At 39.1% G+C, this 288,358-nt stretch overlaps 9 protein-coding genes across 19 annotated transcripts; 7 read left to right on the top strand and 2 right to left on the bottom strand.

The window, feature by feature from the left end:
- Positions 1–170: 170 nt before the first annotated feature.
- Positions 171–6,865, top strand: PTCRA (pre T cell antigen receptor alpha). Its single transcript, XM_083368980.1, has 4 exons — positions 171–318; positions 3,851–4,171; positions 4,734–4,778; positions 5,918–6,865. The coding sequence occupies exons 1-4, from the start codon at positions 174–176 to the stop codon at positions 6,055–6,057; spliced, it is 651 nt and encodes a 216-aa protein (XP_083225106.1). The 5' UTR covers positions 171–173; the 3' UTR covers positions 6,058–6,865.
- A 4,055-nt stretch (positions 6,866–10,920) lies between these two features.
- CNPY3 (canopy FGF signaling regulator 3) lies at positions 10,921–18,595 on the top strand. 2 transcript variants are annotated; one of them, XR_014493211.1, is made up of 7 exons: positions 10,921–11,122; positions 12,767–12,890; positions 13,138–13,234; positions 13,366–13,488; positions 14,751–14,868; positions 15,932–16,355; positions 18,461–18,595. XR_014493211.1 is itself a non-coding variant. In XM_083368784.1 (6 exons), the coding sequence occupies exons 1-6, from the start codon at positions 11,005–11,007 to the stop codon at positions 16,162–16,164; spliced, it is 813 nt and encodes a 270-aa protein (XP_083224910.1). In that variant the 5' UTR covers positions 10,921–11,004; the 3' UTR covers positions 16,165–17,328. The 2 variants fall into 2 exon arrangements, 1 of the variants encoding a protein (XP_083224910.1); XM_083368784.1 differs by lacking the exon at positions 18,461–18,595 and having other exon boundaries at positions 15,932–17,328.
- Positions 18,596–30,570: 11,975 nt separating this feature from the next.
- On the top strand, positions 30,571–45,139 carry GNMT (glycine N-methyltransferase). Its single transcript, XM_083350032.1, has 6 exons — positions 30,571–31,107; positions 35,099–35,226; positions 37,814–37,927; positions 39,125–39,267; positions 41,308–41,429; positions 44,131–45,139. The coding sequence occupies exons 1-6, from the start codon at positions 30,902–30,904 to the stop codon at positions 44,300–44,302; spliced, it is 885 nt and encodes a 294-aa protein (XP_083206158.1). The 5' UTR covers positions 30,571–30,901; the 3' UTR covers positions 44,303–45,139.
- A 200-nt stretch (positions 45,140–45,339) lies between these two features.
- On the bottom strand, positions 45,340–74,081 carry PEX6 (peroxisomal biogenesis factor 6). Of its 2 annotated transcripts, none has more exons than XM_083350029.1 (17): positions 72,870–74,081; positions 70,892–71,055; positions 69,581–69,664; positions 69,133–69,235; positions 68,452–68,588; positions 64,776–64,887; positions 62,729–62,937; positions 61,224–61,416; positions 59,219–59,295; positions 58,055–58,187; positions 57,250–57,455; positions 57,107–57,168; positions 51,083–51,191; positions 48,095–48,211; positions 47,290–47,367; positions 46,728–46,867; positions 45,340–45,843 (listed from the first exon to the last, which is right to left on the bottom strand). In XM_083350029.1, the coding sequence occupies exons 1-17, from the start codon at positions 73,788–73,790 to the stop codon at positions 45,710–45,712; spliced, it is 2,979 nt and encodes a 992-aa protein (XP_083206155.1). In that variant the 5' UTR covers positions 73,791–74,081; the 3' UTR covers positions 45,340–45,709. The 2 variants fall into 2 exon arrangements, 1 of the variants encoding a protein (XP_083206155.1); XR_014490900.1 differs by having other exon boundaries at positions 45,754–45,843; positions 48,099–48,211.
- Positions 74,082–86,355: 12,274 nt separating this feature from the next.
- PPP2R5D (protein phosphatase 2 regulatory subunit B'delta) lies at positions 86,356–141,973 on the top strand. 2 transcript variants are annotated; one of them, XM_083350030.1, is made up of 16 exons: positions 86,356–86,463; positions 90,110–90,196; positions 106,283–106,481; positions 107,959–108,158; positions 110,061–110,171; positions 111,900–111,992; positions 113,262–113,392; positions 114,409–114,468; positions 114,711–114,819; positions 120,233–120,286; positions 122,662–122,832; positions 123,234–123,361; positions 123,776–123,877; positions 132,554–132,626; positions 137,681–137,797; positions 139,802–141,973. In XM_083350030.1, exons 1-16 carry the CDS (start codon positions 86,437–86,439, stop codon positions 139,937–139,939), a joined length of 1,800 nt encoding a protein of 599 aa, XP_083206156.1. In that variant the 5' UTR covers positions 86,356–86,436; the 3' UTR covers positions 139,940–141,973. The 2 variants fall into 2 exon arrangements, with proteins under 2 accessions (XP_083206156.1, XP_083206157.1); XM_083350031.1 differs by lacking the exons at positions 132,554–132,626; positions 137,681–137,797; positions 139,802–141,973 and adding an exon at positions 124,266–124,680.
- Positions 139,959–147,104, bottom strand: MEA1 (male-enhanced antigen 1). Of its 3 annotated transcripts, none has more exons than XM_083350034.1 (4): positions 147,006–147,104; positions 145,064–145,343; positions 144,852–144,954; positions 139,959–143,384 (listed from the first exon to the last, which is right to left on the bottom strand). In XM_083350034.1, exons 2-4 carry the CDS (start codon positions 145,331–145,333, stop codon positions 143,221–143,223), a joined length of 537 nt encoding a protein of 178 aa, XP_083206160.1. In that variant the 5' UTR covers positions 145,334–145,343; positions 147,006–147,104; the 3' UTR covers positions 139,959–143,220. The 3 variants fall into 3 exon arrangements, with proteins under 3 accessions (XP_083206160.1, XP_083206159.1, XP_083206161.1); XM_083350033.1 differs by having other exon boundaries at positions 146,946–147,067; XM_083350035.1 differs by having other exon boundaries at positions 146,982–147,067.
- Positions 147,105–149,680: 2,576 nt separating this feature from the next.
- KLHDC3 (kelch domain containing 3) lies at positions 149,681–202,025 on the top strand. 4 transcript variants are annotated; one of them, XM_083357817.1, is made up of 11 exons: positions 149,681–149,811; positions 163,643–163,893; positions 165,160–165,336; positions 172,644–172,759; positions 173,944–174,015; positions 174,198–174,411; positions 174,667–174,753; positions 180,567–180,675; positions 197,900–197,973; positions 198,112–198,190; positions 199,688–202,025. In XM_083357817.1, exons 2-11 carry the CDS (start codon positions 163,740–163,742, stop codon positions 199,752–199,754), a joined length of 1,149 nt encoding a protein of 382 aa, XP_083213943.1. In that variant the 5' UTR covers positions 149,681–149,811; positions 163,643–163,739; the 3' UTR covers positions 199,755–202,025. The 4 variants fall into 4 exon arrangements, with proteins under 4 accessions (XP_083213943.1, XP_083213944.1, XP_083213946.1 ...); XM_083357818.1 differs by having other exon boundaries at positions 149,703–150,259; XM_083357820.1 differs by lacking the exon at positions 149,681–149,811 and adding an exon at positions 150,276–150,459.
- Positions 202,026–217,807: 15,782 nt separating this feature from the next.
- LOC310638562 (neuronal PAS domain-containing protein 4-like) lies at positions 217,808–241,544 on the top strand. The gene is made up of 9 exons (XM_083359728.1): positions 217,808–217,930; positions 224,630–224,796; positions 229,248–229,408; positions 229,838–229,943; positions 232,241–232,493; positions 233,435–233,544; positions 234,792–234,936; positions 237,202–238,136; positions 241,002–241,544. The coding sequence occupies exons 1-9, from the start codon at positions 217,821–217,823 to the stop codon at positions 241,034–241,036; spliced, it is 2,022 nt and encodes a 673-aa protein (XP_083215854.1). The 5' UTR covers positions 217,808–217,820; the 3' UTR covers positions 241,037–241,544.
- A 176-nt stretch (positions 241,545–241,720) lies between these two features.
- RRP36 (ribosomal RNA processing 36) lies at positions 241,721–287,171 on the top strand. 3 transcript variants are annotated; one of them, XM_083372413.1, is made up of 8 exons: positions 241,721–241,913; positions 244,917–245,378; positions 276,095–276,233; positions 284,400–284,466; positions 284,953–285,057; positions 285,285–285,359; positions 285,500–285,617; positions 286,182–287,171. In XM_083372413.1, exons 1-8 carry the CDS (start codon positions 241,886–241,888, stop codon positions 286,319–286,321), a joined length of 1,134 nt encoding a protein of 377 aa, XP_083228539.1. In that variant the 5' UTR covers positions 241,721–241,885; the 3' UTR covers positions 286,322–287,171. The 3 variants fall into 3 exon arrangements, with proteins under 3 accessions (XP_083228539.1, XP_083228540.1, XP_083228541.1); XM_083372414.1 differs by having other exon boundaries at positions 241,802–241,913; positions 244,913–245,378; XM_083372415.1 differs by lacking the exon at positions 241,721–241,913 and adding an exon at positions 241,978–242,121 and having other exon boundaries at positions 244,913–245,378.
- Positions 287,172–288,358: the final 1,187 nt, after the last annotated feature.

The raw sequence follows: 288,358 nt of genomic DNA, 5'->3' as shown, positions 1-288,358 counted from the left end.
TCTGCATCTCTTCCTTGCTATCACTTCCTGCCCTGGGAAGTGCACTTGGGGTCTCTGCTACGGCAGACTCCATTCTTCGGGAAACTCAACCACCACACCGATCCCCCGGTCATTAGTGGAAAGGAGGAAACCTCAGGCGCGTACCTAAACACGGGGAGAGAGATGGGAGAGAGATGGGAGAATCACCTTTGCACCAGTCTCCCACCCTCAACCCTCCCGCCAGGGAGAAGGCTTATTCCCAAGTAGCCCCGGGCTCTGGCGTGGATGGCTCCTTCATTTGGAGGATCGTAGACGTAGCAATCCTCGGCGGATTTTTCCGTAAGTCGTGGGAAACGAGGCGGAGGACTCGGCCTGCCACCCCCTTTGTGATCGCTTTTGTTTGATGCTTCGATAGAGCAACAGCTCTACGGACTTTCAGGCTGAACATGCTGGGTGCCATTTCCTTCAGAGACCGCTCCCCCCTCTCCCGTGTCGCGAATAGCGTGTTTACTGCAAAGCAGGACTCCGCAGGACTTCCTAAAAGCCCGTTAACCTCAAAGACACAGAGAAACCGTCTTGTTGCCCTACAGATCCCAGCATCGGCTAGATCAGGGGTAGGCAACCTCGGCTCTTTTATGACTCATGGACTTCAACTCCCAGAATTCCTGAGCCAGCCAAGCTGGCTCAGGAATTCTGGGAGTTGAAGTCCATGAGTCATAAAAGAGCCGAGGTTGCCTACCCCTGGGCTAGATCTTTCCCGTCCAGTCTGTCTAGAAGCAACGAGCGCTCCTCCGCCTTACCCATTCCAGAGAGGCTCCAGGAAAAAGGACCTTCCGGAATCCTTCTGGTTTCCCGGAAGTTATAATGAAGGCGGCCAGGAAAGGGAGTTAGGACAGGCCGTACCAAGATCGATCTATTAGCGGGGAGTTACCACAACCTGCAACTGGGCGCTATTTGGTTCTGAGCCGGCTTTCTTTCCTCTTAAAGCCTATGACACTGGCAGAAACCAAAGCATGTTATTAGGCCAACCTTTGAAAGATCAGTCCACACATCTTAAAAGTTGTGAAGATTGAAGAACACTGAGTTTAACCCTAGTTTACACTTCATATGAATTTCCAGAGAGATATTCTGGTGTGAAAAGGCAAGCGGGATGGGTCCTGGTTAGAATTTGGATGAGAAAGCAATACTATCAAAATTACAGATTTTCAAAAAAAATTACAAAACAAAATTCCAGCAGGCTTCCCGATACTCCCATGTAACACCTCTACTCTGTGAGCTGCATTGGCTTCCGGTTGTCCTCCGGGTAAGATTCAAGGTGTTGGTTACGACCTATAAAGCCCTAAATGGCATGGGTCCGGGTTACTTACGGGAGCATCTGCTGCTGGCATCAACTTCCCTTCGTCCAGTGTGCTCCCACAGAGAGGGCCTCCTTAGGGTGCCGTTGGTCAAAGAGTGTCGACTGGCGGCCCCCAGGGGGAGGGCATTCTCTGTGGGCGCGCCAGACCTTTGGAACCGTTTACCGGTGGAGCTCCGGATGGCTCCCGACCTTCACTCCTTCCGACGTGACCTAAAAACATATTTATTTGAACAAGCCGGCCTGGTCTGATGGGTTTAGGGGTATTTTAACATTTTGTATTAATTTATTTAATTGGGCTACTGTATTTAATATTTCTTTTAATTTTTATATATTGTATTTTATTATATTGCCCTGTACACCGCCCTGAGTCCTTCGGGAGAAGGGCGGTATAAAAACTAAATTATTATTAAACTAAATGACTGGGGGAGAGCCACCCAGATTTTTGGCAACCCAGGTCTGACATTCATAAGTTTAACTTAGTGTTTTTCAAACTTAGCAATAGTAAGAAGTATGGATTTCAATTCCTAGAATTCCCCAGCCACCATTGGGAGTTGAAGTCCACACATCTTAAAAGTTGTGAAGATTGAAGAACACTGAGTTTAACCCTAGTTTACACTTCATATGAATTTCCAGAGAGATATTCTGGTGTGAAAAGGCAAGCGGGATGGGTCCTGGTTAGAATTTGGATGAGAAAGCAATACTATCAAAATTGCAGATTTTTAAAAAATTGCAAAACAAAATTCCAGCAGGCAGCAGTGGAAAGCTACTTTCACATTTGCCAAGATGGTTCTGATTTTTTTTACAGCTCACATCAGTTTTCTCTAAACTACAGTACATAGATATTTTCATTTTGAATTATTTGTATGTTTGCTTTATTTGTAATTTTTTGTACTGTTTATGTTTTAATTGTACGCATCCCAGAGTCACGAATGTGGAGTGGACAGCGATATAAAATGAATAAATAATTCATGAAGTCACAAATAGCAGAGCTGACTTGGCTTTACTTTTAGCTGAGTTAGTTGTTTCCAAAAGCCACCAAGAATATTGTAGCATTTCAAAGATTAATATATTAATCGACTAGAGAGTACACTCTTAAATGCCTTGACAATAGTGACATAGGAGAATTAAACAGCCATTGTTGAAAATGGATTGGTCAAAGACAGAATTACCTAAGGAATTACTATTAACACATCTGGTCACTATTTTTAGCATTCCCTATATTTTTGACTGTCCCTAATAAAGTTCACATATTGCCTATTTGAAGACTGTTCCTTGAAACTAATGACACTGAGTTACAGTCAAGAAAGTTTGTTAATTTTAAAAGAGTTACAAAACCTGTTCCTGTTGTCTTCCTTATTCCTCCCAATAGATGTTATTAACATGTTCTAAAACCTGTGAGAGATGCTAATTACACTTTGCCTTTAAAAAAATCCTGTGTGTATGTGTGTATATACTGGCTTGCTTTGAAAAAGCAAGATAGGAAAAGTATTGATGCTTTTGAAATTTGGTGTTGGAGAAGATTCCTGAGAATATGTGGACAGCCAAGAAAACAAACCAGTAGATCACTGAATAAATCAATCCCAAGTTCTCACTTGAGGCACAAATGACCAGGCTCAAATTATCCTACTTTGGATACCTAGCTGTCTGGAAAAAACTCTAATGCTAGGAAAGATGGAAAGAAAGAGAAGAGGATGAAATAGCAGCCAGCTGGATGCACTCAATTACAATGATGACAAATGCACAGTAGGAAGACTAGGCTAGGGACAAATTGTCATGGAGAAAATCCATCTGTGTGGTCACTAAGAATAAAAAATGACTTGATGGTACATTGTCAATATATATGCTGCCCAGGGGCAGTTTGAGATGGTTAAAATCAATAAATAAATGATATGAGCACATGTACATGTAAACATTACATCTATTCATGCTTCAGATATTTGGGCTTTTAATACTAGTAGTACAAAATCTGATTGTGAGAATGGCAGTACAAAGAGACAAGCCATTTTGAAAATATTAAAAAGGAAAGTGACTTGGGGTTTTTGCCAAGCAGCTGTGCAGCTGTTACCAATGGGAAAGGAAAACGGTGGTCAGAAAGAGCTTCAGTTGAGTTTGTCAGTTACAAACACACATTTTCAGAGGCATCCTTGTTCCTTGAAATGATGCTGTGGGTTTTCCAAATGAACTTGGCCTGGAAGCTATTTGGGCATCTCTTGATCATTGCAGTTCTCCAGCTTTTGACATGTAAGTAAAGTTTTCAGCACTTCTTTGGAAAAGAAAAAGAAAAACTATTGGAAAAACATAGGTGAGTTACATAAATAATGGTGTTGGGAGACCTGTAAAATTCTGTAAATGAAGAAAAGTGACTGCACAAGGAGAGGGGAAAGAACTATATGTCTATGGAAAAAGAGATAAATCCCAGTGAACCTCCCAACAAACAACAATAATCTTAATTGTTTTTCTATAAACTAATTTTGTGCATGCAACTTTATAATAAACCGTTTCTTTGGATAACAGGTCACTACTCCTTAGGTCTATTTTCAACTCTGACACCACCACTCTATCTGGAAATAAATGGTGAAAGAAAGACCCTGATTGTATGTTTGGTGAATTACTTCTCGGAAGACTCACTGGGAGTCACATGGTTTTCCAATGGAAATGGGAGCATGTTGGACGCTTATACTTATAGCATTTTCAAGGAAGAAGATGGCTCTTTCAGCACAATCTCACAAATTTCCATACCCAGCAAAGAATTTGAATCATGGAATATTGTCATTTGCTCGGTTGCACAAAATCAAAACTCAAGAATCTGGAACACTACCTCTCTACAAATCTCTGGTATTTATCAAAGGGGGAGAGAAATATTTAAGTTTTTAAAAGACATTAAATTATATTATTATGATTGAATTCATAAATTGCATTAATTCTGACTTACTTAACCATTGTTTATTAAATAAAGCAGAGCTGGCTACTTTAGCATGTCATGCTGAGCCATAAAATTATTGCTTACAAGTGTGACTGAATTCACAAAATAAGCTAAAACCAAACCCACTGGGGCTTTGCTTCCCAAAGCAAAGTAATAAATTAATTTGTGCACACTGGCCCCATATAAATAAAAGTAGCAATTTTATTAGAGTTGGCCAGGCCAGAAATAAATATACCAGTTATCGCTGATAACTAAAGTGGGTGCTTAAAAATATGTGAAGTCTTCTGAATTTTCAACATTTTTGCATAAATATTATGTAAAACATCTATTCTTCACACAAGTCCTAAAAACTAGATGAAGAGAACTCAGTTAAAAATCAATCTGTTCATTTAGTTTACTAAAGACATGAATTACTTGGAAGCTTTAAGGATTCAAGAAAATAATGTTTCATAGTTACTATTATTTTTTTTCCAGAAGAACAATATATGGATGATCTATGTCTGTATGAAAGTCAAGCAGGTAAACACAGAATATTTCCTTATTTTCCAAGTAGTTAGAGAGTAAGCATCTAGAGGGAAGTTACTTTGCTTCATTCAATCGCTTTTTATGGACCATTCAGTTGATCATTGTTATTGTGCCCTATCTTTTCTCAGACAACAGAAAGGCTGTCCTTGTAGCATTCAGAAACTTGGCAACTAGTGGAAATGTGGCTGCAAGAGTAATAAATGGTGCCAATTATATGACATATGTAGCACCAGTGCTCCATGAGCTGCGCTACCTGCTAGTGTGTTTCCGGGTGCAGTTCAAGGTGCTTGTTGTCACCTTTAAAGCCCTATGTAGCTTGATACTGGGTTACCTGAGGAAATGTCCTTTTCCACAAGTTTCTGTCCATCCAATCTGATTCAACAGATTGGGCATGCTGTAGATCCCATCAGCCACAGAGTGTCAGCTGCCAGGAACAGAAGAATGTTTTTTTTAATGTTAGTCCTGCATTATGGGATATTCTCCCCTTGAAGATTAAAATGGCCACAGTCCTGTTGGCTTTTTGCAAAGCTGTAAAACCTTGACTGTGTATACAGGCCTGTAGCTTGGAATGTGTTAAAGGCCCATTACTTAGTTTTACTATTAGTTGATCATCATCACAGCTGCTACTTGCACTTACTGATTTTGTGGATATTTAATCATTTTAATTCTTTTTTAATTGTTTTATCAGTTTAAAATTGTACGCCACCCAAAATCACTTAGTTGAGTTGGGCGGCCATGGAAATTGAATAAATAAAATATTCCAAATAAAACTATTGAGGAGGCAACCTTTAATCTAATTCACAGAATGTTGTCAAAATGTAGCAAGTCTGAATACTATATTTTTTGTTTACATTAAAATGATTTCTATGTGACTAAAATAGCTGAAGAGGCAGATTGAAATAATATTTGATTTTTCAACCAACAGAGCAAATGACTTGTAAAACTGTAGTGACACATATTCACAATTTACTGTACAGTAATACATCCTAGTTCTGAATTTGTAGTTTAAAGTAAGTTCAAAGAGATAGCTAATAAAAGCACAGAATATTTCATATGAGAACATCAGGACCAAAAATGTCTGAGTATCTGCTGCAAATATTGCTATATAATGCTGTTTTTTTTGCTTTTTATAGCAGTGGAGGAACAGATGTTGTCCACTGAAATTCTGCATAATCGCACACAAGAATTACATCTTCTGGCCATTAGAACTTTGCTATTCAAGTTCCTAATTTTTAATGTGCTGATGACCTGCTGCATCCTTTACAAAAGATAAATAAAACTGTAGTGCATTGTTACCGTAAGCTCAATTATAAAAAATAAACATGAAAAGAGCTGCTAATACTATTTTTAAAATGCATGAAATGCTTCAAGGAATCTGGAACAGAATGCTTCAAACAGTGATAAATTGAAACTGGGCATCTGTTTATCGGATATGCTATGAATATAACACAAGGTAGATTATAGCGCCTTTGAGGTCACTTCCAATCCTACTATTTTGTGATGTCCATTCAGAATTCCACGATCATAAGAAATTATTCAGTTATTAACTCCCAGACTCCAACAACTGAATGATGAAAGCAATCTTTGACAGAAAGAACTCTTAATCAGTGGGAACTCTGCATTTGGTGGCTTAAAGACACATCGGACTGATTCCATGTTGCTGCTTAATCATCAGGATTAATGCAATGTAAGAATTTAAAATGTGCTGCCTTAATCATTTTTTAAACCATTCACGATTCATTAAAGCATCATCATTATCATCATCATCTTTTTTCAGGCTTGTGTGGAAGTTTGAAAAAAGGTGAGCATGCTTTAAGGCAGTGTTTCTCAATCTCAGCAACTTTAAGATGTATGGATTTCAACTCCCAGAATTTCCCAGCCAGCATCCCCTTTCTCCATTTTGTGGGTTCCCTTAGTCCCTTGCGGTGGAGGTGGCTGCTTTGTTTATTGGTGCTTTTTTCTCTCTCATTAAAGGTTTTGATGTCCTTACTTGGGTTGTTTTTCTTTTCATGAGCCGTTTTGCAGGGAGCATCTTAAGAATTGGGGATATGGAGAAGAGAATGGAATCCGTTTTAGTTCTCCCACTGGCATCTTACCTTCTGCCCTTTATGTACCTGTAGAGGAAGGAAGGAAAACAGGTTGCTAGAAAGTAACCTTAGACTTGAGTATTGTAAACTTGATGGGGATTATTGAACGGAAACAGGTGAAAGGAAAAATGACAACAGGTAAAGGCAACTGGAATGAGAGGAGTAAATTTTCGTGTAAATCAGGACTTGCGACACTGCTAGTTTTTTTTTCCTTCTCTCCATTTTCCTCTCTTCCCCTCACTATTGCCTCTCCTGCTAACAGGGAAGGGGCTAAGATATTACAACCCCTTTCTAACATTAGCTTAGTGCAATAGTGCAATGGCTTATGAGATTTTAGGCATTTCCTGGAGAAAGTAGATGGCAGTTCCATGTTCCCAACTGCTGAATCAATAATAATAATAATAATAATAATAATAATAATAATAATAATAATAATAATAATAAGAAGAAGAAGAAGAAGAAGAAGAAGAAGAAGAAGAAGAAGAAGAAGAAGAAGAAGAAGTAGTAGTTGACCTTGGAGGTCATCTAGTCCAACCCCCTGCTCAGGCAGGAAACCCTATATCATTTCAGACAAATGGCCGGCCAGTCTCTTCTTAAAAACTTCCAGTGTTGGAGCATTCACCACTTCTGGAGGCAGGTTGTTCCACTCATTAATTGTTCTAACTGTCAGGAAATTTCTCCTTAATTCTAGGTTGCTTCTCTCCTTGACTAGTTTCCATCCGTTGCTTCTTGTCCTGCTTTCAGGTGCTTTGGAGAATAGCTTGACTCCCTCTTCTTTGTGGCAGCCCCTGAGATATTGGAAGACTGCTATCATGTCACCCCTCACCCTTCTCTTCATTAAACTACACATACCCAATTCCAGAAACAGTTCCCTACATGTTTTAGTCTTCAGTCCCCCAATCATCTTTGTTGCTCTTCTCTGTACTCTTTCTAGAGTCTCAACATCTTTTTTACATCATGGTGACCAAAACTGGATACAGTATTCCAGGTGTGGCCTTACCAAGGCATTGTAAAGTGGTATTAGTACTTCACGTGACTCAGTTAATATGACTGCATGCTGTCAGATATACTGGCAAAGATAAGTAGGCCAGCAACTATTTGTATTCTTTGTATTGTAGTAACAGGACAGATGAAGAGTTACAAAAATGAATTGAGGGCAGGTAGCTCCAGGTTAGGAAATCTAAAGTTTACACCTGTAGTAACTGTAGAATAATGACCTATTTAATTGGGGCATAACGATTCCAGTCTTAAAGTTATTTGTGCCACAGTTCTTTTGACTTTTAGTTTCTCTCAACAAATATAGAACAGAACAGAATAGAATAGAATAGAACGGAACGGAACAGAAGTCTGGAAGGGACCTTGGAGGACTTCTAGTCCAGCCCACTGCTCAAGCAGGAAGACCTATACCATCTCAGACAAGTGACTGTCCAGTCTCTTCTTAAAAATCTCCAGTAAAGGAGCACCCACAATTTCTGGAGGCAAGCTGTTCCACTGGTTAATTTTCCTCAATGTCAGGAAGTTTCTCCTTAATTCCAGATTGCTTCTCTTCGATCAGTTTCCAACCATTGTTTCTTGTCTTGCCCTCTGGTGCTTTGTTGAATAATGTGACCCCCACTTCTTGGTGGCAGCCCCTCAAATACTGGAATACTGCTATGTCTCCCCTATTTCTTCTTTCCTTTACACTAGCCAAACCCAAGTCCTGCAGCCGTTCTTCGTATGTTTTAGTCTCATGACCTTTAATCATCTTAGTTGCTCTTCTCTGAATTTTCTCCAAACTCTCAACATCTTGTGATATGGTGACCAAAATTGGCTGCAGTATTCCAGGTGTGGTCTTACTAGGGTTTTATAAAGTGATATGAATACTTTGCGTGATCTTGATTCTATGCCTGTTTATACAACCCAGGATTGTATTAGCATTTTTGGAATACTAATGAATTCTCACAACACAATGGATCCAAAAATAGCTAATCCCATTTTAATTGGCTATGCAGATCCAATCAATATGATTTGACTACAATTTAGTGTTTTATACAAAGTCAGTAAATTTGATTAATTAAATCAATGATGGCTAGATTATGAGTAAGCATCTTGCGCAAATATAGCTACATGCCTGTAATGGGAGAGCACCCTACATCTTTCCAAATGACCTCAGCTTTAACTTCCACTAAATCCAGCCAGCATTGCCAGTGATGAGTGAAACAGGAGCTGTAATTCAGGAAGATATGAAAAGCCACAGGTTACCTATTATGAGGTTTGTACATGAGCTTTATAAAGTTCTTGAACTTAATAACATACAAAATCTTAATCTTTTGTTATCATCAAGTGATGAAAGACTAAACGAAATCCAATGTATATTTACATCAAAGGCTCACTGAGCTCAATGATTTCTTCTTCAATGAATTGGATAATTATTCCTAATCAGTCCATATGGCAAGTTCAGAGCAAGCATGCACACCATGTAGTTTAGCTAGCGAAAAATACAGCTTGATGTTTATTTTATTCCAAAACAGCTAACAAAATGAGACAAAGCAGGCAAAAGCAGAGAGAGAGGGAGGAGGAGGGGGGACCACAGGTAAGAATCTACTTTATTTATACAGCCACATCTAAATATTAAAAGGCAAGAAACTTCCAGAGTCACAGGAAAAGCATATTGTGGAAAATAAGTACTGTACGGACAGTTCCAACATGAGTAGCCTTTAGTTATTCCAGTTTTAAATCTTCTGTGTATATTGCGGCAGTAGAAGAGAGTTGGAAAGTAGGACAGCAAATGATCTCTCCTATATTCTGTAACACAAAGAAAACAATTTCATAGATGAGGATAGGGTATGAGAACGGAATTATGCAATACTATCTGATCCCTAGAAACTTTTGTCTCTCCAGAAATAAAGGACTGCAATTCTGAGATGTATAGTTTTAAGCAGATTGAGGACTTCAAGGTAAAGGAAGGTTTTATTAAATCTTTTCCCACTTTTAGCCATACTGATAAAACTGAACGCTTACATTTCTATTAAGGAAGGTGGAAAAGGACAACCAGGAGAAAGGTGCATACTCAGTGGCAACCATAGGACACTCCTGGAAGAGCTAAAGGACCAGGCTAGGGGCAGATCATCATGGAGATGGTGGTCACTTCCAGTGATCACTAAGAGTTTATAACAATTTGATGGCACATAATCAAGATTGCAATCATTTACAAATTTATCTAAGAAAAACCACCATTGCTGAATGAAATGTACTACTGACCGCTGCATTTTTGTAAATGAGCATTCCCAAACTGGATGTCTTATAGGTGCACTTCAACTTCCCTATTCCTCTATGCAGCAGAGAGAAGCAATTGTGGGAATTGGTCCTATATATTTGGAGGGTCTAAGGGATGCGGTGGCTCAGTGGGTTAGGACGCTGAGCTTGTCAATCAGGTCGGCAGTTTGAATCCCGAGTGCCGCGTAGCAGAGTGAGTGCCTGCTACTTATCCCAGCTTCTGCCAACCCAGCAGTTCGAAAGCACGCGAAAATGCAAGTAGAAAAATAGGGACCACTACGGTGGGAAGGTAACAGTGTTCCGTGCGCCTGTGGCGTCTAGTCATGCCGGCCACATGACCACGGAGACATCCTCGGATGAGCGCATGCCTGGCTGAGGAATTCTGGGAGTTGAAGTCCACAAGTCATAAAAGGGCCAAGTTTGAAGACCCCTGCTATAAAGAGAGCAGACCGAACTTCACCACCGTACAAGCCCGCGTTATTCAACATGCCCTCGATCCAATCAGGGAGCACTTCGACCCGCCCATTCTTCCCGTCTTTTGTAACGAATGGGGTGAGCTGTGTAACAAACAGGGACGAAGTCAGACAGGCCAATCCGAGAGTAATGAGGGCAGCACTTCAAGGGTAGAAGGAGGAGGGCAAAGCACGCTTATTGGGGGAAACGGGAGCGCTATGTGGCTCTTTGATTGGCTGGCAACTGAAGCAATCCGAGCCGTCCGTTGGAACGTGCCACGACTGGGGCCGCCATTGGTTGGTGCAGTTGGTTGTTATAGTTACATTAGAAGAGGAGGATCCCGGAAGCGGAGGGCAGATTTGTGAGTATTAGTTGGTGCGGCTGTTGTGCCTGTGGCGGCGTGGCAACTTTAAGGGCAGTCTCCGATGGCTTCGTGGGTTCCGGGCGTCTGTCTTTTATTGGCCTTGCTGCTAGTTCCGGCTAGGCTGGGCGGAATCGTCGCCGATGACAGCGACTGGGTTAAACTACCCAATAAATGCGAAGGTGAGCTTGGATTCAGGAGTAGGGAGCGAGGGGCGCTGGTGGGAACTGGAAGGAGTGGATGAAAAGTCAAGAATTTGTAACGGCAGTTATTTAAACAGAAAGTCAAGACAAGGCAAGCTCTTGCTTAGTTAGTATGGTCCATCCAGGAGGATGATAAACGTACCATAAAACAGTTATATATTTTTTCAAGTATAGTCTCCGAATGAATGGAGCATCGATTTTTTAAATTTTTTTTAAATCTATTTATTTATTTTATTTTTATTTTAATCCCATTTATATCCCGCCCTTCTCCGAAGACTCAGGGCGGCTTACAAGCTTAGCAGTAGCCTTCATTCTATGTATATGCCTGCTTGTTAGGGCTTTCACACACAACCCCAAGCGGCATTATTACAAAGTCAGCTTATTGCCCCCAACAATCTGGGTCCTCATTTTACCTACCTCGGAAGGATGGAAGGCTGAGTCAACCTTGAGCCTGGTGGGATGCGAACCTGCACTAATGGCAGGCAGCTGGTGTTACTTAAGGAGGCATTAGCCCACTGCTCCACCAAGGCATTTTTACAAAGTCAGCTTATTGCCCCCAACAATCTGGGTCTTACTTTTGTCGAAAATTACAGTATTTATTACGTTCTAGTTTTTAAAATGCTACAATGCTCTGAAAGTGAAACGATGTTTGGATATAAAGTAATATATTCATCTCCGGCAGCACTAGATCCATACCTTCTCCTAATTGTGAGGTATTTTTTAAGTTGTAATCATCAGAGTGATTACAGAGTGTAATAGTATAGTAGATCTATAGGATGGTGCAGGCAGCAGAATAGGGAGTAGGGAGTAATTGTGTTTAGAAACTCCTAATATGAGGGAATGTTTATATATTTCTATGTGTTATTATTACATTTGATTGCTGCCCATTTGTTTGCTGTAATAATGTAATAACATTAGTGCTACAAAGTTATTTTGGAGGTGTAAAATAAATGATTTTAATCTGGGAATGATGGGGTAAATAAAATAAATTCTGTGACAGGGCTTTCTTACGGTAATGAATGATAGCCATTAAATGACTGTTTTTCAAAGGAGGCTGCGGCTTTTTAAAAAAAATTGATGGTATTAATAGAATGGAAAAAGGATCTGAAAAAATGTCACTAAAATGAGGCCAGATGAGTAAAAAAGAAAAGAGGAACAGAAAGAACTATGAGCCCCAGAGTTGTGGGTTTTTAATGTTACTGAAGTAGGTAGCATTGTAGTGTAAAGAAAGCACAGTGAATTTAGACTGAGAAAATGAGTTGAGCAAAATGAGTTGTGTAGGCTTATTGGAACAGAGAATGTATGTTTTGTTTTATTATATAAAGAATTTCTGTGGATGCCCAATTTGCCAAGGTATGGCTTTGGGTGGCATAGAGCAATGCATGGAATAAAGAGTTTAGTACTATGTGTATGAGAATTTTCATTATATCCATGCATTATATCCACTCATTAAGTTTTGCAAATGGAGTAGTGAGGCTACTGGATTGCTTTACAATATGTTCATTGCTATAAGCTGATGGAAAATTGAGTCTATTTCATAATTTGTATTGCAACATTAGTAATATAGCAGATCAGCAGTCACAATTACCACTACTAATTATTTTGAGTTTTGACTATATTTAGTTTGCAAGTATGTTGCTTTGGAACTGAAGTCTTCCTTCGATGAAACTGGCAAGACCAAGGAGGTGATTGACACAAAATATGGCTTTCTGGATGGCAAAGGATCCAAAATCAAGTACACAAAATCGTAAGTGGAACAAGGTTGCTGAGAAATGCAACAGGTTTTTACCTTGGCTAGTCTCGGGATCCTGAGAATGGATTGAGGTATAAGCAAAATAGCATTGGCAGACAAAACACTTGGAGGTAACAAATGGATGATTAAACTGGCCATTTGTCTTCTGTAATTAAAGCAACCTGTGTTTTCATTTTCATAGTTGAAATAATGGACATCCAAAAACGTCTTTTTATTTCCAAGCATTCTTTTCTGTCTGCAGGGACATTCGACTGATTGAGGTGGTAGAAAACATCTGCAAGAGACTATTGGAGTACAATTTGCACAAAGAAAGATCAGGAAGCAACAGATTTGCAAAGGTTAGTAACTTAGAATTCTTCTAGCATTTACTGCATAATTTTTACAAGCATTAACTTGCACTACTTGTTCCTCACTTTCCTTTGGCTGCCTTGATGTTTTCAAAGTATACTCTTTATTCACTCTGTTTTAGGGTATGTCTGAGACATTTGAAACTCTTCATAACTTGGTGCACAAAGGAGTAAAAGTAGTGATGGACATTCCATATGAATTATGGAATGAAACCTCTGCAGAAGTGGCTGATCTTAAGAAACAGGTATGGCGGTTTATTTTTGTATTATTAAAAATAATTTCTGAAAGTACTCATTCAGTTCCACATTATGTTAGATAACTGCCTGAGGTTTTCCCTGTCTCTGAATTTTCTATTTCTAGCCCTCAAAGGTTGCAGGGGCATGGAGTGGGTGAGGCCTACCTTTTTTCCAGTTTGGAGGACTGGGGCTTTTAAGTCACAGAAGAATGGATGAGGCTGGATGAATTCATATGCCTTAGGTCATTTCTAAAAAAATATATCATCAATCATTGCTACTCTGCCTCAAAATTTCAGTGTGATGTAATCTGGAGAGGCTCTGAGGAGCCCCAAAAAGAAGCTTCAAAATGGTCAGTTACTTTGCAAAATATAATGAAGCATCTCATCAGCTAAATTTTATGTTAATCTGAATATCTGCAAAGAATTTACAGAAATTGTTTCGTAGGAAGACTGCTGAAGCTTCAGTGGTTTAGTAGGTCTTTACTCTTGAGTCTGCCAATCACCATTTGGGGAAAAAATGTAAATGTATATTTCTAAAGTCTGGAGGGCTTCTGAATATGCGGAGAGATTTCAAACTAAGAATCAGTAACATAAGGCTTGAGTCACAGACAGAAATCAGGCCTTGGGTATGTCTGGGTATGGTCTTCTTTTTGGAGAGGGGTAGAGTCTGCTTTGTGAAGTCAGGCTAGAAGGCACATGATAACAGAATTTCCTGGAGCAAAGCAAATCCAGATATGGTCAGAACTGGGATGGGAGATTATCCAGAAATCCTTCATACGCTGACCTTAATTATGCAATGGGGGAAAATATAATTAATATAGATTAACTTACTGCTGCCATCTCAAATGTAGGTGCTGCCTAAAATGATCCTGTCATACGTAGCCATCTGTACATATCAAATAGTGGAGGGGGGGTATTGACAGTTAATTTAAGTGAAAAGAGAGAGAACAGAAGACATTTGAACTTTTATTTGTATTAGCACTCGTTTTTAGATTCAGCTTTACAAAAAAAGGCTTTTTAAAATAAAAAATGTAAATCTAGAATTCTAAAAATACTGAAAATAATACTTTTCTACTCCTTTCTCTTCTATTATTTTTGGGCTGTTTCTGTTATTCTTCAATGATTGGATTCTGGGGAACCTGAATAGCTATTTTATAACAAATTAAATTATCAACAGAATGTGAATGGATATGGAGTGAAACCTTGGGTTTGTAGCTTCCTCTGCAGAATCATACTGTAATGATTTTGGTTTCTCTCATTTTGTCTGCTAGTGTGAAACAATGGTGGAAGAATATGAAGATGTGATTGAAGACTGGTATAAAAACCATCAGCAAGAAGACATTTCCCAGTTTCTGTGTGCAAATCACGTGTTGAAAGGAAAGGACACCAGTGAGTTTCTCTTTCATGGAATTGATTAATGTGGGTGGCTGGGGTGTAGGGATGCTTGTGCAGCATAGCCCCATCTCTCTCTCTCTTCTCTCTCTCTCTCTCTCTCACTCTCACTCTCACTCTCACACATACACACACACACACACACACACACACACAAACACACACGGGAAACATGTTTTTCTGTGCAGTGTCAAGCTCTGTATTTGGGGCAGGAGGAAGGAAAAATAGGTGGGAATAATAATCTTTTCTCGCTCTGCTTTTTCATCTTCTGCCCAGTGTTGCTTAGAGAAACACTTAAATTTAGATCAAACATCATACCAGTCTTGATTCTGTGTGACTTTTAAGTTACACATTGGATTCCATGGATAGCTCCCTCTCTCTTTCAGAAAAGGTAACCAAATTGGTAACAAAATATTTTCTCACAAAAAATTATGCTGAGTTCAGCCTTTAAAATAACAAGGTAGCCAAGCTTGCCTAGGCACACCACAGGAACCTCATTTTTTAACTTAATGGAAGTGTTCTGGTTAGGAAACAAGAACTGACATAATCAAAGAGATAGGCCTCTTCCCCTTCATTACACTATGAAGAACAACAATGATGCCTGGTTGCTCACGCCACACGGGAGAAAGCGTGGCTCATTTAGTTATAGTTTTTTTAAATTTTGTTAAGAATTAATCCATTTTTAAAATTAATACACAATAATTAAAATAAACTATGACTTATGAATCCAACTCTTTGGCACAATTAGAATGGCTCCAAGATTTGGCTGGCCACTAGAGTTCTAGCATTTGTGAATCAGATTAATTAGAATAAATAAATGAATTTCTTTTCTCAGCCCTTCATGAAAACATGTTAAAAAAAATTATTACTTTTAAAAGCCAAGACTGTTGTTGACAGCTGCTTCCCATTTTTGCTGCTAAGGTAAAAGAGTAAATAATTTAATTTTTTTTTTTTGCTTTATGCTTGAGAAGGCAAGAAAAATAATGATGTTTAAGTCAAGATAGAGGGAAGTGGCAGTTTGATGATAACTTGGGATCTGTTCCTGTCCTCCTTTTTCTAGGCTGTCTGGAAGAAAAGTGGACTGGGAAGAAAGGAGACATGGCAAAGGCAGGGCAGAAGATCAAGAAAAAGGAAAGCAAGGCAAAAAAGCCTTCAAAGAATAAGAAACCCCCGAAGGCTGATCAAGAAACGGGACACATGCAACCCACCACGTTAGAGACACCTGATCATACTGAAAAGGAAGAGGATGGTCAGAAGATGGCTTCCCTTTCACATAGCACAGATGAACTGTAGGATCTTCAGAGGCACGGTCCATCCACCCTTGTCTTGTGGGTTTGCCAGCTTGTATTTGGACCACTGAGAATTGCTTTGGCCCATGGGAGTTGCAAGAAGGTCCATATTGTTGTGAAGGGGAAATGGAGAAATGGGCAGTGATCATGGTCACTTGAAACTGAATTCTTCAGTGTTACCTCAGCAAAGGCAAGGTACAAGAAGCCAGCTTGTTACTTGTATTCTTTGGTGGACAGTCAAATTAGAAGTGCTGTGGACGATGCAGTTGTGGTTTGCCTTTGGAAACTGAGTTTGCTGTCCTCATTAATTCCCTATCCCATCACTTTTGACTTTAGCTTGCTGGATAACATTGGTGAAAGAAGCATTAGAAATGAAAAGGAAAGCATAAACGAAGACATTCTGATCCTGTGGCAGTTCATTTTCCTGCCATATTCCTGGATTTGGCTGTAATCTCTTAACTTGTCCATTCTATTAGGGTATGGGATGCATTTAGTACAACCCTTCCTTATTAAACAGAACATTGTGTTTGTTTGGGAGGAAGTAAGAATGAAGATTCTGTCAGGATAAAGGCATTGAGTTTCTCCTTTGTTTCTTTTTTTAAAGTTCTTACAGCAAGGAATCAGTTCTGCAGCCATTTCAATAAGAGGAGCATTTACAGATGTCTTTGTTGATGCTTCCAAACTCCCAAAATTTGTTTCTGGACATTCTTGCCATTTCCTGAAGTTTTTTTAAAAAAATAAAAATGTAGGGTATTTTTTGCATAATTTGTGTTTCATTTAGTTCCTACACTGACCTTCCACATCTGTTCCAGAAAATGCACATATTAATCTCTGTTCAGTGTTCAGAATGATGTAATACTGTTTCTTCAAGGGATTGAAAGGAATGAGATAACAAGGACCTCCAGGTGCAAATTGGTCAACTAAAGATCATTTCAGACTGAGGTCACATGCTTGTTTTGTGTATGAATCATTTATGAGTTCCATTATTAATCTTTTATTGGACAAAGCATATTTGCAGAGTTGCTGAAAAGTGGAATTAAAATAAAAATGGCATCCTGTAAGAGGAACAGTTGTCTCTGACTTGTTTCACACATTATACTAGGTCATAAACTAATTTGTATATCATTGTTAATGGCTTAGAATGTGGTGTCTCATTTAATAAATATTTATAAACACATGATTTAGCACAATGTGTGAATCCAGCCAATGTCTACAAATTTTATTATGAAATTCCTTCACCATGTGTTGATAAAAATTGTGGCGTGTCAACGTTGAGTAATCATATAGATAACCACTTCTTTAAGCCAGGAATGAAAACCTGGGTATAGCTATCTGGCCTTTTCATTTTGTACTCATACCATTTTTTATAGTCTTCTCATACTTCCGAGTAAGACAAAGCTAGAATTTATTTATTTTATTTATTTTTATTACATTTATATCCCGCCCTTCTCCGAAGACAGGGCGGCTTACAAGCTTAGCAGTGTCCTGCTATAACAGACATGTCAAACACAAGGCCCGGGGGCTGGATTTGGCCCGTGAAGTGGTTTCATGCGGCCCCCGAAGCCATCCTGGAAACGGAGGGAACGGCCCCCACTGCCTTGGCCCTGGCCCAGAGACCCTCCTGCCAGAGACCCTCAGATCTGTCCCACTCCTGCCCAGGCCCCCATAGGCACCCTTGATGTGAACGATGTAGAGCTGGCCACACCCACCCAGTAGGCCATATGCACTCTAGCCACACCCACCCAGTAGGCCATGCCCACACAGGCCACGCCCACCCGGCTCCCTGAGGGCAACCACAATGCTGATGCGGCCCTCAATGAAATTGAGTTCGACCCCTGTGCTATAAGATAGAAGAGGGTGAGCAAAATAGCAAGAGAAGCTCCTTACCGTTTGCAAATTTTGCAAACTTGCATTTCATTTCAGGCCTTTTCTCACAAGAAAAGACAGTCAGCCTTTACTTTTAAGATTTTTAAAATACCCTAGCCAGACTTTGCTGCCATTCAGAGCATTTCCTTTTAGAATTAATTCTCTTTTCTGTAGGAACAGCTGCTATATATGAGCTGGAAAATCCGAACCACCATCAGATGGTGGCAAAGGTACAAAAGCTTGTAACATTTTGCTGTATTCTGGTAATCATCTGGATTTTTGCAGCCCACATCTGTGGCTTTTTTTTATATTTACAGGGGCTTTTCACTATTTCATCTGTTGTGAGAGAGGTTGCTTCTGTGTCTTGGTAACTTTTTCCAGGCATCAGAAATATTTGTAATGCCATTTATACAATTTCCTCCTATTCCTTTCAGGACAAGTGTGCTGCAGTCTGACTTGTGTGATTACCTTCTTGCTGTGGAAATAATGGCCTTTTAATGTATAAGAGTTGGGTGCCTGCATTCCTCTCTATGTATCCCGGACCGAGGTTTCAGTCTGAATATTTTGTCTTGTCATGTGGCATTCCTTTTCTTCATTTTTTATTAAAAGTTTTTTTTTGTAATATAAAATAGAAATAAAAATAAAGACAATGAGAAAAGAGGGGAAAGGGGATAAAATGAGGAAAGAAAAAGGAAAGAAACAAAAAGCAATGACTTCCAACATCTTTCCGTGCTATAAGATACATAATGCAGTCACAATATTAACTTTTTACTTTTCTAAAACAGTAAATACTACATTTTTTTTCTCTTTCAAGAGTCTGAAAATGATTTCCAACTGGAAACAAAACTATTTACATTCTTTTATCTAATAAATGTAATTAACTTTGCCATCTCTGCCAGTTCCACAATCTTTTTAGTCCATTCCTCTTTTGTGGGAGTCAATGCCTCTTTTTTGAGCATGTGGGATTCTTGCTGCCATCAAGATACATAATCACAAAGTTCATTTTTCCCCCATCTCTTTATCCAATAGTTCTAAAGAAAAACTTCTGGTTTCCATTGTAAGTCCATTTTAAGGATCTTCTGGAACTGTTCTCAATATTTCTTTGGCTTATAACACATCCACCACATAAATAATAAAAATAAAGTTATATTTCCGGCAAACATTCAAAATACCTTTGTACATTTCAGATAACTTAACAATCTGGCGTTAAATAACATATGTATGTCATTTTATCAAACTTTTAAGATTATAGTTCAAAGTATATTTCAGTACTTTGCTCCTCATATTTTCCCATTGGTCCAACAGTCAAAATTCTCGCAAAGTTGCAATTGATTGATTGAATTTTTTAGTCCCACCCAGTCTGCCGTTACCACTGCAGCCTTGCCCACCCAATGGGCCACACCCACCCAATGGGCCACGCCCATCCGGCACCTGACGATACATAAGTGGGCCTTGAGTTGCAGTTTGGGCACTCCATCTCTAAAAGGTTCGCCATCACTGATCTAATCAATACTGCCTGATCTCAGAAAACTAATCAAGATCAGATCTGACACAGGAATATTTGGAAAATCCTGTGGTGCATGCTTGACTATATTTTTGAAGAAAAATCCTGGAAAAATTAAGTGGCAACCATTTATATATTGCGAACAAAACTGCATGGATCAGTCCATGAAAGTCATCAAGAGTTGAAGTTTAGTTGAAGGAAGCTACTTTTTTTAGTTTGCTTTTCCAAGGTTAAAGTTCTTTCTGGATTTTATTCAGACCTAACCTGAATTACTGTGGAGATCTTGGTTCATCTTTTTCTGTGAATTGCAGGCTTCCACTAGATGACCATTTCTCAGGTCAAGGTATCATCATTCCTGTCATTCTCACAGCATATTTGGCTCAGTTTTATGCAGAAGTACTGAATACTTTGGCTTCTGATCCACTTAGTTTGCCTAATAATACTTAAAATTACAACAGAGAGGACAACACATTTTAATTATATTTACAGTACAGTCATTGTTATGGGGTGTCTCTACTTGTAATCAGCTTTTTCCTGTATTTTAAGAATAGATTTGAAGATTGAGGTAGATAGTCTCTGATTTCAGAGTTCACAAGTACATAATGGAATGAGAAGAATAGTAGATCTAAGATATCTGAAAGCCTTGGGTGGGGCTCCTAGGATCTCCATTAAGTGTCTGGAACTGGGATTCCTAAGGTTTCCCAGTTCACAGCACCCTTGGAGCCTCAGTAATTTTTTCACAGCACCCCTAAGCTACTGACTCATATGGTGTGTGACAGATGTTGAGTACTGTTATGTTTCTCTTGAAAATTTAATATATCCTATGGTGTCCTGTGACACTGCAGAGTACAGCTTGGGAACTGTAGATTCAGACAGTATTATATATGAATTAAATATAAATAAGTTTCTAATTAATTTTTGTCTTTGCACCATCTGTTTTCTAAAATGAAGCTCCCTACTGTCTGTTCAAAGACCAGGAGGACTGCAAATAGAGGTCATTTGATGTGTTTAACAACTGCATGTGATTCACTTATAAGTGCAACCAGAACTGGGGTAATTGGTGTCATAAGTAGGCACAACTGTTATTTTTTGTTTCACAACTGTGTCAGCGATGAATTCCCAGCCCTAATTACAGTCATCATTGAAGACTACCTGCATTTTTAAATGGTTGTACAATTAAAGACAAGTACATTTTCTCATAAGAGTCAGTTTGTTGCAGTAGATAAGACATTGGGCTAAGAACCTAGTGAATTCTAACACAAAACCTTAGGCACAAAACCAGCTGGGTCACAGTCAGTAGACAATTGCAAACCACTTCTGAAATTTGCCAAAAAAATCTTCAGGGATCATGTCCAGGCAATTGACTGTCACTCCTGACAGTCTAGGCATGCAAAAAAAGTGGTGCTTTTCTCAATGTGATGATTACATTTTCATTTTTTCTGTCTCAAAATAGCAGTAATGGCTGTGTCGGTCTAAAAAGAGCCCCAAAATAAAATCCAGAGTTGGATAATACCTTTTACTGTACCAAACAAAAGGAAACAAAACCTGCAAGCTTTTGAATTCTCCAGAGATATTACAAAGAGAGACATTCTCATGTCTTTTTATATGTTTACTTTTGTCAATCTCAGGTAAATTTTGTTTTCTATGATCACTTGTTGTCTTTAGTAGATCTTTACTTTATTTTTTTTTTTTTTGGTGTGAAATCCTTTGTTTGGTTTTCCCATTGATTTTCAGCGTGTTATAGCTGCATTGGAGTTTCCCTTCAGTATCAGTAAACATAAGGGAACTTCATTTGGAGTCTGTAGTAAATCTACACTTCTTACATTTTCCAACTCATCAAACTAAGCTCTGCATAACAAGTTTTTTTAAGTACACTGATGCATCTAATACCAACTTAATACCAACACATTTCCAAGGTGACTTGGTAGAAATATCTAATTCTTTATAGATTAGATACCCCAAAAAAACAACATTGTGGTTACACATTGTTTCATAATTTGCAGCTGGTGTTCTAACAAAAGGTTTGCTTTTGAAAAATACCTAGAAAAAGGCTAATCATCTGTAGATACTGACTGTCAAGCAATGATAAGGAAAAAAAGTGTTTTGGGACATAAAGGTTAAAATGTCATACATAAAACATGCTGTTCTGTATACAAAAATATATCAGAAATCAGATTCCTATGCTATTCCCATGGGCAATGCAAATTACTTGGATGTTCAATAAGTCTGCTATTGCACTTTAATGTGAGTAAACAAACACGTTTACAGTGTCACAGCTGGCTTTGCTCCTCCATTGGCATTTGCTGCACACTTTGATCCATCTTTCATGTTCAGTAATCTTTGGAACTGTTACACCTCTCTTGGCAATGTTTATACCAACTTGTTTGCTGCTGTATCGTTTTACAGGCTCCCTTTGATGGACTTGCTAAACAACCTTGCTTGATGATAGAAGACATGAAAACCCCTTTTTCTTTCTGTGTAGCAGAGTGAGAATTATATTGAATGAATCAACTTGTGTACTCAGCAGATAGTGAACACTGAGTTTCAATTACAGTGGCTTTCTAACAGACTTAAAACTTCTCTGCTACACCTTTGAAAAGAGCATTTGTTTTATGCATTCTGAAATCTGAATATAAAATCTTGTGATAAGGGAACATGTCACCTGGACAAAGCTTCAGTGTCTTTGATGATTCAGAAACTTGCAAAACATCAGTTCTAAGAGAGTAGAAGCCAAATGTTTCCTTCAGCTGGGAATAATGAGAGTTGAAGTCCAATTTACATGAGGAGGGACCAGAGTGGATGAGTTAACACTAGTACATCAAAATTGTTTCAACAATATTGTTTCCCCCTTTTTATAGTAACCTTATACATCTTGATATACTGTATTATTTCAATGCAAGAATACTTGTGTAATATGATGATAAACTATGAACATAACATTATTTAGAAAGTTTAAAGTACTGGCTGTAATTAGGAAAAAGTAAAAATGCTATCAATATTAATAGCATTTTAGGATGTCAATATTACACATTGCTTTGTTTACTACCAGCATTATGGAGAAAACTGTTTCTCAATTATAAACAAACTACTTCAGTTATTTGCATTTTTGTCCTGGAGGAATATAATACAAACATGGAAACTGGAACTTTATTCAACTTGTTTCACAAAGTAATGAATGACACAGTAATTAACCAATTACCATCCAAACTAAAAGTACCAGGCCTAGGCTTCAAAATTGGGATAGCCACTATTGGCATCAAAGACATACAGAAATGTTAATTATTTGCTTTTAACTAATATCTGTCTGGATTTTTGCAATCTGAGTGTTATGGTCTGAAGAGGAGTAGATAGAAAGCATGGTATTATCATGGCTGTAATTTCTTGATGTGATAGGTCTCCATGTTCTATCTGTAAATAAAAATGGAGCATTATGATTCAAGAGATTTGTTGCCCAAATGAGGACTTGCATTTTGTTATTGATCAATGTCAATGGGAATTTCATTTTAAATTACTGGTCCATCATACCCAACATTGTCTCATGTGCATGATCTTATCTATTCAGGTCACATTACTGTGTTTTGAATTAGAAATCCTAGGAGCTGAATTTGTAATATTGCCAGTCAAAAGGTCACCCCAAACTGAATTATACTGTCTTTTCCTCATCCTATTACCTTTCTCATATGGGCCAAAAGGTACTGACTAAAATCTAGGTAGTAAGCATGACCAGTATTAGTCTTTCAAATCTACAGTGCTACTACAGTATTCGTGTCTGTATCCTTTAACTGGTCAAAACACTGCATCATAGGGTACAACCTTTTCAATGAAGGTATTTCACATGGTCTAATTTACAGAATATATTCAGTATCCAGGACCCATGACTCCCAGGGAACTGAAATTTGGCAAATTTTATTTAAAAATTTATGACATAATACAAAACATCATAAAACATTTCCTGTGGTCAACTCTGGATGTTTGAGAGATATAAAGTCATGGTACTATAACCTGGCCTGACATCTGATTGCAGTGAGTCCAGATAATCTGCTTCCTCCAGAGGCCTTTGAAGTTACAAGACTATCACCACTCAACAGTCCTCCCCTTGAAAAGCTGGACATTGGACAAAAATTGTGCAGTACTCTTAAGGAGGAGACAGACTCTCCCACTAGGAGGCATTCGTCATAATCTATGTTGCCATTTTTATTAGAAAATTTTAAATAATTGGAAGATAAACATGAAAATATATAAACAGAAATTAAGAAAAACAAAAAAGTGGGGGGAAAACAATACAGAGAAAAAAATAAAAATGAAAAATGAAAATATATATAAAATAACTTCTTTACAGCAGTTACAAACAAACTTATTATCTCTCCTCCATCTTTAAGGTTACATTACATGGTTCTTTCTTCCCATATTCAACCTTTTTAATCAGCAAATCCATAAATCACCGATTCATTTTTTCCATTTTGAGCAAAACGTCCATATTAGGGCTACAAGAAAACAATTGAGCTCAGAAAGCCCCTAGGGCTCCTTAACCATTTCTCTTTACTTGTTTCTTTTTCTATAAAATGCTTCTTGTGCTGAAGCTAATAAAAGTATTTTGGAGCATAGCCTGGGTTTAAATCTGTTCCATATTCCTAATATGGCATTCCTAGTAATGTCAGAACCATCAACTGCATTGTCTCTTTTAACCATAATTTCTCATTTCAGAACCAATTTGTCCATCGCTGCAAGACAAGCATCTCCATTATTTTCACTAAAGGAGATGTTGGCAGTCTCTCAATTTTGCCTCTCTTTCTTGATATAATTTCACCTTGATCCCAAGCTTTTCATTCAAATATTAAACAAGACCTTGATGCCAAAAGTTCAAAGTTTGATGTTACAAAACAGTGAAAAGTCCTCCTGACTTTAAAAAAACATAGAGGGGGCATTAACTCTGCAGCAAGGCCAAATAAATGTGGATTCAGCCAAAATATCAACTCAACACGTTGAGGATATTGGCATTTAACCGCCATCACACACAACTCTTAGCTGTAAATTAGATTCGAGTTTATTGCTTTTTTGTGAATAAAGTGTAGTTAACATAACATGTAATGAACACATGTGACCTGCATGTGTAATTTTGAATATGCAGCTTTTCTAAAACACTTCCAGAACATGATTTTTGCACAGATTGGATAAACTCATTTTATGCCCTTGAAACCGAATTGAAGTTGTTCTAGCCCAAACAAATGAACATAATCAGCAACCATGTCACATTATATCTTAGCAGGCCTTTTTTTGTCATAGAACGCTCAGAACGGAGTTCCGGCACCTTGTTTGGATGGAGCCTTGTAAGGTAGGCAAGGTAGGTTGTATGACATGTGTGAGTTCCGGCACCATTTTCTTTTACAAAAAAGCACTGCATATTAGTGAGTAGCAACCATGAACAGTGATGCCAGCTGGTGCTTTTTTGCCTGAAAAATTTCCTCATGGGTGATGCAGGTGTAATCAACCTATGGCCAAAATTGCAGCACCGACCTCCTTACTTTTATGATCTTCAAAATCTACTCTGATCACAAAGAGATGTACTGGATGTGCCTTCAGCACTGCAGACACTGACAGAAAGTGCCATCTTCTCCTACATCATGTCTTCAGTGGAAAGCAGCTTTTCTTTTCAAAAGGGAAGGAGAAATCATTTTTTTCAAAAATAATACACCAACCTTTCTCAACCTTCCTGCCTAGCCTGTCTGAAGTTGTTTTGGAGAAATAAAATATTTCCTTCTTCTTCATCTACACCTGTATTCCTGTAATTCGGTTATTTGAATTCCTGGTTATTAGTCAGCTGTTATCTTTTAAGAAAAGAAACAAATGCTGAGCAGGTTTTCTTTTGATACCAGGAAATGGAAACAAAAAACCAGGGATTAAATGAGAGATGTCATACCATAGAAACCATAACAGACTTCTAATACAATAGCTATTTATTTATTTTGCTGTTTGAATTCCTGGTGATTAGTTAGCTGTTATCTTTTAAGAAAAGAAACAAATGTTGAGCAGGCTTTATTTTGATGCCAGGAAATGGAAACAGAAAATCAGAGATTAGATGAGAGAGAGAGAGAGAGAGAGAGAGAGATATTGTTATAATTGTTATATTGCATTTTTTCCATTTGTATGGGAAAGAGACACACACGTGCTGATAGAGATGATAAATACTGCACCCTGTGCCCTAGGCACGCTGGGTATTTCATCATCATGGGACTCTAAACCCACAACAAGGATAATTAAGCAAGACTCTTAAAAACAGAGGCGTTTACCAGCCATAGAATTCTGCATTTGGGAACTCCTAGGAAATAGAAGGGGTAGTGACTACAAAGAAACCTTGCTGAGAGTCTCCCCCAGGAAAAAGGTTGGGCAGAAGGAATCAGTATATTTATTTATTTAACAAATTTATATAACCATCCATTTACCAATGGGACTCTGGATGATGACCCAAAAGTAAAATATCTTGAACTAATTAGAAATCAATTAAAACAATCAAGTTGAAGCCACTGTAAAAACATCTTACCAATATGTCGTCTACACACTTGCTGGGCTGGCTGCATGGGGAAAAGACCAGGTCTTCAGGAAGGCCAAAACTGTCAAAGCTGTCTGAAACTCGGTGGTGGTGGTGGTGGTGATGGTGCTCAATAAGGCAAGTCTTCATAGCAGAGGTCCCCAACCTTTTGGGCATCAGGGACCGGTTCTGTGGAGAAAGGTTTTTCCATGGACCAGAGAGTGTGTGGTTTTGTGTGCTGCCTGCATCCCACGTATGGTAGAGTCTTTCATTTTCTGAAAATTCTTATGCATCCCATGGATGGAGCTTTGCTTGTTTGTGTGGACTGATTGCTGGCATGCCACAGCCCGGTACCATGAACAGGGGGTTGGGGACCCCTGCTTTATAGGACGTATCAGGTGACATTACTTCACTGAATGTGCCTATCTGCCAGATTGGGATGGACAGAAACCATCAGATAAATAGTCCACCTTCCCGTAGCATCCCTTAGAGTCCTATATAGTCCACTATCCCTCGCAAAGCTGAGACATACAGATGTTGCATTATGCCATGCTCTGCACTATACTTGGGGGACAGAATCTCTCTATTTTAACACAGTGTATATTTTCTGAGGGTGTTTTCGGTTATACTAACCACCAATATATTTACTGTAACTGGGAAACAATGGCTAAGTGTTTCATCCTATTTGGGAGTCAACAGATGAGGACAGCAGGTGTTATTCTTTGAGTTTCCAACCTTCTATGTGATGTGAAATCCATATCAATCTGCTCTGAGAGCTTAAGGGAAAGTGGATTACATATAGTGTTCTATGTAATAGATCCCTTCTTGCAACCACCGAACACCTAGAATCATAGGACTAGAAGGGAGCTTGGAAGTCTTTTAGTTCAACCCCTTGTACAAGGCAGGAGTTCTTGTACCATGCCAGACAGATGGTTGTCCAATCTTTTCTTGAAAACCCTCCAATGATGCAGCACCCACAACTCTGAGAGGCAAACTGTTCCATTGATTCTCACTATTAGGAAATACCTCCATAGTTCCAGGTTGAATCTTCTTCTGACAAATTTCCTCCTGTTGCTTCATGTCCTGCCCTCAGGTGCTATGGATTGATATCTTCTTCCCTCTGACAGCCCTTCAAGTATTGGGAAACTGCTATTGTGTCTGCCTTGAGCTTTCTCTTCATTAGGCTAAATATATCCATAATTTTTTATGGTATGATTTAGGCTTCAGACTCTTTACCGCCAGGTTGTTCTTCTTGGCAGTCTTTCTAGGGTTTAAGTATTTTTTGGTATCATGGTGACCAGAACTGGACTCAGTATTCCAAATGTGGCCTCGCTAGTGTAGTACAGAGTGGTACTATCACTTTCCATTTGGCTTTCTTGGCAGCTGCAGCATTCATACTTAAGAAGTAATTCACCAGGACACCTAAATCCCTCTCACAATTACCACTGTTCAGTAGATATTTTGTATTGCACGTACCTATATAATTGTTTTTTCCTGCCTAAGTGCAGGACTTTACTTTTCTCACCACTGAACTGCAACTTGTTGGATAGGGCCCAATGCTCAGGTCTGTCAAGATCCTTCTGAGCCTTGAGTATATCTTCCAAAGTGTTGGCAATTCCGTTCAGCTTGGTGTCATCTGCAAATTTGATGAATTTGCCTTCTATCCTCCTCTCATCTAACTCATGAAGATGCTGAAGAGCATTGGGCCCAAGACAGAACTTTGAGGTACTCACTGCATGCTTCCCTCCACATAAATATAGCTCCATTGAGGATTACACACTGAGTGTACTAGGTCAGCCAACTGCAAATCCATCAGGTAGTGGTACTGTCTATTCCACCTTGTTTTATCTTACTAAGAAATAGGCTGTGGTCTATTTTGCTAAATATCTTACTGCAGTTCAAATATATTATAATTACAGCATTTCCCTGATCAACTAATTTAATCACTTTATCAAAGAAGGCAACAAGGTTTGTCTGGCATGACCTGTTTTTAACAAACTCATTCTGGCTTTCAACAATTACCTTGTTCCTTTCTAGACCACAACCTACTTCTTGGTAAGCTAGAAAGAGGCAGAATAGACAACAGCACCATCAGGATTTGAAGCTAGCTGAAAACCATACTCAACGAGTAGTCATCAATAGTGTTACATTCACATGGAGAGAAGCGAGCAGTGGGGTACCACAAGGTTCTGTCTTAGGCCGAGTACTCTTCAATATCTTCATAAATGACTTAGATGAGGGAATAGAATGGATACTCATCAGATTTGCAGATGGCATTAAACTGGCAGGAATAGCCAACACCCCAGAAGAAAAGCTCAGGATCCAAAAAGTTCTTGACAAACTTGAACAATGGGCCCTATCCAACAAAATGAGATTTAATGTGGAGAAAAGCAAAGTTTTACATTTAGGCAGGAAAAACCAAAGGTATAAGTACAGATTAGGCGAGACCTGGCTCAAAAACATTAACTCTGAGAGTTAATGGAGTCCTAGTGGATGATCACTTGACTATGAGCCAGCAGTGTGCAGGAGCAGCCAAAAAAGCTAATACAATCCTGGATTGTATAAACAGAGGCATAGAATCAAGATCACGCGAAGTATTATTACCCCTTTATAAAACCCTAGTAAGACCACACCTGGAATACTGCAACCAATTTTGGTCACCACACTACAAAAAAGATGTTGAGACTTTGGAAAAATCCAGAGTAGAGCAACTAAGATGATCAAAGGCCTGGAGACTAAAACATATGAAGGACGGCTGCAGGACTTGGGTTGGGCTAGTCTAAAGAAAAGAAGAAATAGGTGTGACATGATAGCAGTATTCCAGTATTTGAGGGGCTGCAACAAGGAAGAGGGGTTCAAATTATTCTCCAAAGCACAAGAAGGCAGGACATGAAACAATGGTTGGAATGTCCTAACAGTGAGAACAATTAACCAGTGGAATAGCTTGCCTTCAGAAATTGTGGGCACTTCATCACTGGAGATTTTTAAGAAGAGGCTAGACAGTTGCTTGCCTGGAATGGTATAGGTTCTCCTGCATGAGCATGGGGCTGGACTACAAGACCTTCATGGTCCCTTCCAGCTCTATTCTATACTTCTACTCTTCTTATTCTTCTAGGCATGTCAAACTCGCGATGTCATGTGACATTGCATGACGTATTGGGACTTTTTCTGCATTGCTGGCAATGGGGTGGGTGCGGTTTTGGTGTGACGCATCCGTCCTGCAGGCCGGCAGTTTGACATGCCTGTTCTAGATGGTCACAAATCATCTGCTTAATTACCCTGCCAACAAAAGTGTGTATAGTCAAGGCTATGGTTTTCCCAGTTGTAATGTATGGCTGTGAAAGTTGGACCATAAGAAAGGCTGAGCGCCAAAGAATTGAGGCCTTTGAACTATGGTGCTGGAGAAGACTCCTGTGCGAGTCCCTTGGACTGCAAGGCGATCAAACCGGTCAGTCCTAGAGGAGATCAGCCCTGATTGCTTTTTAGAAGGCCAGATTCTGAAGTTGTAACTCAAATACTTTGGCCACCTAATGAGAAGGAAGGACTCACTGGAGAAGAGCCTAATGCTGGGAAAGGTTGAGGGCAAGAGAAGAAAGGGAAGACAGAGAATGAGGTGGCTGGATGGAGTCACTGAAGCAGTAGGCGTGACCTTAAATGGACTCCAGAAGATGGTAAAGGACAGGAAGGCCTGGAGGAACGTTGTCCATGGGGTTGCGATGGGTTGGACATGACTTCGCAACTAACAACAACAAAAAGGATTTTCCCAGACATTGACTAGCCTATAATTTCCTGGATCCACTTTTTTTTTACCGTTTTTAATGTTTGGCACTACATCAGCTCTTTTCCAATCTTCTTTCAGCTCCCCAAAGGAGCTTTGAAAGTGGTTCACCTGGATAGCTCCTAACTAATGCACTGTACATAATCACATAAAGTGCACAAGTTAATGAATTCCAATTCCTGGGTTTTTTAAAGGAGAGAACGAATATCTTTTCAAAACCAGAAGTGTGGAATCAGGTATCTCCAAACTCTGAATGATTCACTAGTTACATTCAGAAAAAGGAAGAGAAATACAGCTTTTTCAACAAGCTCCAGGAACTTGGTAACTATTGCTATTGTAGTGGGTTTTTTTGGTTGTTGTGGCTGGTTGCTTTTTATTATTTATTAAGTCTGGAGTTTGATATAAATAGCAGAACATAAACTAGGGAAGTAAATATTTTATTAAAATATTTTAACATTTTTACAACTGTCACATTTGTGGAAGGACAAAATCCAAATTTAAATACATAAATCACTTATAATAAATAGATCACATTTTAGAAAAAGCTGACTAAAGTATTAATATCCTGTTCTATCCGATTTTTTTTGTCTGTAAAAATTCTCTGCGTGTTTACTCAGCACTAGGTTATTGGGGTGTTCTGTGACTCCAAGAGAAGCATAAGCAGCATCGCCAGCGATGTTGGACTAGCATTCTCATGATTTACAGTCAGCAAGGCCAACACAGATCCAAGCAAGCTACCCGGTGGCCAATATTGTTGGGAAGACTTGAGAAACCTGAAGCGGGCTTGGGTCAAGACCTCTAACTTCAGGAACAGGCGGAGGCCGGAGAGAAGACGAATGGCCCTTCGGCGGGCGGAGGGGTGGGAGTGTCGCTATCCCGTCTTTCGATTGGCCGGCTGCGCCGAGGGGCGGTCCCTGGCGGGAGTGAGTTCCTCTGGCGACCGGCTGCCGGCTCAGCTGGGGGATCCTAATTGTTGGAAGCGGCAGCTCTAGCGTAGCGGAGCCGGAGCCGTTGACGAGGTCGGAGCAGCCGTCACACAACCTTCGCCCTGAGCCACCCGCCTCGCCATGGTGGACAGTATCTACCGGACTCGCTCGCTGGGCGTGGCAGCCGAGGGGCTCCCGGACCAATATGCGGACGGCCGGGCGGCGCGCGTCTGGCAGCTCTACATCGGCGATACGCGAAGCCGCACGGCCGAGTATAAGAACTGGCTGGTGTCGCTGCTGCGCGCTCAGCGCTGCAAGACGGTACTCGACGTGGCCTGCGGCACCGGGTGAGTGGCGAGGAGAAGTGTTGCTGGGCCGCTTCCCTGCCTGTCGTACGTCGGGAGTTTTTGTGGTGTACGTGCAGGCAGAGCGTATCACCCTAGCTGCGGTTCCGTGCTGTTTAATCCGGAATCGTAAAGCTTCCGTTGGATCTTCGCGCTGCCTCTCGACGGCAGATGTGATGCGCGTTGAAATCCTCAGATCTGTGACCCAATTGCACCTGTGTGTGATCCAGCAGTGACTGTGCCTGAGGTGCTAGTGCTTGCTCACTTGGGAATGACCCCTTTCAATTCCTCGGGGGTGGGGGGTGGGAAAGGGGAGATCTGCATTTGGTCTCCCAACCTCACTCACTTTTTTGTTCCTGTTAAAAGGGCACACCTTTCCAAACTCCCACTCAATCAGCGGTTCCGGTAGAAGTTCATCACCTTTGGTATCTGAAAGAAGTGAGTCCAAATTTGGCCATTACTCAGAGCAGAACAATTAGAATCAAGGGGATGTAAACATCAAGGGGTTTTGTGACATTCCAAAGACTTAAAACTTCGGCATAAGCTTGGGTGATTCTCTTCCACAAATTGCTAAGGCTTGTTTGGAGCCTTAGGCTGTCTTCAGATTAAAGACCTATGATTGCATCATGCTGAAGCCTAATGACTAAAATGTCTATAGAAATAAAAATTTGAAAATAATGCCTAATGCCACTGTTGCATTTAGCAGTTTTCTCTCTCATTACCTGTTTTTCTACTTTCTGTGCATATAAGCAATATTTTCCAAAAATAGAAATAGTTTGACACATTTATTTTATTGTACTTTTAACCAGTGCTTTTTTTGTAAAAGAAAAAGGTGCCGGAACTCACACATGTCATACAACCCACCTTGCCTACCCTACATGGTTCTACCCAAAAAAGGTGCCGGAACTCCGTTCTGAGCATTCTATGACAAAAAAAAGCCCTGCTTTTAACACATAATTAGAATGCATTTTTTTAACCACCTGTAGTGCGGGAATGAAAATGCCCAAGATATTTTGCTGGCTGAAAAAAGAGTTTCTATTCTTTCCTCCAAGTCGAAAGATATTTGGATACATGGAAATTCCTGTAACATTGCTGCTTTTCCCCATCTGTACTTGATTAATACATCAAATATGAACAATTTACTGCCCTTTCAGCTAAAATCAGCCTGAGATAACTACCTCAACTTTGCCTCATGATATGGCCAGCCTTTGGAAGACAAGTGAGTGTAAACAGAATGAGTTGAACATATTTCTGTACAAACAAAAGCATCAGTAGGTGTGTGTCAAGGTGGGCAGCTTGGAAGTTTACATCTTCTAGAGCAGGTATGTCAAACTCATGACGTCACCTGACATCACATGACATATTGTGACTTTTTCCCTGTTGCAGGCAATGGGGTGGGCCCGGTTTCATCATGATGCATCCAGCCCGCAGGGCAACAGTTTGACATGCCTGTTCTAGTGTGAATCATCTAGGATGGCATACTGTGCATTTGTTTCTATTTCCCTTTTTATATTTATGGATTTAAATATGTGAAATAATTGTACAGTAACACAAAAACCTGAAAACTTGCAGAACAGAACGGCTGCTGAATATTCTTAAGCAGCCTAAGAATATTCAGGGGATGATAAAATAAGCATTTATAGGCACAAATATCTCTTATTTGGGGTTCCAATTAAGGGCTAATTCTGCTACTTCCAACTGGGCTTTCTGCCTCGTGTCTGGTTAAGACTTTTGGATGAGCTTTTGGAGGTTGATTTGAGCAATAATCATTATTTTGTTGAGGAGGGAGGATTCAGTCAGCTCTGAAGGAAACTTGGTGTACCTCCTACTTATGAAGTTGTTTCTCAATTCATTTTGGACAACTTTGAATTTGTCTCTAACATTCCTTTTTAAGAAATGATCATTAAGAAAGTTGTGGCCTAGCAACTCCAGAAAACCCTAGAGCAGGGGTAGGTAACCTCGGCTCTTTTATGACTCACGGACTTCAACTCCCAGAATTCCTGAGCCAGCATAGGAATTCTGGGAGTTGAAGTCCATGAGTCATAAACAAGCCGAGGTTGCCTACCCCTGCCCTAGAGGAAACAGATTATTTGAACACTTGGCAGTCAGATTTCAGGCCAGGATACAGCAGGAAACTGAACTGGTCATGCTTGTGCAGTTCATTGGGGCAAGGTTCAATTTTCTTTGTCTTCCTTGATCTCTCAGTGACTTTCAAAACCATCAACTAAGATATTTGTGGTCCATTCCTAAGGGATTGGTATGGGGAGGGACATTATCTTGTAGTGGCTTTCTTTTCTGACATGATAGTTTTAATCATTATTGGTAAGAGAGGAGTGATCTCTGAGGCTGCTATTTTGTGAAGTACCTCAGGGTTTTCTCCTCTCTTCACTCCTTTTTAATATCTACATGGGGGGGGGGGAGAAATAATCTGTTGATGTAAATTTTGGTATCATCAGTATGCTGCCACTGATCAGCTATACATCTTGTCCCTGCCTTGAACAAGTGACGGTGCTGATCCAGTGCTATCAGGTGCAGATGGGGAAAAATAGATTCTAAATGAATTCCTTCAATGTGGAGTGATTTTAATTTGGGTACTGATGATTTCTCAGAAATTCTATCTCTAAATCTGAATGGTGGCTTGCAATTTGGTGGTCCTCCTACAGTCCCAGTTACTGAACAGGTGATAATGTGGCTAGAAGGGTTTTGCATTTGTGTGCCAGTTGTGAGCATGGATCACAAGAACCTACTGACAGTCATTCACCTCCATTTGGAATGTGCTGTACGAAGAAGTGCCCTTGAAGAGCATTTGGATATTGCCACTGGTACAGAACCCAAAGGCCCAGATGTGATGGGCGTATCCCAATTTTGCTGGATGACTTTGCTGCTTCAAGGAGCTGCACGGGTTGCCATTTGTTATCCCGAGCAAATTTGATTCCAGACTTGGTTGTCTGAGGGACCACATTCTATATTCATCAGTTCATGCAATAAGATCAAATAGGATCAACTTCCTCTGGATCTCATCCCTATGAGGATGTCACATGATAGACTTTGGAAGGGTTTTTTCATTAGCTGCTCCCACTCTTTGGAACCCCCTAAGATTTAGTCAGCTTCATCCCTCTTAAACATGAGAAAAATGTTGATGACCTATCTTTTCTGTTTGTCACAGTAGGAGTTTGTGCTGTAAGTGAAGGGTTTGGAGGGCACATACAGTAACATTTGTATTTTACAGATTTTTATCTTTTTTTTTTAAAATACCTGAGAGGTTGGATTGTTGTCACAACACAGTTAGCTGCCTGAAGCCTTTGCAGGAACATACAAGAAAAGCAAAATAAAAAAAAACATTTATCATTTTTTCTTTGAGTATGGACTTAATTCATTACAACCTGTTGATATTTTTAAGTAAGATTATGTTATATCCACTATATTTGGATGTGGATTTAAGTAATCACAAGTTACATTTATGGCACATTTCAATTCCATTGTCCATTGCTTTTTTCTGAATGATTTCTATGGTTCATTTGCCTGAGTTTGGTCAGACTTGAAATTACACTCAGGCCTTCTTGATTCAGTTGACAAGGATTGTGGAATGCATGTGATTACTTGCTGTGTTAATCAAGATGACCATTTAAAAAGTAATAATGTAGTAAAAGGCCAGAGGTGAGAAAAATAAAATCAGAGGAATCATTCCCACAAATATACTGCTGTTTCAGAAGGGAGAATTGAATTTCTCTTTGCCATAAAGTGAATATGTACAGGTATTTTTATTTATTAAGAGATACATGTGTATGCAGCCTTAGGAAAGGATTTTTATATAGTATAGGAGCCATTGCCCTAACTTTCATGGGTGACTTTTTTTCCTCGAACTACTAAAATGTAACTACTAATGTAAGTGGAGGGGTTTATTATGCTGAGTTAATCTGAAAAATAGTTTACTTCAGATCTCATCCCTCAAAGAGTACCTGGAAATCATTTTCTCTCTCCATTTCTGGCACAGTGTGGATTCCATTATGTTGGTTGAAGAAGGATTTAGTGTCACCAGTGTAGATGCCAGTGACAAAATGCTCAAATACGCCTTGAAGGAGCGATGGAACCGTCGAAAAGAAGATCCATTTGATCATTGGGGTACTCTTAACTTTTGGTTTAAGAATATTAACTGATTGCCCTCCCCAATTTGATGTACCCCAGATATGTTGGATTGTAACCTGTAGAATTCTGGGACTTTTGATCCAACAAATCTGGAGAATATTAGCTTTGGAAGTCTATAGTCATGTATTCTTAGTTGATTCATATCCCGCTGACAGCAAACTATTAAAACATTTTTATTTAGTTCCAGGGCAGAGTCTGAATGCAGAAAAAACAGTAGTTAGGTGCTACATTTTGGTCTGTTCCCAAAAATCCCTAGACTGGGATCTGTGTCAGACTCCAGGATGGAAAGTGCTTCTCATGCTGTTCTTTTTTAATCAAAGATTCAAACATGTAGAAACAAATTCATGTTTACTATTATTGTTCTGAGTTAAAAGCTCAATTATTTACACACCCTTGCATACCTTCACAATTCAGAGTTTAGCCAGTCAGGCCAGTTTTGAGTTTCAGAAAAATTGAAGCACAATGCTAATATAAAATGCTCATTCTGTCTGATGACTCCAAAGGACCCATATATTTTTATAACCCATAGCATGACTTGACATAATTTGATATTGACATGTATCAGTGCTTGAACACTCTTATTTTGGCACTTTTCTCATACCTAGTACATGATACAGTTCACATGGGATATAACTTTCATTAATGCACTCTCCAGTCATTACATAAATATGTCTACTATTTAACATTTCTGTATATTGTGCTAGTTGGATCTGAAGTGTTGACTTGATCAGCAACTTAGCCCCATGTAGTTCTTGTCCTAGGCCCTTACTCTGTTGCAATGTGAATATTTCCAACAACAGAATTTGAGCATCTTTTCCAGGCCATGTTTAAATTAGCAGTAAATTTATGTCTTGACAAGAAGAGCATGATGAAATTTGATCAGTGCTGTTGGAGCAGCTGCCAAAATGCCAATGCTATAATGTGCTCCCTGTTGATATATTTGGAGTGCAGATGAAAGAGGTGCCTGTAGGGTACTGTGGGGAATAGATGGTTCCTCATCCCAGTCAAGGCTTTATAATTTGCCTCTGGAATTTGTTAATCTTCATTCATAAACACACAAGAATGAAAACTAATTTGGCCTTCTGAAAATTGATCCATGAAATTATGACTCTATTGCCTGTGTCCTTTATAGCAGGTGTCTGCAACCTTGACAACTTTAAGACTTGTGGACTTCAGCTCCCAGAATTCCTCAGCCAGCTATGTTGGCTGAGGAATTCTGGGAGCTGAAATCCACAAGTCTTAAAAGTTGTCAAGGTTGCAGACCCCTGCTTTATAACACACTTTCCTAACCTTTTGGAACACATTGCCAACATTTGGAGGCATCAGGTTAACGTACTTCCCTGACTGCTTTGACCCATGTGTGCATACCTTTAAATCTCCTCCACAAGTATTACTCAAGTGCCAATAGTTTAGGATTGGTTAATTTGGTAAGCAGAAGAGCCAGAACCATTTTAGAGATGGCTGAAAAGGTGTAGAAATTCTGAAAGTCCTAATGTCTTGCCTGGATGAGACAAGCATTTAAGAAACACTATAAAATTTTCCTTGACACTTAATTAAAGCTGTACATAATGCCTATGATTTTGAGGATTATCTTTGAAGCCATAGTCTTCAAAAACAACTTGAAAATATTAAACTGTATGTGAATTTCTCCTTGGCCATAATCTGGCAGCACACTTCCAGCCTTTTGAATGGTTTTAGGTTTTAGTTGGTCTGTGGACCTATAGCTCTTGCCATTCCCTCTGGATGTGTCAGTCTACTGTAACCCAATATAATTAGGCCTTTTAGCACAGTAAGTTTGTAACAAGCAACACTGAGTTACAGAATCTAATAAAAAACAATTAGCTCAAGGACAAACCCAAGATTATTTCCTTTATAATCCCAGCAACAAAGTCATGTGGTAATTAATGAAATTTGCAGAAGCATCAAAAATACAAGTCCACAGAAGAATCGGAAAGTTATATAGGAAAAGCTGGATGGTGGTTGGAAATGGCCCATAGTAGTTACAACAATTTTACAATGATCAGGAATTTCTGGATAGAAGCAGCCCTTAACACAGATGACTACTAGCACATGTGCAAAAGTGCCACTAAGACATTCACAAACCCAGCATGCTATAGAAAGCTCAGTATTTATTTCTTAGCTATTTATTCCAGTAACAATAAGACTTCAGGAAATAAGTTTTCCATTGGTGGGAATGGAATGAAAGGGGAAAAGTGAGGATTATTATTATTTTTTTGTATGGGACAAGCTGTTTCAGACTTTCCTGAGGAGTCACATTTTAAAAAGTGTGAGGCTAGCTTCACACCTTATGCTAAGACGCAACTTGTTTTAACTTTACTGGTTCAGTTCATACAACATATTAAACCACCAACCATTATTTATAAGATACAATGTTAAAGTCATGTAGTACCACAGGTTTAGCATATTATATGAAGTAGGGTGGCAAGTTGATGATTATCACTTCCCTTTGGTACTGGAAACGTAACATCTTTTCTTACTTAGAGCAAGGCATGATGAGGAAGCAGAAGTTAAGTTATATAAAGTGTGCTTTTCTGTTCTGCAGTAATTGAAGAGGCTAACTGGCTCACCTTGCCACAGGATCTACAGAAACCGGGTGAAGGCTTTGATGCTGTCATCTGCTTAGGGAATTCTTTTGCCCATCTTCCAGATTTTAAAGGTGAATGTCAAAAGATGGTCATACAGAGGCTTGTTGGATTGCCAGTGCTATAGAAAGGGATAACCTGAGATTTTTCCTTAGTCTACACAGAAATTTACTTTGACTTTAAATAAATAAAAATACTTACTACCATTTTTATTTATTTAAAGTGATAAGTAATTCTTTAAATACTAAAGAAGAACTAATTGCTGGATTTTATGCTATGATAAAATTCTTATTTTTTTCACATAATCTGTTTACATTCAAAAAAATTGTGTTGAAAATAGCATCAGTTTAACCAGGGGAAAACAAATGGTTTGATATCCTTCCTGATATGGATATAAGGATAGGAGATATTTTAGCTTGCAGATTCTGTCCAAATTTCAAGCATTTTTGGATCCATTACATTTTGCATTTTTTCGTTTTAGGCTAGTGCTGGAGGGGAATTGATAATCTAAATTTCAGTATAGGTAGTCCTCAATTTACAACCACAATTGAGCCAAAATTTCTGCTGCTAAGTGAAACATTTGTTAAGTGAGTTTGCCCCATTTTACACACCTTCCTTGCCACAGTTAAATAAATCGCTGTAGTTGTTAAGTTAGTCAAGCGAATCTGGCTTCTCCATTGACTCTGCTTGTCAGAAGGTCACGTGATCCTGGGACACAGCAATTGTCATAATGATGAGGCAGTTGCCTAGCACTTGAACTTTCATCACATGACCATGGGGATACTATGGTCGTAATGTGAAAACTGGTCATAAATTACTTTTTTCACTTCTGTTGTAATTTTGAATGGTCATTAAACGAACTGTTGTAAGTTGAGGACTACCTGTCCTGAATTCGTAAATTGAAAAAAATGAATTTACCAGATTCTAACTTCGTATCTAAAAACTATTGTGAAGAACAGATGATACAAGCCACATGCTTTACAGACATGCTCTCTATTACAGCAATGCTGTAATGTTTTGGGCAAGGGGAGCTCCAGAAAACTAGCTTTGGGGTGCAAAGGGGTAGCTGTAAGGGTAGTGGGGTTTTGGTTACATATCTTAAATATATTTCATTATCTGAGTGCATTAATACCCATAATTTAGGTGTTGTTACTTTGTTAATGAACAAACAAACGCGCCCAGGCTAGCCAGAGGTTTCCCTGGTTTGAAGGCAAAAAGCAGTCTAAAGGGAACAGGAAGAAATTTAATTGAAATTTTGTACCTATCCTTAGGTGACCAGGGTGTTCATAAACAGGCTCTCAGGAATATTGCCAGCATGGTTCGTCCAGGTGGCATTCTTGTCATTGATCACCGTAATTATGACTACATCTTGGAAACAGGTTGCGCTCCTCCTGGGAAAAATATCTACTACAAGGTAATGCTGGAAATAAACTCTGCCTAACCTTTTGTGACAGTGATGTTAAAACATCTTAAAACAGCAAAAACATTTTTTATAGCTTACCAGAGCTAATTATAATAGCAAGGTACCATTTTATAGTACAGTCCCATGTATTTCAATGTAACCCTTTAAAAATACTTTTCAGGTAGATATAAAGGAAATCTGTCAAGCAGAATCAGACCGCATCAAGCTACCTGACTTTATTTAGATAGTTTAGTATTCATAATATTGCAAGAGAGACGGAGAAGAAAATCTGCCCCTGTGTTGCTCCCAGAGATTCTGTTTAACCTGTTAATTCTTTACTATTTTTTCAGAGCTGGGTGGGAATAGATTAATTAGCAGAACATATATTGTAGTCTCCAATTAAAAGCATCTGAACATTGACTTCTGTGACATCAAAGCATTGCTGCATCCGAGTAGATAGCATTGGGATAGACATACAGGTAGTCCTTGAGTTACAAATGTAATGTAGCCTGCCCATTCCACTCGTAACTTGAAAACTCGTCAAGTGAATCTCCTTCGAGGTATGAGATCACTCCCTTGCTTGTTATAACGCACGTGGCTCGTTAAGCGAACATGAGGTATCTCAGGGTGGGGAAGGTCATGGAGGGCCTATTGCTGGAACAGGCCCCCAAGGCCTCCCCGACCCACTAAGATACCACATGCTTCCCCCTCCCTCCCTGCCGTGCTGAACTCACCTGAAAAAGATCCATCTCCTCTCTGCTGTGGTTTCTCCTGCCGACCGGATTTGAGGCCAGGGAATGCATCCGCACACACACACAGCTTCAAATCCAGGCAGCAGCGACCTGGAAAAGGCCTTTGGAAGTTGGATCAGGTAGCAGGGGGTGTGCGGAAGCTTCCCCCAGCCTTAGATCCGGGCCGCAACAGCCTGAAAAAGGCCTCTGGAGCACCGATCCAGCCTCCAGGGGCACATGGAAGCATCTCCCAGCTTCAGTTCCGTTCTCTGTTGCAGAGAACAGAGGCCTAAAGTACCATGAAATCATGAGAGATCAGTAGCGTGAGATCTCACCCCACTGATCTTGCGTGATCTTGCGTTACTTTAGCCCTCCATTCTCTGCAAATACACTGAAGGCCTGGAGCAGCCAAGAAAGTAAAGGATCTCAATCTTCACAGGGTGAGTATTGAAGACCTGGTGCCTAGGGAGACCCACGCGGGGGTGGGGAGGGAGGGAATAACCAGGTTGAATGTTGCAGAGCCACTGCAGTCGCACGTAAGGGCGAATGTCTGCCGTGGTGCTGCAATATTGCTAACTTGAGGACTTGCTCATAAGCACTAGGGGGCGCTCATCACATAACTCTGAACGAGCGTTAAGTGAATGCTCGTAACTCAAGAGATTACCTGTATAGGAAGCTTTTTCGTATAGTATATATATACTTTTTAATTGCTAATTAAATTGTTAGCTAATAGTTTTCTAGTCTCATATCCCTTCCAAACATTGAGATCTCAATATATCCGTACCATTACATATGAAGCTACTCAACTGAGAACATTGTAGAGTCAAATGTAGATAGCAAAATGATTAGAAGGCTCATGAAGGCGTGAATCTAATAGTAAAATCTCTCATCCCAGTCATGTGCTTTAGAGACTGGAATTAGATATTTGGCTCCAAGCATAAAATGTTAGTCGATGTGGTTGAGGCTGATCCCTAATATAAGCCTGTTAGCATAGCAAAGATCAAAATTGAAAATCTCCAGCCACCACTTTTCTATAGCAGCATTGTGCTATTATTACTACCATACTACCACAACTATAACACACAGTGTTATAGGCAGAGTGCATGTTATGATATAATTAGAAGGAAGAGGAACAAGCAGTGTTACAAATTTGTCTTTTTACTTATATCAAACAGAATAGAGAGAAAAGTAGGTTATAAATGGCAGCAGTGTTGTTCTGCAATCTGGCGCTGGCTTAACATAGTGAACAAGTCAAAACGAAACAAATGCAGAAAAACATAAACATAGATAACTAATTATTTCCCCTTCTTTTCTTTCTCAGAGTGATTTAACCAAGGACATTACTACCTCAGTTCTCCTTGTGAATAACAAACCGAATATGGTGACATTGGACTACACGGTGCAGATCCCACATGAAGGCAGTGATAGAGATTCAGACTTAAGGTATGTTCTCTGTAGAACCCACAATTACTGCATCTCCACTTTGATAACCAGGGTTAGCACAACTAACCATTTGGCATAGGGTTAAAGCAAACAGGTGTCCTAGGCATTTATTTACTGTGTTTCCCTGAAAATAAGACCTGGTCTTACATCATCATCATCATCATCATCATCATCATCATCATCATCATCATCATCATCATCATCATTATTGGTGGAGCAGTGGGCTAATGCCTCCTTAAGTAACACCAGCTGCCTGCAATTAGTGCAGGTTCGCATCCCACCAGGCTCAAGGTTGACTCAGCCTTCCATCCTTCCGAGGTAGGTAAAATGAGGACCCAGATTGTTGGGGGCAATTAAGCTGACTTTGTAATAATGCCGCTTGGGGGTGTGTGTGAAAGCCCTAATAAGCAGGCATATACATAGAATGAAGGCTACTACTAAGCTTGTAAGCCGCCCTGAGTCTTCGGAGAAGGGCGGGATATAAATGGAATTAAAATAAAATAAAATAAAATAAAAATAAATTATTATTATTATTATTATTATTATTATTATTATTATTATTATTATTATTATTATTATTGCCTCAAAAAGAGGCACTAGGTCTTATTTTCAGGAGATGTCTTACCTTAGGACTGCCGCAGCCAGGCCTCCTATGCCCCAACACCTGTTGCACTGCTGCCTGACTTCTTCAGCGGCCACTTGCCACCACTTGCAGCCGGACCCCGGTTGTGGCAGGATGCCGCATGGTGCTTAATGCCAGTGCCGCCAGTCGCGGCAGGAGGCCGCATGGTGCTTTGGGCCATTTGGAGGAGGCCGCATGGTCCTTTGGGCCGTTGCCGCCGCTTGCAGAAGGATCCTGCACAGTGTGCTGCCACGACTGGCAGCCACGGCTCGGTGCACCTTGCGGTCTCCTGCAAATAGTCCAAAGCATCACATGGCATCTGGCCGCGGGTGGCGGCAATGTCCCAAAGTGCTGCACAACCTCCTCCCGTGACCAGCAGCAACAGTGCAACAAGCCATGCGGTGCGACAAGTTTCAGGGCGTGGGAGGCCTACCTGTGGCAGTCCTACCAGTAAGGTAAACAGGTGCGGGGCGCGTGGGGCATCTCCACCCCCGCATCCCCACCCTATCTTGATTTTTAGGCATGTGCTTTGCCCCAAAACTAGGGCTTATTTTCAGGTAGGGCTTATTTTCAGGGAAACAAGGTATTTAATTTGCAGAGCTACTAATCTCATACAAGTGAATCTGGGCATCTAATAAAAGATTAAAATAGAAAATACACCACACATAAACTCCCAGTGCCATAGGATAAATAATAATCTCACATCAATAAAAAGGCTCATCTACCTGCCTGACCCTATGCCTGGGAAACAGCTAGGTCTTTTAATTACTTTACATACTATACTGTACCTATCCACGAGATGGCCTCAGAGATCTGTTCACCTCTAAAACCATCAAATTAACAGATATCAGTGACAGGGTCTCTTTGCACCACCTAAGCTTATGAAACAGCATATATACATTGAGTTTGGACCTTCTGATATGTAAGTTAATATTTATTGATTTGTACTGATACAAGCAGAAGTAAGATTCCATCCATACACTAATAACTGTTAATACGTACCGGCATCCCAACTTGTCCAAGAGATTCCATCTTTGGTTATGGGAGGAGAGGTGTTACCTCCCGTTGATAGGGCACGCAATTTAGGTGTCCTCCTGGACTCACGACTCAGTTTTGAAGACCATATTGGAGTCGTGGCCTGGGGGGCATTTGCCCAGGTTCGCCTGGTGCGCCAGTTGCGCCCCTATCTGGACCGAGATGCCCTACGTACGGTCACTCATGCACTCGTTACCTCTCGGATAGATTACTGCAATGCTCTCTACATGGGGCTGCCTTTGAAGACCACCCGGAGGCTCCAGCTGGTGCAGAATGCGGCCGCGTGGGTTGTGATGGGAGCATCTCGATACTCCCATATTACACCCCTCCTGTGTGAGCTGCATTGGTTGCCGGTTGTCTTCCGGGTGAGATTTAAGGTGCTGGTACTTACCTTTAAAGCCCTACATGGCTTAGGCCCGGGATATTTGCAGGACCGTCTGCTGCCGGGGACGACTTCCCATTGCCCAGTGCGCTCACACAGAGAGGGCCTCCTCAGGGTGCTGTCGGTTAGACAATGTCGGCTGGCGACCCCCAGGGGGAGGGCCTTCTCTGTGGGAGCGCCAGCCCTGTGGAACCAACTCCCCCTTGAGCTCCGGATGGCCCTGGATCTCTGGTCCTTTCGCTGCGACCTGAACTTTCCTTTTTCATCGGACTGACCTGGATTGATGACGGTTTTTTAAAATGTTTTAATTTTTAAATTGTTTAGTTAATTTATTTTGGGGCTGTTTATTTAATCTCTTTTAACTTTTGTATTGTTTTTATTGTTGTTAGCCGCCCTGAGTCCTTCAGGAGATAGGGCGGCATATAAGTCCCAAAAATAAAATAAAATAAATAAAAAGTATTGTTTTCTAAATTGAAAACAATCTCAAAGTACAGTAATTTTGATTTGCAGCATTCTTTTTGACCAGAATCCTCAAAGGATCATGGATAAATTAATCTTCCTGAACAAGTGGAAAGGGAGATAGCCAAGCTTCTTACATTACTGTATTAATATCTTCATGCTTTCGTTACTTGGATATTAACACAAATTTTCTCTTTTATCAGTCAATTCCGTCTTTCTTATTATCCTCATCGTCTGGAGCCTTTCACAGAACTATTGAAAAATGCATTTCAAGGCCAATGTGAAAACACAGTCCTGGGGGACTTCAAGCCTTACACACCAGGCCAGAAGCCTGGCCCATGCTATTTCATCCATGTAGTGAAGAAAACTGGCTGAGATCTAGTCAACAGACTAGTCTAGTGGCCCTATGGGGTCTTTTCAATGGGTGACAAGGTGCAGAACCTGTATAAGCAAGAATAAATATGCATAGGTATTATATAAACCAGAATTTTCCCAAAGAGTCCAGTGTAATTAATACACTTTGAGGATTGAAATGCTTAATGGCTTTGGAGGGAAGGAGGCATTGGGATAAGATTGCTCTGCATCTCAGTCTCTGTTGCACAGTTGGCTAAAATGTACATTGTTCTCTCTTGATACTTTCTTCCTCTTTTTGCTGGAAATGCCTGGCTAATTTACACCTATGTTAGACTAATGATTACAGTGATGCAGTTTTCCTTCAAAGGAAAAAAGGAACAAGGGGGACAAAAAACACAACCTTATTTCATTCTTTATTGTGCCTGGGGAATCAGTGCCCCTTCAGTTTAAGTTGGACTATACTCCTCACTGCCTACACTAGCTGGAGCTGATCAGGACCGATGACCGGCGTGTATTTCCAACAATTTGTGAGATAACTTCAAAATAAATCTACTTTCTGCCTTCACACTATTACAGTCCACTGATATAAGCATTTCTGTGTGTTTGTATTTTTTGCTGCTGCATCTATAGAATAATGAGAATTAGTTTTACAGTAACAGAAGAGACTTTTTTTTTCAAAAAAGTTCCTCATTAATAAGAGCAAAGTCTTCATTTATTTTTGCACAGCTGAGTAGTGATGGGAACAGGTGGCAGAAAACTTATGATTTCATTTTAGACTGACAGTTTTAAAATTAATATATGTAGGGTTGCCTGAATTCCAATTTTTTTTGCTCTGATTTTCCGGAGATTTCCAAAGGTTAGAAAATTCTCAAAACTACTTCAGAGAGGAGCCAGTGTTTTGAGTAAGACCAGCTGCAAGAAACTATTACAATCATTTTTTATCAGTTGCTGCCCTAGAGCCACTAGTATTCTCTCCATTTTAAACCCAGAAAGAAAACACACACTACATACTGTATTTCACATTTATGAGAAATGATAAGGTTCTCAGTGAATTAGCATTTTTGTTTCCCAGATAAAGCAAAACAGCCTTTATTTAGATATCTTTAAATACTTACAGTTATTTCTCTCATAATTCAAAGGCTCAGGTTATTAAGGGCCTAAGATTTCCCATCTGATGTTGATCACCTTATAGATGCAATGGTCCCAAGTATGAATGAAGGATTACGGTAATTTGCAAAACATCCTACGCATCTGAACATGAGTCTCAGGTCTATGCCTTGAACTCATTTTTCTAACTCATCTGAATCCACCAGATTGTGACTGAGTCATGACTATTTCTTTGAACAAGAACAATATTCTCATGGTAGCTTTTATTCTGTACTTCTGGGGTTATATGGATATTTCTTTCTTGGTTGTATTTGTTTCAAATCAAGCACCAAATTTTTGCTGGATCAATTTATATCTAAGCAGTTCCACCTCAGAAACAGAAGGCTGTAACCTTGTTGCAGCTTGTATAAAGTCCTCCACGGTAAGGGTGAATTCTGAGCTTTCAGTATCCAGACCTGGAATAAAAGTAAAATGGTTCGAATTAAAATCCTTTTGGACATACAACATGGTGCGGAGGTCCCCAACTTTTTGGGCACCAGGGACCGGTTCTGTGGAAAGAGGTTTCTCCACGGGCCAGAGGATCCATGGTTTTGTGTGCTGCCCGCATCTCACGGATGGGGCTTTGCTTGTTAGTACAGACCGGTTGCTGGCATGCCATTGACATAGTGTTTGTTGCTCCTGGCTAGGCAAGATGTATGTGTGTATGTATATAAAAATAAATATATGGTAATGAAAGAGAACCAATAAATATGCTACAGCCCAGAAATAATGGATATGATAAAATACATTTGTTCTTCAAAGCCTTAAAAATTAAAGTGTATTAATTTTGCCAGCCTCCATATGTATCAGAGAACCAATTAACACGTTATCCTAATTTCTAATAATAGTTTTCCAGCTTCTCTCAAGCATTTATTTGGAGCTAAATCACAATCCAATTTTCTGGTTTATTATTCAGTAATGGAGGATTATTTTTCTGCTTTCAAAAAAAAAACTATTTGATTTATGTGGCTGCCCATCTCACAGCCAAAATTTTAGGCAGTGTTATAACCAACAATTAAAACAATAATCCAAATGATAAATGTTTGAGATTGCAAAAAACTCCACATTCCAATTTATAATAAAACATCAGCCAGCAGGGTTTAATGAAACTCCCAATCTACATTCCATGGTGCCCTGCAAAAGGCTAACAGGGTTGGAGACAGCTGGATCTCTATTATGGAATGCAAGCCACAGCTTTGTAAAATACTTGGGTCACATATTATCACGTGTATTATTTATGTACGTAATGTGTTTTAAGTAGAGCTAATTTACGTCTGAGCCATCCAGCTTTGTTCCTTACCGTCTTCTATCCATTCTACTTTTCTTCTGATAGCAAACATCATTGCATCTGAGCAGAGTGCATACAGATCTGCTCCTGTTAACTGTGCAGGGCATCTCTCTAGGACACTAAGGAGATTCACAGATGGGTCCATTTTAAACCTATCACAAAAGGATATTGCCAAAGGTTTTAGTGTCATGGGGGGAAAAATGCAATCAGAATATAATCTTGGAAATTGGGCAGAAATGTTTTACAGTATAAAAAGATGGCTTCATACGTATAACATTCTTTACATGTTGTACTTTACTTAAAAATAATATGGAATGAATTAAAACCCATAAGTCAGAGCAGGCAGGAAATAATGTTTATAATTTATTCACAATCCTGAAAAACAATTTTATAGCATTTAAACCATGCACGTGGATTATGTACATACTGATACAAAAATATATTCTCTTAGCAGATTTATCTTTAACAGCTGCGTATGTAGTTCGGTTACAATAATTAGTAAAAATGTGCATTTTTTCTCAAGAATTGTAATTGGTACTGTTATGCATTATAATAACCAAAAACAGGCACTTACTTTCTGGTGATGGCACTCAGTACTTGCAGCTGAGAATCTCGGTCTTCATTTATTCCTACATAAACCAATTTATCAAACCTGCCAGGGATACAAAAAATATTTTTTGCAATTAAAATAAAACAGCCATCTTCCATATAACACACTCTGATCATACAATACCCATCATCTAACAATTTGACCTTAGTTTGATTTACTGTTTTTTTTTACAATATATTAGTATGAATTGTACAACTTCATGTGCTTTACTTCTATAAAATCTTTGCATATGTTAAACATGAAACAGAATTGCTATAATACAATAAGATTTTCCATTCTCAATATTCTTCCAGCATCCCAAATGAATCTTTAGAGTTTCCTAATATAAACCGACTTCCTTCATCGCCAAGTGTATGTATATATTGTGTTAATATTAATTTATTTAAAATGTTTATATATAGCCACCCTTCTACCAATGGAACACAGGATTCCCAATGTATCTCAGAGTTAACCTAATCTTAGGAAATAAACCACCCCACTATGGCAGTTTATTTATTTTATTAACTCATCCAACAGAATAATCAATAAAAAATTTCTAAAGGAAGCATCTCAATTTTTAGCCTTTTTGGGCAGCTAAGATGCTCTGTTTGCAGATCTAAAGGGGTAGGAATATTATCCCAACCCAACGTTTTTTCATACAAGAACATCAACATTAAGTATAATGAAAAAGGTAAGTTGAATCCTATGTTCATCTAGTTTTACCCAAAATACTCTTGAAAGATTTGTGGTTATAACAGCAGATGGAGAAAATTGTGATGTGAACCTTTACCTGCCTGGCCTGAGTAAAGCTGAATCCAGCAGATCAGGTCTGTTTGTAGCTCCAATAACAAATACATCTTGAGAAGAATGAAGCCCATCCAGCTCTGCTAATAACTGAGATACAACTCTATCAAGGGAAAACATTTTAATATGCTGCCGTCAACCTTTGTGGATTCACTGAACTGGGTAACTCACTTAAAACAGCAGGTACACAAATACCTTTTTTAGGCACATACCCGGCCAGGTTCAAAGTATAATAGTAGTAACAGATGTATACTACGAACACATAAAATACCATGCCCTCAGAAGCAATTCATATGGGTAAAGATATATTTATACAAAGCATTGTATACCACCTATTTAATATATATCAAGGTAGTTTACAAGGATACAGCAAAACACAAGATTACTAAAATACAAGGGTACAAATAGTCCTCGCTTAATGACTAATTGGAACAGGGAATTTCTGTTGCTAACTGAAGTGGTTAGCTGAAACATCATGTGACAGCAGCAATTAGTGACGGCAGTTCCAGTAGACTCTAGTTTTGGTTGTTGGGGAGGACCTCCCGCTTCTGCCCTGCGCGAAATGCCAGCTCCACCCACGATCATATCCAGCCAGGCTCAACAAGCTCCCTTCAGTAGACAAAGCTCCCCTTACCCTTGCTGTCCCCAGCTGACCTTCACAATCTTTGTCCCACTGTTGGATCAAGGCACAGCACAACAGTGGGGCCCTGGGACGTATGTGGCAAGTGGAACAGCGTGGTGGAGCCTCATCTGCCAAAGGGAGCTTGCTGAGCCTGGCTGAGGAGCAGGCGGAGGCAGGGTGATGGTATGAGCACTGGCTTGCCAAGCCAAGGTGTCAGCACCATCAACCAATTGCCTAGCTCCTGGGCCTGTAGTGGGAGGAAGATGACAATGAAGGCCAGCTGTGGGTGGTGGGGTGTGGAAGGGGTAGGCCATGGTGGCAGAATGCCAAGGGGATAGACTTGGAGGGGCATACGTGGGTAGGGGGTTGAAGTACACGCTGTGGTCAAAAATGTAGCCAGTTGCCAAGTGCCCAAATTTTCACGATGTGACTATGGGGATGCTGCAACAGGCATAATTTCAAGGGTCGTTAACTACCATTTGTTCAATACCATCATAACTTCAGATAGTCACTGACACATGGTGATTAAACAAGGACTTTTTTGTGAAACAAAGTGACTATAAACTCTATATCTCTGTGATCAGAGTAGGAATTAAGGACATAAGAGCATATTCATGGGCTGCATATAGCTTGGGATTCCAGGCTGGCTCTGGTCTGTATAAAAATTCATAGGAAACTATCCTAATAATCATCCCTGCACATTATTTTGCAATGTTCACGTTCTCTTCCAAACAGCAGCCAAGAATTAACTTGAAATAATTCTGTTAATGTTTGGTGGTGAATTGAGAAATCCTGGAGCTCAATGTTTCTATGCATTAGATACCCAAAAAGTGAGATGTGAACATGCATTATAGCATTCTTACAAATGCCCAGCTTAATTAACAGTTGTTAGGTATTACATTATATGTATGAATAATGTATGCACCAACCAATACAGGAAATCCCAGAGCTGCCAATTTCCCTTAGCGAATGTTTGAAGTTATGCAATAAGCACCCCCTAGTGCTTATGAGCAGGTCCTGAAATTACGAATGTTGCCTCACCATGGCAGTCGTTCACCCTTGCGAATGCCCACAGTGCCACTGCAACATTCACCCGGGTTATTCCCTCTCTCCCCACACCTGCCCTAGGTCTCCCTAGGGACCAGGGCTTCAATACTCACCCTGTGAAGATCGAGATCTTTTGCTTTCTTGGCTGCTCCAGGCCTTCGGTGCATTCCCAGAGAATGAAGGCCTAAAGCAATGCAAGATCATGCGAGATCACTGGCGCGAGATCTCACGCTACTGAACTCGCATGATCTCATGGTACTTTAGGCCTCTGTTCTCTGCAACAGAGAACAGAACCGAAGTCAAGGGATGCTTCCGCTTGCCTCTGGAAGCTGGATCTGGGCATCGGAGGACTTTTCCAAGCCATTGCTGCCCAGATCTTAGGCCGGGGGACACTTCCACGTGCCTCCAGAGGCTGGATCTGGGTATCGGGGGCCTTTTCCAAGCTGCTGCTGCCTGGATCTGAGGCCAGGGGACGCTTCCGCATGCCTCTGGAGGCTGGTTCCGGGTGTCAGAGGCCTTTTCCAAGCCACTGTTGCCTGGATCTGAGGCTGGGGGGGGGACACTTCTGCGTGCCTCCAGAGGCCTGATTTGGGCATTGGAGGCCTTTTCCAGGGACTGTTCCATCACTAGGCTCTTCATAGCCTTCCCCACCCTGAGATACCTCATGTTCACTTAACAAGCCGCGTGCATCTTAACAAGCAGGGAGTGAACTTGTTCGAGGGACAAGATTCACTCCGAGTTTTCGAGTTACGAACGGAATGGGCAGACTCCATTACATTACTAACTCGAGGACTACCTGTACTGATTGGAGAAAAGAAATTGGTTCAGAATACTGATGTCTAGCTATTAAAACTGGTTTTGGAAGAGCCAAATTTATTTCAGTGAAGCTTAAATATTTACAAGTTTTGTGATATTTATTCTTTGCTGCTAAATGTGCTATTTATTAAACAGGCTACAATATAGGTATTAATTGCAACCTCTTTGAAGGCCAGCATTTGGTAGAAAGAAAGATGAATACATTTCAACACGTTTACATGATCTAGAACTCAGTTCAGGCACAAATGATATGTGCATAATAAAATAGATACCCCTGCACTCTTAGCATGTACAATTAAAGGAGAGGGAGGACGCAAGGACCACTTTTTATGAACAGCTTGCCAAGAACACAACTGAATGCAGATAAGGAAATGTTTTGTGTATGGTGTGAATGTTTTAATGTTTTCACAAAGTGAGTCACTTGTAAAATAAGTACTGAGCAAGTCAAAACAGGAAGCTAATACCTCATTATTAACAAGCAGTACTTACCTGTCCATCACACCCTGTGAATCGCCACTTCGTCCACGACTGGGGGCCAATGAATCAAGTTCATCAAAAAAGATAATGCAGGGAGCAGCTGCCCTAGCTCTGGTAAACACTGAGGAAAAAGATAGATGGTACTCAAGTTGCATATTCACATTAAAGCCAGCAACAAACATATTAATTATAAAAGATAAAACTAGACTGCTACCCAGAGAGAGATGCGTATTAGGACACATGCTGTGATTGTAAGCATGGGAAGATCAAATGGCCACAGAATATCTGAAAAATAGAGCAACTTGTCTTCTTTAAATTAAACCGACATGGAGACAGGCCTCTTCGATTGGCCCACCTCAGATGACTGATGGACTCAAAAGTGTTCCAGAGAGCTTGGGAGTGTTTCCCAAAGATCTAACTGGGGTGGGTGTGTTCAGTCAAGGCCCTATTTGTTGCATGGAATTGGTGGGTATTTGGGACCTTGGATCATATTGTGCCTACGTGGCCTATTCCTAGGATATGCCTTGTCTTATTGAGGGGGTCCAGGACATGAAATGCTAGAAAAGATGCCTGCAGCATCGTTGGAGGAACACTCAAACTGAATCTGACTAGATCTGGATAGGAGTCATACTCAATAGATACATTAATATTTCTCCCCCTTATTGCATCCCTTGATAGCCATCCACCAGCTCTGCTTAAGAGTGACTCAGTCCCTATTGGGTAGAGGTGGCTCCTTGGAACATCTGCTGAGCCACTAAGAGGATTATTGATTGCACTTGTTGGTAACTTATAGCAGAGATGGAATGGAGGTGGTACATCCATCTTCTGCTTCTCTCTCTCTCTCTTTCTCTCTCTGGTGATTTGGAATTATCAGTACACTAAAAATACCTAATTGGATCTTTCAGTCCCAGGCTTGACAAGTGAGGCTGTTGAGATTCTGTCCCAATGCTTGGAGACTGCAGATTTAGACAGGGAGGCACCGTCTTTGACTTAATTCTATGAAGACCGAATGGCTGTGGGTGTTCGGGCACCCAAATTTCAGAATATTCCCTCTCTGACCTTGAACATGGTAGTGCTTCCCCCTTCAAACTTGGTGTGCAATCATAGAATCTTCCTGGCTTCCCAACTTCCGTTTGAAGAGCAGGTAGCAGCTACTATCAGGAAGGCCTTTGTTTATCTGGTGCACCAATGTGCCTTTTCCTAAATTGGGAGGTTTCTCAGGCATCACTGATGACCTAATCACCTCATGGCTTGACTCCTGCAACACGTAAGGCTGCCCTTGAAGTGCATCCAAAGATTTCGACTAGTTTGGAATGCAGTAGTGCAAATTTGATGGGCATGCCTCAGTATATGTGTAATGTTATGTGGACATGACCTTAAAGGAGGAGGGGAAGAGATGCTGCTTAGAGAGTGGTCAGACAAGGGAGAGAGCCTGCATTTGCTTAATGGTCAGAGAAAGGAAGGATCCACCCTAATTGCTAAGGCTGTAAAAAGAATCTGCAGGAGATTTGTACTCTCAAACCTGTAGGATTCTGTTAATGTAATCTTACAATAAAGTAGAACTCCTCAAGATCATTCCCATTATACCATTACAGTATGCTCATGTATGTCCTATCCTTGTGCCTGACTCATTTGCAATGCAGGCTGCTACAGGCACTCACTTGTCGCCCCCCAGCTATTCCTCCTAGGATTGCTGCAGCTTGCCAAAGTGTGTGACTAATGAGCAAGCAGCAATAAGCTGAACCTACCAACAAGGTTTAACCATAGTTGTGTGTACTCAGCAGAGTTTTTAAGCTGCAAACAAACAATGATCTTTTGCTAGAAGCAACTCCAGCATTGTGACACTTGGAATCTAGCTATATGCCATCCTGGCTTGTTACTAACCATGACCCCTTGATCTGGAAATCTTTGGCTTGGCTTTGGACTGCTTGACTTGGAAATTTGCATTGCTCAGTTAAGTCTAATCTACAGTTAATTACTTTTTCCGCCACCTTGCTGTTGGGATACTCTATGTGCCTAGGTACTGTATCTGGCTTCTGAAGGAGTACTGAAGTGAAAATGTAACACCTCTGCTTTGTGAGTTGCACCGTTTACCAGTTTGCTTCCAGGTGCATTTTAAAATATTGATTGTTACCTACAAAGCCCTACGTAGCACAGGGGATGCTTATCTTTCATAGGATCTGCCTGGCCAATTTGATGTTGAACATTGGCATGCTTTGGGTTCCTTCAGTTAAAAAATGTAATCTGTTGGGATCCTGGAAATGCACCTTTCCTGCAGAAGCACCTTTCTTCCAGAATGAGGTTCCCCCCCTTAAATTTAGATGCCCTGTTCTGGCTCTTTCCCCAGGCCTTTGGTGAGAGACAGTGAGCTTGCTTTTTTCTATCTGGTCTGTCACACTCGCCATCTTTTATCTTTTTTTAAAAATACATTGTAAATGTGTTTGTCGTGAAATGTCCAGAGCCATTGAGAATTGGGTGCAATGGTCACTATGTTGCTTCATCATCTGCTGTCCTTGCTGGGCATCCTTCTCTTTAACATTTCTGTATCCCTGCTTAATATGTTTTCATTGAAAACCTAAAATGCAAGTTCTTGAAAATGGCCTTTTTGCAAAAACGTCTGTGCAGTATGACTTATCTTGGAGAAACATAAATATCCGTTTCTTAATTTTAAGTAGTTTGTGCTTCTTTTCTAGAACACTTTCCAGAATGAATCACAAAGATGAAAATAAGCAGCATAATTAAAAATAATTTCTTTTTTCTTGATTTCATCTTGCCTTTCCTTCAAGAGGTCAGCAGTGTACATAGTATTGCTTTCTCAAACTCTTACTCAAAACAACCCTGTGAGGTTGATTAAGATGAGAGTATCCAGGGGTAGGCAACCTCAGCTCTTTTATGACTCGTGGACTTCAACTCCCAGAATTCCTGAGTCAGCTGGGAGTTGAAGTCCACGAGTCATAAAAGAGCCGAGGTTGCCTACCCCTGGACTAGGCCAATGTCATTCAATGAACTTTCATGACTGAGGGTCAACTTGAACCCAGGTCTCCCTAGTTGCAGTCCTTTATCTGCTGTTAAAACAGTCAGAAAGTGAATAAAAACAGTGGAACACAAGCAGTCTGTGATACTTCATAGGCTTTGCTTGTGGGGAAGTGTAGCTACCTGATTTCAACTGAAAAATATTATTCTCAGTGTGAAGAAGGTATTGACATTGTACTATCAGCAACTTCTTAAAGGCTCTGTTATTTCTTGAGATCTGAAAAAATGTGTTTGGTTTAAGGAGCTGCTGATCGATAGCTATGCACACATCCCCACATGTGCTGAATCACCTTCCACCTTCAAATTTGAAACACTGCATAGCTTAACTGTGCATGCTGGAGTGGCTTCAGAATATAGCTAACCATTTGGAGACAGCCACAGTTAAAGACATCATATTAGAACAAAACAAACACCTTCCCGTGTGCTACTCTATCTTCCCCCAAAATAGTTGTGGAATAAACTGAATTTCATAACTGATTAATGTAATTATATAAACTATTTTATACAATTTCTTTTTTTAAAAAAAATGTGAGTATTATGACAAATTCAGCATGTTAAAAAAAAGTATCTACTTCCCTTTTTTACAGTCCCTCCTAGCCTGGAATTGCCTTCTGCCTTTAACTTTGTTGTTGTTATTTATACTAGATTGACTTCCTTATATTCTCAGATGGAGCTTTAGCCCAGCTTTCGTTCATGAACCAAAGGCATCACTGTGCTATAAGCTCATCATCAGAATCATTCTCAGTGTTCACTGACTTTGCTATGTGGCTGAAGATAGTTTAGATAATAGTTTTAAATTAAATACATAAAATACATAGTCCTCATTTAGCAACTGCCTTGTTTAGTGAGCATTTGCAGTTATGATAATGAAAAAGTAACTTTATAACAAATCCTTAAATTTATGACCTTCACTGGTCTGTTACGCAAAGGAAAGCTACAGTAAAATCATATGGATGGCTGTGTTTCATTAGCGACAGCTCTGCTTAATGACCAAGTTGCTGGTCCCAAAATATGGTCATTATAAATGCGGACTATCTCTACACACAATTTAAATACATTAAAAAGCAGACCAAGATCTACACAGAACGTATATATATGAAAAACATTTAAATTATTAAATGTGACTCAAACCCAGGCTGAAAAGCTGGACCTTTAAAGATTTCTTAAAGATTCTAAAGAAGATGGACTCCTGACACCTACGGAGAACATGGTCCACAGCCTAAGAACAAGGGCTGAGAAGGTTTGACCCACATTAGAACAGACAAGCTGGGGAATCAGAAAATGGATTCTCTTGACAATCACAGTAAGCACTGGGGATACTGCAACGAGAGTGATGCTGTCAGGTATTTGAGTATGGGTTAGTTGAAAGCATGCCTTTCTTTGCAGTATTCCCATCTAGCACTTTAAAGGCAGATTTATACTGCAGTAGGAAAACTATCAGCAGTCACTACCACTACACATTTTGAACTAACTGGAGTTTCTGCTCTATATACAAAGACAGTATTATATTCAACATGTTACAGCAATTCAATCTCAAAGTTACCAGTTGAGGATTAGTGTTTACACCAATATTTTCCCTTGTGGGACTACTCCTTCCTGAAGATTATGTCACATTATATAAATAGTTTACTTCAGGCAGGCTGATTTAACTTATCAAGCAGATAAATTAGGGCAGGGGTGTCAAACTCAATTTCATTGAGGGCCGCATCAGCATTGTGGTTGCCCTCAACGGGCCAGGTGGGCGTGGCCTGGGTGGGCGTGGCCTACTGGGTGGGCGTGGCTAGAGTGCGTATGGCCTACTGGGTGGGCATGGCCAGCTCTACATCGTTCACATCAAGGGTGCCTATGGGGGCCTGGGCAGGAGTGGGACAGATCTGAGGGTCTCTGGCAGAAGGAGGGTCTCTGGGCCAGGGCCAAGGCAGTGGGGGCCGTTTCCTCACTGTATCCAGGATGGCTTCGCAGGCTGCATGAAACCACTTCGCGGGCCGGATCCAGCCCCCGGGCCTTGTGTTTGACATGTCTGAATTAGGGGGTTCTGCAATTGGGTTATATTTTTTCAGGTTTTCAAATAAAGTACAGTTCACTATACTTACTCACACTAGAATCATTTTCCTTTTCTTGCCTCTTTTTCCAAGTTTGTATTTGTTATTTTCTTCAAAGTACTTAAGAATATTCATCATTTTCTGCCTGACCAATTCAAAATTCTTATTTTTGCAACTACATTGATTTTGGCTTTGGGATCTCCGCTAAGAGGTAAGTCAAATGTTCTATACTGCATTCATTTCAAACTAAAAGTCTAACTGTATTGATCTTAATTCCATTCTAAATTGGTGCAATGAGATCAACCACATTTTCCTAGATTATTTGGTAGTCTGCTACTACTGAGGCAAGAGAAGTGAATTTTGGTCCCATTTGGAATTTGGGACTAAAAAACTATGAGACCATGGATTACATCATGTATGTATTTTTCATGTCTCTTATAATGCACTCTGGGCCACCAACTCTTAAGCTTTCCACAGTCCAGCCTCTCAAACTCTACCTCACCATGTATCTGGAGCTCCCCATGCTCTTTATTTAGCAGATGATAAATTCTCAAGTTATTCCCATCTCTAGTTGCTAGTGATCTGCATAGGAAAGAATATTAGCTAAACATTTTTTTCTATAAAATAAAATGTGTATTGATTCTTCTTGAATAGTTTTGAAATCTTGAATGGTCTTGAAATCTATTTTTCCTCTATTTATTCTATTAGCTGATTTGCTGGAGTACAGAATATGATCTACCTTAACTGCTGGGAAAGACTCCTATAGTTCCGAAATTTGGATATATGTACACACCTGCAAGATTATATACGGTATATGCATAAATGCAGTAGCCACAAAGATATGGTCATTGTTTCAGGTTGGAATGATTTGCAAGAATGATTTTCTATGTTAGCCTGGCTATAAAGGAAGATTCCCCACAGAGCTAAGCCTTCCATGTAAACACTATGGCTTCATACTAACCTTCACGGACATTCTCTTCACTCTGCCCAACATACATGCTAATAAGTTCAGGACCCTTTACACTGAAATGAAAAAATACAGGGTTAGTTATTCCAATAGCACAATTTCCAAACTCTCCTGTCCACTTGTATCACAAAACCCACCTGAGGAAAGTCATGGTACATTCTGTTGCTACTGCTTTAGCTAGCAATGTCTTCCCTGTTCCAGGAGGACCATAGAGCAGAAGGCCAGAGCGGTGAAGGCCTAAAGACAATAATTCTGGGTGTTCTAATGGAAGCTGAATGGTGTCCAGGATTTCCCTTTTCACATTCTGAAGCCCTCCAATATCTTGCCAAAAGACAGAGGGAATCTGAAGGAGACAAAACTTGCCAATGCTATTATATACCTCAAAATTATCAAATGTTACGTTGTCTTCAAAGACTACAAGAAGCTATTTTTATTTCTACAGAACCACAGCTATTGCACACTATCCTACTCTCTGTCTCTGAAAGATGCCTCAAGGTCCCTGGAAGAGTGATTTTTACATGAAATCTCTCATGCTGTGACTTTAATATCCTATTCATTACACTTACCAGCGCTTCCCTTAAAATCAAAAATTAAAACAAATTTTAATAAAAAGTGCTAGAAAATTTATAGTGGTTGATTTATTTTTTCCTGTATTTTATAGCAAACTGTCCATTTTTGCCTGTAGTTGTGCTCTCCATTTTATTTTTTAAAATTTATGATTGGCTATTGTATTGTATTGGATTAAATTGCTCTTTTTGGCTCTTTGTAACTATAATGTTGACATTTTATAAATATGTTACTGAGAGCCCCAAAGCCCTCCAGCTTCTCTTTATTTACTCCATTTATTACAGTTATTCATCAAAAACAGGATGGAATGTAAACTTTGGCATGTTTCTTATATTTATTAGGGGTACCTTGCCTTGTTCTTATTAAGAGTCATACCTTTGGGGCTCCTACTGCCTGTGAATGAGCATCGTGAAGTTTATCTAGTGCAACACTGAAATCTTCTGCTAGAAGAGGAAAACCAGCCGCATAAAAATCATATTCTTCTTCTTCATTTGGTCCCCCTGGGAAGCTGGTGAAAAAGGCAAAGAAAGTGTCAGCAGTTCTAATGCTGCCCAAAGATGTCTCAAGAAGTTTTCCAAAAGGCAACTGGACTCTCTTGGGGGTTTTTTTCTTTGAAAACATTTTCAAAGAATAAAACCAAGAAAATTCAGCTGCCTTTTGGGAAAGTATCTTTGGATCAACCATGACCTGGGTGATTTAGAATCTCAATAAACATGCTGCCCAAAGACGACGGGACAGATCCAGCACTTTAAAACTCTAGAATGGAACTGGAAAGTTGCTGCACTGACACCCAATAAGATTGGTATCATGTTCATTACAAGTTGCCAACCAAGAATAAGATTATGGATTTCGGAGTTACAAAGCAAAAGGTGTAGTTTTCAAAGAACATTGCTGTGAGTTAAGCACTCTCCTCAAAGCAACCAAGCAGCCATGGTCCCCGGAAGGCTCAGTGGAGCTTCTCTGAACACTTTCCCCAGCTGTCTGAGCCTCCATCTGCATTTCCTGAATCTATCACACCGCCAGTGAAATGGCTAGGCAAAATACACATATATTAATGAGACAACTTTGAAGCAATAAGAATTTGAGAAGGGACACTTCACTGGTATTTACGCATTTTGGGAGCACCCCGTTCAAATGCTGTTGTACAAGAAGCAGACATATAACAGAAGGACTTCTTCACAAACTGTAGTAACGGTTACTGTTACTGCAGTAACAGATCTAGGAACTATGGCTGCAAAAGGGACAAAAACTGCAACAAAAAGAATGTAGAAGTTTACATGCTTTGAAAGGTAGCATGCTTTTACCCTCAAATATGTGTTCAGTATCATGTTATCAAAGTCTGCCCAGTAAAATGTTAATAATAAACCTTGACATTAACACAAAGTCAAATTCTTCCCTACTGCTACAGATAGTTTGAAAATTGATATCCCATTCCATCCACACTTAAATGTCACATCTTAAGGTGTTAAAAAAAGATATGTTTACATTTACAGTTACTATTTAAATGCTCAGAAACCAGATAATATTTTATTCCAGTACCTTGAATTCTGCATCCTTGAACAGGCAGCACGGCTGCTGTGGGAAAGTAAAGCACAGAAATCTCCTAGAACAAAGCCCTGAAAACATGGATTAAAATATTGGTGCAGCAAGTCCCATAACAAGCGGACAAAGAATTCTGAAAGGAATGGATGAAGATATTTCATTCTCTTCATTCTCAGAGAATGAAGACATTTCATTCTCTGAACTGCTGTGTGAAAGCCAAAGCAAATAAAATTCTTTTCTTTCCATTCCCTTAACACATTGTATGAGCACATCAATGAAATAATAGGTAATACTTATATTGTTTGTTTGTTATAACATAAATAATAAACAAGATGTCACTCCGGCAGGGCGCGGAGGTCCGGAGACCTGCCGACGTTTGGGGAGGTTTGGGCACCTCCCCAAACCTCCCCAAACGTCCACAGCGGAAAGAAGCAGGCAGGCAGGGCGCGGAGGTCCGGAGACCTGCCGACGTTTGGGGAGGTTTGGGGAGGTGCACGCGCACCTCCCCAAACCTCCCCAAACTTCGGCAGGTCTCCGGACGGCGGTGGCTTGGGAGAGGTGCGCGCGATCCCGGAAGCACCAAAGCCTCGGCCGCGCACAAGTCCTCGGTAAGTTTTTTTGTTGACGAGTATAAGCCGAAGTGGAATTTTTCAGCCCAAAAAGTGGGCTGAAAAATTCGGCTTATACTCAAGTATATACGGTATTTAAAATTGTTGCTATCATTATACTCATTTTGCTATCTGAACACTGATATGAAAACTATCTTCAGCATTTTATAGAAAGGTCTCAGAATAAGGACACATCTGCGGGCTCGACACTTCGGAGGGAGCCAGGGGAGCACGATTGTAGACGCCCGCGCAACACTGAGAGCCCAGCCGCGCCCACACTCACCAGCTGTCTGGCGGGTGAGCGCCCGCGCAACACCGAGGGCCCAGCCACGCCCGCACTCACCAGCTGTCCGGCGGGCGAGCACCCGCGCAACGCCGAGAGCCCAGCCGCGCCCACACTCACCAGCTGTCCGGCGGGCAAGCGCCGGACCCGCGGCCGTGCTACGAGCTGTGCGGCGGCCGAAGGCAATTGTGAGCGGCCACAGGGAGGCCACGCCGGTGCAGCCAGCCGGGAGGCAGTCCGCGTCGGCACAGTCAGCTGGAAGGCGGACGGAAGCTGTTACCGGGGCCCGTATAGCTCGATCAGCTGAGCGGCGGCCCAGAACGGCTACGGACGACTGCGGAAGCTGCACGAGACATTGTGGAGCTGACGACGGCCTGGCGGTTGTGGCTATGGGCGCTTGTCTTGCGGACCCGGTGGCTGTTACTGCGTGCACACCGGCAGCGACGCGGGGCGCTGAACAGCTGCGCCCGGACTTTGGGGGCTGCCAGGGGGCCATGGGTGTGGCGCAGGGAGTTGCAGTGGTGGCGGGGAGCACGCTCGGGACTTTAGGAGGGAGGTGGGCTTGTACTTTTCTTCACGCTGGGAGTCACGGTGCCGGTGGAGGGAGCTGGGCGCGGGATGATGGAGTAGGGGGGTGGAGTATTTACGCAGGCCAGGCGGATGCTGGTCTGCGCGGGGGAGGGGTGGGGCCTAGGGGTGGGGCTGCTACCTAGTTACAGGCATGGAATAAAAGGTGCGTTGGGGCGTGTGGCTCTCAACGCTGACTTTGCAATTGCTTGGATATCCTGCTAGTAAAGGTACTCTCGCAGTCAACCGTACTACGTCGTCGTTCTTGCTTGCGTTTCCCGGCGTAGACGAGGGCTTGACAGCAAGTTATTCCCGAGGGGACTGTATCCAAGAATTTCATTCTTTGGGGTCCTAACCCCAATCTTTTACTCGGTGGATAGTCAGAGTCTCCTTCCCTGCTAAATTGTTTGGGAAGGCAAATTCTACATGATGAACAGTCCTAACAAGTTACAATAATCAAACCATCCTATGGCATTTTGATATCCCATATCTATATCCCCCTATTTCTTTGTCTCTTCTAACTACTGCATTAAAAATCACTCACCGCACTCTGCTGGGCTAGCTTGGTCAGGCTTACTTCTTTGCCCAGTGGAAAATTTTGTGTTAGCATGCTAAGAATGGCCTTCCTCTGCTCTTCAGTTGGTGCTTCAATTTTCACCTCATGAAGGAATGCCGTTTGCACATCTGAAGGGACATCTGCAAGTTTACTTGTTGTGCCTACCACCAGCACAGGATAACTGTTAAGAAACATCCAGATGTGCTGTAAATATTTCAGAGCTATAGTATAGGAGGTAAGGAAGGAACACCATGGACTACTATACTTCATCCCAGTAATTTACATGATTTGTGACATCATTTCTGTAATTATGAAAGACTACTATTGTAATCAAATCAAATTCCAAATCAAATCAGGTTAGATTCAGATGAGGAGACAGGAATCAGACTGAATCATAACTTACCTGAAACCATATTAGGAATGTAGAATTCAAAAAAATCTTTAGACTGTATTTTATAAAAATGTATACATTTCTCTCCAATGTTCTTTATAAGAACAATTCCAAGATAAAGGTAAAGGTAAAGGTTCCCCCACACATGCGTGCTAGTCATTTCCGACTCTAGGGGCCAGTGCTCATCTCCGTTTCAAAGCCGAAGAGCCAGCGCTTGTCCAAGGACGTCTCCGTGGTCATGTGGCCGGCGCACGGAATGCTGTTACCTTCCCACCGTAGTGGTCCCTATTTTTCTACTTGCATTTTTACGTGCTTTCGAACTGCTAGGTTGGCAGAAGCTGGGACGAGTAACAGGCGCTCACTCTGTTACGTGGCACTCGGGATTCGACCCGCCAAACTGCCGACCTTCTGATCAACAAGCTCAGCGTCCTAACCCACTGAGCTACCGCATCCCTCAAATTCCAAGATAGGGAAGGGAAAATAGAAATGATGTCATTATTGCTCAGTTCAGTCCAACACTGTCCTATTACATTTTTTTGTTATTCAATTTTATCACATTGGGGGAAAAATCCAAAGATACAGTAGAGAGATTTGGATTAAATTTGGCCTTAGGTTGATCAGGAAGCCTTTGAAAAATGGAATCATTTTCCAACTTACTGAAACAAGGTTAATCATTCAGTCTTTGTATACTTTTGGTTGAGTATAAAATTGAGTTTCTAATAGATTTTGTTTACCATCATTTAAGGTTTATTAGGAGAGAAAAAGGGTGACACTTCTATTATCCAATTGCCCAAAATACACACAGCTTTTTGCTAAGATTTCTGAAATATGAAAACAATCATATATCTTCCATATAGTAGATTATATGCACTGCTATTCACTATTTATAAAAATAAATTATACTAATGCCACTTATTTTTTTATTCTTATTTTATCACATTACAATCATTTTTAAAAGATGAGAATATTAAGACCTAAAGCTACTAACAAAATAGAGGGCTAGTCTACAATAAAAATCTCAGTTTTCAGCAATACTTTGAATAGTTAAATTCATGGTAGAACCATAATGATGGGAATCTTCCAGAGATGAAATAGTACTTACCTAGTATTTATCTCTCTTTCCAAAAGAAGGTGCCTTATTGCAAGGATGACCCTGGAGTCCTCCCCAAATCCATCACGATCTCTTCCCAGCAGTTCTACATCTTTCATCAGCAGGACACAAGGACTATAGAGCTCAGCCTCTGAGAAGGCATTATGTAGTTTTACTTCTGTAGATCCACTTGTATCACCACACAAGGCAACACAATTCACCTAGCATGAAGTCAGATGGCAGACATAAATAAGATGCCATGTAAAAATGAAGATAAAAGTGTAATAGTTTCAATCAGTACAAAAACATACGGAAAAATAAGATAATTCTACCAAGAAACATTAATAAAGAATCTCATTTATAAAATTAACTACATTTGCATAGAGCTGAGCTATACAAAACAATTCAATTATAACAATTTCACAAAGCTTGCCATCTCATGCTATTTCAGGCATTTTAGAAACATTTTAAGTTTGGAAATGGATGCGCTTGGGGCACATCCAAGATGCTTGGAATAGCAGTTACATTTTTTAAAAAATGAAAAATTCAGAAACTTGCAATATTTGTACTCGAAAACACTTTAAATCAAAATGTTTTGCACATCACTACCATATAAATCATTTTCATGTACAAAGTATTCTCATAAACAAAAGCACAGAAGTATGCACACATGAATTCTTTGTTTTCATCAAAAATGAAGGAAACGAAAAGGATTTAGATGTGTGACAGGAAAGGGTTGCTGAACTGGATAAAGGAGAAAAGAGGAGAAAACTGGGTGCCAAGGAGAAGAGTTAAGAGAGAAGGAATGGAAAGAAGGAAAAACCCTGGGAGGGCATTATTAAGAAAGGTAAAAATTTGCATGTAAGCAATGACAGACAGTGAAGTTGAAAAAATCTCTTGCCTGTATAGAACATTTACAATTGAAATGCAGGAAGATTGGGTGTTTAGGTTCAGAGTGTATGTGGCTAAGAAAATCTGAATTTGCAAAAAACACTTATCTAATCTTATTTTTCCCATGGCATGACTTTATTAGGATAAAAGATGAAAAATATATTACAAAACTATGTAAATCCAACAGAAACAAAAGAAAAACCAAAAGGGGCTTCATCTAGAATCTCCAACCCATTACTCCAATTTTCCATATGGGACAAGGTGGCTCAGTGGGTTAGGACGCTGAGCTTGTCGATCAGAAGGTCGGCAGTTTGGCGGGTCGAATCCCGAGTGCCGCATAGCAGAGTGAGTGCCTGTTACTCGCCCCAGCTTCTGCCAACCTAGCAGTTCGAAAGCACGTAAAAATGCAAGTAGAAAAATAGGGACCACTACGGTGGGAAGGTAACAGTGTTCTGTGCGCCTTTGGCGTCTAGTCATACCGGCCACATGACCACGGAGACGTCCTTGGACAAGCGCTGGCTCTTCGGCTTTGAAACGGAGATGAGCACCGGCCCCTAGAGTCGGAAACGACTAGCACGCATGTGTGGGGGAACCTTTACCTTTACCTTTTACCAAGATCTGAGATTTTATTTGTTTGCTTGTGGGAGTTTTTTTTTTGTTAAGGGCATTCCAGACATGAAGGCTTTTGAAAAGAAAGTACAAATGGCCTCAGTGGCTTCTCCCAGTTTTGATTCTGTAAAGAAAGGGAAATTCATTTAAAAATGTCCCATTCCTTTGCAGCTGTTTCCACCACCTCTACCATTTTCCTTCGAGAAAAGAAGCCCATTTAGCAAGAGGCAAAAAACAAATGTAATTAGCACTTAACTGAAAGGTTATGTTACAGCAGAGGTCAGAAATGTTTGGTCCTCTAGATGTTGCCAAATTACAACTTCTAGTAGTGTCAGTCAGAATGATCAATGGTGAGAGTTGTCAAAAACTATAGTCCAGCAGCATTTGAAAGATACCCAGCAAGAGCAAGCTGAAGAAAGAGTGTTCAGCTCAGAGACACATTGTAGAGAAATCACTCTTCTTTCAGTGCTCGTGGACTGAAAAGCACATTTCTTTTTGAAAGTACAAAAATGTTCTTTCAGCACCTTATTCTGAAGGTATTTAACATTCTAAAAACTACCTTGAAGAAATGCAGATTGAGGCGGCTACAGGCAGCTCTAACAGCTGTAATTTTCCCCACACCACTAGGTCCTGAAAGAAGAATACTTCCAGATGCATTTAGCAGGGTTTCTCTGAAACACAGAAAATATTTTTTTTAAAAAAATCATGGTATAATTTTAATTCAAAAAGTAAGAAGAGGGAGACGGCAAGAACATACAAATGGAGGGACTCTAAGAGTTAAAGAAAAATTTCATTCATCCAGCTTTTTTCTCACTGTTACATACAAGCAAGCAATGGCAAGAGGTTTGATATTTTCACAGCATTTCTTATGTACTAAACACTACATTTAGGGTTATAATTTTAAAAATGGCACACATAAGTACTTTGCATAAATGTCAGTGAAAGAACCTTGTGCTTCATAGAGAGTAAAAGAAAGTTTTGACATTCAGAATCTTCAAATATCACAACAGGCAACAACAAAAAGCTATAATCACAAACCTATTACTATGTTTATTGGTTGATCAAATGCCATCAAGCCAGTGTCAACTCTTAGCAGCTGCATAAATTTTCTCCAGGGGAATCTGTCCCCAAACTGGTCTTTCAGGTCTTCCAACAGTACATCTATCACCATTCTAATTTTTGCTACTAGTTGTTATCTACTTCTCTGTTCAGCATTTCTCAGCATTATGAAATTCTCCAGAAAGACAGGTTCAGAGAAGTCTATCATCATACAAATCAGTCCAGAGGCACAAATGACCATGTTCAAATTATGAAATTATATAAATGATAGTAATTATTCTTCTCAATAATCTTCTCTAAAGCAAAATTCAAAAGCATCATTGCTCTTTCTAGCCTGCTTCTTCAAAGTCCAACTTTCACTTCTATTATCCCAGGGAAAATCAGTGCCTGAACAATTCTGATTGTTGCAGGTAGACATATTCCAGCACCTGAATATTTTTCCTAAGGCTCTCATGGTTGCTCTGCAGTGTATTTACAATTTGATATGACTGACATAAAGGTCTTTCTATACTCAGTGAAGCGTATGTTGGCTGTTTTTTGTATCCTTTGGCTTTTTTAGTTATCCAGGCTGCATCAGCAATAAGGTCCTTATTGTCTTCTAAAACCATCTTGAACACCTGGCATCTCCCTTCCACATAAAGACTCCAATCTGCAATGGATAATTCTTAACATTCTTTGCTAGCATGTGTAAAGGACACTGTATAATATAGTTCACACATTCTGTTACATCACTTTTCTTTAGGATTGATATGTAGATTGATCTCTTCCAATCTTACAGCCAGTGACATTTTTCAGTTTGTTGACATACAGTAGTTTGGTTAGAACCCTACAGATTCTTCACTTTCTTCTCATATTTCTGTAGATTCCATCAGTTCCAGCAGCTTTCCAACTTATTAATGACCAGGGTATAAATCTAACTTCATGTTCCAGTAGTAGAGATTCTTGTAAGTAAGGAATACCTTCCTTGTAGGGCAGGCATGTCAAACTCGCGTGACATATAGCGACTTTTTCCCCATTGCCGGCAATGGGGTGGGCACGGTTTCGGCGTGACGCATCTGGTTGGTGGGCTGGTAGTTTGACATGCCTTTTCTAGGGCATCTTGGATACTGGCATTTATACTGTACTGTTTAGCATATTCTATCTTTGTTTGATATTCTTGGAATGAGTTAGTCCATCAGCATCCTTTAGCACGCTAGTTAAAGGTTGGAATCTCCTTCTGTGTTCAGAGATCTTTTGGAAGACTTTCCTTGTTTTTTCATATCTGTTCCATCTTTGATGTTTTTACATATGCTCTTGCAGTACTGCTTCTTGTGTTTTCTTAATAGCTCTCCGAATTTTTTTGGGTTTCTGAAATTTTTGCCTTTCTTAGATTTGGTTTCTCTTTTCCTCTTGGCAGCTTCAACAATTCATTCTGACAGTTTGTTTTTCTCTTTTTGTTAGTCTTTGTCCATACTTTTCACATTCATCCCTAAAAAAATTAAAATTTCATTCCATTGTTCCTTAGGTTCCCAATCAAAGAGGGTCAGGACTTCAAAGCAATTCCTGATGTTCACCATGAAAATAGTGAGTACCTACTCAAGACTGTACTGTAGAAATTGATTGGCTTTCTGTTTCCTTTTAGCTTAATTTGGAAACTGAACTATCTGATCTGTTTTATAGTCAGTCCCTGGGGAGTTACTTGCTGTTATAACTATAATAGTCTTTGGGGTCCAGACTGTTGTTGCTAAGTGATACAGTTGTAAAGTGTGACATATGACTGTGTCACTTAGCAAACAGCAGTTAGAGCAGTCCGGATTGTTATTATTATAAATGAAGATTGTGCAGGTTGTTAAGCAAGGACTTCATGTGACCATGACTTCTGACTTTCTGTCAACTTCTCCATTAACTTTGCTTGTGGTGAGCCAGCAGGGAACTTCAGAAATTGTGACCACGTAATTCTGGGTTGCTGCAATGCCATAACTGCGATCCAGGTGCCAAGTGCTTGGATCACAATCATACGACTGTGTGAAACATGCAATGGCTAGAAGTCCAAGGAACAGTGCTAAGTCTCCCTTGTTCAGTATTGTCATAAGCTTGAACACTTGCTGAATAAGTAGCTGTAGCCCAAGGGCGACCTGTGAGCTCTTCTACTTCCATGGCAGTATTATAATTAATTTGATTTTTGGTGACTTCCATGTATATAAGCATCGTTTTGGTTGTTTGAAGACTGCATTAGCAATGCAGCAATTAATAAATTGGCATAAATTGATAAGTTGTTCTCCTGTTTCACTTTGGTTTCCTAGGCGATACAGTTCAACCAATGTTTTAGAAAAAAGCAATTTATAAAAAACCCACCCTGATTCCAAAAGAATCTTAAAATGGATACCCTACTTTTCTGGTCCACAGAAGTGACATATTTGATGTACGCTGTTCTCTAGGAACCTGGAAAAATATCCCATGGTACTTGAAGTAGCTGATGTACTCTATTGGTCCTTATTTATGTACCAATTATATTTTGGGGCATTATTAGAAAACACCATTATTTTTGGTTCTATAAAAATAGTTTAGAGATAGCTGCTTTTCAACTCAAAATTGACTGAATACATTAGGGGCTCGTCTATGTCTTACTTGATAAATAAAAGATAGCTGCATCATCCACATAAAGTAAAATAGGAGATGTTTGTTCACTACTTTGAAAGCACGTAGATGACAGTCTCTCATTGATATAAATGCTAAATAAACATGGAGCCAAAATATAAACTTTCTCATATCTTTCACTGAAATTATTGGACCGATTATGTCCTCTGGTACTACATCACCTCTAACATTTGTTTGTTTGTGTAGTTTGTAGATAAGTAACAGCAAGTGCCTATCCATATTGGACTGTTTGGTCTCAAACACTGCCTTAAAGTTTACAAAAGATATATACAGTATGAAATAAAGTCTTTGTTGTTGTCCCTAAAATGATCATCCACCTCCAGCATCTTTCCATATGGCTGCTATCCAATTAGCAGCTTGCTTTAGCTGGGCACCTTGGATGACCGTCACATCTTGACTGATCCTGCTGAGATTATATACTGGTATACATTCCTAGTGTTCTTCATTCCCTTCCACTACCACAATAAGCAGTACAACAGGAAGTGGGGGAGGGATGGTACACTTCTACAGGATAGAATTCGAATCCCCAGATGACTTACCTATTGTGTAAATGGGGGCCAAGGATGTCACAGAGCTGTTTCACTGCACTGCAAAGCCCAGCAGGAGACAAACTGCTCCAAAAACTACAGCCATTATGAGATGGAAAAGATGGAATAGCGCTGTTTGTAGAACCTACCTACAAGGTAAGGTAATAACACCCATTTTCTCAACCAGATTCATAAGAGCATAGAAACTATTTTTGTGAATACCTTTGATACTAACAGTCCTGCCACATTTTAACAAAAAGGAAAAAGAAATGGTCTATAATTTTGCAAGAAGCTAAAAAAAAGATGTATGTATGTATGAAACTTTGGAAGTAAAAAGAAACCCCACTGATAAGCATTACATTTGTTTCAGGTTTTTATATCCACTATCATTTTATGTTCTAAAAATAAGGGACCTTATTTTCCAAGTCCATATTTCTTGTAGGTATACAAGTTGGTAGTGACAATTCGAAAACCATTGTGGAGGGGAAGAGATGAAGTGAGTTTTTTTATGTAATAATGCATAGTTTTGTTCCCATGCTGAGCAAAATTCAGACCCCAATGTAAGGAGTGAACAGGGTTCAAATAAATGTTAAAGTTAAGCTAAGAGCATAACAGTATAAGCAGCACACTAATCTACTAATAACAAACAACACATTTAAAAACTCTTTATTTTATGTATTCTTACTAACTTACCAGGAATAAAGAAGTATTCTGAGTATCAGCTAAGTACCCTATACTTTGCTGTATTTTCTCTGCTGGTAATATCCTTTTTACCCTGAAGCACAGCTCTGGCCATCTAACAAAAGAACAAATGTGTTATAATTTGGAACCAAATATTTGACATTTTACAACATTTAATTATTCCAGTTATTCTTCTTGTTGATTACAAAATCAGTAAGAAGTATAACTGGAATTACATTTTGTGAGAGCTCAAATTTTTATTAGCTTTGCAACTGTCATCAAATTTCACTTACCACCACCATTTTCTACCTTGCAATATCTAATTCCTAAAATCACTATAGCATACCAAAGTTCAGAACAAGTTTCAACATTCTAAGTCAGCTCTTCCAAAACACTATTTCAAAGTGATAGTATAGATATTAAGAGTAATTAGCGCATTTAGCTTTTGACAATAACATACCTAATAAAATTTATTGAATTTTCTTCTAAGAATTCAGGATGTCCAACAGTTGGGAGACAAAGAATATCATCTTCTTGTACAAGCCTGCAAAAAATATCTATAATGAAGAATTGTACTCCTTCTCTCCCTCCTTTCCAACAGATCTGCCATTTTTGTATTCCCAGTGAATTTAAGACAATCCCTTTGTTTTAATAATTTAATTTAATTTAATAATTTAATTTCTATACCGCCCTTCTCCTGAAGGACTCAGGGCAGTGAACAGGGCAATACACAATAAAAGTCGAATACAAAAATTAAAAAGCCATTAAACATCATGCCCATAAAATCAATACATATTAAAGTTAAAACTAGTTTTAAAAACCCAACCCCATCCCGTCAGACCAGGCCAGCTTGTTTGAAAAAGAGTGTTTTGAGATCGTGCCGGAAGGAGCGAAGGTCAGGGGCCATCCAGAGCTCAACCGGTAAGCGGTTCCAAAGGTCTGGCGCGCCCACAGAGAACGCTCTCCCCCTGGGGGTCACCAATCGGCATTCTTTGATCGGCGGCACCCTGAGGAGGCCCTCTCTGTGGGAGCGCACTGGATGGAGGGAAGTTGACGCCGGCCGCAGGTGTTGCCGTAGGTAATCCGGACCCATGCCATGAAGGGCTTTGTAAGTCATAACTAACACCTTGAACCTATATGAAAAAAAGCTATATGAGAAAAGCCTAGTCTTCTTTTCAGGTAAATGCCCAAGAAAAAAATAAAATATATTTGATATAGCAGAAATGATTCAAATATTTCTATTTCTGTTGAAGAAACAATATGTAATATAACAACATCTAGGTCAGTGAATATGTGATTCTCAAATGTGGAATTATCTTTATTAGATTAAGATTTGCTATAGAAAAGTATAATCAATAAGGTAAAGCTTCTGCAGAATGAAATATTGCTGCCTTTATGAGATCAAGTTGTTAACAAGGTACAAAGAAAAAATTGAGAAAAAAGCAACTGGGACCAGCAGTTTACATCCAATTTACAATAGAGGTCTCTAAAAAGAACACTAAACAATGCTTTGGAATTAGCATTATTGGCTGCAGAAAAAGGAAGAAATTTTGAGAAATTTCTACGAGGTAATAATTTAGAACATGCGCATACAGGCACACAAAACAGAAAAAAATATTTAATAGTAGCGTGGTCTTAGATAAATCTGAAAAAAATAAGTGACATGTACAGTTAAGACCATATCCTGTTCAGTGTGCTTATTAAGTAAAAAATAGGAGTAAGATTATATCATAAAATGGATCAAAAGTGTTATCTTTACTAAAAGACTAACCTGGGAGTTTGAAAGTGCTGATAAAGAATTTGATCATAGATTCCTCTGGTGTTGTAGGTTGGCGAAGCCACAATTTCTATGTGTAGTTCCTTGGCAATGGGTGGCACAGATAGCAAAGATCGACTTCCTTTTATCTCTTGCACACCAGCAGCTTCCCCATATCTCTATAGAGGACAATTAGCTATATTCTAATTATGCTACATGTGCTTAATAGCTAGAAGATTAAATTAATATTATTTTATATCAACCTGAAAAATATCAATTCTTTTCATATTTAATCATTATAATGATTGTAACTGTCTACTGCATTTCATTTTTCTACGCCCTGGCAATTTATGACTCCCTCCTTGCAAAATAAAGTGCTTGGAACTTAACATCCTAAATGGTTCCTTTCAACTTTTCATTTCTAAGTTAATTATTTTAAAAATGTAAGATAACATCTAATGAAGTTAATTCAAGTTTATGAAATGTGCAATTAATTATTTAGCTTTCAGAATATCACCAGAAATAAAATTGGTCCTGCTGCAAGCAAAATAAAACTAGTCCTTGACTTACGACCACAATGAGTCCAAAATTTGTTGCTAAGCGAGACAGTTAAGTGAATGTTGCCCCATTTTATGACCTTTCTTGCCACAATTGTTAAGTGAATCACTGCAGTTAAGTTAGTGACACGATTAAGTGAATCTGGCTTCCCCATTGATTTTGCTTGACAGAAGGTTGCAAAAGATGATCACATGATCCACTGCAAAAGTCATAAATACGAACCAGTGGCCAAGCATCTGAATTTTCATCATATTACCATGGGGATGCTGCAATTATCGTGTGAAAAAAGGTCATAAGTCACTTTTTTCAGTGCCACTGTAACTCTGAACTGTAACTAAATGAACTTCTGTAAGTTGAGGACTACCTGTATTATATCCAAAGCTATAGTCATTCTGCAGAACAGAATCTCCTACAATGACAGAAATTCCTATGTCCTCTTCCCTCCATCCCATAGTTTATTAAAAACACTGTTCAATAGATCTCTGCGTCCCACTATTCCCATGTATCCAAAGTAGGAGGAAAATCCAGACTTCTCAAAGATAACATTTGATCATCATGAAGTCACTCACTCTAAGAAAACGACGTTATTTGCAAATACAACTAACAAAATATATATCTGCTTTGGTATATTTAAGACAATAATTTGTGACTTACAAATAATAGGGCCATGTTTTTCAAAGCTTTAGAAATCTGTTCAGCTTGTAAATAAAGCAGTAGGAAGTCATCATCTGCCAACCTCCTGTTTACCATCTGAGACTGGTGCCCTTTCTCTTGCAGCCATTCCATTATCTTTCTGGCATGAGCTGCAGTCCAAGCCAGACATCTGGCTTCCTTAGAAGAATCTGTCCATACAATGCCTGATTGGTACTTTCCAAAACACCTGTTAAAGGCTACATGGCTTTTGTATTTGTTTTTTAAAGCAGGTTTTCTGGTGGTTTTTATATTGGGAAGTGGGTTGCCAGAAAGAACCTAACCTAAAAAAATGACTAGAGCAGAACTTCCTAAATTTTTTTGCCATCACACCTCCTTTAAAAGTACACACCTCTAAAAATCCAAATACCAACATGAATACAATCGAACAATTGAAAACAATACAACGAAACTTTAGGAAAGGTGGATTGATTCTAACAATCAAACTAGAAAGTTCTTTGAATCTTGCCCGGGCTTGGTCTTGGCCAACCCAAGGGTAGTATACCTCAAAATTTGGGAAATCTGGCTTACAAAAAAAATCTATTCCTGTTTGGGAAATTGAGAAAAAGATGCCAAAATGTCTCTAGCTGGGATCTATTGTGCTGATCTAAATTCAGTGACATTTATGCTACTCTAGTTAATCCAGATCAATTGCCTAACTTGCTCTGAGGAATTAAATGTTCAAGTCTCCAACTCCACCCTACTATAACAAGTATTTGCATTTCTATTCCACAGCAAGGCCCACCTGTATTTTCAGGAGGCTCCCTTCCAAAGGATCGCAGGAGAGATTGAAACCCAAACTGGCAGGAATCAGGGCATTCTCGTTCGGAAAGACGTCTGCAGCTGTTGCTTGGGGGTGCCCATCGTCGTTTTCTCCACGCGGGAAATACCACTGGGGCCTGAGAACCTGCACAGAGGCCAAACGGGGCGCCGTGCATCCCGGCAAGTCTCCCTCGCGTCTCCGCAGCACCACCCATTCTCCTTGGAAGAGGCCCAGGCCGTGCAAGCAGCCAGGGGTCACCCAGAGAGACTGATCCACCGCAGGGTCCCCTCCCCACAGCGCAGGGTGGCCCCGCTGCGCCCTCACCAGCCGCTCCCCGCCGCGCGCCCAGACGGAAACCAGAGGCGTCCGCAGGTCCCTCCGGTCCCGGCCCTCCGCACCGCTTCGCAATTCGGTCACAGCCAAGCGAGTGCCAATGCCCAGCAGCCCCTGGAGAGCCGGTCGACTCTCCAATATACGCAGCCCCGAGCCAGGCAGGATCTCCCCGCGCCGTACGAGGATGCTAGAGCTTGAGCCGGCCCACGATCGAGGAGTCCGCCCCGCGCTTCCCGCCGCGGATGACCCCAGCAACACCCAGCCGAGCAGCGGCGGCCTCCGCACAGGCCAGACCCTCACGGTCCTGCCCGCCACCAGTCCCAGCCGCCTCAGGAAGGCCCGGCTGAGCCACAGTTCCGGCGCAGCAGAGGCTTCTGCCTCCAGTAGCACCGCGCACAAGAGTATCGGCTGCAACTTCGTCCCTGCCGGCCGCACAGCCAGCACTAGAAAGCCGCTCGGGCAGGCCGTTGCCCACGCTCCCTTAGCCGGAGCCACCAATAACCCCGTGGCCGGTGGCAGGTCCTGGGGAACGGGCTCGTCCAGGCTCCGAAGCACCACCGCCGCCGCCATGGAAAAGCAGCGGCGTAAAATCTAGAGAAGAAACGAAGGAGACTTTATTCCGCCATAGAGAAAGGCGCAAAGGCATGCACCATTCCATGCACTTCCGGTCTGAAGCCAACCGGTTTTCTACCCGAGCACCCAACCGAAAAGTTGATCGGCGTGGGAACGGAAAGATGCCAACGGCTACTGTATAGCAGTGCTGGAGTCGGCCGCGCAGAATAAGATAAAGGGAGGGGAAAAAAATAAGATTGTGTTCCTAGTTTATAACTTCCGGGTAAATCTTGCGGCTTCTTAAGTCTTCTCTCCGATGAAAACAGGAGCTTAGCTCCTCCTGGAGAACAGGAAAAAGAAAATAATGTTAGCAGAGAGATTTTCTACGACAACGCGCTTAGCAAGTAAATAAATAAAACTTATTATTTATTTACTTACTTTCTAAGCGCGTTGTGGTAGAAAATCTCTCTGCTAACATTATTTTCTTTTTCCTGTTCTCCAGGAGGAGCTAAATAAAACTTATTTATTTACTTGCTTCCTTTTCTTATATTCCCCCAAAGGTGCTGTTTAAAATACAACTGGAAATTCTTTTTTGTTGTTGTTGTCGTTTCTTTGTTTTTTTTTAAAAAACATTTCGCTTCTCATCCAAAAGTTTTTTTCACTTCTGCCCCTAGAACTAAAGAAACTTCTTGGATGAGAAGCGAAACGTTTTCAAGGAAAACAAACAAACAAAAAAAAACAACCTAAGAAAGTCCAATTGCATTTTGAATAGCACCTTTGGGACAACTATGACCTGGATGATTGAAAATCTCTATATTTTCTTAATTTACGTTTCATTTCAAGTAGAAAATGTGGAATTTGTAATACTTAAAAGTCTGTGAAGTAGAAGTCCAGCAATATAAAAATCCTGGGTTTCCCAAATGTTTTACTATGTTTTAATTTTCACTTCTCTAAAGCCCTCCACCGCCCACCCCCACCGCCTGATGGTGTTCATGGCTCTACAAGCATTGTTCTCCCAGGCCTTGAGATGGGGTGGATGGAACCCCCCCTCCCCTTTTAAAGATGACTGACATGTTTTGTTTTTGTGTTGATGTTTTTTTGTTTTTTCCACTGATGTTCCTTATTTAAAAAATTTAATTCTTTATTTTTGATATATTTGTATTGAAGGGTTCTGTAAAACAACGCGAAATTGTTTAGTCTAACTTGCTTTCTTGATTTTTGTAATCAGCTTTTGCACCGGGGAAATCTCATGCAAGCGTGGGAAACGTGTACATGGATGCGATGAACTGAAGGAGGGAATAAGGGAGTGTACAGGAATGATTTGATGTCTTCCTTATGATGTAATGGCTCTGTTGTCTGATTTTCATTGGCTAACAAAGTTTATAAAGCAATGCTACTAACTTTCTAAGGTGTGGCACTTCTGGATGTAACTGCCAGCGTTCCAGATTGTTTGCCATCCAGCTGCTTAATTTGATCAAATAAAGTGCTGCTTGATCAAGAAGTCTCCGCTTATCTGATTAGATTGATATGACATCTCAAGTTCAGTCCCTTACTGTATTCTGCTTATATTAATCTTGCTAACCTCCTAGCCTTTTGAATTTTGAATTTGTTTTTTACTTTTACTTGTAAATTTAACCTGTTTTTAAGTCTGCTTTGAATTTATGCTTTTTTCATGCATTTATATGGTTTTATTATGATGTAAACCGCCTAGAGGTGAGATGGGCAACATAGAAATTTAATAGATGCACAGGGTTGTTCTGGTGTCAGGCAGTGCTAAAATCAAATCCAATAATCAACAAATAAAAGCTATTTAAAAATTATTCTGGCAAACTAGGAGTGTGAGTTGAATACTATAGATCTATTGGGACAGCACATTTAGAAAATACAAAGTACAGTAATGCGATTTTTTTACAACAAAATGTACACACTTTAGGCCAATTTGCAGGATTGCAACAGACCAATCCAGGATACCTTTGAAAATTGTTACATTATTCTTCATTGCTGTTTTAGGTAGACTTAATCTTTAGTGCTCCAGAAACTCTCCTTGTAAGGATTGTTTTGGGTTCATCATGATAGATTTCCATCCACTTCAATTGTGAAAACTGGAGTAGTCAGAGAGGGGTCTTTGAAAACCTGATGGTGTAGTAGTAATATTAAGGCAACTTCAGTAGGGACCTGTAGTTGTTTTAAATTATTCTATCACTAGCCATTTCTGTAGGGACGCGGTGGCTCAGTGGGTTAGGACGCTGAGCTTGTCGATCAGAAGGTCGGCAGTTTGGCGGTTCGAATCCCGAGTGCCGCGTAACAGAGTGAGTGCCTGTTACTCGTCCCAGCTTCTGCCCACCTAGCAGTTCGAAAGCACGTAAAAATGCAAGTAGAAAAATAGGGACCACTACGGTGGGAAGGTAACAGCGTTCCGTGCGCCTTTGGCGTCTAGTCGTGCCGGCCACATGACCACGGAGACGTCCTCGGACAAACGCTGGCTCTTCGGCTATGAAACGGAGATGAGCACCGGCCCCTAGAGTCGGAAACGACTAGCACGCATGTGCGGGGGAACCTTTACCTTTACCTTTAGCCATTTCTGTGGCTAAACGAACAGCTAACAAAATGAATTGTCCTCATTCGTTTGTTTTTATCCCACCTTTATTATTTTTATAAACAACTCAAAGCAGCAAACATACATAATACTCCTTCCTCCTCCTATTTCCCCCACAACAACAGCCCTGTGAGATGTCTTGGATTGGGAGAGCATGACTGGCCCAAAAGTCACCCAGCTGGCTTTCATGCCCAAGGCAGGAGTAAAGTCAGTTTTCTGGTTTGTAGCCTGGCACCTTAACCACTACATACATCGACATCATACATATCTGAAAAGCTGGATAGCTATTCTGTAAGCAAACCATATCCAAATAACATCTTTTTTAGGCTTTCATTCATAATTTATATCTTCACTGCATGTATTTATCAACTCACTCCACAAGATCAGACCATCTTCATTCAAATTGATTATATCGTTTCTCTTCATCTCAGACACATAACATTTTTTTCTCTTATTGCATTTGTTAATTTATGTTCTTTAATATTAAACCATAATCTTCCATGTGCCATAACCATTACCGAAACTGGTTTACACTGCCCATCATGGGTTGGTCAATTCAATCTTTCACATAACACTTTGTAGTAATATACCGTAGATAGAATTTTAAATTAGGTTATCAGCTTATTTGTACTGTTCATTATACCTGAAACATGCTTATATTATTCTGTGCAAACTAGGGATGAGAGGCTACCTTTCAAGACAAACATACTGCTTCTTGCTTCCTGCCACATAGTAGGTATATACAATATAATGCAGTTCATCTGTGTTAGATTGCATAGTTTAGTAGTTTATTTTCCTGTTGCACAGATAACATACCCAGCATAGAATTTATTTTTAAATTTAGAGTGTGAACATTAACAGAAGAAATATATATATTCAAGATAGAAGACCATGATAAAACAAAAGCATCAGAATGAATTCATATAGTATGCCAAGTTATAATAGCAGCAGAAATAGCAATAGCACTTAGACTTATAAATCTCTCTATGGTGCTTTACAGTATTCTCTTAGTGGTTTACAAATGTCAGCATATTGTCCCCAACAATCTCTGTCCTCATTTTACTGACTTCAGAAGGCTGAGTCAACCTTGAGCCAGTCAGGATCAAACTCCTGGTTATGGGCAGAGTTAGCTTGCAATATTGCATTCTAAACACTGCACCACAGTAGCTTCCATAATGTGCTTTGACTGGTTTTAGCTTTAGTGTACTTGGTGAACAGTTAACGTTCCATTATGACCAGTGAAAACATGGGTCCAACTGACACAACACATCCAACCAGGTTAACTATTTTTGGTCCCTGTCCCAGATAATTAGACTAATCAGGAATAGTGCTACTGTTTGTAGAATCCAGAATCCAACCCATCCTTCTGCCCTGCTCACCTCTACCGGATGGCTCCCGACCTTCGCTCCTTCCGACGCGACCTAAAAACCTATCTGTTTGAGCAATCCGGTCTGGTCTGATGGGTTCTGTTGTAATTATTGTTTTAAGGTAACTTATCTTCTACATTAATGTTTTCAATATCTGTATTTGTGCATTTGATATTTATGTCACTGTTCACCGCCCTGAGTCCTTAGGGAGAAGGGCGGTATACAAATCAAATAAATAAATACCCTCCTATGTTCCTTGGAATACTGACAAAGCTTCAGGAAGATGTAAATCATCCCTTCCTTTTTGGCCAGGCTTGCACTAGTGTGGGGAGGGGGAAGCTACTGTATAAAATTACTCTGAGCATTAAGAAACACCAAAATGTGTAACATCCACACACTGTCCACATTTCCTGTTTTCTTCCAATTGATAGCACCCTTTTTATCATTTCACTTCCATTTGTTACCCCACCTCTCCTCTCTCATCTGTACCTACCCACAGTATATATATTTTTCCTTCATTCCAACCCCCACCCCCTTAAACCCATCCCTTGCAGATGGTATTCAAGGCTCTCTAATAAGATGTCAAATATTAGTCTTTTCCCACTCTTCAGCCATTTCCTTTGATCTGGGCAGAAAAACAAAACAGAAAAGGACAGCCACACCTTGGAAGATACAAAGCTTCTTTACTGACAAGAAGCCAGGGAGGTAACTTTCCTGCTTGGTTCAAACCTTACATGAGGGAAGAGGAGGAGGGGGGAACGTGGGAGGATGAGTAGAATAATAAGGACACATGCTAGCAACCTGTAGGAGACTGTGGGACAGCTGAGAAAGTAACAGGAAAAAAGTTGGATGTGGAAAAACCAAAAGACAGGAGAGAAGTTAATTAATAGCTATTCTCATAAATGGCAGCCCAGTCCAGGTTTCAAAAAGTTAAGGAAAGAGATTCGAAACAAGGGGCTCCTGCTTATTGAATTAGATTGGAGACTCCTATCACGATTTTCAAGATTCTGTACTTGCTTGCTTTTTTAAAAAAAATGAATATTTTAAATTTGCTTTCTTGTGCTCTGCTGTGAGAGGTTTCATACAGTACATCTCAGGACACATTGATGCTCTATTCAACACATAACTGAATTAGCGGGGTTACGTGTTAAATAGCATAGCATAGCATTGGCAGTCCATGCCCACATATCCTAAATACTAAATCTATACAAGCAAAATGTAGATTGCATTGGTTAGAAGTTATTGTAGCTTGACACTGAAGACAAGGCACTCAGTGAAGCTTAAATGTTCACTCTACTACCAGGTCCTGTGACAATTGTTGGAGGTCCCTTGCTCCCACATACAATATATAGGTAGCCACAGATACTATTTTCATTCCAGAACACCAGAATTTCACATGTTCACCTGGCCATCCTTGACTAGAGCATCAAGCTTAGGAGAGTAGCAAAACGCACATTTGGCAGTTCATGACTATCTCCAATTATACATCCTTAAGAATTAGTACTTTTCTGGAATGCCTTCTTGCATCCATCAAGCCTGTAGCAACATGCAATATCTGTAGGGCCAATGTCTGTTATACATTCAGGACCATACTTTTCTGAGGCCAAGGCACAGCACACTTCCTGTTAACTGAAAGCCTTCTTCTGGAGCATACATCCTTTTCATGCCCTACTTTGACATTATCTCATGCTGTACTTTGAATCATCACATTCAAGTTGTATACAATCTTACAGAAGATCTAATAGGAAGTGTATTCATGTGCTTAGGAGAAGGTGATAGTTGTAGTAGCAATAGCACTAGTAATAATAATGCATTGCGGTCGATCATTTACTCTTTCTGTGTGGTTCATGAGAAGGGGCATCCAAAAAATTTTTTCCCTGGAAAGTCTAGGTTTTCCTGTTTGTAATCTTTGTACCCAAATAGCTTCTAGTTATACAAAGGACTAATACTTCTCATAATTAGTTGATTTTTGGTGGTCTCAGCAGTAACCTCTGAATAGCTCCATTAAAAGATGGGAATAGTCACTAACAAAGGGTTATCCTTGCATGCTGACTGTGAAGATAGTTGGGAATTGTTCACATCACATGTGTTATGTATTCTAAGAGCGAAGCAAATCTGACATTTCACTGCATTTCTCGCTCACAAGGGTTATGTTCTTCAGGATAATGATTGATCAGGATTCCCAACGTAACACTGATGTCACCTGCTAACCTTGCCTGAGTGTAGAGAAAGATGTGTCAGGGAAAGATACAGCTGGAAAATATACAGTACCCATGGCAACCTCTACTGAGGAATATGGAGATAATCTTGAGGAAGAAATGTAAAGATTATCATAGTTTTGGGAAAGAAAACAGGTGAGGGGGAAAAAAACCCTGCCTTGATTCTCTGATGTAAGAGCGGGCAAATTCTCAGGCTTTCAAAATTCTCTTTACAGTATATCTTTATCTTTATCAGACTTATATACCGCCCTTCTCCCATAGGACTCAGGGCGGTTCACAAGGTTTTTAAAATAACAATACAAAAATTACAAAAATTAAGAACAGTTAAAATGATTACATTTAAACCTTGAATAAATATAAAACCCCAATTAATACTCTCAGTCCAGGCCTTACAAGCAATACATTTTTCATTGAAATTTATCACATATCTACAGAACTATTCGAACTGTGAGCATAGCTCTAAAACAGCAGAAAATGGAATTTGGGACTGAAACATACCCTGAAATAAAAGCATTTTTTATTCATACAAACTTTAAATTCATGCAAGTTCAAAAAGCTGGACATGTGCAGGGATGTGAATGTGTAAGAGAGATGTGTTTAGAAAACAAAACAAGTACATTATTTTCACTCACATTGTAACAACTCTTACATGTCTACTGAATTTGAAAGAGATTAAAATTATATTAAGGGAAATTGAAATTCTATGTGAAAATATACTAGCAACTTCTCACACACATCTAAGTGGGGGGGGGGGTTTAACATTTTTCACTTGTGTTTGAACTACTTGCTTAGCCTGAGGGGAGTTGGTATGTCAAAAGATTTTAATGATTTTTGAACAGCATTTTTATCTACTGAAAATCCCAAACTCATATCAAAAATTATCAAAGGAGATTCCAGAAAAGAAAATGTACTTCATAAAGTGTGTAATGTAATGTTAATTAAGTTAACTACTAGTTGTCTATTTACAGAGGAGAGAGAATGAAGAAATAAATACAATGAATTCTGTTTTCCTTACTCATATCCTGTAAGCATAGTGTTCCAGTATCTGGCTTCCCTTGAAGGACTGAACACCTGAACAGAAATGTGTGTTCTCATCAGCCTCCAAAGAACAGTTCTGGGGATCTGGCAGAAAATTAGCCATTATTCCTGAATGCTCAGGAACTGGGTCCCAACTGAAGTAAAGAGTAAGAGGAGATCAGTTACAAACCATCCACGTTGATTGGTTATCAGAATCATATATTTGGAGATGTGATCCAAACCGTATTCAGAATGCTTAAAAAAGTACCACCTCTATTAGTTTCATGTATAATAGCTCAGAGATCAAAATAATCAAGCCATCAGTCTTAGCCAATCCTTTCTATGAATCTTATTGAAGTACAGTAGCTGCAGGCCATCTGCATTCTGGCTAGGAAATCACCCATTAGCTAAAGGAGTTTCAGTAGGCAATTGGATCAACACTATCCATACGGAAGAGTGCATTGGCAAGGGCCTCCTCAGTCAGATTAATTGCTTGGTAAATGCATGTAGTAGGTTCACTGCAAAGAAAAGGAAGTATTGAGCACAAAAAAAAAACAAGTATCCCCAACATCCCAAATCCATACAGCTTGCAGGGTGTTCTCCTCGGTGCCAGATATTTTGACCATTGCTTCCTGGTAGTCAAGTAATGTGTAAAATCACAGGAATATATATATACAATAAGTGGGGAGTCTTATCCTAGGGCTAGTCATCTAAGACACTTCCAAAAGGGTTCTCTCTTCCTCAGCTTTGTCCTCAATGCTCAGAAATCTATGGCATCTCTGACAGAACACTGCAATGTACCAGGTGGCTAGTGAATCCAAGTCATGAACCTGGAACCTTGAGACTTTCTTTATAGCTTTGTGTGTTACAGTGGAGCAGCATAATGTTCCAGCTTGGATGTTCTGGGCATGAATGGATAATCAGACTCAATTTAAGAATTTATTTTTAGCTCATCTAACATGTCATCACATCACAGTGTCAGTCTTACCTTTCAATGCTGTATTCTTCTTACTTTTCCAAATGTGTAATTCCCCCAAAAGAAATAAAGCAAAAGAGTTACCATCAGTTCTTACCAGAATTTGAAAGATTATGCTGAACTGCTATCCAAAGAATGAAGACTACTTATACACAATTGTTCTTGAAAGAACTGTGGACCTCAGCCAGAGCTATTCTATGGCTTGCTAGTTTATGCAAACTGGGTTGATTCCACTCTCTGCTCCATTTATTATTGCTACTCTGTACATCATGTTCAGTCTTGGCAAGAAGCAACATTTGTCAATTTTGCTTCCCAAGGACAGTGATTTTAACTTGGCAGAAAAAGCTATAATACTTATGCCAAATTGGAGGAAAAGAAGAAAAAGTCAGTAGCAGACAATCTTCTTAAGAATCTGTCACTAATGGCACATAAAATTCTACTTTCAATTGCAGTGACATATCAGGATCAAAGTCCTAGATAACAAGAGAGAAAAACTTTTCATTCTTTTTCCTCCCTTCAATCTGAAAGGATTTGAGAATCCCTCAGCTGGTTCAGTTTTAGAGTCTTATTTAAATAAATCATTCTGTTCAACCACTTATTTCTGCTAAGTATGCTTAAAACTACTGCTCAAGGACTGATCTTTCTGCCCATTCTTACAACATCCATCTTGGTATCTTTGAGATGTTCATAATCTGTGCAGGAAGGGTACAATATTTGTTATGATACTACAGGAATATTACAATAATAATAATAATAATGATAATGATGATGATAATAATAATAATAATAATAATAATAATAATAATAATAATAATAATAATAATAATAATAATTAATAATAATAATAATAATAATAAGTTGGAAGGGACATTGGAGGTCATCTAGTCCAACCCCCTGCTCAGGCAGGAAACCCTATACCATTTCAGACAAGTGGCTGGCCAGTCTCTTCTTAAAAACTTCCAGTGTTGGAGCATTCACCACTTCTGGAGCTGCCTCTGTTCCACTGGTTAATTGTTCTAACTGTCAGGAAGTTTCTCCTTAGTTCTAGGTTGCTTCTCTCCTTGACTATTTTCCATCCATTGCTTCTTGTCCTGCTTTCAGGTGCTTTGGAGAATAGCTTGACTCCCTCTTCTTTGTGGCAGCCCCTGAGATATTGGAAGACTGCTATCATGTCACCCCTCACCCTTCTCTTCATTAAACTACACATACCCAATTCCAGCAACCATTCCCTATATGTTTTAGCCTCCAGTCCCCCAATCATCTTTGTTGCTCTTCTCTGTACTCTTTCTAGAGTCTCGACATCTTTTTTACATCGTGCTGACCAAAACTGGATGCAGTATTCCAGGTGTGGCCTTACCAAGGCATTGTAAAGTGTTATTAGTACTTCATGCGATCTTGATTCTATCCCTCTGTTAATGCAGCCTAGCACTGTGTTGGCTTTTTTGGCAGCTGCAGCACACTGCTGGCTGATATTGAAGTGATTGTCCACTAGGACTCCGAGATCTTTCACACAGTTGCTACTATTGAGCAAGGTACCACCTATACTATACCTGTGCATTTGATTTTTCCAGCCTAAATGTAGAACCTTACTTTTGTCACAATTGAATTTCATTTCAGAGTGCCCAGTGTTCGAGTCTGTCCAGATCCTCCTGTATCTTAAGCCAATCTTCTGGAGTATTGTCTATTCCTGCCAGCTTGGTGTCGTCTGCAAATTTGATGAGTTCCCCATCTATCCCCTCATCCAAATCGTTGATGAAGATGTTGAAGAGCACTGGGCCCAGAACAGAGCCCTGGGGCACCCCACTACACACTTCCTTCCATGTAGATGCAGTTCCATTGAGGACCACACGCTGAGGACGGCCTGTCAGCCAGCTACGAATCCATCTGGTGGTGATGCTATCTAACCCACATTTTTCTATCTTATCAAGTAGTAGATTGTGATCTACTTTATCAAATGCCTTACTGAAGTCCAAGTAAATTATATCTACAGCATTCCTCTGGTCCACTAGTTTTGTCACTTGGTCAATGAAGAATGAAGGCTACTGCTAAGCTTGTAAGCCGCCCTGAGTCTTCGGAGAAGGGCGGGATATAAATGGAATTAAAATAAAAAATAATAATAATAATAATAAAAAGAATGCAATAAGATTTGTCTGGCATGATCTGTTTTTGACAAACCCATGTTGGCTTTTAGTGATAACTTTGTTCGCTGATTTGTTGTTTGATTATCTTTTCCAGAATCTTCCCAGGTATTGAGGTCAGGCTGATAGGTCTGTAGTTTCCTGTTGATGATCATAACATTTTTGTGGGTTTATCTAGTCAAATAGCTATTGCTATGAATCCTTTTAAACTGGCATTGTATACTTATGTTTTGGGGAGTATATTCTATTAAATATTATAAAATGCACTATTTGTTACATACATTGTTAATCCCAGTGACAGATTTTATTTTCCTGGGCTCCAAGATCACCGCAGATGGGGACTGCAGCCAAGAAATTAAAAGACGCTTGCTCCTGGGGAGGAAAGCTATGGCAAATCTAGACAGCATACTAAAAAGCAGAGACATCACCCTGCCAACAAAAGTGCATATAGTCAAGGCCATGGTTTTCCCAGTTGCAATGTATGGCTGTGAAAGTTGGACCTTAAGAAAGGCTGAGCACCAAAAAATTGAGGCCTTTGAACTATGGTGCTGGAGAAGACTCCTGCGAGTTCCTTGGACTGCGAGGCGATCAAACCGGTCAGTCCTAGAGGAGATCAACCCTGACTGCTCTTTAGAAGGCCCGATCCTGAAGCTAAAACTCAAATACTTTGGCCACCTAATGAGAAGGAAGGACTCACTGGAGAAGAGCCTAATGGTGGGAAAGATTGAGGGCAATAGAAGGGCATGACAGAGAATGAGGTGGCTGGATGGAGTCACTGAAGCAGTAGGCGTGAGCTTAGATGGACTCCAGAAGATGGTAGAGGACAGGAAGTCCTGGAGGAACATTGTCCATAGGGTCACGATGGGTCGGACACGACTTCGCAACTAACAACAACACTGTTAATCCAGTGTATTTTTACTTTTTAGTTTGAAATAAATTCAGGTGAACTCAGTATAGGTAACATCATAAACTGCATATACACTAATTTTAGAAGAAAGGGAAAATAGCTTTCCAAGATTGTAATATTTATAAATCTTTACCATGTTTCTTCTCAAACTGTTTCTAATATTTCAATCTATTATTTTTCATTATAATTTCTATACAGCCCATCTAAAGACAAGATATCTAACTGACCTAATCGTGCTGATGAAAAAGTCACTGACTAGCTTGGTAAAATTGTATTCGCTGGAACATTTATGATTTGGTTTTGTTTACTTAACACGTTTTATCACACAACTTTATTCAGTAAATAATAGCACTTAATACAACACATTTTTCATGATGTGTGAATAATTCTTTCAAGTATAGATATACTTTTTCCATAACAGCCAAATTCTATTTAATTTTATATTGTCTTTTCTTCAATGAGTATGAGATCCATAATGCCACCAAGGATGCTTCAAATTTCAGCCTTGTTTTCATTTTCAGCCCAATGAAAACCAAAGTCTAATAAAAACCAAACTGTGTAAATTCAGCCTGGATGACGTTTATTGAACCCTACACTAAAAAAGTGAAATTTTTTTTTTCATTGGGTATGATACAAACTAGTTAATTTCTTATAAATTTCCACGAAATTTAAACTTACTTCACTCTAATTTTTGTCTCCATAATATAATTTTTAATCAGCATTGTATCAAAGAATAGCTTTAGGATACTTTTGTTTTCATGTTTGTAGGAAATTATGTCATAATGTCAACAAATCAGTAATATCAAAACACCAAGAGTCGCGAGATAACTAAGAACATATATTAACATCATTTTTTAAAAACAAAATGCAAGCAAAATTAACTGCAATGCAGTTGTCATTCTTCCGAGTAGCTTCCTGACAAATTTCTCCGTGAAATTTTCTCTACTGGGCTGTTTCTCCTTGACAATGACACAGAAAACCTGCGTTACATTGTACCGATAGTCCCATACTTCACAAACGGTTCCCATATATACCGTACACATTTCACGCGCCCCTTCCAATTTCTTTAAAGCAGGAATGGCGACCCAGATGCATATTCTGCCGATCCCGACGCAGCCCAACGCCGCCGAGCATTTTGTGCGACCCCCCAATCACAATTGCTTTTGCAAACTGGCCAACCTCTCCCATTCACTCCCGCCTCTTTCCTGCCCTTCAAAAAACCGCTGAGATACGCACCCAATTAGAAAATTCGCAGTGATCACCTCTGGCCAATGAGACAAAAGTGACGAAACAGTTGTCGGGCAGTTTTGGGGCAGCAGGCCCAATCGGGAGGCTCTGCCACTCCTGCGCAGAGGGAGGCGGCGACAGTGAGGACAACCGAGAGAGGAGGCCGAGCCGGCGGGAGAGGCCGAGCGGGTCAGCTCGTAGTTCTTTAAGATCCGGGATGCCCTACAAGCTGAAAAAAGAGAAGGTGAGGGGAGCAAGCGGGTATGCCGGGAAAATTCTCTGTTAGGCGGACCAAAAGGTAGTGCAAAAACATGCCCGGGCCTGGCAACGACCGAGCTCGGGGCCTCCGCCGGGAGAGGAACCTCCCCACCCGCGCGTCAGGGGCTGAAGCCGCAGGCTGGCAGGGCGGGTACAGGGGCTGCTGCAGCACTTTTTATTTGCAAGAGTCATAGCCCTTTCGGGCGACGCGGGATCCGTGTCGTGCAACAGTTCCAGGAAGCGATCGAGGCACCGCCGCGTGCAAGCAGACTTAGGTTTGCCACATGCAAACGTCGCTGCTACTGACACACACGGTGCAGACAATGCAGTTTAGGTTACCTCCGGCAAAGGCCTCTCTTTGGTGGTGGGGTTGTAGTGCGAGACGTTTATAGAGGGAAAGCCGGCTTTACAGCCGCCGTCATTTTTCGTGCACTCTCGTATGGGGATCTCCGCAGAAGAAAAGCGAATTGGAAGTTGTGCCGTTTCGCTGGCCTGGTCATAAATAAAAGGTCAACGGATGCGCCTGCATCGCAGGATGGAAAATGCCAGTACTCGTATGATTACAGCTCAGGATTCAGAATATGCAAGCTCCAAAAGCGGGGCGAAGGGGAGGGGTGAACTGCACGATGCATAGACAATTGCGGAGGTGGGGAAGAGAGAAGGAGGTTGGTTGCAGAAACAGGAGAGAAGATTTAGTAGAGATTGTCTCTGTGTTATAATACTGGAAGATCATGCTACAAGAGTAAAAGTGAACATGTCCCACTTTGGTAGTACAGATTTTAATATGCAGGTAGTTGCAAAGCACTGTTCTTTGTTAGATGTGTATCCACTAGTCTTCCACATCCATGCAGATTTTTGTATGCAGATGGACACTATGACATAGGCCTTCCATACATCTGTAGGGAAGATACTGTAGATAGGCTTAAAGAGAGTCTGCCCAGCATTACATAGTCTAGCATTACACTTACTTACAAAGTTGTAGAATACATTGGATCCATTGTTGCCATTCTTACTATATTGTGCAATACCTAAATATAGACAAAACTCTGCATTTGTTCCAAAAACATTGCTAAGTAAGCAGTTGGAGGTTAAGCAAATTCAAGGCCTGTGCATGTGCAGGCTGACATAATTCTCCAATGGTGCATGTACTTGATCAGTATACAAAAAGTTAGAAGTGTGTGGACATGTATATCCATTCCTAAGTTTGTGTGTTTGAGAAAGGAGCACTTTGAACAGATTTTCTACGCCATATGTGCAGATGCAAAATATATTGTATAATACTGAGGATAGTGGGGCACAGTACAAGTGGACCTTGAGGTATGACCACAGTTAGGACTTGAATTTCCATCACAAAACAATGTGGTTGTTTAGTGAGTCACACCTGATTTTACAACCTTTTTTGCTGTGGTCTTTAAGTGAATTTGTCTTCCCTCCTAACTTTGCTTGTTGGAAACCCCTTGAGAAGGTCGCAGATAATGATCATGTGATCCCAGATGCTGCAACAATCATAAATGTAACTCACTTTTTTCAGCGCTGTTGTAATGTTGAATGGTTGTTAAATGGTTGTAAGTTGAGGAGTACCTGTAGTTTTTAAATAGGCACGTCTACAAAATCATGGACATTACTTATACAGTTGTGTATAGCTGCAAGCAGATGGTAGGCTTTGCTTCTCTAGGTTGCAGAAATCTACAAAAAGTACACCAGGAAAACTTAGAGTATAAGCACAGATCTGATCAAATAATAAAAAGGGCACACCAATAATTCACGTTTTAGTGGAATGTAAGTTAATATATATGTGAAGTTCATGAATGCATATGCAGTACATGATATAAATACATGGATCAATTTCAGAAAAAAGATAACTTGCTGAGACAAAAAAAGATAACTTGCTCAGACATGCTGAGTCTAAGATTGAGAAATATGGCATGTCCAGTAATGGAAAATGGCCATGCTTTCCTTGGAGATTTCAGGTTCATGTCTAAGTACAATAGCTCTGTCTAGATCTAACAATAGTGCTGTCTAGGTTGTAAAAACCTCAGTGTGTCCTAGATAGCAACAAATATGTCTTTGTATTATTTAGAGGTCAGCTGTGTTTTTGTATTCTAGCTTGGAAAGATAGGTGTTTAAAACCTGGAAAACTGCATCTTAGCAGTGTAGAAGAGACTATTTTAAGTTACAGGCATCAAGAGTTTGAGCTGGCAAAAAATTGCTTGCTTCAACCTACGATACACCTTTCTTTGACTTTGTATGTAAAAGATTTTAAATTCAAACTTATCTGATATCATTTAAAGTGCTTTGAGTGCTAAATGGCCATTTTAATTTCAAAGTAGGTTGGAATAGTTCTGGTAGGATTGGAAAAGCTTGTTTCAAACTTCAAACAGGTATTTCAAGCTTAATACATTTTGCATGTATTCAGTCTTGACACATTTACTTTTAGTCTTTACACATTTTTACAACTATGCTCAAGCAAGGCTTATGTCTGAGAAGACCTCTGTAGGTTTCATCTGCTAGTGTATTGTGTGTGTCTTAGAGTTTTCTTTCTCCTGCATCTTATATTTTTCATCTTTTAAATATGGTTCTAAACTTTGTACGCTTTTGTACAGTCCTAACATAAGATGGGTGCATCCTACTATAGAAGAAGAATACTGGACGTTTAAATTGTAACTAAGGAAAAAAGACATAGTTCATAGTGCCTGAATGACATACATGCAGTTTAACCCACCAGTAGGGTATGTTGTAGTCTGCAATGTGAAACACAATATTCAGAATTTTTGAACAAAATACAGTAACGTTATCTTTAAAATACTTAATAGAATTGTGCTGTTGCCATTTTTTAAAAATCATCAGGGTAGCTGGAAACTTTTTTACCTTTGCTTGGAATGATGATAGTTATACTTTGCTTTTTTCTTGTCATAAAAGTAGAAGTGTGTCTATTCTAGTTTCTCTATATCCACAGCAACCAGTAGTAGCAATTCTTGTGTTATATATGTTCAGTTTATACTATTGCTGTTTTCATTGCATTGCTCTCTTTGGCAGCCAAACCTATCACATCTCTTCTGGCAATAAGTCTTAACAGATTTATTATGGACTCAATTTTTGTAGATTATAGTTTACTTCAGAATTTGCATCTGTTATGTACCTTGTGAGATTTAGAGGTGACAAACTTGATAAATGTGTTGATCTTTTAACTGCCGCAAATTTCTCTCTCTTAATTTTTTGCTTTCTAGGAAAATACAATTATCCCACTGAAAATATCAGCTCAATTCACTTGTCTTAGCAGAGCCCAGCAAAGACTCAACAGTTTATTCTAAACTACAGTCAAACAGGCGTTTTTACAGGTGGGGTAGAGGGCAGGGCTTAACAAAATTGGGTGACCATTCTAAAAGGAGAAGAATAAATCATTCTGGGGAACTGCTTCGACAGTGGTTTGCTTTGGACAGATCTTTCTCCTATGCTGGGAAACAGATTTCAATTTGCAAGAGCTTGTGCAATATGGTATAGCAATTTTATTTATAGGAAAGTATGTTTCAGTTGCGTGATACCTATCTTGAGGACAGTCTTGTACATCACTGCATCTAAATGCTTGGTTGGTTCTGCATTTGTATCTTTCATTTCTTTTGCCTTTCTTCTAGGAGCCCCCAAAATCTACTAAAAGCACTACAAAAGCTAGCAGCAGCAGTGGAAAGGATGGAGGTAATGCAACAGAGAATTCAGAAGAGGTAATGGATTGAATTAATGTCTTTTTTTATTTTCTAGGTTTATTTTGTGACTACTGCAATTTTATTTTCTTATTTAAGGATAAACCATATTTGTTAAGATAAAAATTGAGAGAATTTGGCAATAATTCCACAGCATATTTACCTATGGTTAAGGTAATTGTAGATTGCTTGTATCATTTTTTTCAGTTTATATTACATTCTGAACATTAAATTAACCACATTGCCTCAGTTTGCACAAGACACTAAAGGACACATGATATCACGTGTTATACAAACTCAGCCTCTGATAAGGATGGGAAATTGATTGAGAGAGAGGGAAAATGACAACTATTCATTTTCTTATGAGTTTGTCTTGATAAGGTTCTAACCTACCTTTCCCTAAATTAAAACCTCTATCTTAGCCGCCTACTTTGCTTCTTGAGCAACAATGTGGCTTGTATGGACAGCATGGCTGTATATTGGATTGGTTGTTGTTTTTAATTAAAGCAAACAATGAGTCCAGTTTTCAAATAGCCAGCAAAAATGGCATTGTTTTAATGCTGTTTTAATATTTTAATGCTGGTTCTAGAAGTAAAGTTTTACTGCATAATCTCTAAACATATATTAAGCAGTTACGAACATTCTGTATAACTGATAAGCTTTAAACTGGAACTTTAAGAAAATTATAAAAGAAAAAAAATATGAATATAAAACTGGCTCAATATTTAACTTATTATATCTAGATCATATAGACACAGCTATTCAGATAGGAGTTGCACCCATTGTTTTCTGCAAGTAGAGGTTAATTGTTTCTGGTGTAGAATATTTAAAGTTTTCAGATCTGTCCTCCAGGACTTTTTTACAGTTGTTATTTTATGAAATCTATAATATTTCATAGCTAAAGTTGGGGTTATCAGACGTAATCTTGCTAGCATGATCTCACTTTAAACAATGATTGAAGCAGAAATGGAGGTATTCGGTCTATATGAACTATGGCACACTTCAGAACACTAGAACCACTTTGGCTGTTGGAACAAAGGCCAATGTCAAGGCAAGAACATTCGATGTTAGCAGCATTGACATCGGCCTTTATTTTCTACATTCTCTCCAGTTTTTCCTTCAGTTTCTCATACTGTTACTTGGCATCACTACATCTATAACTACCACTGTCTTTTGGTCCTGGTCTGGTTGATTGGGCAATGCCTACTTGTTTTGCTGGATCTTAGCTTTCTTATTTTTCATTATCATTTGTGGGATCTTTCATCTAGATTTAGGAAGGTCTAGCCCATATTCTGTACAGATATTCCTGTACACAATGCCAGCTACTTGATTATGCCGTTCAGTGTATGCTGTTCCAACCTGCATCTCACACCCTGCTACTATATGTTGAACTATCTCTGAGGCTTGTCTGCATAGCCTGCACCTTGAATCCTATGAACCATTGCTTCTATGGATCTGGTCCTGTCTTTTTAGTCCAGCCTTTTCCAGCCACTGGTAGGATTTCCCAGTGTCTGCCACCTCAGCTATCTGTCGATGGTACATTCCATCTTGTCTTGACATGGCACTTCTTCTTCTTGATCTTCCTCCCACATCTGCTGCTGCCTCAGGCATTCTCTCAGCAGCTCATCTTTGGGTGCCATCTTATTGATGTAGTCCTGCATGTTCTGGGTTTCATCTGTGACTGTGGCTTCGACACACAACAGATGGCGAATGTATATATTATAATTTTGATTATAATAGTAAAATCTAATTCTAAAAATAAAGTTTAAAGAAATAATAGAAGGAGTAAAAATGCAGGTAAGAAAGAAAGAGAAGAGTAAGAATATAATAAAGAAAAATAAATATAACGAATGACTTCCAATCTTCATCACAGTGAATTTATTTAAGGCATCTCATTAACCACTATGTGCAACAGAATTCAGCAGGCCTCTTCCATTTCTTAATCTAGTGTAAAAAGACACATTTCTTTTTCCAAAATGAAAATGATTCAAGGAAAATAATAGCTGTAACTGTACAATGAGTCATTAAAGGTGTATTTAGCACAATGGTAATTTCAGAATGCTTTGAATTTTATATTTATATTTATATTATATTTATTAAATTTTAGTGCTTTTTTGAAGATAATGAATGATAACTTTAGAAGGGGACATGTGGCAGCAAAAATCTGGCCTTATAACTTGTTAGTGCATGAAATTGATCCTGCTGATAAAGAGCAGCCAGTGTTTGAAAAGGTTTGGAATAATTTTTCAATTAATATTGGAATATATATTCTTACGAATTTATTTGTTTGGCTGACTGCCGAAAATAGCACAAGCAAGTAAAGAAAGCACTGAAATCTTAGAGTAATTCTAGGGCAGTCTTCACCAACTTGCTTCCTCCAGGTATGTTTGAAGATTAGAATTCCCAGCCAGCATGGCTGCTGGTACTGGGAAGTGGTAAGGAAGGCAACAAAGGCAGAGCAGTAGCTCTGCCTTCAGACTTGCAAGGTTCTGTTAATATAGCCTTACAAGAAAGTACAATTAGATCATATTGTCCTCTTTCCTATGTAGTTTACTTAGGAGGGGTGATATGTACATAAAGCGAGCATACATTAGTGTCCAACGAAAGCCATGTCAAGCCACGTTAACAGAACCTCGCAAGTCCGAAGGCATAAACTTCCTGTCTCCACTTTTTACTGTTTGAACAACATTAGATTGAGTCTTTCCTAAATTTCTTTCTCTTACTGTGAAGTGACTGCAGGCTCTTGCCTCTCGTGCCAGAATGTTTCCTAGACGGCCTCTTTTTCCCTATTTTACCATGGTCATGCATACATTTCATTATATTAGTTCATGGTGTGGTTTGCTTATTCATAATTTGTTCATTAATCTGAAACTTACTATGTTCGTGCTGCATGCTAAACTTTTAGAGTCACTGTTCACAAGCTAAGTGCATGAGATTGAATAACACACTAAACCAGAAGCAACAGCTACCTGTTGATTTGAGATAAATAAGCCTAACAGTTATACAGTAGAGTACTATCTGGATACCACCTTTTATTTAAAGTAAAACAAAATACTTCCCTGTATTTTCAAAGCATGTATAGGGGTAGGGTAGGGTAAGGCAGGGCCTTATCTCCTTGCCATGACCTTTCTATTGATCAAATCACTGTTGACTGCTTTGCACTGACTTCTGGATAGATCAATCCTGGGATACTCATTTGTTTTTAGGGCAAGTATAGCCAAGGAAAGTTTTTCAGAGCAGAAAAGAAAGCTTGGCTTTTAAAAACAGGTATGAAAAGAACAGTGGATAAAGGCCCAAAGGCACAAGTAAGGGCGAACGTTGAAAAGAAAGTCAAGAGAGCAAAAGCAACTTCAGAGCCAACATTGATAACAAGGCCTTGTTTGTCTTGGACCCCATAAGTGAGAGCAAGATGCTGGTAAAATGTAAAAAGTTAGAAGAAGGAATCCAGCCTCTGCCAGGAGAACGACCATTTCTTACTGATCTGTCAATTACTGCATTCACGGTGCAGTTTTTATTTAGTTCTTTGATGTGGTGCTGGAAATCTTCAACATGACGTTGTACCTCCTTTCCCCAGCAGTGAAAGAATATTCTCAAACAGGAGTGCTGATGAGGATTCTTGACTTTTCTTTTCTGTTAAAAAGAAATAGTTCCTTTTTCATAAGTTAGGGATAAAGGTGGCATAGGAAATGCCCTCCTGTGTAAAAAGGATTGAAGGATACTCTATCCTTTTTAGCTGCTTAAATTGGGCAGCTTGTGGCCCAAAACGCTCTTGTAAGCCTCTGCCTAACTTCTGATGGCTTCCGTAAGAGATTGGTTGGAAGCTTCTGAAAGCTATTTCTCTCTTCCCTGAAATCTGCTGTTTAGAAGCGATAGAACAGGGGTGTCAAACTCAATTTCATTGAGGGCCGCATCAGCATTGCGGTTGCCCTCAGGGGGCCGGATAGATATGGCTGGGGTGGGCGTGGCCTACTGGGTGGGCGTGGCTAGAGTGTGTATGGCCTACTGGGTGGGCGTGGCCAGCTCTACATCGTTGGCATCAAGGGTGCCTATGGGGCCTGGGCAGGAGTGGGACAGATCTGAGGGTCTCTGGCAGGAGGAGGGTCTCTGGGCCAGGGCCAAGGCAGTGGGGGCTGTTCCCTCACTGTTTCCAGGATGGCTTCGCGGGCCACATGATACCACTTCGCGGTGTTTGACATGTCTGCGATAGAAGAAGGTAACGAAAAACAGGCATTTCCAACCATGTTTGGCTCTGTCTGCACCTGTTGTTTGCATCAGTCCTATGTGCACTACAATCCCCAACAGATTACGTCGAAGGAAGTATGGCCTTTGGCAAAAAAAAAAAAAAAGTTTGTTTACCAAATTAGAACCCGCTCATCTCCCTCACAGAGGGATTGTGTTGTACATTTCTGAGTTGTACATAAATGGTTTTTTTGGAATCCAGAGGCTGTTTACCAGTTGTTTTATCCTGAAATTCTATAGCCATCTTAATTCCTTCCAGCTGCATCATTGCAGAATCATAGAATTGAAAAACATCTCAGAGCTCATCTAGTCTAGTCCTCTGTTCAGTGCAGGATGCTTTCCAGACTTAGTTTTATTGTTAGATGACCTTACAAAAAATAAGCAATATTACATATTTTTTAAAAAATCAGATTATTCTTTATATAACATAAAATATATTTTATTATAAAATGCTGCACACGTATATGCTGTTCTAATTCATTTTCCTCCTATATAAATCTCTGAGCTTTCGGGGTAGAGTAGTGCAAAAATATTAATTAAAAATATTTAAATATAGTTCTTTTTTATTCTCTATTACTTCCAATTTTTATATGATATGAGATAGGAAAAAAGAGGAGAGTTCCTTTCCTTCCCTACTTGCCTTGCTGAGAAAGGGGTGGGTTTTTTTGTTTTGTTTTGTTTTACTTTTCTCCCCTGTTGTGGCCCTGGCAAAATCCTTCTTCCCCTTTTGCAGCTCCTATTAACTGTGGGCAAAAACTTTCCTTAGTTCCACTGAAATGGACCGTCAGCGTGGTGGGATGCTTGAGGCTGGGAAATTTCATTTCAAATCACCTTCAGCAATGGAAAGTCAAGAGAGTGAATTGGTGCTAATCCTAATACACAGGCTGCTGTGAAGAAAAATTGGAAAAGAGAGTGCTATTTACTGTGTTTCACCTGGTCCTTGCAGATGAAATGTGGGAAAGAAATCTAACAATTAATTTAAAAAATGAACTATTTCCCCTATGCAATTTATCCTGATTAGAACCAATCCTTCATCGTCATAGAGGGTGAATGAGAGCAATATTCTAATATCTCAGGGGCTGCCACAAAGAAGAGGGAGTCAAGCTATTCTCCAAAGCACCTGAGAGCAGGACAAGAAGCAATGGATGGAAACTAATCAAGGAGAGAAGCAACCTAGAACTAAGGAGAAATTTCCTGACAGTTAGAACAATTAATCAGTGGAACAACCTGCCTCCAGAAGCTGTGAATGCTCCAACACTGGTGGTTTTTAAGAAGAGATTGGACAACATTTGTCTGAAATGGCATGGGGCTTCATGCCTGAGCAGAGAGTTGGGCTAGAAGACCTCTAAGGTCCCTCCCAACTCTGTTATTCTGTTATTCTTATCTGTCTGTTAGTATGTGCTGCTTTTTAAAAGAGAAAGTAGAAGGAGTATAGACAGTTTTTATTTATTTATTTATTTATTATATTTTTATACCGCCCTTCTCCCGAAGGACTCGGGGCGGTGTACAGGGCAATAAATACAAAACAGGATACAAAAGTTAAAAGCGATTAAATAAATGCCCAAGGTTAAAACAATAATTAAAACGTATTTAAAACCCCAACCCTAACCCATCAGACCAGGTCAGACTGCGCAAATAGATACGTTTTTAGATTACGCCGGAAGGAGCGAAGGTCGGGGGCCGTCCGGAGCTCAACCGGCAAGCGGTTCCATAGGTCTGGCGCGCCAACAGAGAACGCTCTCCCCCTGGGGGCCACCAATCGACATTCTTTGATCGGAGGCACCCTGAGGAGGCCCTCTCTGTGGGAGCGCCCTGGGCGGAGGGAAATTGACGCCGGCCACAGGTGTTGCCGTAGGTAATCTGGACCCATGCCATGTAGGGCTTTGTAAGTCATTACTAACACCTTGAATCTCACCCGGAGGGCAACCGGCAGCCAATGCAGCTCATGGAGCAAAGGTGTAGCATGGGAGTATCGGGAAACCCCTAGCACAACTCGCGCGGCTGCATTCTGCACCAGTTGGAGCCTCCGAGTGGACTTCAAGGGCAGCCCCATGTAGAGAGCATTACAGTAGTCTAGACGAGAAGTCATGAGCGCATGAGTGACTGTATGCAAGGCATCCCGGTCTGGATAGGGTCGCAACTGGCGCACCAGGCGAACCTGGGCAAAGGCCCCCCTAGTCACAGCTCTGATATGCTCTTCTAAAGAGAGCTGTGAATCTAGAAGGACCCCCAAGTTGCACACCCTATCTACGGGGGGTAATAGCTCACCCCCCCATGGCCAAAGATGGGATAATCGGAATTTCCCGGGATGCCGGCACGAACAGTCACTCATTCTTGTCAGGGTTGAGTCGAAGCCTGTTCCTTCCCATCCAGACCCGGACCGCCTCCAGGCAGCGGGACATCACGTCGAGGGCATCACTGGGGTGGTTTGGGGTCGAAATAAAAAGCTGGGTATCATTAGCATACTGATGATACCCAACTCCAAAACCACCATGTGTATCTGTAGCTTTGGTTCAAAAGAGGCCATCCCTTCTATTTCTTGTTCTCAAAATAGGAGTATTTAGCCAACAAACTTTGCAAAAGTGTATTGCTGAGGGAAGTACAGTAATTTACATGAAAACACTTCAAAATATTCTGAACATCTCTTAAAAATAATATATCCAATATATGGACTGATTGTATCAGAAATTCTCTGGTGAGGTCATATTAGTAATGATATTCTAGATGTTAGCTGTTTTGACATTTTGACTGCTTAAACCAACACAGTGTTTCTCTCCCTTTTTAATGCACTTTGCTCAAGTTTCTGGAATTGAAAAAGTGGCACAAGACCTCTTTGGATTTATAATGAATTGGCTGTGGTGAATCTTGTTAATATGCAGTGGACAGCCCTGTAGACTGGCAAGCTGCCCTATTGTCCTTGGAAAAGGAGAGCAAGTATTATGCAGGAAAAAAAATGTCCCTGGAAAGTATCCTTTTGTGTCAATTGTTCCCCACAGTATTTTCTAGTCTAGGGAATCAGTATGTCCCCCCCCCCCACCACCACCACTTTTTCTTATACCTATTTTTCATTCTAGTTCCTAACCATGTGGACTCTGTGAAGACTTCTCTGCTATCCATTGTGGGAGTGTTTATAGGGACAGCTGCTTCTATTTGAAATTTCTTTATTGTACTGCTTTGAATTAGCCACCAAGTTGCTAAGGGATAGATTTGTTAGGGGAAAAAATGAAGTCAGAGCCATGGGCATAATTCCAATAGATGTTTTGTCAGCGTTGGTCACTGAGTCTCTGTTGCAAAATGAGGGCAGCCTTTGGGAATAGGTCCAGTTGAATTCTTTTTCATTTGGTGCTGGTATTTTTCGTCTCCTCAGTTTCCATGTGCCTGTCACTTTCAGCTTTTTCTTTTATTGATGTACAGGTAGTCCTAGACTTGCAACTATAATTGATCCAAATTTTTCTGTTGCTAAGCAAGATAGTTGATAAGTGAGTTTTGCCCCAATTTGCAACCTTTCTTCCCAGTTTTTAAGTGAGTTGCTGCAGTTGTTGAGTTAGTAACACTAATTGCTTCCCTATTAACTTGGTTTGTCAGAAGGTCACAAAGGATGATCGAATGACCTCAGGACACTGAAACCATCATAAATACATGCTAATTACCAAGTATGGAACTTTGATCACACGACTGTGGGAATGCTGCAACGGTCTAAGTGTGAAAAATGGTCATAAGTCAATGCTGTTGTAGCTTTAAGCACTCAATAAATGAATGGTTGTAAGTCAAGGACTACCTGTAATTGTTATGCCAAGTCCTCTTTAATTCCCTTGATTTGGCAAGATTTTGAAAAAGTTGTGTGGCAGTCATACCTATTTCTACATAGAGTTTCATGTTGATAATTCCCTTGTGTCATTTTATTAGTTTATGTGTTCTTGGTGTGAACTAAAAAATAAATTACAATCTTCTCCAATATTCTTCCAAGAAAAACCAAATAGATACTCACATCCTGGACAAAGTCTGTAGGATTCTGGAATACAAGTCCCATTAATGAGAAGGTGTCCAACAAATCTGGTATGGAAGAGCATAGGACTGTGATAAGTGGCACTGTGTGTGTTTATGTGTGGGGTTGATGTGATTGGGTTGCTTTGTCCAAAGGCAAAAGGAAATATGCTGCTGAAAATATATATTTGCTATTGATACAAGGAAAGTCAGAACCATGAGCGAAAATGCTAGGACTGAATGCTGAAGTTCTAGAAATCGGTGAACTCCAATGGGTCACTTCAAAACAGAAGAGTATCTACTGTGGATATTAAAATTGTGGAAGCAACAATAAATGTCATGACAAGTGTTAGAGTCAATAAGAGAATTATGTTTAATCCTTTGGATATTACAGTGATTTAGGTCTTTGATCTAACTGCAGGTGAAACTGATGTACAACGGTTCTATGCTCATTTGTGGTATCAAAAGAAAACATAAGTAGTGCTTGATTTGTGACCATAATTGAGCCTAGAATTGCCATCATAAGTTGAGGCATCATATGACTGGATCCATTTTTTGGGCTTTTTTTTCTCCCTGGCAATTGTTAAGCAAAAGTGATGGTTGTTAAACAAATCTGTTATACTCAATGGGCCTTTTTTGCCGGAAACTGTAAGTAGGTGCCAGAAACTGGCAAAAAAGTAAAAAATTGCCATCGTGTAACGGCAGGACACTGTAAATAACCATAAAGGTGAGCCAATACCCAAAATGTGATCACATGCCAAAACTCTGGCATTCATTTCTTAGTGAATGAATTAAGCAAATTCAAAAAGAGTATGAACTCTTTTTTTCCCCAGAATATGAGACTGAAGGACTAACCATCCTCTTCCCAAATAAGGCATTGAAACTTCTGATTGCTTGTCTTTATTTATGTTTTATGTTATTGTTCATGTGCTAAGTCATGTCCGACTCTTTGCGACTCCATGGCCCGTAGCACTGCAGGTTCTTCTTCTTTCTTTGTCTTCCAAAGTTTGTCCAAATTCATGTTCATTGTGTCGTTGACACTAACCAATTAATGTTTTAGATGTTTATTTCCTGGCCCTCTATTGCAGTATCAGGTCCAAGCTAGAACCAGATATTTTAGAACATATATTTATTTATTAGATTTATACATTGCCCATGTCACTATACAAGTGACTCTGGGCAGCTTAATTTGAAATTAAGTGAGCCCTGGAAAATATTGGTATTCAGTAAGTTGCAAGAGTTTATAGAATTCCAGTACAACAAGATTTCATTCATTCATTCATTCATTCATTCACTCATTCAATCAATTTCTTTGGCTGTCCATCTGAGTCAATGACTTTGGGCAACTCTTGATATTGCTCTTGAAATGCTGCTTGCAGTTTGTAAAGAAGAATGGAAAACACAGAAGTGGTCAAAGGGCTAGGAAATTAAAATAGTCCACTACCAAAAATAGAATGCTTAAACTTTTGAATAATTGCATTTACCTCATGCTTAAAGTTTTAGAGTCCAGATTTCACCAATATATCAAGAACTACTGGAGGTATAAGCTGGATTCAAAAGGTGCCGATCACCTAGAATCACATTGCAGACCATCCTATGGGTAATGGAAAAGACAAGAGAATTCCAAAACATACTTCTTTTTGCTTCATCGATTATACTAAAAAGTGGAGTGTTTAGACAACAAAAATTGTAGATTGCATTTTAAGACAAGGATGCATACTGTTACTCATCTGCATACTGAACAATTCATATTCTCACCAAACAGAATAGAATATGGAGTGACTCAGTGGTTCAAAATTAGAAAAGAAACATGTCAGAGATACACAGTGTCATCATATCTATTTAGCTTATATGCAGAACATACCGGCAAAACTGGAGGAGAAAATCGAAAACTGAAATTAAAATTACTGGAAATAGTACTAAGATATATTGTTGATATTATTTGGGTGGCTGTGAGGAAGACTTAAAGAATCTTATAGAAGGTGAAAGATGGATGTGCAAAAGTGCTGTTATGCTCTGTAATGATATTAATTTTTGAAAGCCAATGTTATAACAACTACTAGTGCCAATCCCATGCAAATTAGTGAAGAGGTACTGTGGTAAAACTAATACTCAAAAATCTATGGAGATTATGACTTTAACCATGAAACAAAGATACTGTTACTTGGGATAAAGACTGACAAATCAAGACAAAATATTGAAGATCATAATGCCAACAAGATTATTATTACTATTAACTACATGGTCTTGGTTATAACATACTGTATGTCTGCAAAACCTGGGCAATCAGAAAAGCTAAATGAAGAAAAATCAATGCCTTTGAACTGTGATGCTGAAGAAAACATGAGAACAATTTCCATAGTAAGAAGAATAAACCATTCATTACTGGATACACTAAAATCAGAATAACTCACTAGAAGCACTATTGATGACAAATGATGCTGAAGCAAGCCTTTGGAGATGCTCCTGATGCTTAGAAGAATTGAAGACAATAGGAAAAAAGACTTGCAGAAGACAAAATGGCTAGATATATTCAGTGATATCACAAAGTTGAACTTAGAGGAACTCAAAAAAGTAGTTACTGATGAGTAAGCCTGATGAAATGTTCATTGGTTCACAAAGATCAGAAGTAATTGACTACTCAATATTCTGTAACTAGAATGCCAAGTTTGTGTTTTTGTTTGATTTGTAATACATTTTCAAAAGTATCTGTCTTGGAAGACTTCTTTATGAAGTCTCAATTGAATTTTCAGTAGAAATTTATAAGAAGAATTGATAACATAGTCAACACACTTTCATACTCAGTGACCTGACATGAAGGCCCTGCATTCATACTTTTGCAAAATTCAGTGTAAACTGCTATGTTAGCTTTTTTGTCCAAGGTCCTGGAGTCACTTCTGGACATTTCCAACCAGAGCTGGGAATTTGTGGCTGAGACTCAGGAAACCTAATATCAGTCAGTATAGAGATAATGTTAGATAGTGATCTTGTACAGTTTAAGATAGCTTCCTAGATAGAGTTTGGTCAGCTCTGCTCTTACTATGATGTCAGACGCTGGTTTTGCAATTTGACCTATATAATTCCTTGGAGAATCAATACGAAAATCTTATTCTCTGTGTAGATACTTGGGTTTTTATTTACACTTCTCACAGCTGACAACTCTTATAGCAAAAAGAACTTCAAAATTTATATTGTCTGGGCAATATAGTTCTCTTTTTCCACTATATCTTTTCTATTTTTGGTGTCATTTGATATGAAATTAATTTCTCAGATAAGAGACTGCTTATTAATAATCAGCAAGGAGGAACTTAACACATCATGGCTGAGTCATGTCTGGGATGCTTGCCATTACATTTCTGTTATTTTGATGACTTTCAGTTGGGTGCATGAATTGCCTTTTGAAGCACTGTATTTGAATTTATCTGGAATTCTTTCTATAAAAATCTGCTAATTCATACATGCATCAAATAATGGTATGTTGTTTTAGATAAGAAATAGGGATATGCAAATTTGAACCAACTATAAAGAAAAAATACAGAACATTTTGACCTTTTGGTGAAGGGTATTATTCTTGCCTAATCTTTTCCAAAAATGCTGGTGTATTTAAAAATTCTTTTTAGTAGATTGATTATTGTAAGATTTTAAAATGAAATACAGTTCTTAAAGAGAGTGCAGGAAGATGAGCTCATCTTAAATTACCCTCCCATGCATATTTCGACATTATAACACGAAACACAGGAAAGTCAAGTAGGTAATCAGTTTTCTGATTTCCTTTCCCCCCCCCCAATAGGTAGCACCATATGAGCTTCTTTAAAGGTGGGGTTTCTTAGTGTTGAATAAATAAGGTAATGTAGAGTAGGCAATTCTGGATTATAGAATATGTAATACCTGAACTCTGGCTGTATGCTATAGAAATTGTAGTTCAAAACATCTGGAAGGTACTAGATTTTTATCCTTAATTTAGAAACTCAAATGTCCACATTGAATATTTGCTGCAGAAAAAAGAGGGTGTAAGTTGAATAAATAAATCCAGAGCATGCTTTGAAATAATTTTGTTTTTATTATCTGTAGTGACAGGAAATCAAACCTTATTAAATGTAACGTGACTGAATATAACCAGAATTCCAAATTAATTAGCACATTTCTCATGTGTTGTGGGCACACCTTGATAAACATCATATAATGGAACTACATGTAATAAATATAATGTCATGGGTCCGATAAATGAGACAGTTCAAACAAATTTCAAGCATTGTTTATCTGCAAACATTGACGTATAATTTCACTGATCATTTTTATAAAAGTATTGTTTTGAGACTAGTACGCTTCTTGTTTGTATAAATTGCTCTTTGCTGTACAAGAAAAAGCAAAGGCATTAGTCTTAATACTATTCTTTCCAATTTATTCCCTCATATATTTTAGAATGTATGTATTTTACTTTCAAGAGATCAATAGGCCAAGTAAATGGTATTTTTGATGAGACTGCTAACTTTAATAAGCATCTCTCATCTTCATTGATAGGAGTAAGTACAGATGCAGATGTTCAAGCAAGGTACATAGTATCACCTTAGACTTGGAAGCAAGTATCACACCAGGCTGCAGCAGAAGGAAAGATGGATATAGGTCTTGTCTGTTGGCTCTGCTGAGAGAACAGTTTCATTTACTGTACTTCTTTTCTATATTGTTTCTATATAGTAGTAACTGTGAGGGATCTCTGGTCCTAGTGGACAATCACTTAAATATGAGCCAGCAGTGTGCTGCAGCTGCCAAAAAAGCCAAAACAGTGGTAGGCTGCATTAACCAAGGAATAGAATCAAGATCACGTAAAGTATTAATACCACTTTACAATGCCTTGGTAAGGCCACACTTGGAATACTGCATCCAGTTTTAGTCATCACAATGTAAAAAAGATGTTGAGACTCTAGAAAGAGTACAGAGAAGAGCAACAAAGATGATTGGGGGACTGGAGGCTAAAACATATAAGGAATGGTTGCTGGAATTGGGTATCTCTAGTTTAATAAAGAGGAGGACGAGGGGGGACATGAGAGCAGTGTTCCAATATCTCAGGGGCTGCCACAAAGAAGAGGGAGCCAAGCTATTCTCCAAAGCTCCTGAAGACAGGACAAGAAGCAACGGATGGAAACTAACCAAAGAGAGAAGCAACCTAGAAATAAGGAGAAACTTCCTGACAGTTAGAACAATTAACCAGTGGAACCACTTGCTTCCAGAAGTGGTGAATGCTCCAACACTGGAAATTTTTAAGAAGAGACTGGACAGCCATTTGTCCGAAATGGTATAGGGTTTCCTGCCTGAGTAGGGGGTTGGACTAGATGACCTCCAAGGTCCCTCCCAACTTTATTATTATTATTGTTGCTATTGTTGTTAGCAATGAAACTAGAAAGCTTCAAATTAACCATTGTTTCCCATTTTATCTAAACTATAAGGCTATGTTTACTAGCATTGGATCATACTATTTTATTAAACCAACTTCAAATTCTATGTTACTGCCTTCCTTTGTTCCCAAGCTGGTACTGTAACTATATTTTTTTGTTTGTTTGAGCAGGATAAGAATCAGTGCTTAATTAAATCACATACAGATAGTCTTTGGTTAATGACTGGTCAAAGTTTCTACAACATTGAACAACTAGTATTTATAGTCCAATGCCTGTAAAGTTAATTTTGCAGCTCTCTTGCAGTCATATTAGTCAAATGTCAGAATTTGGGCCTCTACTTCAGATCCAGTGCTGGTTGTGCCACCATTTTGATTTAGGAGTGCTACCTCAGTCATTGTGTCACAGCCAGCCATTACAATTCCACAGTGCCAGCCCAAGTCAACTCTGCTGCCCTGCACTTTGCCAGCCCATCCTCCCTAAATGACCTTCAACTGTTTGTTCTTCTCTTTGCTGATAAGGTGCACCTGGCCCAGCCCTATGAAAGACAATTGCTGGCCACACCAGGCCTTCTGCTGTTCCCCATATTATACACCCATGCAGCCTTTGTGATGCTTTGAAGGCCTCAGAAACCTCGTGAAGCACCACAAAGAGGCGGTACACAATTTGGAGAAGTACATGCAGCTTGGAGAAGAGCACCCACAGCCTTGGTGAAGGTCTGTTGGGGTGGCAGGGCCAGTGGAGTGCAGAGCAGCAAAAGTGGCTAAGCTTTGCTCTGGGATGGCTGGCTTGAGGTGGCACTCTTTGGTAGCATTGGAATTGAAATAAAGGCCTCAGGATGGCAGCAAATGGCTGAGATTGCTGAAAGCTCTGGACCTCTGCCTCAGCCCCAGTGCTGCTGCCATTGCCACCAAGGAGTGCTGCTATGTAGGGTGGCCAAAAGGGCAGAGATGAGGGGGGAGTTCAAAAGGTGGCAGTCTCCTACCTTATTAGGCTCAGGGCTGGGACAGATGAAGCTAGGAATGGCTTGGATTAGGATTGGTCCTCACCTAACAACTGCTCACGTTTGATTAATTATGGCAAGAGAGACTGTAATTATGGCAAGAGAGACTGCCAGGATTGCTCTTGTTATGTGGTGTGATCACGTGATGTTGTGCTTTATGACCACATTGCTTAGCAACTGAAATTTTGGTCCTAATCACCGTTGTTAGCTGAGGACTGCGTGAATAGAAGAAAAAGAAAGGTGATTTTCATGTGAAAAGCAGTGGTCAGACGGATTTTACTACAAATCACAGATTCTTTGATTGACCCTAGACCAGGGGTGTGAAACTGCTGGCCTGCGGGCTGGACGCATTATGTGGAAGCTGCGCCCACCCCATTGCCGGCAATGGCAAAACCGTCCCGATATGTTGTGTGACGTCACGTGTTTGACGTCTGCCCTAGACTGTTCCTACATTTTTCACATATGTCTATCTACGTGAGTTGTAGTTTTGTACATCTCACAATTGCAGTATAAAACAAGTAAGCTGGGAAATTTGTCTTTGATTTAGAATCTTTCTAGTATGATTGCTTGAACTATGAAAAGAGAAATGAATACATATATAAACAGAAGACATACTTAATAAGACATACTTAATACTATCTGGACTGGGCCTCTGAGCAGTGTTGCCATCTAGATAGGAATAATACTGAGCCCTTTTGGGGGTTGGTAAAATTAGTACTGTATTGTAGGCACTGTATATATCTAAAATTAAAACAACTCCAAAGTTGAGCTGACCTCTCCTCAAAGAAGAATACATAAGATACATAAGAATACAATCCAGCCGAAGCCACCTTTTAGTAAATATGTGTGTGAGAGACACAGCTACACTATATATGTGCTTATAAATGTATTTTTCTATATATCTGCTAGAAACTACATTAAAAACTGGCAGCGCTAGGCAAAAAGCCCCTGCTAGTTAAATTTAGTTATCGATATGCTGCAATTCAGTAACACAATATAACAATAACACAAATCAAATATACAGCACCAGGGAATTATGGGTTAACTGTCAGTTTATGGGGTGGATCACAGCTCTCAAATCAAACTTGAAGTGGTTCCCTGTGGAAACCAGCTCTTAAAGGCTTTTCCAAATGCCAACAGGGCCGATGCTGATGTAATCTTAGGGAATGCTGTTACACAGAAGGAGATAATAATTGAGAGACACATCTTCACGTCTGCAGAAGTTAATGCTCTCTTAGAGGGACCTGAGCCCTCCCTTCCAGATTTATTTTATCAGCAATGGGTGTTTCTGAAAGGCACTACTCCATACTGCGTGAGGGCCTTCCAGTGGATCATTCTCCAGGAGATTTAATTCCAGGCTTTGAACCCCAAGTGGCTACTCCTGGATGTTCCACAAAGTAAATAGTTTTGAAATCGTAGTGATATAATTTGGATATTTTTTTTAAAAAATGTACAGGTTAAAGAAAGCCTGCATTCTGTGTTTTTCTTCAGATCCAGCAGCAACAGCAGCAGCAGCAGCAGCAGCAGACCTCAAATAAGCGTCCCAGCAACAGTACCCCTCCACCGACCCAGCTGAATAAGATCAAGTACTCGGGGGGACCCCAGATTGTAAAGAAAGAACGACGGCAAAGTTCCTCTCGTTTCAACTTAAGCAAAAACCGGGAGCTTCAGAAGCTTCCTGCCCTTAAAGGTGAGAACAGATCTTCTGGGCAATGGCAATGGGTTGTTAGGAAGATTTCAGCAGAGAGACAAACGGCTTTAACAGCCATGCTAATTTGAGTGGTTGCAGTAAGAAAGGGAAATACCTCTTAAGTCTGGCAAGATACCACATTGCATTAAATTTTCCAGGGATCTCTCATTTAGAGGATATAAATAATTGTAGTTATTCTCTCATGAGAATAAGGAATTTACAAGGAGGGCATGGATGAGACAATCGGTCACAAAGCTGATGTTATGAAGTTGTTAAGATAAGTTTTAAGGTTTAAATCCCCAGTCAGTAATGCAGCTCATTGCATGATTTGGGGTCAGACATTCTTAGTCCATTGTTTTCACAAAGTTATGAGGATAAAATGAGGGGAATTTCCTATATGGATCACTTCAAGGTCATAGGGAAAAGGATGGTCATAAATAGACTATATTATGGATTAGCCAGATTCCATACTCAGCACTGGTTGCTTCCATATATTTGCTGAGAAATAAAGTAGTAAAGTGTGTGAAAGATTTGGATGTCAGAGACATTTTGTCTTGGGAAATCCCTGGAAATCTCTATGCAGAAGATACTAGGACCTTGAATGGAGATGTCTTATGCCTGGGATGTCATACGGGTTTTGTATTTGCAGGGCATCATATTCCCAAACAGGAGACAGACTGTAATGCCTAGTTGTATAAAAGTGACTAAATACTTCTAAGAGGTAGACCACATAGCTCACAGGAACTTCATAAAGATTGCTTAGTATTTTGTGTGAGCTCTTAGTGCGGAAGTTCTGTATCTTCTGCAAGTATAATTTCCTTGCCATGAGTTCATTTGGTTTATCTGAAAGATCATTTTCACAACCTGAATACTGAGTCCATGCCAGTGTTATCTGATGATTGTGAAAGAAATCACAAATAGTACTGCTTTAATTATTTACTAAGATTTAAGGTATGGTTCTGAAGGAAACACGGAAGATTTAAGGTGTGGTTCTGAAGGAAATTCATGGAGGATAGGGAAATGAATTGAAAGAGAACTATTGAAAAAATTGTTGATTAGACAGATGGACAGTTGAACTGACTTGAGAGAACACCTCTTTTGATGAGAAATAGCACAGATAAGTGATACATTTATTATTTGAAGCATTACAATTGTTTTAGTTGCTCTTGCTACTGTTAGCTTATATTTCATGGCTGTTTAGCCTATTTTTTCAAGACTATTTATTTCTCTGTTAGATAAGAGAGGAGCTGGGTGTAGGAGACAAAACTTAAATTCCCACACGGTTGATAACTGAAGAGCAATATGAACATCTTATCTATTACAACAGTATTGTCAGTGAGCCTATGGAAAACAGAAGAGACCTTATAATGGTACAAGGAAGGAGGAAAAAAGCTGGTGTGTGGTCTGTTTGGATATTGGAACATCAACATACTTAGAGCAGAAAGGAAATATTTTTGCCTTTTATCTTCTCCCTCAGATGCTCCTCCTCATGAACGGGAAGACCTCTTCATACAGAAGTTACGACAGTGCTGTGTCCTCTTTGACTTTGTTTCTGATCCACTCAGTGACTTGAAATTCAAAGAGGTCAAACGAGCAGGACTCAATGAAATGGTGGAATATATTACTCATAATCGGGATGTTGTCACAGAAGCTATTTATCCTGAAGCAGTTATCATGGTACATATTGATCTACTTCTGGCTGCTACTCCTAGTAAAGCAGCTTAAAAGAGGGATGGGCAACTTTTTTTCAACTTGAGGATACCACTGTGCTTTCTGATTTAAGGCACCTAAACAGATAAAACAGATGCAATAAAAGATGATAAGGGACCAAAAACTAAGACTTATAAGAACAAGCTAAGGGAACTGGATAGCTAAGTTTTGAGAACAAATATAATAGCATGTAATAATAACTTGGGAATCTAAAAATACTTGGCAAGTTCTTGAAGGACTGTTACCCAGAAAGAGGCCAAATCTGTTCATCCCAAACCACAGGACAAGATCTTGAATTACAGGAAGGTGGTTATCAGTTGAAAAATAAGAAATTCTTAACAGTAATAACAATTCAACATGAGAAGTAGTGAACTACCGTTTTCTTGATGTGTTCAAGCAGAAGCTAAGCAGAACTTTTGTTGGGAAGCTTTAATTTGGATTTCTATGGTAAAAGGGAAGATATTGATGGCATAATGGCCCTCTCCTGTTTTAATTCTGTGAGGTCCAAAAACTTATGTTCTGGTGGTTCATTTTAGCTCTTTTTATCTGGCTTTTTGAAGTGTGAAAAGAAAATAACCCCCCTTTCCACTTCTGACTTCTGGGCAGGGAGGTATGAAATGGTATTGCAGCTAAGTTTGGTTGAATGAAGTTATAGTGCTTCTTTGATGCTGTTTCTTATAATAGTTGTCAGGTACTTCTGAAATAAGAAATTCTGAGCATTAGAAAATTCTCTATTTGGCATAGAGCATCATACAGATGGTCCTCAAATTACAGTCATTTGCTTAGCGCCCATTTGAAATGACAACAGCGCTCAAAAAAGTGACTTACAACCAGTCCTCTCACTTCCAACCATCACATTTCCGCAGTCACCTGATCAACATTTGAGTGCTTGGCAATTGGTATGTACTTATTATGGTTGCAATACCCCAGGGTCATGTGATCGCCATTTGCAACCTTCTCAGCCTGCTTTGGACCAGCAAAGTCAATGGGGAAAGCCAGCTTTGCTTAAGGACTGCCTGATTCAATTAACAACTGCAGTGATTTATTTAATAATCATGTCCTAAAAGATCATAAAATCAGGTGTCACTCGCTTAACTGCCTTGCTTAGCAACGGAAATTCTGGTCCCGATAGTGATCATAAGTTGAGAACTATCTGTATTCTGCTATATGTCAGTGAGAAATCATCGTATTGGGCAGAAGAATGGACAATTTATGGTATCGGTAGTGGGACAGATTTTAGGAAATCAGTGCAGTAAATAATTTTAGCCTCTTCAGTTTAAACCTCACTGAAGGGTTGTCTTTTAGGCCAAAGTCTCTCAACTTGGCAACTTGAAGATATGTGGGCTTCACCTCCCAGAATTCCCTGGCCAGCTATATTGGCTGGAGAATTCTGGGAGTCCACACACCTTCAAGTTGACATGGTTGAGAAACCCTGTTTTAGATATTAATGGATGCTACTTCTGTTCACTTGACTGGATTTTTTTAAATTTTTATTCTTACTCAGATGATGTCACTACTTCCAATGGTCAAACTTAGCAATGTTGAAAAACTGCAAAATGCCAGGGAGAAACAACTTGGATAGCAGGCAACTCCAAATGGCTTGATGTGCTTTAGTAGCGTGAGAGATGGGTACACAGTAAGGCTTAAAAATAAATAGCAGTAAATCATGGAACACTGAGAAGAATGTCTCTCATTATAGACTTAGAAGTTTTTTGTATTTTTAATCAAGCTTTCTCCTTCCTGGAACTGGGGAGAGTGTGTGCCTCTGGAGAAAATTAATATTTGGTTAGCAATTTCCTAATAAGGGATTGCACTGAGTCATTGAGTCAGTCTGCAGAAACATCTCAATTTTATTGTCACATTTCTCAGTTTTCAGTGAATCTCTTCCGGACACTTCCACCATCATCTAATCCTACAGGAGCAGAATTTGATCCTGAAGAAGATGAACCTACGCTAGAAGCTGCTTGGCCTCATCTCCAGGTATTAAAATAGTTTTTTTGCTATGTTACTGTCCCTTTTTTTCTCCTAATAGAAATGTATAAGCAACAACTTGAGCTAGAAATTTGATGTTTAGAAAAGTTGCTAGCTCATATGAATTTAAACCACAATGGTCAATCTGAAGATTGCCTCATTGCTGGCCTTCTACCCAAGTGTTTTGGCCTTTTTGCCCAGGAACGGCCAAGTTTTTCAATACGTGTATGCCCATTTATTTGAGATTAGCTGTTAGCTTACAAAAAGTTATTCACCTTACTTTAGACCTATCTGCTTCTTGGATCAGTTGAGAACTAGCTTAGATAAGAAACTATGCAGTTTTATTCCGTCAGATGTGGTGTAGCATCAATTTAGTTCTAAAAGGAGAGGATAGACCGTGTTACAATCAATATGGAAGATAGACCATGTCACAATCAATATTATTTGTTGGATTTATAAAGCTGCCAAATCAAGGCACTCTGGGGAACATGCAGAATTTAAAAAGTGTATTTGCATACTTTTAGCAGCAAACATATATTTTATTAGGAGTATATCTTAAAGAAAGAATAAAAATCCTTCATTATATTTGTTAAAGAGAACCAGACCACTGTATAAAAATGCAACTAAAAATTAAACATATTATACAATGTATGGGAGGAAAAATACAGATAAATCTTAGCTCCCCAGCCAGGATCACAAATTATAAAGATGCTAAAGAAATTGCAAGTTATAATACATATTGTAAGGATGTTCCTGCCTTTTTTATGGCTCATGAAGATACATTCTAATAATAATTGCTGAAAATTGTTGGCATCATTTTTAGTACTTAATAATGAATCAACTGAATTTACTCAGACATACTGAGGGGAAAAAAGGGATGCCCTGCCCATGGATGTGATTCAGCTTTACTAATTTGTACTAAATCACCCAACCCACTGCAGTTCCCTCCCCACCCAAAAATTCCTCAGACCTGCTTGGGGGAGTGGAGAAAATACTTTAATAATTGTCATAAGAACTAGTCACTCAGTACTTTTGTCCTGTACTTTTGGCTATTTAGGGAGGTAGAACTGTGATTGTCACAAAAACTGGTCAAGCTATACATAGGTTTTTTCTTCTAAAAAGATAAAGTTTTTCTAGGGTGTAATTTAGTCTGGAAAGTGTAAATTAGTTCCGAAAGGAGAATCGTGACTCCATAATGGATTAATGTTGTATACTTACATCTTCAGCCTAAATCAAGAGACCTTCTTAAGCACACACCACTTAGGCATTTGTTCAGGGAAGGGTTTCCATTTTCAGATGCAATTATCTTTGTACTATGGAAACACAACTCTCAGGGCTTCTACTAGAGACAATGAATATCCATTGATATGAGGTAGAATACGACTTTTATACTGAATCCAAAATTCTGTCAGATACTCTTGGGTGGGTCCTAGTACCTGAACTTTGATTTTGATATCTCATTTGCTAACTGAAAAATTGATGACAAGCAGCAAATCCCCAAGCTGCCTTAATCTGATTTACAAAGCAAGGATGGAGAGATGGTTAATACTTAGATGGGAGACCACCAGGAAATCTCAAGGCTAGTCTGGAAAGTTGAGAAAATATCCTAGAAAATAGCAAATCTCTTCAAGAAAACAAAACAAATGCCTCTGTGAAGTACACATGAATCAATCTCACGTCATACTTGACATGAAAAAGATATTGTAAAAATCCCTTTTGTGTCTCATTCCTTTTTAGCTGGTATATGAATTCTTTCTGAGGTTCTTAGAGTCTCCAGACTTTCAACCAAACATAGCCAAGAAATATATTGACCAGAAGTTTGTATTGTCAGTAAGTAATCATCATTTCCTTGTTCCTTTTTAACTCCAATTTATTTTGCACCACAGTTGAAATAGAAGTGGTGAGGAGAGTGCAGAGAAGCAGGCAGAAACTCTCTTGGGAATCCTATAGCAGATAATTTTGTAGCTACCGATCCTATAGCAGATAATTTTTGGATTATACGGCTGAGTTGCTTATTTTTCAGTTTAGCAATAATGGATATAAAAATGTAGGTCCTCCATGATTATTTTCTTTTGTTCTTTGTTTTACAAGTAATTTACCTTGATAGTGATATGTATTGTTTCCTAATTATTTTTGTTGTTGCACAGTCAACTAAATGTTTAGACTGGATTGCTCATTTTTATCCACTTATTAAGTCCTTCCCAAGAACCTGGGATAGGCAGATATTGTTGCTTGATTTTCTAATTATAATTGGTGTATCATTATTATTATTTAATTAAACTTGTATGCTGCCTTAAGTTGTTTATGACAAAGAAATTACAATAAAACCAATACAAGTTTAAAAGGTTATAATTTTTCTTGTTAAATGAACTCTCTCCCAACATAACATGATTCAGTGTATTTTAAATTTTACCCAAACTGGGAAAAATGGTTTAAATTAATGAAATAATTACCAACAAAATATGTGTACTTATTTAAAAAATCTGTGAAAATATAACTATAAATTCATTTGTCTTTCCAGAGGGCAAGTGAATGCAGATTGCCTGTGAGAATACAATTGTGAAATTATATAAAAATATAGTTATATAAAAAAACTTTTCTTAATTGTTTGAGCTGTTTGTGAATGAAAATATCTGAATTTTGATCTGTAGGGTTCTTTATTGTTTTAACGTTTTCCTGTTTTATATGGTTTTTTTAATTGTATGACTGTAAGCCACTTAGAGTCATCTCGGTGAGATGGGTGGCAAGTCTAATAAAAAATAAATAATAAAAAATAGATGATTATCTTGTCATAAGAAAAGGACAAAGGAAGCTAGAGATACAAGACATTTGTTGATGTATTTCTCAATTTGTGATCCATAAGAGTTTTAAGTAAAGTTACTTCATAAGAGTTGCAGTGTGTACACTATTGGAGTCTTTTGAAAAGTTTCACAGCTAGTTTTCTGGATAGTTTACGAAACTTCATGGGGCTAAAGAAGTTGCTGCCTCCTTACGTTGGCACCTTTCAGCTGTGTTTATCTTTGGATTGTTAACCCAGCACAAGATGAGTAGTCTGGAGTAGGCTGGGATAATGGATTTTATTCAATCCTCCTTTTGCAGTTGCTGGACTTATTTGATAGTGAAGATCCCAGAGAACGAGACTTTCTGAAGACAATTTTGCATAGGATTTATGGGAAGTTTTTGGGCCTACGTGCATATATAAGGAGGCAAATAAACAACATATTTTATAGGTAAGTAGTAATAATAGATAATCATTTACTTACTAATTAGATTAAACATCTATCTAGAATGAGAGGGTGAGTTAAATTTATTTGGGATCCTTTTTAATTAGCTCCATAAGTTAAATGAGAAGGTAAAAACCTGTTGAATAAGCTGACCTTTGGTAGGGATAATCAAACTGAAATTCCCATAGCCCTGTGCTATTGGTTATTCTGGCTGTATTGGGGGATGAAGGAATAAGTTACTTATGCCTAGAGAAATGTGGCAATATAATTTTTAAATAGAATTTTTTTAAAAAACATACTGACACCCGCCAGGAATGATGTAGTCTAGTTTGTGGGAATTGGTTGGGGCAGTGTAATTTTAAATTGGATACAGAATCATATACCAAATAAGTCTTTCATCTTGAGGTAACATTTGCTTTTGTTGTCTATTTATATACTGCATTTCTGTTCAAAAGATAGCTTCTCATCCTTATGTGAGATTTTACCGATTTTCAATCATCAACTTTCAGTTATAGGAGTAACCGAGCTCTTGAACCATCTTATGGGATCATATGATAGGACCCTAAAGTTGTTCACCTATATTCCTGTAAGAGCAGATAAGTGAAAAAAGTGTCACTTACTTCACTTACTGTATGAAGCATCTTCTTAGAAAAATCTCTAAGTCACAGCTTCAAATAAAAAATCTTCAAATAGTTGGGCAGAACTTGACACAAGAGTGAGGAGCGGAGCTAGATTTTATTAGAGTTCAGCTTTTCAAAGTTCAGTGCATTTTCCATCGCTCCACCTGGTTCTTTTTGCCCCTTTTAAGATCCTGTCTCTGGGTCTTCTAGTCTTAATTCCTTGTCTAAACATAAACACGTCCTTATATATCTCTGCATTGGAAACATAAGGAAGTCAGCAGATGTATGCACGTGTATTTATGTAATTTGGGTTTTCTGCACTAGAAAATGAGAATCATATCTACTGTATCTCCCTGAAACCTGCTTCTTAGTAGCCTAACACATGCCTCCTCTATATTCCAGGTTTATTTATGAGACAGAACATCACAATGGGATTGCAGAATTGCTAGAGATTTTAGGAAGGTAAGATAACTCTGTGTTACCCTATTTTTTATCAGTACTTTCTGTTTTTCATGCTGCAAGAGTCTCTCCCTCCTGCACACCATGAATAATGCCCGGAATTCTTGGGCAATTGTGTATATATTTTCTATAGGATACCCTAATGATGAGGCAAGAGCATGGTGGGAGTTGGGAACAGTTGCTAATAGGTACATATACACAGTTGCACACAAGCCCTTGATATTCATGATTCTTTCCTTTCTCAGTATAATCAATGGATTTGCTTTGCCCTTGAAAGAAGAGCACAAAATGTTCCTCATCCGGGTCTTGTTACCATTACACAAAGTGAAATCTTTGAGTGTCTATCACCCTCAGGTAAGACATTCATTCTGATCATATGCAGTACATTCTGTAAGTGCTCTGAAATGACAGATAGATTTGGTCCTGTTTGCCTGTCTTTAAGTTTTGGAAGCATTGTTTCTAAACTTTTTGGGCTTTCTGTAAAGTAGCAGTTTGAACTTTGTCCAGAACATCTGCTTTTGTTTTGGAAAAACAAAACAAAAGAACTTCCTCAGGCTCTCCAGGTGGCTTGTCAACTCCTAATGTTATTTCAGTTGATGTGATTACATTAGAACTGTAAGATGAGACCTGTTGGATTAGATCAGACATGTCAAACACAAGGCCCGGGGGCCGGATCTGGCCCGTGAAGTGGTTTCACGTGGCCCGCGAAGCCATCCTGGAAACAGTGAGGGAACGGCCCCCACTGCCTTGGCTCTGGCCCAGAGACCCTCCTTCTGCCAGAGACCCTCAGATCTGTCCCACTCCTGCCCAGGCCCCCATAGGCACCCTTGATGCGAATGATGTAGAGCTGGCCACGCCCACCTAGCAGGCCATACACACTCTAGCCATGCCCATCCAGTACGCCATGCCCACCCAGGCCATACCTACTCGGCCCCCTGAGGGCAACTGCAGTGCCGATGCGGCCCTCAATGAAATTGAGTTTGACACCCCTGGATTAGATTAAAGGTCTATCTAAGTGCTATCTTGCTTCCCATTAGAAAAATATATGCATTCATTCTACAGATGCCATATAATCTTGATAACTGGTAGATATTTTTTATCCTTACACTTCATGGATTTATTTAACTTTCTTTTATAGATGTAAGTCAATGTCTGTTATTCTGACACTGGATTCCGTACTTTGGGTCCAGACCTAATCTTTAGTAAACACAAGAACTATCTAAAAGAATGACCATGATCCAGTGATATTGTCTCCTGAAGGTGGAAGGCAGAGATTTTCTTTGAATTTTTAATATTAGTTACTTCTTGGCTGCTCTAAAGGATCCTCAAACTTTCTGATCCTCAAACTTTTTATTGGCAATGGTTGAGACTGATCTACATCAGATCTGGGATCTATTAATGTATATGATTAGTTTTAGTTAGTTTTAGTTTTTATTAAATTTTTATACCGCCCTTCTCCCAAGGGACTCAGGGCGGTGAACAGGGCATTAATAGATCCAAAAGTATTAGGTTAGCAGATGTTTAGCAGTCAATGTCAATAAATAATTAATACAAAGTCAATCATAGGAGATAATTTTTTAAAAGAATCTTTCAATTTTATCTGTTGAATGATGAGAACTTCAACAAACTCGAAAAATTAGAATATCGTGCAAAAGTTCATTTATTTCAGTAATGCAACTTAAAAGGGGAAACTAATATATGAGATAGACTCATTACATGCAAAGCAAGATAGTTCAAGCCGTGATTTGTCATAATTGTGATGATTATGGCTTACAGCTCATGAAAACCCCAAATCCACAATCTCAGAAAATTAGAATATTGTGAAAAGGTGCAATATTCTAGGCTGAAAGTGTCCCACTCTAATCAGCTAATTAAGCCATAACACCTGCAAAGGGTTCCTGAGCCTTTAAATGGTCTCTCAGTCTGGTTCAGTAGGAATCACAATCATGGGGAAGACTGCTGACCTGACAGTTGTGCAGAAAACCATCATTGACACCCCCCATAAGGAGGGAAAGCCTCAAAAGGTAATTGCAAAAGAAGTTGGATGTTCCCAAAGTGCTGTATCAAAGCACATTAATAGAAAGTTATGTGGAAGGGAAAAGTGTGGAAGAAAAAGGTGCACAAGCAGCAGGGATGACCGCAGCCTGGAGAGGATTGTCAGGAAAAGGCCATTCAAAAGTGTTGGGGACTTTCACAAGGAGTGGACTGAGGCTGGAGTCAGTGCATCAAGAGCCACCACACACAGACGGATCCTGGACATGGGCTTCAAATGTCGTATTCCTCTTGTCAAGCCGCTCCTGAACAACAAACAACATCAGAAGTGTCTTACCTGGGCTAAAGAAAAAAAGACCTGGTCTTTTGCTCAGTGGTCCAAAGTCCTCTTTTCTGATGAGAGCCTTTTGCATCTCATTTGGAAACCAAGGACCCAGAGTCTGAAGGAAGAATGGAGAGGCACACACTGAAAGATGCTTGAAGTCCAGTGTGAAGTTTCCACAGTCTGTGTTGATTTGAGGAGCCATGTCATCTGCTGGTCTTGGTCCACTGTGCTTCATTAAGTCCAGGGTCAACGCAGCCATCTACCAGGAGATTTTGGAGCACTTCATGCTTCTTTCCGCAGACGAGCTTTATGGGGATGCTGACTTCATTTTCCAGCAGGACTTGGCACCTGCCCACACTGCCAAAAGCACCAAAACCTGGTTCAGTGACCGTGGGATTACTGTGCTTGATTGGCCAGCAAACTCGCCTGACCTGAACCCCATAGAGAATCTATGGGGCATTGCCAAGAGAAAGATGAGAGACATGAGACCGAACAATGCAGAAGAGCTGAAGGCTGCTATTGAAGCATCCTGGTCTTCCACAACACCTCAGCAGTGCCACAGGCTGATAACTTCCATGCCACGCCACATTGCAGTAATTGCTGCAAAAGGGGCCCAAACGAAGTAATGAGTACATATGCATGCTTATACTTTTCAGAGGTCAGATATTGTTCTATGTACACTCCTTGTTTTATTGATTGCATGTAATATTCTAATTTTCTGAGATTGTGGATTTGGGGTTTTCATGAGCTGTAAGCCATAATCATCACAATTATGACAAATCACGGCTTGAACTATCTTGCTTTGCATGTAATGAGTCTATCTCATATATTAGTTTCCCCTTTTAAGTTGCATTACTGAAATAAATGAACTTTTACACGATATTCTAATTTTTCGAGTTTCACCTGTATGATCTCTGTCTTATTTTGGATTACCCTGGCTTAATAGAGAAGCAAGACCAGATTCTTTATGGCTGGAACCACATTCAGAACCTTACTGCTGAGAAGACTATGATAGTATAGTTTAATTTAACAATTTAGAAGCTGTGCAATTCCACAAGACTCTGGGCAACTTTACAACAAAAAAACACTAATAAAAGAACATAGATCATAGACGACTGGGGGAAAACATTACAGATAAAACATTCTATAAGAGGTCAACATTCACCCACCTCAGGGCCTGGGAGAATAACCTGGTTTTCAGAAAATTCCTGAATATTATTGGAATGGGGGCAATATGGATCTCTGGAGGGGGGAGTGCTGTTCTGGCAAGTAGGTGCTGTAATGCACATTTCAAGAGTCCTACTAAATGACATTGTTTAATCAAAGGGACCTGGAGGAAGCCCACTCTAGCTGACCTTACAGAACAGGTGGAATCTCTTGGAGATACGTAATTGTTTAAATGACCAGGCCCTATGCTGTGAAGGGCTTTTACAGCTGAAACCAAATGGTAATCAGTGCAGCTTCAGGAGCAGTGACATCCTATACTGCCCTTGCTGCCACAATTTAGAGCACGGGTGTCAAACCCGTTCATGTCACATGATGTATTGTGATATATTGCAGCATTTTTTTGCCTTTGCGGAGCTGGGGTGGGCGTGGCCTGTGTGTGATGCATCCAGCCTGTGGGTCACCAGTTTGACACCCTTGATTTAAACCATTTGTAGCTTACAAGTGAACTTTAAGGGCAGCCCAACCTAGAGTGTATTGCAATAATCCGTTCATGACTAGGGCATGAGTGACCCTTTGGAAGGCCTTGTGAGCCAACAATGAATGCAATTGGTGACACTATATGATTTTGTCAACTCTCTTTGGGTCAGGGTTGTTACTTATTCTTCAAGCAGAGGCTCTGAGCCCAAGAAGACTCCCAGATTGTTCCCTAGTCTTAAATGGGTAATTGCTACCCCCTCTAAGACTAGAGATAGAAAGTTTCCCAGACCAAGGACTGGAAACTACAGATGGTCAAATATCCATAATCATTTGGTCTTGTTAGGATTAAGCTTGAGTTTGTACTTCTACATCCAGACTTGCATATCATCTAAAGAGTGGAATAGGGCATCAACAGCATCACCTGGGTGGCCTGGAATGTACAATTAAATATCTCTGGACCAATGGGATTTTGTCCAGGATTGTTGAGTCCAAAGACAATGTCTTGAGCATACCACCATCCCTTTTAAGGCTGTGGGAACCAGTCCCTTCCCTCAAAAAGGTTGAGAGCATCATGTGGAACCAAAAACCACATGGCATTTCCCAGACAGGTTAACAATCCAGGAAAAAGATACAGATCTAATAAACAGGTAGCTGAGCTCACAGTTTGCAGGACTCTGTCCACTTCATTAGCAGTTGCAGTCTCAAACTCAGGCACCATATCTCAAACTGGCCTTACCTAATCAGAATCAAACTCTGAGTAGATCTCATTGACTGTATCCATCTGATAGTAGAATATTTTTCAGTGTGGCCTTTTCCTGTGATCCGGCCTTCCCTGACAAAGATTGAGTTGCCTTGAACTGGGCAAATGCAAAAAGGGCAAACAAATAATGATGTTTTGCTGGCATTATTGTCATAATATAATCCTGAATCATATTTATTCCTTATCTTCCTCCAGTGGAACTCCAGGCATCTTTTTGACTGTTTGGAGCTTCTCAGAAAAATAAGGGCATTATAGGATCAGTTTAGAGGGAGACACTGCAATAATGCAATCCAAGGCCTCTGTTGTCAGCCTATTCAAGACTGTGGCCTAAAGCCTTGGCAAAACTACCTATCCAGTCCTGTGGGAAACCCCCAAGTTCCCTATGGAATCCAAGATGATTTGTTAAGCTGTCAGTCTAATTGACCCTGTCTGATCAAACTTCTTTTAGTAAGCTGCAATATGTATTTTTCTAAAGTACTGTGTCCTTTTTCTCCTCCAAAACCCATCCACCCACCATATCATCCTTTTGAACATTGTCCACCTCGTTAGCCAAAAAATTAATTAGTTCCCAGATTAAATGCCAAAATTATTCTTAGTACAGAACCGTCTCCAATTGCTTATCCATCTGGCTATAAATGCAGGCCTTCTGAAAAACAGTCAGTGGCTGGATAACTAACCCAGAGAATTCTCAACTATTTCAGAGCTGGTAAGCAATCAGGCTTCTACCTTGAGGCCAAACAGGCTGCAATCCAAGTGGTTTGGAGGAAGGAGCAGAAGTCAAAATAGAGAAATCTACTTTGCTGGTGTTTCCCATTGCACCTACTTCTTTCTTCTGCTGGATAGGTTTTATGCAGAAATGAGATCCAGATAAATGTATATAGAATTGCAGCCTTAGCGGGCTAGGAGACATAGGATTGCTAGGAACAGATTTAATTTGCAGTTTAACACAAAAAAATTATAAATAACATATATTTATATCCCAATACTTATAAGTTGTCCCTGGCCATTCATTTTCACAATACTTGAATACTGTGTTCTTTCTGCAGTTGGCATATTGTGTTGTGCAGTTCTTGGAAAAAGACAGCAGTCTGACTGAACCGGTAAGCTTTTCTGTGTGATGCTGAGATGGTTGTAATATTATACTTTGTAGATTTTCATGAATATTCAGGAAAATACAATTCAGAAAAAATTATATAAATTAATGTTATTTTTTTTTAAATTTTCCATTAATGAATAATAGAATGGAACACTTTGGAAACAGGGACGAAGGTCCTATCTACTTCTTGAAGCCGCTTCTTGAGACATTTGTCTGTTTTTCAAAATTTTTGAAAGTTTTATTAAAACAATTTCTTTGAAATAAGTATTTGATGTATAATCTTTCTGTATTATTTAGCTTAATGGTTCTACACCTGCTGTTTTGTTAGGGTGGGTTTTTTTTTTGGCTAATCTTTAATCGTTTGATATCACTGTTTTTAATATGTTGCTTTTTAGAAATTCTAAGCATCAGTGACCGAAAAAAGCAAATATTTTGTACATAGTTAAATTAATTTTTTGATGATCAGGCAAAAATCATCATTTCCAAAATTATCAATTAATATTTGACTAACAAATTCATGCACAATTTTGTTCCATTTCTGAAGAAGAATAAGGGGATGGGGAAATGCTCTACTTTAGACACCTTGGAAAATTTCTGTCAGTAGGTTAGATAAATCTATTTTTAATGTTCTTTTAGACTCCTGTTTGTCAATCGGGTAAGCTATTGGTTATTCATGCTGAGATAAATTCTATTCCTAAGTAGTTTGATAATGTTTGTGTACATTGCTGCTGAAATTCATAGTGTAAAAGAAACTGTTATCTTTTTTTGTTCTCGGATTGCTGTCTCTAGCTGGAAACTTTGAAAATTAAACTAGTAAAAAGAATTGAGGCTTGGCCATTATTTATATTTTTCACATAATGATGAGTGAGGAGAGAGAGTGAGAGCAAACAAGTGTTTTCTAATAAAATCCAATAGGAGGAAAAAGGCAAGAAAGTAACTAGAGAGGTTGTGTAACCTGAGGGGTTGTATGTTCAGCTGAGAGAGTGAATGAAAAAAAAGTCTGATTAGTTCCTGATAGGAAGCATTGTGTTCTGAAATTGATGATTGTGTGTTATGGATGACTGCTGCAGAAACGACGGCTGTAGGAGGATTGTAAAACAACCAGATTTCAGAGAATGAACAGAGAGAACAAATAGATTCCATTTAGGAATCCTTAAGTAAGTTCCCCTCCAGTTACCAGTACTTGCTTAGTTAACCTGAGAGACGGAAAAGAACAAGAAGACAAGTGAAGGTGGTAGATTCTGCGTTCCTGGATGTATTCAAACAGAGGTTGGACAGATAACCATCAAGGATGCTTTAATTTAGATTTTTGAGCAGTAGATTGGGCTTTACAATTGAAATGGCCTTGACCAATTCCATTATTCTATAGTTCTCTATTTACTTAGGTGAATAGTTAATTACTTTTTAACAATATACTATTACGTTTAAGCTTATTATTTAAATAAGGTTATGAAATCAATTCCCCAGCCATAATATACATTGAATTTTGGAGGTATCATAGAAAAGGATGAGAACCTACCATAAGTTACATTAAAGTGTTAGTACCACTTTATAATGCCTGGGTAAGACCACTCTTGAAATGCTACATCCAGTTTTAATCACCATGTTGAGACTCTGGAAGGAGTGCAGAGAAAAACCAAGAAAGATGATTAGGGGCCTTGAGGTTAAATTATATGAAGAACAATCGCAGGAATTGGGTATGTTTAGTTTAATGAAAAGAAGGACTATGGGTGACATGGTAGCAGTATTCCAATATTGTAAGGGGCTGCCGCAAGAAGGGGGGTCAAGTTATTCTCCAAAGCATTTGAAGGCAGAACAAGAAGCAATGGATGGAAACTAATCAAGAAGAGAACCAATCTAGAAATAAGGACAATTTTCCTTACAGTAAGAACAATTAATCAGTGGAATAGCTTGTCTTCAGAAGTTGTGGATGCTCCATCACTGGAAGTTTTAAAGAAAAGATTGGACAATCAGTTGTCTGAAATTATATAGGCCTTGTGCTTGAGCAGGGGATTGAACTAGAAGACCTCCAAGGTCCCTTCCAACTCTTGTTATTTTGTTATATTAAATGAAAGCTACTAATAATGATTGATAGAAAGTTTCTGGGCTTTTTTTTTGACCATTAAGGAGTAAATAGATTCTTAGGGTACTATAATGTCCACAAATATCTCCAGTGGTTAAAAATCCTATTCTGTTATATACAGAAGGAGATATACAGGAGGCAGAAATGTTCTATATATATTGTATACTGTATATATGATATATCATGCTACATGAGATGTGTAAAAATGTTGTAAAGGTTTCTTCAAAATTAAAGGCTTCTAGACTGCAAAATTGGTTGTACATAATATATTTAATCTGCTTGCTTTTTTCTTTCAGGTGATAATGGGGTTGCTAAAATTTTGGCCAAAAACACACAGCCCCAAGGAAGTTATGTTTCTGAATGAGCTGGAAGAAATATTGGATGTCATTGAGCCTTCTGAATTTGTAAAAGTTATGGAACCTCTGTTCAGACAGTTGGCCAAATGTGTGTCTAGTCCACACTTCCAGGTGAGTTAAAAGCTAGGGGAGATGACAGCAGGCTTTAGTATATGTACTTGGACAGTAGACAGTTTCAGTTTTTCCTAGGACATTGGCAAATAACAAAAAACATACGACTGTTATATATTTAACTGGTATTACAAAAAGCAGAAAAATAAAACTCTTTTCCACTTACCGTAGTTTCCTATTCTGATTTGTTAGCAGATGAAATTTCAGTTATAAGCCAAGCTAACAAAATCTCACATAAATAGATTGAATGTTAATTTTGATAAGTATCTACTAGCTGTTTGTGTTATTTAAAAATTAGGTCAAATTCAGGTGCCTACTTTATGATGTGCAACATTAAGAATGTAAAGAATGCCTAATTTTTTTCTATTTTTAATTCAGTCGTATTTTCATTATTTATACAGGTGGCAGAGAGGGCATTGTATTATTGGAATAATGAGTATATCATGAGTTTGATCAGTGACAATGCAGCCAAAATCCTCCCTATCATGTTTCCAGCACTCTACAAAAATTCCAAAAGTCATTGGAACAAGTAGGTATTTCAGTGTGGCTTGGGAGGAGTGAAATTTTAAATTAGGGATGATTGCCCTTCTGTCAAGAATTATTGGTGATAGGGTGATAATATTGCTATATTTAGTTTAGATTCCTACATTTTCATCATGGAAGGAAAAAGAGAAGAGTATCAATGGCAGTAATTGAAAATATGCAAATTAAATTCCCAAAGAGAAACAAATATGTTGCCTTTGTCCTATTTGCCTAACTGCATTTTTTCTTGGGTTAATGGGATATGAGTTTGTACACACTAGCTTTGGAGGTAATTTGTAAGTATATGTGCTAGGAATTTAGAGTATGGAACTTCCTGTTTTCCTCAGAGGGTGTTTTTAATCTTTGCCAAAGTGTGTTGGAGACATTTTAAATAATTTATCATAATTTCTGTCTTCTTCAGGACAATCCATGGGTTGATCTACAATGCGCTGAAGCTGTTTATGGAGATGAACCAAAAGCTATTTGATGATTGCACACAACAGTACAAGGCAGAGAAGCAAAAGTAAGTGTTTTTGCTGAGAAGTAGATTGATAGTAGCTAATCTATGAGGGCTGAGATTCTCCTTCTTGAAATAGAAGTTAATAACCAGAATGAAAAATCTGTAGTCTGCTTAAAACTCTGCAAATAAGACATGCCACTTATTCTTATGGAACAGGAGAAAAGATGGGCTGGAACAAAGTACAGATCAAGAAGCCAATAATTAAAATATTTGATAAATTTAATCAGTTATAAAAAGTTGTGTGAACATGGGTTGTTTGGAAGTATAAAAGAAGCTACTAAAGACTTAAAAATACAGTTTTTTAAATGTAGATCTTAACTATAAATCTAAAAATATCCCAAAACATTGTTAAACAACAGCATAATATTATTTATGTTTGTTTATTTATTAGACTTGTATTCCACCATCTTGCCTAGAGGCGATTCTGGGCAGCTTAGAAACATTAAAACAACATCTTATGCCCTGCGGCGATACCTCTAGCACCATCAAATATCAACATCTGCCTTTCCGAGGTCCTTGGGAAGAAATCGATAGGTAGATAAAAACGCCAAATCCACATCTGACTGACTTGTGTGACAAACCATAATAATAATTTATAATTTAAAGACAGGGAGAAAGGGAGCAAGATGTACACGGGGAGGTGTGGGGACATATCTTAATCTGGTAGCCACCTCCAGATTGATGTACTCCTTTATACTAGCTGTAATTCCAGTTGAATGATGTCCATATTAATACATTAAATCAATTTCAAATTTGTACTACCAAAATGTTTGTTTGTTTATATCTCGCCTTTATTATTATTTATACAAATAACTCAAGACAGCCAACATATCCAACACACATTCCTCCTCCTATTTTTCCCACAACAAAACCCCTGTGAGGTTATTGGGCTGAGAGAAAGCAACTGTCCCAAGGTCACTCAGCTGACTTTCATGCCTACAGCAGGACTAGAACTCACATTCTCACCAGGTTTCTTAACCACTAGTGACTAGACTAAACTGGCTGTCATTTTATTTAAAATGAAAATATCATTTAAAAACTGCTGTCCGGGGAAAAAAAAATTGGCCCTCTTGGAAAACCTGTAAAATGAAAATCCATTTGCAAATCAATAAGAAAGGGATTCCACAGTGAGAACTATGTTTGAGATGGCCTTCTCTTTCATAACTACTGTCCTAGTTGATCTTTATAACAGACCTTCACACATAGCTTCAACATTAAATATGTAGATGGAAGATTGTTTAAACATTTAAGATATTTATATATGAATGAACGCAGCATCTCCAGGGTCTTGTGATTTACATTCAGATGCTTGGCAACTGATTCATATTTATGATGGTCACAGTGTCCCAGGGTCATGTGAAGTCACCAAAGCCTGCTGCAACCACCCAGCATATGGGGAGAATAATAACCAAATACCTCCCACCCCACCCTACCACCGCTGCCAATCCTCAACAGAAATGATCACAACAATGAAAACCTCGGACAGGAGGAAGAGCGCCGCCGGGCAGGCAGATGTCTTACTCGGCTGTGGCTTGGGGGGGGCGCACTTTTTTCAGTGCCATTGTAACTTCGAACAGTCACTAAGTGAACTGTTGTAACTCAAGGACTGCCTGTACTTCATTACTTTTTTCCTTTTTTTTTTTTGGTCATCACGTTTTTGACACCTTGCTAGGTGACTGGTGGTACTCAGATGTTGCCATATCCTAAAAGTGGTACAATGGGTGAAAAAGTTGAAAAGCCCTGATCTAGAGAAGTCTCTGGTTCTGTGGAAACCCCAGGCATGGTCATATGACCAGGTCTTAAGGAGCTTTCAGAATATTAAATGTGATGGGGCCAGTCTAATTTCAGGGGGAAGGATGTTCCATAAGATGGGCGCCATGGCAGAAAGGGCACAATTTTCTGGGACCTACCAAAAATAGGTTCCCAGCTAATGATATCCACAGCATGCCTTCTCTTTGAGATCTAATAGAACAGACTGAAGTAATTGGGGAGAGGCAGTCCCTCAGATAGCTCCATCCCATGCTGCGAAGGGCTTTAAAAGTTAAAACCAACATTGAATTGGACCTGGAAGCAACTGGCAACCAATGCAGCTTATATAGCAGAGTAGCAACATGTGCTATTCGAGGAGCACATACAATTGCCCCTTCGGTTGCATTCTTTAATTAATTTAATTAAATAAATTCTGTACCAGCTGAAGCTTCCAGATATTCTTCAAGGGCAGCTCCATGTAGAGTAGTTAAATCTGGAGGTGACTAGAGCATGAGTGACCTAAGCAGGGCCTCCTGATCCAGGAACAGGCATAACTAACATTTTCCTATCTGGTAGTGCCTTGAATTATTATTTTTTTATTTTTTTTTATTTTTATTACATTTATATCCTGCCCTTCTCCAAAGACTCAGGGTGGCTTACAAGCTTAGCAGTAGCCTTCATTCTATGTATATGCCTGCTTGTTAGGGCTTTCACACACACCCCAAGCGGCATTATTACAAAGTCAGCTTAATTGCCCCCAACAATCTGGGTCCTCATTTTACCTACCTCGGAAGGATGGAAGGCTGAGTCAACCTTGAGCCTGGTGGGATGCGAACCTGCACTAATTGCAGGCAACTGGTGTTACTTAAGGAGGCATTAGCCCACTGCTCCACCAAGGCTTATGTTGTACTTCTCAACCTCAAACAAATTCCATATACCTGATTCCCTTGAAACCTTTGAACAGGTATCTGGTAGCAATTTTGCAGTTGCAAAAATAGCATATAAATGTTTTAAAAAAGAAAAATAGAGGCAGTACCCCATGAATTGGAGCATGCGCACACACGTGTGCACACACACACACACACACACACACACACACACACACCTAGAAGCAGGTCTTTAAAACCTCCAGAAATTGTTATCAATATTTTATAATATGATATATAGTGAAAATTATTAGTGATATGGCTGGAGCCCAATCATATTTACTATATTTAATTTCATTTTAAAGGTAACTGAAAATTAAATAAAACCTAGTTATAGTTTTTCCTCCGTGTATTATGTTCTAGAGAGAGCATCTCCTAACATAATATTCAAAGTTCAAGTAAAGCCTTTGATTAAACAAAAAGTTGTGTATCTCTGCCATAAGCAGAAGATCATGGAAACAGAACAGACATTTTCCAGCATTGCCTTTTATGACTATCTCTCCAGAAAGGACAGAAAGACTACTTTTTCAGCTGAGCCTGTTATGGTAGTACAGAAGGCTTTACGGATGGTATGGAAAGCAGTGAGAATAACCTACAAGATTGTAATCCATCTGAGTGAGCAAATTAAGAAGAACAAATACAAATAAGAAGTTTGGTGTGGGAATTCAGTTTAGGAAAGAAGCAAGAAAAGCTAAGGAGGGTACTAATAATTGCTCACTGTGTGATTGGACACACACACACACTTGGTCAATAAAGAATTCTGTTCTGTTCTGTTCTGTTCTTGTTCGTTACTTAAACTAGCTCAGGCAACTTTAGGGAACATACAAAGAAGCGAGTTTCCAGAGAGTGAACTTTATTTGATCAAGCAAAAAGGAATTTGGTGGGAAAAGCATAAAAAACCTCCATGTTTTCTCTAGTAATCTAGCAACTAGGGACAGTGTGTGAGCATTTTATAGATCATTGTGCAGAGGATTCTACAAAGCTAGATTTTTCCCCCTTTTGTTCAGCTGAGGCATATGGGAGACGGAGTTAATTACATTCTGCAGGGAATATTTGTTACACATGCGTGCACACTGGTTGGTTTCGTGTTAAGAGGAAGTGAACAGAGGTAAATGTGTCTATATCCCTTCGGTTATCAGGAAAAATGATTAGATTAAACAAAAGAAGTGCTTGCAAGACTGAGAGATGGGTGAATGTAACTCAAGGAAACCAAGTTTATATAGATTTTTTTTCCCTTTGGAATTTCAGAGTAGATTCCACAGTCTCTCTGTTGTTGCAGTTTCAGGACCATGAATGAAGAGCAGCTACCACAAGCCACAGAGACAGGAAAAGGATTTTATAGGCCCTTCAAATGGAAGGATTCCTGTCTCTGCCTTGAAGAAGTGGAGAGGGAGAAGAGGAGGACTAGTGACTCCTTGCTAAGAGGGACCAAAGCAGTAGTCCAGTAGTCTGTCAAGAGATGAGTGCCTTCCTGGGGTTCATATTTGGCATAGTATGGAAAGACTTCCAAGATCTTTTCTGTGGGAAAAATGACACAGCCAGATCCTGTGAGCAAGCAGGAGAATGAAGGAGCTGGAGCCACAGATGGTGTTTTCTTCACTCCTTCCTATCAAAGGAAATGGCTCTGGAAGAAAGAAGAATTTTGGAAACAGGATCTGCAGATGGTTTCAACAGGAATGGTTGGGATTTTTTGATTATAGGATAGATTTCTGCTGTGAGATGGGCTATGCTTCATCAGAGCTGGGAAGAACATATTTGTAAGATATCTTATAAACTTGATCAAAATTGAAACTGAATTCTGTGGGGACCCCAGAAATAGTTTTGACACCAAGTACTGGGAATGAAACAGAGGTGTATCCTCATGGTGAAAGCATCCAATAATGAGAGCATAAATACAGTAAAAAATAGGTTTAAGGATATAACCCAAGGTTTCCAGAGTCTCTACATACACAAATTCACAGAGTGAATGGGGAACAACAGAAAGAACTAGCAATGTTAACACAGGGAAACAAATATTTACTAGGTATTACTGAAGCCTAGTGCTACAAGCAGAATATGTGGATTGGGAGAAATAGAGGGATCCCCCCCAAAATGAGCATGGGGCCCAATCAGGGGTATTGAGAAAGAAGAGAAAATGAAGCAGCATTTGTTGGAATGTGCTGTATTAGATCACCAAACCAGATGAGCCATATTACTGCTTTCAGGGAAGAGGTAATAATAGGAAACTGCTCAGATAAGTTGAAAAATCAACTTGGGCAGAATTGTGATATCCCAATATTTTCTCAGTGGTCTTGCTGACAGTTTCATTTTCCAGAAGGTTGAAGAAATAGATCTCTCCTAGTTCAGAACCTAGCCAATAGCAAAACCTGGTTGAAGATATGCAAGCAGTAGGACCTCTACTTCCCCTCAGGAGGAAGTAACAAACCATCTTAAGGTAAAGGTAAAGGTAAAGGTTCCCCTGCACATGCGTGCTAGTCGTTTCCAACTCTAGGGGCCGGTGCTCATCTCCGTTTCAAAGCCGAAGAGCCAGCGCTTGTCCGAGGACGACTCCATGTCATGTGGCTGGCATGACTAGACGCCAAAGGCGCACGGAACGCTGTTACCTTCCCACCGTAGTGGTCCCTATTTTTCTACTTGCATTTTTACGTGCTTTCGAACTGCTAGGTTGGCAGAAGCTGGGACGAGTAACAAGCGCTCACTCTGTTACGTGGCACTTGGGATTCGATCCGCCAAACGTCCATCTGATCAACAAGCTCAGCGTCCTAACCCACTGAGCCACCGCATCCCTAACAAACCATCTTAATTTCAGCCAGTTTCATTAATCTTGGAGAATTATTAGGCAGGCAAAAGGAATGTTTGGGATGTCTCAAAAACAAAGTACTAAAATATAGCTGTACGCTATTATACTGAGACAAAACATGATATATAGGGAGATTTTGGTTGAACCAAAAGTTAAGAGGGACAGATTTAGGAAATGAAATGAAGATATGTGAGAATGGCCTTGGGAGAAGGGGAAAAGCCACAGTCAGAGGGACAGTTGGATAAGATGCAGAAGGAATGTGGGCACGATAAAAGTTTCAGAAGAGTCCCTTTCTAGTTTCTTGAGCTGTCAAGGCAACGGGAGAAACGTATTTAACTTGCAAGATTCTGTTACTGTAACCTTACAATAAAGTAGAATTAGTTCATCTGGGTGTGCTTCCTGTCTGGACTACCTTGCAAGACTGGCAGAGGACCAAGAAAGCACATCAGCAAGTTGCTAATGTTTACAGAAAGGCTAAAACTCAAAAGGAACTTAGATTTGCAAGTTGCAAGTAACAACATAACTTTTTCAGTAGAAAAAGGAAAGGGTGGGCCCGCTGCTTGGATAAGATAGCAGGATGGTAACAAACTACGGGGAGAGGGCAGAGCTCCTCAATTCCTCCTTTGCTTTGGTCTTTTTCTCAAAGGGGAACTGTGTTCAAATGGACCTAAGCAGAACAGTTGACACAAGAAGGGAGTGGCAACCCAAGGTAAGTAGAGATAGTTAGGGAGCACCTGACTAACATGAATTTATTTTCAGAGCCTGATTAATTCCGCATAAGAGTCTTAAAGACCTTGTGGATGTTATCTTGGAAGTCATTTTTCCGATCTTTGAGACATCATAAAGAATGAGTACAGTGCCAGTGGACTGGAGAAGGGCAAAGAGGACATATCTATTAACCAATTAGTTTGTCATTATTACCTGGCAAATTCTGGAATAATTTATAGTTTGCATTTGGCAAAAAAGTTATTGTTTTGCTGTAGCCACTATGGATTTACCAAGAACAAATAATGCCAAACCAATCTGATCTCCTTTTTTTAAATAGAGTCACTAATTTAGTAGACCAAAAGAATGAAGTGGACACAGTGTATTTTGGCTTCAGGGTCTCTCATGAATACTAGTAGAGAAAATAGCCAAATATGGACAGGACCATGCTGTTATTGTGTGGATACAAAAATGGTTGAATAATCATACTCAATGAGAGGCCTCTGGGTCTCTGCACTCTGGAAGGAAACATTGAGTAGCAAACTGAAGGGCTTTTTTATATGATTCAGTGTTCTATAAATGACTTGGATCAAATATGTGGATAACAATGCTAAGATGACAGCAATTACTTTATAGAGAACAATGTTAGGATTCACAACTAATGGTTTTTCGTTGGTCAGAAGCCACATTTAGATTGGTTCATTTAGTTGGGAATACCACAGTTTAGGGAAGGACATTGATACATTGGAATGTGGCAAGAGCAAACAGCCAAGATGATAAGGGGCTGCAAGGAAAAAAATTGTGAGAAAACAAGCTGTCATCTAATATCTGAAGAGCTACCATGGAGAGGTTGGGGTAGACTTCTTTAATATATTCTAGAAGTCAAGTCAAGAAAGAATGATCTTAAGTTACAAGGTAGCAGATTTCAGTTATTTATTTATTTATTTAATTTCTATTCCACCCATTTCCTCTACAAGGTGACTGGGCATCATAACATTTTCTGATGTCAGTTGAACATCAGGAAAATTCCTTCATGGTAAGAGCTCTTCAGCAGTAAAATTGATGCCTTGTGAGGCAGTAGACTTCATTGGAAGTACTAAACAAAAACTTGGTGGCCATTTGTTGGAGGTGGTATGGTAGCAGATATATTCACAAGAGATGGGGTTGAACCAGATAATCTCAAAGATTACTTTGAACTTCTACATTCTATGAATCTAATTTGTCAGTTTTGTTAAGGAATTTGTTGTGCAGAGGTCTCCTTGTGCTACCAAAGAGTTGCACAGACAAGGAAGGGTACTTGAGAGCAGTAAGAGTCACACAGTAAACACAAGAGTACACTTGAGTTGTAAAAGCAAAAAGTATTTTACTTTTGAGGTGGTGTAAGAACAAAAAATGCACAGTCAAAAATAAACAGTCCAGGTCATACACAATAGTAACAGTCCAAGGAGTAATCCAAAATACAAAGTCTTCTTACCGGTCCAGAGGTCAATACACAGTTCAGGTTTATCACAGTAACAGAGCAAAAACAGTAATAGTAGAGAGCAGTGAATTCAGAGAGAGAGAGAAGCTACGTTACTAGCTCCCTCTTATGGCCATGAGAACACTTACACACCCATTGGCCAATTAACATCTTAAAGACATGGAACTCTTACACACATAAAGTATGCCAGTTTTCATTGCTGCTTCATATTCTGCATGTTTGGGCAGAGCTCCTCAACTCAAGTAAGAGGAATAGGGAAAGAATGGGTGCTTCACTTTGCAGACTGGAAATGTATACCAGTATTATAATGTCATCAATAGGTAGCAAGCAAGCAATTCTGTGCAGCCCTTCTTCTGAGTACTGCCCATACTGAGAAGCATAAACTGCAAATCTGAAAGCTGCTTGGGAATAAGAAATATAACAATGTTCAATCAGCACTTTAAAACAATTTAGAAGTTTATATTTATTGTAGTGTAAGTTTTTAAAGCTAATTTTTTACTTCCAAGTAAATGTCTATTTAAATTTCTGGATTTATTAGCTTCATGGTCTTTGGCCTGCTCAGGTCCATAACACTACTACATCTAAATGAGCATTTGATCTGTGAGCTTTTTTGAAATCTGGGATAAGAAGTTCCTCCAAGAGGGAAACCCAAAGATGAGGAGAGATGGAGGTTAATGTCTCTTACCTGCTGAAGAATTGAGTTAATAGGATTGGGTGAAATGAGTGAACTGCTTTTGGGGGGGGAGGATGGATTTGTGGCCACTCTGAAACCTGGGGTGAAAGTAGAAAAGGTGTTACTTTATGACATACGTGGGAAGGATTTTACATTTTTCTTATTTATAAGTGAGGGAGGGAAAAGCGAGGGAAAGAGGTATTTAAAATTGAATCAATGTAGCATGGGATATTCTAATGCCTTTCGGGCTTTGTATTTAGAATGGTGTAACATGGTCTGACCTCTAGAGAAAGGATAAACTACTAGAAGTTTTAATACCAAAAAGTAAATTTCTTTCCATCTTCAGAGGGCGGTTCAGATCGAAGGAAAGAGAAGAGATGTGGCACAAGATTGAGGAGTTAGCTCGACAGAATCCTCAGGTAATGATTATTATAATCAGATGAAAGGTTTCAAAATACCCTCATTTTCCTCTGTTTTTAGGTAATACTGCTGAACACTCTTACCATGCAGAAAAACTTTTCAGGGGCAATGCTGAACTAAAGCCTGTGTTAAATCTGACTGTGCCTTTAGTGTGTGGTGCAATAAATGTTACTATCAGCTTCTGTTTGCCACGTATAAAATAGAAGTATAAGCATCAAATGGTGTTAATAGTGATCACATGAGCTTTATCTGATGATATTTTGGAACTGTTTATGATGATAACTTTATTGTCACTTTGAATGTACACCAATTGGCATACATCAAAATGAAATTTCGTTGCATACAGCTCTCAAAGGGTCACCACCTCCGATGTATACTCCTTGTTCGGGGCCCGCTCAAATTTCACATTGTCCATTTTAGTCTCTAGGGAGTGAACGATAGCAAACAGGACAGATGGAAATGGGGCTCTAAGCAGTTGCCAAAACAAAGTAAACTGGTCTAGTTTTTCTGGGTGAACCAAGTACCCATCATAGCTCTGTTTATTCACTTAGTCTGGCACTAGATGAGTGTTTCATAAGTTACTACATCAAAGTCTATGGAGATTCTCAGTCATCCAGGTCATAGTTATCCCAAAGATGTTTTTTCACGCAGGAACTGGATTTTCTTGTTTTCTCTTTGAAGATGTTTTGCTTCTCATCCAAGAAGCTTCTTCACCTCTGACTGAATAGTTGGGGAATAGAAGGATTTATACTCCTTGCAGGCAGCTGGTAATTTGCATTCTTTTAGAGAGTCATTGATGCCACCTGGAGGTTTATCTGTGTTGTGAGGGTCACCCGAGTAGTGCAAATGGGTGTGGAGCCTTCTTGGAATTGTTGAAAGGATTGTGTTGTAGACTGAAGATAGATGATGTCGTACCCCTCCCCCTCTGTTGAGAGAGGGCTGTTCAGTTTTGACATAGATGGTCTGTTTGACCCCTCTTTCAAACCAGCAGTCCTCTCTGTCCAAAATGTGGATTTTGCTGTCTTCGAAAGAGTGGCCTTTGTCTTTTAAATGCAGATGGACTGCTGAATCTTGTCCTGATGGGATTTGTTCTCTTATATTGTGCCATGTGTTTATGAAGTGGTTGTTTTGTTTCTGCAATGTACAGATTTGCAAATGGCTCACTGCATTGTACTGCATATACCACATTGCTCAGTTTTTGTCTGGGTGCTTTATCCCTGGAGTGGACAAGCTTAGTGTATTTGTGTTCCAGTGGGTGGTGACAATAAAAATGTAAATATCGATCTGTGTGTGTGGGTTTTCAGTAAACTTCAGTGTTAAGGCTTCTGTGTTTCTTAATGTATACTGCACAGTCCAGGGAGGCTAGAGTATTTTCCTTAACATCTTCACATGTGAATTTGATGTATCTGTCCACTGAGTTGATATGTTTAGTGAATGCTTCCATTTCCTGTGTTTTGATCTTGACCTAAGTATTGTTCACATACCTATACCAGTGAGTGGGTGGAATTCTTGTCAAGGAATATAGGGCTTTGGTTTCTACCTCTTCCATGTAGAGATTGGCCACAATGGGGAACACAGGTGAACCCATGGCGCAGCCGTGTTTTTGTCTGTAGAAACCTTCACTGTATTTAAAATAGGTAGTGGTCAGGCAGAGGTCCAGCATGGCGCGTATGTGGTCTAGGCTGAAGTTGGTTCTGTCACCTAAGGTGACAGGCTGCACCAGGGGTTCACCTTAACACTGAAGTTTACAGAAAACCCACACACATAGATCAATATTTGGATTTGATTCTCACAACCCACTGGAACACAAAATGGGAGATCAGAATCCTACACCACCGAGCTAAAGGCCTGCTTACCAGCAAAGATGGGAAAGAAAAAGAACTAAAAAACATCAAGGAAGCCCTCAGAATGTGTGGCTATCCCAAGTGGGCCTTCATTAACCCCCACCCCCAAAATGACCCAGCAGGAGCTCCTCCATAACAGACAAACAAGAAGACAATAAACAAAGCAACATAGTCATTACACACATTGCAGGAATATTGAAAAAGCTCAGGAGAATGTTCAGCCAACATAACATAGGTGCACACTTCAAACCCACAAATACACTAAGGCAGAAGCTTGTCCACCCCAAGGATAAAACACCCAGACACAAACTGAGCAACATGGTATATGCAGTACAGTGCAATGAGACATGTGCACACCTGTACATTGGAGAAACAAAACCACCACTTCATAAACGCATGACACAACATATGCCAGGACAAGATTCAGCAGTCCATCTGTATTCAAAAGACAAAGGCCACTTTTTGGAAGAGATTTTGGACAGAGAGGACCACTGGTTTGAAAGAGGGGTCAAAGAGGCCATCTATGTCAAAACTGAACAGCTCTCCCTCAACAGAGGGGGATGGATACGACATCATGTATCTTCAGTCTATAACACAATCCTTTCAACAGTTCAACAATTCCAAGAAGGCTCCACACCCATTTGCACTATTCAGGTGATCCTGATGACACAGATAAATCTCCTGGTTGCATCAACGAGACTCTAAAAGAATGCAATGACCAGCTGCCTGCAAGGAGTATAAATCCTTCCATTCGCCCACCAGCCAGTCAGAGCTTAAAAAGCTTCTTGGATGAGAAGCAAAATGTCTTCAAGGAAAAACAAGAAAGTCCAGTTGCCTCGTGAAAAAGTATCTTTGGGATACTACTTCAAAGGAATAAATGTCAGAAACCTCTTTTGTACATCGACTGTTTCTGCTAACAACAGGGTTTGTAAGATTTCTTAGATAGTTTCTAGGGACAAAACCTGAATTTCTACATATCGCGTGTGATTAATCACTGAGTTACTACTCTTCCCCAGAATACCGAGCTGCTAAACAGCAGATATCATTGCTTGCTGATAACTTGGTTTTGCAAGTTACTGCTTCTCCAAGTTTGACTCCCACAGAACCGGGGCAATATATACCACGTTTCCCCGAAAATAAGACCCAGTGTTATATATATTTTTTTTTGCCTCCAAAAGTGGCACTCATTTTCGTGGGATGTCTTGTGTATGCTAGGACTGCGGCCACCAGGTTGTTCTGACCCAGCCTTCAAAAGTAATGGGAAACCATTTGCGAGTAAAACAAAACCCCTTTTATTAAAACAAGGCAGGAACAATCTTTGTTTACATTGGGTAGACAAAACCAAAAAGAAGTAGTCACAAAGAAACGTCTTTTCCCCTTCTGACCCAGGCAAGAACAGTCTCTGTTCACTTGAGAACTCCAGATAGAAAGTCTTTCAAGGATTAAGCCAAGCAGACACAGTCCCTGTTCATACTGGCTGAGACAAATTCACTACCTATCAGTTCCCAGCAGGGAGACTCAGTTGGCACCTCAAATACAGAGCAAGTAGTCCCGATAAACCTGGTTCTGGCAAAGGAATCTGATTTGATTGATGTATCCTGGAAAATGAACGGTTGTCTGTGACAACGGGCCACTCCCAAACCCCTACTATTTATTTCCCAGCCAGGGAGGGGCAGCTAGCATCTATGTCTTCTTTTCCCTGAGAGCCGGCTTATTACCTTCGGTTGCTCTCCTCTCCTCTCTACGCATACGTGCATATGGGATGGGCCCCATCTGTTCCTCTCCCTCACTCAGGTTAGGCCCCAAAGAAAGCTCCCTCTCCTTCTGGGCGTGGACAGATGGCCCTGGCTCTGCATCTGCCTCTGATTCTGCTTCCTCATCAGAGCCTTCCAAAGGCTCCGAATTTGACCCAGCCTCCCCCTCCTTCTCCTCATCTCATCTCACTCTGCTGCTAGGTCTGCTGGAAGCCGATGGACCACAGCACAGACCTCCCAGGCCCCGACACCTGTCGTGCCGCTGCCTGAGTTCTTCTGCAGCCGCATGGCACATGGCACATTCGCACCGCTGCTGCCACTCACACCAGGAGGATGTGTGGCTTGTCATTCTAATTGCGCTGCTGTAGTTCACGGCAGGATGCCACGCAGCTCATCATGCCGCTGCCACCCCTTGCAGCAGGAGGCCTTGTGGCTTGTTGTGCCAATCACCGCTGCCCCTGGCAGGAGGCTGTGTGGCAAGTGGTGGCCCTGGTGCAATGTGCCATGCAGCCTCCTGCCATGAGTGGCAGCAATGGCATGATGCGATGTGTCATGTGTTGTGCGGCTGCAAGCAGCCACAGAAGAACTCAGGCAGTGGCGCAACAGGTGTCAGGGTGTGGGAGGCCTGGCTGCAGCGGTCCTAAGGTAAGTGGGTGTGGGGCACATGAGACAGCTCCACCACGACCCTCGCCTTAGCTTGATTTTTACCCGTGGGCCTTGCCCCAAAATAGGGCTTATTTTGGGGGCAGGGCTTATATTAGGTGCACGTGTAAAAAATAAGTTAGTGTTAATTTTTGGCATAGGTCTTATTTTCTGGGAAACACAGTAGATGACACTTCTCTGTCCATTACTTGAAAGACAAGAATAGCTATCTTTATAGGAAAACCTTATATATAACTATGGAGTACCACATTTCAGATGAACCTGTTTAAAAACATTTTTCATAATCCAGCTTAATTTTAAGAGACATAAAATTGTTTCAAGGATAATATTATAGTATTACTCCTATATCATTTGACCACTATGTGAAATATAATCCATCCCCCAGTGTTAATTCTTGTATAAATTCATATTTTGAATATTGAATAAAATACAAGTTTTGAATAGGTAATAGCTGCATAACAACAATTGCGTTGTTAGCTTTTTGTTAGGGTTGGATCTTATGTCTTGACACTTTTCATTATTTTGTTTAATTGGGATTTTCACCCGTGCAACAAAAGAATGAATCAATCCCCTTTAGTGTAAGGGGATATCTGAATTAAGAATGAAAGTTTCCAGTCACTTTTATATCCCCAAATCTATTTCACAAACGGGATCACGAATTGTAATTGAAAACATTCACATTATATCCTTTTTTTCTTTTTTGGATCTGTGTATATGTGTAAACATTTGATGTTCTAGTACTTGAGTTGCTGAGCTTGCATTCCCATTTTTCTGTGTGCTATGTTCCTGCAGTACCCCATGTATTGCGCACCCCCACCTTTGCCTCCTATTTATTGCATGGAGACGGAGACCCCCACTACAGAGGACATACAGCTACTGAAGAAAACGATGGAAACAGAGGCTGTACAGGTGATTTAATTATATAAACCCAGTTGATCCAGAGTCTTTCTGTAGCATGTAGTTCCTGGTAACTAGTTTCTCTTTTAAGCAAGCAAGCAAATTTTGACAGACCCTTACTTGGCTCAAAAGCAAGCTAATCATAAATGATTAGCACATGATTTCTCTGTGGAAAGGCAGAATGGTGGAAAATAATCCTTAATTCTCAAATGTATGCCTAGGAAATGTATGCAAAGGATTTGTGGGCTACCAAAGCTTAAAATAGACGGACAGTGGTTTTTAAACCTCATACTGGGTGCATTTCTGACTACTGCAGGTTTATAAACTTATCCATAGTTACTGAGCTCCAAAAACAAAACACCAAGTCACAAAACTTTTTCAGTTCCTTCCTCTACCCGCACTTTTTTTACTGGTTTTGTTTGTTTTACATGGCTTTTTGCAAACAAATATATAATTATTCTAGTAACTATGAAATGAGTCACTTGGGTGCACTTAGGACTAAATAAGTACCAATAGGTAACTGGAACACTGACTATTTTGTAAGTTAATTTCATTTTGCATGAAAGGATAAAATCAATAGTTCAGGAGGAGGCATAAAGGAAATCTCATAGTATTTGGGATGGTTAAGTTACATACTTAACATTTTAACAAAAGTACTTCTTCCTCATGGTGATGCTCCTTGAATTATGTAGGTCTGTGACACAACTCCAGTGTTGATACACTTCAAGTTAGTCGTAATTGCACTTGGCTATATTTCATACTGGAGAGTATAACTTTTTATTCCTTCGCTACTTTTTGTACTTCCTCTGTTTCCTTTTAATTTTGCCTCTCATTAGCATACTGTCAGCTATTTTTCTCCTATCTGAATTTGTAGTACCAAATTTGAAAGCTGTTTGAAAAAGTTTGTATCATACCTTCCCTGTCAGGAAATAGTTTTAAAAAATTGTTTGCTCACAGATTAAATAGTATACTTTATTGATTAGTCAATTGATCATATCAAAGCATGAACATCAGCCCAGTAAGTTACAATGAAATAAGATACAGTGAAATGCAATGAATACAGTGCAATACAGTGAAATGTTAACAGCGAGATAAAATAAACTTAAGATATGCCCACAGTTTTCTGTTGTCACAGAAAGTAAACAGAAGTAGAGTTCAAAAACAGCATTCTCTAATACTATGAGTCAGAGGCAGAGTTCATTTTCTTTCCTATGACATATATTTCGGAGCCTCAGTGGTCCTATTTTGCAAAAGATAAGTTAAAACAGCCACACAATATGTGGTTGTATTTAAATTACTGTATCAAGACCCTCTGACTGGTATTTCTGCTTGCTTCTTAGTTTCCATGTTGTTGATTTGTAAACTAGAGCGTTGTCTAGATTATTTCATGTTGAACTTCATTATCATTGTAGTGTGTGCGTATTGATCTATAATCATTGACTCAGCTTACCTACTTCAATTATTAGCTTGCTGCACACTTTATTAATACTTAATTTCAGACTGTGGTACTTCTGTTGTTATCTTGTTTGTGTGACATTGTGCCTGATTATTATTAATTGAAGGCTGGTGCCTTAAAGGAAAATGAAATAGCTAAATATCTTAGTCAGGGATTGAATTGGTGGCCTTCCAAAAATTGCTAGAACATAGCTTCCCATCATCTTTGATAACTGTTACCAAAGTTGAGAGGTTTTAAATCCAGTATCATATGAAAAATCAGACTGTCCTGTCCTGCTTGCTTAGTAATTTCTACATTGATTTTTAGTTTAAGAGTTGTAAAATTTAGTGGCATCATAGATTTAGTGGCATCTGTCTATGTAATCACCTGAAAACAGAGATTGGATACAGTGGGCAAATAGATATTCTATGGACTTGCGAGATGGGCCTTATTAAACCCAACTTGGCTATGATTTAGTAAACTATATATAATACCAAAGAGAAGAGAGCAAGTTAGCTCTTGGGAGAAATTTGCAGATCCTAAAAACTATCTCTAATTATTTGCTATGTGTTTGTGTTTAGATGTTGAAAGATATAAAGAAGGAGAAGGTTTTGCTCCGTCGGAAATCAGAGCTTCCTCAGGATGTCTACACCATAAAGGCTTTGGAAGCACACAAGAGAGCAGAAGAATTTCTCACCTCAAGCCAGGAGGCACTCTGACGGGCTAGGGGGACCCTGGAGGGTACACAGAAATGCACTTTGTTCTAACATATAGCTAGGGAATGAACATGGTGACCTGTGCCTGTCCTCCACTCCATTCTCATTCTTTCAGGTTCAATTTGATTTTACATTGTACCTCATATCCCACCACACTTTCACTTACTCCTGCTTTAAATATTTTTAAGGCTGTGTTTTGTGTGCACGTGTGATGGGAGCCTAGGAACCTGTGAGAATATCATTCCATTGCAAGGAACATCCTACGTTCCTGAATTTGTAAAAAAGAATTCTGCAGTCCCAGGACCAAGGCATTGGGAAATTATCTGTTTTATCAGTCATCCAGAGCCCTTGACTGATGTCCTCTTTCCACCTATCCCACAACCGTGTGGGTCTGCATAGTGTAAATTTTATGTTCTATTGATTAAACAGGTCATTATAGGCCATTTTCTCTTGGGAATAATGTGATATATCCCTCCCATAAGACTTAGAATAAATAGCTAATCCGATGGAGACTGCAGCTGTGTTTGGTCATTATGAGTAAGGGTGATAATGTACATCCCCCTCCCTGAAATTGTGTTTGCATTACCAGCCATGCATAATTCCAAATCCAGTGATTTAGATAATGCTTTCAAGGAATTTCATCTTCCAAATAGAGGCTTGCAGTTGATCTATGTGCCTGGCAGCTATTGTGCAGCTGCTGCATGAATGTGTTATTTGAGTCTTGCTTTCTGCCTATCTTTGTTAGAACTGGAGGGAGAGTCACTGTTAAGCACATTCTCTACTAATGCCAACTTTCCTTTCAGCTGTTGGGTTTTAGGCTCTGGCAAATCTTAAGATAGCTTTATGCATTTTGCATATTGAGAATCATAGGCAAAATTAAATAAATAATGCAGGAAACTCCAATTTCCATTTATCAACTGAGCTAGTCTTTCCCAATTAACTCCTCTCCCTGTTCTAAATTTCTACTCCCAGTCTCTCAGCTAGCATGGTTTTATTTTCAGTGTTTACATGGTTTCCAGCTGTTCTGGTCCCATTCGTCAGTTCAAAAAACCCGACATCAAGAAGTAGCAGAAATTCACTTTAGGGAATGCAGAAATTTGAAGTATTCAGATTTCTTTTAAGTATGGGTAACCAGAATATAAGTGTTACATTTATTTAATAGCTTCTCATAGTTGAAAAGCTGCTGTCTTAATTTGGATCATGGAAATCACAGAAGGGGAAGCCTTCGCTATCCTTTGATTAGAGATCTTGTGCTCTACCTTTGGAAAAATTGTTTCTAATGAAATTTTTCCCCAGATTTGGGGTTTTATCCATATATTGCTCATTTAGAGGCCCCATTATTGGGAAGCGGTGGAATATCAGAAAATAATTATTTTGAATTGGACTGTGAGGCTTTTTTCATGTTCTTGTTTAAATCTCCATGTTTGTGATGTAATTTTGTCTTGTCTACTTACTTATACCATTCTGTTTCCACTGTAACTTTAAGGACTTGATTGAAGTTTATTTGTAGCATATTTCATTTCAATATTCACCGATTTTACCTCTTCAGAAATATCTTTTAACTCTTAAAAAACTGAAATTTAAAAAGTGGACATTTGCCAATTTTCCATACTGATACTCAAGCCACAGGCTGGGTACCTATATCATGCTATTCTTTTAAACCATGGATTATTGAATAAATCACAGTGCCTGGGCTTACCCATCATTCAAGCCAAACAAATTTCAGTCTGATACGTTCCTCTTCAGTATTCTTCTCTGTGGAATTCTTCATTTTTCCACCATTTTTGTCCCTTTACTAACAGTCCATCAGCATTCCGTGATCATTAAGCATGCCCAAGCTTCACTGGCCTATTTCTGGAGTTCTCACAAGCTTTTTTTCCTCCCCTGGAGCATTATTACTTTGACAACCCTTATTTTGTGCATGGTAGTATTTTAACTACATGAGGACAGGCACTTTTGAGACCAACATTAGAATATATGATGATGCTAACCTCCACTGTCTGCTGTCAAAATACTTTCAATATCTGTTGTTCAAGATGCTCTGTCTGGCTGTAGTTTCTCATACTAATAGGAACATCTTGTAATCCTCCTGCAAGGTACCAGTGGAAGAAAGTTAAACAGGAACTTATAACTGATTTGCAAGATGTCCCTGATGGTTCAGTGACAGAATCAAACAAAAACAGGGCTTCACTTAGTAGCTTGCACATTCAGCCACTGGTTTTCCAAAGTGTGGTTTAGCTGTGGGAGGAACAAAAGAAAAGCTGGAGCTCCCTAGCACCAAGATGTGGTTGTCTGCTTATCTATTCCTTTCAAGGTTGGGCTCTGTAAATGAGAAGGACCATACGAAATTATCCTTCATTACCCCTATGTATGCTACACAGCACTTCTATGCCTGTTACAGTTTTGCATAGGTGAAGCAGGGCTGTAATTGAGCATCATATGCTGTACACTTAGATGTAAATATAGGCTTTGTCTAATCTTTGGGATCAGGGAACTTGTGTTTGGGACCTAATATTAAAATTTAGTTTGCTGCCAATTCATTTGAGTGTCCTATATATCTATCAGAGAAGCTGTATGTAAAGAGGTAAAAAAAAATCACACTTCAAACCAAATGAGCACCTCAGCTACACAACTTCCAGTTATGCTCTACCTTAATCTAGCTCTACTTAAAACCCTTGCGTTTGTCCCCATTTCAGCTTTTACCTTCCCTTACTTTTACATGGATAGGGAAGGAGCTGCCTCTTTTGTGTCTTATACAGCCCTTCCCTAGAGGGAGGGGGAAAGCAACTAAATGATGCGTTCACTCCCTGGACACAAGTATTAAGCTGCTTTACAACTCATTATGTACATATGGTGTACTTTATTTTCAGTAGAGTATTACATAGTATGACAGTGTTGGATTTTGTACAGATGTCCCTGTATGTACAGAACTAAATAAAATGGATCTCTTGAAAAGATGATACACTGGACTGCACCTCATGGCCACATTTAGCTCTTTAGCCCATGTCTCACAATAGATAGTGGGGAAGAGGAGAAAGAACAGACTAAACACATATCCAAAAGGCTTACTTCTTCTCCGTTTTAAGAAAACAGCCTCATACTAACCACCACTAAGCATTTACAACTATGTATTACAGACAACTGATGAATTTTTTCCAGTTGTACCAAATGAATTGATAGGTTTAGTGCTGAAGAAAGATGAAATAACTACCTAACCACTTTAGAAAAAGATAGTTTAAAGTAGATTAGCTCCAGTTAAGCTGTTTTCTTTGTAGGCAAGAAGCTCATTTCCATTCAGGCTTGAAGCCATTCTGACTTTGTCTGTCTTGCAGTGTTCGTTGCACCATATCCTGCCACTGCTCATCTGATATCTCATTGGCCCATGCAGGAATGCTCAGTGTAGGCAGCTTGATTCCAGCCATGGTCCGTTTCACTAATTCCACATGTTCTAGAACAAAAAAAAAGGCAGAGGATGAGAAATAATCCCCAAGTATGACCGTCCTTGAGATTGTTCATATAGTTTCAATCTAAATGGATAAAGGAGTAAATCACCCACACTGTCAAGCAAACAAAAGGTTTTTTTATTATTTTACTATGCATCAAACATATATGTCTCAAAAAACCATACACCATCCTGAATGGAATGTTCTACAGTTTAAAATTCTGTCATTCAACATAAATTAAATAAACTAGTCTGAGGAACTGGAGGGCCAGTGATCTTAAAAGAGCAAAATAGTTATATAACACGAATAAGCAGCCTGTTGTTTGCATGCTGCTATGAAAACACTATTTATTCTGCTAGTTACAATAATCTCAATTGCTAAAGGATTTGAACAGCTGGAGATGAAGTGACATAACAGCATACAAGACAATTTGCTTACGTTAAACCCCATATGATAGTTGGGTTAGGATGGTATACAATCCTATTCTGTGGCTGACCTCAAGGCAAGGGAAAGAATTCTTATCCTGTTAATGGCTATGGTTTCCATAGGCCCGCGGTGGCAAACCTATGGCACGCTTGCCATAGGTGGCACGCAGAGCCCTGTCTGTGGGCACGCGCACCGTCGCCCCAGTCCTAGGCCTTCAGCTGGGTTTTATAAAACATTTTCACTGTAGGCCTCTGCCACTGTGTGCAAAAAAAAGGTTCAATCAATCAATTTCAACTTCTCACGAAAAAAAAGATCTCGCAAAGTTGGAATTGATTGGACTTTTTAGCCCCACCCTGTCTGCCATTACCACCACAGCCACGCCCACCCAATTGGCCACACCCACCCAATGGGTCACGCTCACTCAGCACCCGACGATACATGTGGGTTTTGGGTTGCAGTTTGAGCACTTGGTCTCTAAAAGGTTTGCCATTACTGCCATAGGCTATTAAGCCTGTAATTTTGTTTCCAAATCAAACAAATAATAATAGATGGCAAGCCACCACAAAAGTAGATGGGTTACACACTGGATAGTAGCTTCACATATATCAACATGGCATAGTTTATTTTTAGTACTGGACAACTACAATTAACTATATTAACAGACAATCCTACAAAGCACGTGGCAGAGTTTTTAGACCATCCTAAACTAAAACTTAAAACACTACAGCTTAATGTGACGTGTAAATCTACACACAAACATACCAACACTGCAGGATGAAGTGAGAAGAAATCAGGTTTACACATGGACTAGTTCTAGATTGATAATGTCTACATTTAATTTACAGAATTGTAGAGACGGAGTTCCTCTTGGCTGGAGAGGAAAAACTGATAGGTGATACTGATGAAGTAAGAACTGCAGCTTTTTATATGCATGGAGATAAAATACTATAATGTGGCAGACTATCTGCATCAAATGTCTTAAATAAAGTTAGAAATATCCCTATACAATCTATCAGCTCAGAAGGTTGGAAGTTTTGTTATATTACCTGGATCCATGGGTATGGAGTTGTGACTGCTTTGAGCTACAAGTCTCTCCTCTTCTTCATTATCACTTTCAATGGGTGGGTCAGGCAGATGTAGTCTCATTGCCTACATGATACACAGGGCCATTAAAATCAATCAAAATGTAAAGATACATGCATTAATTTTCTCCTGGTAGCATTACTCCCATATAGTGTGTTTGAAACAAAACTGCCACCTGAAGTCGCTGATTGATGTCAAGGGCTGGCTCTGTGCTAGTTGCTGTTAATTCATGTGTTGTTGGTCCCTGATCCGGTTCTTGGTTCAGTGGCTGATATACATAGCCATTATTGATACCCTCTTCCTCCTCCTCTGGTTCTTCACTACTCCATTCGCCAACAGGATCAAGAATTCCATCAGATGATTCTTGAAGCCCCAGCTCCTCATGCTCATTTGGACAGATCCTCTCTGGACCCATTCTCTGTGTAACTACTGTCTCTAAGGCCATGCAACTGGATCTGTACCGAAAAAAGAAACTTGATCTCAGCACCTGGCATCACAAAAGTAGTGAATGTAAAAAAGAAAACTAGGAAAGAGTGTAGGGAACCAAGAGATGTCAAATTTTGTCCCAGCAGATTCCATTCTGAATTACCGCACATAATTATTATGCTTAAGTACTACTTGGTACAGTAGGTATTTAGCATTATTTTCAGAAACTCTGCTTCTGTCATTGGTGAAACTTTTACTTTGTTACCTATGACAATTTTACACATGCAAAGCTATAGTAGTTAACCATTGTTTATTTAATAAATTGCAATAAGCAAGGTTCACATATACCAGACATGTCAAACTCGCGACATCACGTGACATTGCGCAACGTATCAGGACAGTTTTGCCATTGCCGGCAATGGAGTGGGAGCGGCTTCCGCATGACACATTTGGCCCGCAGGCCGGCAGTTTGACACCCCTGACATAGGCCAATGCAAAACCAAATAAACCACATTATAGCTTCATGCAGCATATGATTGCAGCCTCTAATAAAATCAATAGTCCTGCCAAACCTGTGATATCATTCTAAGCAAACTCTTGATCAGAATATCAAAGTTTAGTTTTTCAGCTGACGGAATGTAACCATTACAGATAATTTATTAAGTTTCAGATTTTAACCTATGAGAAAATAAGTACACATGAATAGGGACAGAATAAAACCTGTCCTATTTACTATGGTAACTAGAGTAGCACCTATGTCAATATCTCTCAATATACTCTATTTTCCTATTCCATGTTAGAAAATAGGTGCAAATCATCCTGTAGAAAAATGGTGAAAACCCCAGATAAAAGACACTGATCAGCATAAAATTTTCTTAAAACCTCAGCAGTAGCTAGCAAAGCCAAAACAATTTTAAAATACATCTATATAAAATTATTGCATAAAATATCCTGCAAATTCAAAGCAGCAAAATCCATAGTTACCATGTAATTATAAAATAGACTCAGTTTACTCCGTTCTATATTTTAATATGCTAAAGATATAATTAACTTTTCAATACATTAATATTTCTCTCCTTGTTCTCAGCAACCTTGTTTAGCCTACAAGGGTAGAACTAGACCAAAGCCTATTTCTAGCAGCTAATGGACGTCCACAAGCACCATTTAAACGAAATAATCCCTACCTAAAAATAGAATAAATATATTTTACCACTGACAGTCTCCTTTCCCACAACTTATTCATTTTTAATAGCAGCCCAACCGATGGCAATTATTGCAGCCTGTGGCGATTTCTTTAGTTTAACTATAGGCAGTGTGAAGTCATTTATTTGGAGGTCCTCGAATTCAGCCGAACTGATTATTCCGAATTAAATGGGCAAGAGAAAGCCACAAATCGAACCCGTGATACGCAGTTTTATACCTCTTTACTCGCTCTTTTTTATCTTAATCGAAGAGTCTAATCTACCTTTCAGGGTTGCCCTAGTTATTAAAACAAGGTCACACACGAGAGAATCTTTTTGATCTTTAAAATTGCCCTCGATATTCCCTTAGGATAACCTCCATTTGCAACATCTCCTGCTCGTCCCATTTCACGCTGTACAAACAGGCGACATAAATACTCCCTCTTGCACCTGCTAGGAAGTGCTGTCGGCAATCACCATTACCACCACTACAGAATCTTCTATCCTCACCAAGAGAAATTGCACCCTCGTTATAAAACCGAACTAAAAGATCTTCCACGGCCTCACCCCCCCCCCGGAAGCAAAACTCATCCGGCCATGGAGAAACTCGTCATAGCTAAGCGCGGCTGGAGAGTTCGTAACTATGACGACGCAAGCCAACGCTGCACGATGAAGAGACTTGACAACGTCGTTCCCCAGGTCTAGCTCCGCCCTTCTCACGACAGTGTAGCCTGCAAAAATTCTCCGATAGGTGCTTTACCTCTAATCAGTGCTGCAGAAAAGAAATTTTTTTTTAAAAAAAAAAAAACCATCTCCGCTAGTCTGTATAGCAGCTAGTCTGTATTAGAAGCCCAGGGCAAACTATTTCCCGAGATCACATTGGAAAGATGAATTATTTAGCTTCCCTTTTCCCTGATGAAAAACATAAGCTTTGTGCTGCAAAACATAACTGTTCTTTTAAAGCAGGGGTCTTCAAACTTGGCCCTTTTATGACTTGTGGACTTCAACTCCCAGAATTCCTCAGCCAGCTTTGCTGGCTGAGGAATTCTGGGAGTTGAAGTCCACAAGTCATAAAAGGGCCAAGTTTGAAGACCCCTGTTTTAAAGGCACCAGAGGGGAAGCTTTATGATTCAGCTGCCAGCTTGGGAGGCAGAACCTGTGCATCAGACCACAAGGCACAGGTTGTTGGCCTATGATCATTTCAATAGGCTACATAAATTTCAAAGTGTATTTGATTTGGAACTCTATTATTAGGTACTACTATCTTATTTATCACTGAGAAAAAGTAAAGGGGGCTTATTTTTCAGCCACCTTAAAAGTATACGTCTCTCAAAATAATTACGTAATAATACCTTGATGCTATAATAGTGACACAACAACAAAAATAAATTTTAAAAACCCTAGTTAATAACATCCAGTCCAGATGTTAGTAAAATTAATGCAAAGCTGCAAATGGTTAAGGCCTAGGCCCATGTTCAACATCCAACCCAGTGATGCCCTCGATGTGATGTCCCGTTGCCTGGAAGCGGTACAGATTTGGATGGGAGAAAACAGGCTTCGACTCAACCCGGCCAAGACTGAGTGGCTGTACATACCGTCATCTCGTTTAGTCCAAGAGGTTCCATCTTTGACTATAGGAGGAGAGATGTTACCTCCCATTGATAGAGCACGCAATCTGGGCGTCCTCCTAGATTCACGACTCAGTTTTGAAGATCATATTGGAGTCGTGGCTAGGGGGGCATTTGCACAGATTCGCCTTATATACCAATTGCGCCCCTTTTTGGACCGAGATGCCCTACGTACAGTCACCCACGCACTCGTTACCTCCCGTATAGATTACTGTAATGCTCTCTACATGGGCTGCCCTTGAAGACCACCCGGAGGCTTCAGCTGGTGCAGAATGCAGCTGCACAGGTTGTGATGGGAGCACTCCGATACTCCCATATTACACCCCTCCTGCGTGAGCTGCATTGGCTACCAGTTGCCCTCCGGGTGAGATTTAAGGTGCTGGTACTTACCTTTAAAGCCCTACATGGCTTAGGCCCGGGATACTTGCAGGACCATCTGCTGCCGGGAACAAATTCCCATCGTCCAGTACGCTCACACAGAGAAGGCCTCCTCAGGGTACCATCAGCTAGGCAATGTCGGCTGGCGACCCCCAGGGGGAGGGCCTTCTCTGTGGGAGCGCCAGCCCTATGGAATCAGCTCCCCCCTGAGCTTCGGATGGCCCAAAATCTCCAATCCTTTCGCCGCGGCCTCAAAACACTCCTGTTCCACCAGGCTGACCTGGACTGACAGGCATTTTAATTAATTATATTTAGAATTTTTAATTTATTTTTTAATTTTTAATTTTAATTTATTGCACAGATGATTTTAATTTTATTTTTATCTTGAATTCTGTACTTATTATATGTTTTGTTGTTAGCCGCCTTGAGTCCTTCGGGAGATAGGGCGGGATATAAATCCCATAAATAAATAAATAAATAAATAAATAAATAAATAAATAAATAAATAAATAAATAAATAAACATATGCATAATATTGTCGTAGATTTGTCAATAAGGAGAAATAAAAATCCCACATTTCTACTCTCACTTAAAAACAAAATTAAACCGGATTAAAATGTCAGCTTCTCTTTCATCAGTTCTTAACCATTATATTTGTACAACACATCCACTGCCTAATTTTGTGTGACTAATCCATATTAAATGCCCAAACTTGAAATGTATACAATTGTAATGTTTAAATGGGACGGGATATTACAAGTAATAGAATGTCTCTACCCTTTCACAGGAATCTATTAAAACAAGATTAGACAAATCAGTTGGCTACCGCCTCCCCCTCTTTTAAAATCTCAAGGGAAGAGGGAAGGTCCAACGCTCACTGTTCTAAGTCTAATTGTTCTTTTGCTTAACAATTTCATTGGTTGAAGATCATCTTCATTCAATGATGACAGTTTAAAGAGCGATAAGTGGGTGGATTCCCCATCTTTTCAAATAGCATATGTGAGGAGAGAAACATCTCTCTCTCTCCCCCCCCCCGCACCATATGCGCTTGAAATCTTCTCTCGCGCAACCTTTACGCTTCAAACTACGCGCAAAAGTAGAACACTACATTTCCCAAGCTCCCTTAGCGAGTGGGACAACCCTCCCGCGCTTACGCGCCGATGCTGGACTCAGGCTGGGCCTGGATGAGGGAGAGGGAAAAGACAAGAGATTGAGTCGCCTGAGGAGAAAACTGGACTTATCCGGGCCGTTAGAGCGGGTATGACCCTTCGGGGCCGCAGGTCGGCCCCGCTTCCCTCTCTCCCGGGCAGGTAATGAGCGAAAATGAGCTCCTTCCGAGCCGCTGCTGAGGAGAACGCGGGTCCACCAGGGTTCTGCCGCGGGGCAGGTGGGCAAGAGGCGCGTTGGGGGGCGCTGGGCATTGAAGGGGCAATCAGAGATCGTGGCTACGCTCGGCGGGATGTGAGGACAGCCGAATCCTCGTGGCCGTCAGGTACTGGGCTGGCGGTGGAGGCCCGCCTCCAGGGAAAAAGAACACGCATGCCGATATAAAAGGGACACCAGACCACTGAGGGGTGTGACAGGACAGGCACCCTTTGTGAGCACTGAGAATCCTAAACTGGAGTCTTAAAGGAGGCATCTTGGCCTTATTTTTCCTGGCCCTTTCCAGATAGCCCGAACTGGAGCTCCCGGCATGTGCCCTCGAGGGTCACGTGTCCTGGCTGAGGTGGAATATCAAACATCCCCTCATAAATCAAGGTATGAAGTACCCAACGTCGGAATTATTTTGCGAAATAGAATATGGAAATACTTCATACACACAAAGACGAATAAAATAACGATAAAAGAAAATCACTGTTGGCCAGTGATGTCAGCTATAGGAGATGCCTGTTGTGGGGAAAATCAGTTCTTAGATGAGTGGAATCAGTTAAATCCAGTTTGATATACAGAGATATAAGGTTAGTTTTTTTTTAATCTTATTACAACAATCCCATAGATTTATTTAGAATTTGTGTACGTACATAGGCAATGTTTTCCTTTTGGCATCTGACATTCCCAAACTGCCACCTCCTCTTGATTTATGGGAGATGTTTTCTTCCCTGTTTTATTTTTCCCCCCTTTATTCCTCCCTTTTGGTTTCCGAAGGAGGACAGGCACAGGAAGTATGAACTCCATTACCTATATTAGTAACTTGATTTCCTTTATGAGTATGTATGCGTTACCTATAGTAACTTGAGATCCTTCGCCTATGAATATGTAAGCTTACATTATCTGTTACTTATGCATTAGTCTCTCCTGCCCTTCTGAGATGTATGATTATGAGAAAATCTGCTCTTTTAGGTCATATAAATATTTTGTACATTCTCAGACAAAGCAGGTCTGCAAACCTAGATGTTTAAGTATCTTATTAATTTTCTGAAATTTGGGAATGGGCTACAGTGATAAAGCTATACATATGTAATGTCCATGTAAGTGCAAGTGCAGATGAACAAATATAAAAATTGGTTCACAGTTTGCAGTTTAAGAAAAACCAAACGATGCGTGTGCAAATTATTGCTATATTTCTAGCTGAAGCCAAATAACATATCTAATATAAATATTTGCACTTCTTTATTTTTTTTATTTAAATGAAAGCATAAATTGATTTCCATTACCTGTGGAAAACAGAATCCAACAACAGTGTTTTGGATATCTTTGTTTTGCTGAAAGTAGAATTCCTTGAAAGACGTTCTTCTAGAAAGTATTTTATTAATTTCCATTTTCCCCTGAGATTTTTTCTGTTCATTATAATCTGCTGTGGAGCTAATAATAACATTAATATATTTTTATTTCATGCTGTGTAGTAGTTTGTTTATAATTGTGGAACTTTTGACTATGTTTACATCTGGTTTTCCCTGCTTCTTATTGTAAGTTTGTGTGATACATTGTTAAGGAAAATTGCAATATAGTTGAAATGCCAAACTATTCATCCTAGTGCTTTGCTGAGTTGGATTTGAATGAGAATTTGGGACAAAAAGTACTTTTAGAATAAGAATGTTTCTTTAGTAAGCCATATATGTGTTTGTATATACATATATATATCCACATACATACATACACACTTCCACTAAGAATTGTTGTACAAAGTAGTCAAGAATTTTTCATTGAGAAATTTCAGTACAGAAATATAGTATCAGTTGACATTCTTATTTTATTTGGTTTTTTTTAATGTAAATGAAATGTTAATATATATTGCAAGTCCATGTATGATATGCCATACACTAAATTAATAATCAGTTGACTGTACATGTTCTCATTTAATAACCATTCAGCAACTGTTTGAACAAGAGAGACTTACGACTGGTCTTTATAGTTGCGGCCATTGCAGGGTCCCCATAGTCATGTGACCTTGATTCAGATGCTTAGCAACTGCTTTACAATCACAACATTCCAATATTCTGCAGTCACTTGATCACCATTTGTGACCTTTAGTGCCAGATTCTGAGAAGTCAAGTTAATGGGGAAGCTGGCAGGATATTGCAAATGGTGACTCCACGATGCTGCAGCCATCACCTAACAACAGCAACTGAGAATGCTTGAACTGCCTTTTCCAATCATGTTGCTTAGCAATGGAGTTCTCTATCTCAATTATCATTGGTAAGCAAGGACTGCCTGTAATAATGTACAGCAATATTGGGAATATTAATGCTGCTTTCTATGGAAGGTTAGATTGGTCTCGGAAATATTGATTTTTGATCTACAGTATTATAGTCAATCCTCTTCATGGATTATTGCCTTGTCGTGGCAAAGGGACTTGCGTAATTCAATGAAGCTATGAGCTATGCCATGCAGGGCCACCCAAGACGGAGAGGTCATAGCAGAGAGTTGGCAACCCACTCCAGTATCTTTGCCATGAAAGCCCCATGGACAGTACCAAAAGGAAAAAAAGATACGATGCTGGAAGATGAGCCCCTCAGGTCAGAAGGCATCCAATATGCTACTGGGGAAGAGCAGAGGGCTAATACTAGTAGCGCCAGAAAGAATGAAGCGACTGGGCCAAAGCCGAAAGGACGCTCAGCTGTGGATGTATCTGGTGGTGAAAGGAAAGTCCGATGCTGTAATGACTTTTTCTCCATAGGAACCTGGAATGTAAGATCCATGAATCAAGGAAAGCTGGATGTGGTCAAACAAGAGATGACAAGACTGAACATCGACATCTTAGGAATCAGCGAACTAAAATGGACAGGAATGGGTGAATTTAATTCAGATGACCATCGGGTATGCTACTGCGGGCAAGAATCCCTCAGAAGAAATGGAGTAGCCTTCATAGTCAATAAAAGAGTAGGAAAAGCAATACTGGGATACAATCCCCCAAATGACAGAATGATCTCAGTTCGAATCCAAGGCAAACCATTCAATATCACAGTAGTCCAAGTCTGTGCCCCAACCACCGGTGCTGAAGAGGATGAAATCAGCATTGTGGTTGCCCTCAGGGGGCCGGGTGGGTGTGGCCAGGGTGGGCATGGCCTACTGGGTGGGCGTGGCTAGAGTGCGTATGGCCTACTGGGTGAGCGTGGCCAGCTCTACATCGTTGGTGCCTATGGGGTGCCTATGGGGGCCTGGGCAGGAGTGGGACAGACCTGAGGGTCTCTGGCAGAAGGAGGGTCTCTGGGCCAGGGCCAAGGCAGTGGGGGCCGTTCCCTCACTGTTTCCAGGATGGCTTCGCGGGCCACATGAAACCACTTCACGGGCCGGATCCGGCCCCCGGGCCTTGTGTTTGACATGTCTGCTTTAAATTATGGTGCTGGAGAAGACTCCTGCGAGTCCCCTGGACTGCAAGGCGATCCAACTGGTCAGTCCTAGAGGAGATCAACCCTGACTGCTCTTTAGAAAGTCAGATCCTGAAGTTGAAACTCAAATACTTTGGCCACCTAATGAGAAGGAAGGACTCACTGGAGAAGAGCCTAATGCTGGGAAAGATTGAGGGCAAGAGAAGAAAGGGAAGACAGAGAATGAGGTGGCTGGATGGAGCCACTGAAGCAGTAGGCGTGAGCCTAAATGGACTCCAGATGGCCTGGAGGAACCTTGTCCATGGGGTCGCAATGGGTCGGACACGACTTCGCAACTAACAGCAACATTATAGTCAATCTTGTCTATTGAAGAAAATCAGGGTCAGTAATTTGAGACATCAGTATGTTGTCCCTGACTAAATTGTATAAAAATTATGCTGTTTTGAAAAATTCTATATTTTAAAAATTTATGCCAGAAGAGATAATGGTAGATAATTTGTACTTTGTGCACCCATGGGCAGCTCAATCTAAAGCTATCTTTTGAAAGTTTTTGCAACCTATTGCCTGGTTAAGCAAAATCATGGTTATATTGGTAGGACTGGAGTGAATTTGAGGGCTATTTTATGAGGAGAGGCAATGGCTAATTGAATTTAAACAAGTGCTTCTATGTTTGTCTCAGTGGCAGTGGCTACTTTTTTACACAGTTGTTCAGATAGTGATGTTGAGCAGAGATCCCCAACCTTTTGGGCATCAGGGACCGGTTCAATGAAGAGAGTTTTTTCCACAGACCAGAGGGGGCATGGTTTCATGTTTACGTTTACGTTTACGTTTTATTTAATTTATATACCGCCCTTCTCCCTGGGGACTCAGGGCGGTTCACAGGGCATATAAATAAAAATACAATACTATACAAAAGTTAAAACAGAGATTAAATCAATGCCCAATTAAAAAACAATAATACAATCTAAAATAACAATTTAAAACCCAGCTCCCCCATCAGGCCAGACCGGCCAATTCAAACAAATGGGTCTTCAGACCACGACGGAAAGTTCGGAGGTCCGATGCCGTCCGGAGCTCCACCGGCAGTTGGTTCCACAAAGCCGGGGCACCCACAGAGAAGGCTCTCCCCCTGGGGGCCGCCAGTCGGCATTCCCTGACCGGAGGCACCCTGAGGAGGCCCTCTCTGTGGGAACGCACAGGGCGGAGGGGAGTTGAAGCCGGCAGCAGGTGGTCCCCGAGGTACCCCGGACCCATGCCATGTAGGGACTTAAAGATCATAACCAAGACCTTGAACCTCACCCGGAAGACAACTGGTAACCAATGCAGCTCGCGGAGCAAAGGTGTAACATGGGAGTACCGGGAAACTCCCAAGACAACTCTCGCGGCCGCATTCTGTACCAGTTGGAGCCTCCGAGTGGTCTTCAAGGGAAGCCCCATGTAGAGAGCATTACAGTAGTCAAGGCGAGAGGCCACGAGCGCATGAGTGACCGTGCACAGGGCATCCCGGTCCAGATAGGGCCGCAACTGGCGCACCAGGCGAACCTGGGCAAAAGCCCCCCTAGTCACGGCCACCACATGATCTTCTAGGGTAAGCCGTGAATCTAGGAGGACTCCCAAGTTGCGAGCCCTATCCACGGGGGGTAAGAGCTCACCCCCCATAGAAAGAGATGGAACATGTTCTACCTGCATCCGGCAGATGGGGGCTTCGCTTGTTTCTGCGGACTGATTTCTGGCATGCCGCAGCCTGGTGCTGGTCCATGGTGCAGGGGTTGAGGATCCGTAATGTAGAGTTTCTAACTTGTTTATTATTTCATTTTATTGAAAATTTTTAGGAAAATGTGTATATATCTGTCTTGTTTTTAATTAAGCAGCTGGATGATATGTAAGCTTAATATATGAATATATAAATATATTTAAATCTATTTAAAATCTATAAGGGGACAGCACTGTATATGGAATAATAATATAATTATAATTATATAATTTGAGATTTTCTGATATAAACTTGATATTCTCATTGAATAAATTAAATATATATAAATTAAATCAGGCTCCAGAATGTCACTTGGCAGTACTTCCAAGCTGAATTCTTTACTGTTTCATACTTATAGATAAAAACTAGTCAGACTGAAGACTCTGTTACCTGCAACTACAATATACTCTCTGAACTATTACAGGGAGGCTGTTTTCAGTCTCTTTCTCTCACACATTTCTGGGCTGAGTTGCTGTTACTGGAGTGCACCCCTTCCCTCCTGGGGATCCACCTCTTTACTACTTTTCATCACATAGTGCTTGCTTAACAACTGCTGTATTTAGTGACCATTTGAACCTACAATGGCACTGAAAACATAGCTTTGCAGTTGTTCCTCAAACTTGCAACAGTCACAGTATCCTGTGGTCACACGATCACCACTTTGCAAGCTTCACAGCTAGCTTTCAACAAGCAAAATCAGTTGAGAAATCAGCAGTAATTTGTAAGTTGTGGTCACATGGTGTTGTACTTCATCACCACAGCAGAACTGACATAAGTCTGTTTCAGTCTTGTGATATTTCAGTTAATGACTGCATCGCTTAGCTACGAAGTTGCCAGTCCCAATTTCATTAGTTAAGTCAGGACGACCTGTTAGCATACTCTACTATCATGACACAATAGCTGAAAGCCAATGACGATATTTTCATCCTATTAAAAGGATATTGGTAGCAGCTAATTCTAACAAGTTATGTGACTATTATATGAGAACCAATTGAAGTTTTTCTGTAATTTTTTAGAGCAGCCTAATATACAATAGATTGCTGTAATTAAAACTTGATGTTCTGATAGCTTTGAAAATTCCTAGGAAGTTTTTGAGCAATATTCTTCAAACTTGGGAAATTTAAGATTTAAGATGGATTTCAACTTCCATTGACTGGTTGGGGAATGCTGAAAATTGAAGTCCACACAGTTTAAAAAACTGTTCTAGAGCATTCACTTACTGCTGATGACAGAATGACCACATAACAAATAGATAAAGAGGCCAAAAAGGGATAAAACCCATAGTTCCATTGCATATATTAGTGTTGTTTAAGGAGAATAAGTATTTGACTGGCAGTTATTAGTATTATATTTTTATCCTCTCTTTAAAACATATTTGGTTGTTTCACAATGGCAAACCTCTAAAAAAATCCTGCTTATTATTTTCCTCGTAAAAATAACCCTGTCAGGTTGGTTAGGATCAGAGAGACTAACTGACCCAAAGTCACCCAACCAGCTTTCATGCCTGAGGCTTAGAATTCACTTGGTTTCTAGACTAGTACCTTAACTAGTACATCAAACTGATTCTCTCTTCTCATCGGAAGCTAGAATAACTTTATGAGATAAGAAGTGGCTAGATAGATTTGGTGAAGGCAGCCTGTGAGCATAGCTTGCTGTATACCTTTTGTTGTTAACTCAGCTTATATAACTTGTGGTGTGTGAACTTTCCTTTTGTTTGCCTTTCTGCATCTGGCATTCTTATTAGGTTTTGACAGTTTTTGTTTTTTGTGATATGCCATTTTAATGATATTTCACTAAAGGGAGACACTGAATCAGAAAAGAGGATTAAAAGACCTGTGATCTGTTGTCATAAAATCTGTCACTTTTCAACCAGTGGCAAAAGGAAATTAAAGGTACTTGCAAGGATAGAACATCAATAATTGTAGAGAGGCCACATGACAGCAGCTGATCTTAGATCTTATTCTGAATGCAATATTGGCAGTATTTGGGGGGAAGTGAAGACTTTACATTGACAACTTTGTGATGCACTGGTTTCACTTTACAATATGAATGGGGATACAATAGCCAAACAGTCACAAGTCAGGTTGTGCAAACTTTCAGATGCATTTCCAGTGTGGAAACGAGAAATAGTGTTTTATACAAGGAATTAGCTTAATTAGTATATTCAAGAGTGAAAAACTATTGAGGGATCAGAGACTATACTGCAACCACACAATACTTAGAAGTTTGCAAGGAGGCCTTCTGCAGACCATGATTTAACTGAAAGAGAAGCTTTATTTTGTTGTTTGGATTTTAAACTCTGAGAATGGAACTAGAAGGCCTCAAGAAAGCAAACTACTTTTAGTCCTACTTGAAAATCATCTAACTCCTTCTATAAAGACCCAAAACAATACCACAAAAATTCCCAGAAGCCTTCTACTCCCAATTACCCTCACATTTTTCTTTGGAACATTATCTCTGAGAAAACTACAAATGAGGTAACAAATCGTTTGGTTTGTTCTATATGGATATGCTAAAATACTGCAATAATTGTCCTTCCATAGTAGATTTGACAACATGTAAATGATTTTCATAAGCCATCTTAAAACTTAATGGAAATAAAGAAGCATCCCATTCTTAGAACTGTGATATAGTACTCTAATTCAAATATGTGGTGAGCCTATGCTGTCTTCATTTGTAGTTACTGCACTAAAAAGGATATTGTAGAATAAAAATAAAACAAGAAAGCAACCTTTGCGATTAGTGGTTTGGAGTAGCTTCTTATGAAGTATATTACAGTAGTTGGAGCTTTTAGCTGGGAATAACAGAATGTGAGATATGTAAAATCATACACGGCATAGGCCAGTGTTGGCAAATTGGGTTCAGCATGTCAAAAGTTCAGAAAATGCCTAACTTGATTCTGCTGACATGTAACCCCCTCCCCCTGAACAAAAGCGAAACATTTATAAATTCATTTATTTTATTTTTTTAAAAAATACAGTCCAATCATGTGTAATCCCCAGGATCTGCTCTGCATCACTTACCTTCAGGCAGTGTTCCCTTTCTTTTAACCGGCTTAACTCTGGGTCACATGAGGCCTTCATTCCTGAAGTGGTTTCAGAGAATGCTCTTCTGCAGCCTTTGCAGCTTCCAAAAACCAGGCAAAAGCATGCTTAATTCTTGCACAATTTTCAGAGGGTTTGGAGGGACTGTGAGAGCACAACCCACTTGTGCAACCTCTGGAGGTTGCACGAGAACACACCCCATTCTCACGTGGCCTCCACAGTGAATGGGGCATACTTTTGTCAAGTGTTGACTAATGCTGCTGTGTCATCCAAAACATGGCATGTCACCTTTGATATATGTGTCATAGCTTTGCCATCGCTGGTTATACTACAGGTGAGAGAAGAAGAAAAAACTTTCTACTAATAAATAAAAGTCTAGAATTTATTGTTAGCAATTCTGCAAACTACAGTATCAGTGTAAGCTAATAAGTGAAAATTATTTAATGTCTCTTGAATCAGTAATATGCCTTAAATGGATACTTGACTATTGTGTGTCACAGTGCTGGATTAGATCTGCCTATAGCCTACCCCAGGAAGACTGCTCTGATTTTATAAGAGCGATAGCATAAAAGTAAGCCCTTGTTTGTTGTTTCTCAGGAGTCTTCTAGACGTTCACAAATTTTCTTCCTTGCTTTATAAGTGACTTATGCTAGCTAGCTATCCTTCTAGAATTGTTAGAACTGAACCTCATCGCAGATTGTCACTAACTAGGCTTCTGTAGATACTGGCTTCTATCCTGCTCTCTTGAAATAATTAGCCAGAAAATAAATCAGGAGTCAGGAGTGCAAAAAAAGGGATCAGATAGTTATACTTATGAATGTAATAGTGGATTGTGCCTAAAATAGAACAGTCAGCATGGACTGTTTCAACCTGTCTGGAGCTATTTTTAATACTCTAACCATGTGGTAAAACCACAACCTTTCACATTTTATATCTGGAACAACTAAGGCAACAGCATGGTAGGGAATTTATATATCACTGAACATAATTGAGAGATTAAGGTATTTTAAAGGAGAGGTTTGTTACTGCTGCAAATTATTAATAATATCAAAATTGTTTATCCCCGTTGGTCTAAAATATAACTGAGTTAATATTAAATGCTAGAACTGAAAATTTACATGCTTAGAACTTGCCAGATTGTTTAAATTATGCCAGAAGAAGCCAGACTGTTTAAATTAAGTTACATATTTGTACTTTTACTATGTATTACTTTTATTTTGATTTCTTCTGTATCTTCCTGGAGTTGAAAAATCAATTATAAAATGTAATAATACCAAGTTCATTTTGTTTGGTTTTATTTATTTTGTAGAACTGGGGGGGGGTTGGTTACAACTTTTAGTGTCTATATTCCTATATACAAAATTAAGATTTTAAGGTCATTGAAAAAAGTTCCTACCATCTTGTATTTTTTAAAGCATCAAGAATATTGTTGCTACTGTATGACCTGAGAAATATGCTGAGCACTTCAGGTTTGAGTAACATTTCTAAATGTTGCAACAACCAAATTCTTTTTTGGTGTGGGATTATGATGGGTATAGCTGAAAGCAGTTTTGGAAACTTCATACTCAATCTTAAATAGAATTAATTTTTCAAACTTACTATGTAACCAAAACTGATTTATTTGTAACATCACTTTCTCTCAATTGAACATGTAATTGAGCATAATTAACATTTATGTTCTCAGGTGGACTAAATAATTAACTTAAATTGTCAGCATTCCAAATAATTTATAATATTGGGGCAATACAGATATTATGATAAGTGTACATTTCCTGCTAATTTCCAGTTTTGATCAGGAGACGCTGAACAAGCTTGGGAATGACATCTACAGTGGGACAAAAAAAGTATTTAGTCAGCCACCAGTTGTGCAAGTTCTCCCACTTAAAAAGATGAGAGAGGCCTGTAATTTTCATCATAGGTATACCTCAACTATGAGAGACAAAACGGGGGGAAAGAATCCAGGAAATCACATTGTAGGATTTCTAATGAATTAATTCGTACATTCCTCGGTAAAATAAGTATTTGGTCACCTACAAACAAGCAAGATTTCTGGCTCTCACAGACCTGTAACTTCTTCTTTAAGAGGCTCCTCTGTCCTCCACTTGTTACCTGTATGAATGGCACCTGGTTGAACTTGTTATCAGTATAAAAGACACCAGTCCACAACCTCAAACAGTCACACTCCAAACTCCACTATGGCCAAGACCAAAGAGCTGTCGAACGACACCAGAAACAAAATTGTAGACCTGCACCATGCTGGGAAGACTGAATTTGCAATAGGCAAGCAGCTTGGTGTGAAGAAATCAACTGTGGGAGCAATTATTAGAAAATGAAAGACATACAAGACCACTGATAATCTCCCTCGTTCTGGGGCTCCACGCAAGATCTCACCCTGTGGGGTCAAAATGATCACAAGAACGGTGAGCAAAAATCCCAGAACCACACGGGGGGACATAGTGAATGACCTGCAGAGAGCTGGGACCAAAGTAACAAAGGCTACCATCAGTAACACACTACGCCGCCAGGGACTCAAATCCTGCAGTGCCAGATGTGTCCCCCTGCTTAAGCCAGTACATGTCCGGGGCCGTCTGAAGTTTGCTAGAGAGCATTTGGATGATCCAGAACAGGATTGGGAGAATGTCATATGGTCAGATGAAACCAAAGTAGAACTTTTTGGTAAACTCGTTGTGTTTGGAGGAGAAAGAATGCTGAGTTGCATCCAAAGAACACCATACCTACTGTGAAGCATGGGGGTGGAAACATCATGCTTTGGGGCTGTTTTTCTGTAAAGGGACCAGGACGACTGATCCGTGTAAAGGAAAGAATGAATGGGGCCATGTATCGTGAGATTTTGAGTGAAAACCTCCTTCCATCAGCAAGGGCATTGACGATGAAACGTGGCTGGGTCTTTCAGCATGACAATGATCCCAAACACACTGCCTGGGCAACGAAGGAGTGGCTTCGTAAGAAGAATTTCAAGGTCCTGGAGTGGCCTAGCCAGTCTCCAGATCTCAACCCCATAGAAAACCTTTGGAGGGAGTTGAAAGTCTGTGTTGCCCAGCGACAGCTCCAAAACATCACTGCTCTAGAGAAGATCTGCATGGAGGAATGGGCCAAAATACCAGCAACAGTGTGTGCAAACCTTGTGAAGACTTACAGAAAACGTTTGACCTCTGTCATTGCCAACAAAGGGTATATAACAAAGTATTGAGATGAACTTTTGTTATTGACCAAATATTTATTTTCCACCATAATTTGCAAATAAATTTGTTAGAAATCCTACAATGTGATTTCCTGGATTCTTTCCCCCCATTTTGTCTCTCATAGTTGAGGTATACCTATGATGAAAATTACAGGCCTCTCTCATCTTTTTAAGTGGGAGAACTTGCACAATTGGTGGCTGACTAAATACTTTTTTGTCCCACTGTATGACCCTATGGTTTATATAGCTTTACATCTGCACATACCTGTACAACTTTATCAAAACACGTGTGACCACTCAACCCATTACAACCCAACCCAAGCTATAAATAGAATATCACTACCACACATCAAAACATCTCAGAAGTAACCAACAGACTACTGCAATCACACAGTATCACCATAGTAACAAATCAACTAAAACCCTCCAAAACTTCTTAAATAAACTAGAAGACCCAGTAACTCAAGAAGAAAAAACCAGGAATCAAACAGCCACTAGGTAGGATGGGCAGGCATAAGACTAGCAGAGGGCATCCATGAACATCAACTATAGTCAGAAAACATGATAAAAACTACTTAGACACATGGACAGACTCAAACAAAATTTCAACTGGGAAACTTTGAACATCCTATTCCAGGCATGTCAAACTGCCAGCCTGTGGGCCAGATGCATCATACTGAAACCACGCCCATCCCATTGCCAGCAATGGGGAAAAAGTTGAGATACGTCATGCGAAGTCACGTGACACCGCGAGTTTGACATGCCTGTCCTAGACCAAGCTAAATCTAAAAACAGTAGGAAATTCCTGGAGGCTTGGCACTTTGATATGTTAGCCATCAATAGATTATGTGCCATCAAGTTGAAAACAACATTTTTTCCCATGTCAATTAGCCTGCTAGCATGGTGTCAGGGAAGAACAGGCAAAGGGTGACACATGCATCTTGATGTATGTACATAATCACAGTTCTTAATGATTATTGTCCGGTTGCACTTACAGCCATCATTATGAACTGTTTTGAAAGGCTGAAAAAGGACTTTATTGTATCCAGTCTTCCTCCAGCATTTGACTCACTTCAGTTTGCTTATCATCCAAATTGTTCCACAGAGGATGCTATTTCCTCTGTTCTCCATGTGAGCTTGGCACACTTACAGTAGAGGAAAGAAATACTCATGTGCAAATGCTGTTTGTTGACTTTAGTTCGGCATTTAATACAATCATTCCTCAGCATTCAGTAGATAAACTGGGCCTTTTAGGCTTCAGTACTCCTTTCTGCAACTGGATTCTTGATTTTCTCATTGATAGGCCCCGGTATGTGCGAGTTGGAACTAATATTTCTAACACCATGTTTTTGAGCACAGGTTCTCCTCAGGGCTTTGTCTTAAGTCCACTGTTGGTCACCCTGCTGACCCATGTGCAAGTTTTGCTACCAACCATATTGTGAAGTATGCAGATGATACAACAGTCTTCAGCTTTACACAGGATGATAATGAGGGTGATTACCAGGAGGAGATAGAGGGATTGATGAACTGGTGTAATAAAAACAGCCTGGTTTAAATGTAGGAAAAACAAAAGATATTACCAATTTCAGAAAAGGCAGGCACAGCCATACATCTCTGTATATTAATGATTCAATTGTGGAGGGAGGTAGTAGTGTCAAGTTTCTGGGTGTGCAGCTGATGAGCAGGTTAGCTTGGTTCCTCACTAGTGAGACACTGGTGAAGTGGGCACAGTAGCACCTGCATTTTCTTCTGTTGTTTGAGAAGAGCACATCTTCATTCCTCTATCCTTACCACTTTCTATACAAGGACGGTTGAAAGCACCCTGTCATATTGTATTACTGTATAGCTTGGAAGTATTAGTGTTTTGGACAGGAAGGCTGTGTAGAGAATGGTGAGGATGGCATAAAAGATTATTGGAAGTTCACTTCCTTCTATTCAAGGCATGGCATATAAGTGATGCCTGGCCAGGGTCTGCAGTATTGTCAGGGATGCTACACATCCTCTCCATGACCGGTTTTCTTCGTTGCCTTCTGGGAGGAGGCTTCGCAGTATTTGAAGCAGAACAAAGAGATTCTGTAATAGCTTTGTGCCACATTGTTAACTCTCAAGACTCATTTTTATATATAGCATATGTATGTGCACGTAACAATAGAGATTATCTTATAATCATGTGTGATTATGGTATATGCTGTCATTTTGGTGTCATTATAGTTTGTGGCATATGCTTCCACCTTGGAGTGTAAATTGTTTTTAATTGACCCCAGTACTAAGGAAAGAAACACATTATGTTTAAAGCAATTGTTTAAAACCTTACCTTGTGTGACAACTGTATTCAGACTGAATTTTAAACATTCTGGGGGTTTTTATCTGCAGATTTCTGTGGCTATGAACTAATATGATTAGCCTTATTGGCACTAGAATCTAATGCCCCCACCGATAGCTTGGAAGGATTGAAAACTCACAAAAGGGAATGTTACGGTGGACAGTTCATTTAGAAGGTGGGCCTCGAAGAGTAAACCACGCTGCTGTGGCTGTTGGACATAAAGTCTACTCTTTTGGTGGATACTGTTCTGGTGAAGATTATGAGACTCTACGACAGATTGATGTTCATGTATTTAATGCAGGTATGTTGATGAATGTTCAGGTTTAGAAAAATAAGACTTAATTATCTTTTATTTTTTTGAAAAATCAAATACATAAGTTTATGTTTATTGAACACTAATTAATATTAGTTTAATATGTCTGCCATCAAACAGATGACAGTACTGAAAATTTAAAAATATTCAGTTATGGGGAAGAGGCAAAGGAATTTTTTGTATTAAAAGTTACATTATTCCTTTTTAGTAAAATTATTTATTTGACAAAAAAAATTTCATCGGTTTCAACAGAGCATATGTGAAACAATACCATGTTTTGGAGGAAAATGGAGATGCCAGGTTATTAGTATATTGCAGGAGACCATTTATTGATTTTTAATATTATCAATTTACTTGTTGTTTACTTGTCAATTATGAACTGTGTAATACATCAGCTTTTATCTCAAGAAAGTCAAAGCTTTCCTTATTATTTATTTAGTAAGAAATCTTAGATAACTTTATAAGAGAATCCTATAGAGTTTCCCATTATCAATATAATCCTGAGAGTGCCAGTACTCTGCATATACCTTCTAGTTTATTTATTTATGAAATGTATTTGCTGTCATCTCATGTGCAGCAACTCTGGCTGGCTTACATCATTAAAATACATTAAAATCAACAATCATAGAGCACAGTGGATAAAACCATTAACAGATAAAATAGTTGGTAGAATCCTAGCAACAGTACATTAGTACTGATAAAATAGTCCAAGATTAGTTTCTACAGAATAGTCAGTTTGTCTATGGTACAACTGCTGCCTAAAATGTGTGAAAACTGACTGATACCACAGAAAATGCTACATATAGTGTGGGTACAACTAAGGATGGTAATTTAATCTACCCTAATTCTAACCCTAAATTGAAATGATGGAGTGTGCTGTTTTGTATTGCTCTCTCTACATAGGTGGTCACCAGGAATTTTTATCAACCTTTTCCACTAGCCAGTCTGGTCATTCTGACTTGTGCTATTATAGTACGATTATACTATAATTATAGTTTTATACACACACACACATACACACACACATATATATATAGTACAATTATAGTAAGTTGTTACTATCTGATGAATCTGGTTTCATATCATGGATTACAGCTCAGTACTGAACTTTGTACAGTACTGTACACTATAATATCCCCTCCAATTTTTCTTTTATACTTTAAAATGTTACATGTTTCTCCTTTTTTAATCTTAATTGTGATTTTTGTTTTTGATCGATTGATTTATTTAATTTTCTGACCTTTTTTCTGATAGTTTCTCTGCGCTGGACCAAACTACCACCAGTGTGGACAAACAGCAGGGACCATGTGAGAGAGGTTCCTTACATGAGATATGGGCATTCTGCGGTGCTGATTGATGACACAATCTACATCTGGGGAGGCCGTAATGATACTGAGGGAGCCTGCAATGTATTATATGCCTTTGATGTCAGTAAGTGGTGTTATCCTGCTTCCATAACTTTCACTATCACATGCTTATAAAGAATGGGCAGGGAGTGCAACTTATTGATATGATTTTGATGGAGTAATGATGGCACATAGCAGTGGCAGCTATCAAACTGAGTAAGCCAAGTGTGCTAGCTATAAATGAACAGTTATTGTTAATAATTACATCTATTATGCTTTTAAACTTCAATTATGTACTTTTCAATATTTATATTTTTACATGTAAACACTCCTAAATTATATACCCAAATTATGTCAATGTATTGCCTGATAATGATAAATACTATATTTACTATTTCCAAATTAAGCATTTAGGAAATATTAATGTAGTTGCTTTCCATTCTATTTCATTTCTGTTCTTACTGTAAAATCAGCTTCATTAATATATTGAAGCAAGTAATTAACATTATTCTTATCTTTACTGAAATTACTTCTTCTAAGTTATAACCAGCTTCATTGATAGTGAGGCTAATAGTAATAATGATTATAAATTAATGAGATTGAAACTATGCTGAAACTCATTTGAAACCAGTGTTCTCTGTGTTTCTCTGTTCTGCATACAGGGAGTGCAGAATTATTAGGCAAATGAGTATTTTGACCACATCATCCTCTTTATGCATGTTGTCTTACTCCAAGCTGTATAGGCTCGAAAGCCTACTACCAATTAAGCATATTAGGTGATGTGCATCTCTGTAATGAGAAGGGGTGTGGTCTAATGACATCAACACCCTGTATCAGGTGTGCATAATTATTAGGCAACTTCCTTTCCTTTGGCAAAATGGGTCAAAAGAAGGACTTGACAGGCTCAGAAAAGTCAAAAATAGTGAGATATCTTGCAGAGGGATGCAGCACTCTTAAAATTGCAAAGCTTCTGAAGCGTGATCATCGAACAATCAAGCGTTTCATTCAAAATAGTCAACAGGGTCGCAAGAAGCGTGTGGAGAAACCAAGGCGCAAAATAACTGCCCATGAACTGAGAAAAGTCAAGCGTGCAGCTGCCAAGATGCCACTTGCCACCAGTTTGGCCATATTTCAGAGCTGCAACATCACTGGAGTGCCCAAAAGCACAAGGTGTGCAATACTCAGAGACATGGCCAAGGTAAGAAAGGCTGAAAGACGACCACCACTGAACAAGACACACAAGCTGAAACGTCAAGACTGGGCCAAGAAATATCTCAAGACTGATTTTTCTAAGGTTTTATGGACTGATGAAATGAGAGTGAGTCTTGATGGGCCAGATGGATGGGCCCGTGGCTGGATTGGTAAAGGGCAGAGAGCTCCAGTCCGACTCAGACGCCAGCAAGGTGGAGGTGGAGTACTGGTTTGGGCTGGTATCATCAAAGATGAGCTTGTGGGGCCTTTTCGGGTTGAGGATGGAGTCAAGCTCAACTCCCAGTCCTACTGCCAGTTTCTGGAAGACACCTTCTTCAAGCAGTGGTACAGGAAGAAGTCTGCATCCTTCAGGAAAAACATGATTTTCATGCAGGACAATGCTCCATCACACGCGTCCAAGTACTCCACAGCGTGGCTGGCAAGAAAGGGTATAAAAGAAGGAAATCTAATGACATGGCCTCCTTGTTCACCTGATCTGAACCCCATTGAGAACCTGTGGTCCATCATCAAATGTGAGATTTACAAGGAGGGAAAACAGTACACCTCTCTGAACAGTGTCTGGGAGGCTGTGGTTGCTGCTGCACGCAATGTTGATGGTGAACAGATCAAAACACTGACAGAATCCATGGATGGCAGGCTTTTGAGTGTCCTTGCAAAGAAAGGTGGCTATATTGGTCACTGATTTGTTTTTGTTATGTTTTTGAATGTCAGAAATGTATATTTGTGAATGTTGAGATGTTATATTGGTTTCACTGGTAAAAATAAATAATTGAAATGGGTATATATTTGTTTTTTGTTAAGTTGCCTAATAATTATGCACAGTAATAGTCACCTGCACACACAGATATCCCCCTAAAATAGCTATAACTAAAAACAAACTAAAAACTACTTCCAAAAATATTCAGCTTTGATATTAATGAGTTTTTTGGGTTCATTGAGAACATGGTTGTTGTTCAATAATAAAATTAATCCTCAAAAATACAACTTGCCTAATAATTCTGCACTCCCTGTAGTAGTCTCTTTATCTTGACACAGTAGAATTCTATGCCTCCAAAATGTTAACTGCCTCTTTGTAGAAGCTCTAACGAGCAGATCTTTCTGTGAAAACAGCCTCAAGTACACTAGGTACAAATGGAGTACTATGAGTTGTGGAGGAAATGCACATAATGCAGTAACTAATACATTCTTTGTATATATCAAGGTGTGACTCCTCCAGTATCAGGAAGAGGATAAACAAAACGAGCAAATAAAATTTGTAAATATACAGTAGTGCTTAAAAGTTGGTGAACCCTTTTGAATTTTCAATATCTCTGTATAAATGACTTACGGTAAAATATGTTTTGTTTTGTTCTGTTATCTTTATCTAGTCTTACAGCTAGATAAAGTTAACCTAATTAAACAAATGAGTCAAAACATACTTGTTCATTTATTTATTGTGGGAAATGATCCAAAGATCTTGCTTAAAGGGTTTATTAGAGACAGTTATGTAAGTTCTTCATTAAATAACAAGGGCTGTTTTAGAACCAGGGCTGCTCTAAGTATGACAGACTTTGGCTTACCAGAACAATAGAGTTCTCACCACAGAGATTATGAAGAAATTTCTGAAGACTTCTATAAATCATGATGCAAATAATATGACAAAATTAAAAATCTATTTCTAAAGTTCAGCAATCTCATTAGTTCAGAAAACAGAAAGCATTGAGGACAGTTATGAATGCATTTATCCAAGAGTGCTTTCCTATGAAAGTTACCCTCTTGCCTTGATTAGAGTTAGCAGACACAACTCCATTATCAAAAAAGCACTGGGTCAAAATGGGATTCATAAGAGAACAGGAAGGTAAAAGCCATAGCCTTAAGAGGAACATTTATGTTCATCTCAAGCTTGCAAAAAAGAATTGAAATGATTCTTCAGATTTCTATAAAAATGTTGTATGCATAGATGAATTAAAAGTGGAACTTTTGGGGGCACATAGGTATTGTTTTGCCTGATAGAACCCAAATACTGAATTCCTAATAAAAACATATACCAATGGGTAATCATGTAATGGTTTGGGGATATTTGGCTGCCTCAGGAGATAGTCAATTTTTCATTATTGGCAGGAGCACAAATGATGCTTTATATTTAGAAAATTTTATAGGAAAACAGTCATTATTTAGATGAATCTGAAATTCAAATGGGTCATGCAACAAGACAGTGATCCCAAACATACAAGTAAGTACAGAACAGATAAAGATAAATAAGATGAATATTTTGGAATGGTGAGGCCGAATTCCAGATTTAATTTATAGAACTATTATCACAGGATCTGAAAGGAGCAGTTCATGCTGAAAATTCAAATGTTACTAAGTTAAAGAAGTTTGTCACAGAGGAATGAGACAAAATTCCTGCATAGTGAAGTGAGAGCCTAATAATCAAGTGTAAGGAACATTTGATTGCAGTTTTTGCTGCTAAAAGTGGTGCAGTAAGTTACTGAATCTAAGGGAGTGCATTTTTTTCACAGTCAGATTGGATGACTTTATGAAATAAATAAAACAAGCATCAAACTTTGGGGCTATTTTTTTTCACTTGCACTACTCTTGTATCAATAAAACTTAAATGAAGCTCAAATAACATAAAAGTTCAGAAAAATCCAAAGTATAAAAAATACTCTCCCAAAGAAGTAAGGTTAAACAAATTATCTGAGCAAATTGTAACAAACAAGAAAATACTGTATGTACTAAGTTGATCTTAGTAGTTGGGTACATTGTCTAATATGGAAGAGGGAAACATGGAGAAATAAATATAAGTAGAACTCAGTTAGAAAACTGGGAAGAAACATGAGTTCTGTCTATGCAAGAGTGGATGATAAAGGTGATGGAATTAGCGTTGGTGGCAAAATTGTTTTAAAGAAAAGAATATGTCTAGTTTTGTTTCTACTTGGAAATCATTTCTGGACTTTCTTCTTAAAACTAAAAAAGACACTTTGATTTTACATTTTGATAATTAGAATTATTTTTTATTTTTTATTTATTTTTATCTATTATTTTTATGCCACTCATTTCCCCTACAAGGTGACTCTGGGTGGCTTTGTAATTTTATAATTCCAGCAATGGCCTGAAATGCTGTGAAATATAAAGCAAAAGATTGAGTTTGTTTGTTTGTTTCTTTGTTTGCATTCTATTGCACTAAAGAAAGCCAGAAGTCATCCCTTCCCCCCACCTTTTTGCATTTTTCTCATTTTTCTCACTTTTTAATTTTTCTGATATTATTTTATAAGGAAACTTAATAAACAATGTATTAAAATGAAAAGAATTCAATTAGAACATTTGTGGGTAGCTCTTTTGCAAATGACTGTGGTGTTGAATTTACTGTAAAGGGCTCACATAACAAATTTAATAAATAAAAGTAATACTGAGAGTGCTAATATTTCTCTTCTATGTTTTTTGTAAACAGCAGAAATAGTTTCACTATATATTACATTAGACCTGAGATAATGTTCACAAGGAATATTGCAAAGCAACATAGCAACTGTCACAGTTCAAAATCCTAGGCAGCCTTGTACCATTTCCTATCATCCCTGGAAAGCAAATGTTCTAAGCCTACTCTTCTTGAGGGAAAAGAAAAAAAAATCCTATATGAGTCATTTCAGGCTAGACAAAGCCCTGAGCCTATTATCCAGGGCACTGTCCTTTGCTGGCTTACAAATGCTATCTAGATTAGATGTCACAGCTCTAATTTCATCTGCTGCACTTGGTAAAGGTCCTTAGGGATAATACTCAACTGAATTTAGAAATCTAAATATGGTATAGGTAGTTCTCAACGTATGACAACAATTGGGATCAGAGTTTCTGTTACTAAGCAAGGCGATGGTTAAGGGAATTGTTCCCAATTTTATTACTTTTTTGTCACGGTTGTTAAGCGAATCATTGCAGTGGTTAAATCAGTCATGCAGTCATTAATCAAATCTGGCTTTCCTCATTGACTTTGCATGTTAGAAAATAGCTGCAGATGATAATCACATGACTCCGAGATGCTGCGATCATTGTGAATACATGCAACCAAATTTTGATCAGGATGCTGGGTTTATTGTAAATGCAAGGACCAGTTGTCTATGGAGATTCTCAGTCATCCAGGTCGTAGTTATCCCAAAGATGTTTTTTCACGAGGCAACTGGACTTTCTTGTTTTTTCTTTGAAGACTTTTCGCTTCTCATCCAAGAAGCTTCTTCAGCTCTGATTGGATAGTGGGGGAATGAAAGAATTTATACTCCTTTCAGGTAGCTGGTAATTTGCATTCTTTTAGAGAGTCATTGATGCCACCTGGAGGTTTATCTGTGTTGTGAGGGTCACCCGAGTAGTGCAAATGGGTGTGGAGCCTTCTTGAAACTGTTGAAAGGATTGTGTTGTAGACTGAAGATAGATGATGTCGTACCCATTCCCCTCTGTTGAGAGAGGGCTGTTCAATTTTGACACACATCGCCTCTTTGACCCCTCTCAAACCAGCGGTCCTCTCTGTCCAAAATGTGGATTTTGTTGTCTTTGAAAAAGTAGCCTTTGTCTTTTAAATGCAGATGGACTGCTGAATCTTGTCCTGATGGATTTGTTCTCCTGTGTTAAGACATGCATTTGTGAAGTGGTTGTTTTGTTTCTGCAATGCATAGATCTGCACATGGCTCACTGCATTGTACTGCATATACCATATTGCTCAGTTTTGTCTGGGTGTTTTATTCTTGGGGTGGACAAGCTTCATAGTCATTCCATACATTGCAGGAATATCAGAAAAGCTCAGGAGAATCTTCAACCAACACAACATAGGTGCACACTTCAAGCCCATGAATACACTAAGGCAGAAGCTTGTCCACCCCAAGGATAAAACACTGAGACAAAAACTAACCTACATGGTATAGGCAGTACAATGCAGTGAGCCATATGCAGACCTGTACATTGGGGAAACAAAACAACCACTTCATAAACGCATGACACAACATAGAACAGATCCATGAGGACAAGATTCAGCAGTCCATCTGCATTTAAAAACAAAGGCCACTTTTTGGAAGACAGCAAAGTTCATATTTTGGACAGAGACGGCTGCCAGTTTGAGAGAGGGGTCAAGAGGCCATCTATATAAAAGTTGAACAGCCCTCTCTCAAGAGAGGGGGATGGTACGACATCATCTATCTTCAGTCTACAACATAATCCTTTCAACAGTTCAACAGTTTCAAGAAGGTTCCACACCCATTTGCACTACTCAGGTGACCCTGATGACACAGATAAACCTCCAGGTGGCATCAATGACTCTAAAAGAATGCAAATGACCAGTTGCCTGCAAGGAGTATAAATCCTTCCATTCCTCCACCAGCCAGTCAGAGCTGAAGAAGCTTCTTGTATGAGAAGCGAAACGTCTTCAAAGAAAAAACAAGAAAGTCCAGTTGCCTTGTGAAAAGGCATCATTGTGGCAGTTGTAAGTCATTTTTCCAGTGCCATTGCAACTTTGAAGAGTCACTAAACGAATGGTTGTAAGTTGTAGACTACCTGCATATACTCACATAGAACAAGATTTCACTTCCCATTATGAACTTACATTGGGCTGGAGGCCAAGTCTAGTTAGTCTGGTTGAATGGTTATGGTTGAAAGCCAAGTTAGAGAGATCCTTGTGGGGCAGAGTTTTTATACGACAGTCGCTGCTTTCTGGACCAAGAGTAAAAACTGACTGCCAACTATGCTCAAGGAATTTCCTGTGTCTCCAAGGATTATCTCTGCTTTTGGGTGAGGGAAATGGGACTTTTCAGGACAGGTGTTGCCTTAAAATTTACACACTTTTCATTGCTGATGTTCTCAGAATTATATGCACAGGATACTTTTCATTGATGGTGAAAAATACATCATCTCAATTGAGTCACTTTCCAAAAGGATTCAAACCTCTCTGTGATATAGTTTGTAGTATTAATCTATAATAACATAATAAAGCCACATAACTAATGGGTTTAGAGAATTTTTCATGAACTATTGTATAGCTTTGGCACATATATTGTTTGGTATGCCTTATACAGACTTTACGTACAGAAAAAGATTGTATATTTTAATTATTTAACTTTCAAGAGTTATGAACTTTTGTCACACATTCTTGAGCATGCCATTCTGTGACCACTAAATATAGTTCATATATATATATATATCCGCTTTTTTATTTTTATGTATTAGGCACACACAAGTGGTTCACTCCAAAAGTTTCTGGAATGGTTCCAGGAGCAAGGGATGGACATTCAGCATGTGTCTTGGGAAAGAGCATGTATATTTTTGGAGGATATGAGCAACTGGTAGGTTGTTCTTAAGTTTGTGCCATTTATATTTCTACTTGCTTTCAATAAATCTGTGAAAAGTAAAGGCAGCTAAAGTTGCTTGTGATAGCCTAATATTGCCACAGTCTGAAAATAATGCTAAATTGCTATTGAAGTAAGAAATAAGACTCAATAAATACAGTAAGATTTATTTCAAAACATGCAACTCTGAATAAAATAATCCATATCTTGGCTTTGAGCTAAAATCTGCTTGTTAATACTCTTGCAAGCTGATCCTACTACTGAAAACCACGAATAACAATAATAATGGATAACAGATAATTGGTTTGTCTAGTGACATTTCAGGCATCTTTGTCTTTATTGGTCAGAATGTTTTAAATAAAGCCTATTAGGTCCCGTGGCTGTATCCTATATTAAACCCATATGAATCAAATAATCTGTTGGACCTTTCTTGTGTTTCTAATGACAGTATGATGGATCATAGTTACAGCTAGGTTTAGCAATAGCATTAAAGTTAGAACCATTTTCGATGAATCTGCAGAATTAACCTGAAGAATGCTGTGATGCCTTCTGAAGGAAAGTGCTGAAACAAAGTAATAATTTAGGATACTAATTTATAAGCCCAAATACTTTGTCTTATTTTGTGGTAATTCTAAATTCCCCAAATCCATGGCAAGGACAGCCAAATTGTATATTTTAAAGATTGGTACTGATTCCTTTCAGAATATTTGGCTTGTGGTTTTTTGGTGGGGAGGGGAGCTAACCTAGCGAGTTCCATTAAACTTGCATTGCTGGGAACAAGTTAGGTTCACCTTTATTATTTTAAATGGCAGTTGATTTAAAGAAAGCATTAAGAACTATGGATATTACTGACAATGGATTTAATATCCATTGCTTACTTTTGATGTCTGTAGAGTGGAGATAGTTTTATGAAGACAACAATGATAAAGCCCAGCAGCTTGTAATTCTGTATTCATTTTGAGATTTGGATAATCAAACATCTGAACAGGTGCTTTGTTTTTTACTCACTTCTTATAGTTCCCTGAATATATTCTAATTCCACAGGGAAATCTTGAAGAATTAAATTCAAGAGTTTTCTTGTCTGGGAACAACGTAACCAATATCTCTTTAGGAAACCTAGATTGAGTTGGGAATTGTGTTTTGACATGTCAAGTAGTTTAATCACTGCTTTTTTCTTGTAGGCTGATTGTTTTTCAAATGACATCCACAAACTTGACAGTAGCAACATGAAGTGGAGTTTGATCTGCACTAAGGTCGGTATATATGCAAAGAATATATTTTTGTTCATTAAGTGAGCCTATTTCTAATTTAACTTCTGTCTGCTATAGGTTAAAATCAACTTGATTATGAATACCCAGATCCCACACCCTTGCACTTCTTTTATTCCAAAAGTTAACTTTCATTTGACTTCCTCTAACAGGAATCTTTTTTTCAGGGCACACCAGCTCGATGGAGAGATTTCCATTCAGCCACAATAATTGGGACAAAGATGTATGTGTTTGGGGGAAGAGCAGATCGCTTTGGGCCATTCCATTCCAACAATGAGATTTACTGTAACCGAATCAAAGTATTTGACACAGACATAAACTCTTGGCTGGATTCTCCTCCCACTCCTCTTCTCCCTGAAGGCCGACGAAGCCACTCAGCATGTAAGCTGTAACACTTCATAGAATATGTCTAAGTGGTATATCAAACAAATGTCTTCTGAAGGTCATATACTGTTCTGTATTTTTTCTGTCTATATTTTTTTGTCTTTCTATAATTAAAGTGCATCTGTTATGAGGGAAATGCCAAAAGCTCAACTGATTGAAATGAACAGTGAACAAAAAAATAATCGATTATCTTTCTGTCTATCCCTCCTGTTTTTGGAGTTATTCTGACCTGTCTTTCCTCTGATTCTACAGTTGGCTACAATGGAGAATTATATATATTTGGTGGCTATAATGCACGCCTGAACAGACACTTCCATGATCTTTGGAAATTTGATCCAGGTATTAAACGCACTCCTTTCATTGGTACTTGATTGGCAGGAGATTTTAGATTTTTTTATGATCAGAATTATAATGATTTACTAAGCTGATTACAGGTAGTGCTTGACTTACTACACAATTGGTATCAGAATTTTTGTCATAAGTCATTGTAAGTTGAATCTAATGGAATTTTACGACATTTTTTATGGTGGTCATTAAGCAAATGACGTGGTTAAACAAATCACACATAAATCATTAATCAACTCCAACTTCCTCAATGGTTGTTTTTTGTCAGAAGTCAGCAAAAAATGTTGCAAATTACGACCACAATGACTGCAGGCCTCTGCAACCAGCTGTAAATGCAAGATGGTTGCCAAACACACAAATTGCGATCTTGTAACTGTGACTATGGTGCATTGGTCATAGGTGCAGGTGCAGCTAATAAGCCACTTTTCCTAAGACCATCATTACTTTGAATCATTGTTAAATGGTCATGCGTCAAGGACTACCTGTATATGTTGTATAAAATAAATGGGGGCATATAAATGTAGCTAGAGATTCTGTCAGTGACTAATTCAAATTATTAGCTGTTTTATCATTCATATATGAGTCTTATTCCACAGTGTTCACATTGCACTACTATAGTGAAATATGGTAACTAGGAACAAACATATGCAGTATGCCCTAAGGATTCTTTGAATGTGCAGAAAGGCTGTTTAAAAATGTTAAGGTTTTTTTTGTTAAATGATGTGATCTGTTAAAATGGAATTTGCACAGATGGAAATGTGATTCATAGTTCTTACTAGTTCAGTCTAGTTAACTCAAAATTACTTATAAAATTTCATGTCTGAGAAAAATGTAGAAAAACTATATTGGGATGGATGCATAGAAAAATATACAAGAGAAAATTGTGTATGACAATTGTGGATTTGGGGAGTGTTAAAACTGGATCAATATAAATGTGCAGACCCCAATTATACATTACAGTGGCACACAGATTGTGCAGTGAACAAGATTGCTTATTGCTAGTATTGTCTGCAGGGTTGTCAAAACAAGTAAGATGGCAGTCACAGCATCACAACCAAACTCAAGTGTGCAATGTCAGTATACATTGCTATGACTGAATCTAAGGCAGGGGTCCCCAACCCCTGGTCTATGGACCAGTACCGGGCCGCAACGTGCCAGCAACCAGTCCAGACAAACAAGCAAAGCCCCATCTGCAACATGCAGGCAGCACATAAAACCACACACCCTCCGGTCCGCAGAAAAACCTCTCTCCACGGAACTGGTCCCTGGTGCCCAAAAGGTTGGGGACCTCTGATCTAGGGCATACTGAACTTACAGGCTGTAAAAAAAAATTAGATTCTACTGCAGTAACAACAATGTCAGCTTGTAGAACATGTGACTGCATCAAGGATATTTCTGAATGAGAATCAGAACTGTGGAGGTCTAGGAATGATCAGGCAACAGTCTCATTTGCAGTGTGCTTTTGATGGATAAATTAGCTGTATGAATTATGGGATTCTAGTTCTACATTAAGAACATTTTATATGTGATTGTTCCGTTATGGCAGAGAGATATCATCCACCCATGGATTTGAGAAAGAGAAAAAGGAGATTCAAAATGTATTCAGGAAATAAGTTCCTACTTGGTAGTTTAATATTCCAGCAGTTCAGATTTTTTCAAGAATGTATAGCTTCTTTCTTTTGTGAGGGTTGAAATTCAAAATGAAGCTCTTCAGTTGAATACTTTTTTCACATGATCTTACCCATCCTTCCATTTTTCCTGAGTATTTTATCCATGGAAAAGCTGCAACCCATTCTAAAAACCCTTCTCGCACGGGCCTCTATAATCGTACTAAATATTTAAGATGTCTTTTTCTTTTTCTCTGAGGAACATTGCCCGTGTATTGATATTTAATATATTAAATTGAATAGTAGGTGGAGCTACAGTTTCAGATCCCTGCTTAGGCAGACATTCAATAAACTGACTTCATGCATATAATGCTACTTTTTAGCCTCGGTTGAATAAAAACAAGAAGCTTCTTGCATTCTCCACCCCACCCCCACCCCCAGTGGCTCTTCTTGAAACTTTCAATAGCTTTTACTTTTCTCTTTAGTTTTTCCCATGTCACAAGAGATATACACACAGAGACCGGAAGAGAGACAGAACAGAAGTCAAATATTCCTTTTCTTCTCATTCTTTTCTCTGTTTATTTAAATATCCATAGCTTTATTTTGATGTGCTTAAGGAGGAGGAATATTCCAGCATCCTGGCTGACCTGGACTGACAGGGATTTTAATTATGTTTTCAATTTTTAACTCTAATTTTTAATTTATTTTAATTTGAATTTTTATTTATTCTACAGGGGCCTTTAATTTTAATTTTTATTTAACTTCCGTATTTATTGTATGTTATTGTTGTTAGCCGCCCTGAGTCCTTCGGGAGATAGGGCAGCATATAAGTCCTAATAAATAAATAAATAAATAAATAAATAAATAAATAAATAAAATGAATGTTATTATTTAGGGACTGAGCCAATAATTTCTAATTATAGCTGAGCCAGTAAGACAGAATATAGAAAATGATCAGTACTTTGGTAGTATCAGTAAAAAAGCTCACAATGATTTATAATCCCAAAATACGTAACTTAAATAATTATATCACAGTGTTCTACTTTTTGAGACATTTAAGTTCACAACAATCTCAGTACTGTATATTACACCCAGTTAAAAATAATTTCATCAAAGAGCAAAATTAACTGCCAAAAACTTAGGAAAATAAAATACTTAGCTTATGTAACATACTAAACACCAAGCAGATATTGCTGAACTGAGAATTCTATAATTTAGGGGCCACTATGTAAAAGATAGTTATTATTTACTTTTAAAAAATATACAGTATAAGAAGAGATACAACAATGGTAGACTTAATATTTTTTATTATCTTTCTAATTAGGCATAATTTAGGTCAGGGGTGTCAAACTCAATTTCATTGAGGGCCGCATCAGCATTGCGGTTGCCCTCAGGGGGCCGGGTGGGTATGGACTGGGTGGGCATGGCCTACTGGGTGGGCGTGGCTGGAGTGCATATGGCCTACTGGGTGGGCATGGCCAACTCTACATTGTTTGCATCAAGGGTGCCTATGGGGGCCTGGGCAGGAGTGGAAGAGATCGGAGGGTCTCTGGCAGAAGGAGGGTCTCTGGGCCAGGGCCAAGGCATTGGGGGCCATTCCCTTACTGTTTCCAGGATGGCTTCGTGGGCCACATGAAACCACTTTGCGGGCCGGATCTGGCCCCCGGGCCTTGTGTTTGACATGTCTGATTTAGGTGGTTTAGTGTCAAAGTATAGGGATGCGGTGGCTCAGTGGGTTAAGACGCTGAGCTTGTCGATCAGAAGGTCGGCAGTTTGGCGGGTCGAATCCCGAGTGTCGCGTAACAGAGTGAGCGCCTGTTACTCGTCCCAGCTTCTGCCAACCTAGCAGTTCGAAAGCACATAAAAATGCAAGTAGAAAAATAGGGACCGCTCCGGTGGGAAGGTAACAGCGTTCCGTGCGCCTTTGGCATCTAGTCATGCCGGCCACATGACCACGGAGACGTCCTTGGACAAGCGCTGGCTCTTCGGCTTTGAAACGGAGATGAGCACCGGCCCCTAGAGTCGGAGACGACTAGTACACATGTGCGGGGGAACCCTTACCTTACCTTACCTTAGTGTCAAAGTAGAGTAATAACAGAACTGTCAGCATTAAGACATTAAAAACAGTAACATAATTTTGCTGGATCCAGTTAAGGTCTGTCTGATCTATTATCCTAAAACCTCATAGCCAAAGACTTTCATAACTCACTTGTCCACTTCTTGGAATAAATAGTTTTTTCTGTTTCCTTTGTTCTCCTTCCCTTGCTGTATTCAAGAAATATAAAGAAAAAATATAAAGAAAAAATAATAGTTATTTTCTTTTAATAATGAAATCGCTGATTGGAAGCAAAATAAAGTACAGTAGCACCAGCATAGTAGATGGGCCCCTACATTTCAAAAAGTACCAAAAAAAAGGAAAAAGGACAAGAAACGAACTGCAACCCAAGGAAGACTGCTTAATGGTCATTAAATACTGTTTGTTTAGGGGTTGGGAGCAGAAATGTAATACCTGATATATAGGGCTGGCTACCTGGAAGATTGAAAAGGAACAGTTTAGTACTCTATACAGCTCTTCCTTCCTTCCTTCCTTCCTTCCTTCCTTCCTTCCTTCCTTCCTTCCTTCCTTCCTTCCTCCCTCTCCTTCCCTCCCTCCCTCCCTCCCAATTTATTTCACACTGTCATAATCCACTTCAATCACAAAAGACTCTGAATAGTACAGAGTACTGGTGTCAAACATGCCACGTCACGTGCCGTGTCGCAACGTATTGTGACTCTTTTTGCATTGCTGCCAATGGGGTGGGCGTGGCTTCAGTATGATGAAACCGGCTCACGGGCCGGTAGTTTGATAACCCTGGTATAGAGCATCAAATAAATAAACCCATTTGTTTTGAACACGTACATTCAGAATAAGAACCAGTTTGATATATTAGTTAAAGGCTCTGTACTAGAAACCAAGAGACTGTGATCTTGTCTTAGGTGCTGTACTGGATGAGTGATTTTGGGCTGGTCACTTTCTCTCACTAGAAAGAAGGCAATGGTGAATGGTGTGGATTTGTCTAGGCAATTACCAGTGTTCAACACTGATCCAAGGTCTACTCCCCCAACCTCCTAAAAATCAGAATACTATCACAAACCAAATTTACCACAAAAAGCAAAGATTAAAATGCCAAATGAACTGTAGGATAGATACTGCAGTCAATCAACCAATTTCTTTAATAGTGTGGTGTAAATCCTTCATTACAGATGCTGTTCCAACACATGCAAATGCAGCACCTCTTTTTGGATGTTTATAATAGCTGTGTGAAAATAAATTTTGTATTTTATTATTTTTTCTTTGTCCCAACTTTTTAATGCGCTTTTGCAAAGAGGATTCCTAATTCAAATGTTTTATGAGAAGAAAAATGTTTTTCCAAGAGTAACATTTATAAAGCTGTTTTTCTTCTCAATTTGCACATTTCTTCCCTCAAACAAAGAGAGTAACAGGCTTCTCTCGTTTCTACACTTCATGTACTTTCCAAGAGATGGCACTATATCTACATGTATTCTTCAAGAAACTATGTATTGTAAGCCTATTTTTGAATATTTTCAAAAGAAGCTGTGTGGATTCTTATTTACCAATTCTCTTTTACCCTCCAAAGCAATTGATGTTTCAAGGATCCTTATGTTGTAAAGATCCATCTAAAATGAATTCAGGGCTAAATGACTTGGAATCTTTGAATTGTGCTATCTGTGACTTCCCAAGGAATTTTATAAGAGCTTGCAGTAGTTTATTTGAAGATATGTAATACAGTGTTAGTTTACACCAGCTTCTAAGACACTGAAGGTATGAAATCTGAATACATTTTCTAAAGATGTTTAGCCCATACCAAGACTAAACAATTGGGGGCTTTCGTATATTGTTGAAACGCAACTTCTAACTGAGCTGTGCATCTACCAATAAACTGTATAATCAGAGAACTAAAAGCTCACAAACATAAAATACTACAAGACCCTGTTTTCTGTGAAATTTATAAGGGATCTGGAATCTAGCTGTCCTAAAATAAGTTGTTATGAAATGAATAAGGAAACCGTGGAAGGATGAGGTGCTTAAGTTTAGGCTCTATATATGACATAAACTCTATAACTTGAGATTGTCCCTTTGACTTATTTATAATGAAATACCTTGTACTTTGTATTTCATGGTGTATATGTTTTTTCCAGTCTCTTTTACCTGGAAGAAAATTGAACCCAAAGGGAAAGGGCCATGTCCTCGACGTAGACAGTGCTGCTGTAGGGTAGGGGATAAGATCATCCTCTTTGGGGGAACCAGGTAAATAATATTTCATATTGCCTTTATTAATGTTCTGTTTCCTCTTTAAATTTGAATAAAATGTTTCCTAGTCTTAAATAATGTAAAATTTGTGGCTTTTTTCTATGAAGAGCAAAAAAAAAAAAGCTGGATCATTTAAACTTCATTAATTATCTAAAGCAGGCATGTCAAACTGCTGGCCCGCGGGCTGGATGCATCACGCTGAAACCGCGCCTACCCCATTGCTGGCAATGGGAAAAAGTCATGATATGTCATGCAACGTCACGAGTTTGACATGCCTGATCTAAAGCCTCGATCATTCAGTGGTTCTGAACCCCTAGATATCCTAATGCATACAAACTTCTAAGCCAACATTTATCTGTATCAGTTGTTCTAACTTCATATCCTCCAGATAGTTAACACTGTATTTCCCATCTTGAAATAGCTGAGTTGGATTGAAACAGTAGTTGTGAAGATCAAGAGAACATTGCATTTAGGAAGGCTGTTTCCTGATGACTTCAGGAACCCCCTGGATGTCAGTTTCAGTAGCTAATTCTTTCTGAAATAATAATTGCTCAAATACCTCTGGGATATATCAGACAGTATTAAAATGTCACTGAGATTGAGTGATGGAATAGTTACCTATCCTGAAATGCCATGATTTATAGACAAACTGAACATTTTTATTTATTTATTCAGACATAGCTTCATTCTATTAATCAAGAATGATTCTTTGGAATCATTTACTTTTTAGTCTGCCGTCCTGTAGCACACATTGTGTTGCTTTTATATAGGACACTGGAGGGAAGGGTTTGTCCCCCTCTAAAGTGCAGTTATCATTGAACTATTACATTGGGGAACAATATTTACTCATCCTACTGGTCAGAACTAATATGAATGTCACACCAGGGATGAACTACAGTATTTTAAATTATTTGGTTATCTTCTGTCTTGAAATAGTGTCCATAGCTTTGTCTTGAGTCATTTCTTAGGCAAATAAGCAATTTCTTCAAGATGGTCTTCCTCTGTTTGAGCTCTCAATTTAACCTTTTAAATGCTTCTTCATTTTTGAATTTTACTGAAAAGGTCAAGTAATCCCAAGTCATTCAATATGCGTTGCATAAGATAGTGGACTCTCATATAGAGTACATGCTTGATGCTGCTCCTCTATCGGCAAACACCTTCTTTCCTATATTGTGGACTGCTTTTGGAAGTTGGGTTAGCATTTCTGGTTCTGTCCTAGGATATTTCAATTAAAGCAAATAACTGTTATTTGCAAAATGGGGGTTTATGACTGCTCTGTTTTTCTATTGCTTTTTTTCTCTTCTTGCCTTACCACACATCCCAGGTCCTGAATTCAGACAAATCCTTGCTTAGAACTGTTTCAAGCTGTTTATTTATTTGATTTCTATAACTGCTGTCTTGATAAATGACTCTGTAGTAGAAAAAAAATAATCAAGCAATCTTTGACAAACCCAGTCTTAATCTACTTAATCCTGTTTAAAAACAAACTAAAGGTCTTGATTTTGCCAATTTATACAAGTAGTGTGCTCTAACTTCTTCACTTAAAACTGTCCAATCTCTGGGTTCATCATTCTGTCCTCCCATAGCAAGAAACCCTTCTAAGTGCATGTCTATGGAGATTCTCTGTCATCCAGGTCATGATGGTCCCAAAGGTGCTTTTTCAGGAGTCAACTGGACTTTCTTGTTTTCCTTTGAAGACATTTCGCTTCTCATTCAAGAAGCTTCTTCAGCTCTGATTGGTGGGGAATGGAAGGATTTATGTTCCTTGCAGATAGCTGGTCATTTGCATTCCTTTAGAGACTTATTGGGGCCATTTGGAGGTTTTCTGTGTCCTCAGGTTCATCTGAGTAGTGCAAATGTGTGTGGAGCCCTCTTGGCTGCAGGATGTTTTTTGCCCTGTATCCCTTCACTGTTGAAGACAGGTGCAGGCTGTTGGGGATGAATCTGTGTTGTCTGCATCTCAAACTGAAGTGCAAATGGTTCCTATAATCTGCAACGTTTTCTGGAAATCCATCATATTCCTGCACCCTTCAAAGGGTGTTAATCCCAAAGTGCATAGCTAAATGTCTGTGGAGGTTTTCAGTCATCCCCAACAGCCAGTGTACGGAGATGTGGTACTTCAAGAGGCAAGACATGGCCCTTTTTATAACATATCTTCTGTTGTTCAGTTAGAGAGAGAATTGATTGGCTTATAATTTTCTAATGTCAATTTCAGGTTGATGTGTGTAGTTTGAGGGCTGGAAATGGAATGAAAATGATGCTGTATGGAAGAACCCAGGATGTGGGCCAGATTTATTTTACTCCATTTCTTTCTTTGTATTTGAAAAAAAAATGATCCTTTCAAATGAAATTCATTTTGCTTTTATAAAATTTTTTGGTAATTTTTACTTTTATTTTATCTAATACATGTGTATAGCTGCCTATCTTCTGACCAACTCTGGGCAGCTCCCAATCAAATTTAAAAAATATACTGTCATTTTCTGAATTACTAGCTTCTGAAATTTTCTTTTGCAAATTTAAAGATGAATATATTTCATAATATTTAGCTGCAAAATGAGGTATAATGTTTTGAATTATGTTCAGTACTGTGAGCTATTCTTTAGATTGGTGCAGTGTTTCTTCTTTTCCATCTCCATTTTTTTTAAAAAAAAATAATTAATTAATTGTGCTTGAACATTGCCAATACTTGCAACTCATGATGGTTTACACTAAGCCATTTAAATAATAGAATATAATTAAAACCATAAATACTAACATAAAATGTATGCTTACTCTTAAAGAATAGGCAAGTACTTTGCTGCAGCTATCAAGCAACACTAATTGTTGAATACCCTGTGCAAAAGTTTTGCCTTGGCAACTTTGGAAAGGGATTCGCACCAACCCATTGTTCAAGAATTGGGTATGTGTAGTTTAACGAAGAGAAGAGTGAGGGGTGACATGATAGCAGTGTTCCAATATCTCAGGGGCTGCCACAAAGAAGAGGGAGCCAAGCTATTCTCCAAAGCACCTGAAAGTAGGACAAGAAGCAACGGATGGAAACTAGTCAAGGAGAGAAGCAACCTAGAACTAAGGAGAAACTGACAGTTAGAACAATTAACCAGTGGAACAACCTGCCTCCAGAACCTGTGAATGCTCCAACACTGGAGGTTTTTAAGAAGAGACTGGACAGCCATTTGCCTGAAATGGTATAAGGTTTCCTGCCTGAGCAGGGGGTTGGACTAGATGACCTCCAAGGTCCCTTCCAACTTATTATTATTATCTCTGTCCCTATCCTCCAGTCATTTCTTACTCTTTGTATCTGGAGAACACTCAGTATCTCCTGCCAGAAAAAATATGCAGGATGGGTCATTCCTATCTCATTTCTAAGCCATTTTGCAATACTTGTAAACACTGAGAGTCACACTGGCAAAGTAATTGGCGGTATAAAAATTTGGCAAATATGTAAATAAGGAGAAGGGGTCTAAATGCAAAAAACAGCATTTGGAATCCACCCCAGAAACTATTAGCCAATGTAGCACCTGCAGTATATCTGTCTCATGGTTATAATGATCCTTACTGTCAGCATATAGGAACTACATTCTGCACCATTTGCAGCTTGTAAGTAATCTGCCAAGCAGCAATTCCATGTCAAGGGCATTGTGGTAATCTTCCCTAGTGGTGATTTATTTCTTTATAAAATTTATTGGCTGCCCATCTTACCTCAGGGTAACTGAACAGCTTAAAATAATAAATTTCTGTTGCCAGAAATTCCTATTTCAAGGAGAGATGCAGCTGGCAGACTTGCCAAAACTAACCAAAGTTACTATTTTTTTTAAACCTCCCCATACTTGTACTTAATATTCATAAATGTTAATTATACCTATACCGCATGGAGCATTGCCTACTAATAATAGCAGTTCACTTTTGAAAATTTTGGCTAGTATGCCATAAGTATAGCCTGAATTCACTTCTATGCCGTACACATTAATGCTATTCTATATAATCTAGGTTCTCAAACCTAAAGAATATCTTGTAATCCAGTGTAACGTTGCCCATATCCATCCACTATGAACACAGTGTTCTGAACCATAGTTAACAACACATACACACAAAAAAAACTATTTCATAAAAGTAAAATGCAAACTTCAGTGTTTGGTTTTTTCACTCCTCCATATATTTTCTTTTACTCCTTGCTTTAGAGTACCTCTTATTATTTCATTCTAACCTGGCAGGAAGAAAACATTAACTCCTGGTACAAATGGGCAATGTAGATAAAGATATGTGGGAAAGGGAAGGTGGTGTTAAATTGCTAAAAAAGCTATGTGGGCTGCAGGGTACTCATATGTAATATAAACACTAGATATCTGTATTCTTGTCTATTTCCTGTGTTGACATTTTTCTCTTTTTGGTGAATGCTATTGCCTGCCTGGGGCTTTTCACACAAGTTGCACATTTCCCATCACTTTAAGGAGTAGCTTTCATTCCAGCTGTAATAGAATCAATGAGTCTCATTTCGGCCTTTATTATATGCTATTCATGTGTTGTAGTGGAATAAGCTACTGCTTTTCAAATATACATGTAGATGGTTTTAAAAAACCCTAAGAAAACAGTTAACAGTCTACCTATAGCAGGATCTTGACAAAATTTATTGTTTGCTGCTGCAGATTTTAGTCTCGTTTCTCAGAATTTGTGAGGAGAGGAGGTATTTTTATTATTTTCTAAAGAAAAGATGAACAGCTATTTCCACACTTACATCTGGCAGTATTATCTAATCTAGGAAACATCATTGGGTCACAAACGGAAGTTTTGCTCTCACCTCAAATTTTATATAGCAGTGCCAAGACAAAAAGCAGAAGAAGCTAAGCTTATTAAGGACAACGGCACTTGTTACAGGACAGCTACAGTACTTGGAATACATTATATATGCTATATGTAATGTAAACATAACTAACATAACATAACATATTATTTATAGTGCCTTTCACTATTCTTCATATCCATCTAGTCGTGAATAGCATTCCATAAAGCAACACTGGAGGACAATATTTTCCAAGAACAAAATGTTGAGGATTGAACAGACAGCTGTTTTCTGATTCTAGAATTACATACATATCTACTATATTATAAACAACTTAGAAAGGCACAATCAAGAAACACTTTAGGCTGCATAAGTATAACAGTAATTGTAATCTGCAACTATAAAATAGAGTCCTACCTGAAAGACATAATTACTTTTGTCTTCATAACCAAAGTTATATTTAATTGAAGCATCTAACTAGATAGAAGCCTAGAGTTAGAAGATTTATTAGTGATGACTCTAGCAAGGTATAAGTCAGCTGAAATGGTCAAGATAGTTACCAGCTGCTTAAAACTGGAAAATTTGTGAATGCAATAATACAGGGGTGTCAAAGTGGTGGCCCGCAGGCTGGATGCGTCACATACAGGCCACACCCACCCCAGCTTCTCAAAGGCAAAAAAGTCACAATATGTCACGATACGTCACATGGTGGGATCGAGTTTGACACCCGTGTAATAATAACTTCCATGCGTAAGTTACTGACTAGTACATTTAAATCTATATTCTAAGAGACAAATGTAACAGCTGTGTTCATTAGAAATTAAACAAAACTTTTAAAATATTTTAAGCAATTAAAAATAATAAACACTTCTTGGCTAACACTTAAGCATCTGAAAGCTAAATTAATAAACTTTTAAGAAATTGAAACCAAAAAAATGTCCACTAATTCAGTACAAACTATAAGCCTCAGTTTGGATAATATGTTGGTATGATTTTAAAATGCCCTGTAAACCACCCTGAGTCCTTCGGGAAAGGGCGGTATATAAATCTAATAAAATAAAAAAAATAAAATAAATAAAATAAATATTTCAGGCTTTGTAGATTGTGATTTATGAAGCTGGAAAGATGCTGTATGGTTGCACACTCTTTTATTGTATTCTAACCTCAATGTGCTGTCTTTCATTCTTACTATATTATATTATTTGACTAAATAGCAGTTAACACAATAATATCCCTGATTACTTTTCCATTTTTTCTTATTTAATTTTTGTTCTATTCTGCTAGAAATCTTCCCAGAACAGGTAACCTCCACATAGTTGGGGTGGGGTGGGGGAAACTCTGCCTACAGGTTTATAATCATTCAAAAAGATGTAAAAGAAAAGATAAGAGGTATAGAAAAGTTCAGGAACAGGTACAGTTAGATATTAAGGTACTAAGAAATGATTTTGCCAATGAACTTGGAATGTTGGTTACCCCATCAGCTGATTGGTTTGACTGTTGTTGCCAGGAGTTGGTTTATTGGGTTTTATATTGGGGTTTTTATTTCTGTAAGCTGCTCAGAATCACTGTGAGTAGGTTGAGGAGCCATATAAATTTTATCAATAAATAAATAATGTTATTAAAATATTTAATGAAAATATTCTTTCAGTTGCCTTTCATATTTGAGAACTTTGGCTTTTAAGCAATCCACAGAGCCTTCACAACTCATTGGGTATATAGTGGGAGAAATGGTGAAATAGAACTGAGTTTGCCTGTGGTTTATAAAGTTTTGAATGATCATCTAAACACAGCCTATAACTTGTCTTATTAACCTGTCTCTTATCTAGTTTACAAAAAAATAACTGTAATCACAAGGAGGAAACCGGGACCATCTGAGATGCAGGATTTCTGGCTAAACAAGTAGATTTGGGCAATTTTGATATAGTACTGTCTGAAGACCCTTCTACAAGAGAATAGATATAGAGTGTATGGGTGTGATAAAGCTTGTGTGTGTGTTGGTTTTTTATGTAGAAGTATGTTGTTACTACACACTTACCCAGTTATCTAACTGGAATCATAGGACTCAGCTACAACCATCAGTGTTATTAGAACAAATATTTATTATTACTAAGTTCAAGATTTTCATAAAAACTGATTGCCAGATACTTAAAATTAGTCAACTAATTTTCTTTATCTTAATTTATTCTTAATTGCCCTGGGCTGCTTCCTTTGTCTGCGGCATACTCTAATATCCAGGGTTGGAAGGCGAATATCTTATTTGATGAAATGATCCATTGATAACGATTCTTTTAAAATTGATTGTGTTATTTAGATATTGTTAAATCATAAGATCAGAAAGAATAGGAAGGTTATCTAGTCAAATATCAATTCCTGAAGCAAATTTTTCTATATATGATTGGATTAGCTCTTAGTATGCCTTGCTCATGCACACTAATTCACATGGAGGTATATGGCTTACTATTATTAATACTAGTGTATTATTAACTATTAATAGTATATTAAATTATAGAAGAGCTACTGCAAATCTGTAGATGTTGAAAAAGTTTCACATAAAGGAAATGCTTCTGAAAAGTAGATCTATGTAATAAATGCAATATCTAATTGCATCAGTTATATTAATTTACAGGTACAGTCTTGAGAAGTACCTTCATTGTAGTAAAGGCTAATCAAATGTAAAGTGCAGTTATAGTAAATATATCTTTCTTTAAAATATATCTTGCTTCATATGATTATTCATAAACACTCACTCCATGAACTAGATAATTAAGGTTTGTATATTATTGTTATAAAGAAGAAGAGTAGACTTTCAAATCTGTATTTCAGCTTCCTAACAAAGTAATGATAGTTATTTAATAATAGTGACAATAATGATAAAAAACAAAGAAATGGAAAATAAGATAACTATAAAAAGTGAACAGATGAAATACTATATCAAAGAGATGGATTATCAGAATACTAATTTGAAGCATTTATTTTGATTACCACTATTGAAATGTCTCTTACTATTTTTCATTGTGTGCTGCAATTTTCCATATCATTTGTTGATTTGATAGGACTGTTTATTGTGCGGTGACGGATAAGTGGCTTAGAAGAAAGGGGTAGGAGAGCTGGACTCACTTCCTCTGAATAGCTATCAAGTAGGCTCTGGAGCTGGCTAGACTGATAAGATGTTTTCCAGGAAGTTGTTGTAAAAGAAGAGGTTCCTGTGTATTGTATTATCCTGAAAGTGACAGGTCACCAGGAAGTGAGGGGCAAGAGCAAAGCAATAGATAAAACCTCAGCATAGTGTAAGGATTGAAATACTGATGGAAAAGTTACATCCAGCTACTCTTTCATTCGCTTATGAAATGGAACAGTAGCCTGAAAAAGGGGAGAGACCTCTCAGTGCTATTCAGACTTAAAGAAATCCTTATTTCTCTTCAGCTGCATTTCACATATATTTTACAGTTCTGTATGCCACATCGTTCAGCTAGAGTAAATCAAATAGAACATAGAGATTTTAAGAATAAAGACATTAAAATATGTTTAAAAAAATAATAGTGGAATAAAAATGGGAAATGGTTTTAGGAATTTATCATCTTCATCTCAGGGTGGGACAAATGCTTTGCAATGTTTTTATTGGATTACCACACTGACAGATTCAGGGTACAGTAGGATCTACCAGTACTGTATATCTCCTAGTCAAAATATTCAATCAGGGCAAGAATATTGATTTAAAGAAAGTGCTGTAGCTTCCATTGTTAAAATCAGTGATCAGTAGCCATTATTAATATTAATTAATTGAACACTTTTATTGAGACTCTGTGTGGCTCTGGTAGCCACTTTGAAAGTTTTGTCAGATCCAGACTAATTCCAGATATAGATACATAAATATATGTCCAGTATAGACTCCTTTGGTGCAATAAATCCTTTTTCTCTTGTAGACCCCAAATTAAATATCACCTCCATGAGTCTTGAAAAATATGTTTATATTTGTACAGAAATTTTTATTGAAGCCTTACCATGGTTGAATTTCTAGCTGGAAAAAATTAGAAAAATTAATTATATTTATCTCTCATCTTTCCATTTGCCAGTGAAAGAAAAAGCTCGATAACACTGTAAAGGTTTACTGTATCCCTATGAAATGGATTGTGCATTCACTTCTTAAACAGAAAATAAGTTTTCATAGAGATAGTGGGAATTTCATTTTTAAGATATTAGTTTTACAATATATAGAATATTAAACAGCAAAAACATTTGAGGCACATGGTGTTGGTTAATTAGTTTTATTAGAGGACATGTTTATCAAATTCTTCCAGAATAAATTCTAAATATGACTGAGTTCAACAAACAAAACCTGAATTCCAATTAATGTTGCATTCTTGCATTTACTGGCTGTAAAATACTTTGCTGCTTTCTCTTGCTTGTAGTCTTACAAACTATTACTCAGAACAAGCAATGTGAAGCTTGCCTCAATGTATGGCTGATAAGAATAGTTGTCTTAAAACAGCCCCCCCCCAACTCCTGGGCCATGGCCCACTGTTGGGCCGCTTCCTGTTTGAAACTGGACCATGGGAGAAATGGGCATGCACATGTGCATGAAGCTCAAGACGTGCAAGCAGCAGGCAAGCACACCTGTGTGAAGCTCTGCTCACATGAGCGGAGGCCACTTGCGCTTGTGCACGAAGCTCCACTCACGCAAGCGCCCTCCACTCAAGTGCCCTCTCTCATGCAAGTGGAGCTTTGCGTGCAAGTGCAAGCACCCTCCGCTCCCATGCGAGGCTCCATTCATGCGAGTGTGCTCCTGCCACTCACACACCAGTCCTGTGCCGTGCCAGGCCTCCAAGATGGAACTGCTGGGGGCAGCTGCCCTAAAATATTCCTCCCTGAGGTCCTCTCACCCAAGAAGCCTGGTCTTGCTCTTCAGCAGTCAGTTTGGCCTTGAACCCTAATATCTCTTGGTCCTGAAAACATGGGGAAAAAATGGTTCCAGGAAACTATCAGCCTGACCTCAATACCTGGCAAGATCTTGGGAAAGATAATCAAGCAGTGAATCAGCGAACACCTAGAGGCAAACAAAGTCATTACCAAAAGCCAACATGGGTTTGTTAAAAACAGATCATGCCAGACAAATCTTATTGCATTCTTTGACAAGGTGACAAAATTAGTGGACCAGAGGAATGCTGTGGATATAATTTACTTGGACTTCAGGAAGGCATTTGATAAAGTAGATCACAACCTACTACTTGATAGAAAAATGTGGGTTAGATAGCATCACCACCAGATGGATTCGTAGCTGGCTGACTGGCCATATTCAGCGTGTGGTCCTCAATGGAACTGCATCTACATGGAGGGAAGTGTATAGTGGGGTGCCCCAGGGCTCTGTTCTGAGCCCATGCTCTTCAGTAACTTCATCAATGATTTGGATGAGGTGAGATGCGGAACTTATCAAATTGTAGACGACACCAAGCTGGCAGGAATAGCCAACACTCCAGAAGATAGGCTTAAGATACAGGAGGATATTGACAGACTTGAACATTGGGTGCTATCTAAGAAAATGAAATTCAGTGGTGAAAAAAGTTAGGTTCTACATTTGGGCAAGAAAAACCAAATATACAGGTATAGAATAGGTGACATCTTTCTCAATAGTAGTTACTGTGAGAGGGATCTCGGAGTCCTTGTGGACAATCACTTAAATATGAGCCAGCAGTGTGCTGCAACTGCCAAAAAAGCCAACACAGTGCTAGGCTGCATTAACAGAGGGACAGAATCAAGATCATGTGAAGTATTAATACCACTTTACAATGCCTTGGAAAGGCCACACTTGGAATACTGCATCCAGTTTTGGTCACCACCATGTAAAAAAGATGTTGAGACTCTAGAAAGAGTACAGAGAAGAGCAACAAAGATGATTAGGGGACTGGAGGCTAAAACATATAAGGAACGGTTGCTGGAATTGGGTATGCCTAGTTTAATGAAGAGAAGGGTGAGGGGTGACAGGATAGCAGTGTTCCAATATCTCAGGGGTTGCCACAAAGAAGAGGGAGTCAAGCTATTCTTCAAATCACCTGGAGGCAGGACAAGAAGCAAGGGATGGAAACTAACCAAAGAGAGAAGCAACCTAGAACTAAGGAGAAATTTTCTGAAAGTTAGAACAATTAATCAGTGGAACAATCTGCCTCCAGAAGCTGTGAATGTTCCAACACTGGAAGTTTTTAAGAAGAGACTGGTCAGCCATTTCTCTGAAATGGTATAGGGTTTCCTGCCTGAGCAGAGGGTTGGACTAGATGACCTCCAAGGTCCCTTCCAACTCTATTATTATTAATAATATTAATATTATTAATATTATTATTATTCCTGTAATACAGGTAGTCTTTGACTTACAACTATTTGTTTAGTGACTGTTCAAAGTTACAATGCACTGAAAAAAGTGATTTACAACTATTCCTCACACGTATGAGTGTCACAGCATCCCCATAATCAGGTGATCAAAATTTGGGCATTTGGCAACCTGAATGTATTTACAATGGTTGCAGTATCCTGGATTCATTTTATCACCATTTGAGACCTTCATAGCTGTCTTCTGGGAAGCAAAATCAATGGAGGAAGCCAGATCCACCCTGATGATTCTCTTAACTGCAGTGATTCGCTTAATAACCATGCCAAAAAGGTCATAAAATTGTGCACTACTTGTTTTATAACACTATGTTTGGCAACCAAAATTTTGGTCTCAGTTATGGTCATAACTTGTGGATTACTTCTATGCTACAAATTGCCTTTTTCCCTCCTAACAAAGACAGGAAATGCATTATGGTTTCCTGATTGTTGGTTACAAAATAAGATTAGATTATTCTGCCTAGAAAGCTTCAAAATTGTGGTAGTCTTTGCAAAGGTTTTTTTTATGTACAAATAAAGGACAAACCTTTGCAAGAAGTATCAACTTTGTCAAAGCTGAAACTATATGGAAAATGGAAATATGTTGTTATTATTACAGTACTATGTTTTTGCTTTTCATGTTAGGAATGATTTAAAGCTGTTGTGCTTTTATTTTCTGGTGAAACAATGAGAATTTTCACCAATGCATATCTTTTATCCAAGACCTAAAACTGAATACTTCTGCTATAAAAGTAAACCTTTATCTACCTTAAATTTAAATGTTAACTTTCAGTCCTGCAGTGCAGTTTCTAAATTGCTTAAAGAATCTATATCATTTGTGGTCCAAAACATCATTTGCCAAGCTATGCTAAGATCAGTGCAGGCAGACTGTTTCTACAATTGACAGTTCCGTAGCCCCTTTTCTTCAAATTCTTGTTTAATCACACTAATTTAATTCAAGTCATGTTGCTCAATAGTTGTTAAAAGATTTTGTGTAAAAGTGTTTACTTTTTATTGCCATTACTTTTACTCCTCCTATTTTGCTAATTATTTAAGCTTCTCCAGTGATTCACCTCATTGCTTTCTTTTCCATTCGTCCCTGGCCTGTGTTGTCTTTCTTTTTTCTGCCTTGAATCCTGTCTTGATTTAATTAAGAGTTGGTGATTGAATGGTAGCAGGATCTATTTCTTCTGAGACTGATTCCAAGGGCCTCTAGAGAATTGAAAATGTGAATTTTTTTTTCTAATGTTACTGGATTTATGTGAAAATATTCATTAAGCAGTCTAAAGGAGTTGCTGTTTGCTGAACAAGCTAAGATTATAATTTATCAGGTATCAAGAGTGCTGTTTTGTATTTAAAAGTTGCCAAAAATAAGGAACTAAAGAGTAAAAATATGTAGTTCATTGTCTGATGTTAAAGACCAATAGTGACATGTTAAATACTAGGTACACTATTAGATCCAGTGATATATGGAGTGATTATCTGAATATAATAGGTACAATAAATTTCTATTCTGTAAAGACACTTTATTTGACATTGTTATCTGGAACAGTGGTATACAGAGTGGCAGAATTCAATCTTCTAGACCTAGAAAGAAGCCAGAAGGTGCAATAAACTTAAAATAGTTTATTGGGTTGTCTCAAATTCCTAAATGCAATGCCTATAAGTATACATATGCTACCAACAATTTATATACTGTCCTAAAAGAGTATGAGCTAATTAATTAAAGAAATTGTTATGGAAGGTTGTTTACCCTTTCTCTGTTCTTCAGAGGAGATATTCTTCATGTGGCCTTTTATACATACCATCAATCCCTTTTTACTGAATGCTAAAATTATAAAAAAGCAAATCTTCACTTCAGAGACTAGTTTATGAAATATAAAATTACATTGAGGTGGAAGGAGAGCAGCAGCATGGAAAGAGGGAGAATAGAAACTGAACAGCTATGCAGCAGAGCATGGCTCTAGATAGGACCAAACAAAGCAATTGTTTTAATCATATGTTAGAAAAAAATGGCAGCAATAAAGTGATCCCTCTTTCTTACTCTGTGAGGTGTAGTGTTGTGTTCATTCACCTATTTGATGGCATCAGTAGTACTGGATTAAGAGGTCTCTGTCTTCTTGCACGAATAGACAAGATCTTGTCCTTTCATCTTATTTTTTATTTAGAAACTATTTTGAAATATGCCACTTTTACACAGCTAATATTTAGTGATCAGTTCCTACAACACTTTCTCAAAATTTGACATGTGTGCAAAATTTATAAAGGTTGGTGCCATTTTATACTGTCAATTGTATTTTTATTGATCTGTTTTTAAATTTTATTTAAACATTTAAACAAGTACATTGAAGTTGGGCAGCCAATAAATTTTAATAATAATTTTAATAAATCAAAGTATGTTTGCATTGGCATAATGAGGATCTTAGGTGCTATTGAGTCAGACTGATTCAATTCCTTTGTGGACCAATATTTTCAATCTCAATCTGACCCGGGCAATAATCCACAGGTACTGCAGGGACATTCTAATGATACTCTTGATCCCATCCTTCTATCTTATCCATTGTTTTTATGTTCTTATACTTTTGAGATGTAACATAAAAGTATAAATTTGCTCACTTTTGCTCAACATTATACAGAGTTTGAAATCATTTTATTTTCATGAAAGCAAGGAAATTTTTTTCACCGTGCCTTCATTAAAATTTTGTATGCCAAATTGTTTTGGACCCAAATCTAGTCATTGGGTGCTACTTTAGTTGGACTTCTTAACCAGAAACTCTAGAAGGGTCTATCTATATACTACTAAAACTCTTGATTCCTCTAATCTTTAACTGAGTGAAATAGTGTACTACGGGGCAAACCCTTTTGAATCTATGTACCTCAAATGGGCAAATTTACAGAATGCCGCCAACATTCAGGACTCAGGACTCCTTTGGAATTGAAATTTGGCAAATTTTTAAAACAGTTTATGTCATAAACATTATCATAATAGCTCAACATAATTCAAAATGTCATAAAATATTTCCTGCACTGATGTTTGACTCTGCTATATAGGCAGATACATCTTTTCCACTGAAGGTAGTAGATTAGGACTTCTGTTATTGTTGAAAGCTTTGAGGAAACCGGTAAGGAAATATCTCTGAAAGGATGACCCAAGGGGTAATGGGTTGTCTAGTAAAGAAATCACATTATATACTAGGTAATTGCTGTTGTTACTCTGAAGGTTAATTTATCCAAACTCACACCACAATCTAGCTATGTGTCAGCTTCTCTAAGAAGACCAGTCCAAGCAATCTGCTCCACAGGAACATTAAAACTACTTTTATTGAGACAGAATCAGTTTGGTCTAGTCAGGCTAGAAAGCCGGAGACCCTAGGTTCAAATCCTGCCTTAGTCATGAAAGCCAGCTGGGTGACTTTGGACCAGTTACACACTCTCAGCCCAACCCACCTCACAGGTGTGTAGTTGTAGTTGTGGTGGGGAAAAAGGAGGAATTAAATGCATCACATATGTTAGCTGCCTTGAATTATTTGTAAAAATAATAAAGGCGGTATAGAAATAAATAAATAACAGAATTTTGCAAGTCTTCCTGTGCTGTACTTTGCCCTCTTATAGTTCAGTGAATTAGGGAACTGTCTGAGTTGCTTCCAAAATGTTTTACCCTTTTTCGCTTTGGCAGTGGAGCTTTCATATCTCTTCAAGTTCATCTTCATTACTCTCTTTATCATGCCAGAAGTGATCATGTATAAGTGGGTATCAGCAAACGGATGACACCAATCCGTCTGGCGTCACATAAAACAGCATCACCCAGCTAGAATCACATATTGAGAAAGGAGCAGTAGAAGCACTCTGAAACAGTGCTTTTGATCTATAAACTCCCAGCAGGCAGTCTAGAAAGATACCATGGCCAGTGATATCAAAGGCTGCTAACCAAGAGGGGTATTCTATCCCTAGCCAAGATTACCAAGTAGAGCAACCCAGTCTTGGGTCTATGCCCAGGCCTGAAGCTAGACTGAACCTTGACTAGATAATCTACTTTGTAGGGTATTTTGTGACTAAATCCCTACCACATGCTCAGTAACATTTCAGAGAAGGTTGGAGACGGACTGATATTTACTAAACTCAACTGGATCCAGAGAAAGGATCTTAAGAATGAGGACGTACCACAGCCTCTTTCAAGACTGAAGGTATAAGAAATGCCAAATACTAATGCTTCAAAGGAGAGTTTCGCAAAATATATTTCCATAGTAGTTACTTAGTATCAAATGTGTATTTTTCCTAAAAGCCTTAAAGTTGATTAACTATAATTTAATTCAGTCTGGCTGTTTCGGTACCTTGAGCTTAGTGCAAGGCAACAAGAAAAAAAAATCTTAACTGCTTTCTTTGCCTGCGATCCTATTTTCTTAATTACTTAACTCTTAAAAATATATATATTTAAAAAGAGTGCCTTGCATATTAAGACTCTTGCTTTAGATCTTATTTGAATTTTTTAAAGAAACAATGTTCTCATATATGAATGAATGATTTCAACTTCAGAGAAGAAAGTAGATGTTCCTGATGCCTGGGAGTAATCTAATAGGATTCCCCCACCCCCACCTTCAAAGTTGGTAGCCTGCTAGGAGTCTCTACGACCTTCTGTGATAATGAAATCTCCAGATGTTGCCAGAACATCCGGTCCTGCCTGTTGTGGGGGTAGTGACGAAAGCTTTATTTGTTTGCTAGGGGAGCAGAGAGGCTGGAGAAATCAAAGTAACAGAAGTGTAAGTGATTCTGTAAACAGATCAAGCTATATATTTCCTTTTTCTGACATGCTTATGCTTCTTCTCTCTTAAACTATGGATGCTGGATCCTCTGCCCTTGCTTATTCTGGGCATTCTTTTGTGTCCATTTAGAAACTTATGAAAAAATATTACATAATCATCTTTCACCTTAATATTACTATTAAGTCTAGTAATATTAACAAAGAACAGAAGAATTCAAATCTCTCTAAAGCTAGAATAAAATAAATATCAGTGGAAAATTCACATATAAATGTTGTGAACAAAGGCTATCGACCAAGCCTTTTCAGGGAAAGATCTGTCTGTACATGAGGGAACACCATGTTGCTAGCTTTCCAAAATGTTCAGTATGGGACATGGCAGACGGTAGGCACATGCAGAGAGTAAAGTGTAATATATACTTGGGCTATGCAGTGCTTCAGATTCAGTCTTCAAAAGGTACTTCAGAGTGTGCAGGAGGACAACATACCATCTGTCTGCAATATTTTGAAGCAACTCCCTTTTCCCCCAGGATTGTGCAGCTGTGCAGCCTCAATATCCACTGTATTTAGGGGGGGGAATCATGAGGCACAAATGCCAGACCTGCAGAAGAAGCAGGAGATGCTAGGAAGGCAATATTAGGTGGGTAACTAAAAGCAAGTAGCGAAGGCCTCAGTAGCTATTTCACATTTAGGATTTTTTTTAACCCATTGTCTAAATATGCTGAAAGTAAAATCCTTAATTCACTCCTGCATTTATTCTTGCCTATTGTTCCCTTGGGAAAACAGAAATTAAAGCATCTTCTCCCATTCTTCCCTTGGGGAATTTTCTATGTAATTAATTTTACAAGCCAGTTTTGTCAAATAATTTGATTTCAATCAGGTTTACTTGATTTCAGAGTTCCATAAATAAAACTGTTATTATCAAACTTTAGAACTCTGTTAACTATAAACATATAGAACTCCCAAGTGTCTACAAGCTATAATTACACCAAAGAACTGTTATAAAATTTTTTTTGAGGGATAAGATACACTGGATATAAACCCCAAGTAAATTCTTTCCAAAATTGATTTTCTATGTTTGGAAATTCTCCAGTACCCCATTTGATACTGTGACTTGATGTGGTATGATCAGTAATTTTCCTATTCCACCTTTGTTTTTCTTTGGATTTTTAACAGTTCTGATAATGACTCCTTGGGAATTCAGAATCTTGCAATTATTTAAAAACTCTGTTTGTCCTAATAAAAGCACTAGCTTGAAATAGATTTTTATTTGTTATGTTCCAATTCACAAAACTTTTTCAGTGATTGATAAGATCCTTTTTTTATTTCTACAGCCCATCTCCAGAAGAAGGCATGGGAGATGAATTTGACCTGATGGATCACTCAGATTTGTACATCTTAGACTTCAGTATGTGAATATTTTCTCATTATCAATAACTACCTTGTTCAAATCTCTTGTTTTTTAAAAAAATGTCCGACTCAATGTTGTAGTTGATTTAGTTTTTAATTATTGGATATCATGTACTGTGTATTACTCTTTTTTCAGGTCCCAGCTTAAAAACGCTGTGTAAACTGGCAGTGATCCAGTACAATTTGGACCAGTCTTGTCTCCCTCATGATATAAGGTAAAATATTTGACCTTATGGAAATACGTTCAGTATCTCTGCTTACAGAGTCTTAGCAGTGTAAGTAGCTGCCCTAGCATAGTGTGTGCTCACTGAGAGAAACTCTACAGATGTTCTGACAGATCAAATTTGAGACTTCACATATAAGGCACGTACTCTGCAACTTATGCACTTTGCCCACAGACATTTATGGAAGAGGGGAGCAACTGGCTTTCATTGTGACTTTATGAGAAAAATTCTATAGCTTACATCCTTACTTCCAACAATGGTTTGCATCTTGACACATCACTATTTTGCCATCATGGTTTATAGCAGGTCTGTGTGCAGTTTAGCATGGATGTTTTTAGTGTTATCATTTCTCCATTATTCAGTGATAGTTGGAAAATCTTGCCTGTTGCTCTACTGTATTATGCTTGTATCTTAAGTCATGGCTCCTTCTTGATAGCCATGGCTAGGGCTATGCACCTATTTCTGGATTGGGAAAACTTGTTCATGGCATTCACATTGTAGTCCTGGCTAATGAACTACAACATGCTCTATATGGGGTTGCCCTTAAAGACCATCCAGAAATTATATCTGATCCAGTTTTGAGCACTCCATGGTTTGCCCATGTAACAGTGGTGCTGTGGGAGCTGTTGGCTTCCAGTTTTTTTCAAGATCCAATTTAAGGTACTGAATATCTCACATGAGCTGGCTTACAGGATGTGTGCAAAATCCAAGCTCTATGACTCCTAGGGAACTGAAATTTGGTAAACTTTATAAAACATTTTATGACATAAACATCATAAAACCGTTTATGACATAACATAAAATGATATAAAACATTCCCTGTGCTGATATTTGACTGGGCTATACAGTTCAACGTGAACTATTTTCAAGGCAGATACATCTCTGAATGTATCTGTTTTTCCAGTGAAGGCAGTATTCTAGAAGTTCTGTTATTGTTGAAGACATCGAAAAATCTGGATAAGGAAATATCTCTGAAAGATAATCCAATTGGACATAGGTTGTCTAATCACCTTTAAAATCCTGAATGGCACAGGATCAGGTTAACTGAGGGACTGTCTTTTCCTGAGGGTATCTGCATGGAGTTTGATAGAGTGGCTCCCTCAGGTCCCTTCCCTTAAATGTTGCCATCTAATAGAACCTAGGTAATATGCTGAGTAACGGTCCTGCCCTTTGAAATACCCTTTTCTCTGAAATCAGGCAAACCTCTACTTTTTTGATCCTCAAAAAAGTCATCAAGTTCTGGCTTTTCCCACCAGCCTTTAGGTAGTATGAAATTGGAGCACAGTAAATTTCTAGCTTTTTTTCTGAATACAGTATGTGGGAATGTGTTGTGCTTGAAGGCATCAGGATGGACTTTTTTTTTTGGTTTTTATTGCTTTGTTATTGCTCATGAATACCCAGAGAAATGCTGCAGTAGATGGGGTGGGATGGGGCTCTACTAATCTTATATAAATGAAATAAAATAAATCTGATCTGTTGTCTTTTCAGATGGGAGCTTTCAGCAATGACAACTAACAGCAACATCAGCCGTCCAATTCTTTCTTCCCATGGATAATTTGGTATCATGCTCCTAACTGCCTTCAACTCCTTACCTTGCAAATGTCACCTTCTGTCTTCCTCCCTGTGCATGAAAGTTCAGCTTATTCAAAAAAGGAGCACTATTTCAATACAAATATCTCTTTACTGACCAATGTTGGGAGGCTTCTTATTGCCTATCCCACTGCCACACTAGTTGCAGCTATAACTTTGCCAAAACCTTGATTTTAAGGTAGCATGCATGCAGAATCAGATAATGCATACTACAGAAAAGGACGCCAGATGTGTTTTTGCTCTCATAGCTGAAGGTTACATCTGACAGCCATCTACTGGTATAGTATCATTTATTAGAGTCAAAGGAAATATAAATCTCAGGATTGTTACAAGAACAGCATATGTTTCATATGCGCTACAGAATCAAAGGTGAACAAAGCAAGGACTCATCAGAATTCAGCTTCTCTATGTCTCAGCAATTTTGAGTGCCTAGCTCTCAGTATTAATGTAAGAACTGAACTGGTGCCCTATCTTAAGCCATTTTCTTTGCTTCCCTGAGCATAGAAAAAATTGCCTAGTCTTATACATTTGGGGGTTTGACCAGCTTGTTTTCGGCAATGGGCACCTGGACGATCTCCATATGATACTTAAGCACTTGCCACCTTTACAGTGGTACAGATCAGAGTCTTCAGTGGAAGAAAGTAGGATGATGACTATCTGACCAAGCAAGGAGTGGCATCCAACATCCTGTAAGACTGAATCATTTTTTTTTCTGTCTGTTATGGGAGTATTCATCACAAGATCTGAAATGCTATCACCCAGTTTGATATGTACAAGCAAAAGCTCTGAATATATAAATACCAGGGTAGGGAAAGACAGTACTTTATATGCCTAGAGGACAAGTGGTGGACTAATGCAGAAGGTATGAGGATTTAAAGTCTGCAGTCCACAAATTAAGACTCTAATTGAAAAAAAAATGTATACATTAGTAGCTAAGGAGTGAGCTGGAGTGTTATCAGTTCAAATCTTGCTGCGGCCATGGACTTGCTAAACATTGCCGGGCAAGCCACACTTGGTTTCAGCCTCACATCAGAAATATAGGAGTAACACGTTCTTGCCATATGGGAATATTGTAATGATTACAATATACAATAAGTGAAATGTTTTGAATATTCAAAAGTGCTATATAAATGCTGCATATTTATTAAAATTGAGTTTCTTCATTACTCTTATTAAACAAGGCTTTTAACCAGTTAGGGTAATCCAAGTGCCTTAAAATTACCTAATTCAATTGCTCCATGAGATTATTTAACCTGGTATCAAAACAGGACAGTATTTATATTAATCTTTTGGGGGGAGGTTATTTACCACAAGTTTAATTTCATCCATCCTCAAAATAACAGTGTGTGTTGCGTTGTATGAAAAAGGTGGCCTTATAAACATAACAGTATAAGAAAAATAAAAATTAATATAGGCAGTGTAGTAAACCTATATACTGTACATATATGCATAGATTAGATTTCTTACAAATGCATGTATATTACATTAAACATGAATATGAATGAGGCCAACACAAAACCATTTCTGCACATGCAACTTGTTCCTCAGTTTTCACTTCTATAAAAAGTATACAAGTTTTATCACCTGATAAAAGAATAAGCTATCATAGAGCTCTGCACCTCAGGATAATATTTATATTATCTTAAAACATAATGCAGCTCATTTGTCCAACTACCACTGAATTTGTCAGAACTAGACAATGTTTATTACAACATGATAAAGAAGGACTGATCCAGATACCCCATTTGATTTTTTTTCAGTTTTCTTTTACCATATACCTTTTATTCTTGAATGGACTTGGTTAAACGAAAGCAGAATGTTTGTAGGCTAATTTTTTCCTGTATTAATCATCAGCCGTCTCACACAATTCTTAAGAAGTATTATCCGTTGTTCCTTTCAGATTTAACTAGTAGGAAAAAAAATGATTTAATATACGGAGACTCCCAAACCTGGTCTGCAAGGCAACCTTGAGATGTTCTTAGCAGTCTTTTCTGAATCAAAAAGAGTTTTTGTATTTGTCCAACAGTCAACAGTTGAGTTAGGATGATAATATTTTTATTATAGGAAACAAACTGGGTTCCTTTTGTTTAATAATAATAATAATAATAATAATAATAATAATAATAATAATAATAATAATAATAATAGAAGGGACCTTGGAGGTCATCTAATAATAATTGAAGGGACCTTGGAGGTCATCTAATCCAACCCCCTGCTCAGGCAGGAAACCCTATACCATTTCAGACAAATGGCTGTCCAGTCTCTTCTTAAAAACTTCTAGTGTTGGAGCATTCACAGCTTCTGGAGGCAGGTTGTTCCACTGATTAATTGTTCTGTCAGAAAATTTCTGCTTAGTTCTAGGTTGCTTCTCTCTTTGGTTAGTTTCTATCCGTTGCTTCTTGTCCTGCCTTCAGGTGCTTTGGAGATAGGCTTAAGATACTGAAGCAAGAAAAACCAAATGCACAGGTATAGTATAGGTGGTTTTTCTTGCCTCAGTGTAAAACCTTACTTTTTTCACCATTGAATTTCATTTTGTTAGATAGCACCCAATTTCAAGTCTGTCAAAATCCTTCTGAATCTTAAGCCTATCTTCTGGGGTGTTGGCTATTCCTGCCAGCTTAGTGTCATCTGCACATTTGATGAATTCCCCATCTATCCCCTCATCCAAATCATTGATGAAGATGTTGAAGAGCACTGGGCCCAGAACAGAGCCCTAGGGTACCCCACTACACACTTTCTTCCATGTAGATGCAGTTCCATTGAGGACCACATGCTGAGTTTGGCTGGTCAGCCAACTACGAATCCATCTGGCGGTGATGCTGTCTAACCCACATTTTTCTATCTTATCAAGTAGTAGGTTGTGGTCTATTTTATCAAATGCCTTACTGAAATCCAAGTAAATTAGCATTCCTCTAGTCCACTAAGTTTGTCACCTGGTCAAAGAATGCAATAAGATTTGTCTGGCTTGATCTGTTTTTGACAAACCTATGTTGGCTTTTGGTAATGACTTTGTTTGCCTCTAGGTGTTCTCTGATTCATTGCTTGATTATCTTTTCCAAGATCTTGCCAGGTATTGAGGTCAGGCTGATAGGTCTGTAGTTTCCTAGATCCATTTTTCCCCCTTTTTTGAAGATGGGAACTACATCAGCTCTTTTCCAGTCCTCTGGTAGTTCCCCAGTGCTCCAGGATCTTTGACAGATATAGTTCAGTGGTTCTGAGATCACATCTGCCAGTTCCTTCAGAACCTTGGGGTGTAGTCCATCTGGTCCTAGTGATTTGAACTCGTCTAGGGTGGACAGGTGCTCATTTACTGTTTTCTTACCTATCTTAACTTGTATTTCTAATCTGTTTTTTACAGTACTGTTTTGATAGGTTGGACTGTTTTTCCCCTTTGTGTAAATACGGATGCAAAAATTGAGTTAAGTAGTTCTGCTTTCTCCCTGTTGCTTGTCACCTTCATGCCACTTTCTCCCACTAGTGGACCAATCGTTTCCTTCACTTTTTTCTTGTTTTTTACATGTTGAAAGAAGCTTTTTTTTTTTCTTATTTTTGACTTTTGTTGCATGCCTTAGTTCATTTTGAGCTTCAGCTTTCCTCACTCCTTTGCAGGCTCGGGCTATTTGCTGATATTCTACTTTAGTTATGTGCCCTTCTTTCCACTTTTTATACTTGTCCTTTTTGTCTTTCAATTTATCAGAGAGTTCTTTATGCAGCCATGCTGGTTTCTTTTGAGAGCTGTTAGAGAATCATAAGGAAAATTTTCAGTGGGATTTGGACAACAGTGCATACACTCATAATGTGTTGTTGAATAAAGTTGTCACAACTTTAAAAATAGAATAACTTTGGAGACTTGTGAACACAGCTTGGAAGAGACAGTTACCTTTTTTGGCTCTGCTAAAACAAACGTATCACATATTTACTGGGGTGGGGGAGAAATAAAAACTTACAAAACTTGCTTGCCGCAGGTGAAAGTGGAATGAGCCTCAGAACGCTTCTTCCATGAGACCAGTGCCTCAGGTCGAGGGCATTTTTCCTGAGTTCTGGTCTGCACATTCTTGCAGAAAGATGCATGCATCATAACCCGCCTCAGGTTTGTGCAATGCAGAACACTGATATATCAATAGTGAAACAAAATCCATTTGCCAAGTCAGTTGCTTTTGTAAGTGGGCAGACATTTTGTTCCTTCTCTTTTTTTCACAAAAAATACATTTTTAAAAAATAGGTAAATATTGGAGAAGTCTGAACTCTGCATCCTTCTTGGGAAAGTTTAAGAAGAGAAAGCTACTCAACATATTCCTAATAAGCAGGAAGGTTTTTGTACATTTTAATTAGCAGTCCTTCCAGTCCATGCAATTTTAAAGATCACTTTCCTAAAACTGAAATTTTCAATATATTCTCCTCACAGTTCTCTGATTAAAATATCCCAACCTGAAACACATTTCTTCTAGGTAGATAATTGAATCAGGATCGAGGAGGCTTGACTAGAATATTGTCTGGTCAAGATACAGAACCCACAGCACTGAGATTCAGGCCATATGAGACTTATCACAAATTATAATTCTAAATAATAATTAGAATTGCTGGTGAAAACTGGCACCCAACCCACATTTCAGTGTCAAAGCTTGAGCATGGAATTTATGAAAAGATTATGAGAAAGAGCTGGACTTTCATTCCTATAAAAGCACCACTTAGAATCAATCCATTGAATGAAGAAATGCCCTATCAGGGTGTCCAGTCCAGTGCTCTGACACATATATTAAACTTATTATCCAGGCGTGGAACCTCAAACACCTTCATACATAACGAGACAGAAAAAAGCACAGGAAGTCCCAGAGTTATACATTTGATTTATATTCCATGTTGTGCCAGAGGGTGCCTACAGCAGGTCAGGTTGTAAGACGTAATTGACATCTTTAGAGAAGTAAGCCTAAAAGGAGAGGAAATCTCATAATCTTTGAGGAATAAACACAATGAGTGATGGATACTTGTTGAGAGAAGAACAAATGACCAGGGGTGAGGGGAATGCAATGGGAGGATCAAGGCAAAAGACAATATGAGAATTTTTAAACAATTTTTAAACGCAGAATTTCTTTAAAAAACAACAACACTGTTACAATGTATTCTTCCAAAAGAAAATTTGTTTTGTTTGAGCTTATTGCAAGTACCACCTGGGTGACCCAAAATTCTGATACAAAAAAGGGGATATTTGCACTTTCACTTTGCTGCCTCATTCTTAATTTCTTACACTTCCATTACTTTCTTTTCTCCTTAGATCACCTTCTAAGCAAAGCATCACTGAGTTTTGGAAATTAGAATGTTAGGGAAATGTCTGTTGGATGGAATTAATATTAGCCATATCGGTATCTACAATAGTAATTCTTTGTTTTAAGTGGCATTCTATTAAGAAAATATTTTTTATAAACCATAGGGTGAGAATGGCATTAAACCTGGACTCACATTTTATGAAGGAAATCCTGAACCATAGATAATTTTCTTCCCTCAGTAAATTGGATAGACTTTCCCCCTCCTCAACCTCTGGAACATTTCTTTTAGTACAAAGAACTCACCTAAATGTTCACTCAAAAGTTACCAATTAAACCCACTAGATTTGGGCTTGCCCTCTGAGGTAGCTGAGTCTAAGTTATCCCAGCCTCTCCTCAAAAGATTAGTTTTCAATATTCTCTGCCCATCTCTGAATTCGTTTCAAATTCTATATATATTAAGGATGGTCAGATTTCACTGTTGTAAAACCTCCTTTTTTTACTAGAGTCCTAAAACCAGTTTGTTCTACTAGTTAAAGCATCAGACTAGAAACCAGGAATATATTACTATTAGTCCTGCTGTCCCTAAAAAAACAAGGCTGCTGTGGGGAAAATGGGAAAAGGAGGAATATTAGATATGTTCACCACCTTGAGTTATTTATAAGGTGGGATTAAAAAGAAATCTAAAAAACTTTTTAGATGTAGATGTATCCTTTGAATGCTAAACCCATTTACTTTGAGCACCAAAGCCTAATTCCCTATTGGTTCTTTCACACATACATGTTCTCACAACCTGATTATCAGCAGTAGTAAGACAATAAAAAGTGACTATTACCATTGCAAACAACTGGGAGTCATAAATTCTGGCCTGTCTTAATTCAAATCACGCAGAAACCTACCGATAAGTATCATTCCATCCTCTAACCACCCTTGTTTTATATATTCCTTAGTTCAAAATTGTACCTACAACTAGATGTAGCCTTCTGAGTGAAGAATAAAATGCCATGCTAACATTGCAGAATTTGGAATCTTCCATTCTGTTACTCAGATTAGATTAAATTTTGCTCCAGCAGTATATTCTTTCTCATTCAAGATATACTGTAATTCAGAGTTTATTTCAATTTCGTTGTTCTGTATGGGACAATGACAATAAAGATTATCGTATCGTATCGTATCGTATTAAAAGCATTTATTACAAATAGTATATAGATAGAATATGGCTCTTTTCGTGCTAATTTGTTGCCCATATGTTGCTTCTCATTTTGGAGATACCTTGTTATAGTTATTTATTACATTTATATCCTGCCATAATCTCACAATTCTCAGTGGCTTTTTTTGTGTCAAGGTGAGATGCCCACCTGTTATGTATCTTGTGTCCAGCATATATGCCTATAAACATCTATATAGTTATTAAAGCACCATGCAGTATTTAGGTAACTACAACTGATGAAGGAAATCTGAAAACCTCAAATGCATTATTGTAGGGTATTACATATTTAACAAATAACAAACACTTGCTTGGCATTTAAAAGAGAAGGGGAGGCCTTTGCAGATTAAATGAATGCAGCAGGCCCAGGATAGCTCCAGCAGTGCATAAATAGCAGAGAAGTTCAGGTAATTATCCTGTCTTTATTCTTATCTGCAAATTTGGAGGATAAGCAGCTGCTGAAGCTTTTCCTATGCTGATGTTTTGTAATGCAGTCTGAGAAACATCTTTCAAATCAACGTAATAACCATTGTATGTGATCATGCAGTATTGATTTAAAAAAAATACTGTGAAATAAAGTGTGGTTGCTAATAGCTCCAGAAGAAAACATGACAAATGAAGCAAATGTCTGAGACCTGTTAAGATTATGCTGCAATTCAGTGTAACATTATTGTTTTTGGAAATTGCTGTTTGAGTTTCTTCCTTGGCAAGTATGTTATCAGTCATGCTATTTGATATTGCTCATTTTTCCTAAACAGCATCACCAAGCAGGCAATCTGTTATCAAATAATATTTTGTGTCTCATATCTTCCAGATGCATTAACCACCTTCACACGACAGCAATTATGCTATTATTTTGTGGATTGATTGATTTCACTGTGTTTTCATTTTTTTAATTTTTTCTACAATGACAGCTTGTTCACAAGGAAAATTATTAAGCTGAAAATTATGTAATACTCATATACACACATTGACAGGCATCATCCTAGCATTCTCTACCCAGGGGTCTTCTAAATGAATTAAAAGACAGGTTATCATGTATATGATTCTCCTCTAGCAGAATGTCCAGTCCAAACACATCTAATAAATTGGAAATTCTGGACAATTCAGACCCAACATATCTGAAAAATGTCTAGACTGGGCAGGCTGCCCTCACCAAACAAAAAGCAAGTGTGTACAAAAAAGGTTGGTTGCTATTTATTTCCTGCTGCTAATCTTGTCTGCACTTAAATTGCCTGAGTCTGCACCTTTTGAAGAATTACATCTTTATCTATGCTACTAGCACTGCAGATAAAGGCCTTGATTCAGAGATGTATTTGCTGTAGTTTTATATGGTTTTTGGAGACGTCCCTAGCCAGGGTTTTTAATTTACTATTATCTAGTTTGCAAAGCCATTCACTACATTAAAAACAGCATGGTTCATTAAAATCCATAAACTTAATGGATTCAAACATAGATCAACAGCAGGGGGAAGAGTTTGCATTGAATCAAGCTCAGTTCCTACCGTGGTAACTTCATGAAGATGTTCTTGCCATTTTCTATGAAATATACAGAAATGATTCTCCAGTGCTGGTTTCCAGGATGCTTTTCAGCTTCCCAGGCTAACCTTCAGGTTTGGAAATCTCCTATTTGAGTATCAATCAGGCCTGATATGAGCAAGGTAAAATTAGTTTTATCTGTTTACTCCTTGGTCTGGAGTGCAAATGTTGGGTGCAACAAGATGGCAGAAGGAATCTCCTTCTGAAATACTGGGGTGACTCCTCAGAAATTAATTACATATCCTCAAAAAGAGAAATTCTTGGTAAAAATGTGCCAGTATCTGAGCATAAAACACATTACTCCTTTGAGGGAATGTACTCTGAAAATATTTGAAAATTTAGGCCTTTCGCATTAAAAATGAGGCCTTATAGGCTTATACCATACATAAAAACATACAGATACCCAGTAAAACTTTTGGAATAACTTCCACTGACTAATCAAAATGCAAGCAGCAGCTTTTGTACCTACTACGCTTTCAGTCTTCAGTGGCATTCCCCATGGAGTGCTTCTCAAGGGTCTTCTGAGAAATTCACCCATATTTATTTTGATTCCAAACAACAATAGAATCCCAGACTGTATGCAGTGTATGTTTTCTTCATACTTTTTTTAAATTCAGGGTCACAAAAAGTTTCCAGAAAGCAGAATTACCTAGGGAGGTGTTTTTTTAGCACAATATTCAAAATATATCAGGAATTCATATCTCAGTTTTAGATGGATAAGAGCCAACGGTTTTACTATCCTGAATAAAAAGAAAATAAAGAACCTTAGGGGATTATAACTTTCCTAGTTTAAGGTGCTGTATACTCTCTTTGTAGAATTGCATTTCCCAGATATGCCTTGGCAGTGATATTTTAGGATGAAATCAGTTTAATGCTGAATGTTTTGTACAAATGTCCTTTAAAAATGGAGTGTCTTTTTTTTTTAATCTGGAAATTGAATTCCCATGGAGATAAAATGGTGGAAATTCATTCCAAAACTCGGAGTAAAGCATAAAATATATAGGATCAGATATTTTTCCTGATTTTTCTTTTCAAGAAGCAAGCCATCTGAAAGGTAAAGATAGCTCTTATCAGAGGCGTGAACTTTTAAAATTAGTTAAGCTCCTGGGCTGCAGGTTACTCATCTCCTGTCTTATATCATCAAGGTGCCAGATACTTTCCTGAGAGGAGTTGAATAATACAAGTTCAAACATTGAACCTTTATTCAAAAGACCTCAAAGTAGTAAGGGGAAGAATAAACTTCCCTGATAATCTAAAGAGAATTTGTCAGCCAGAGCAAAGGAATTGGGAGATGATAGGTGCAAACATTGATAATGACTGCCATATATGATGAAATTTAACTTCAGCAATATTGCTATCTAAATAAAAAAGGAAGGAAATGTAGATTCTGATACAAGCACTAGCAAATAACAGAACCAATCAATGAAGTTGTCTTCTTGCTTATATTTTGTTGTCTAGATGGAGCTTTCCTTTGTAAAAAAAAATTGCCAGTATACTAATCTTAACATAGATTGCTGAACTTGGTTTTCAACAGCTGAGATATTTTTTAAATCACAAGTTTAATTGGATTTGCACTTTATGCCTGATTTATATAGAATATTATGTCAGATGTGGATAATGATGATAGTTGGATTTGCAAAGGCTAACATAAAACATAAATCACACAAGCCACATTACAAAATAATATGATGGGTGAACTCACGCTATGCAGTAGACCTATTTGCCTCTTCTGTGATGACTGCTTTTAGTTGACTGTGAGATGGAAAGATCTCAGCAGGAGGAAATAAATTTTAAACTTCCCTTATCAGATTCTCATTTTTATTGAGTCAATGAATCAACTATCTTTTGTTCTCTTATCCTTTCCTCCTGCCTCAGCTGCAGAAGAAACTTTGGTTGAATGTATGTTAGGAACAGTAAAAAAAAAACTTTCTCAGCCTATAAATAAATGTATATATTTTGTACTGAACCTAAATTCAAAGCTCAAGATTCAAAACACAAAATACCAGTAACAAACAGTAGGAAAAAAAATCAGCTGAATAATTTACAGTTTGCAGGTCTGAGCCTTTTTTATACGGAATTTGACATTTCATTGAACAGAATATTGTTCATACATGATCCTAAAGTATGTTTCTGTGTGTGTGTGTGTGTGTGTGTGTGTGTGTGTGTGTGTATTTGAATGTTGTTGGATATCAAAATCATGGGGTCAAATGCAAAGCAACATGGCACTTAGTCTACAGAATTTACTAGCACCTAAACTTTAATATTGTACCCAAGGGTTACTGCAAAAAGTTGGATGTTATTCTGCTATATAATCAGATGATCAGGTTGTTAATACTGTGTTCAACTGATGACACAAGCTTATCACAAATGAAAAAGGAAATTGCACACTGCCAGTTTATGGCACTTTTCCTCATGTATATTAACCTTTCATTATAATTCTGAACCGCTGTCTGAATATGGAAATGAATGGGCATGTGCTGTTGGTTACAGGGCTTCATCAATTCCAAAACCACCTTTTGAATGAAACAGTATTGAATAGTATTCAAGAGCTAAGTTGTGAAGCAGGAAATTCAAATCTTTTATTTATTATAAACATTCTAGACTTAGCATAAATCACTAGTGCACCAATCCACTGCAAAAAGGCTAGAGCATTAGATTGGTCTTTGCTCGGGGACCAATGGACTTGGATGGGTTCCAGAAGGATCTGAGAGTTGTTCCTACTGTTCTGTATGGCCATCCAAAGTTTGGTGGCCACTTGGAATAAGCTGAGGCTTTGGATTGGATCACGCCCATACAACCTTTATCCTCTCAGAGAACCCTGCACTGTTTGTGGTTTAAGGAAGAGCTAAGAGAGGGACGCGGCGGCTCAGTGGGTTAGGACGGTGAGCCTGTCGATCAGAAGGTCAGCAGTTTGGCAGGTTGAATCCCGAGTGCTGCGTAACAGAGTGAGCGCCTGTTACTCGTCCCAGCTTCTGCCAACCTAGCAGTTCGAAAGCACGTAAAAATGCAAGTAGAAAAATAGGGACCACTACGGTGGGAAGGTAACAGTGTTCCGTGCGCCTTTGGCGTCTAGTCGTGCCAGCCACATGACTACAAAGATGTCCTCGGACAAGCGCTGGCTCTTCGGCTTTGAAACGGAGATGAGCACCGGCCCCTAGAGTCGGAAACGACTAGCACGCATGTGCGGGGGAACCTTTACCTTTACCTTAAGAGAGGGAAGAGCTGAGAGAAATGAGAGGAGAGACATGTCACTGGCACTTGATGAATGATGGAACTGACAGAATGTGAGCTAAAGCTGCTATTAAAACCTACCTGGTGGGACTTGAGCCTGGTGGGACTTGAACCTGCACTAATTGCAGTGCTTGAGTGATGAGATTGTTCCTTCACTTCTTATGGAGGCTTTGGTTCACTTCCTCTTTAAGAAGACATTGCTAGATCCTTTTTGTCCAGTATCTAATCTCCCCTTTTGGAGAAAGATGATTGGGAAGTTGACTGCACGGCAGCTTAAGAGGGCCTTGGATGAAGCAGATTGTACAGTATGGATCCCTTTCAATCAAGATTTAAGTAGCATGGAGTTGTGCTAGTTTGCCTCCTTTTTCAGGCCAATTTCAGTTGGTAGTGATTGGTGAGGAGAGATCCTGTTTTCAGACTCTGCTCCGTGGGGTATTGTAAGGTTTGATATTCTGCCCCCTCCTATTTAATATTGAAATGAGGCTGCTTGGTGAGGTCATCCATTGCCATGGGATGAAGTATCAGTGTGCAGATAATACCCAATTGCACCTCTGTCACCCCTTACAATATCTCTGCCCTGGTGAATTAAGAGATGTTATGAGTACCTTATCTCAGTGTCGGGAGGATGTGAGGGTCTGGATGGGGAACAACAGGCTCCAGCTGAACCCTAACAAGACTGAGTGGCTCTGGCTTTTGGCACCTTCTGGTTGTAGTACTATGCCATCTTTAATGCTGGATAGAGTGGCAATGGCACAGACAGACCCTGTTTGCAATCTAGGGGCCTTCCTGGACTTAGGACCTCTGCTAAAAGAGCAAGTGGACATTGAGTTTAGGAGGCCCTTTGCACAGCTTCATCTTGTGCACTAGTTGTGCCCATTCCTAGATTGGGAGATCTGCTCACTGTTACTCATGCTCTAGTCACCTCTTTTTTGGATTTCTGTAATGCACTCTACATGGGACTGCCCTTGAAGAGCATCCAGAAGCTTCAACTGGTTCAAAATGAAGCAGTGCAAATAGTCACGTTTGCCCCCTGAGCAGTACATGTTAACACCTCTGGTTCACAAGCTGCATTGGTTGCTAGTCTGCTTCTGAGTCCAGTTCAAGGTGCTGTTTTTCTTTAAAGACCTTCATTGCATGGGGCCGGATTATGTGCGGGACTGCCTCTCCCCAATTACATCTCTCTGGCCCATCAGGGCTGGCAGAGGAAGCATGCTGCAGGTCCCCTCTGCGAGAGAATTACATCGGGGGGGGGCTCCCAGAAGGCCGGGTTTCTCTGCCATGACACCCACCCTATAGAATCTTTTCCCCATGGAAGTGAAACTAGCTCCATCCCTCTCAACTTTCTCCAACTCCCTCAAGACCTGGCTATGTTATCAAATCTAGAGGTCCTAGGGGACTGGGAAGATTTCTCATGCCTCCCTTACTGTGATTAATATCATCCTCTCCTCTTTTGTGTATCTTTTTAATAGTTATTTTTAACTGTGACTGTTTTATGTATTTTTTAATTTAAGTACTATGTGCTGCCCAGAGTTATTTTCATGTGAGTATACAGTACAAATATAAATAAATGAATAAGTCGTGTTTCTGTTATCTTCAGGTTCATTGGTCAGAGGTTTTGGGCCTGTAACTCAGACTAGAAGGAAAAAAAATGAAGTGGACTCACTATGGACACCAGTTAAGGGCTTTTTCAATGGTAGATGAGCTGCTGACAGGTAGTCCTGGTGCAAATGACCATTGTTTGCAATTCCTTTTGAGTCACATCTGCTCAGAATGACACACTACATTCCTTTCACATCCTGTCCAGTTTATGGGGGCACCACTGATCAGAGTTTATAAAATCAGTGGCAGTTGCTATATCCACAGGAAGTAGACAAGAGGGGACTAGTTAAAATCTAATTGGGTCTAACTAGATGGGTCCAGGAAGTAGTCATTGCTCCTTTCAGTGAGAGAGATAGGCTATCAGCTTGAAGGAGGCAGACTCTGTCCTTGAACTCTGGAGCTTTGAATAATTATTACTCAGTTGGAAATCTTCCTTTCCTAGGCAAGATGCTTTAAACAGTACTGACCATTTAGCTGCAAGCATGCTTGAAAGAAGCCAGTTAGCTAGAATATTTTTATCCTGTCTTTTCCCTGAATATAGTTCTTTTTTTGCTGGGACAGAGATATGAAGAGTGCTACTATGAAAGTTTTTCTGGATCTCTGAACAGCCTTTGATATTACTGATCACAAGATATTGAAGGAGCATCTGCATGGACTGAGAATTGGAGGCATAACCTTACAAGACGCTATTCCTATCTGTGAAACCATCACAATAAAGTACAGTAGTAGCAAGAGATTTATATTCAGTCCCAAACCTCTTGAATTGGTAGGGAATGTCCCTTAGTAAAATACAGGACACTTCTTGAATATCTGATTTTGAAAACCATGTACCCACAGTCCTTCCATCTTATCTACAGTAGGTTAAGCTTCAGGTTGTTGGTTTCGAGTGCCACCTCAAGGCAACTATTGAGCACATGATCCTGATTCAGGTGGAAAAGAGTATCATGGGTATAATGACACTGTACATCAAGTCTCCAATTGACCATTCTTGGTGACTTTAGTGACAGTTTTAACCTATCTGGTTGTTTATTTAAGATTGTTGTTATTATTCTCCTTTAACCCTCCTGGACTTTGTGAGGGGGGTTGGAATTGAACAGCAAGAACAACACGTTGACTTGTCTGCAGTGCTCAGTTCCCCACAACTGGCCTAATCATTTTGATAGCTGAGGGAATAGACAAAACGGCACTCTTCCCCGTTCATATACAGAAGCTGACCAAAAGCAATTCAACCATGTTTCAATGTACACAATGGGGGAGCTTCTAGCACCACACTTGCTAATAGCAAGCCATTTGAAGGGATGCAGGGAAATTACATGGATCTGCCATCTGATCAATCTGCCTTTGATATTTATCTCATTTCCCTCACAGCTTCTATTGCCTGATACAGTCATCTCGTTCAGCTGCATGGTAGGCCCTACCCTGATAATAGCATTTTCTTAACTTTTCAGAACTGTAATAAGGATTACAGAGACAGCCCCCATTAAAGTTTTTCTAACAGCCCCAAAAGCTCAACTCTGGCTTCTAAAGTATATGATTTCATGCATCCTTCCGTTCTCTGCCTGAGAGAATGCCTTTCCGAGCCACCTCCTCTAGGGCCTCAGTGCCATCAGGTCAGCATCACCAGCCACATCACTGGGATTAGAGAGCCAAAAGTGACGATAATTCTCTTCCACAAGCAGCAGCTCCCAAGCCATCCCATAACCCTAATTCCCTGCTGAGATAACAAGCCCCTTTTAAACAGCCAGGCCTTTTTTCTTTATTGCTTCCCCTATCAGATTACAGGCACGCTGTAAATGTGTGTGTTGAGGAGAAAGGATGCTATTTTTAAAAGCCCGTTTTCTAAAAATAGTTCAGAGATGTTTACAATTGCGTCACGAGAGGTAATTTTATCCCCTGTTTGGCCCCATAGCCCCCCTTTTCTCACCTCCTCCTCCAGAGGGGGTCATTATAAAAGAAGGAGAGACAGAGGATGTCGGGTCAGCAAGTTCAGACCCAGCCAGACAGCAAAGAGGTAAGAGATTCTTGGGTTGAAGGCGGTGGTGGTGGTGATGGTGGTGGTGACACCTCAGCCTTAAAAAATCAGGGGTTATCTATTATGGGTGGGTAATTTGCATCATTATTATTTCAAAAGCCAAGAACTGTAAGAAATCCAACTACTTTAGGTGTTGGGTTTTTTGGCTCTTAATAACAGGATTTAGCCCGGGGATGGCAATCATTCTAGCTTCTGCCCTAACTCAGAGATGGAGTCAGTAGCTCCAAAGCAATTCTGTCTCAGCAGATCCACCCAGTGGCCAGCAGAAACATTGAAAGGATAGGGTTCGTTGCCTATGGTAGCACCTTGGAAGGAAGGCCGTAATTTGAATCCGATGACCACCAAGTCTAGAAATCCTGATCCATGGAAGGAATAGACATTGCCTTCCTATTTATGCATCAGGACGGGGGTTCGGCTGAATCAACACAAACTATCACTTGGGTGGGCCAGACTGTTGATGCTGTGGGAAATTTTTTGGGCCACAGTTAATTTTTGAAATGGGCAATTATGAGGCTTAAGCGTGTCAGGAAGTAACATCTTTTGTTCTTTTTCCTAATCACAGATAGGCTCCCCATAATCGTTTAAATGTAAAGATGTTCTTTATTACCTCTTCAAATGTAGAGCTAGCTTTTGGATTAAAAGCGATTGTACTGTTGAGCCACGGCATAGATTAATGCTGCCCTTGAATGGTGGATTGTCTCAGAAATAGGTGTTCCCTTTACCTAGGATTTCCACATATATTTCTTGTAAGAAACTTTTCCACACCTCTCAGGAGTTCAGTGTCCTTTCCCAAACTCCCAAAGTAGCCCCTTGTTTTTGAATTTTGATGTAAGATTCTGAAGTATGAATCTGATTGAAGCTCCCACCCACCCTCACTTACCTAAAACATCTAGGCAGAAAGAATCTTAGAAATGTGACAATTGCTTATTCCCTAAGAGATTGATACTCACTAACTGGCTACTGAAAATGTAGCATTGGTATCAACACAATATTATAATAACTTGAAATTAATTTTAAAAAAACGTAACTATGCTGAAAAAATGTCAGTCTATAGAGAAGAATTATACAGAAACTTTATATTAAATCCCCAGAATAGTAAGGCATAAAGGCCAAACAAGACATAATGCTAAAACAACCCTTGGGAAGTTATATTTAATGTTTATATAGCTGATTGTAGCGTGCACTAAAATTACAGTTTAACATGTTCCTGTTTGGATGTCAATCTTTTTTATAATTGTCCATTCCTTTATCTTGATGGCTTTTCTATCCATCTTCCCTCCCACATCAGCATGCCCCAAATCAATGGTGCATTTCTCTAAGGCAGGAATAGAGTTATTTTATGTATAAACAGAGACTGGGTTTTCAATTAGCTAAGGACAGGCGAGGAGAAGTATTCACTAGACAGACAGACAGACAGACACAGACAGACAAACCTATGTGATCATTACAAATACTGCTCACCTGCTGCTGGCATTTACCCCTCAAGGGATAGGAATTTCATTGATAACAATGAACACTGCACTTCAGTAGTTTTAATAATAGCCATAATATTTATTTGTAGTGTGCACTTTTCAACAAGATACATAACAGCAACCCATTCAAAGACAATTAAAATATGAGAATGTCAACAGCAACCAATAAGTACAAATCATTGCACAGTAAAATTACAAAAGGATAACAGCATTACAATTGCCAAACAACAAAACCAGTTAAACATGAAATCTCACACCTTATCAAAACTACTAATAAAAAAGCTGAAATAAAGAATCTAAGTGGAGTAATTTTACAAGAGGCTTTATTAACTTCTTGTGTTGAGATTGTAATGTCTGGATTCACCTCCAGTATGCCGAGCTGCAAATTTCCTGGTAGTAATTTCAGTACACTTACGAGACAACAGGGTGGAGAAGGCTCACCCAATCTCTAAATACTTAAATCTAGCAGGATTTATAACTGATAATTTGGTCTTGCCATAGGGGAAATTAAATGAAGATGAAACAGTATATTCAATTTGAATTAGTTGTATATGAAGCTAAATTTTTCTTCTGACATGGTTCTGGGTCAGAGGAGTATATTTAACTAGTAGTTTGGAGAGCATCTGTCCATCACAATGGGTGATTTACTTTTTCTATTCTTCTTGACTACAAAACTGTTCTCACTCAAGCTGATTTAAATTCTGCTTAATACCCCCTTTCAATTTTCATCACACTGTGTTAAGGGGGACCTAGGAGAAGCACACTAACAATGACCTCTCCCCTCTGTTGCCCTGGGTGTAGAGGTCAACCCAGTATACTAGAGAATCTGCAATAATCAGGGTCTTTATGACACTGGAAGTCCTTCACTCTTCTACATGTGTTGAGCAAAGCAGGGGTTGGGGATGGACAGCTACCACCTGTTCTGCTTAAGTCTACTGTTGCTGATTTTCCAAACACTTGGGGTGTGTGCAGAATAACAGAATAATAGAGTTGGAAGGGACCTTGGAGGTCTTTTAGTCCAACCCTCTGTTCAAACAGGAAACTCTATACCATTTCAGACAAATAGTTGTCCAATTTCTTCTTAACAACCTCCAGTGTTGGAGCATTTACAACTTCTGGAGGCAAGTCATTCCATTGATTAATTGTTCTAATTGTTAAGAAAATTCCCTTAGTTCTAGATCAGTTATTTCCTTGATTAGTTTCCATTCATTGCTTCTTGTTCTGCTTCCAGGTGTTTTGGAGTATAGGTTGACCCCCTCTTCTTTATGGCAACCCCTTAGATATTGGAATATTACTGTTATGTCACTCATAGCCCTTCTTTTTATTAAACTAGACATATCCAATTCCTGCAACCATTCTTCATATGTTTAGCCTCCAGTCCTCTAATCATCTTTGTTGCTTTTCTCTGCACTCTTTTGCGAGGCAGCTTGTTATCTTCTTTCCAGAACAGCTTGATGGATAATCTTTGTTAATCTGGCACCACCCAGATGTGTTGAACTATAGCTGCAATACTCCCTAACTAGTGGTCATGCCAATGGATGGGTGAAAGGAGGATTACAAATTAGGGGAGGCTCAGCACTTGAGTGCATACATAATTATAAATGCTATTCCAGCCTTCAGGATTGTGGCTTCCTTTTGGGCAGTCTGATTGTTCTCATTTGCTTCAATAATTTCTGTCCTTTTGCAGAACTATGACGATCTTGTGTGAAAACTGCAACAAGCCAGTCAGAAGGCGAGAACGCCAGGACTCTGCTCCTATATCTGTTCCCAGGCGGAAGCTCTGTACTCCAAGGCCTTTCAGGTCAGTGAGATGATCTTGCAATCCTTTCTTCCCACTGGGAAGAAGAGGGGAGTGATGCTTGTCACAGGACCCCAACAGTGTTCAATTATTATGTTTGGGACACGATGAAATAGTATGAACATTTCATTCTATGGGTGCCATTGCAATGTACTGTTTCTAAGGCCCATAGTTTGCAATGGTTCTGTACTATTAGTTGGTTCAAAACAGAGCTGCTGTGTTGCTAAGTAGACAGAACACATCCATTTTTCTGGGACCAATTTACTCAGAGAACTGTCTTTTTTATCTATCTCTTAAAATCATCTTCAGAAGCCCTACTCTTCCATGTTTCTATTACTCCTCTTAATTAGAAGAGTTTTTCAATCATGGCAACAGCCTTCATAAAATATTCCCCAACACTATCTTTTTGCCAAGATCATCAACCAACTGAGGTCTATCACATTTAGAGGGCACGAAGTTGGAGTAGAGGCATATACTGTATTTTAAGCAGTTATTTCATTATCCTACCTCTCACTTTTTAATCCCTTTTTAGAGTCTCTGTATTCAGAGATAAGTGAATATATTTTCAGTTACCTAGATCTTTTATGTTTAAATAGTTCCATTAAGTGTAACATCTCCATTTTTAAAAAGCGTGTGCTTAATTTTAGGGTAACTCTATTATTTATTTTTTGCCATATTTGCCATTACCTTTGACATATAGGATATCATTCCCTTTAAATTTATATTTATCATTTTTGGTGAATTGCCCAAAAGAATGTTCTTATCAGGGAACATTTAAATACCATAAAAAGGGATTATATGCTATGAAGTTAGTTACAGCTCTTAGTGACCACATAGATGGACACTTCTTAGAATGAGTTGTAAATTATATATTTAAAATTTTGTTTATATCAGCTTATTAAATGAATTATCTGAACTAAAAATGAGTGGACACCTGTGGGGCAACTACCATACAACTTTTTAAAATAAAATATATTCAGAATGCTTCTTATACAGGATATCCTGCTATATCCTGTTTCTTCAAAAGCCACCTTGATGCTTTTAGCAGTCCACAATCAAAATACAAGGGTAGTAGTTTTCTCTTGCTTTGCTTCCTTGCAACTGGGAATCAAAGACATGGATGGTATCATTACTTTTGGAGAACCAAGAGTTTTGAATATTGCAGAATTAGCACAAGTAAAGAATTACTCTCTGGAAATTAACATGCAGACATGCATCAATACTTTTTCATTAAGCTTAGATTCCTAGAGCAAGGGTGTCAAACTTTCGGCCAGTGGGCCGGTTGCATCATGCGTAGGCTGTGCCCACCCCAGCTCTGGCAATGCAAAAAAAGTTGCATTACGTCACAACATGTCACGTGACACAGCGAGTTTGATACCCATGTCCTAGAGCAGGGGTGTCAAACTCAATTTCATTGAGGGCCGCATCAGCATTGCAGTTGCCCTCAGGGGGCCGGGTGGGTATGGCCAGGGTGGGCATGGCCTACTGGGTGGGCGTGGCTAGAGTGCGTATGGCTTACTGGGTGAGCATGGCCAGCTCTACATCGTTCGCATCAAGGGTGCCTATGGGGGCCTGGGCAGGAGTGGGACAGATCTGAGGGTCTCTGGCAGAAGGAGGGTCTCTGGGCCAGGGCCAAGGCAGTGGGGGCCGTTCCCTCACTGTTTCCAGGATGGCTTCGCGGGCCGCATGAAACCACTTCGCGGGCCGGATCCGGCCCCCGGGCCTTGTGTTTGACATGTCTGTCCTAGAGGATCAGCAACCTCTTCAAACAACTAAAATTATTTGGGGCTTTAAAGAGCAACTTTTTATAAAATGAGCATTAGCAGTCAGTGCAACTGAAGGTGAAATGAGACCAGAATTACTGCATCTTGAAGTGTATCATGCAGTACAAATGGTAATTTCTGGGATCTTTTTAAAGGGTGTTTTCTGTCTGAGAACATTGTAATAATCTAATCTGGTCTACAGAAAATAGATACACATTTCCAGATAGCAAACACTGTTATAAAGCAGGCATTCTGATCTCTGTGAGGAAAACAGAATTCTGATGCTAAGAGGAAGGCAAAGTAGACGTCATCAATCCTGCATTTATCACATAAAGTCGAAGTATTTTTTGCCTGTTTGATCTAATATTTTGTTATATGCAGATATATGGAAGTGCAATATCTCAACCAATCAGCTAAGAGGCTAAGGGGCAGCCTTGACAATAAGTCTCACTAAATGAAGCAGGACCTGCTTCAAAGTAAACCTTTATAGCATTGTGGTAGAAGATTCTCTGCTTTCTAAACCAGCACTCTGTTGTTGCTAGGATTTCTTCAGGGGCCAGATTTTTACGCCCACTAAATAAACACTGCTCATAACAGCTTTATAGGATTAGCACAGCTGTTCCCAAGCCCCTGCAAATCAATTGCTTCCTCTTCTGATAGACAGAGGCATGTGAAGCACTGTATACCAGACGAAGAACAGTGAGTCAGCTATCATGGCTTCACTTTTTAGGACAACGTTACTCAACCTGGTGACTTTTAAGATATGTAGATGAAAACTCCCAGAATTTCCCACCCATGAAACTGACAGAGTACAGTTGCTTTATAAGCTGTGGGTTGTCATGGGAGTAGGTTATGGGCTGAAGTAGATAGTGCAGAATCAAAAATATGAGACTGGTCAGACCTCCAGTGATTACTAAGGGGAATATCCTCAAGGTAGAAAGTTGACTAGTTAATTGGAATTGAGTTTTGGTTACTGTATTAGCATAATCAGCAGTGACTTTTAAAGTACCTCAAATACAACATGTTCTGGATACCTATGATAGAGCAGAGGCATTTGCTTTCAGGCTTATGATAATAATAATTTGCAGTGTGACCCAGGTCCAGCAAGGACTTGGATTAATTTAGTGGTGCACGATGAGCACTTTGGCTTAAGTACAGCTGGACTTAGGCTCCCCACATTTTTTATTTAACAACAAAAAAAAACTGGCTGTAAAGCTGAGCTTACTAAGCCTTACAAGTTCTTTTGATACTTTAAGTTCTTTGCCTCCCATTCCTTACACAAATTAATGGCTGCATGATGGTTGTCATGGGAACATAAGCTACAATGGTGTGTTGCATACTGAATTTTCCCACTGAGTGGCCTGTTTTGGATAACACCAAATCCTCTCAAATCAGTCTGTTCCTTTTCTTGTTTCCCAAATTCTTTGCTGCTGTTGTTTCTTTATTGATCACCATTTTCTAAGGTTTTTTTTAACTCTTCCCTTATAAAAAGAACTTGTAGAGAAAGTAATGAATATTTGGGTTTCTGAAAATCCAATGCTAGCTTACACCTGGAGGAATGTTTCCTCAACTGAATTGGGGATGACTAGACAATAAGAGGCAGACACTTTTAGCTTTCATGTAGATAAAAGGTAGGTAGCAGATGGTGCCCTTTTTCTGAGCCCTGTGTGAAAGCTGCAAATTCTCCTGCTCATTCATGAAAAGCTTGGGATTCCTTTTGTCCTCCTTTGTGCCTCATTCCCTCTTTTGTCAGACTCCTTTCACATCAGCTGCCATGCTGCAGTTTCCAGCTTGACCAGTTCTCCAGCTTTCAGATGTAGTGGAGCAAATGACCAGCTCTCATCGCCAAGAAAATCCTATAGCGCTCACTGCCTTGATTCCTAATTTACTAACATCTCAATAACACCAGGCAAATTGCCTGGCTTCATGCATCACACAAAGCCAAATATATATTTATTGTAGCTCACTGTATGACAAGAGTGCCCTGGCAACATTTTGGAGTTTGGTTTTTTTTGCTTCTCTTAAAGCTGCACTTTAGCCACCCTTCCCCACAAAATTAGATCAGCCCCCAAGGTGCTGGTTTACTGCAAGCTATTAAAATAGAGCTACTTTGAAGAGCCTCTGAGACATGAATGTCATCAGTTTATAGATCTGTGTGAGTAAGGGTTGATTTACTTGCTTTTTTGTTTTTATTTTATTTTGTTTTGCTGATACTGATGGATATATTGTAAACCTCTGAGGATATTCCTGTTTGCAGCAGGTATAAATCCAATAATAATAAATGCTGCCTTTACGTCAGGTGCAGCCTGTGTGAGACAGTCCTGTGTCATTCTTTGTTGTGCTGCTGTTCAAGTAGCATTTTCTCCTTTATTCTTCCATTCCTTGTGGACTGCCTCAAGACGTATGTCTGTTGGCATTTGCAGTCATTACTTGGAATGAACTCAGATGGCTACAATAAGAAACCAACAATGTGGTGAATAGATGGAATAACTAGAGTAGACCAGATCCCTCCAGTAGATGGAGTGAAGTCAATGACTATAAGAAAGCCAAACTAGGTGGGATAGGGATCAGTAATGGGACAGAAAAATTCATGCTGGTATAGTTTTCTGCAGACTCAAGGATGGGAGGAAATCCATTCAAACCTCTTATTCACTTTCTTCTGTTGAACTCATCTTCATTTGTTCTTCCCTACACTAAGTTGGAACTCAGAATGACTGAATGGCTTATTAGCTGTGTCCACATGATGTGCTTTAACCACAAATCAGGCAATGAATTCACAAAATCCTGAGAACTGAGCAAATTGAGTAAATTGTGTTAACTGCAGGGTGAGCATGTCATGCAAGCCTGTCAATAAAAACCATAATGGGAGAACTTTGCCATCACAAAAAGGAGATGTGAGTCCATGAATCATACTAAGCTAGATGCTTTATTTGGCCTTAGCTTATTGTGTTAGTGAATCCAGTAACTGTATATTCAGTGAGCTGGCACACTTTGTCCCCTGATCAATCTGAAACCTTATTCCAGAAAAATGTGCAGCTATTTGAAGGTGCTCTGGAGCTCCTTATGAACAGCCTAATAAACCACACAACTGAAATCCACTGACAGCCTTTTCCATGAATTTTTTGAATCCCTTTTTACACCCATAATGACCACAACTATATGTTATAGCAGCAAATCCCACATTACTTTTTGTCTACTCAGAATTTCCCTTTCTGTGGTTCATTCAAAGGCCTCATGGCAACTAGTAATCAACACTGCTAGTCTTCAAACTCTCCCCAAATTACAGCCTATCCCTCCCCATTAAAACAGCCTTACCAATGAGGACTAAACTTCACTGACATATTGTGAGCTTGCTAGGAATGTTTAATTAGGGCACATTGCATTTCACATGCAAAGGTCAGTCTCAAAGAATAGATGTTTTATGACCATACAGAAATTATGTACTGAAAAAAACTTAGAAAGTTCTATGCTGAACCTGCAATTTGATGCAAGTTTACTTTAGAGTAGGTCCTATTTAATGAAAGGAGTTATTTCTGAGTAAAACATGCATTAGATTCTGCTGTTAGGACAGTGATAAGGAAGACTTTCACACTTTTAAGTGAACATAATAATTATTTTAAGGAAAGCCTTTTTAACACATACAGAATAGGAGTTATAATTAACATTCTGGCTTCATTTGTGAAAGCTGAATGACTTGCTTAAGGCCATGCAGCAAACTGATCACAACTAAGTAGTAGTCAGGGTTCTCAGACTACGGAACATTTCAAATGTTAGTGAGTCCCTTGAGGATGCTGTTGAAAAGCTCTTGTATGTGGCAGTTACAGTGGATACAATCATTAAAAACTGCTTCCCACCCAGTAGGTCTGTTAATGGGCAAAGCTTCATAATACCTGGTGACAGAAATACATGGTAGGGGCATGGCCAATCTCTAAAACAGCTTTGTCCCAAAGGTTTTAGGATGATGGCTGTCATTGTTTCATTGGCCATCCAAGCTGAAGTTAATGAGCCTTGCTTACACAGAGAGAACTGCTGGACACATTCCAACATTTTGATCCCAGGTTCCCATTCTAAATTTTGTATTCCCTAACCCCCTCTTCAGCTATTCAGCTGCCATTTATTTGGCAGATATGTATGAAAATTCTTAGCATGCTGATTCTACTCTGATTTACAGTTTGACTGTGATTAACTAAGGTAAGATAATTTCAACTATTACTTCAGGGCTACCCTTATCATTAGGTATAATGACACAGACAACTCAAGCAGCTGATGACAGCAGCCAAGGAGTAGTTATATACCTGCTGTTTCCTGAGGCAGTGGATTGTGTTTGCTCATTTGGACGGAAAAGCTAGGAAACAACCCATGGGAAGGTTGTAAATAGGCAAGGGAGGGCAAATAAAGCCTTGCCAGGTCCAAATACACGAGTGTACATGTATCCATCCATGCATGCGCAGTTTCTCCACTTTTCCAATTATCTTTCCAGTCTCTTTTTAATGACTCGTCCTACCCAATTTAAAGAAAAGGAATTATGTGAATGTTTTGCGATCAGGCAAAGTACCAGTCATAAAATTAGTTAATTATCATATCATTCCAAAAGGGGAAACCCATAGTGAAGAAAAGAATAATGTTTAACGAAATGTGCTTTTTACCTTAGAGCTATGCACGAGTTCATAATATAAAAACTGCAGAAGTTGACGATATATAAATCAGATCCTCTTTTCCAGTATTTCTGAATCTCAGCAACTGTAAGATGTGTGAACGTCAATTCCCAGAATTCCTCAGCCAATATTTGGAATACTGAGAATTGAAGTCCACACATCTTAAAGTTGCCGAAATTAAGAAACATTGCTCTAATCTATCATGAGGATCAGGAAACATATTTTAAAGGGATGGAAATAGGAGAAGAACAGATCTGTGTGGGTCATACTTTGTACTCTTGCAGGTCAACAAAAGGTGCCTCCAAGGCTCGTCGGGATCAGATCAATGTGGAGCTGCAGACTCTTCGGTCTCTTCTGCCCATCTCTGAACAAGAGAAGGAACAACTTTCATATCTCCACACCATGGCTCTAGTCTGCTTCCATATACGAGAGACTCAACTTTTTAATTCTGGTAAAAGAAAAATCCCAAGTCTCTTTCTGTAACTTGTCTAATGAATGCCAGCTTTAGCCATAATCAAATCATACTGTATTTCTCTAAACATCATTTGACCTTTCTATAAAAGTTTGATTAACTGCAGGTAGAAACTAATATTCAAGGAGTACATTCCATATCATATTGTACAATTTTTCACCTACATAGAGACATATATTGAGATGTGACCAGTGGCCATAGAAGCAATTTACCAGTCTGTATTCAGAAACATAGCTAAGATTGTGAAGGGTTCATGTGTTGATTTTGTTTGTGGGAATGGAAGGGAGAACTGACTATGATGAATGTGAATGCATTTTAGGAATTACAGTACAGTACAGGTAAGTAAAGAAGTAATCACTGCTCCTGAAAATAGAAAGTAGTGAGTCATCACATACTTCAAACTATGATTACCATGTACATCCTGCCATTTCTGTTTCCTGAGAGTCTCAGTCTATCTCATTTCCTGCAGAATTCAGATTTGAAAATGTTCACCTGCAGACACAGAAAACCAAAAAAGTGCAGAGACATTTGTAGTCAAATCTACTGCTGGCCAATCCAGATTTGCTTTGTATGTACCTTATAGGTTCCCTAAACTGTATGTGGATTTCTCTTCGCTTCACACAATTGAATCTGCACTAGCAATAGCACTTAGACATATGTTGCTTCATAGTGCCTAACACCCCTCTCTAAAGGGTTTACAGAGTCAGCAATATTGCCCCCAACAATGGGGGTCTTCATTTTACTGACCTTGGTAGAATGGAAGGCTGAGTCAAACCTGACTTGGTCAGGGTCGAATTGCTGGCAGTTGGCAGAGTTAGCCTGCAATTATACTGCATTCTAACCACTGCACCACCATGGCTCATTATCTCAGATTAGCTGCATATGGAAGGTGCCTAAGACACCCATTCTTTTTCATTTCTGTTTCCAAGACAGGTTTCCTTCCACTTTGGGTGTGTGTGTGAAGTTTTTTGGGGGAGGGATCATATCTAAATATAGGAATGTACATTTACCCCAGTTGAAACTTTATCCAAGCCCTGCCAAAATCAGCTAGCTTCTTGATTCTATCATCTTTTGTAGTTCTCTTGGAGCAACAATTTGATAAGCATTTTCTTCAAACTTCACCCCATGTCTTTGGTCGTTCTGCCCCCAAACGCCTGTAAGTCTGCATGTTACTTTAGAATGCTAATCTTTTCTGCCTGCACATATTGACCCAAGTATAAAAATAGCTGTGACTAATCTACAGCACAGTCATTTGACTTCTATTTAATTAGGTTTTCTGGGAGTCCAACCTGATCCAAAGAAATCCCAGAGTACTGTGCCTACATTAGATGTCCTGGGACCTAACCACTCAGATAGGATCAACAGGGATCAATATCTACCTACACTAGCTATGCTAACTTTTTTCTTATGAATCCTTGTGATTTATTGTCATTTTATCATAACTGATAACTGAAACAGTTGAATAACAACTGCAGTTATTGTCAACTGAGAGGATTTGTATTTGTACTGCCTTGGGAATCAAAGCCCCTCCCTTTATGCTTTGCAATTGCTATAAAAGAATACAGTTATCCTGACATTATGCAAACCTTAACAGTGGCATTTGCAGTGATGGAAGAGGGAGGGTGGGTTCCCCAGCTGATAAGATAATAGACATTGTGTTGTGATCTAAACCAACCTTGGCATGTACAATATCTTGCCTGTTTTTACTCTGTACTGCCTCTGTCTCCGTATGGACATTTCTATCCTCTAAATCTGTTTTGCGAAGGAGCCTCCAATCTCCACTGATCTGTGGGCTCTTCCTTACAACATATGAGGTTAACTTAAACAATATACTTCATTCCAGACCTTACCTTAGCACTGGATGTTTATCAGGGCTTTTCAACCAGTGGTATGAGTACCACCTGTGGTACCTTGGCACCTGGCAGGTGGTACACGACCATCCTAGAAAAGTTGTAGCGGGGGAGGGTAATGGCAGCACCACACAAGCCTGAGCAAGAGATGGCTGGAGCTGCAGGGCTGTCAGGGCTCAGCAGAAGCTCCAGGATCAGTGCAGGCCTCCAGCTGGAGCTCGGGGCTGGTCCTGGCGCTTTTGCTGAGCCCAGAAGAAGCGCCGAACAGCTGGAATGTTGCAGCATCTCCAGGGTCTTGTGATTTACATTCAAATGCTTGGCAACTGATTCATATTTATGATGGTCACAGTGTCCCAGGGTCATGTGAAGTGACCAAAACCTGCTTCAACCACCCAGCAGATTGGGGGGGAATAAAAACCAAACACGCCCCCACCCCCCACCCCCCGCTGCCAATCCTCAACAGAAATGCTCACAACAATGAAAACATCGGACAGGAGGAAGAGCGCCGCCGGGTGGGCAGGCAGGTGTCTTGTTCGGCTGTGGTTTGAGGGGGCACTTTTTTCGGTGCCATTGTAACTTCGAACAGTCACTAAGCGAACTGTTGTAAGTCAAGGACTACCTGTACTTCATCGCTTTTTTCCTTTTTTTTTTTGGTCATCAAGTTTTTGACACCTTGCTAGGCGACTGGTGGTACTTGGATATTGCCATATCCTAAAAGTGGTACAGTGGGTGAAAAGGTTGAAAAGCCCTGGTTTATGTCTATGGGGAGAAACAACTTATAGCCTCTGGATTGCAAGTATGCCTAGTGAGTGTTCTGCAATTCTCTGAGAATTTCACACTCATTCCATACCTCAAATGCTTCACTGACTAGGAAAAGATTTTTTTAACATGTATTATTTTTTCTCTCCACTTTTACATCATAGCTCCATCTACTTTTACAGTTGAGTGCAGATTTCTGGCTGCAAAACGAAATGATTTGCAACATTTGGCTAGTAAAAATGTTCCCGTTATAATCCTTTGGAGGGTTTAAATCTCTTCATACATATTTTTCAGAGCGGTATATTCCAAAGAGAACTCTTTACGGTGTTTTTACTATTTGTTATGGTTTTAAGTCATTCAAATATCACATATGCATCCTACTTACCATAAGTTTGCACTTGCAATTTAAATATATGTGGATGTATGATCAGAAAATGAAAATAGAGAAAAGAACTGATTCCATGTGTTACTAATGTCTGGTGCTGATTTCCCCCCCCCAAAAAAAAACTTCAATGAATTTCAAACATGGATCTGCATTGTGTATAATTTGCATCCTTACTTGGGCTTAAGGGACGCATAGAATAGGCCATAAAATGCAGCCATACTGCATGCAACAGCTGGCATTATCAACTCCGACATATTTTCCATCATATCTTGTTTCCCCAAAGGTATCTTTTACCTGCAGAGCTTTTTCTGTTTTCCCTTTTATTTTGATTTTTTTTTTCTTTTGAGGATCAGAGCAGAAACCAACGGGCCTTTGTATTTTTAATTCTTCTGGTATCTATATTTTTGCAATACCCTGAGATACCCCGAGAAAACGAAAGACACAATGACCTTCATATTTTGTCATAATTATATTTGAAGATGGGCAGGCTCTGTTTTTTGTTTTTTTTTGCTCAATGCATTTCCTGAGAAAAGATTTTTCCCTATCTAAAATATGAGGGAAGAGCTCATCTGGCAGAAAACAAGCCAGACTTGCATCAGTTTCACTACATCTGATCCTGTGGGGGGAAAAAAAATCACCGTACTAGATCAATTAGCAAAACTGACTAGACAATTGATGACTCATCCTGTAAGAGAAATTTTCTTACCTAAACAGAGAAACAGAATTACCATGGCTGGGCAAAAAAAAAAACCAATGGGAGCAGGAGTGACTTCCAACTTTCTGCTGGGTTCCCGTTTGACTTCGCTTTTTGGGAACCTGGCAAGGAGCACCGGAAATCATGATCATATGATAACTATGGTGACAATGCTACAACTTTGTGAACACAACCGATGTGAACATCCTTAAAATTCCAGTTACGCAGGAGTAATGGATCCTGAGTTTCATACACATTTTTTAAGCTAGAAGATTTGGATGTACCTTGATTCAAAATTTTTGCAGGATCCAGTCTGAGCCAGTCACCAGGATCAAAGGTTTATTCTTCCAAGCTTTCGGGCTTATGCCAGAAGCCATCATCAGGAAACTTCTCTCTCTCAAGTCTATGCGCACTGGGCTGCTCTGTGCATTGATTTTATATGGTTCCTGGTTGTGTGTAGTTTTTAATTGTTAATTAGCATGTTGATGGCTGGTTGTTGTTTTTTTCCTTGTGCCACAGCTCCTAAGTAAATCAACACTCCTATTGACTGACAAGGGGCCCAATTCCTAGGCTTCAATAATTTCTCTGGCTATTTTTGTCCCTGGTCGACCAACAATTATAGTTGTTGTGAAACTGAATGCATGTCCTTGTGTGTATGAGGGCAGGAAATTGTTGCTTTCTTCCATGTAGAGTTTTACCCAATGATGTGTCGAATCCATGTACCACTCTCTTGTTTTCCCAGGCCCACATCAAATGACATCTGAAGAACCAGCTTATGCTACTGCTGCTATTGCAGATCCAGAACTGGTGCATTCACTTTCTGGGTTCATTCTAGCTCTCACTGCAAAGGGCAAATTGGCCTATCTCTCTGAGAATGTAACACATTTCCTTGGGTTTTCTGTGGTAAGCATCAATATTACAGAAGGTGAGGCACCCCATCATGCCTTATACTTAGCATGGACTTTAGAGATTAGATTTGGCAGGAATATAATGGAACTTTCCTTTCTGCTGCTAGTCCATTTTGTGTAATAGTGGTTTAAGATTGAATGAAAGAACCTTTCTAGCATAGTTACCCAATATTCTTTTAAACAGAAATGGTTCAGATTTTGGCATGCAAACTATGTTTCCTACTGTTAGCAACTATTAAATGTTAGAGTGTCATTTGCTTAAAACCCTGAAGCTTTTGTTAGAGCCCTGCAGGATCTAAATATTCTTTTAAAAATGCTTAACTTTCAGGACCATATTTTCAGACTGAAATAGCACTTATTCCTAACAGATTCTTAGAGCAAAAGATCATTGCAAATAAGATATTTTATCATGGTTTTTTTCTAGGTAGAACTCCTAGCACAAGGCAACTCCATCTTCGATCTCCTGAACAGCACAGCAAGCCGGATCATACAAGAAAAACTCTGCTTTGCCCATCAGCATCCAGGCATTGGTGAGGACAAGAAGGGGTTGGCAAAAGGTCTTTCCAGCTAGGGGGAAACTGGATCTTTTTTTCTGAGATAGCAATTTTTTCTAAGCACTGAGTTCAAATGTTCTCCATTTTGAGTTGGCAAAAAACAATGCTGGCATAATGTTTGCTGCCTATTGCCAATCCATATGCTGCTTCTGCTGCATCAATTCTGAGTCTTGATTTGTGTGTTACACTAATAATATGGTCTGTATAATTTTGACTCAGTGCTGGAATTCCTAAAGTTGTGGCAAGCAACTTAGAAATAAATCACTAACTCACGCTGAACTCTGCTTCCTTCTTTGCTTATGCAAGACAATTGTAGCTTGCCTAAACTAAGTGGGAATACATTTTGATAGGGCTCTTGCCTTGTATAGGCAATGCGGAAGTGCTGTTAAACCTGAGGTTTGCTCTTTGTTTGCCAGAACAAGCCAGAGTGGGTGGCCAACAATGAGCAGTTGTGCTACCAAAAAGTGTAAGAAACCTTGTTGACAAACATATTGAAAAATAATTATTATTATCCTACTTTAATCCTAGGGAAATCAATAGTTTTATTTGTGGTGGCTAGCTTTAGGCTAAGGCTGAGTAGACACTGGCCTAGGGCACCAAAACCAATACCACCTCTCCTTCTGAATCATTCTAAAAATGCAAGTCTTTGCATTGATGAGCAAGTTGATATGGTCTAAGAGTGCCATATATCCTTGAGCCAGAGCTAGTTTGGAATGTTAGTTCATTTATATCATTTATCAGGCAGAGTTTTGAGAACCCTGTAGTGTACCGTATGGATCCAAACAACTGAGGGTTATTAATTCGTTTCAGCAAACTGTACCCCTATTTTTGTTTGAAGATCCTTCATTCTTGAAAGACACATCTAAAAGATGCAGTTTCCTCTCCTTCCCAGCCTACAGCAGAAGACAGTTATCTTGAGGTTTTACTGATGCGATATGGAAATAATCCACCTTCTCCCAAAACCAATATTGCTTTATGCATGTTCAGTATTACTTCTGCTGCAATCAGGGTGATGAAAGGATTGGAATCTTCCCAGCTCCTTTTGACAGCTTTTGGTTATTGTGGAGATACCCATTTCTCTCCTACTCCAAGGCCATTTTAGTTTATGCTATATGACATCAGGAGAGGAGTAGCAGTACCCACATTGCTTGCGAAAGTGGTAGACTCCTAGATGCTCTCTAGAGCAAACTGCCTATCAGTTGGGCACTTACAGATCTGGCAGACAGGTTGCACCAGAATTTCTACCGTACTTGTATTGTTATCTCCTCAGCCCCAGCCTTGTTACTTGAGCCAAATGGTGGATATTCTTCCTACAAATTGAAAAAGCTCTGATGATTATATCTAAATGTGTCTAGAATAAACTATTATTTCTGATGCATAAATCTGGTCTATATTTAATCAGAGTGCCTCCAGGAGAGGCAAATATTAAATAGGGTTGCTGTCTTGTTCAAAGAAAAAGGAGAAATATGCTAAATTTTCTCCATTCTAGTATTCTCCCATTCAGAAATTTTATTTCCACATTTTTGTGTTGCTTATGGAGAAAAAGTTATGGGTATCAGATTTTCATGCTGTTAGAAAGGGGAAATTTTAATTGCAGCTGGGGCAATAAGAAGACATTTCTTTTTCAATGTACTGCATTATAATACAAGCAATAATAAAAAAGCAAAATATTAAAAGGGATCTGTAAATAACTTGCAGTATTTTTCCTCTTACGTTACTACCATAGTTAAAAACTGTTAACCCTGTTTCAGTTTTTTGCTTCCTTAAAAATTTGCAGCATAATCTCATCCAGAGCCATATATACTGTATGAAATGGATGGTTATATAATTTGAATAATAAATAAATAATTTAAAATCACAAAAATTTGGAGCAACACCTTTCTGGAATTACTTTTTCTTATCTGGGCCAACTGTTTGTACGAATCTTTTTTTTATGGGGGGGGGAGTTTCTGTATATAGGTACAGTACTCAGTAACCAGAATTATAAAGACTGGGTAAAGTGAAATGCATAGAATTATAGTAAAATTGAAAGCTAATTAGAAAACTATCATAACCTGTTCTTAAGTTGTCAGCCATGAATGTGAGAGAAAAGGTTCAGTTTATAATTTATGCTAAATTGTAACTTGTTTATTGAATAGTCTATGATTGAGTTCACCCAACACATTAAATCAAAAACAAATCACATGACAGTTTACATGATTACACTTTATCAGGCAGTGCAAATTTCAATCTGACATTAAATTGCAAGTATTCTTCTCGATTTTATTCTGCAGAAATTGAGTTCATCACTGAAATGCGTACCTCAAGAGCCTTTCGGGTTAAGTATGGAAGGAACCGTCCAATAGTCATGCGGGGCAGATTCCTCCCACTTGACACACAATTGACTTCCGCCTCTCCTGCTCTGACTTTTGTTGCTTTCTGTGCTCCTGTGCTTCATGCGGTTGAAGAAGGGAACAATATGTCCCAGAACTTCACCTTCCAGAGCCAGCATACATTAGATATGAAGATTGCTGAAATGACTGAAAAGTAAGACCAAATTTTTTGGGTGTGCATCTACCTGGAGATGATATGGATAAAATTGCCAGTGTCCAGAAAAGGGTGTTTTACCTTGCATTCATTAGCAGATAGTTATCTGTAGCATGAAGACTTGGTAATACATGATGATTACAAAGTATAAAACCCATAGAATCAAGGCTAAATATAGTACAGGTAGTCCTTGATTTATGTCCCTAATGGAGCCCACAATTTCACTCATACGTTATGCTGTTTATAAAGCAGGTCACCATGTGATTACACCCAACTTTATGACCTTTTTAATGGCAGTTGTTAAAGAAACCCATTGTTTGCTATGGGGTGTTTTTTTTGCCAGGGACTGGAGGTAAACATGGCAAAAGCTTTGTAAATTGCAGTCATATGACAGGGGGTACTGCAAAGAAGCTATTAAGAGTTGTGGTGGCACAGTGGTTAGAATGCAGTGTTCCAGGCTAATTCTGCTGACTGCCAGCAGTTCGATTCTCACTGGCTCAAGGTTGACTCCACCTTCCATCCTTCCGAGGTCAGTAAAATGAGGACCCAGATTGTTGGGGGCAATATGCTGACTGTACACTGCTTAAAGAGGATTATAAAATACTATGAAGTGGTATATACTGTAAGTCTAAGTGTATTGCTATAAAGGAGGACTGGTTGCTGAGCACCCAAAGTGAGGTCATGTGATTTTGGGGGTGCAGACATCAGAACTTTGAATTTAGGTTGTAAGTACCATTTTCGGGGTCTGTCATAACTTTGAGCACTTGCTAAGAGGCTGATCATAAGTCAAGGACAATTGGCAATTCTATTCTGAATAATAGCTTTTCTAAGAATAGATATACACTTGATGTTTATCTATCATAATTGCTCACTTTACAACAGAAATATCACAAGGATATTGTTTATTAAATTAGGTGATACATGTTCTTTTCTCAATTCAGTGTTGTTTATCACCTTGGTTATAAGAAAGAAGAATTAATTGGTCAGTCTTGGTATTGTTTCCTGCATCCTGAAGATACTGGAAGAGGGGCAGAGATGCACAGAAACCTGAGTGAGTACTGCATTTGGGAGAGACTAATATCCTTCATTGGAGTCTGGTGAAGGAACGATTGCACATTTCTGCTGTATCGTAAGTATTTCCAATGAGCAACGTACAGCAGTTTTTACATGGGCCATTAAAAATCCCATTATTCCTAATAATTCATCATATTATCTGAAGACAGCGGGAACCGTTATTTAACAACATATTCTTTGTTAACTATTGGACAGTGTCCCTTATTCTGTTCATTACATCTGTAAACCACCAATGAAACACAAATGTTACAAATAAATAACATTTATGAATGGGTTACAAATTAAAAGCATGTACATGAGACCAATAAAACAGGTCCTATAAAAACAAAATACAGCTAGCTGTGCGATACTACATAATAAAACCAGCAACCTTTCTCAGCCAGTCATCTTCAAATATATTAGACTCCCATTCCACAGTATATGGCCAGAATGGTCAGCCATGCAGCCAAGGATTTTTGGTAGTTTTAATTCAATCTCAACATTCTGAAGAATTGCCCTAAGGTAATATTTCTCAGACTTGGCAACTTTAAGATGTGAGGATTTCAACTCCCAGTAGCCTGGCTGAGGAATACTGAGAGTTGAAGTCCCCACATCTTAAAAGTTGCCAAGTTTGAGAAACATGGTGCTAGACTCTACCCCCCAATTGCTTCTTTCATAATTGTTAGTTTTGTAAAAGTCTGGTTCCTGCTTCCATCTCTGCTACACCTACCTAAGATAAATGTTAAGACTTTCACAACATTTCACAAATCTGCACAACACTTGAGGTGATATTGATATGATCTACTTGTTGTTAGTAACCATCTTTTAGTAGGAATCTGGACATAACAAAATGATAATCTTTCATACCTATTACAAGTCACGTTGCCCAAATAATCTTAGGCATGAATCAACTTCAGTATATTTATATGTGGACCTTCTATCATTGGCTTGCCCTACTGAGTTGTAATGGTTGCAGAAAAAATATGTGAACTGATGTGAGAACTTAGAGGAGGAGTATCTAAATGCTATGTATCACCCTTGCAGTCATACCAAATTCCAATCCAAGTATATTTTGGAAGTCTTAAAAGATATATATTTAGAATTCATAACTAAATAAATCCCTTTTGAAATCCTTGGTAATATAGAAAAATGGAAGAGATTTCACTTAATCTAGGCTCCTTCTTTCTTCCTGTTATGTTGCTACATTAAATGGCTTATCTGGGTATTTATTTTAAATGTTTATAGTTTCAGCACAGAGAACTGGGAAAAGCAATCAGCATGTAATCATACGTTTATGCTGCAAGGACCTGAGCTGGGTCTGGGTGCAAGTCACTGCAGCGATGGAGAACGGAAAAGGAAAGCTGATCACTTGCACAAACCACATCCTCAGGTAAAAACATTGACAGCTCAAGTGATATTTAAACCATAGGTCCCCAACCTTTTGGGCACCAGGGACCAGTTCTGTGGAGAGAGGTTTTTCCACGGACACACAGTCCGTGTGTGCTGCCTGCATCCCGCGGATGGGGCTTTGCTTGTTTGTGTGGCACGGACTGGGGGTTGGGGACCCCTGTGCTAAACCATAATGTGGTTTGTTTCATTTGTGGGTTGAATATTGCATAAACTCAGCTACTTGTCGTTGATTACATGTGCCATGTGGACTACTATTAGACGTTTAGAGTGAAATGGCTGCAACAATCACCTGCATCATACTATCATCCAATCATTATCATCCTGTGTATCCCCATGGTTTGCTGAATAAACCACAACTGACTGGTTTCACACATTTGTGTGAAGTCTTAAACCATGATTTACAAAGCACAGTAGCTGACATTACTAACCCATAAACAAACCACATAATGGCTTAGCAAGATGTAGAGACTTACTATTTGTAAATCATAGTTTTGGGTTGAGCATAAAGTTTGAATCTGTTACTTGTGGCTTATTCAACAAACTGGAGAAAGTACAGCAGGACAATAATTGGATGACATGGTAATATCATGTCAATAAAATCAATAAAAATTCCCCACTAGAGCAGACTTCCTGATCCTATTCATTTTCAGGTCTGCTGGAGGAAGGCAGCTGGCAGAAATGAGATGGGAGGTAAGAAGCAATGGGTGAAATAAGCGATAGCTCTGTTGAAGGAAATAGAAGCATTTATGATTTCTGGTCTGCAATCAGAAATGTCTGTTTAGAGACCTCCAGTCTAACACAGAAATAAATGCTACCACAAATGCCATTTATTCATTTATTCATTTATTTATTTATTTATTTATTTATTTATTTATTTATTTATTTATTTATTTATTTGTTTGTTTGTTTGATTTATATACCGCCCTTCTCCCGAAGGACTCAGGGCGGTGTACAGGGCAACAAAATAAGAATACAGGATACAAGATTTAAAGTTAAATGATTGTGCCCAATGTAGTAGGTTAGTTAAAAAAAATTAGATGAAAAGGTTGGATAAAATAATGAAGTGATTTTTCTCAAGTGTCTGTGAAAGCAGGACACTACCTGGACACTACCAGGACGTGGTAGCTCAGTGGGTTAGGACGCTGAGCTTGTCGATCAGAAGGTCGGCAGTTTGGCGGGTCGAATCCCGAGTGCCGTGTAACAGAGTGAGTGCCTGTTACTCGTCCCAGCTTCTGCCGACCTAGCAGTTCGAAAGCACGTGAAAATGCAAGTAGAAAAATAGGGACCACTACGGTGGGAAGGTAACAGCGTTCCGTGCGCCTTTGGCGTCTAGTCATGCCAGCCACATGACCATGGAGACGTCCTCGGACAAGCGCTGGCTCTTCGGCTTTGAAACGGAGATGAGCACCGGCCCCTAGAGTTGGAAACGACTAGCACGCATGTGCGGGGGAACTTTTACCTTTACCTTTACCTAAATCAAAGATAAGCATATTAAACTATTACAATAGTTCTTCAAATCATACTCTCTATTGAATTTAGTATCATTTTATCAAGAATTCTGTTGCTTATATTGATTAACTGAAAAAATAGATCTATGAAAACCTCAAAGTCTCCTATGAATCAATTTGATCTGTGATGACTCTAGGGAGACAGAGAGAGAGGTGGGGGAGAGAGACTAGCTTACAACCCTTCAATTTCATGGTGGTCTATATAACTAAGTCTAATCATCTTTAATTTTTCTAAGATCAGTCAGATTCTGCTAGGTCTCACACAAACTATGTCAACATCAGAATGCTTTCCAATATAGATTATACTTTCTCAGCCTGGTGTTCTTCAGGCATTTTTAAACTACCATTTCTAAATCTCCCAGTTAATTTTGTCCCTACAGAATTATAATTGCTGAAGGAATTGTCAATTCAGATCAAAATATTTTCTGCAAGTGATGCTTGAATTTAGTTTCCAGGCTCCTTATTTTTCTCCTAACACATTGCTTATGTTTGCAATCAGAGTTAGCTCAGTGTTAGATTGGTTTTACAAATGGCTTCTTTTGCTTCCTATGCTGCATTATTAATGTTCATAATGATATTTGGGGCATCAACTGTGAAAATGCCCTGAAGCTTGTAGTTCAGTTTTCTTACAGTATATATAATAAATAAAAGCTACATTTAGCCTCGCTGGCGAGGCCTGTGACTTTGTGTGATTTCCAGTCATGTTCGACTCCATGGAACTGTTTATATTCTCACAGGGACAAAGCAGCTCTCTATATCCAGAACCAAGACTCCTCAGACAGAGGTGTTTTTCCAGCTTCCTTAAAACAAAGCCATTGTTTTGGAAACACACTACAGCCACTGAAGCCAAAGGAAGTCAACTTTTTCCTTCAAGAACCAGCCAGGGAAGAGGCACTTGAATATTCTTCTTCTCAACTTCCAGAGGCTTGTAACGTAAAGTTGGTTCCTGATCCTCTTCAGTCTCCATTTCCAATCGGTATGACTGTCCCTAGCAGGAAGATTGAAGCCGTCAGTGCGGAGTTGTCTCAAGAAACCCAATTTCCCCTTCCCTCTGCTGAAGGGCACAAGTATCTCTCATGCCCAGAAACTGAGGATAGGCTGACCTGTTGCAATCCTGGTGGTCTTTGCTCTCCAGAATACACATTTTCCTCTGACAGCAGTTTTTCTATAGACTCTTCTCCTTTATTTGCAGAAAGGCCATCTACAGTATTGTTTCCAGCAATGAATATGAGCCTTGATTCAGACAGATGGGCTATCAGTATGCTAGCTGATCAAATCCGCTCCCTGGCTGAAGTCTTCTCTCAATACACCAAGCAAAGGTCTCAGGAGTCTCTTGGCATTCACTGGCCTGGGCATCCTGCTGAGGCTGCCCCTCTAGGGGCAAGACAGGACTTGGGGGCTAATGGAGCCATTAACTTTTCAGAAGAAATATCAGTGGATGAAGGAACCATCACCAGTATTTTAAACAATTTCTTAGATCATGATGTCCAGAACCAAGCCAGTTCTGAACAGAGACCAACAGGCCATCTTCACTTAGCGAATACCCAGTTGCAGCTTTCTATGCACCAGACACTTGTACCAGAAACAACTCCTTTGTCTTTCTCTGAAACATCTGATTCCAATCTGCCTGATTCCCAGTGGGATGGAAAATTCTGTAACATATATCAGCAAGGTATGGCTCTGCTTTTATCACAGTAGTACCATTTAAAAAATATACAACCACTGAAGTTAATACGATCCTGCATAGACTTTGTCATGTTTGACTTAGGGTAGCATCTGATTATTTTTTTAGATGAAATCCACTGTGCACACCCATGTGTATACTATCTCTCTCTGTGTACACACACACACACACACACACACACATCACAGTTTTCTTTTGGGGTAAACAATGTTATGCAAAAAGGAAGAAAAGGAATAAGTGATAGTAAGTCAAAGAAATTAAAGTTATAAGAGAAGACAAAGAATGGGGAACAGATCTTATCACTACTCAATGATTTCTATATTTTTATACATTCTCAACAATCAATATGGTATTAGTTCATCTTTTTATATGCTAGCATTTTCATTATTAATTACTTCCTGCAGTTCCATTCCACAAATTCAAATTATCTTCATTCAGATTACTACATCATTTCCCTTTCACAAGTGACACAACATACCTATCCCAAAGGTGCTTTTTCAAGAGACAACTGGACTTTTCCCCTTTTCTTTGAAGACTTTTCCCTTTCACCCAAGAAGCATCTTCAGCTCTGACTGGATTGTGGGGAATGGAAGAATTTATATTCCTTGCAGACAGTTGGTCATTTGCATTCTTTTAGAGAATTCTGGAGGTTTATCTGTGTCCTCAGGGTCACCTGAGTAGTGCAAATGGATGTAGAGCCTTCTTGGAACTGCTGAAAGGCCTGTGTTGTAGACTGAAGATAAAAGATGTAGTATTCCTCCTTTGTTGAGAGAGGGCTGTTCAGTTTTGACATAAATGGCCTCTTTGACCCCCTCTTTCAAACCAGCGGTCCTCTCTGTCCAAAAAGTGGCCTTTGCTGTCTTCAAAAAAGTGGCCTTTGTTTTTTAAATGCAGATGGACTGCTGAATCTTGTCTTGATGGGGTTTGTTCTCCTATGCATTGTACTACGTATATCAGTTTGTGTCTGGGTGTTTGTGTCTGGATAAAATCTTGGAGTGGATAAAACACTCAGACAAAAACTGAGCAACGTGGTATATGTGGTACAATGCAGTGAGACATTGGGGAAACTAAACAACCACTTCATAAATGCATGGCACAACATAGGGGAAAAAATCCATCAGGACACGATTCAGCAGTCCATCTGCATTTAAAAGACAAAGGCCACTTTTTTGAAGACAGCAAAGTCCACATTTTGGACAGAGAGGACTGCTGGTTTGAAAGAGGGTTCAAAGAGACCATCTGTCAAAATTGAACAGCCCTCTCTCAACAGAGGTGGAGGGATACAATATCATCTATCTCCAGTCTACAACACACTCCTTTCAGAAGTTCCAAGAAGGCTCCACATCCATTTGCACTACTCAGGTGACCGTGAAGACACAGATAAACCACAGTGGCCTCAAAATTCTCTAAAAGAATGCAAATGACCAGCTGTCTGCAAGGAATATAAATCATCCCATTCCCCACCATCCAGTCAGAGCTGAAGATGCTTCTTGGATGAGAAGCGAAACATCATCAAAGCAAAGCAAGAAAGTCCAGTGGCCTCTTGAAAAAGCACCTTTGGGACAACCATGACCTGGATGACTGAGAATCTCCATAGACATACAGCATACCTATGGTTTTTTCCCCCATTTCATTAACTCATGCTTTTTATCACTTATTTGACTTACATCCCAAACCACAATCTTCCATACGCCATAGTCTTTACCACTTAGGCCCATAGATGTTGATTTCTACTGATTAATAGTCTTTCATATAATGATTTTAGCAAGATAACATGCAGACTAAGTTCCCAGTCTTAATCATACCCATTTCACATTGAGCATTTCCTGCTCATAGTAATAACAGTTTGTTTGTTTTTAATCATTTAGTCGTGTCTGACTCTTAGTAACTCTATAGGCAAGTGCTCTCCATGCTATCCTCTCAAGCACTGCTTCTTTCAATTGTTGCATATTCAACTTTGCATCAGGTTTGATGTTATCAAGTCAGTGTGTTCTTTGCTTGCCCCTTCTTTGTCCACTAGCCATTCCTGGTATCATTGCCTTCTCCAATGAATTCACAAGCATAACATGCCCAATATAATTTAATAATACTGTAATAATACCATAAAAATGTATTGGGCAATTTTGATCTATTTAGCACAAACATGTCCATATTGCTTTAAGCAAGGGGGAATCTCTATTCTAGACACTACCTTAGAAGTGAACATTCCTCAGAAGTGAACATACTGTTGCCCACATCTCATGACACAGGGGTCATATACAGTGTAAATAATGCACATCCAGGATGTTGTATACCTAATTATTGTGATGTGTAAATCATGATTTATATCATGAAATGTGCAACCTGAAGCCCAGGATTACAGGTAGCTCATGTCCCCCCCCCAACTTTTTTTCTTTTTCTTTGGCAAATTTATGAACACCGTTGCCAAAAACTGGTATTATTTCTGGCAATTTATTCTGAAAAATATCAAAAAACTAAAGTTTAAGCCCAAAGTAGGGTTAATACAATTTATAAGCGTGCAAAACCTTGAAATTTCCTCTCCCAGAATCAATGGAAAAGCCAGATTCAGGTAACCAAGGTCTTACACTAATTGAACCGCTGCAGTGATACAATTGAGAAATGCAGCAAGAAAAGTCATTAAAAATGGGGCAAAACTCACTTAACAAACGCCTCACTTTGCAACATAACATTTAGGCTCAGTTGAGGTTGTAAGTAGAGGACTACCTGTATTCCACCCCAGTCACGCTCCCAACCTCAGGTTTGAAGGGGAGCATCAGAGAAAGAAATTCCCTGTGGACTGTCAGGTAACTGAACAAGCGTGCCCTTTCCTATTCTTCTTCTTCCACTCCACAGGGGCCCAAGCAGAGGAAGCCGCCGCTTTCTGTTGACCTTCCAGAGGTGCCAACGCTTGCACATCAGTCACGCGCGCCTTCCAACACGACTTAGGTCAGGGGTAGGCAACCTCGGCTCTTTTAGGACTCATGGACTTCAACTCCCAGAATTCCCGAGTCAGCATAGCTGACTCGGGAATTCTGGGAGTTGAAGTCCATGAGTCCTAAAAGAGCCGAGGTTGCCTACCCTTGGACCTAGTAGGTGCAACCCATTTCTGTTGGCGTAATTAAGAGTAAATCAGTGAACGTGGCACAAGATTCAGAGGAACGGAGCTCCCTGGACCTGGAGGGAGGAAGGATGGAAGGGAATTGGCACCAAATCAAGCCAACGGATATAGCCGAACCGCCCGAATTACTTTTCCTGTTTATTCCTGATGCTGCGGAGAGCAAAGCGAAACGACTGACTAACAACCCGCTCTTGAGAACAAATAGACGAGGCGGGTGGGAGCTTGTTGCGGGGTTTCTTGCGGGGGAGCGGGCTCGCCCGGTTGTTTGTAAATAAAGGCATTACGGTAAAAAAAAAACCACAACCCTTTCCAAGCAATTTCTGTTTATTCGAATGACGTCAAGAGGAAGGGCGGGGTGGAGCCCCGGGGAAGCGGGCTCTCTTCGGGAAAGCTCCTCCTTGCCCTCCCCCATCCGGAGTGGTGATTTCTATGCGCGCATGCGCACCTGGGCTGACTCGCATGCCCGGCTCTTTGTGACTTCCGCAAACCTCAGCCCCCGCGCCCCGGTCGTGCCGTTGCCAGGAAACGGAAAGGAGCTGCGGCCGCGTGACCTAGCCAGCAGGCCGGGGAGATCGCGGAGGCAGGCCGGGGAGAGAGGGACGGAGTGTGATCGTGTGGGATGAGCCTGGGCAGCCCGTCACAGGCAGGTAGAACTCGGGTTTTACAGCCCCCCTCCCCGATTGTTCGCATCTCGTTTCCTAGAGACTGCCACTTCCGGTGGAAGACCCTCAACTTCCCTCGAATGGATACCGCTCATCACTTTGTTACCGACTAGCAAGTGGGAAAGGGTAACGTTGGAGGCCTGCAAAATTGGCGGACTAATAGGAATCGTTACTTGGCCTGTCCACAGACTTGGTAAAATTGCTGTTTAGCTAAAATCTAAGGCAGGGGTCTTCAAACTTGGCCCTTTTATGACTTGTGGACTTCAACTCCCAGAATTCCTCAGCTAGCGCGCCTGGCTGAGGAATTCTGGGAGTTGAAGTCCACAAGTCATAAAAGGGCCAAGTTTGAAGACTCCTGATCTAAGGCAATACAATGAGACTTCCAAGTTCATAGGCAATACTGTAGTGCAGGGGTAGGCAACCTCGGCTCTTTTATGACTCGTGGACTTCAACTCCCAGAATTCCTGAGCCAGCTTGGCTGGCTCAGGAATTCTGGGAGTTGAAGTCCACGAGTCATAAAAGAGCCGAGGTTGCCTACCCCTGCTGTAGTGTATGCCTTTTCATTTTGGATAATAGGGAAATAACATATTGCTGGTAGTTTCATAGGGGTGAAACCAGAAAATATTTTTAAGTGCCTCCTGAAATACTGTATTGTTTTATACACCAGGTTTTTAACTTCCAGGAGATATTTCTTCTATATGTCTGACATGTTCTTAATTGATTTAAAAAAAAAACCTACATGAAACCAATAATGAAGGCTTGGCATTTCTAGGGTTCATTGATAACATTGTTCCATCACAATTTTAGTGAAGCAGTGGCCTGTCTATCCATTTGCTTCATTGAACAAATCACAAAGAGGAAATCCACAGCAAGTACTGCTTTTACAATTTCCCACATTTTATGTGAACCATCTGAAAAGGAGGACATTTGTAATCACCTCCCCCTACATGTTAGAAAAATTCCATCAATGACAAACTGCCATGTTTTTATAGGCACTAACTAGGTCATTGCATGCTAGAGTCCCAATTAATATTTAAAATTATTTTTTGTGGTGAAATATGAACATTTAATTCTGTCTGTCAGAAACAGCACTTTAAACTTTAGGGCACCTCTTTATAATGGGGGAAGCAATTTTGGACTTCAGCTCTTTTTAGTTCCAGCTAGCAAATAACTGTAGAAGTTGTAGTCCAAAACATCTGAATGATGCCAAGTTGCTTGCCTTGTTTTTATTTATTTTATTTATTTATTAATGGGACTTATATCCTGCCCTATCTCCCGAAGGACTCAGGGCGGCTAACAACAATTTTACCTGCTTAAAGCAGAACTTGGTATGAGACATCAGTGTAAAAAGCTGGTCACTCCTGCTATCCTACTTTATCTCTGAGCAATTAAAGAAGATCCAGCCTTATATACTGTAACTCCATCACAATCAGCCTTACAGTGAATTGCAGAGTAGTCTAACCTGCCTCTATCCCAGAAGCAATACATGAACAGCAAAGCTTGACATAGTTACCAAATTTTGACATTGCTAAAATGCTCTAAAATACAACACAATGACCTGTTAATATTTTTCTTCATTAATTAGCTTTTGTATCTAATAATTGTCAATATCCTGCTCTTGAATATTGACAAAGCCTCTTATATCAATATCCTAGCCATAGATTTGTCTGTTAACATTGATTTACTTTGAAACTGCCCAGTTAATGCACTTTTAGTAGCAAAGGGATCAGGTCGGAAAATAAACTACTGGATTCTACATATTAGATTTTTTTTTCCTTGAAGAACTAAAATTCTTATTCAGAGCACAATTTTGTGGTTGCTTAACTTCACTAAATACCAGCTTTGGGCAGAATAGGTTCCTCTTCCTACAGTGCAATAGAGAGAAATACATTACTGCTCTTCTGTTAGTTATGAATTAGAGTTTGAAACCTGCTTAGAAATAGATGGTAATAGCTTAGGAAGGATTCATAGACTCTAGGAAAAGACTGGGCTTGGTTTTTTTTGAATATTTTTATTTATAGTTTCCTCTCCTTATTTTAATGTGACTGAAATTAACACTAAAAGGAATTATTAAATCATTTGATGTATGAACTCTAGGTTCCTACCATTTTTTTCTTAAACAACTGAACATTATACATGTATAAAATGTCTCATATACATATAAAACCTGCCTACTCAAGATAGTTAGATCTCTTTCTGGCTCTAGCAAGTAAGATTACTTGGTGAACATTGAGCTGAATTTAGGTTCTTTCAGTTAGCAGAACTTTGGAAGAACTGAACAAGCTACTTTTCTGACACCCACATTGGTTACTTTATTTAAAAGGTTTAGAACACAATGGAAGCAGTGTTCATCTCTTCAATTTTGTAGTGTTTCAAATAGTAGTTGGCATCCACATCTGAAATATAATGTAAAGGAATTGGAGGTGCTGCTAGATGTGTCTGTGATGATATATAATAGGTTCAAAGAGAAAGAGATATCTGCATTCTTTAATGAAGAATCCTACTACCACAGATCTTTAGATAAGGAAATATACATCCGAGGCTGGCCAAAAAATTCAACAAGTTATTTTTTCCACAAGTGAAGCAACTTCCATATCTGCTCTTCAAAACAGCCATTTCATTAGCTATTCTGCTGGAAGTGTCTTCTGGGCATGCACATGAATAACCTAGAAGATCTTGGAAGGACTTCTTAAGTAATTGCAGTGATGCTTTGAACAACTCTAGTGACTTCTTACTGTTTCAGGAGCAGATCCAGAAGGGGTATTTCACAAACAAAGCATGTTATCAAATGAGTACAGTGCCATAATTCCTTCCCAGTTTATAAACTCCTAGTTTATTAACTGTTTTAATGCAGCTGTTTTTCATCTGGGAATATGCATAAGATTTCAAATTTGAGAAATATAATTAGACAGCCAATCCCATTTTCTGTTACTGAATTATAATGAAATGAAGGCTAATATATATTTTTTTCTTACTTGAACTAGTGAGTTGACGTGTACAAAAATACCAGAAGCCTTATGAAGCAGGTGCGTGAGAATAAAGCTGGGGGCCATCCCCAAAAGAAGAATTCCTCCTCTGGTAAGGACAATAAGACTCCAACAGTACAGACTCCGGATATCAGTGGGCAGATCAGTATCTTAAATCGAAAACTCTTAGGCCAAAAACGATCTCTACACGTTTTGAGCAGCATGGGAGGTGGTGCTGCGGGAAGTGCTGATGATGCCAAAAGACCTAAGCTCTTGCCTGAAGTGAATTCACCTAGCCAAGAATCTGAAGAGGAGTCAGATGACAGTGATTATGAGAGAGTGGAGAGTGATAATGATGTCAGTGATACCACAGAGAGTGATGAAGATGACGGGGATGAAACTGACAGTGATGCATCAGAAAGCAGTAATGAAGACCCTGAAGAAACCGCAGGCCAGCCTTCTTCAAGGCCTGATTTAACAAAAGGTAAACATTGATGCCTAGAAAAATGCAATAAATTGTGCATCTCTGTGTCACTGATCAGCAGTTCTGAGCTTTTTTTCCCCCCCTTCTAAACGATTTTGGGATCATGTCAGTGAACATACACTATTTGCTTAATTTAGTTGTCCCCAAACTGTTCTCTTGATTGCTGGCTTTGTTATATAACTGTCTTGTTATATCTGTCACTCATTTTGTTAGCATTGGCAGGGATACCCTTTCTGCATGACATACTAACATGCTGCACATCTCTATGTGATGTTGCAAAGATGCCAAGAAAATGGGATAACCAACAGTTTCTTTCAATCACTATATTTAAATGTTTTAAACAAAATGAAATAATAAGGGCTCACAAAAATATGGAACTAGCTTAAATGGTTGCATATATGTTGAATAATAAGAGTGTCCAGACTTAATTTCAGGAATAAATTCAGTATTCCCTGCAAAGCTTATCATTATTATTCTGTTGCAAATTAGAAGACAAAGGAAAGAACATAATGGTTTATTTAATAAAATTAAGTGGGTTTCTTGCAAAATGAGATTTGAATTGAAGATTTCCAGATTCACAATGCTCAAGCTTTGCTGTACCTTGCTTTTCAGTTGGGGCAAACTCAACAGTGTTATAGTTGAAAAGTGTAATAATCTGTAAAGCTGGATATCTTTAGAAAGATAACATTTTTTCATAATATGTGAGAAATTTTTGAAACCTGAGTCAAATGAGTGATAGAAAATTGGACAATTTATTTTTCCCTTCATTATTATGATAGTAGGTTAAATTAAAAGGAATTAATCCCTACCTACATGTATACCTAGCATGTTATTCCTTGTGAGGTAAACAACTTTGTACAAAGTGCAGAAAAAGGGTAAGAAGTAGCAAGCAAAAGAAATTAACGGCAGAAGATATAAAAATTAATACCTTTTTAAAAATATTAAATATTATTCTGGGTGTTCTGTACTGACATAGCCATATGAAATTATGTGCCCCTGGCTACTGACAGGAAAATATATGACAGTCTTTGATAATCTCCTTTCCCAATATTATTGCTTGTTGAAAATTCAAAGCTTGATGAATAAAACAATATTGGGAAATGAGCATTGATGCTGAAAATAAGCATTTTCATGAGTCATATTGACTGCTGCAGTAAGTATCCGTACCTTACAATAAATCAGTTTAGCTACCATATAAAAGCCAACTTTGCCTCTTGATAATTGCATAGATGTTATTTTCATTGTCAGGTCTGTTAAGAATTAACTGCAGTGTAGAGTCATAAATAGATGCTTCAGCTTTCAGCCAAAACTACTACAGGGTCTCCTTCACAGAATGAGCTTATTAGAGCATTGTGAAACTGTTGGCAAGAAGCAGCCTGGAGCGTTAATAAAGAACAAATGAAGCTGGACGCTGAGCTTGTCGATTGGAAGGTCGGCAGTTTGGCGGGTCGAATCCCGAGTGCCGCGTAACAGAGTGAGCGCCTGTTACTCGTCCCAGCTTCTGCCAACCTAGCAGTTCGAAAGCACGTAAAAATGCAAGTAGAAAAATAGGGACCACTACGGTGGGAAGGTAACAGCGTTCCGTGCGCCTTTGGCGTCTAGTCATGCTGGCCACATGACCACGGAGATGTCCTCGGACAAGCGCTGGCTCTTCGGCTTTGAAACGGAGATGAGCACCGGCCCCTAGAGTCGGAAACGACTAGCACGCGTGTGCGGGGGAACCTTTACCTTTACCTTTAAGTGTAATAAGCAATATGACGTGATCATAAATGTACTTAGGTGAGACTTCCTAAGGCAGGGTTTAAGTTGGTATTTGAATTCTTGTTTGGATATCCAGAAAGATTAGGCTGTGATAAAATCTAGTTGATCAGAATCTGACCTGACTGTCTTTCAAAGCAGTGAGATTAGACGAGAAGACATGCACATTAAATATATTCAAATAATAGCTGATGTCAATCCATGTTGTTTTCACTGTTTTGGAGTTATGCAGCCATGTATTCATAGTTGTTATAGGACCCAGAAATCTTTTCAAATGAGAATTGAGATTCTTTTTATGCTGACAGCCAACTTATGCAAAGAAAAATAGAAGGCGGTGGGGTGGGGGGGGGAATAATTAGTTGTCATGAATAATAGTAATATGTGGCTATAGGCAGCACAGAATCTGGCCATGGCAAAAAAAATCTGTTGCAAGGAATACAGGACATTATTTAAGAACAAAATAAGTACAAATAATTTAGTTTCAGACTTAGATCAGTGAGAAAGAGGTCTGGTGATAGGTTTATATGGTGGATTGATATAAAACATGCTATTGTTTATGTTATTAATACAGAAAATGTGAAAAACAATTTTTGGTTGTGGGACTTGTAAACACCCTGTATCAATATCACCTCTAATATGTGTGAAATATGATCAAAAAGAAGAAAGAAATCAGTATCCTGAACTGAATAAGCTGAGAGTCTAAATTCTGCCATTCTGTGACTGTGAGAGAAGGGTATATAAAAGTCTTGAGAGAAGGGAAAAACGAAGTTACACATGTTGAAACTGGAGGAATGAAGCAATGAAATATAATAGTTGGATATTTGTGTGAGCTTGTTTCTTCCATTTGTTTTGATATAATTTTATTAAAAGTTTTAATAATTCTATAATCAATGTAATCATCAAGAGAAATTGCAAGTTATTTTTTTTTAGTTTCATGCAAAAAGTCTATAAAGGGTTTCCAGTTACGGTAGCAATAAACATAAATATTGTCTTTTCTCTAATCAAAGAAGTCAATTTAGCCAACTCAGTAAGTTCCAGTCATGTAACTGCAGGATGCTGCAACCAATCATAAATGCAGGCTGGTTGCCAACCCCCCCAAATTATGATCATGTGACTCGAATAGTGCAATGGTTGTAAGTACAAGAACAAGTTGTAAATTGTTTTTTTTCCAAAGCTGTTGTAATTTTGAATTATCATTAAGCGAACAGAAGCGGATTATCTAGACCCGTACCAATCGGGTTTCAGGCCCGGGTACAGCACGGAGACGGCATTGGTCGCGCTGGTGAATGATCTCTGGAGGGCTCGGGACAGGGGACATTCCTCTGTCCTAGTCCTATTAGACCTCTCAGCGGCTTTTGATACCATCGACCATGGTATCTTGCTGCGGCGTCTCAGGGGATTGGGAGTGGGAGGCACGGTTTTGCAGTGGTTCTCCTATCTCCTGGGACGTTCGCAGTCGGTGTTGACGGGGGCAGAGGTCGACCTCGAGGTCTCTCGTTTGTGGAGTTCCTCAGGGGTCGGTCCTCTCGCCTCTCCTGTTCAACATCTATATGAAACCGCTGGGTGAGATCATTCGTGGCTTTGGAGTTGGGTATCATCAGTATGCTGATGATACCCAGCTTTTTATTTTGACCCCAAACCACCCCAGTGATGCCCTCAACGTGATGTCCCATTGCCTGGAGGCGGTTCGGGTCTGGATGGGGAGGAACAGACTTCAACTCAACCCCAACAAGACTGAGTGGCTTTGCATACCTGCATCCCGGGTTAATTCGGATATTCCACCTCTCTCTATGGGGGGTGAATTATTACCCCCCGTAGATAGGGCTCGCAACTTGGGAGTCCTCCTAGATTCATGGCTCACTCTGGAAGATCACATAGTGGCTGTGACTAGGGGGGCTTTCGCCCAGGTTCGCCTGGTGCGCCAGTTGCGGCCCTATCTAGGCCGGGATGACTTATGCACGGTCACTCACGCGCTCGTGACCTCTCGTCTGGACTACTGCAACGCTCTCTACATGGGGCTGCCCTTGAGGACCACCCGGAGGCTCCAACTGGTACAGAATGCAGCCGCGAGAGTTGTGTTGGGAGTCTCCCGATACTCCCATGTTACACCTCTGCTCCGTGAGCTGCATTGGTTGCCAGTTGTCTTCCGGGTGAGATTCAAGGTACTAGTAATGGTGTTTAAGGCCCTACATGGCAGGGGTCCGGAGTACCTTAGGGAACACCTGCTGCCGGCATCAACTTCCCTTCGCCCTGTGCGTTCCCACAGAGAGGGCCTCCTCAGGGTGCCACCGATCAGAGAATGTCGATTGGTGGCCCCCAGGGGGAGATCCTTCTCTGTGGGCACCCCGGAGCTATGGAATCAGTTACCGGTTGAGCTCCGGATGGCGCCCCATCTTCGCTCCTTTTGTCGCGATCTAAAAACATTCTTATTCGAACAAGCCGGCCTGGCCTGATGGGGGATTGGGGGGGTTTTATTGGGGTTTTAATATTGTATTTACTGTTTTTAGTGGGCATTTATTTAATCCTTTTTTAATTTTTGTAATTTTGTATTTTTATTCTTGCCCTGTTCACCGCCCTGAGTCCTTCGGGAGAAGGGTGGTATATAAATATTATTGAATAAATAAATAAATAAATATTTCTTACAGATAGTAATTTGTTCATTTAGATCAGGCATGTCAAACTGCCGGCCCATGGGCCGGATGCATCATACTGAAACCGCGCCCACCCCATTGCCTGCAATGGGGAAAAAGTTGTGAGTTTGACATGCCTGATTTAGATGAAGACTGTTTGAATTGTATATACTTGCCTATATAAGGCAATGTTAATGCTGAGAAAGAAGAGAAAATGTGGGATATAGTTTTAGAATATAAATAAAAACTTGATTCAGTGCAATGATTTGTCAAAAAAAATGTTTATAGCAGTGAAGTATGGACAAAATTGCCAACTGAGACCCACCTTTGGAATGCTGTTCAAGGCCAAACTTTATAGTGAAAGCTGTGTTGTTATATGGTAACCAAAATCAAGATTTGTCTAGTAACACTCTTTAGACCAGGGGTGTCAAACTCAATTTCATTGAGGGCCGCATCAGCATTGTGGTTGCCCTCGGGGGGGCCGGGTGGGTATGGCCAGTGTGGGCGTGGCCTACTGGGTGGGCATGGCTAGAGTGCGTATGGCCTACTGAGTGGGCATGGCCAGCTCTACATCGTTCGCATCAAGGGTGCCTATGGGGGCCTGGGCAGGAGTGGGACAGATCTGAGGGTCTCTGTCAGAATGAGGGTCTCTGGGCCAGAGCCAAGGCGGTGGGGGCCGTTCCCTCACTGTTTCCAGGATGGCTTCGCGGGCCGCATGAAACCACTTTGCAGGCCGGATCCAGCCCCCGGGCCTTGTGTTTGACATGTCTGCTTTAGACTAACATTTTATTAAAAGTCCTAGCTATAGTGTAGGTCAGACTCCTTCTGATTTATAGTTACAAACTGAATCTGAATTCAGTAGAACAAAGTTGCCATTCATAAAATCTTACCAAATGTGAATGAAATGGAAGTCATTATGGTATTTTCTGAGCATTATGGAGAGCATACAGTATACTGTTTTCTCCTGAGAACTTTCCCAAATTAAAGAGGCAAGAGTTGATATGGATAGGTTTAAATTAAGAATACTTAGGTAACAATATGAGAAACCCTGATTTGAATAATAAATTTTTAAACACCTACTTCATTTGTATTTATTTGTGCTGGAAGAGAAACAGATTTTGTTAGGTAAACATTTCCATTAAACAAATTGACTTCCTGAACTTGGCACAAAAATTAGCATTTCTTTCTGCTGTTTAGCAAAGGGAACCTATTTTTATTATTATTATTATTAGATTTTTATCCCATCTTTTATTACTTTATAAGTAATTCAGGGTGGTAAACATATATAATACTCCTTGATCCTCCTGTTTTTCCCACAACGATAACCCTGTAAAGTGGACTGGACTTGGAGTGACTGTGTTAGGCATATGGTGTTAGCCTACAATGTTGGGTTGAAAATATATTAACCATAATGCTATGTCTTTAAGAAGTTAATTGGCCGGGGGCGGAGCCAACTGTCAGAGCGGGCGGCTGTGTGAACGGAGCTCTCTCCTCGCACAACCTCTCACCCAGTGTTCGCGGGGGCTTTTCGGAGCTTCAGGAGGTCCTGTAGGGACATCCGAAGTTGCAGGCAGCCCGGAGAACCTTCATGAGCGGCAGTTCGTGTTGAAGATCCGGAGAAAGTCTGATGCGAGCGAACCGGGGAGAAGGAGGCCAGTAATGGCCGACATGAAGATCTGACAGAGGGACGGAGCTAGCACGTAAGCAGCGGGACAACGGTAGAGCGGAGCTGACGGAGAGTGTATCCGAATATTAAATAGGAAGCGCTTGTGAAAGAGGTACTGGTTCGAAGTGGGAGCCTCACGGAGAGGGAATAAGCGGCGATAGAAGTCTTGAGGGAGGCGTTTGGCAAAAACAGCAAGGGAAAGAAAGCCGAAGACTATATGACTGTACTCTAGCTGGAGAAAAGCTACAACAGGTCAAAGTCTGAGCTTTGGAGCCTTAGAGACTGAACTCTGGATTGTCGGGCGTGGAAAGCGATCAGCTTGGTCTAGTCTGGTCTATCCTGGTAAATTTTGAATTTGTGAACTTTTGAAACTTTTGAAATTCTACTCTACTTGTCACGGGCGGCCATTTGATATAGCAATTTAGTAACTGGAGGTTTGTTTAGTGGGACACCTACTGGTCTTTGACAGCAGAGGAAGACGGAAAAGGTGCCAATTTCTGTGCCGGAAACGGGGGGGGGGGAAAAAGAAGAAGAACGTGACTTTGATTATATTCATACTATAGAATTCTATTATATAAATTGCTTAGTTGGTAATAAGTATCTGGTGGTAACTGTTTTATATATCTTTTGTCAGAGTTAAAAGGTTTATATAAGACTCAGGGTATTATACATTGATAAAACGCTGTTAAAATTGGGGAAACATGACAAGTATCTCGGGAGCAACTAAGCCTAGCGCTGGCAAAAAGGCAGCAGCACAGGGACAGGGGATGGCCTCAAGTCCCTCCAATCAGAAATCTATAGAGGATATGCTGCAAAGGGAAAGATCTAACTCGAATTCCTTTAAAGATTTACATGCCCTTTTGCAAAACCTACACGAGGCAATGGCCAAAAACCACGAGGAGATGAAGAGAGAAATAGGCCAAATAAGAAACGACACTGGTGAATTAAAGGGGAAAATCCAAGCGATAGATGATAAATTTGAAGGGATTCAACAGCAATTAGTCAAAAATGAACAAAGACTTCAAGATATGGAAGCTAGAATGGAAAAAGAGGAAAAGAGAGTAGATGATTTAAATGAAACACTCCTTCAGGCTAATAAGGAATTAGAAACAACAGTCATTTTTCTGGAAGCAGAAAAGGCTGCTCATTATCTACGCTTCCAGAACGTTCAAGAAAAAAGAGGGGAAGATCTGTTGGTCATGATGGCAGAACTGATGGCAAAGGCACTCGGTGTAGGGAAGGAGGAAATGCTGGCGGAAATTGATGAAACATACAGGGTCCAAACTAATTATGCGAGAAGGCACAACCTCCCAAAAGAAGTACATGTAAGGTTAGTTAAAAAATCAATTCGGGATGAGCTTCTGCATAGATCTAGAGAGGAACCATTAGAATTTCGGGGCCAACCAATCACCATCCTTAAACAGATACCTAAAAGGATGAGGGATCTGAGACGCGGCTATCAATTCTTAACATCCAAACTAATAAGAGAAAATGTAAACTTTAGATGGCTAACTCCAGAGGGTATTCTTGTTACGTGGCAGGATAGAAGGCATAGACTGGACACGATAGAGAAGGCAGAAGATTTTTACAAACGCCACTTCCATAGCCAAGAGGAAGTAGATTTAGAAGATCAAGATGGAAGGGAGGTAAGAGAAAGAGATACAATACGTGTGGCAATGGATGGGAAGATCTTAGCTACAGAGGATAGAAGGAACAAATCCGGTGAGTTAACAGAGAAACATGGAACTAGAGACAAGGAAGAGAGAGAGCCCCGAATCACGAGATCCACAAAAACCAGAAATAAGTAAGATGAAGGGAGGTGAGTGTAGTATTATGTCTGTGAATATTAATGGATTGAATTCGCCAGTGAAAAGGCGGAAATTTTTTAATAGGCTTATTCACCAACAATTGGATATCGTGGCAATACAAGAAGTCCATATAAAGGAACAACAAAAATATTTGTTAGTACAACCAAGAATAGGGAACCTATTCGTTTCCTTAGACCGACACAAGAAAAAGAGAGGAGTGGCACTATATGTAAACCCAAAATTGACTGCAAAACAAATTTATAACGATAAAGAGGGTAGAATACTGATAGTCGAGGTTATAATAAATCACAGGAAGGTCATGATGGTAGAGATATATGCCCCAAACCATAACCAAGAACAATTTTTCAAAACACTTCACAATAAGATATGTAGCATTGATTATGAGGAGATTTGTTTAATAGGAGATTTTAATGCTATCCTAGATATAAATTTGGATTATATGGGAAAGACGCTTAGGAAAAAGAAGAGAAGAACTCTACCGAGATCTTTTCTTAACTTGGCTGAGGAACTAAATATCCAAGATGTCTGGAGGGAAAGAAATCGTAAGGCTAGACAATATACATATTACTCCAACCGACATAACTCATGGTCTAGAATAGACATGGTGTGGATGACGAAAGAAATTAGTTCAGAAATAGACGAGGTACATATAGCGACAGGTACTTGGGCAGATCACAATCCTATTAAACTTATCTGGAAAGGTTCCAAAAAAATATCCAGATGGACGCTTCAAAGAGCAATTTTAAAAGAAGACGAATTCAAATCTAAGATGGAGAGAGAACTAAGTTTTTTCTTTAAGGAAAATAAAGCTATAGACACCTCAGTACAAAACAATTGGGATACAGCTAAGGCAATGATGAGAGGGGTAGCGAGGGCATATATGGTATATAAAAATAAGGGGAAAAGACAACAACGGGAAAGATTAGAAGAGGAATATAAGAGCTTAGAAGTCACACTCCAACAAGATCCACAAAAAGAGAATATCAAACAATCTATGGATCTGATTAAACACAAACTTAACATTCTAGACAAAGAGAAATTGGCACAACAATTGAGAAACACGAAACAAAATTTTTTTGAAAATGCAAATAAACCGGGCCGGTGGCTCGCATACAAATTGGGAAAACAAAAGGGGAAAAACTGGATTCACGAACTACGAGATGAGGAAGGGAGAATATTCCACCAGGAGGAAAAAAAAAAATTATAGCCCAGGAATTTTATGAACGTTTATATAAAGAAGATAGCCAGGCAAGTGTGGAGAAAATGGAGGAATATTTTCAAAGAGCCAAACTACCTAAGGTCACAGAAGATACCAGAAATATGTTAAACGAGGAAATTCGACTATCTGAGGTGATAAAAGCTATTAATGCACAAAAGAATAATAAAGCATCGGGACCCGACGGTCTTCCATCAGAGATTTATAAAGAATTACAAAATATCCTAGCTCAACCCCTAGTGGAGGTATTTAACGCAGTATTAGAAGGCGCAAGGACGCCTAAATCTTGGCTAGAGGCAAACATAACCCTTATTCCGAAAGATAACACAGACCATACATTAATCCAAAATTACAGACCCATATCACTTCTTAACTCGGACTACAAGATATTTACATCAATTATAGCGGAACGATTGAAACGATTTCTGAATGATTTCATACACGCAGATCAAAATGGTTTTCTCGCTAAGAGACACACTAAGCACAACATTAGAATAATATTAGATACATTGGAGTACTATGAATTACATAGCGAACAACAGATGGCATTACTTTTCTTAGACGCCCAAAAGGCATTTGACAATGTTAAATGGTCTTTTTTGTGCCAACAGCTTAGCTTTATGAATATGGGAGAAAAATTTATAAATATAATTAGGGCAATTTATGACAATCAGGAAGCAAAAATAATTATTAATGGGGAAGCATCTAGCAAGTTTCAAATTCAAAAGGGAACACGGCAAGGCTGCCCCTTATCACCGTTGCTGTTTATATTGACTCTTGAAGTATTAACGAGAACTATAAGAAACGACCCAAAGATAAAAGGATTAACCATTAAAAAGGAAACCTTTAAATTGCAAGCTTTCGCGGACGATCTAGTTTTTATTATGGAGGATCCATGTCAGACGGGACCAAAGCTATTGGAAGAATTATCTAAATATGGTGAGGTTGCCGGACTGCGAATAAATAGAAATAAGACCAAGATGATTGTTAAAAATATGACCAATAAACAAAAAGGTAATCTGGCCGAAATCACGGATATAGAAATAGTCAAGAAAATAAAATATTTAGGGATTAACATTACGGCTAGATGCACTTCACTCAAAAAGGATAATTATGATAGTGTAGTGAATCAAATAAAAGGTGACCTGGAAAGATGGGGAAACCTAAAACTCTCATTATTGGGAAGAATCGCTGTCATTAAGATGAATATTCTGCCTAAAATCCTGTTTCTGTTTCAGAATATCCCAATTCAACTCGACTCTAAATTTTTTCGAAATTTGGATAAATTATCACTAAATTTTATTTGGCAGGGGAAAAAACCAAGAATTAAATTGAAATATTTACAAGACACGAAGGAAAATGGGGGTTTTGGATTGCCAGACTGGGAATTATATTACCACGCCGCGGCCCTGAGCTGGATTAGAGAATGGGTAATCTTGAGAAATAGAAGACTATTAACTTTAGAGGGTCACGATTTGCAATATGGCTGGCATGCTTTCCTATGGACGGAGAAACAAGGTCTTTTCTCGCATTTTCAAAGACACCGGATCAGGCAAGTGCTACTCAATACTTGGAAAAAAATTAGATCTCACAATTACACCAAAATACCGGTCTGGCTATTCACCCTTGAAGCGATAGTTTACCCAAATCTGTTTGATTTGGGTAACATAATCTCATACAAGGATATTCTGAATGAGGAGGGGGAATTGAAACTTAGGAATGAACTAGAATTACAAGGTATAAAACTCGATTGGTGGGCCTACTTACAAATCCAATCGAGATTTAGGAAGGATAAAAATGAATGGGGGATATATACCTCTGAAACAGCATTGGACAAAATATTATTGGGACCGGACTCTAAACAAATAAGGAATTTTTATAAATTACTTTTGGGATATAAGCTGTTTGAAGAGCAAGTGAAAGACCCCATGTTGATCTGGGCTAACAATTTAGGACATAACATCGACCTAGATACTTGGCAAACAATTTGGGATAGGAATAAAAGGATAACACTGGCCTCATCGTATAAAGAAAATTTATTTAAAATGTTTTACCGATGGCATCTTCCCCCAGCCCGCTTAGCAAAAATGTACACAACAGCATCTCCCAAATGTTGGAAGTGTTCTGAAGAGATAGGCACATACTTCCACACGTGGTGGTCTTGCAGTAAAACACAAAAATTTTGGAGAATGATTTGGATTTGGCTGAAAGAAATATTGAAACAAGATCTGGAGTTTAGTCCAGAACTTTTCTTGTTGGGAATCACGAAAGAGAAATATCCTAAAGATGTGCTATACTTAACGATCCATATTATCACAGCAGCTAGAATATCATTTGCGCAAAAATGGAAAAAGAATGAGATCCCAGGACAAAAAGAGGTTATTAGGAAAATTTGGGATTGCGCTGAAATGGACAAATTAACTTTGGAATTAAAGAATAAAGATCAATCAGACTATTATAGAATTTGGAACAAATTGTATCTTTGGATGGATAAAAAGAAAGGTCTCTATTAGGTTTTACAGACTAGCTCACTGTTTTAAATATTGTGGTATTTCACCGATTTGTAATCTAAGTGTATTTAAGTGTATTTTTGATGTACATATATACATGTATATATATATATATATTTAAACATTGTAGACAAAAAGGTTTGTCAGCTCGCTGGTACTGTGTCCAATGTTTTTAAATAATAAATTTAATAAAATTTAAAAAAAAAAAAGAAGTTAATTGGCCAATGGGTGTGTAAGTGTTCTCATGGCCATAAGAGGAAGCTAGGAATGTAGCTTCTCTCTCTCTCTGAATTCACTGATCTCTACTATTACTGTTTTTGCTCTGCTGTTGGTTAACTACTGTTGTAACCTGAACTGTGTATTGACCTCTGGACTGGTAAGAAGACTTTGTAGTTTGGATTACTCTTTGGACTGTTGCTATTGTTTATGACCTGGACTGTTTATTTTTGACTGTGCATTTTTGTTCTTACACCACCTCAAAAGTAAACTACTTTTTGTTTTTATAACTCAGTGTATTCTTGTGTGACTTTTACTGTTCTCAGTACCCTTTCTTGTCTGTGCAACTCTTTGGTAGTACAAGGAGACCTCTGCACAACAAATTCCTTAACACTGGTTATGGGCCCAGGCCTATACTGAGAGTAAGTACACACAGTTTTCCTAGCTGAGTTTGTGTTAGTTTTTTGGTGTAAAATGGCACAAGAACTGTTGTCAGGCATCTCCTGGATAACCCGGTTGGATGGGACAAACTATGTTTCCTGGTCCACGAAATGCTGCTTGCTTTTGCGCAAGGAAGGACTATGGACTGTTGTAAATAACCCACCAGATACTACTGCTTGGGATCCAGATGACGAAGAGGATGCAAAGAAGTTAGACGACTTTAAACGAAACAATGAGAAAGCTCTTTGCATTATTGGACTAACACTGAATGACCAGCAGCTTGTCCATATTCGTGGTGAGGAGTCTGCTGCTAGGTGTTGGGGCGTTTTGCGAAGGCTTTATGTTCGAGACAGTGTGGGTGCACATATACACCTTACACGTAAGCTGTTTAGGGCTCGTTTGCAGAAGAATGGAGATATGCTGACCCATTTAAATTAAATGAAGGCAACTTTTCAAGAGCTTCATGAAAAGGAGCTGATTTTTTCAGAGTTGCATCAGGTCTACATTATTCTGTCATCTTTGGATGAGAGTTATGATGAGTATGTTTCTTCTTTGGAAGTCCTGACCAGAGAGGAACTGACATTGACTAACATTACTGGGAGACTGCTGGAAGAGTCCAGAAGGAGGCGTGACAGAGACCAGCTGAGAGAGACACAGCCACAAGAGGAGCAGCCATTCACCACTGCTTACAACGTCAAGAAATGTTTTTCTTGTGGGGCTAGAGGGCATATGGCCAAATTCTGTAGAAAGGGTAAAAAACAGAATGTAAATAGCAGTGGAAAGGCTAAGAAGAGCATTGGTTTGGCTATTTCTGGTGAACCAACATCCAGAAATAATGAATTGTGGGTTGTTGATAGTGGGGCTTCACAATGCATTACCAAAGTGAAAAAGAGGTTTATTAATATGAAAAACAGCAACCAATATGTTTCACTAGCCAACGGTTGGAAGAAGAAGGCCTCTGGTGAAGGTAATTCCTATTGTCCATGCATTGATGAACAGTTACCTATGTTATATATACCTAAACTAAGATTCAACCTGTTATCTGTAAGAGAATTGGTTAAAGTTGGGTTTGTGGTAACATTCAGAGGGGAGCAATGCACTATTGAGAGGAATGGAACCTGTGTAACTGCTAATTTGAAAGATGGTTTATTCGTTCTCACAAGTAACCAGGTTAGTACAGTTAAAGCTAACTCGATATGTGAGAACAAGAAGCCACATGATGAGTGTATACATTTATTGCATAGGCGGTTAGGGCATGTAAACTTTAACTCACTACGTAAAACAGTTGAGTTAGTAGAAGGAATTAAACTGAAGCCATGTAGTAAGTATTTGAATTGCAATGCCTGTAATCAGGAAAAAAGTAAGGCAACTCCTGCAAACAGGTTAAACAGCTTCATAACAACTGTACCTTTGGAAGTTGTGTTTACTGATTTAATTGGACCCATGAAACCAAGTTTAGGAGGGTCATGTTATATTTTAAGTATATTGGACCACTACTCTCGATATGGATTTTGTTATCTGCTTAAGTCAAAGGCAGACACTTTCCAACAATTTGCAAACTGGCTGAAGTTTGTGGAAAGGAAAACAAAGAAAAAGGTTCAGTGCATAATTACTGATAATGGTACTGAATTTACAAATAAGCGTTTTGTTGATATGTTAGAATCTGCTGGCATTGAGCATAAACGTTCAGCCCCTTATAGGCCTCAACATAATGCATTTGTTGAGAGACGTGGGCAAACGTTACAAGCCATGATGAGAACCATGTTAAGAGATTCTGGCTTAACAGATAGACTGTGGGGGGAGGCAGCAAAATGTGCAAACCATGTTCTGAATATAGTTGTTAATACTTCTACTGGTAAAATACCATATACAATATGGCATGGTAGAAGACCAAACCTTGATTACCTGCACACGTTTGGCACCCCAGCTTGGGTCCACATTCCTGCACAACTCAGGAGTAAAGGCCAACATAGGGCTAGGCAATTATACTTCGTAGGTTACGAAGCTAACCACAGATCCTATCGTTTCTGGGAACGAGGCACAACTAATGTATATAACAGTTCTAGTGCAAAATTCCTTGAGCACGTTGGTTGGGATAGGTTAGAGCAAGAAACTGTTAATACTGATCCTCTAGTGTTTGAGGACTTCTCTGATAATGTAACTAGTAATGATAATACATCTCCTGTAAATATAAAAGATGAAAAGGAGATAGGGGAGATAAAAGATGAATCAGAGAAAGAGGAAGGAAAGGAGACAGAAATTCAAAGCCCTGTAATTCCTTGGCGTTCAACGCGTATCAGACATCCACCTGATCGCTATGAAGCTAGTATATGTCAAGTTAGTGTAGAGCCATCTAACTATGATGAGATCAGGATGTATCCTGAAAAGGAACAGGCATCATGGAAAGCTGCAATGAACAGGGAGTTGAAGTCTTTGCAGGATCTTAAGGTCTATGAGAAAGCAAAACTGCCACCTGGTGAGCAAGCTATAGGTTGTAAATGGATATATAAAATAAAGAAGGGTGTAGATGGGACTGTAACCCATAAGGCACGTTTGGTTGCACAAGGTTTTGCCCAAACTACTGAGGATTATGACGAGGTGTTTGCACCCAGTTTGAGGGCAACTACTTTAAGTCCATTAGACAAAAACACATAAGCTTGTCTACAATGGAGGCTGAATTTTCATGTTTATCAGTGTTATGTACAGAACTGCTAGTGTACAAACAATTATTGTTAGATATGGGTTTAGATGTAAATGATCCATTTATTGTGTATGAGGACAATCAAGCTGCGATAAAGATGGCAAATAATGCTGCAGTAAGAACAAGATCTAAACATACTGATCTTCGTTATTTAAATGTCAGACAATGTATCAAGGATAAATTAATACAGCTAGAGTATTGTTCATCTGATGTAAATATTGCAGACCATTTTACGAAGGTACAAAGTGCTGTGAAACACAATGCTAATTGTGAAAGAATGTGCATAAGATTGTAAGAGTTATATATTATTCTACCCAAAGGGGAGAATGTTAGGCATATGGTGTTAGCCTACAATGTTGGGTTGAAAATATATTAACCATAATGCTATGTCTTTAAGAAGTTAATTGGCCAATGGGTGTGTAAGTGTTCTCATGGCCATAAGAGGAAGCTAGGAATGTAGCTTCTCTCTCTCTCTGAATTCACTGATCTCTACTATTACTGTTTTTGCTCTGCTGTTGGTTAACTACTGTTGTAACCTGAACTGTGTATTGACCTCTGGACTGGTAAGAAGACTTTGTAGTTTGGATTACTCTTTGGACTGTTGCTATTGTTTATGACCTGGACTGTTTATTTTTGACTGTGCATTTTTGTTCTTACACCACCTCAAAAGTAAACTACTTTTTGTTTTTATAACTCAGTGTATTCTTGTGTGACTTTTACTGTTCTCAGTACCCTTTCTTGTCTGTGCAACTCTTTGGTAGTAAAAGGAGACCTCTGCACAACAAATTCCTTAACAGACTGGCCCAAAGTTACCCTGTTTTATGTGTTATTTAAGCAATTAAATAATTTTTCAAGACAATAGAATTATTACTGCAGCATTTTGGTACATGTACATTCAGATATCCAAGAAAATAAAATAGAACGTATTCCTAATAAAGCGTGCACAATATCAAATGTACTTTGTATTTATTTCTCTTACTCAGTTTGGTATGGGAGTTCTTGGTTCCCTTCGTTTAGGTAAGGATCAGACCCAGCTGATGATCATGACACTCATTGTAGCTTTTGGAGTTGTCACAATTGTCTGGATTTATAATATGTGTAAAACTGTATTTCCTATTATGTTTTGGAATAATTTGATTTTGATACTCATGGACTTCTTTCTAATATATTATGAACTTATTTAATCCATATCGCACATTAAACAGACTTGATCGAAAGAAAATCAGAATTTAAATCAATCTAAAGAAATAGTAATTTCTTTATTTAAAATTAGTTATCTTGTCTTTTTTTCTTCTATCAATGAGTAGAGTACCCGCTGAGATCTAGTACTTTGGGTAGTAGCGAATTGGTGGGACAGTGCCCTCTCCAAATGATTTTGTACAGTCCTTTAAGTATGTGATTATCAGGGTAAACTAATATGTTTAAATTTGTGGGAATAACACTTAACAAGTTTCTCTTATTTTCCTAACTATATAGGTCAATTATGAAACACTTGGCATTTAAAGCTGGGATGTAGACTTGATAGTACAAAATAGCTAAACATGAAAAAAAAACCTAACCTGCTACTGAAGCAGATATCAGGGAAAAAGTTAGTGACAATGAGCTAAAATTACTAATTAGCAAAGAGAGAAGTAATTTTGAGGATGAGTGATTTGGTATAAAAGAAAAAAAGGAGACGATAGAAGCATGAGAACTTATAAAAAGCAGAATGTGGGAGGGATGGAAACTTTAGATTAAAAGGAAATGAAAAGAAGGTGAAAAATGTACACCTGATGGAGAGAAAATGAAAGAAAGATGAATGAAAGCAAGGGAGAATATGAGGTAGTTTACATTCTTTTATAAAATACATTAAAATAGAAAGTGTGTCACAGATGACTGCAACCTAATAGCTTGCATAAAATTGTTATGCATTAGAAATTGTTACAGCAAGTCAGACTAAGAATCCATCTGAGTGTTGTCTTTTCTTTTGCACCTAAGGGTTATTTCATATATGATTTCTGTGTTAGAGAATGCTTATGCCAACATTTCTGATCCACATACTTGCAATAAGAAAAAAAGTTCCATTACAGTGTAACTGCTAGCCTTTTTCAATAGGAAACAAAGCAAGATCCCTGGCTATTTAGAGCAGTTTCCTATAGTGCTGTGTATACTTTGTCAAAAGCTTGATATTGATATAAATATTGATGGAGAGATTCATGTATTTTTTTTTAAACTAGCTGTATAAGGTGTATAGGGGACGCAGTGGCTCAGTGGGTTGGGACGCTGAGCTTGTCGACCAGATGGTCGGCAGTTTGGCAGGTCGAATCCCGAGTGCCGCGTAACAGAGTGAGCGCCTGTTACTCGTCCCAGCTTCTGCCAACCTAGCAGTTCAAAAGCACGTAAAAATGCAAGTAGAAAAATAGGGACCGCTACGGTGGGAAGGTAACAGTGCTCCGTGCACCTTAGGCGTCTAGTCATGCCGGCCACATGACCACGGAGACGTCCTCGGACAAACGCTGGCTCTTCGGCTTTGAAACAGAGATGAGCACCAGCCCCTAGAGTTGGAAACGACTAGCACGCATGTGCGGGGGAACCTTTACCTTTACCTTTATAAGGTGTATATGTATACTTCCACAATTATATTGATTTAAACAAATATTTAGGCATGTTTGAAAACTACTTGGGAATTGTTTGGTATGAACTATAAACAGCTTGGGAACTGAATATTTTAAGGATCATTACCTGACATAAGAATTTCCTCTGTTGTTGAGGTGTGAAACAAGTGCTTTTTGGAGTTAAAAAAACCAACAGTTTGGGACCACAAAGGAGACTTTTTCATAGATTACTCCCTCTTTTGAATATTTTCAACAGACAAAAGAGATGTTTTATCCTAGATTAATATCATTTAGTAATAATTTTAAGTATTGTTTTTCTTCTTAGTTCTGTTCTTTTGTTACTGTTACTATTTGGCTATTTGTCTCCCTTTAAAGCTTAATTACTGGCTTTGTTTAGTGATATACATGCTTTGTACATTTGTTATGATTTTGTGGATTTTTCTTCAGTTCTGTATAGGTGATCCTCGACTTGCAACCACAATTAAGCCCAAAATTTCTGTTGTTAAGCAAGACATTTGATAAGTGAGTTTTGCTCCATTTTACATCCTTTCTTGCCATGGTTGTTGAGTGAATCATTGGAGTTAAGTTAGTAAAACAGTTGTTAAGTGAATCTGGCTTCCTCATTGACTTTGCTTGTCAGAAGGTCACAAAAGGTGATCACATGATCCCATGACATTGCAACCATCATAAATATGAGTCAGTTGCCTAGCATCTGAATTTTGATCACTTGACCATGATGGTGCTACAATGGTCATAAGTGTGAAAAATGGTCATAAATCATTTTTTTCAGTTCCATTGTAACATTGAACGGTCACTAAACACACAGTTGTAAGTCAAGGACTACCTGAATTTGACCTTCGGTAAGGTAAGGCAAAACTCTGAACATGGATGAAATAATTTAGTAGCTTGATAATAAAATGTTAACATAGGAAAATAAAAATAAACTACAGTTCTTGAGCAAGATAAGAACTGAATCAGAGCTAAGTTTGACTGTTTAAATGTCATAGGGCATTGGCTTTACCCCCAGCAAATTGGGAGCAATAGACTATATCTCTGTGTTAATCATTCCTAACACAGAGATATAACTATTGCTCCCATTATTTTACCCGCACTCAGCCTAGGTATCTAATATTGCAAATTGTCAGTATTAGTGGTCTTTTTTTTAAATGAGTGCTGAATCTCTCTCAGCTTATGGAGAAAAGGTACAATACAGCCATATAATAATCTTCATAATGTTTTTTAAATAAAAGTGGGAGCTGTTTTTAAACAATTGCCAGTTTTGAAAAGCAACACAGATGTGTTTAAGATTTGATTAAGAGAAATACTCTTTCATATCCTGACTGTTCCTTAAGACCTTCAGAAAGTTTTGCCTAAACTGTTTTGTCCACTGGCATTGGCCCGTACCACTTGTGCCAGCAGAGGAGGCATGCTGCAGGTCCCATCAGCCTGATTATTCCAGCTGGCGGGTCCAGGAGGGGGGGCCTTCTCTGCTGTTGCTCCTACTGTCTGGAACATCTTGCCCCCCCCCCTTGATGTGAGGTTGGCCCCAACCCTCCTTTCTTTTTGTAAGGGCCTAAAGACATGGCTTTGCCCGTTGGCTTGGGTCTCCAGTGGGGGGATAATGCAATGGAGGTGGTTGTTTGAGCAATAACAGATCCCACCTCCCCCACCACCTTCCCCACGTGTGTTTGGTTTTATATTTGTGTGTGTGTGTGTGTATGTGTGTGTGTGTGTGTGTCTTTGGTTATGTATGTATGTATGTGTATGCAGTTCCTAGCATTTGTGTGGGTACAGCTCACAAACATTAAGGAACACAATGATATAATACTTACCAGTATTGCAGTTAATGTTGTGTGCAGTTTATTCATGGGTCTGATAATGGCTTTTATAAGGGATTTTTTATGATTCATAACTAATTTTTTGCCCGAGTTCTTCTGAACTCACATGCTGCTATGTTAATAAATTGGACGCTCAACATCTTCTCTTTCTTCCATTTATTTTGTGACACTTTCATTTCCTTTAGCCTAAACAATTCTTACATATTGATCATCATTTGTCTTTTTCCTCTTTATTAATTTTAAACAGAGAAAATTGAAGGGAAGATCAGCTTGAGAAACATACCATTTATTTATACGATGCATAGGATTTTATTTTCCTTTCCTTTTTTATGAAAATTAAAATAATGTATAACTGCATTATAACTGGACTACTACAACTCCTAGTGTTTTCCTTGAATTGTCACATATAATTCAGCATCTATTAACTTTACTCAGTTTCAGATTTTTCTTCCTTTTGTTTATAATTCTGAATATGCCAACATTATTCCTCATATAGTATACTGTTTTCTATTCATGTCATTGCTCAGTTCCTATGAGCATTCTACGTGTCTGCAGTTTTTGATTGACTGATTGTATGCTCTCAAATTGATGTCCACTCTCAGTGACCAAATAGATAGATCTCCAAGATGATCTGTTTCCACCCTGGTCCTTCAGGATTCTTGATTTCTTAGCTTTTCATAGTGATCTCAAGAGTCTTCAGCATCAGAGTTCTAAAACATCATTGTTATGTCTAACTTCTGCAAAGTCTAGCTTTCACTTCCATAGAGACCCATGGGAATAACCATTGTCTGCCTGATTCTGATCTGGTCTAGTGATTAAGGCACCCAGCTACAAGCCAGGAAATGTGAGTTCTAGTCCTGCCTTAGTCATGAAAGCCAGCAATCACTCTCTCTCAGCCAGCTCACTTCACGTGGTGGTTGTTGTGGGGAAAATGGGAGGAAGGAGCATTAGATATGCTTGCCACCTAAAGTTATCTGTTAAATAATAAAGGCAGGATAAAAATGCCTTAAATGTATAAATAAATAAAATATTCCCTTTTTATCATACTGAAAGCCAGCCATCCAAGCAAATTTCTTCCCCCATCCATAGTTTCCTTTCTAAGAATGGAATAAATGATAGATTTGGTAGAATTATTCCTGTCTTCTTGTTGTTTATTTTCTGATCTGTAAACCCATCATAGACACGAGAGAGGGGATGGAGAGCTAGTTATAGGAAGGCAGTAATTCCCTCTCTTGGAAATGGTGGGCGCCTAAAAGTCAGAAAAATAAGAGGCCAGAGTAGGCTTCTGCCTCTGCCATTAACATTTATACGTATATAGAACCCAAATGTATGTAAGCTACAATAATCATTATCTATTTACAGCAGCCATAGCTATTGGTAGTATCCCCTAGCTATGCTTATAATAGTAGCATGAAAGAAATTCACATTAACACCTCTTTTTCAACCTAGGAGTATCCTTTAATATTTTTCTTGAAGTACATTGACTTTCAGGAGCATTGCCTTTTCTTGATCTCCCACACTGTCTTTCTTCTGATGCAGTCTAGAATTAGATTTGGTTTCTTGGTGTGATACCTCTCTAAGGAAATGGAATAAATATACTTGTATTTTAGTGTTTATGTTAACAGAGATTCATATAAATTATTCTACATAGATAGGAGAAGCAGATAGACACATAATTAGTAGTCATTTCTAATATAAGGTGGCATTTATCTATCAGTTAATTTACTAGGGTATCCTTATACCAGAAATGTTGAATAAGCTAATTTAGGCTCAAGTAGAAATTGGTGATTGCTGAAACTCTGGTGTTTCTCAGGGACCTTCTTCCTACATCTTCTTCCTTCGGGAGAAGGGCGGTATACAAATTAAATTAATAAATAATAAATAAATAAATGTCTGGATATAAAAGCACTCAGTAATTCTTGGGCTCTTTAGAGGAACAGGAACCAAGGTATGCTGCTCTAGTTTGTCATCATTAGCACCCATACCCATGTGCAAATTGCTCCCACAGAATTTCTGAAATATTTTGGCAAAAAAAAAATGGTGCTAACCTATGGCATTCCTTCTGATTTGTAGATTATGTTTTTGGAGAGTACTGGTATAATATTTTTATATCTTGGTAGTCCTGGCAATTATGGATCAATAACAGGTTGACTTGGTAAGGAGAAGGCAAAACAAACACAAATAGTCATGTTCATCACCTCTCTTAAAGTCAGGAATGCCCAGCAACCACTCCCTAAATAGCACCGTCAATTTCCATGTATGATTTTTTTTTAAAAAGCCCAAATCACCAGGGACTCAAAATTGGGAAAATATGATCCAAAACTTATATATATTCTATCAATACATTTGAAACATATTCAGTTCAGAGATTCAAACTGGTAGAGAAAGTGTGCATAATAAAACATTTTTTGCCTCATGTAGACTAATTAATACCCTAAATACTTAATTTTTCTTTCTCTTATTTCTTTTTCATTTTTCTGTTTGATAGTCATAAACCTAGTAGAATTTGTAATGTTGTTCCTTTTCTAATTTTAGAAATAAAAGACAACTTACTTTAGGCTGACTAGATCTGAAAGCATCCAAATCAATTTGTAGACCTTTATATATTTGATAACTTTATATATTTATAGCTGTTGCCCTTTAAATAGCAAGCTTTTTTATTTTGTTATTAGTAACTATTGTATTCACCCTAATTCAACACTCATAAGAACTTCAAATTAATAATTGGGTTTGGCGTGGGAAGCAAATACCAGGGTTGCTATGAGTGGTTATTATTTAGAGTGAGGGAAGAAAAAGTTTCAGTCAAACATGTTGATGACAAGTATCATTCACTAGTTAGCTGCATAAAAATAAATTGATTTATTTTAGGTTTGTAAATGGCAAATCTTTGACATTGTTTTTTAAATTTAAAAATAAAATAACCATGCAGAAGGAACTTCTGTCAGGAAAAAATGTAACACATATCTTCCTCTTCTCTTCGATCCTTTCATTTTCAGCAGAATGGTTGATTTGATGGATTACAGGTTTGAGCCAATATGCAAATTCCTTGTTGAGATGGAAATTAAATGTATAATTTGTTCTGCATTAGCAGAAGATGTGCAACAAAGGGTACATTTTGTTCTTAATTTTCTGTATGGCATACTATGAGAAACAATGATAATTCCAAACTTTTACTGTAGGATGGAGTTGGTGTTATTGCTGTCTTTAAATATGTAATACCCATACAGCATATTTCACAAAGAAAGTAAGGGAGGTGTAAATGAAGCAAGGGAAGGAAAAAATATATGCTTTTAGCTTCAGTCCAATTATAATCAAATCTCTTTTTGCTCTTCCAAAATTCCCCTTTTCTGTGAAGCCTGGGCATTAGCCATCATCCAGCTGAAACAAAGCCAAATATATTTGTGTGCATAATATATCTGTGGGTGATTGGTAAGTGATTCCATATTAAAATCACATTCTGTTCAGATTACTGGATTTCAATTCTATTTTAGGCATCTTCTCATCACTTGCTAGAATGTCTAGTCAGTTCAGTGCATTGCATACCAGCCAAGTTAATTTAGAGGCCATCCTGATATTCTTCAGTACTGAACTAGTATGTGTGTATACACAAAGGTATATACATATAGATATATACTATACACAGACACACACACACACACACACACACACACACACACACACACAGGTTTTCCCCTGTTTAGTCGTTTCCGACTCTAGTGGCTGATTTCTGTTTCTTAGCCGAGGGAGCCAGCATTTCCAAAGACATGGCTAGCATGACTACACACTGAAGCACATGGAATATTGTTAATGTCCCACTGAAGTGGTACCTATTTATGTACTCGCATTTGCTTGCTTTCAAACTGCTAGTTCGGCGGGAGCTGGGGCAAGTAATGGCAGTGCTCGGATCTCAAACCCTAGCTGTCAGCTTTCCATCACTGCCTCCATCTCTTTATCTGTCTGCCTGCCTGTCTGTCTATCCTATTTCTAAACTGCCCATTTCCCTCAGAGAGGGAGAATTGTTGAGAATACCTTTGATCATAGAAACAACAGATAATTGTAACGCTAGATGATGTAAAGCCATATTGTTTGTTTAGAAACGCTAAAAGGTGGAATGGAAACAATTGAAGCACCACTTGAACATTATTGGCATTGACAAATTCACCATCAGTCAATTGCCAAAGGCAGCTTTACTCAAAATAGCTTACATTCTGTGAAGATATCTGTAACACCATCAAACGTCTACATCTGTCTGTCCCACGTCCTGGGGATAGGCAGACAAAAATGCCAAATCCAATCTTAACATGTGGCTGTTCAGCAAACATAATTAACAATTATTGATAAGAAATACAAATATGTTTGGATAATAGATTTGCCAATACCAGAAGCAGCAGAATAGAAGAAAAAAAAACTGGAGTAAATCACAAAATACAAAGACCTGCAAAAAGAAGAATGACTGTGAAAAAGAAAACGAAGATAGTACTAATACTAATAGGTGCCTTGAATATCCTCCCAAAACAACTGGAGCACCACTTGAACACTATTAGCATTGACAAAACCACCATCAGTCAATTGCAGAAGGCAGCTATACTTCGAACAGCTTACAACCTGCAATGATACTTTTATATACTAGCTACTTATTTAATTACATCTTTGCAAGAAAAAAGTGTTATTAAATCTACGAAAAAAAGATGGGTTTTTTTGATACAGATGGGTATCCAACTGAGAGGCATAAAATATACATTGAAGTCTTTGCTGAATCAAACTGTAGGTCTGTAATTATGCTTTTTAAATAAAGTCTTTCCAGTGTCCTTCACAAAGGCTTGTATAATTAATTTTGAAAGTTGACAAAGAATTTGATGGCTGTATAAGCGAGTATCCAATCAACCTGTTAAATATTGATTCAAAAACATTGAAAGTAACTCTGCCATGTAGACTATTGATGATACTATATTCAATTATCCATCCTGCACAATCTGGCTTATCAGCTGCTTGGAAGCCTTTTATAGTACTAGATTACTAATTGGTATTCTAGATGCACATTCAGAAAACTTAAAAGGAGTGATGGTCTCATTGCAGACAAGGCCCTTGATATGGTTTAGTGGAATTTTTTTAAAAAAAAAATAAAATGAATAAATATGGAATTCCTACTTGTTGTCTATTGGATAAATGTATGATACTGTAATGCTAGGGATATTACAAACTGATTTATTTCTTCATCGGTTAATGTATTATATTAACTTACTTAAAAAACTGTTCATCGCTTTTTATTTTGGAACAATTGACCAGTCTTATTAACCAATTACGGTAAATTTTAATAGCATACAGAATATAAGAATACTGTTCAAAATAGTTCTAAAATACTATTTTGAGACCTTCCAGCGTTTGCTGCTGGAGCAGCCTTCCCCTATGCTAAAATCAACAAATATTCCTGAATAATCAGTGAAAGCTAACTATATTAAAATTGTGTATTCCATTGCAGGAACTGTCTTCCCCTAAGCCTAAATTAAAAACATACAAACATCCAAGCAATGTGAAATGTGAAACAATGTTAGGTAGCACAAAGCATTATTTTCTATCTGTTCCTAACTCAAATCTTTCAGAGGCTCCTTCCAAGGAATTGTTGTGCTGAGATCCCTTGCTCAGTGTATGAAGCTAGAAACTGACTATTCAGACCTTCTCTGCTCTTTCTCTTATGTGGGCTCTTTCCTCATTTAGAAAGAAGAGTTTGCTATTTAAACTACTTTTATGTTCTGTTGGTTGAAAAAAAAAACTCCTTTAGTTGGTACACAACACCAGAGAAATTATCTAGAATGCATAAAGCCACTTCAAATGTATTGGAGATATGAACAAGGGATATGCTTGGTGATATGTAAAAAAAACTTTAAAAAATGGGTTCAAATACATATATTAAATCAGAGGCTTTTGAAGACTAGGACGTTCTATGTGCCTCTGCATATAGTCATGCTGGCCACAGGACCGAAGGTGTCTTCAGACAGCGCTGGATCCCTCGGCTAAGAAACAGGTGACTAACGGCTACCTAGAGTTGGACACTATTGGACAGGGGAAACCTTTGCCTTTACCATTATTCAACTGAAGCCAGAACTTTTTTCTTTTACATTTGATGGATTGATTTATTTATTTAGCATATGGCAAAAATGCTAAAAAGCACATTTTTAACAATTGTTGAGGCAAGGTTTGGAAAGAGTCATGCAAGAATATTTCAATGCATGATTACCACAGCAAGATTATTAACACGCACAGATGCGGAAACACTTGGCATAACCCATTGTAGAGGAATAATTTGCAAAATTAACAGGTCTTGCCAAGATGGATAAATTAGCTACTTTGATTAGAGAAAAGATAGTATCTACATTCATTGATGACTGGAAAACCTTTATGGATTTTTTGCATAAAGATTAAAAAATGAATTTATGATTTATGGTTTTGATGATTAAAAGATAAATATGAAAAGAAGAAAATTATGATATAACTTTAGCAAAAAAGGTTAAGATTATAGTATTTGCTGTGAGGTATATTGGAAGCCAACTTTTTAATGTCTTTATATTTTTCTTTCTAGCTTGCTCCTTTTAAAAATTCCTTTTCTTATTGCACTATTTTTTCTGTTCTTTTTCTTTTAAACCTTTTCTGCTTTGATTTAGTTTGTTATATTCTTATTATTCTTAAAGCTTTAGAAAAATAGTTTAGAATTTTTCCCATTTATATATAAAAAGAAAAGCATTCCCTTAGAACAATGGTGGCAACCCTTTTAGAGACCGAGTGCCCAAACTGCAACCCAAAACCCACTTATATATCATCGGGTGCCAGGTGGGCGTGGCCCATTGGATGGGTGTGGCCCAATTGGATGGATGTGGCCCATTGGATGGACATGGCCCATTGGGTGGGCATTGCTGCTGTGGTAACGGCAGACTGGGTGGGACTAAAAAGTTCAATCAATCAATTCCAACTTTGTGAGAACTTTTTTTTCCCCGCGAGAAGTTGAAACTGATTGGTTGATTGAATCTTTTTTTTTTCTTGCACATGGCAGCGTAGGCCTAAAGCAAAAAGGTTTTATAAAACCTAGCTGAAGGCCTTGGACTGGGGCGATGGCACACGTGCACACAGAGAGGGCTCTGCGTGCCACCTGTGGCACGCGTGCCATAGGTTCGCCTCTACGGCCTTAGAATATACTTGTAATACAAAAGTAGCAGTATGAAAAATATGAACTAAGTAATCACTCAGACGTCTAGTCAAATATAAAAAGTTTTGAATTATTAGAGTGTCTAACTTCAAAATGCTGCTCTTAAGCTCCAAGTGAAAGGAGGTGCTTGGAGTATAGTAAATATGGACACTACAATATCATTCACTTCAAAGCAGCCCAGAGCCCTTTTTAGTACATGTGAATGCAAGAAAAAAGAAGGGCTTACATTCTGAAAGGTTTGAATGATTGTGGAGCATATACCTTACAGCAGACATGTCAAACACAAGGCCCGGGGGCCGGATCCGGCCCGTGAAGTGGTTTCATGTGGCCCGCGAAGCCATCCTGGAAACAGTGAGGGAACGGCCCCCACTGCCTTGGCCCTGGCCCAGAGACCCTCCTCCTGCCAGAGACCCTCAGATCTGTCCCACTCCTGCCCAGGCCCCCATAGGCACCCTCGATGCGAACGATGTAGAGCTGGCCACGCCCACCCAGTAGGCCATACGCACTCTAGCCACGTCCACCCAGTAGGCCACACCCACCCGGCCCCCTGAGGGCAACCGCAATGCTGACGCGGCCCTCAATGAAATTGAGTTTGACACCCCTGCCTTACAGCGTCTCTTTCTCTGTTTAATTTTCTGTTGTAAGAAAAGTGCTGTTCAAATAAGTCATGGGAAAGGCACACTAATTATACCTAATTTGCAAGTATGAAATGGCCGTCAAGAGCCCTTTCAGCTGAAGAAGAAAGCAACCAACTTTTTAAAAAGTAGATTCAATTTGTAATCTAGAGATGGCGAAACGCCATAGGTTTGTTTTTTTTTATAGAGGAACAGCATTCTTACATACAGGAAGATCACAAATCGGCTTTTTTAGTTCACAAAATAACCTTGAATGGCAAGAGGCAGGAAATAAACTTACTCTGATTCTACAAAAATCTGCCAGTTGATTTAGATAGCACTTGGTAAAACAGGCAGCAGTTTGATTCATTGTAATTCATCTTTACTCTTCTATCTCGAGTATGTAATCAATTCTACTGGTTAATTTCAGCAGAATATTGCATGATCTTGACTAAGAATTACCATTTCATATTTCTCAGAAAAATTGAAAAATATGAGTTAAAGCTTCACTCAGCAGGGTAGATAGCAAATCAGCTCTCTGCTCAAAATAGGAAACCCAGAAAATATTTTAAAATTTTATCACTTCTGTGTAATGAATCAGGATTTATGAATGCTATCATTAGAAATAGTGTGTTGCCTTAATCAACATTTTTTTCTTTGTCTAAGGTTAACTTGATTCCTGCCATATCTAATTGATGCTGTAATAGTAATCACAAGCTTTGGACCTAGTTTAGAAAAAGTAAGATAATTTTTTCTTCTGAAACACCACTATATAAATAATGTGTTAATTTTAGAGGAAGGTTTCTCATTATTTTAATCTTTAAGACAAGTGATAAATCCCATAACAATAATATAAATTACTGTTGCCAGTTGGACAAATCATGTGTAAAATAATAATTTAAAAAAATCTTTAAAAAGCTATTAAATGACCAGTTGAACAGAATATACTTGATTTGGCACCTAAGGCCCGAACATCACAGACTTAATTTTTTTTTTAAAAAAATCATTTTTAACTTAAAAGAAAAATCTGCCTTGAGACTATGATCCAATTTCTTGCTGATTTCTAGCCGCTACAGTTATTTCCTTCTAGGGGTACTAAAGGGAAGTCATAACAGCCAAGAAAATATTTTTGAAATAAGTTTTGCATGAAGTTAAGCACATATAGTTACAGGGTAAGCTCTCTAACCAGGGAACATAACTGGTTTTATTGAGGTGTTACCAGTGCTTTTTTTGTAAAAGAAAAAGGTGCCGGAACTCACACATGTCATACAACCCGCCTTGCCTACCCTACAAGGTTGCATCCAAAAAAGGTGCCGGAACTCCGTTCTGAGCGTTCTATGAGGGAAAAAAGCCCTGGGTGTTACAAGTTCTTATGGTGCTATCTTATATGAATACTACAGCTCTGTCCATAGACTTATTCATCTGGCTCTGATGTGAATGGAAAAAATTGCTCTGATTGGCCTAGTGCAGGGGTAGGCAACCTTGGCTCTTTTATGACTCGTGGACTTCAATTCCCAGAATTCCTGAGCCAGCCATGCTGAGGGGACAGGGAGAGGTTTCCATGCTGAGCCATGCTGGCTCAGGAATTCTGGGAGTTGAAGTCCATGAGTCATAAAAGAGCCAAGGTTGCCTACCCCTGGCCTAGGCCACTTTATGACTCGTGGACTTCAATTCCCAGAATTCCTGAGCCAGCCATGCTGAGGGGACAGGGAGAGGTTTCCATGCTGAGCCATGCTGGCTCAGGAATTCTGGGAGTTGAAGTCCATGAGTCATAAAAGAGCCAAGGTTGCCTACCCCTGGCCTAGTGCATAGACATAAGAGTAACTAGGAATAGTTTTTCAAGCAGAAATGCCCAGGTGGACTATGTATCCTGCAGTGCACAGAGATCTGCATCAGCAATACAAACTTACTATTTTTCTAGAGGAGCAGTTTATCCCTGTTGCAATTAAATTGTTTGCAACTAAAGCCCAAGCACAGTTGCTACACAGAGCTCATATATGACTATACAACAGTATGAACAGCCGCCCAGAGTCATCTTGTGGGGGAGATGGGCAGCACAAAAAATTAATAAATAAAAATAAAATAATCACATTCCTCCAAAAGACCTGAACTTGTATGATTTCTCCAGTGATGCCATCTTAACCTTAGAGTTAAGCAAGTTAGATCAGTACAGGCAGTCCTCGACTTACATTAGTTCATTTAGTGACCATTCAAAGTTACAATGGCACTGAAAAAAGTGGCTTATGACCATTTTTCACACTTGTGACCATTGCACCATCCCCCAGGGTCACGTGGTTTACATTCTCATGCTTGACAACTGATTCATATTTATGATGGCTGCAGTGTCCCAGGGTCATGCGATCCCCTTTTGTGGACTTTCGGGCAAGCAAAGTCAATGGGGAAGCCAGATTCACTTAACAACCGTGTTACTAATTTAACGATTGCAGTGATTCACTTAACAAATGTGGCAAGGAAAATTGTAAAATGCAGCAAAACTCACTTAACAAATATCTCACTTAACAACATAAATTCTGGGCTCAGTTGTGGTCGTAGGTTGAGGAGTACCTGTACAAAGAATTGTAGATATAGAAGGTCAGGAATTGCTACTTTCACTCACAATATAATTCCTAATAATCAAGTTTTAGTGACTAAACCAGCCCCATGTTTATATCATATCAAATTTCTCAAATTTGGGAGAATTTTATCTTTTAGCTTGATTTAATGTGCTCCCCATAGCTGACCTGGAAGGCAAATATAAGAAAACCCCATCGGGAACCTGACACTGCCTCTGTGATATAGGTATAAAACCCACAGCTCATGTTCTTCTGTACTGCCAGTTCTAAAGGGACATTTGCCACCAGTTGATTACCCCTTTTTTATTTAAATTTCCAAGGCACTTTGATAGCTTTTATCTACACTATCTGTTTAATATCAAAATATATTTATTTCTCTTAAAGTAGCAAACTTTTACTACGTTATGTGTAAGCTTTGCCCACAAATGGTTGATAATAGTTCTTGTTGTTAGGGGATAATTTTGTGTTCTCATTTTACTGATAGTATTTTTATTGATCAGTGACCGGAAAAAAAAAAACAAACTATTTGTGTATCTGGAGAACATGGAGGAAGCTATTTTTTTTCTATTAAAGGAATTGCATCATTCAATATATGTCTGCTTCTCCTGATTTTATCAAGCCATGTTCCGTTTTTGTTTTTATTGCTTATGGTTCTTGTGCAGGTTGTTTTATTCTTTTCTAATTGTGTTGATTTTATTTTATTCTTGAGAGTCTCTGGATTGCAGTGGTGTAGAAAATATATAACTAAATTTGTTAATCAGCTTTCTTAACTTGAGTATCCAAGGCAGCATGGTCTGTTGCTGAAAATTCCACATGTTAAATCAGTACATCTGAAAGTGCTTAGATTGCCAAAGACAGATGTAACTATTTCAGATACTTTGATGTACTGGTATGTCTGTAGATCTTTGCGTTTTCCTTTCCTTTTCCTTCAGAATTGTCTTCAATGTCTTTTGAGGAGCTGTTACAAGTGAGAAACCAAGTTGGGATGAAGGCTTATCAGCAAATGGCGTCTAAGAAAAGGCCACCAGATGTCACAAAAACAAAGAAGAGGCCGTGTTTGAGCAAAAACAGGTAAACACAAATCTCTGCTATGTGAAGTCTATAATACTTTAAATGATGAACATACCTGAGATTGCATAGTATGTCATGTTTCCATTTAGTGCAGAGCTTAGGAATTTTATATTTACCTTTCAGGACCTGTACATGTATAATACATTCAGCCTAGAAAGGAGAGTACAAGGATGGAGGTTAGCTTTCTCAGCTGGGTGGAGCCTGTAAAGATCTAAAAGTTTAAGTATCCATCAGGCAGTCTGGGTTTTTTTGGGATTTGCTCTAACAATTTCTCCTCTTGTTTATGAACAGCTCTGGTCTTCTTTACGTGGCTGGCTGGTTTCTATTGTATTACAGCTCCTTATGTTTTGGTGCATTTTGTAAATGTTGTTGATCTGAAGAGTAATTTAGACATTAAAGCAGACAAGCATGGAACTAGATCACTTGGTACCTCTTTGAACATCTCCCCTAATCTCTGCACATTTGCTATGTGTCATTAGCCTTTGCTTATAGCTCTGAAGTCGGGTATCAGTCAACACAATTTTTTCCAAGGTGATGTGATACTTCATCAGTTCTGTCTCATCCATTTCCAAATTTCAATCTGTAAATACGCGCTGGTTGCCCAGCACCCAAATTTTCATTATACGACCATGGGGATGCTGAACCCCCATGCGAGGACTGGTCATAAGTCATTTTTTTCCAGTGCTGTTGTCATTTTAAATGGTCACTAAACAAACGAACTGCCGATGGAGCTTCGGACTGCCCCCGACCTTCGCTCTTTTCGCCGGGACTTAAAAACCTGGTTGTTCGAATTGTCTGGCCTGGACTGAGGGATTTTAAATTTTAAAGTATTTAATTAAATTATATGAAATGAATTTTAAAATTTTAATTTTTATTGTTATTAGGAATTGTGGGCTTTACGAATTTAATTCTATTTTATTCTTTTTTGTATTGTTTTAATTGCCCCGTGAACCGCCCTGAGTCCTTCGGGAATAGGGCGGTATATAAATTCAACAAATAAATAAATGATTGTTAGTCGAGGATTACCTGTAGCTATTTACTGTCTTATGCCTTCCATTCCCTGGCACCTTTAACAAAATCTTCAGAGCAGAGTAGAAGTTTCTCAGGGCAATGAGAAAATGAAAATTCTTCCATCTTGTTTCTCAGTACCTTCTCACAGGTAACCCCCAGACCTAATTAAGACTTCGTAGTGGATACTCACATGATAACTGTGGCCTTGGGAGTAATAGTAAATGAAGTCAGGGAAGACAGTCCTGGAGACAGAGAATCTGCAAATAAGTGCACGCAAGGTTCCAGCAATGGCCACAAGGGCTTTCCTTGCCATGTTCATCTTCACTGAGTTTCAACCCTGTGGGGCAAACAGCTATTCCAATTCATCCCTTGACTGGAAGATAGGGAACCCACGTAAGGCATGAAAGGCTAGCCAAGTCTCTGCCGTAATGGCAGATACTGGCGAAAACAGTATGCAGTTCTCAGCCAACGGCACTATAGTTAACATAACAGTTTAAGACAGCTATAGCTGATGAACTGGAAAGTACTCTAAATTAAAATCAGTCTTCATATCAGGCCCATTCAAGGGTAGCAAAGTATTCAGACAGGCCCTAGATAATGTCCTAATGGAGACTAATGATTAAAAGAAAGCTACTCTCCTAACCAACACAAAAATATGATGCCAAAAATAGCAGGAATCAGACTACACCAAACATTTCTTTCAGTTTTTACAGTACTCAGGAAAAATAATTGAGCCACAAGCAGTACAGCTCAGCCTGATGGAACCCCAAATGATTTCAACAGTCTTAATCCCAATGCTGGGGGAATAACTTTTCTCATTATAAGATGGGAGGTGCAAACAACTATCCTCCATATGCATGGGAGTCTAATGGAATTCACCTATCAGTAAGTAGACTCATATCATATGAAGTGCACAGAATTTAAAGAGGGCTACACTATACAATTCACCAGCCCTAGATTACTTCACTTTATCTTCCAAGTCCAAAGGGGCCAAATGCCATCAAACTTTAAATATTTAATTGTCCACAAAAGGAACACATAGTGGCACAAGATCGTGGGCATGAAATAAACCAAATAGCCCAAGTGCCAGATAAAAACTCTGTGATAAACTGCAGAGTGTTTCCAGAAAAAGATACTCTGGACTTAACACATGCAGAATCAATTCATCCCACAGCATGTTCCTAAGATGTAATTTTTAGAACACCCACTATTTTTTCAAGGCCTCTCTATTCAGCCTGTTTCAGCTTCCAGAGTATTCACAAAGATGTTGGTGGCTGTTGTAGGTCAGATTCCTGGAAATACATACATATATACTTACCTCCATAACCTGTCAATAAAATTATCTTTGATTATGCAAAGGATCCTGGTATAGACATTCCAAGGAGCTGGGCTTTTTGATCAATAGACTAGAGCGTCCTTCAATCAGCAGCTATAGTAGCTGTCACTGTTCCGGACAACAAGCTGAAAAAAGGCTTAATCTTCCTGCCAAAGAGAGAAAACAGATCATTCAGCAGCCAGCTATATCAGTTCTACAAATCAGCCATTTGAATCTCATGTTTTTTGGCAGCAGAGAGCTAAATGATCATCTATATAGCCTTAGCATCATGGGCAACGATGCATTTTTGTCCCTTCGGTGGGTATTCCTTCTCAGAATCTGTCTGTCTAAAGATCCCACAGATGCTTTGCAAATTCAGTGAAGCTGAAGAATTTCCTCAGGGAGATCCTAGTTGGGGGAAGTTACATGTATATCTAAACAACTAAAGCAATTAAGCAACTAAGATGATCAAAGGCCTGGAGACTAAAACATACGAAGAATGGCTGCAGGACTTGGGTTTGGCTAGCTAGTCTAAAGAAAAGAAGAAACGGGTGACATGATAGCAGTATTCCAGTATTTGAGGGGCTGCTACAAAGAAGAGGGCAGCAGGGGACAAGAAACTATGGTTGGAAACTGATCAAGGAGAGAGGCAACCTGGAATTAAGGACAATTAATCAGTGGAATAGCTTGCCTTCAGAAATTGTGGGCATTCCATCACTGGAGGCTTTTAAGAAGAGCTAAACCAGGGGTGTCAAACTGCCAGCCCGTGTCATCTGGAAGCTGCGCCTACCCCATTGCCAGCAACGGCAAAACTGTCCCGATATGTTGTGCAATGTCACGTGACGTCATGAGTTTGACAGGTCTGAGCTAGACAGTCACTTGTCTGAAATAGCGTAGGTTCTCCTGTTTGAGCAGGGGGCTGGACTAGAAGACCTCTAAGGTCCCTTCCAGCTCTATTCTATTCTATTCTGTTCTGTTCTGTTCTGTTCTGTTCTATTAAGACAGATTCAGTTAACAACTGGGTTACTAACTTATGAACTGCAGTGATTCACAACAACTGAGGCAAGAAAGGTTGTAAAATGGGGCAAAATCACTTAACAACAGAAATTTTTGGGGTCAATTGTGGTCGTAAGTCAAGGACTACCTGTATTAGATTTACCATAAAGATTTATTTTCTACAGCAGAGGCAAGGCATCCTGTCCATCCATTATTATTTTGACAAGGGGGGAAAGATACTTATGGCAAATGATATATAGTTCACAGATAATTCATATATATATATATATATATGAGTCAAATGTTAACTAGATAGATAGATAGATAGATAGATAGATAGATAGATAGATAGATAGATAGATAGATAGATAGATTTTTTTTAAAATTCCATTTACATCCCGCCCTTCTCCGAAGACTCAGGGCGGCTTACAAGCTTAGCAGTAGCCTTCATTCTATGTATATGCCTGCTTATTAGGGCTTTCACACACACCCCAAGCGGCATTATTACAAAGTCAGCTTAATTGCCCCCAACAATCTGGGTCCTCATTTTACCTACCTCGGAAGGATGGAAGGCTGAGTCAACCTTGAGCCTGGTGGGATGCGAACCTGCACTGATTGCAGGCAGCTGGTGTTACGTAAGGAGGCATTAGCCCACTGCTCCACCAAGGCTCTTTGTCTGAGTTTTCTTTATGACTTGAGCTATATCTCCCTAGTGAAAAAACACCGAATCTAAGCCCTGCTTCTGGAGCGAATGGAAAAGAGATACCCACTGGAACAAGGATTTCTCAAAATATGTTGGTTAAAAAAATAGTGCTCGCTTCGGCAGCACATATACTAAAATTGGAACGATACAGAGATTAGACAAAAAAATAGATCTAAGACCCCTTAATCAACAGGAAAGGCATGAGTGATGGAAAATTGGCAATAAAATGAAAAATAAAGTGTTTATTATAAAATGCAAAATTAACATTTGCTTTTATGTATAAAAAAAATAACAAACCTTTGAATTTCATAAAGCTTGCGTTATTAATTCCCAAGTGGCCCAGGTGGGTTTAATTTTAAGCTAGTGCGCACAAGATGCCACCTTGATGATTAAGCTGGCCTCTTGCAGACACACGCCTGCAGACACACAAATACGGTTTGCAAAATGGGAAGCGAAGAAGGAGAGACTCACTAAAATCGCTCTTGGGTCAAGTTAGAAACACCTGGATTTCTAGCTCTACCTTTAGCTGTCCTGGACTGATGAGGAAATTGTTTGTTGGAGTTTGGAGGCAGGCAAGAAGCTCAGTTTTGTGCTTGTCCAGGTAGGAAGAGGGAAAAGTGGAATGAAGGAAAAAGGCAGCCAGAAACTGCTTCACAGGCCACTTACAAATGATAGTGATGACAAATACTGATGACATGCAGTCAGTTAGAGAAAAAAGAGCAGGTGTTTGTCTGTGTCTAGCACCACTGAATTTGAGAGTTCTTTTGCCACTTAGTCCTTCCAGAAATCCATTCAAATCCTTACAGAACCCTAGGATTCTGTGGAACCCAGTTTTTTTAAAAAAAAAAACCTCCCCAGAGGACGTTTGTTCTTTGCTGTTAAGAATGGAGTTCACACAAAGTCCAATGTGCTACTATCCTTTATGATTTAATGCCCTCTAAAGCGTTGATGCCTCCTAAATGCACATTTTCCTGAGGGCACAAGCTCAGGAGATGTTCTGACTTCTTTAAAGATTTGGGAGCAGGTGCTGCAAACATCTTATCCGTGCAAAAGCTTTCCTCCTAAATGTGCTAAATGTATGGAAGTCACGCTTACTTGTTTTGAATCTTGAGTGCAGCTTATATAAGTGTCAACTGTGTCATTTGAATGTAATGTTTTCTGCAAAAAAAACTACTTAAATGAATATAAATTCTGATCCAAACGTGTTTACTAACGAGTCACATTAAAAAAGAAACCTCTCGCTAAATTTGAAAATCCACCCTTTAATCAGAGGAGTCGCTTCTGTTTGAAATGTTCATCCCTTGTCAGTATATGAGTAATATCCCCATAATGAGTTACAGATTTTGCCTTTCACTTCTAAGAAAACTGAAATCTTCTCAAGAGATAATGCAGGTGAAAAGAAAAAGGAATGATAAAAGCTTGTAATTAGATTCACAGTCTGAATGCTTTTTATTAGTGTTTTTGTCTGCTCAAAACACTGATTGTATTAATTAATTGGCCACCGAGAATGGAATTGCTGAAATACAATCAGTCTATTAGAATCTAACTATGCCGATAGAATTAAAATACTTCCTTCAGTTTTCATATGTATATGCTATTATACTTATGTTAACAGAACAACTAAAGAATAAATGAATGCAGTGGTATCTAAAACAATAGGGCAAGACCAAGAATTAGCCTGTAGTGTCTGCAAAACTTGCACCCGTAGGAAATTAATAAGAGTTGAAATGATCCCTTGCTTCAGTCCCTCAGTTTCCTTGCCTAGGGAGATGTTGCCAACGATCAGATATATATGCTTCCCGGGAAAGGTAGTATCTGACTAGGATTCTTATTTGGCTAAGGACAGCATAGGGGTTCCCTTTGCTTTCCTTTGATAGGGAGCACTGGAAGATGGAATATGATTTGATGAAGTGCATTGGTCATCTGAGTTCATTTTGCTCCTCTGAAGTATGCTGTAAGTCACAGATGCATAATCTGTCGCTTCAGAGCTGCATTTGGTGTCCTCAAAACTTAGGTGGGACACCTAGAGTTCTCGAAAAGCTACTATCCGAATTCTATTTTTAGTACATCAGAAAGTGAAAATAGTTTAGTAGGGAGGAATCATATTAATTGTATTTAATTAAACCTAAATCTAAATGAAACGAAATCCTAATTCTATTACTAATTTTGCAGTGTGCCATCCAAGGCCTGAAAAACTGTCAGGGAAATTTATTGCATTGTTTGGGTTGTGGGTTAGTAAAAGTGATCGGAATTTACTATACAGTAAATTTGTAGGGTTTCTTAAGTTTGCTATATAGTAAGTTTTGAAAGCTCACTAGAATGTACCATATAGAACATACGCTTAACTTTTCATATGTAATTTATGTGGTGGAACTAATTTTAATCAACAGTGAAAAATATTAGAAATCCATGTCCTTATTTCTTAAGACAATATAATTGTGTTGTGAATAAAAAAGGAAAATTAAATCATTCCCTTTTGACAATGACAGGGAAACTAAAATTCAGCAGATAAATTTGATTGCATTTCCTCTATCATCTCAAAAAGGTTTTGAGATTTTGGTAGATTGTATGCATGCATTTGAATATAATAATCAATAAATAGTTAAAAGGAAGGCCATTTATCAACTGAAATTCTGTAGACTATTGATATGTAGCAAGAGGTTTAGAAAACTGATATACACTAATTGAATATACAGATATTCTAAGACAATTACTAACAGAGTTGTAACTATAACAGATGGTATCTTCTGAAGCCAGTGAACCTCTTGATGTCATATATACTGTAAAGTCAGACTTACATTAATGGACATTTCTGTTTAATCTCTCCTAGAGTTTTAAGGGACTGGGTATATTCTTCCTTTAAAGCTAGATTTTATTTATTTAAAATATATTTGTCCTGCTCTTTAGTAAATAGAGCCCTAGGTCACCCAAAACAAGGCAACCCATGCTTTTAAACTTAATTTTTAAAATTGGAAAGGATAGAAGGAAAAAAAAGCAATTCTGAAGTTCTTATAATGGCCAGCAGGAAAGGAAGACAACTGCTCACACTTTTAAAAAAAACTAGATTTATCCATTTTTTTAGAAGTAACCTTGAAGAGCTAGTCTTCCTGGAAATGGCTGTAATGTAGCTAGGGGTTGTTAGTTTTATATCTTGCAGTCTTAAATTCTGAGATATTACTAGATTTTTCAAGTGTCTCCTCCTTTGTGCAAGGTTCAGGAAATTCCAGCCGACAACCCCATGGACTAGACGCCTTATATAGGACAATTTGTTTTAAAGTTCTTTATGAAGGAGAAGATACGCTTACAGGTAGTTGATGAGAAGTGATTTCAGTGCTGTGGATGCAGCAAGTCCTAAAAGCATATTGAAGGATATAGTTGGTTTCCCTTTATTAGTCACAGAGTCTTGTCAGCTTTGCCTAAGCTAGAAACTTCTTTGCAAAGCACAGCTGTGTGAGCTTGGAGGAAGCTGTCTGGGCTATTAGGTTACATCAGGCCACTGACTAACAGAACAGTTCTTATCTGATCAGTACAAAGCTGCCTCTGTGAAACACATTCTTAAGAGAAGCCTGTATACTCTGGTTATTCAATCCTTCTAAAGCAGACATGTCAAACACAAGGCCCGGGGGCCGGATCCGGCCCACGAAGTGGTTTCATGCGGCCCGCGAAGCCATCCTGGAAACAGTGAGGGAACAGCCCCCACTGCCTTGGCCCAGAGACCCTCCTTCTGCCAGAGACCCTCAGATCTGTCCCACTCTTGCCCAGGCCCCCATAGGCACCCTTGATGTGAACGATGTAGAGCTGGCCACGCCCACCCAGTAGGCCATACGCACTTTAGCCACACCCACTCAGTAGGCCACGCCCACCCTGGCCACACCCACCTGGCCCCCTGAGGGCAACCACAATGCTGATGCGGCCCTCAATGAAATTGAGTTTGACACCCCTGTTCTAAAGCCTAATGAATGGAAGACGTTTGGCTCATAAAAACAATTGCAAGCATATATTTTGTGTCCTGACGGCATACATTGATACTTATTTATTGTATTCAGAGAAGTAGTTTTAAGAATCAAGCCACAAATTTCTAAAATTCCATGCATCTTTTTTCCCCACAAAAAAAGATTGTGTTTATTTTCCTGTTCTGCAGGCCTCTGGAAACTTCAGCCAAATTGCCAGTACCTTTTTTGCGGCAAGTCGTGCCTGTTAAGAAAAAGGTGGGTATCCTACAGATCTTTGTAGTTAAAAAAAAAAAGAATGAGCGATAAATATACGGGGAGAATATTTGAATATTTGAGCATGAAACTTATTTGGAATAATGAAATGAATATTGATTTCAATATTTGAGAAGCTTTTTAATTTCGAAAGCGAAATGCTGAAGAGGATGAAATGAAGGAAAGGGATATGAACAAACTGGTATCTGAGGACCCAGATTGTTGGGGGCAATTAAGCTGACTTTGTAATAATGCCGCTTGGGGTGTGTGTGAAAGCCCTAATAAGCAGGCACATACATAGAATGAAGGCTACTGCTAAGCTTGTAAGCCGCCCTGAGTCTTCGGAGAAGGGCGGGATATAAATGGAATAAAAATAAAAATAAAAATAAATAAATCGTGCCCCCAAAATATGGGCTTCCTAGAACCCACAAATATTATTTTTCTGACATTGCTAAGATGCTAGTATTGATCCTATTTCCTCCTCCACAGGTGTCCCGAGATCCTCGTTTTGATGACCTCTCTGGGGAATATAAACCAGAAATTTTTGAAAAAACATATAGTTTCTTAAATGATGTGAGGAAGAAGGAAAAAGAGGTAATAATGTAACAGTGTCCTGCATTTCTTCCTTCAGAATGAAAACAGATATCCCTAGAGCAGGGGTAGGCAACCTCGGCTCTTTTATGACTCAAGGACTTCAACTTCCAGAATTCCTGAGTCAGCATAGCTGACTCAGGAATTCTGGGAGTTGAAGTCCTTGAGTCATAAAAGAGCCGAGGTTGCCTACCCCTGCTCTAGAGAGTTGGTGTCTTCCTGTTTTGCAGGTTATTCAGAAGCAACTGAAGAAAAGCAAAAATGTGGAAGAGCAGAACAAGTTGCAGCAGCTCCTTAAGCGAATGGTGAGTTGGTGCCAAAGAGAATTTAAACAGCCAGTTTACCTTTCTGAAGCGCAGACAACTGGCAGAAACAAAGCTATAGAGAGAATTGATCATAAAACCACGAGGCAAATTTTTTTTTCTTGCCCTTCTTTGTTCCTTAGACACAACAGGAAGAAGCACAGAGAAAATACCAGAAGAAGAGAGAAAATTCCCTGGCATTCAAGAGGCAGCAAAGAGAGTTGGCCAAGCAAGGGAAGAAGCCCTTCTTCCTAAAGAAATGTAAGCTTTCCCCACATAGGATAATAGCCGCTCTACTGACGACCTTAATGTGGTCCCCTTCATGTATTAATAATAAATAGTAGGAGACCTATTTGTGCTGGTTGGTTGAAGAGTAAGGACTTTATTTGTGTGTATCTTCATCATCGTCACCAAGTCAGTGGAGCCCTTGATGACATTTGTTAAAAAGGCCAGATGGATGGTAGCACTGTTTGTGCTGCACACAGTGTGTGCGCGTAGCATCCAACATGCCTGCACCGGCAGCGTTTTACTTTCTCTAAATTATTGAATCGTTCTCTAAATTACTAAATTATTCTCAAAATTTTGGAATGAGGAATGGTTTAGGATAGCCACTGCCAGTACTTAAACTTAAGTTTTTCGATGTTATTTTCATAGCAATTAGTTACTAATATCTGTGTCACATGATTTTTAGGACCAAGTTTGAACGATTATGTTGGCAGGCAAAAACGGTGAAGGGGAAATCAGGCTTAGGTTATGGAAAATAATTGTTTTGGGTATTATGAACACTTATGAATTAAGACTTCCATCCTTTCTTGACATCTACAGCTGAAATGCAGAAAATGGAACTTGCTGAGAAATACAAAGAACTGAAGAAAAGTGGGAAGCTGGAGAGTTTCCTGAACAAGAAGAGGAAAAGGAATGCTGCTAAGGATAAAAGGAAACTCCCTTTTCGGAAGGATAGCTAATGTCACACACACACACACACACACACACACACACACACACCTCCCTCACAAGTTGCTACTTTGCCAGTTATACAGGCAACTCTATGAAAGAAGATGACCTGTGTGTTACCAGGCAATGAAGGCGAATAGCCAGGAATCATCCCACAGTTCAAGATACTCTGCCAAGTAATTTATGTCTGCTGAAAAAAAATGATTGTTGTGCAAAATTATGTTGCTCCAATTTCACAAGCACCTCTTAAACTTTGAAAAAGGAATCTTTTTAGCAATTTAATTTCCTGCTGCTTGTTCTTCTTTTCCTATCCTATCAATCTGATCTCAGTCCCCTCTGCTTCCTCCTTCTAAGTCTATTTTTTCTACTGTGTGTAGGCTTGGCATTCACCTACCGTTTTTTAAGAATTGCCTTCCTGGAGAGCACTCTTACTTTCCTGCAGCTACCCATTAGTCCTGCTTGATTGTGATTCCAGCTGTTTTATTTGGAGAGCTTAAGAGAATAACAATAACTGATGCTTAACAGAATTTCCCAGTGAACAGCAGCACTGCGCAAGCTAGAATTTTCATTTAAGCACTGTTTGCAGTACTGCAAATGGAAGAATCACAAACAGCATATTGAATTCTAGTCTTGGCATATATATGTATATTTTCCAGCTTCTTAAACTTTGGTTAGGGACAACTGGTTTTTTTGTAATATGAATAATGCATTTACTTTTACCGCTGAAGTGGACTATGAACAGTCCATGTTTTTAGCAGGTTTTTAGAAAATGTGTGTAAACATAAAGAGTATTATTACAGTATAACACTGGCAATTTTCGTTTTGTCTGAGTTTGTTGGATCACCAATTAGCATCACTGTTTCACTGGGTGTATTTTAAAATAAATTTGTTATTTTTATAAAGTAAATATTTGTTGGTACAGCAGACTATAGGAATAATAGATAAATCATCCTAGCAATATCTCATAATCAAGTAAAATGTTTTCCATTTTTAAATGTTCTAATTGTGGTTAGACATGGTACGTGCTCTTTCTTGAACTAATTTTGATGTTTAGAGCATAAAGTCCATCTCCTGCATTACATAACTGAGGCATGTTGTAAGCTTTGTCTCATTAACAGTGATCTAGACAAAGGATCCTCCTTCATCTTCTTATAAAGTGTCTGAAATGCATTTGATCAACTAAACCAGAGTTCCCCAACATTTTGGGGTTGGCAGCCTGGAGCGGGGGGAAGGGGAGAAAGAAGGAATGGTTTCATGCGCACATGAACACCCGTTGCCCGCACAAGCAGGGCCAGGAACACTTGCGACACTCGTGCAAGTGGGGGCATGAACACCCGCACAAGTGGGCCCATGAATGCTCACAATGCTTGCGGCAATGCACAAGTGGGGTGTGTGCACATGTGTGCACCAGCCAGCCACTCATGCAGCCCGGTGATCAATAGGCCACAGCCCACGGTTGGGGACCCCTGAACTAAACCACTAAAACGGAATAATCCCTATAGGTACCACCTAATACCGTGGTGACGAACCTATGGCACACGTGCCACAGGTGGCACGCCGAGCCCTCTCTGTGGGCACGCATACCGTCGCCCCAGTCCTAGCCCTTCAGCTAGGTTTTATAAAACCTTTTGTCTTTAGGCTTCCACTGCTGTGTGCAAAAAAAAAAAGGTTCAATCAATTTCAACTTCTCGCGGGGAAAAAAAAGATCTCGCAAAGTTAGAATTGATTGATTGAACTTTTTAGTCCCACCCAGTCTGCTCTTACCACTGCAGCCATGCCCACCCAATGGGACACACCCACCCAATGGGCCACGCCCACCCGGCACCCAATGATACACAAGTGGGTTTTGGGTTGCAGTTTGGGCACTCGGTCTCTAAAAGGTTTGCCATCACTGACCTAATGTATTCTTAAAAGGAAAGCAAAAGCGCCAAGTTGGTTTGTAGTATTTTCTATAGTATTTTCCTTTCAACAGCCAGATTTCTCTTCTGCGTATATTTGCAAAATAATGCTAAAATATGCTAAAATAAAATTAGCTGTTTTGGTATATG

The sequence above is a fragment of the Vipera ursinii genome (genome assembly GCF_947247035.1).
Source record: "Vipera ursinii genome assembly, chromosome: 1".
NCBI lineage: Eukaryota > Metazoa > Chordata > Lepidosauria > Squamata > Viperidae > Vipera > Vipera ursinii.
Note: the sequence above shows the minus strand (reverse complement) of the source record. Positions and strands in the feature narration are given on the sequence as shown.

Bases quoted from the DNA above. Each gene is read 5' to 3' on its own strand.
- PPP2R5D (XM_083350030.1), top strand. From the start codon at position 86,437: ATGCCCTACAAGCTGAAAAAAGAGAAG. The intron at 120,287-122,661 runs GTAAGCTTTTCT...TTTTTCTTTCAG, and splicing joins ACAGCAGTCTGACTGAACCG to GTGATAATGGGGTTGCTAAA. The intron at 123,362-123,775 runs GTAGGTATTTCA...TGTCTTCTTCAG, and splicing joins TCCAAAAGTCATTGGAACAA to GACAATCCATGGGTTGATCT.
- MEA1 (XM_083350034.1), bottom strand. From the start codon at position 145,333: ATGGCCTTAGAGACAGTAGTTACACAGAGAATGGGTCCAGAGAGGATC. The intron at 144,955-145,063 runs GTGGCAGTTTTG...TGTATCATGTAG, and splicing joins ACATCAATCAGCGACTTCAG to GCAATGAGACTACATCTGCC. The intron at 143,385-144,851 runs GTAATATAACAA...TTTTTGTTCTAG, and splicing joins CTCCATACCCATGGATCCAG to AACATGTGGAATTAGTGAAA.
- PEX6 (XM_083350029.1), bottom strand. From the start codon at position 73,790: ATGGCGGCGGCGGTGGTGCTTCGGAGCCTGGACGAGCCCGTTCCCCAG. The intron at 59,296-61,223 runs GTGAGTGATTTT...CCATGTTTTCAG, and splicing joins AGCTAGCCCAGCAGAGTGCG to GGCTTTGTTCTAGGAGATTT. The intron at 58,188-59,218 runs GTACTGGAATAA...CTTTTTCACCAG, and splicing joins TCAAGGATGCAGAATTCAAG to CTTCCCAGGGGGACCAAATG.
- LOC310638562 (XM_083359728.1), top strand. From the start codon at position 217,821: ATGACGATCTTGTGTGAAAACTGCAACAAGCCAGTCAGAAGGCGAGAA. The intron at 229,409-229,837 runs GTAAGCATCAAT...GTTTTTTTCTAG, and splicing joins ATTTCCTTGGGTTTTCTGTG to GTAGAACTCCTAGCACAAGG. The intron at 238,137-241,001 runs GTATGGCTCTGC...TCCACTCCACAG, and splicing joins CTGTAACATATATCAGCAAG to GGGCCCAAGCAGAGGAAGCC.
- KLHDC3 (XM_083357817.1), top strand. From the start codon at position 163,740: ATGTTACGGTGGACAGTTCATTTAGAAGGTGGGCCTCGAAGAGTAAAC. The intron at 163,894-165,159 runs GTATGTTGATGA...TTTTTCTGATAG, and splicing joins TGTTCATGTATTTAATGCAG to TTTCTCTGCGCTGGACCAAA. The intron at 180,676-197,899 runs GTAAATAATATT...TTATTTCTACAG, and splicing joins ATCCTCTTTGGGGGAACCAG to CCCATCTCCAGAAGAAGGCA.
- CNPY3 (XM_083368784.1), top strand. From the start codon at position 11,005: ATGGCTTCGTGGGTTCCGGGCGTCTGTCTTTTATTGGCCTTGCTGCTA. The intron at 13,235-13,365 runs GTTAGTAACTTA...ACTCTGTTTTAG, and splicing joins GAAGCAACAGATTTGCAAAG to GGTATGTCTGAGACATTTGA. The intron at 13,489-14,750 runs GTATGGCGGTTT...TTTGTCTGCTAG, and splicing joins TGGCTGATCTTAAGAAACAG to TGTGAAACAATGGTGGAAGA.
- GNMT (XM_083350032.1), top strand. From the start codon at position 30,902: ATGGTGGACAGTATCTACCGGACTCGCTCGCTGGGCGTGGCAGCCGAG. The intron at 35,227-37,813 runs GTACTCTTAACT...TCTGTTCTGCAG, and splicing joins AGATCCATTTGATCATTGGG to TAATTGAAGAGGCTAACTGG. The intron at 39,268-41,307 runs GTAATGCTGGAA...TTTCTTTCTCAG, and splicing joins GGAAAAATATCTACTACAAG to AGTGATTTAACCAAGGACAT.
- PTCRA (XM_083368980.1), top strand. From the start codon at position 174: ATGGGAGAATCACCTTTGCACCAGTCTCCCACCCTCAACCCTCCCGCC. The intron at 319-3,850 runs GTAAGTCGTGGG...TTTGGATAACAG, and splicing joins AATCCTCGGCGGATTTTTCC to GTCACTACTCCTTAGGTCTA. The intron at 4,779-5,917 runs GTAAACACAGAA...TGCTTTTTATAG, and splicing joins TCTGTATGAAAGTCAAGCAG to CAGTGGAGGAACAGATGTTG.
- RRP36 (XM_083372413.1), top strand. From the start codon at position 241,886: ATGAGCCTGGGCAGCCCGTCACAGGCAG. The intron at 245,379-276,094 runs GTAAACATTGAT...CTTTTCCTTCAG, and splicing joins AAGGCCTGATTTAACAAAAG to AATTGTCTTCAATGTCTTTT. The intron at 285,360-285,499 runs GTGAGTTGGTGC...TTTGTTCCTTAG, and splicing joins AGCAGCTCCTTAAGCGAATG to ACACAACAGGAAGAAGCACA.